The 288,358-nt window shown below is 45.4% G+C and overlaps 1 protein-coding gene and 1 non-coding gene across 3 annotated transcripts; one reads left to right on the top strand and one right to left on the bottom strand.

Moving 5' to 3' along the window:
- Positions 1–36,376: 36,376 nt before the first annotated feature.
- LOC130036231 (U6 spliceosomal RNA) lies at positions 36,377–36,483 on the bottom strand. Its single transcript, XR_008794284.1, has one exon. It is a non-coding gene; the product is annotated as a U6 spliceosomal RNA (small nuclear RNA).
- A 22,964-nt stretch (positions 36,484–59,447) lies between these two features.
- On the top strand, positions 59,448–207,897 carry AUH (AU RNA binding methylglutaconyl-CoA hydratase). 2 transcript variants are annotated; one of them, XM_056127076.1, is made up of 10 exons: positions 59,448–59,681; positions 70,208–70,275; positions 70,388–70,475; positions 102,090–102,176; positions 121,579–121,671; positions 123,525–123,581; positions 199,463–199,650; positions 200,761–200,811; positions 202,209–202,256; positions 207,279–207,897. In XM_056127076.1, the coding sequence occupies exons 1-10, from the start codon at positions 59,465–59,467 to the stop codon at positions 207,354–207,356; spliced, it is 975 nt and encodes a 324-aa protein (XP_055983051.1). In that variant the 5' UTR covers positions 59,448–59,464; the 3' UTR covers positions 207,357–207,897. The 2 variants fall into 2 exon arrangements, with proteins under 2 accessions (XP_055983051.1, XP_055983052.1); XM_056127077.1 differs by lacking the exons at positions 121,579–121,671; positions 123,525–123,581.
- The last annotated feature ends 80,461 nt before the right edge of the window (positions 207,898–288,358 follow it).

Genomic DNA, 288,358 nt, shown 5'->3' with positions numbered 1-288,358 from the left:
TTGCACGTGGCCGACCCGGGTTCGATTCCCAGCATCCCATATGGTCCCCTGAGCACCGCCAGGAGTAACTCCTGAGTGCAGAGCCAGGAGTAACCCCTGTGCATCGCCAGGTGTGACCAAAAAAAAAAAAAATGGCAGGATTTTCCCACCAAGGCAGTCTATTCTGGTTTGAATGCACATGGAAGTGGCGGAGGGAGTAATTTAAGAACTAATGGATGCTGATAAGTGGACACGATCTGGACAGAGGAGAACAGGTGGCATTAGGAAGTGGCGGAGACTCTTAAAAAGCCAGAGGGACTCGTGGCCAGGAGTGCCACAGAGAAATTGCTACTGGTGACAAGTATCAGGGCTGGTAAATTGTAAAGTAAACAATCAGGTCACCTAAAGTTTGTCATTTTTGGGGTTTGTGCCTTTTAAGGCCATACCCAGTGGTGCTCAGGGCTTACTTCTGGCTCTGCACTCAGATCACTCCTGTTCGGGTACAGGGGACCAATGCAGTGAGAGGGATTGAGCTGGGGTCACAGCATGCAAGACAGAAGCCTTAACTTCTGCCTCTCTTTCTGGATTTTGTCATTCTTGATATGTTCATTTTGCCGATGTATGTACTCAAGGGTGACAATGCTTGAATAAATTTGGGAATCCGGAGATCAGATCATGGCCGTTTTTTGAGAGAGCTCTTGTTGGAAACCACAAGGACAAGGCCATTGGGGGAAGTTGTTAGTAGCAGTTAGGGAGTGGGTGGCAGTGATTGAACAAGATGATGAAGAGAGGCAGCATCTAGCTGACCCTCCTAAAGTGACCAGATATTTCCATCAACTGAGGCTTTTCCAACATGCTAGTGGGGAGAGAGTACAGCAGCTAGGGTGCTTGCCTTGCATGCAGCTGACCTGGGTTTGATCCTCAGCACCCCATAGGGTCCCCCAAGTCTCACTAGGCATGATCTGTAGTGCAGACCAGGAACAAGCCTTGAGCATCACTAGGTGTGACCCCCTCAAAGCAAAAAATGTTCATAGTTTGGCAGATTTCCAGTGAAAGTGACCTTTCATTTTAAGAAAATAATGTTTCTAATGGGGTGAACAGGGCCTCCCAAGTGATCTCAGGGGACCCAGGGCCGTTCTCAGCAACACGGCCAAGTGGGTTGGGAGTTCTGTGCTTGTGCCCAAGGACGCAGGGGCATTTAGAGGGGCTGGTGATGCCCAGTGGACCATGTGGTGCTGCAATTTGAATCTGGGTCCCTGCACTGAAGGACCCACACTGGGGATGGGGTGAGAGCTAATGTTCAGCTCATAGACCGCTGAGCTGTCTCTGTACCCTAAAAAATAACTTTAAGGTGCAGTTGGGGTCACAGAGGGAAAAACACCTTGAAGCCCTGATATGATAAGCTGTCCCTGGCTCTAAGAAAAATTAGGTCGGTGCTTTGCAGGGAAAATGAGGGGACAGTTGGGATGGGGGACTGTGTGTCTCATGACTCATGACAGAAATAGGGTAGGGAAAAAAGAGAAAAGGGTCAAGTAGGCCACTGCTGCTCATGGAAAGAAACTTTGCATTCCTCTCCAATTGTCGGCCTAGTGCTTCTCAGATCTGTGCGAGTGAGTTCGTGTTCACTGGACTGTCAGCTGGACATCTTTTTGTAACCAACAGAGCTGGCTGGGAGCAAGCACCGAGACTAGTACCGATCTCAGGGGTTCCTTAGCCTCCATCAAAACTCTGCTGTCTGCAGGAGGACTGGCCCATGGTTGGAAGCCTGCTTCAAGTGACAGTGGGGAGGGCAGTTAGGATAGAGAAGGAAGCACAATGACAATGATAGGTGGAAATGATCACTCTGGATAAGAACTATGTGTTGAAAGTAGGTAATGGAACAAACATGATAACCTTTCAATATCAATATGGCAAGCTATAATGCCCAAAAGGAGAGAGACAGGAGGAAGAAGAGGAGGAGGGAGGGGCAGAAGAGGGGGGAAAAAAAGGAAAGGAAATAGAGAGGAAGAAAGGGAGAAGGAAGGAAGGAAGGAAGGAAGGAAGGAAGGAAGGAAGGAAGGAAGGAAGGAAAGGGAGGGAGGGAGGGAGGGAGGGAGGAAGGTGCCTGCCATAAAGGCAAGCTCGGGGCTGTGGTGGGAGGGAAACTGAGGACACTGGTGATGGGAAATGTACACTGAAACCCGAGAGGAAGCCCAGAGCAGCTAACAACAGTGTCTTCCACTCCTGCCTTCAGAGACTGCCCGGCTCATGTTGGAATGGCTGTAGCTCACTCAAGCTTGCGATCAGGCCTGCTGAAAGTGTGGAGAGACAAAAGCTAGTGGCACATTCCAGTCTAGGCCCAGAGCAGATGGACAGGGAGAAGGGGAATGTGAAGGAAGGCCAGGTATGAAGCTGGAACAGTGATTGTGATTAGCCCTTCAAGTGTGTGTGTGTGTGTGTGTGTGTGTGTGTGTGTGTGTGTTAGGGGATGGGGGTGGGGGAAGGAACACACAGCAGAGATCTCAGAGTCTGTGGCTTGGAAGATTCTAGGGAGCTGGGTAAAACTCATAAAGGACTTGGGGTGCAGGTTCCCGTGGATAATTCCCTGTTGAGATCCACTGGCCAGCTCTGAGTGATCATCCTGGGCCCATCAGAGAGTGTACTCGACAGTCAGTCACAGGACAGGGCAGGTCCTTCATCATGTCACTGCTGCAGTGTAGATTGTGGAGTGACCAACTTATGCTTTCCTGAAGTTCCTGGAGATACAATTCCACCTGTCCCCCTAGTCCCATCCAAGAGCACATGGATGACTCTGAAGAAAGAAGAGAGGAGTTTGCCGGTGAGCTGGATAAGGCAGAAAGTGGTGTGGGAGGAAAGAAGGGAGAGGAAGGAGACAACTCTAGGCGGTCCAAGAACTGGCACTGGGCAGTTCTCCTGGGGGCCAGGGTCTGGAGGAGGTGGCTGTGGTGTGGGGATAAAAATCCGGCTCCAGTGAGCCTGAGAGATAGGCAGCAGGGAGGGCATTTGCCTTGCATGTACCTGACCCAGGTTTAATCCCTGGCACCACATATGGTCCCCCAGCACCGCCAGAAGTGATCCCTGAGTGCAGAGCCAGGAGTCAGCCCTGAGCACTGCTTAGTGTAGCCCCCAAATGAAAACAAATAACAAAACACAAAGGCAGCGTCCGGGATACCACCAGGATACAGGTGATATTCGCTTCTTCCCTCACAAGTTGCCTAGAACTTCTAGACAGGTCCCATTCAGTATTTTGTATCACCACAACTTGCTTCAAGGTCACACATCACTAGCCAGGGGTCCAAACTGATGAATGCAAGTGAGCCTCTTCCCGCACGCAGGTGTGGAAATGTGCCTTTTCTCTTTCAGATGTGGACCCTGAGCAGGCAGTGGGCACCCACTGCTTCTTCTTTGGAAGCTTGAAAACATAGCATCGTGGGTCTTTAATATGTAGCTGTAGTGTTCTCCTCTCCTTATGTTCTACATCCATATTTCTCAAATATGTTGATGGTGATGATTGATCCCTGCCAGGTTTGAACAAGAGAACACCTTGCATACACAATGAGTTGGGGTCGCTGTACACTGCTTGGGAGCCCCAGCCCCCCCAAAAAAGTAGGGTTACCATGAACCTACTCTTGGTCTTCTACCAAATATAATAAATACCACAATAAATTGCTACTGCAAAATAAATTTGTATTGAATGCAAAACAAAATAACAGCTTACCGCTTTGATTTGTAGTTGCTTTAAAAAAAAAAACGAGGCAAAATGGCATCTAAGATCATAACTACAGCACTGCTGGGGGAAATGTAGTAATTATTTTGATAGCTCAAGTGAAAGTGTCCTAAATGTTTTCTCTTGTAAATGAATGCCTCTTTAGTAAGTGGAGAGGATGGTATTCTCCACTTCACTTCTCTGGAATATGCAAATTAGGCGGAAAGCTTACAAAACAATAGGAAACTCATTTGCTCCAGGTAGGAGAAGCTACCACCCTAGAGTCAGGCAATAAAGCAGAGATGAAAGTGTCATCCTGTATTCACTGAGTCTGAAAGTAAATTAACCTCAGACCGGGATGTTCTATGATGAAAGAAAAGTGTAACATAACTGATGTAAGCAATCAGTAATGACTACATGGAAGAAAATGTAAGCAAGTGTTAGAACCTACTGTTTTCGTTTGTTACTGCCTAGCATTTTTGTTAAGTTTTCGTATGCCTAAAGGCATACTAGATAGCCAAAGGGAACTCTGCCTTAAAAATACACCCAACTGTATTACAGGTGTGTGTGTGTGTGTGTGTGTGTGTGTGTGTGTGTGTGTACCTCGCAAGGATTTGAGGTAAACCTGAAACATGTAAAAGGATGGAGAGCACTAAGCTAAGAGCAATATTGTCCTTTCTCCTGCAGAGCAGCCCTCTGCGCCCTCCCCCTACAACATAACGGGGAACCCAAATGCCTAGAATTGCTGATTTCACAGACGGATCTAGAAGATGCATACAGAGAAAGGTACTGCTTGGCTCTGGGTAGAATTGTTTAGCCTCAAGACAAGTGGCTGGCCACACTTCTAACACTTCAATGAGCACGCATAAGCATGTGTGATGCTCTGGGCCCCTGCACAAAGAACAAAGTGTGTGCTTTGGGGAGTGCTCTTGTGTCCCCATAGTGGATGTTTGTGTTACTTGTCATGAAAAGGTGAACGATGGATGGATGGATGGATGGATGGATGGATGGATGGATGGATGGATGGAGAGTTACTCATCTTGGGAAGCTGAAACAACAGTGGATGGATGGATAGATGGGTGAACGAGAGGGGGGGGAGAGAGACAGAGAGACAGAGACAGAGAGAAGAGAGAGAGAGAGAGAGAGAGAGAGAGAGAGAGAGAGAGAGAGAGAGTGAGGGATTTTCTCCTACAATTATGGCCCTGGGAGTTCTCCCAACCCAACATTTGCAAGCTTGAGACCTGGTAAAGCCAGGTAGGTGACTCAGTTGGAGTCTGAAGACCTAAGAATGAGCAAAGCCAAATATGTCAATTTTGTGCCAATGGCAGATGAAATGAGTTGTGTCAGGTAGACAGAGATTTCTCCCTCCCTCCTTTTGCCCCTAACAAATCCGATGGTGCCCACCTGCCTAGGGAGAGTGAGCTGACTTCTTTCTCAGCTGTTGTAAATGATCCTGCCATTTGCAAACACTTTGACCAACACACTGAGAGTGATATTTATGTGTGTAATGTTGAATAATGTGTCCTCTGGATTCTGGTGGCCAGTCAAGTCAACACAGAGTTTACCATCATACCTAGTCAGGGTCCCAGAACTGGCATCTGGGAGTCAGCCTGTTTCAGGTGCTGTGCCCCTCACAACAGTATTAACATCTTCAATAAATAAAATGATCTGATCAGACTCCAGAAATTTTCTAATATTTCAGGACAAAATACACTTTTTTAAAAATTTTATTTATTTTTCTTTTTTTGGGTCACACCCAGCAATGCTCAGGGGTTCTTCCTGGCTTTGCACTCAGGAATTACTCCTGGTGGTGCTTGGGGGACCATATAAGATGCCAGGGATCGAACCTGGGTCGGCCGCATGCAAGGCAAGCGCCCTACCCGCTGTACTATCGCTCCGGCCCACAAAATACACTTTTAAGGGTTTTATCCCACCATCTAACCACAATCCAGAGAGAAAAATACAGAGAAAATAATTCGTGAACCAAAGTTAGCTAAAAAAAAATAAAAATAAAAAAAATTTTAAAAAAGCTAAAACACTGAATCTTAGTAAAGTTTAATGTTTCTTATTTTTAGGCAAGTAAATCACTGTCACTGTCATCCCGTTGTTCATTGATTTGCTCGAGCGGGCCCAGTAACGGCTCCATTGTGACACTTATTGTTACTGTGTTTGGCATATCGAGTACGTCACAGGTAGTTTTCCAGGCTTTGCCGTGCGGGCGAGATACTCTCCGTAGCTTGAGCTTGGGCAAGTAAATGTAAAAAACAAATTCCGTACCTCTCATTAAAAGAATAACCTTGTGACAGTCCTGGGGTTGATAACCAACCCAAGGTAAGACCCACTGTGTGAGAGGGTCAGCAATAAAGGGACCCAGGTCAGCTCAGCATATACTTGAATTGATTAGAAGTTTCCTCTCAAAGGCATATTTTAAGGTTCCTGCTCAAAGCTCATACATGTCTGGATTTTATTTTGTTTTGTTTTATTTTTTATTTTGGAGTCACACCCAGCTGTGCTCAGGGCTTACTCCCGACTCTAGGCCCAAGGACCACTCTTGGCAGTGCTCAGGGGACCCTATGTAGTGCTGGGGATCAAACTGGGGTCAGCTATGTGCCAGGTAAGTACCTTACCTGCTATACTATCTGGACCCTATTTCTGAGTTTGTTTGTATTTTTCAGTTTTCATTTGCTTGTTTGGGGCCCATACCCAGCAATGCTAAGTGCTTACTCCTGGGTCGATGCTCAGAGATCATTCTTGGAAGGAGTGAGGGACCATATATAGTGCTGGGGATCAAACCCGAGTCAGCCATATGCAAGGCAAGTGTCCTACCCATTGTACTATCCATCAGGACTTATTTTTCTGGGTTTTAAAAATAAACACACAGCCCTCTTTCTTCTTACCCTTATTTCTTTTCACAAATCTGGATTTTAGCAACAGAGCTTTAAAAATATCTTCTCGTTGCAAACTACATTTGAGGGGTAGATAAGATCTTGGCTTTGAGGTTGTATTTGTTTCATGCAATGTCTCTGATTTGTCTTTTATGGAGAGAGAACAAAGCAGTTGAGTGAAGCCCCCTCCTGGCTTTCTCCTGGTGGTCCAGGGAAGGGTCGCTGCTGATCGGGGTTCAGTGAGACTCTGGGGAACTCCATAAAAGAAGCTCCGCACGTAGCAGCAGTCGCATTTGCCCAAAGCACCTATCCTCCCTGATGAAGCATACGGCAGAGAACTGCAAGAGCCCCTTGAAAAACTAAAACCCTCCACAGGCTGATGTTCAACGAGGCTGTGGGGAATAACAACCACCAATTAAAGATGTTGTGGGGGACATCTCTGGCTTCATCTTTTCAAGAATACCATCTGGTCTCTGAACTCAGAGCGCCTTGAAAACTAAAACTGACCCCCAAGTCATTCTGTTTTACTATTTTCTGCCTTGGGTTCCAGCAGCCTTCCCAATATTTGTCAGATATTTGTTAAAGTCGCCATCTGCTATTGCTTACTCTGTCTTGGGCTCCTGAGGAATAAAAATATCAATTATTTTAAATAGTATACGAAAAAAAAATCTCACCCCATTTTATGAATGTTCATAATGAATGACTTATTAAGGCATGAAGGTAAATATAATAATGTATGATTACATATTTATTTTTCTATAAAACGAGAACAGCTTGTCTGTGATGGCTGCCGGGGCTTTGAGAACATCTGCTTCAGAGTTCACTTCTAATAGGCCTCGCCGGGAACAATCTGCTCTCGGTGGATGGGACCCAGTTGCTGCCCGAATCTCTGAGGGAAGATGGCACAAAGTCAACTACTGCTGATTTGATTTCCCCCTATTTTTAAGTCATTTTATTTTGGGCTGTAGAGACTCTGTTCCTGAAACATTCTCTTTATAAGAATTCCATCAGAAGTCCATTTCTTCGTGTACAATTATTTTAAGGAAAGACTAAACAGCGTTTCACAACTTTTTTCCTACCATGGCTCCCTCTGAAGAACTGGTTTCCTTCCTGTGACCACCCCTGCCCCCCACTTTTTACCAGTAAATCCCCTGCCCTCATGCTGTGCTCCACATTTACAAGTGTTGGGGCTGGACCGAGCTATCAGGATGAGCCCAAGTAAACTGCTCCACACAAGGGCAGGAACATAGGGACCCATGAAAGTGGGCGAGATTTCTTGACTAGTTTGAATGAGGCTGAACATCTTTTTCTTTTGGCTGCCTTAATGAATAATTTCATAAATTTCAGTGTACTGGAATTGTCAGTCCTCCTTTTCTCACAGATCCCTGTTTGTTGTCAGTATGCAGATCCTAGGTACTTAACCTGTTTGTTGTCAGTATGCAGATCCTAGGTACTTTCTTTGTTTTCAGTATGCAGAAAAGCTTTCAGTTTTGCATGTTCTTCCTGTACTTCCTTTGTTGCTGACCTCACTGCATTGAACTGTAGGATGGTAATTAAAGGAGATTTCAGGGGCCACAGATCGGAGAGAACCTGGGCCCTCCATGACATAAATTTCTTTCGTGTTCCTTGTCTCAGCGCCTCCAACGGAACGAACGTTCACACAACATACAAGATTTTCACCTGCTGTCCGCTTGGAATATTCTGGGAGCCCATAGGGCCCCGTGTGATCCCCTTTGGGAGAAACAGTGGCCAAGAGTATTAAGTTGGCAAGAGAGTCAATTCAAAGCATGTATTGTTGCAAGTCTGTGAGGTGTTTCTACCATCTGAGGAATTCCTGCTGTGAGTCAGAGGGTCAGAAGGTCGGTGAAAGTCATTCTTTCATAACTCACGGGGCTTTTGTACATGATTAACTGATGCAATCATTTTCTATGCCGTGCTCTGGTTTAACTTTTTAAAATGCAGTGCTACAAGCCAATCTCTGGTTTCTCACTGCATAGACTGAGTTTGCAGCTAGGACCTGAGTCACAGGCACTGGGGCTGGGGCACAGCAACAGCAGGTATGGCACTGGCCTTACTGCAAGTAGATGTGTGCTCAGTCCCCGGCACCTCATAGGGTCGCCCCAAGCCCCACCAGCAATGATCCTGAATGTAGAGCCAGGAGTGAGCCCTGAGCACAGTTGGGTGTGGCCCAAATCCACCCCCCACAGAAAAAGAATGAAAAACAAAGAATCTCACACCCAGCTTAGAATTAGAATCTGCATCCCAATCAGACGCCCAAGTGATTCACTAATTTCCCTTAAAATGGAAGGAGGATTTGCAGGACTGCCCCCACCCCCACAACTTCCTCGCCAACTTCCTTCCCCTCCCCCCCACCATTGACTTGGTGGGATTAATGCAAAGTTTTTTCATAAAGGTCGATAATCTTCAACTCTGTTTTCATAGGAAAAAAAAAATATGACTCCTACATTTCTTACTACTGTTCCTCCTACCAAATTGTTAAATTGGAGATGGTTTTAGACAGAATAAAAATTCAACAATCTGATGTCAGCTTTTAATTCATTGTTTATCTGATAAAGGAAACACAGAAGTCTAGCCCTCTCTACACATGGCAGATCCTTGACCTCCTCTGGTGCCGCTCCCTCTGCTCAGAAGCCCATCTGTGTCTGACAAGCTCCTGCACTCCCGCTGGGCTTCAGTCAAATTCCAGCACAGCCTGGAGTCCACCAGTGTCGCTTGTCTGATGCGGGTCAGACACAGTGGTCAGGGTGCTTCGCGCTCTGCGGGCTGACTCGGAAGACCCGTTCACTGTCTGACCAGAGGCCCAGTTCTGTCCCAGATTCCACCTGGTCCCGTGAGTCCTGCCAAAGCAAGAGCAGAGCATTGAGCAGGAGCAGGCCCCAAGCAGGGCTGGGGCAGCCAGAAGCAATGGGAGAAAGAAAGTGGCTGGACTGGTTTCTTCTAAGGCTGCTCTGGGTGACATACAGGTGATTACCGTCTCCCCGTGTTTCTACTCTATAAACCCGTGTCCCCATTTTCCTGTCACCAGTCAGATTGAAGTAAACCCTCCCCCCAAAGCCTTGTCATAAAATGACTCCTCTGTAAGACCCCCATCTCCAAATGACACATCCGAGGTGATAGGAATTGCGGCTTCAACATTTGCATTTTAAAGGGACTCAAGTCAGCCCCTGAGTGATTTGGTTTTGCATAGGAAGTATTTGATGGAGTTTTAACCAAACTCAGGTGCCTGTGACCCTGTATCTACTCCACTAATCCAGCGAATTATTAGGCTTTCCAGATCTTTCAAACACTACAAATTTCATGGCAGAAATGCAGGCACCAGTAAATTAACAATGATAAACCCAACTGTTTTATCCTGGTTACATGGGATTTGGCTCCTCCATGATACAAATAAATAGTGGTTCTTACAGTATTATTCAACCTATAAAATTATAAAAGAAGCACTGGGTACTAACAGAGAAAGAAAGTGTTGGGCTTTTTTTTTTTTTGACATCTTAGAACTTCATTTTTTTTTTTTTTTTTTTTGCTTTTTGGGTCACACCTGGAGATGCTCAGGGGTTACTCCTGGCTCATGCACTGAAGAATTACTCCTGGCGGTGCTCCGGGGGAACATATCGGATGCTGGGAACCAAACCCGGGACGGCCATGTTGGCTGCGTGCAAGGCAAACGCCCTACCCGCTGTGCTATCACTCCAGCCCCAGAACTTCATTTTTTGTTATTTTTTTTTTAATTTTATTAAAACTTTACAAAGTAGTTCACAATATTTGATTACATTTAATATTTGAACATGAGTTCCACCACTGTTACACCTTCCCACCACTATATTTGGATGTTTCCATCCCGAACCCCAACCCCTGCCCCAAGGAAGAACCGAAATAATTTATTTTGTATTGTTTGTTATGAATAAATCACTGAAAATGTTCCAAAAAACTTTCCTTAGAGGATAGTGTGTGAAGATTGTTGTATTTCACCCAGGGGCCATTAAGCCCTTCTATAAGAGATTACTAATATGTTTTAAAAGGTTGAGCCTTATGTGCGCATATATATATATATATCTGTAAAAATATATTTCCCTCTAAGACGGTTGCCTTCTACTGGAGTGATAGCACAGTGATAGGGTGTTTACCTTGCACTCAACAACATGGCCGACCAGAGTTCAATTCCTTTGCTCCTCTCTGAGAGCTCAGCAAGCTACCGAGAGTATCTCGCTGCACGGCAAAGCCTGGCAAGCTACCCATGGCGTATTCGGTATGCCCGCTCGAGCAAATCCATGAACAACGGGAGGACAGTGACAGTGACAGTGACTCTTGGAGTATGAGTGGTGTGAGGTATGAGATATTGCTTGGGGTCACATATGCTTTTAGCCCTTCAAGTTCATTCTCTTAAGATGACCAATGTTAAGTGGTGCAATGTGCATTTCCCACATTAAAAATGCTTCTGTATGAAAACTCACACCAAAATGTGCACATATGGAGTCTCCATATGGGAGTCTTTTCACATCCACTTAATTTTATCAGTCACCCATCAGCATATGTCAGTTTCACGGTGTCATTTCCATGCAAGTGTACTTGATGGCTCCACATCACCTGTAACCAATGCATCCAGTGAGGGTGAGAGAGAAGTAATGTGCCTGTACCTTACGGAGAGAGCAGGAGAGCCAGCTCACCATGCCCTCTTTGGAAAGACTTTGTGAATGGGCTTTCTAGCCATTGTTTCCCTCACCCTGTTCTATCAAGATTGAGGAATGGTACATAAACCCTTGAACACATGGGTTTGCTCATATGTGAGTATTCTTGTAAACAGATGCTATCAACTCATAGTATCAATAAATATAGAATGGTACTATACAGTTCACTTCATCACTTGATCACTTGACTTCCCGTTAATCGTTGATTTGCTCGAGTGGGCGCCAGTAACGTCTCAAATTGTCCCTGTCGCGTGCTAGTGTAGCCCACTGGCGTTTTTTCGCTCTAGGAACACAAAGAGCCTCAAACCTATCGTTCATGATCTTGAAGAAGTCTGACCATCTGGTAGGTGGGCGGCCACGCGGTCTTTTGACATCCCATGGAATCCAGGCGGTAACAGCTCTAGTCCAGCGGTCATCCTTAAATTTCATTATGTGACCAGCCCATCTGATTTTTGACACCTTGGCAAACAAGACAGCGTCCCTGATTCTTGATCGTCGACAGAGGTTGGAACTCCGGATTCTTTCTCTCATTTGAGTGAAACAAGTATAGCTCTTTCAATTCCTCTTTGGGAGACCCGAATAGCCAGAGGTTCTTCATCCTCTTAGTTATTTCTTCTACGCTCTTGAAGGCGTTCCAAGCCACTCTCTTCCTCCTGCGCAGCTCGGGTGCCAGGTCATTTGTTCATGTTGACTTCTCGACCTATGTACACATAGCTGTTGCATTCGGAGATGGTCGTTCCGTTGAAAGCGAATGGGGCGTCAGGAATCAGGCTGTTTCTCATAAACATTGTCTTTGTAAGATTCAGCTGTAGTCCTACCTTTCCACACTCACGGTCGAAGCCGGCCAGCATTTGTGCCGCTTGGCTAATGTTTGGTGTTATTAAAACAATGTCATCAGAAAAGCGGAGGTGGTGTAGTTGCCGACCATCTATCTTCACTCCCATTCCTTCCCATTCTAGTCGTCACATGATGTTCTCGAGGGTGGCACTGAAGAGTTTCGGTGAAATGGTATCACCCTGCCGCACCCCTCTCTTGACATCAACGATCACTTCTTTGTAGAATGGTGAGATCCTGGTAGTGAATCTGTAATACAGTTCACGGAGGATCTTGATGTATTGAGCTTGAATGCCCTGATTGGCTAGGGCTTCAATGACCGCTTCCATCTCAACAGAATCAAAGGCCTACTTTAAATCAATGAATGTTAGACAGAGCGGCATCTTGAACTCCCGAGAAACCTCAATGAGCTTGGTTATCGTGTGGATATGGTCGATGGTGCTGAATCCTTTGCAGAACCCGGCTTGCTTGCATGGCTGTACTTCATCTACTGTTCTGCCAATCCTATTCAGGATGACTCGAGTGAACAACTTGTAGATGATAGACAACAGGTAGATTGGGCGATAGTTGCCAATGTCATGGATGTCTCCCTTCTTGTACAGTAGTACAGTCCTGCTGGTTTTCCACTGGGATGGAACCTTGCATTCAGACAGGTAGCATGTGAAGAGCCGAGCCAGCGTATTGATGAGTACTGACGGCAGGTTCTTCAGGTGTTCAGGTCTGACCTTGTCTGGACCGGGTGCTGTTCTTTTCTTTACTGATGATATGGCGTGTCAGATTTCGGAAGGGAGAACATTGGGAATGACATATTCATCCTGTGGAATTTGGTATGTCGGCAAGTGGACATGGCTATCGAAGAGATTTGAGTAGAAGTCATGGATAATTTTCTCCATTGCCCTTCTGGAAGATGTGATAGATCCATCGGGACGTCGGAGGGCAGTCATCTTGGTCTTGTAGTTGGCGAAGCACAGGCGGGCGTTACGAATACTTTTCCCAGCTTCTGCCGCATCTACCAGCACTTCTGCTCTTCTCTCTTTGAGGTCTTCCTTGATCGCATCTCTGCACTGTTTTGCGAGCTCGGAAGTTAGCTTGCGGTTGCCTGAGGCATGCGCCAAACCATGTTGGTGAATAAGCTCAAGAGTTTTCCAAGACATGCTATTTTTGTGGCTATCTCTCTCTTGGCATTCCTTGCACAATCATGGAGGTGCTGAACTAGTCGATCGTATTCCTCGTCAATGTTGTCAACAATGCCATCTTTCCATGTTGCAGCAATAGTGCCAAAGAGCTCCCAGTTGGTGGTCGTTCTGGGAATTCTCTTTTTAAACTTTGCAGCCCTTTTTCCCCACTCTGTGAAGTAGAATTTTGCACGAAGGAGACGGTGATTCGATCCCATTTGGACTTTTGGGACAATAGCGACATCAGTCAGGCAAAACTCTCGATTGAATAAGATGTGATCTATTTCATTGTGGAATCGTCCACCGGGAGACTCCCATGTCCAACGTTTAGATTTGGCCTTCTGGAACTGTGAGTTACCATGGATGGTCTTGGTCGACATGATGAACTCAGACAGTCTCTCACCCTGTTTGTTCCATTCTAGGCCATGGTTCCCGATGTGAAGTTCTTCGGCTGATCTTCTCGGTCATATCTTGGCATTAAAATCACCCACAATGATCTTGTAGAAGGTGTGGTCTTCTTTATAGAACTTCTCCAGCTCCATGTAGAACTTCTCAATTTCTCCTTCATCATAATGGGATGTTGGTGCATAGACAACGAAGATAGAAACTGCCGGCAGTGAGCCATATCTATTCAAATGTAAACGTCCGATTTGGGTTGTTAGGCATTCGAATGAATCAATGCTCATGGCCAAGTTTGTGTTGACAAGGACACCGATGCCTCTGACACCTCTTTTATCGCATGTTCCGAGGAGCAATTCTTCTCCAGTGTCGAAAAAGGCATGGTGAGATTCGTGTCTTCTTGTCTCGGTCAGACCAATGATGTCGTACTTGATCTTTCGCGCTTGTACCATCAGGTTCTCAATGGATGCATCTGATGCTAGCGTACGTGCTTTGAAAGTACAGACGATCATTTTTGTCTTCCTTCATTGTGGCAGCCTAGTTTGGCCTTGAGATTTTATCAGCCTCTCCTTTCTCATCCTTCTCAATGCTGCCATATTGTTGAAGCCTTCAGGGTCAGGGGAATGAGACCCATTGTAATTACTGGTTTTGGCATATCGAATATACAACGGATAGCTTGCGAGACTCTGCCGTGTGGGTGGAATACTCTCGGTAGCTTGCCAGGCTTTCCGAGAGGGAAAGAGGCTTTTGGGGCAACCTCTAATCGCCCTTATAGGTGTTACCATATTTGAACCCTATCAAATATGGTACGGCAATTCCGGAAGATGGGTATTTAGTGTCTTATAATGGTTCGGAAAGCGTCCTGGAGTGTGGCGGCAGCTGGGTAGTGGAGGTAGTGGAGGTAGTGGAGTTATACAGTTATTTATTTATTTATTTATTTATTGGTTTTGGGGCTGAATCTGACTGTGCTAGGGGCTTATTTCTGACTCTGCATTCAGGGATCACTCCTGGTGGGCTAGGGTGCTGAGCTATTGAACGGGGTCAGCCACATGCAAGGCAACCATCCTGTCCACAGTACTGTCACTCCAGCCCCCAAAGTTATTTTCTTTTATGATTTTCTTAGTAGCGGTTCTTTCCTATGCAAGAATCTAGCATGTTGCATGCATCACATGAAATGTCTGTGAAGTAACTATGCAAACTATTCTCACCAAGTGGCAGTCTGTTATTAGTAGTTAAGTTTGGGGGAGGACAGAGTTGCATGTGCATAGTGAAATGAGGCATCAGCACTCCAGGCCCTTCACCACCACATCATTCTATGGTGAAAGTTCTGCTCACAACAGAGAACAAGATAAGAAAGATGCCTACTTCCCTTTATGCTCATGCACTAGCTGGGAGGTGTGACCCAATGTGTCAGTAAAATGAAAGGGAAATCAGTTGTGACTTCTGAGAAATGTCTGTCTTTCCTGACAAAAAGAAGCAATGCCTACAATACTTCTTCTGTCACTAGATAAAGTGTCTTGAGGTCACCAGGCCCCCAAACCAGCAGGGTGCTCTCACATTCAAAAGAAGAGCTCCCTAGGAGTTGAACTATGTTGAAATTAGGAAGTTTTTCATGACAAAATGTACTATTAGTGGAATGATTTGTCAACCCATAGCCTGGCAGATAATTTTTAACAGTGTACATATCACCAAGAAGAGTCAAAATATATTAAAAACTACCGATCTATAGTTTATTGGGGCTGGAGCGATAGCACAGTAAGTAGGGCATTTGCCTTCTACATGGCCGACCTGGGTTTGATTCCTCCATCCCTCAGAGAGGCTGGTAAGCTACTGAGAGTATACCGCCTGCACGGCAAAGTCTGGCAAGCTATCCATGACGTATTTGATATGCCAAAAACAGTAACAACAAGTCTCACAATGGAGACATTACTGGTGCCCGCTTGAGTAAATAGATGAACAATCGGAGGATGGTGCTACAGTGCTATAAGGAAAATGGCAGAATTCCCCATGAGGGCAACCAGCTAGCTAAAAGGCAAACGTGAAAAGCACCCAGCCATCTTAGTTATCAGAGAAATGGCAATGAAACACACTTTCATACCTTAAGCACACAGTAGACAGCTAAAAATTAAAAAGAAAATAATACCAAGGTGTTTTTCATTTCTTTGCTTGCTTATTTTGGGGGATCACACCTGGTAGTGCTCAGGGTTTACTACTGGCTCTGTGCTCAGGTATCACTGTTGGTGGTATCATGTGTGGTGTCGGGGATTGAACTCAGGTCAGCTGTGTGCCTGCCCACTGTGTTATCTCTCCCCCTCATAAAAATACCAAATGTTGACAAAGAGAGAGAGCAAGTAGACCTTTTATACATTATTAACAGGAATATAAATTGGTCAACTGATTTTTTTAAATGACAACAGATGAACATATGCTTACCTTATGGCCAAGCAATTTTACTCTGAGAGCCGAGGCAAATATAAATGAAAACATGTGTCCTCACAAAGTCTGCGTGCATATATCCTAGGGACACTATTAGAATAGATCACAACCAGAAATAAATTGAATAACCATCAATAGTGGAATAGATCAATGAATCCTGGCGTGTCCTACAAAGAGGTATTGCATGCCAATACCTGGACAGTCTGCAGAGCCAAGGACAGCCTAGAAGGAAGGAAGCCAGCCAAGGAAGCTTACAAACATGTGGGTAACACAGAAGAGCTTGCACTGCTGGATTCCATCTATATAGCATTTAAAGGAGAGGAAGGTGGATGCTCCTGGTGTTGAAGACAGGAGAAAGATGGTCTTTGGAGGGGAGGGAGATGCAGCAACTGGAGAAAGGATGAGGAAGGTTGGGAGGCTGGTGCTGTGATCTGACTCTTGCCCCTGGCAGCTTTGCTTTGTGGATAATCTACCCTGCACGGATCCTGTGCTTTTCTGCACTTGTGTTATACTTCAGTCAACAGAAGTTGAGGGTCCACAAATTGCACTTCATTTTTTTTTAATTTTAATTTTTTTTTTTTTTTTTTGCTTTTTGGGTCACACCCGGCGATGCTCAGGGGTTACTCCTGGCTCATGCACTCAGGAATTGCTCCTGGCGGTGCTCAGGGGACCATATGGGATGCTGGGAATCGAACCTGTGTCGGCCATGTCGGCTGCGTGCAAGGCTAACGCCCTACCCGCTGTGCTATCACTCCAGCCCCACAAATTGCACTTCAAACTGAAGGAGAAGTTTGTGTCTTGAATCATATTCCTGGGCTCCCCTGGAAGGAGGGAGGAGCTGTTGGTGACTGAACTGCAGAGTGATATGCTAGTAGCTCATGGAAGAACAGCAGGAAAGGGATGGTTTGTAATGAAAATCCTCCAGAGGCTGGAGGCCATCGCAATGCCCCAGGCTGGACTTCAGTAACCAGAGGGAGGAGAATACAAAGAACAGAGAAGAACTGAGCCTGGAATGGCGTTTTGTGGTCAACTGTGACATCATGAAATTCAAAAGCAAGACAAGCTAATTGGAGCATATTCCCATTCCTTCACTAGTTGTGACCCAAGATAGGTATCCTGCAGCCAAGGCAAGACCAGCAGTTGGACAGACTTGCCTTGAATTTTCTCCTATTGTCTGATATTCCTGAGTCAGCAAGCACAACATCTGGTGAAGGGGTTTTGGTTCTGGTTAAATTTTTGGTTTGAGGGCCATATGTCCCTGCCATACTCGGGAGTTACTCTTACCTACTTACACAGGAATTGCTTCTGCTGCTGTTCAGAGGTCCCATGTGGTACCAGGGATCAAACTTAGGACCCCTGTATGCAAAGTGTGTGCTCTGGCCCTTTGAGCTGTCTGTCTCGTCTTTAGGGAAAGGAAACCAACTCAATCTGAAATGAGATTTGTTATAGGTGTCCTTTGGCAATGCCGGCTCTCTTGTGCTAATGGCCCAAGTGATCTTAACAACCAGCAGGGCTTGTATTTCTAGCAAACGAGTACAAAGAAGCAAAGACTGAACAAGAAATATGAGAGTCTCATTGGTGATTAAACAACAGCACCTGGAGCAGTACAGATGGGCAATATGCCTCTTTCACATAAACATACTTGCAGGAATATTGGACGTAACACCCAGGTGACAATATTCTTGCCTAAATACCCAGCCTAAGCCCAACCACAAGGAAATAACCAAAGAAACTTGGCAATTTCGCATTCAAACATTCTCCAGTGCAGTTTGATCTAATAGATTCCTTTTGAAAAGTTTATGGTTTTGGATTGGAGCAATCTTACAGAGGCCTGGTACTTATCGTGCATGAGGCTGATGCCAGTTCAATTCCCAGAACTGCATGGTCTCCTGAAACACAAAAGAAAAAAAGAAGAAGCCTGTATTGGGGGAAAAAAATAAAAGGATGCAGCTGTTAAAATTTAAAAAAAGGATTCAAGAGTTTTGATATAGTAATTTGACAAAATCTTGGAACATGCTAGGAAGCTGTAAATGTAGGTAATATTACAGAAGCCTATTAGATATTAAGTACAATAATAGTTACATATGGATATAGGTACAAGAGAATTTCCTCATTCTTAAGAAACACATTTCAACACTTATGGGTGAAATGTCACCACGCCTGCCGACATACTTAGAAAAACAAAAGTTAATGGCAAATACATAAACTTCCCAGCCAACAAGCTGTTAAAATACAGGTGTTTGATGTACTCTTCTCAACCTTTTTTTTGTAGAGTTAAAACATTTTTGAGGAAATTAGGAATGAATTTCTACATATAGTTTAAAACAAAATTTAACCTTATTAATAAACTTAATTTTAAACTAAAGGGGCCATAATACACTCTTTTAAAAGTATTTCACAAGACAAAATCAATAGCTTAGTTCAGTAAAGATAGACATTAAAGATGTGGAAAATAAAGCTGCAGAGAAATACAAATATAACAAATGTATTTATTTCATAAATAAATAAATGTTAAGATAAAATATTTACTGAGAAATAAAAACAATAAATAGAAAAAGGCACAAGACAAAGAGTAAGAACCAACTCCAGATCCCTATGCAGAGATGTTAGAAAATCTGGGAATCTCACTAAAGATGTTTAATAATCTATGACTGGAGTGATAGTACAACAGGTAGGGTACTTTCCTTGCACATGATCAACCCAGCATCCCATGTGGTCCCCTGAGCCCCACCAGAAATGATCCCTGAGCAGAGAGCCACAAGGAAGCCCTAAGTATCATGGGGTGTGACCCCAAAACCAAGCTACAACAAAACTAAACAAAAAAATTGTTAAATAGCCAGAATCATACATACGAGGAGCTCAACTTCCAGCTCTGGCCCTTACCAGTTACAGAACTGTAGACACCATTTTTCCTTTTAATGTTCTCTCTTTTTTGTCTTGTTTCAAAAGCAAGAATGAAATTCAGGCAAGGCAGAGTGTGACAAACACTTGGCACAGCAATGGGATGGCAAAGTAAGTGGGCAAAGACTACTGCGATGACCTGTATGTTCATTGCAGCACTGTCACTATGGCCAGAATCTGTAAGCAACCCAAGTGCCTGAGAACAGACGACCGACTAAAGAAACTATGGTACATCTACACAATGAAATACTATGCAGCTGTTAGGAAAGATAAAAGGTAAAAGGTAAAGGCCCTCCCGTTGATCGTCGATTTTGCTCAAGTGGGCCCAGTAAGGTCTCCATTGGAGACCTTGTTGTTACTGTGTCTGGCATATCGAATACTCTCGGTAGCTTGCCGGGCTCTCCGAGAGGGGTGGAGGAATCGAACTCGGGTCGGCCATGTTGGCTGCATGTAAGGCGAACGCCCTACCCGCTGTGCTATCGCTCCAGCCATTAGGAAATATGAGGTCATGAAATTTGCTTATAAGTGGATGTACATAGAGAGTATCATGGTAAGTGAAATAAGTCAGAAGGAGAGGGACAGACATAGAATGACTGAACTCATTTGTGGGATATAAAAAAAAATAGTATGAGACTAACACCCAAGGATGGTAGAAACAAAGGCCAGGAGGATTGGTCCATGGTTGGAAGCCTTCCTCAAGGCCTGCGGGACAGGGCAGTTGGAATAGAGAAGGGACCATTATGATAATGATGGTTGGAAGTGATGGCTCTGGACGGGAAATGTGTGCTGAAAGTGGGTAAAGGATCAAACATCATGGCCTGTCAGTATCTGTATTGCAAATCATAATACCCAAAAGAAGAGAGAGAGAGAGAGAGAGAGAGAGAGAGAAAGAGAGAGAGAGAGAGAGAGAAAGAAGAGAAGTGCCTACCATAGAGGCAGGCTGGAGTGGGGGGGGGGCGTGGCAGGAGGGATACAGGGGATATTGGTGGGAAATGTACAGTGGTGGAGGAATGTGTGTTGGAACGTTGTATGACTGAAACCTGATGATGAAGCTTTGTAAGTGTATGTCACGGCGATTCAATGACAGTAACAATAATAATAGATTACTGCTACAATAAAAGGTGGTCAAATGGGTATTCTAGAGTTATACAGCCGGTCACACATTATCAGATGAGGGTGATAGTCATAATGGAGAGGCAGCCTGAAGAGAGAGGGGTTGACAGGATGACTGAACACAACCTTGCAGTCAGAAAGATCTGGGAGATAATCTGAGTGCCATCATTTTGTGTGTCCTTGGGTAATTTATTTCATCTTTCTAAGTCTCAATTTTCTGGTGGCATGCTCAAGAAAACCAAGTAATCAATGCATGGGAGAAAAATGGTGGCAATTTTTATTAAAATCTGAATGGATTGGGTTTAAAGTGTTCTCCATGGTATTCAGTTATTTTTAAAAGAAATTTATTGGGGCTGGAAAGATAGAATAGCAGGCAGGGCACTTGTCTAGCACACAGCTGATGTGGATTGTATCCATGGGAGCACCAATGGTCTCCTGAGACCAGTCAGGAGTGAATCCTAAGCACAGAGTCAGGAATAAGCCCTGACCACTGCCAGGTGTGGCCCCCAAACCAAAAATAAATAAAAAGAGAAGCTGAATAGCACAAAGGTAGGGCATTTGCCTTGCACGCAGCCAACATGGCCGACCTGAGTTCAATTCCTCCGCCCCTCTCGGAGAGCCCGGCAAGCTACCGAGAGTATCTCGCCCGCATGGCAGAGCCTGGCAAGCCACCCATGATGTATTCAATATGCCAAACACAGTAATGACAAAGTCTCAAAATGGAGACGTTACTGGGCCCGCTCAAATTGAATTAAAAAATTTTAACATTCATAGAATTATCTCCCTAGTCTAATAACTTTTACCTTCATTTAAAAATACCAAAGTTTTTTTTTTTATTAGTGAAACACCATGAGGTACAGTTGTAGATTTACAAATTTTTGTGCTTGGGTTTTGGTTATACAATGATCAAATACCCATCCCTCCACCAGTGCCCATTTTCCACCACCATGGATAATATCCCTCCCCCCCCATCCTGCCTCTGTGGGAGGGCATTCCCTTTTTGTTCTCTCTCTCCTTTTGGGTGTTGTGGTCTGCAAAAGAGGCATTGAGTGGCCAATATGTTCAGTCCATAGTCTACTTTCAACATGCACCTCCCCTCCTGGGAGGATCCTCCAAACACCCTTTATTTGGTGCTCCCTTCTCTATCTGAACTGCCCTTTCCCCTAGAATACCCGGCTGGCCTCTAAGCTATGGAGTAATCCTCCTGGTGTTGATCTCAGCTATTCTTGGGTAAAAATACCAAAGATTTTTGAGCTAGAGAGATGATACAGCAGTGCTTGCCTTGCACATAGCTGACCCTGGCACTCGTATGGTCCTCTGATAACAACCAGAACATGAGTGCAGAGTCAGGTGTGAGCCCTGAGCACCACTGGTTATGGCCCCCAAGCAAAACCAAAACAAAGATTTTTCTTTTAATTTGTGGGGGAAATATGGTCACGGTCACGGTCCTCCCGTTGTTCATCGATTTGCTTGAGTGGGCCCAGTAACGTCTCCATCATGAGACTTGTTGTTACTGTGTTTGGCATATCGAATACTTCACGGGTAGCTTGCCAGGTAATTTATTTCTATTGCAAATTTTTAATTATTTCAGATAAAAAGTGCCAACATGTCATAGATCTTGAAGGAAATCTGAGAACACATGAAAATGCATCAACATGTCCCTCGCCCCTTTATCACCTTTCCCTTCCATTTTGTTTGGTCCAGCTGCGTTTCTTTCTAGTTTGGCCTTTTCCAGCGAGTGAACTCCAATCATAGAGAGCTGACAGATGTGGACGCCTGGTCTGAGTGCATTCAGTATTATGTCTAGTAACTTCTCTCTTTCTTTCTTTTAATCTAAAAGTTCAGGAACTAAAAAGAAAATTTACTGGAATCAAATTTGTGGTACCAAATTCCAATAGAAAACTTAAAACCTGCCCCCTAGAAGGAACAGACTGATAGGTTTTCATGAGCTGAACAGAGGAAGATGAGCAATAGATGGGAAGTGAAGAGTTGGTGGATGGGCCAGGAAGATGTTCAAAGGGCCAAAGTCTAGGAGACTCCAGTTCATGCAGGAACCCCCAGTTCATACCCTCCATGGTCTGGGTCCCCAAGTGCCACTGAGTGTGAACTCTACCCACTGGAAAAACAAAACAAAATGGAAGTTGAATGCTGGTTCAAGCTTTAACTTTTTTTTTTCTTTTTGGGTCACACCCAGTGAAGCTCAAGGATTACTCCTGGCTCTGCACTCAGGAATTACTTCTGATGGTATTTGGGGGACCATATGGGATGCCAGAGATTGAACCCAGGTCGGCCACGTGCAAGGCAAACGCCCGACCTGCTGTCTTATTGCTCCGGACTGGCTTTAACTGTTCTTAATCACATTCTTATTCTTCTATTTGGCTTCTGTAGAAAAGATGAAAAGGTAAGTAACTCATTCTGTTCCTAATCATCAATTGTCAGCCTGATGGTTAGATTGTTAGTTCTAAATGTTAGAACAACTGCTCTCTTCTGAATAGAAAAAAATTTCACTCCTCACTTGTACTTGCTATTTTACACCAAAATGCCTACATGTGGTAATATATATGAAGAACTACAACAGATTGCTCACCATAGTGAACATTCAATGGTAGAAAAAAATCATATCTTTATTCATATAAGTATTGTTTTTACTTAATTAATATTTAATAAAATTGCATGTATGTTGATTAAAAAATTAAAAAGAACAACTGCTCTCAGATTTTGCTCAAAAATTTTTGGTTGAGTTCTAGGGGACAGGAAATCCATTCTCTCTGTTCTAGCAACCCAATTCTCATTAGAAATGGCATCACAGATGTCAACTTTTCACATTGACAGAAGTGTCACCAGGAGGTCACTGAAAGCAGCAAATAAAACAGAGTCAAGGAAGCCAGCAAGACATGGAGCTAAAGCATCTTTCCAGACGCCAGAAGGGATGAAGGATTCTTTTAACTATCCCCCATGCCTTTCTCAGTCGTTATATCTGGAGATCTTTCCCTACACTGGAAGGCTAAGATAGTGACAGAGAGCAGGGGGTGTTTTCCAAGACTGAGAAAGACTATTTCAATTTTTGCAGCAGGCTGAGTTCAGCACTGAGTTGACATTTGGTACATCTTATTCTTCTGGTTGGTAAAAGGAAGCTTGAGATAAAGAACTGTGTCGTTATACTCAACTTATAGGAGTTGTTCCTGCCAAGATGTGCATTGAAGATTACATTTCACTTGAGCTTCCATATGACTCCGCAATACCACTTGTGGAAATACACCCGAGGGTGCAAAAAGGCACAGTAGAAATGACATCTGCACCTGTATGTTCATTGCAGCACTGTTCACAATAGCCCGAATCTGGAAACAACCTGAGTGCCCGAGAACAGACGACTGGTTGAAGAAACTTTGGTACATCTACACAATGGAATACTATGCAGCTGTTAGGAGAGATGAAATTTGCTTATCAGTGGATGGACATGGAGAGTATCATGTTAAGTGAGATGAGTCAGAAAGATACAGGGACAGACATAGAAGGACTGCACACATTTGTGGAATATAAAATAACACAATATGAGACAGACAGTCAAGGGCAGTAGACACAAGAACCAGGAATATTGCCCCATAGTTGGAAGCCTGTCTCATGAGCTGGGGGAGAAGGTAGCTGGAATAGAGAAGGGATCACTACGACAATGATGGTTGGAGGAATCATTCAGGATGGGAGATGTGTGCTGAAAGATAAAGGACCAAATGTGATAACCTCTCAGTATCTATATTGCAAACCATAATGTCCAAAAGTAGAGAGAGAGTATGGGAAATCCTGTCTCCCATGGAGGCAGGGGGAGGGTAGGAAAGAGGGGAACGGGGTACTGGGGACATTGGTGATGGAGAATGTGCACTGGTGGAGGGATGGGTGTTTGATCATTGTATGACTGAAACTCAAACATGAAAGCTTTGCAACTGTATCTCATGGTGATTAAATTAAAATAAATAAATAAAATGGAAAAATAAAATTACATTTCACAATGACACCTATCATTATCAGTGTGTTGAGAATGCAGAGGCCGCCATTTTAGCCATTGGTCAGGTGTGCCGAGTGTGGTAGGTAATTGTGTTTCTTAACTTGACTGAGCCCCAGATGCCCAGCCGTTTGGTGAAGCGTGATGTCTGGACATGCCTTTGAGGGCATTTATAGGCGAGAGCAGTCCTTGGATTGGTGGATTCTGTCAGGTAGATGGTGCTCCTCCGTGTGAGTAAGCTCGAGCCAACTCATTACAGGTCTGAAGGGAACAAAAAGGCAAGGAAGGAGAATTTGCTCACTGCCTCACCACGTGGGGTGAAGCACAGTCTGATACCTGTTCTCAGAATGGCACTGAACATCAACAGCTCCCCAGATTACCAGCCATGGACTCAGGCTGGAGTTTAATGCACCAAATTTCCTGGGTCTCCAGGGCCTCTCGCCCCAAAATCGCATGCCCAATTTTAGAGTAAATTAACCAACTCTTTAATTTCTTGTTAATTTTATAACACTGTTAGTGCTAGGCTTTCATGCAGCACCACACGCTCCACTAGTTTGCCCACTTCCCTCCATCACTGTCCCATCTTATCCCCCTCCATCCAGCCATTGGGGGAAGCTTCTTACTGAATGCCAGTTCTCAGTTTCTATTGCCTTTGGACATTCATTACACCACTGTTTTGTTTATTTAGACTCCACATATGAGAGATCATCCTGTGCCAGTCCCTCTGCTTCTGACTAACTTCACACAAGATGCTACTCTCTAGATCCTTCCACATAGAAGCAAATCGAATGAGTTCATCTTCTCTTATGGCCAAGTAGTATTCCATTGTGTATATGTACCACAGTTGCTTTATCCAGTCGTCTATTCTTGGGCACTTGAACCAGCTCTTTTTGTCTCTGTTTCCTTCATTATGTCTGCACACACACTCCTTTTAAAAAAATCTTTTAAATGTATTTTTTATTGGATTACAAATTTGTTTATGATTGGATTTCGATCATATAATATTCCAACACCCATCTATTCACTTGTGTACATTTTCCACCACCAATGTCCCCAGTTTCCTTCCTGCTACCCGTTTCCCTACCTACCCGGCCCCCTGCCTGCACACACACCCCTGACCTAAGAGCTACATTGAGATTTTTCATGGGTAGAGGTTGCAGCTGGAGCCATGGAAGTTTGTTATACTTCCCAAGAGCCGCTGTCAGGAACCAAGGGGACTCATCTTGGACAGTGCCCTGAAGCTGCCTTCAGTATCAGGGTTGTCAATTGGGCCTGGCTGAGGAGCTAGAGGGGAAGGAGCAGAATCCAGAGGGGCTGGTGTCTTGAAGGTGCGAGAGCAGGCACAAGAAAAGCTGAGAGATTTGAAGTAGAATTTGGATCTTATCCCCTCTCTAACTTTAGACATTCAGCCAGTTCCTTTTCTCCACTTACTTGTTTAGTGCCTGTAGCTTATCTCTATTTGTTTGAAATGTCAGTGCCCTGGAGGATTGCAAATGGAAATGAGTATTACTTCTTAATATGTTTTCCTTTGAGACATAGAGGAGAACTGAACCAGAGCCAAAAATCTCACTGCACAGGGCGGTTGTTGGAACTGGGGAAATGCAGGCTCCAGTGCAAGGACGTGGTGTGATCAGGGTCACACCCCAGGCGCTAGGCATGCAGACAGGGAGAGACGCACTCCTCTGTGGGACGCTGAACTCTGCTGCCACTTAGGAAGCTTGAAATTGGTTAACATGAACTACACCATTTCATGTGCCTGGATAAAAAGAAGGCAAAGGAACACACAGCAATACAATAAATAAGGAGCAACAAACAACCAGGAGGTACTTCTAGAAGACAATGTCATTCATCATGTCCTGTCCACTATACCTACCCCTGAAAAAAGAAGGGTTGATGGGACTGGGGATATGGTTCAGGGGTACGACACATGCCTCATATGGGTGAGGGTTCAAGCCCTGGGTTCTAGCTCTGTCTCTCTCTGCAAATAAGGTTAAGATTACATGTAAGTTTTGTGGGATGTCATTTGGAGATATTTTACTACGAGAGATTATACCAGATGTGATAGTGCAGTGTGCACTCCTGAATTGGATTCTGACATGATCACATAAAAGGCAAGCTTTGAGATACTTAGAAAACTTTGAATAGAAATTGAAGGTACTGTAGAATTATTCATTTTGCTTTGGTAATAATGACCGTGTGATTTCAAAGGAAAAGGTTGCGATTTTTTAAAGAAATTCACATATGTTTTAAATGGATACAGATAGGCTGGGAGCTGGAGGTTTGGCTGGGTTTTTTCCTGGTATCACATGGTCTCCTGAGCATTACCAGGAGTGACTCCCATGCATAGAGCTGGGGTTAGGTGATAGCATCTGAGCACTGCTGGGTGTGACAAAAAATGCATATTGAAGTTTTTATTTGCTTATTTATTTGATGGATTTGGGCCACAGCCAGTGGTGTTCAGAGCTTACTCCTAGCTCTGTGTTCAGGGATCACTCCTGGTGGTGCTCAGGGAATTATATGCAGTGCTGGGGATCAAACCCAGGGAACAAACCTGTGTCAGCAATAAGCAAGACAAATATTTTACCTGCCGTACTATGTTTTCAGCCCCACATTAAGTATATAGAAGTAAATTATAATGCCTATAAATCACACTGAAAACACTGCAGAAAAATTAGGATGTCCTTATTTTCTAGAAATACACAGTGAACAATATTAAGGGGTAAAATGTAAAAGCAGAGAAGAGAACAGGGCTACCCTAGATGCTATGAATGTTCATCAGACATGGTTCCCTCTACTTTCTGATTTCTCAGGAGTTACACCCTGCATTGTCCTGGAAGTTGAAACTGAGCGGTCAGGTCAGTACATCTACAGCAGGAATATGAGCAGAAGTAGCTTTGTACTTTGGGACAAGCACTGGATCATTGGTACTCTAAATAAGGGTGGCGTCTCTAGATTATTCTTCCCTAACTTGCATCACAACTAATTTGGAATCCTCTTTATGGGATATTGGTATCAAGATGATGGGATTTCTGCCAACTCTGTTCTCGGAGCAATACTGCAATTTCAGGTGGTCTCCACCTTCCCACCAACCAGTGTTAGCCAGACAACCTGTGTTCATTTAAAAGCCTTGTCAAGCCCTGGGGTCTTTTCTGAAGTACTCTGTACCTCTCTTTACTGATTCAAGGAACGAGCACAGTCATGCATGTCTTCCTGCTATCAGTCAACTCTGGAATCCACTAGCACAGATATCCCAATATGGTCTAACTACCACACAACCCAGGAAGCATAGTAGGACTGCTGTGGATTTGTGCAATAGCACACTAAAGATATTTGCCCAAAGCTGATGTCAGCTAACAACTCATTTCCCAGAAAGTTCCTCCACTGTTGAGCAATGCATGCATGATGACTAAGAATTGGTGACAGTATTATATTCTATTTTCTGATTATGTTTTTAACAATAAATCAAAACAATGATCTTGAAAACAAGTGTTCCTCTGGCTGGAATGTCTTCAGATTTTTGTTCATAAGCAACATCTTTTGTGATGCCAGCACCAGCTCAATATAATCAGAATAAATGCCTTGAAACAGAGGAAAGAGTAAAGGCCTAGGAGTGCTAGCTGGAGTAATTCTGATGATAAGAATCTGGTTCTTTGAATTCACTTTCCTTCCCTAGGATATGGTGAGTTTAGATAAGACTGTCTTTAAGGTGCTTTTTATTTAAGCACTGTAATGATTAAGAATTCAAGTACTTAATACCAATTTTAAGGATATTAAAGTGTCTTAAAGCAAATATATACATATATGCACCTGTGTGTATATACATCAAGAATCAGGGATGCTGCCTCGTTTGCCAAGGTGTTGAAAATCAGATGGGCTGGACACGTAATGAAATTTGGAGACGACTGCTGAACTAGAGCTGTTACGACTGGATTCCACAGGACGTCAAAAGATCGCGTGGCCGCCCACCTATGAGATGGTCAGACTTCTTCGTCAAGACCCTGAATGATCAGTTTGAGGCTGTTCGTGTTCCTAGAATGAGCAGATGCCAGTGGGCTACATTAGCACGCGACAGGGACGAATGGAGACGTTACTGGCGCCCGCTCGAGCAAATTGATGAGTAACGAGATGTCAAGTGATCAAATGTATATACATATATACACACATTTATAGGTAGTATATATATATATATATTTTAACAGACTTACACACTTTTGTGATTACATTTCAGTCATACAATGGTAGAGTACCCATCCCTCCACCAGTGCCCATTCTCCACCACCCATGTTCCCTATATTCCTCCCACTACCCCTCCTCACACCCTCCCCCCTCCCCGCCTTTGTTGCAGGCACATTCCCTTTTACTCTCTTTCTGTCTACTCTGTCTGTCTGTCTGTCTGTCTCTCTCTCTCTCTCTCTCCTTTTGGGTGTTATAATTTGAAGTACAGGTAATATGTGGCCATCATTTTTGGCCTATAGTCTACTTTTCAGCACGCATTTCCCATCCCAAGCGAGCCCTCCAGGCATCCTTTGCTTGGTGGTCTCTTCTCAATCTCAGCTGCCTTTCCCCCAGCATGTGAGGCTGAGCCAGGGAGCAATCCTCCTGGCCCTTATCTCTATTATCCTTGGGTGCTAGTCTCCCATTCTGTTACTTTAGCACTGTAGCACTGTCCTCCCGTTGTTCATCATTTTGCTCGAGCGGGCCCAGTAACATCTCCATTGTGAGACTTGTTACTGTGTTTTGCATATCGAATGCACCACGGGGAGCTTGCCAGGCGAGATACTTTCGATAGCTTGCCAGGCTCTCCAAGAGAGGCGGAGGAATCGAACCTGCCAGGCCAGTTGCGCACAAGGCAAAAGCCCTACCGCTGTGCTATCCCTCCAGCCTTCTGTTACTTTATATTCCACAAATGAGTGCAGTCATTCTATGTCTGTCCCTCTCTCTGAGTCATTTCACTTAGCATGGTACTCTGTGTGGATCCACTTATCTGCACATTTTATGACTTCATCTTTTCTAACAGCTGCATAGTATTCCATTGTGTAGATTTAACAAAGTTTCTTTAACCAGTCGTCTGTTCTCGGGTTTTTTCCGGATTCTGGCAATTATAAATAGTGCTGCAATAAGTATACAAGTGCAGATATCATTTCTACTATACGTTTTTGCATCTCCAGGATATATTCCCAGAAGTGGTATTTCTGGATCAAATGGGAACTCAATTTTTAGTTTTTTGAGAAATGTCAATATTGGCTTTCCAAAAGGGCTACATCAGTCGGCATACCCACCAGCAGTAAAGGAGATTCCCCTTCTCCCCACATCCATGCCAACACCAGTTGCTTTTGTTCTTTTGGATGTGGGCCGGTCTCTGTGGTGTAACAATGAGATGGTATCTGGTTGTTTTGATCTGCATCTCCCTGTTGATTAGTGACAAAGAGCATTTTTTTTTATTATTAATTTAAATAGGGCTGGAGCGATAGCACAGCGGTAGGGCGTTTGCCTTGCATGCAGCCAACATGGCCGACCCGAGTTCGATTCCTCCGCCCCTCTCGGAGAGCCCGGCAAGCTACCGAGAGTATTGCGCCCGCACAGCAGAGCCTGGCAAGCTCCCCGTGACGAACTCGATATGCCAAACACAGTAACAACAAAGTCTCCAATGGAGACGTTACTGGGCCTGCTCGAGCAAATCGATGAACAACGGGAGGGCCTTTACCTTTTTACCTTTACCTTATTATTAATAATTTTTTCCCATCAATTTTTTAAAATTTTATTGAATCACCTTGAGATAGTTACAAGTTTTCATGTTTAGGTTACAATCACACAATGACCAAACACCCATCCCTCCACCAGTGCACACTCCCCACCACCAATATCCCCGGTATACCCCCCCTTTCCCACCCTCCCCCTGCCTCCATGGCAGACATGATTCCCCATACTCTCTCTCTACTTTTGGACATTATGGTTTGTAATACAGTACTTATGTTTGGTCCTTTATCTACTTTCTGCACACATCTCCCATCCCGACCGATTTCTCCAGCCATCTTTTTCTTAGCGATCCCTTCTCTATTCCAGCTGCCTTCCCTCCTTTGCTCATGAGACAGGCTTCCAGCTATGGAGAAAGCTATCTGTCCCGTGTATCTACTCTCCTTAGGTGTCAGCCTCATGTTATGTTGTTTTATACTCCACAAATGAGTGCAGTCTTTCTATGTCTGTCCCTCTCTTTCTGACTCATTTCACTTAGCATGATACTCTCCCTGTCTATCCATTTACAAGCAAAGTTCATGACTTCATCTCTCCTGACAGCTGCATAGTATTCCATTGTGTAGATGTATCAAAGTTTCTTTAACCAGTCATCTGTTCTAGGGCACTTGGGTTGTTTCCAGATTTTGGCTATTGTGAATAGTGCTGCAATGAACATAGAGGTACAGATGAAAGAACATTTTTTTCATGTGCCTTTTGGTCATTTGGATTTCTTCTTTGAGAAAATTTCTCTGCATTTCATCACCCCATTTTCTGATGGAATTAGTTCAATGAGTGCCTTCTTTATCCTTGATAAACCCCTTATCAGTTGGGTATTGGGTGAATACCCTTTCCCATTCTGTAGACTGTCTTTCTCTTCTGGTCACTGTTTCTTTTGAGGTGCAGAAGCTTCTTAGTTTAAGATGGTCCCATTTGCTTATCTCTATTTCCACTTGCTTGGTCAGTGCCATGTCATCTTTGAAGATACCATTAGCTCAGTATTGTGGAGGATTTTGCCAACCTTTTCTCCTTGATGTCTATTAGCAGTTGTTTTCAGTATTTAGCTGGTCCTTCATTGGGTGAATATATGTTTAAGAGTGTGATTTCTTCTTTATGTACATATCCCTTGATTATTAAAAAATGGTCTCTGCTGTCCCTTCTAATATCTTTCAGCCTGAAATCTATATTTTCAGAAGAATTGTTTTTCATCCTTTGACTATGAGTCTCTTTGCTCTGACTATTCAGATGTGTTTCTTGCAGGCAGCAGAATGTTTTTTAATCCATTTTGCCACTCTGTGTTTCTTAACTGGTTTATTTATTTATTTATTTTTGGGTCACACCTGGTGATGCATAGGGGTTACTCAGGGCTCTGCACTCAGGAATTACTCCTGGTCGTGCTCGGGGGACCATAGGGGATGCTGGGAATCAAACCTGGGTTGGCCGCATGCAAGGCAAACGCCCTACCCCTTAAGCTATCTCTCCAGCCCCTAAATTGGTATATTTAGATCATTGACATGACCAGAGATAATTGTCATGGGGTTTTGTGCCATCTTTCTGTAGAGGTTGGTTGTACTTGTAGGGGGTTGTCTTGTCTTATATTATCCCCTCTAATCCTTCTTTTAAGGTTGGTTTTGAGTTTATGAAGTTCCGAGCTGTTGTTTATTCATGAAATAGTGTATCGTTACTTTGAGTTTGAGTGAGAGTTTAGCCATATAAAGTATTCTTGGTGAGGCGTCTCATTTTATTGAGTTTTTTCACTACATCCCACCATTGTCTTCGGGCTTGGAAGGTTTCCTCTGATAAGTTTGCTGTAAATCTAAAGGGTGCTCCTTTGTATGTGATTTCCTTCTTTGACCTTGCTGCTTGCAGTATTGTGTCTCTATCCGTGGTATCTGTCATTCTGATTATGATATGTCTCAGAGTCTTTTATTAGGGTCTCTTACTTTCTTTAACTGTTGGAGTATTGCTATTTATTCAGTCATTGATTAGGCTGATTGAATTGGGCATAAACTCTGCCTTACTTTTTTTTCCTTTTTATAAATTTATTTATTGAATCACTGTGAGAGCAGTTACAAAGCTTTTGGGTCTAAGTCTCTGTCATAAAATGATGAAACACCCATTATTTTCACCAGTGCCCATTTTCCACCACCAAAAACCCCAGTATACCTCCATCCCACACCCTCCCCCCGCCTGTGGCGCAGATGATTTCCACATTATTCTCTCTCTTCTTTGATTACATTCAATCTTTCAACACCAGACCCACGATTATTCCCACGTGGTATTTTACCCCAACACTCAGGTCTGCTGAAAGGCAACCATAGATAATTTTTTTTCTATTACTGATTATGAATAACATATGATGTCGCATGGCCACACAATTTTGGAATTCCAAAATTTTAACAATTAAATCTGGAGGGATTTCTGCCCAAACCTGCTGGGTTCCGAGATTTGTTCCTGAGTCTCTGGGATTATGGCTGTTAAGTAGCTTGATCAGGAGCCAGAGAAGCCATTCATGGGCAGCAATTTTGGGTCTCATTGGGGCGGGGAGGAAAGGGCAGGTTCCACCCCAATCCTGCCTGTCTCGTCACTGCGGGCCCAAGTCTGACTGTCCAAGAAACTCTTGAGGATGGTGGCCACTGAACCGCCAGGGGGAACAGGTCAAGGCACGAAACCTATTCCTATCTGGGGTTGCCCAGCACTGTTAACCTACTGCAGCAACCAGACACATTTCTGCCAAAAGCCGTTTCATTCAGAGATTTGTTTCTGAGTCTCTGGGATCTTGGCCATTAAGTAGTTTGATCAGGACCCAGAGAGGCCTTGCCTCTAATTATATAGCTGAGCCAAAGGTGGTTTGTGAGTATGTCTCCCACATACTTAACTTTTGGCCATTTACTTTCTTAGTAACCTTGACCCCAAGTTGTTGGGGTCTGGCCAAAGGCACAGCAGCAATTTGGGTGTATCTAGAAGTCTGAACGCACCATCAGGCTGCTGATGCACTCACCTCACAGGTACAGGTTGACCTGCTGGTGGCACCATACCCCCTTAGGGTCTCTTTCAGCTGCCCCCCTTTGGTCTCCTTGGATCTGGATGCTTGCATTCTCCAGTTCTGAGAACGTCTTGGCGATGATATCTTTAACTGTTGCTTTTTCATTGAAGTTGTCTCCCTGATATTCCGATGATTCTTAAATTGTTCCTCTTGAGTTAATCCTCTAGGTTTCTGACTGGTCCTAGAGTTATTTTGAGGTCTTTTCTTGTTGTATGTTGTTGCCTGTGTGTTTTCTGCAGCTCACCTTCAAGCTCACTTATTCTATCTTCAGCTGCTGTCATTCTACCACTGAGTTTTTTATTTCATCTACTGAATCTTCCATTAGTGACACTTCTGCTTGTAGCTTTCTTATTTCTGCTCTAATTTCTTCCTGGATTTTCTCGACTATCTGTTCAACCGTTTCTTTCATGTCCTCCTTTAATTTACTCGATGTCTGTTCCACCATTTCTTTGAGTTCATTAATGATCTTCAGCATTTCATCTCTGAATTCTTTATTCGAAAGACTGTATTTGTGGGTCATCCCTGTTGAGGATCCTGGACTCTTTTTTACATCCACTCCTCATGGTGGGTATTTACCCTGTTTCTTCATGTTGTTGTGGGAGAATGAAAATGGGACCCTCCAATTCACTATCAGTGTACGCCTCTCACTGCAAGAAAGGATTCTTGATTAGCTCGGTTAATGGTGGTCACCTTTTTCCCTTTCTAGAATACTACCTTCCCCTTTGGTGTTCCTCTGTGACTTATTTGAGGCCTCTACTGAAGCAGGGCTGGAGCAATAGCACAGCGGTAGGGTGTTTCCCTTGCACACAGCCCACCCCGCCAACCCAGGTTCAATTCCTCCACCCCTCTCAGAGAGCCCAGCAAGCTACCGAGAGTATCTCGCCCTCATGGCCAAACACAGTAACAACAAGTCTCACAATGGAGACGTTACTGGGCCCACTAGAGCAAATCGATGAACAACAGAAGGACAGTGCTAAAGTGCTACTGAAGCTTCAGACAATGCGTTCTTTTATATTAGACTTGTTCAGTTTTTTGTGTTCACCGTTATTTTGGATTGGAATAGGCCTATTGGCCTAATGTGATTGTGATAGTCAGGATGTTCTCCTCAGAATTAGGTAATGGGGAGTGAGATGAGTCCAGAGCACTGGGAAGGGGGAAAATAACTGCGGCTGCTCACGGCTGCCACCCCAGAGGCCATGCCCCCCGCCCTGGAGCAAGTTGGCTGTGTCAGTGCCTGAGCTGAATTAAAATCCCACTTCTGATGCAGTCCTAACGCTTGCCGGGTGAACTCCTCTGGCCCGGGTGCTGGGGGGCACCTGGCCAAGGGAGAGTGTTCTTGCAGTTCCCTGTGTCTGTTTTCGGGGCCAGTAGTATATTTTAAATCATTTTCTTTTTCTTTGGAGTTAGTTATTGATCTTTTCTTTCTCCTTCCTTCCTTCCTTCCTCCTTCCCTCCCTCCCTCTCCTTCCTTCCTTCCTTCCTTCCTTCCTTCCTTCCTTCCTTCCTTTCTCCCTCCCTCCCTCTCCTTCCTTCCTTCCTTCCTTCCTTCCTTCCTTCCTTCCTTCCTTCCTTCCTTCCTCCCTCCCTCCCTCCCTCCCTCCCTCTCTCCCTCCCTCTCCTTCCTTCCTTTCTTCCTTCCTCCTCTTCCTCCTCCTCCTCCTCCTCTTCCTTCCTTCCTTCCTTCCTTTCTTTCTTTCTTTCTTTCTTTCTTTCTTTCTTTCTTTCTTTCTTTCTTTCTATTTTTGGGTCACACCTGGCAGTGCTCGGGGTTTACTTCTGGTTATGGACTCAGGAATTACTCCTGGTGGAGCTTGTAGGGACAGTAAGGGATGCTGAGGATCAAATCCGGGTCTGCCTCATGCAAGGCAAGCATCTTACCTGCTATACTGCAGCCCTTCTCAAGCCCCTGATCTTTTACTTTTGGGGTTGTTTTGTGTGTGTGTGTGTGTGTGTGTGTGTGTGTGTGTGTGTGTGTATAGCACACTGCCAAAGTACCACATTTTTTGTTTGTTTGATTTCTTGAGTTTTAGAGAATAGGACTTAACTCCCAGTTCTGTGCTGAAGGATCACTCCTCGCTGGTCTCAAGGGATGACACGATGTCAGGGATCAAACTAGAGTAACGGCATGCAAGAAAAGTGCTCTTTCCACTATATTGTCCCCAGGAACATATTTTTTAAAAATAGAAGTCACCCACAGCAGTGCTCAGGGACCTTGGGCCACTACTGGTGAAGCTTGACTAGAGGCGTGACCTATAGATTTAGTTCTCAGTTGGTTGATGCTCAATCCAGCAGGACTTGGGAACCACCAGTACAATACTAAGCATTTCGGGGAGAAGGGGGTGACCAGTCACACTGTTCAGGGGATCAACCCAGGGCCTTGAACATGCAGGGCATGTGTTCCACTTCTTGCACTATATCTTGGGCTCCTTAAAGAACTTAAAAACACTTTTTAAAATTTAATTTATTTTTTTTCTTTTTGGGTCACACCTGGCGATGCACAGGGGTTACTCCTGGCTCTGCACTCAGGAGTTACTCCTGGCGGTGCTCAGGGGACCATATGGGATGCTGGGAATCGAACCTGGGTCGGCCGCATGCAAGGCAAATGCCCTACCCACTGTGCTATCTCTCCAGCCCCTTAATTTTATTTTTAAACGTTGTTCACAATAATTTGTTACATTTAATATTCCAACACCAATCTTACCACCATTACAATTACCCACCACCATATTTCAAATGTCTCCACCCGGACCCCCAAACCCTGCCCCTAAAGCAGGACCTAAATAATTTATTCCGTATTGCTTGTTATGAATAATCTGCTAAAAATGATCTAAAAAACTTTCCATAGAGGGAAGTGAAAGAACATATTTTTTTAATATTTTTTGTTTGTTTTCTTTTGCTCTGGGGCCAAACTCAACAGTACTCTAGGGCTACTACTTGCTCAGTGCTCAGGGGTCACTTCTGGTGGGGCTCAGAGAGTTACGGGGTGCTTGAGACTGCCACTCTTATATGCAAAGCAAGTGCTCTAGCCCTTTCAACTATTTCTCCAGTCCCTGAAGGAATAAATTTGTAAGAAACGTTGGGGTTGGGGAGCAAGTAAGTTCTGCTTTGCTTCCTTCAAGCATTAATCAGAATTAATAGCCCCAGAGGGAAAATTTGTGCTGATAACGCATAAGGGGAGGCAGAGCTGCAAAAAGGGGGAGGGTTTAGTACATGCATGCTTGTTAATAAACACAAGGCAGATTAAAATTCTTTTTTTTTATATAATTTTTTTTTTTTTTTGCTTTTTGGGTCACACCCCGCGATGCTCAGGGGATACTCCTGGCTCATGCACTCAGGATTTGCTCCTGGCGGTGCTCAGGGGACCATATGGGGTGCTGGGAATTGAACCTGTGTCGGTCATGTTGGCTGTGTGCAAGGCAAACGCCCTACCCGCTGTGCTATTGCTCCAGCCCCTATATAAATATTTTTTAAAAAAATGAAACGCTTCACGAATTTGCGTGTCATCCTTGCGCAAGGGCCATGCTAATCTTCTCTGTATCGTTCCAATTTTGGTATATGTGCTGCCAAAGCGAGCACTAAAATTCTTCTTTGTCATTGTGGTTCTTTGGGCCCACTGTTCTCAGAGTTCACTCCTGGCTCTGCAGTAAGGGATCACTCCTAGTGGGCTCAGGGCACCAAATGGCGTGCCGGGGATTGAACCTGGGTCGGGCATATGCAAGACAAATGCCCTTCTCACCATACTATTCCTGAAGAGTTTGTATATTTAAACATATCAGAGAACTGATGTCAGAAAACCAGGTCAAGAATATAAAACTTAAATAATTTTTCCACCCCGGGAGGAGCTCAGGGATCACTCCTGGTGGGCGTGGTAGGGAGCACAAGCAGTGTCAGTTATTGATCCCTGATTGGTAGCATTCGAGGTAAACACACTACCCGCTATACTACTGCTGCTCAGGGCCATCTTCTTTTCTCCTCTTTTTTTGTTTTGGGGCCCTGCTTGTTGATATCAGGAATTATTTCCAGCTCGTTGTTTAAAGTTTGTTCCTGGCACAGCACAAGGAATCATGCCCAAGCTCCCCCATGCGAAGCATACACTCCAGACCCTCTGTGTTCTCTCTGGCATCTGAAGCTCTGAGAAGAAAGCTGGAGACATTTAAATGTCAAAAGAAGATTGATGAGGCATTTGCTTTGCACGCAGCTGACCTGGGTTGGGTCTCTAGTTCCTCTACATAAGGTCCCCTGAGCCCCCAGGAGTGATCCCCGAACACAGAGTCAGGAGGGAGACCTGAGCACAGTTGGGTGTGACCCCTGAAACCGAAACAAACAAAAGTAGGTGTGGCTGAGAAGTAGGAGCAAGTCCAGCACACTGAGGTGGAAAGCCACATTTGCTCAGAGCCCGCGAGGGATAAAATAAATGGAAGAAACCCTTGGAAAACCCTAGACAGCTCGAGTGTGGATGTTGGCTCACCCCAGCCCAGCCCATTCCTCTGCAGGCTCTGCAAGCCTGGTAGAGCACATTTTGTTTGCCGTCTGTTAATATTCAATTCTGCTGTAGAATCAAAGAAAGCAAATGGAAATGGTAAAAGCTGAAGATGCAAGTATAGAAAATATTTACAGTATAGATACAGTATAGATACAGATAAGCATGTGCTGTGAAAACAAGGCAAAGCTCCTGAGATGCCCTAGCTACGCATCAGTACTTAAAAATGAGAGTGTGTAAACATACATCTGAGCCTGTGTGTGAATGAATGTATGCGTGCCCAAGTACTAAGAGAAGAGATTCTGATAATTCCTTACTCTAAACAGATACGATGTATCAAGGCACTAAGTATTCATCAGGTCTTATATTTTTTTGGAGGGGGCCCACTGGGTGGTGTTCAAATGCTACTGAACGCCATGAAGAGTGCTTTGGGTGGGTGGGTGATTGGGGTCACATTTGGCAATGTTTGGGGCAACATGTGGTACTGGGGATTTGCCTGAAGTGTGTGCTTCAGTCACCTGAGCCATCCTTGATAATTTAAAACCTTGATTTTTTTTTTTAGCTGACTTGAACTAAGGATGGACACGAGCCCATGTGCTGCCTGTGCCCATGTGTTGCTTCTGAGAACGTGTGGTGCCTGAGCACAGGTGTAGCCCGTGCTCTCTTCTCTTGAGAAGTGGACTTTCATATCTGATGCTGGGATGTGTACTGGGGCTCCCTCTCCACCCTGGAGAAGCCCATGTTCTCTCTTGAGTGAGTTATTCTCTCTCTCTCTCTCTCTCTCTCTCTCTCTCTCTCTCTCTCACACACACACACACACACACACACACACACACTTTCAAATGAAACCTGCTTTACTTTAAAAAAAAAACTTGAGAGTTTTGAGATATAACAATTATCACAAATTCACTTTAACTTATCTATTTTTTATTTTTATAATTCCACTGTCATCCCATTATAAGAAGCAATCACTTGATCACTTGACTTCCCGTTAATTGTCAATTTGCTTGAGCGAGCGCCAGTAACGTCTCCAAAAAAGCAATATAAAGCAAATATATTCCTGCTAAGGGGGCAGGCCATGGATGTGGGCTGGAAGCTAAACACGGTGGTGGTGGAAGGTTACACTGGCAATGGGACTGGCTTTGGGACACTGAATGCCCAGAACAACTCTACTGTTAACAACTCTGTAATTCACAAATTTAAAATTTTAAATTAAATTAAATTACATAAATAAACACTAAAAAAATCCCTAAAAGAAGAAAATAAAAGTAAGCAGGTACACCTAATTTTGTCCAATACCCACCAGTACCATACAAACAACAACTTTAAACCAAATGGCTGCTGCAAAATTTATTAATCATCTTCTTCTTCTTCTTCTTCTTCTTCTTCTTCTTCTTCTTCTTCTTCTTCTTTTTTCTTCTTCTTCTTTTTCCTCCTCCTCTTCCTCCTCCTCTTTCTCTTCCTCATTCTTCTTCTGTAAACACCATGGTTTACAAATTGTTCACAATACAGTTGTCACGGGCCTTCAGTGCTCCAACAATTCCACCTGAGCTTTCTCAGCAGACAACACAATAATGAAAAACCTTGAGGTTTTCAGTCAAACACATTTCCCTATCCTATGTGTGTTCTAAGAGACATGATGAAACCTGCAGCGGCTCAGCAGATAAACTGGCAGCATGTCTAGAGGCCAAACGTTCTCATCAGATAGACCGGGGACACTTTCTCTGAGTGGGATTCTTTGCGCAAACCTCCGCACTGGTCCTCTGCGTCAACGGGAATGGTGGGTGCAGAGAGAACAGATGCATGACCAGACAGGACTCCTGAGTGCCGCCCTGCTAAGCCCATTAACTCCCTCTGCTTCACTCCTCTTTCTCCCCGAGTGCTTTAAACGTCCTTAATCAACTGTACTTGCAGCAGTTTAATTGGGCGGCTGAGACTTTCTGTGCTGTGACCTTTGGGGCCACTTGGCTGATGGTGTCCAGTTGGCGATGAATATGGGATGAATTCCAACTAAGTTCACAGGAAAATGAGGTCATTCAGCAGAAATACTCTCTTAAATGCAAGTGCCATTTAAAAGATAAAGTACCACAGGGGCTGGAGAGATAGACTTGCACTGAGCTCTCGTTTCATGGGCCAAGAAACACTAGGAGGCACCTTCAGGTCTCTGGAGCACTGCTCGGGAGCTTGCCCCACTGTCCCCCGAAGGAAAATACTCCTGCATCAGGAGACCATGAAAGATGGACTCATTTTCTAGAGTAGAGAAGGCAATGAACACGATTAAATCTACAGGGAAAATAAAAAAATAACAAAAAATCCTAAGTCCCTAGGCCACTGTGGTGATAGTAATGGCTGGGACTAACGTGGGTATGTGGCAAAAACATTTGAAGCAGCAAATGTTAAACCCCAGAGGTTTTTCTGACAACAGGCCTCCAATCTGCTTGGGGAACACGAAAAAGAACATTATGATCAAACAGCAGAGCCTCTGAGAAACCCAAAAATGCCCATGTGTGGGGCTGGAGCAATAGCACGGCAGGTAGGGAGTTTGCCTTGAGCGCAGCCGACCTAGGTTCGATTCCCAGCATCCCATATGGTCCCCCAAGTACCGCCAGGAGTAATTCCTGAGTGCATGAACCAGGAGTAACTCCTGTGCATCGCCCGCCAGGTGTGACCCAAAAAGCAAAAACAAACAAACAAACAAAAAACAAAAATGCCCATGTGGGCCACAAAAATGGGAATTTTACATAAGGTCAGTCTTAAAACAGATAAAGAATTTCATCAAATCCTTAAAAGAGAACAAACAAACTGACAAAACCCCAAATTAAAAATGTTCTTAAATTATAGGGCATAGTGATATCATCAGAGGGAAGAGAAGAGGGAGATTGAGGAGAACAGAAATGTGACTTTTGGTGGTGATAATAATGCAGTTCACTAGGGTCAGAGAGGTAGCATAGTGGGTAGGGCATTTGGCTCGCATGTAATCAACCCAGTTTCAATCTCCACAAGGATAATTCCTGAGTGTAGAGCCAGTACTATCTCATGAGAATTGCTGGGTATGACCCAAAAACAAAAACACAAAATGCAGTGTACTACCACCTCTCTCATGGTATTGCTGTATACATGTTATAACATATATGTCATAAATCACTGTAGAGTAGACATTTTCAGCTTTTCCCATTAAGCTTGAGGTTAGCAGTGGTTTGTTGTATTCTCTTTGTTGTTGTTGTTGTTTTTGTTTTAGGGCCACACTCAGCAACGCTCAGAGATTACTCCTAGGTCTTTGCTCAGGGATAACTCCTAGTGGGATTTGAGGGGCCATAGGGGATTCTGAGGACTGAATGTGGATCAACCACTTGCAAGTCAAGAGCCCTACCCTCTGTACTATCACTGGTCCCTGTTCTGTTCTAATTTTGTTGAGGGTTTTCACAACACGAGTGTGTATTGAATCTTGTCAAATGCTTTCTCTGCATCTACGGATATGATCACAAAGTTTTTGTCTTTCTTTTCATTAATGTTGTGTGTCATGTTTAATTGATTTGCATATATTGAACATTTCTTGCATCCCTGGGATGAATCTTACTTGATCATGCATGGTATATGATGCATTTAACGAGCTGTACCTGATTCACTAGATTTTATTGAAGATCTTTACGTCCATGTTCATCAGAAATATTGGTCACAAGTTTTCTTTCTTTCATTTTTGAGGGCGGGGGTTTGAGCTGTGCTCAGGGCTTACTTCTAGCTCTGTACTCAGAAAGCACTGCTGGCAGTGCTCAAGGGGCCATCTGGAGTTTTAAGGATTGCGCCTGGGTTAGTCATAGACAAGGCAAATGCCCTACCCACTGAACTTACCAGCTCTCCTCACCTTAAGTTTTCTTTTAGTAGTGACATTTCTATCATTATCAAAATAGTCATGGTTTCATGAAACTGGGAAGATTCTTATTTCTATCATTTTCTACAAGAACTTGAGAAGAATGGATAATAGGTCCTCTTTGATGGTTTGGAAGAACACTCTAGTGAACCCATCTGGACTTGGCTATTTGTTTGATTTTATTATTATCATTATTTTTATTATAGTTTAGGTAACATGGTTAAAACAATGTCAACGTTTTTTCGTTCTGATATACAAAGTTTCTGCATCACCACCAAAGTGCACAGACCCTCTACCATTGTCTTTTTTTAAAAAAAGTTATAATTTAGGCCATATGTTCACAATAGTGTTGACATTTATGGTTTTGATATATCCAGTTACCTCAGCTCACCATCTCCAATGTGAAGCAAGATAGTTTTTTTTTCCCTTTATTTTATTTTATTTTTTTTACAGTTGTAAATTTATAATTTTTTGTGCTTTGGTTTCAATTATACAATGATCAGATACCCATCCCTCCACCAGTGCCCATTTTCCACCACCATGGATAATATCCCTCCCACCCCCATCCCCCCATCCCCCCTGTCTCTGTGGCAGGGCAATCCCCTGTGTTCTCTCTCTCCTTTTGGGTGTTGTGGTCTGCAAAAGAGGCATTGAGTGGCAAACATGTTCAGTCCATAGTCTACTTTCGACATGCATCTCCCCTCCTGGGAGGATCCTCCAAACATCCTTTATTTGGTGCTCCCTTCTCTATCTGAACTGCCCTTTCCTCTAGGATACCCGGCTGGCCTCTAAGTTATGGAGTAATCCTCCTGGTGCTGATCTCAGCTATTCTTGGGTATTAATCTCATACTTTGTTACTTTATATCCCCCAGATGAATGCAATCTTTCTATGTCTATCCCTCTCTTTCTGACTCATTTCGCTTAGCATGATACTTTCCATATTGTACCACTTGTATGTAAATTTCATGACTTCATCTTTTCTAAGAGCTACATAGTACTCCATTGTGTAGATGTACCAAAGTTTCTTTAACTAGTCATCTGTTCTTGGGCATTCAGGTTTCTTCCAGTTTCTGGCTATTGTAAAGAGTGCTGCAATGAACAAACAAGTGCAGATGTCACTTCAACTATACATTTTTGCCTCTCTGGGATATATTCCCAGGAGTGGTATTGCTGGGTCAAATGGGAGCTCAATTTCTAATTTTTTGAGAATCGTCCATACTGTTTTCCAGAAGGGCTGAACCAGTGGACATTCCCACCAACAGTGAAGGAGTGTCCCTTTCTCGCCACATCCACGCCAGCATTGGTTGCTTTTGTTCTTTTGAATGTGGGCCAGTCTCTGAGGTGTGAGATGGTATCTCATTGTTGTTTTGATCTGCATCTCCCTGATGATTAATGATGTAGAGCATTTTCTCATGTGCTTTTTTGCCATTCGGATTTCTTCTTTGAGAAAGTTTCTGTTCATTTCATTGCCCCATTTTTGGATGGGGTTGGATGTTTTCTTCTTGTGGAGTTTAACCAGTATTTTGTATATCCTGGATATCAACCCCTTGTCAGATGTGTATTCGGTGAATATCCTTTCCCATTCTGTAGACTGTCTTTGTATTTTGGTCACTGTTTCTTTGGAGGTGCAGAAGCTTCTTAGTTTAAGATAGTCCCATTTATCTATCTCTGTTCTCACTGAAGCAAGATAGTTTTAATTGAAATTTACATTAGAAAGATGTGAGGAGAAAGAGAGGAAGTACATGTTCAAAAGAGAACATGAGTTTTTCCAGAGTGGAAAAAGCAAGAAAATAGACATAGAAACAGACAAGCAAGATATCCTAGATAGCAGTTGGTTGGTTAAAATTTTCTATTTCCTCCTAACTCCATTTTGGGTGGTTGTAAGACTCTAGAAATGTATCCATTCTTGGGCCAGAGTGATAGTACATTGGGTAGGGCATTTTCCTTGCACGTGACTGGCCTGGGTTCCATCCCAGGCATTTTTTATGGTCCCCTGAACCCACCAAGCGTGATCCCTGAGCACAGCGCCAGGAGTAAGTCCTGAGCACTGCTGGATGTGCCCCCTGCCCCTGAAAAAGAAATTTATCCATTCCTCCCCGATTCTCTTCTAATTTAGTAACGTTGTTATTCATAGTAATCTCATATGGCCCTCCCGTTGATCGTCGATTTGCTCGAGCGGGCCCAGTAACGTCTCCATTGGAGACTTTGTTGTTACTGTGTCTGGCATATCGAATACTCTCGGTAGCTTGCCGGGCTCTCCGAGAGGGGCGGAGGAATCGAACTCGGGTCGGCCATGTTGGCCGCGTGTAAGGCGAACACCCTACCCGCTGTGCTATCGCTCCAGCGATATGATCATTGGTATTTTTCCCTTTTCATTTCTGATCCAATTAATCAGATTTCATTCTCTCTCTCTCTCTCTCTCTCTCTCTCATGAGTCTAGCGGGGGTTGTTAAACTTATTAACTCTTTTTTTTTCTTTTTGGGTTACACTCGGAGATGCTCAGGTGTTACCCTGGCTCTGCACTCAGGAATTACTCCTGGCGGTGCTCAAGGACCATATGAGAATCAAAACCAGGTCAGCCGCACGCCAGGCAAACGCCTACCTGCTGTACTATAGCTCCAGGTCTGAATTCATTAATTCTTAAAAAAATAATAATAAAATAGCTCCTGGCTTCATTGATCTTTTGTGTTTTGATGTTGACATTGTTGATATCTGCTCAGGTTTGTATTTTTTCCCTCCTACTTACTTTGAGCTCTCTTTGCTGTTCTTTGTCTAGTTTCTTAAGATGTGAGATTAGAAAGTCTGTTTTCTTTCCTTTTTTGGGGGGGGGTCACACCTGGCGATGCAAGGGGTTACTCCTGGTGGAGTAAGGCAGGTGGTTACCCCTGGCGATGTAACCCATGGCGATGCAAGGGGTTACTCCTGGCGGTGCTCAGGGGACTATATGGGATGCTGGGAATTGAACCCGGGTCGGTCGTGTGCAAGGCAAATGCCCTACCCGCTGTGCTATCTCTCCAGCCCCCGAAAGTCTGTTTTCTTATAAAACAGAAAAGAGAACTTTGGTGATCTTTTATACAGCTCAAACCAAGGGTTAATTTATATACCTCAAAAAGTTGGTCTTTGCTGTGGTGCTGGGAGTCAGGGAACTGCCTTTCACATAAGAAATATTGTCCTACCATTCAGCCACATCTCTGGTCTACAAGGAGTTACTCTGCTGAGAAATTTGCCCTCTCATAATCAGTGTAACTTTGCATGGATTTCTTGAATCTTTTTCAACAAAATCTTTCATTACTAAAAAGGCAAAATTATTTGATACTATACTTATTTAAATCTCTGAATCTGGCACTAACAATTTCAACTCCTGATGTGATTATATCTTTATAATTCTCCTTTGACATTTCTTCTCCCTAATCTAGTTCATAACTAAATCAAAACTGGCAAAGTGAAAATGGAACACACTTGATTATGTTGTACGAAGTGGTGCCGACGCTCATGCTTCAGTGATCATTTGCTCTCCAAGTTGGCCAAAATCACTTGAGATAAAGCTGTTAGGGGTGAAGGTTTGTTCTTAGATCCAAAATATCTTGTAAATTGTTACTCTACAACTAATACATAATACCGTATCAGAGAAATCATAGCCCCTTCACTGACCAAAGGCACACCTAGATAAGAAACACCTAGGTGTTCCTTCTCATTAAATACAACAGACTAAACAGATAATTCAAGGAACTTCAGAAACTATAGATCAGAAACTGAGTTTTCGTGAAGTGGTAAAAGACACCCCTTCCCTCTCAGATGGGAGCAAGTGCCAAACAGATTTCTCCTGCTCTGCTTACACACAGCAGACAGCTGTTGGCTTTAGAGCAGCAAAGTTTTAGCAAACATTCTGAACATCTCAATCTTATTCCTAAGGCCATATTATTAAATCAACATGAAATTAGCTTCAGAAGAATCTACTGATAATATATATATATGTCCAACAAGGGGTTGCTGTTAAAAAAAAACCCGATAAAGTACTCATATACCACGTTGCTAAAAGAAAGCAACTTAACCCAAAAATGGGCAAAAAGTCTCAAAGATACTTCTCCAGAGAAGGTATATAGTCAATGGGAACATAAGATAATGTTCAATATCACTTATTACCAGGGAAACAGAAAAAAAGCCCCACAATGAAGTAACACTTCACAATGGTGAGAATGATGCATATCAGAAAGGTCAGAAAAAAACAAGTGCAGCCCTTCCACTGAGGTGGGGTGGGAGGTGCCGTGGGGGTGGTGTGAGGGATACTGGGATCATTGGTGGTGGAAAATGGGAACTAGTGGAGGGATGGGTACTCGATCATTGTATGACTGAAATGCAAGCACAAAAGTCAGGAAGTATGTAACTGTACCTCATGGTGATTCACTAATAAACAAATAAATTTTTAAAAATAAAAGTTGTACACAGTCAAAAAAAGAAAAAAACAAATGCAGTGAGGAACATGGGGACAAAAAAAGAATGTAAAATTATACAGCATCTCTGGAAGATAATAAGGAAACTCCTTAAAACAACTAAAATGGGGTTAGAGAGATAAAACCACAAATAGGGCACTCATCTTGTATAATACAGCAAGGAGGCCTGGTCTGGGCTCTATCCCTGGCACTCCACATGACCTTTGGAGTCCCACCAGGAGTGATCCCTGAGTCGCAGCCAAGAATAACCTCTGAGCACTGCTGGGTGTGCTCCCCTAATTAAACTGAGGCCAGAGAAACAGTATAAGGCTCTGACCTTGCATCCCACACAGCCCAGATGAAATCCCAGACACCATGCAGGATTCCCTGAGCACCACCAGGGCATATTTTTGAACATAGAGCCATAAATAGCCTCTGAACATGGCTGGGAATAAATGTATATTTTTATATAAATGCAACAACACTATTCCTAGGCATTGGTCCAAAGGACATAAAACCACTAATTAAAAAAGCCATCTACAACCTTATGATTACAGCCTCTTTATGCACACCAGTCAAAATGCGGAATCAACTCAAAATGCTCTTTGACAGTTAATGGATAAAGATGCTGTGGTCTGCACACTTAATACTTTGCCATTCAAAAAGATTCAGTCTGGCTGAGGTTGTAGCTCAGCTACATAGCACTTGCCTTGCTTGTTTGAGGCCCTGGATTTGATCCCAGCTGTGCAAAGAAAAATTAATAAGTTACCTTTAAAAGATGAAATCATGACTTTGGGGGCAAAATGGATCGAACATGAGGTGTCTGTGCTAAAAGTGGGATAAGTAAGAAAGAGAAGGACAGTGGGTGACTTCCTTCGAGTGGAATCAAATCACTCAATCTGGACTCAAACAACAAACTGAGGCTGAGATGCAGCTTTGTTTGTGTTTACCTGCTAGAGATGGTGGTTTCCAGTTTATTTAGCTGAAACTCTGGCAAGTTATTTAATCTCCAATATTGTCATTTAATTTATGGCTGTCCATGGAAAATTAAATACTCAAAAGCATACTGAGAACAATGATGATGTCCTGATGAGATGTTTGAGAATAAATACAACAGTAACATATTCCTGTGACCTGCTCTATGATTCTACTGTCAACCCCAAATACAGAGTCTTGGATTTCATCAAGAATTAAGTAGTAATTTCAGGGGAAGGAGAGGAGGTGATTGGTTTTAGTTTGGTGTGACTCACGGAAAGCCACAGCCCTTAGTTTCATTTGGTCATCCAGAAGGTCAAATATTTCTATGCATCTCATCTGCATACTGGATTCCCCAGTAACCTGGGTGTGGGACAGCATGAAAACCTCAGAGCTCTTCCCTGGCCTCACAGACTAGCAGTAATTAGGTGTTGATCCTGAGCATCACCACAAAACTCACAGACATCAGTGAATTTAGAAATCATTCTAGGACTTCAGACTAGGAAAAGAAAGAAGACTTCTCAATCTCAAATATTAAAATTGGACATGTGACTCTTACATGTCTCCTAATTAATTTCCCTAATCAAACAGCTGTACTTGTAGCACTTTTAATGACTTGCTTTAAAAATGCATGTTTTGGGGGGTCAGAGAGATAACTCAGTGGTCAGGGCAGTTATCTTGCACCTGGACAACCTGGGTTCAATCCCCACCAGGAGTGATCCTTTAGCGTACAGCCAAGAATAAGCCCTGAGCATAGCCAGGAGTGGCCCCAAACAACAACAAAAAGCATGTACTTGAGGCCAGGGACATAGCTCAGTACTACAGTACTTGTCTTGCACTTGGGAGGTCCTGAGTTAGATCCCTGGTACCACAAAAACAAACAAAACAAACATGAGTAATCTCATATTTTATTTTATAAACAGTGAAGTTATAGTTCTCTGAGGGTATAAAATGCCTATAGACCAGGAGATGGCAGGTATTTGCGGGGTTGTGAATATGGAATGTCACAGGCCTGAAATAAATCAAGAGTCTAGCAAATGTTCTATTTCATAGTGCTCCGTAACCCCAAATGCCTCATCTTTGTGGGTTTTTTTTTTTGCCTTTTGGGTCACACCTGGCGATGCACAGGGGTTACTCCTGGCTCTGCACGCAAGAATTACCCCCGGTGCTGTTCAGGGGACTATATGGGATGCTGGGAGTCGAACCCGGGTTGGCCATGTGCAAGGCAAATGCTGTGCTATTGCTCCAGCACCAAATGCCTCAACTTTGAAGAGGTTAAAAAGGAATTTGCATGCAGTGTATAATATCCTCAAGTTTTCCCTTTTCTTTTCCTCTTTATGTGATTTATTAATTATGCCCTGCAAAACTATGACACTATTTCCCCTTTGTCCTGAACTACAGACGTTTCCTTTTTCCTAGGAAAAAAACAATGCCTCCCCACACAGAGTGGGTAATTTGCATCAGCAAATGTTGTCCAGAACATATACACCAATATTATTCATGACATACACACCAACATCACCTATGAAATACATACCAATACCATCCATGACATGTGTACAGTGTCATGACAAATGTCAGAGAAACTCAGAATTAATAGGATTAAATTGACAATTTAATTGCCAGTTAACAGGATTAAAAGCCAAAAAGTTCCATATCTTCCCCATCTCAATTTTGTTGAACTAGCAGCTGGAGCGATAGCACAGCGGGTAGGGCGTTCGCCTTACAAGCGGCCAACATGGCTGACCCGAGTACAATTCCTCCGCCCCTCTCGGAGAGCCCGGCAAGCTACCGAGAGTATTCGATATGCCAGACACAGTAACAACAAAGTCTCCAATGGAGACGTTACTGGGCCCGCTCGAGCAAATCGACGATCAACAGGAGGGCCTTTACCTTTTACCTTTCAGACTTTCTAATTTAGAGATGCATAAGTACCAAGTGACTTCAGATGAGATGATACTTATGGAAATAGTCTATAGGACTATAGGAAATAGTCTGTAGTCATGATGTTGAATTATCAATAAATTTCATTGCTTAATGTAAACCCAGTATCTCAGATAGAGCTACTCGGCTAGGGGGTTTAACAAAGGGACGTTGATAGAGCACTGGTTTGTGAATCAATGCAGCAATAGTCCAAAATGGGAATATTATCTCTCACTACACACTGGCAAACTTGAAGTAATCAATCATTTGAAAATGTGTGATCTGCATGAAAGAAACTTCATTTTGAGAATGAAAATGCTATAGAAATATACTTACCAGTTTTAACCAAATCTATGAGCCAATAGTCTCTTATTATTTTTCTTCACACGTACCATTAGAAATTAAAGCACAGAGGGCCAGAGAGATAGTACAGTGGGTAGGGTGCTTGCCTTGTAGCTGACCAGAGTTTGATTTTTGGTACCACATGTGGTTCCCTGAGCCTGTGCAAATTCCATCAAAGTTGAGGCATTTGGTGCTGGAGCAATAGCACAGCACCCTGAGCCTGACTAGGAGTGATCCCTAAACACCATTGGGAGTGGACCCCCAAAATATATATTAGAAAATATGGAACTTCCTCAGGAGCCTAATGACAAGAACTACTAGATGATACTGTCACTGTCACTGTCCTCCTGTTGTTCTCCATTTTGAGACTTGTTGTTACTGTGTTTCACATATCTAATACGTCGCGGGTAGCTTACTAGATGATACTAGATGATACAGCAATCATAAAACAGGGCTGGATGGATAGTACAGTGGTTAATGCATTTGCCTTGCATGTAACCAACCTGAGTTCAGTCTTTGGCATAGTATATGGTCCTCTGAGCCCCACCAGGAATGGTCCCTAAATGCAGAGTAGGGAGTAAGTCTTAGCAATGCTGAGTGTGACCCTTCTCCCAAATTTATTAATATACCTTGGTTTGGGAGCAACACCTGTCAGTGCTCAGGGATTACTCCTGGATCTGTGCTCTGGGATCACTTCTGATGGGGCTTGGGGGACCATATGGGGTGCTGGGGATTGAACCCAGGTCAGTCATGTACAAGACAGGTGCCCTCCATGCTGGCCCAATCCTTTAACAAAACAAAACAACTTACTAATCTCATGAGAACAGTAAGTTAGAAAACCAACACACACACACACACACACACACACACACACACACACAGAGTGTGTGTGTGTGTGTGTGTGTGTGTGAGAGAGAGAGAGACAGACAGACAGACAGACAGACAGACAGAGACAGAGAGCCTGACTTTGTTTTCACAAATCTCTATTTCATTTGGTAACTTGTAGTTCAGAACATTTTTTCATTACGATATGAAGTGGACGGATGGAGCACCCCCAGGAGAACCAGTTTATGCAACGGGCTGTTTTATTTATTTTTTAATTTTATTTATTTTTAAATAAACATTTTATTTGGAGGATTTTTAAGGTGTGGAGGGGGAGAGAGTGAGAGAGAGTAATGTACTCAAGAGAGAACACGGGCTTCTCCAAGGGCGGTGAGAGCCTCTACACACATACCAGCATCAGACATGAAAGCATGAAAGTACACATCTCAAGAGGGGAGATGCGGGCGACACATGTGCTCAGCCGCTACGTGTGCTCAGTCGCATGGGCGCAAGCAGCACGTGGGCTCCGGCAGCATATGCGCCTGTAATGGGCTGTTTTAAATCTCACCCACCAAAAAGGGATCCAGCAAAGACGGGAGACAGGTAATGGGATAGCCGAGGGGCGGGGGGTCGGGACGGACATCAGCAGATGAATGGGAGCCCCCAGCCAGGCAATCCCTCCCCCATGCCCAGACAGAAGACAAGACAGCTGGGATGGCCCCAACGTGCACATACTCAGAGACTGAGAAGCCAAGGGGACAGGGCGCTGCTGGGGAAGCCCAGGAACAGGGCACAGGGCAGCAGCACCAGCAAGGGGACACAGGTGACAGGACCCCAGCTGTAGGCCTCAGATCAGGAACGTATGCATTGGACAGAGATGGGCACAGGGACAGGCCTGGACATCGGAGGACACTGAAGGTGACAGGGAGGCACAGACAAGGCCACTAATCTGGACCAGCCATTAAGGAACAGGACAAGCGATGTCCCACACAGGTGTGAGGAGAGGCCTGGACACTGGGGGTACCCCAAACCCATCTGCTTAAGCTGCACAACACATTTCTGAATCTTAAGCTTCTGAGTTTTGCCCACAAATCTTTTGTACAAGTGAGTTCAGGAGTAAACCCACTTTTGCATGAACAGTATTACCAGCAAAATGAAGATAGCAAAACGTGATTCAAGAACGGTTTCTAAGTGTAGAGAAAGGAGATTTTAACACATTGGACTTCTGAAAAGCTTGCTGGCTCCCCTCCCAAAGGCTGAGAGGAACAGGAGAAAAGGCGCGTTTATCATATGGAAACTAACATAAATAGCGGCAAGATGGTGGTTAAAGTCTGTGACCTACACGCATGATTTAGTTAGTGGAAAGAAGGGTTTCATGGGGAGGACAGATTGTTTCTTCAGGAAAAACAAATGGCTTTTAAGGAGAACAAGCCAGGGATAAGGACGTTTGTGATAATATTTGTTTAAGCAGGTGCAAATTTCTTTTGTTTATTTTTCCTTCTTCTTGGTTGTGGAACTCCATGCCGAGGGACTGGAGACAGCTTTATTGTCACAAGTTTCTGCTTTGATAAGAAAGACAAGCGCTGGGCTAGAGAGTATACAGCGGGTAGGTTGATTGTCTGGCTCATGGTCAATCAGGGTTCAATCCTTGCCATTTCAAAAGGTCCCCTGAGCAACGCCAGAAGTAATTTCGGAGTCCATAACCAGGGGTAACTCCTGAGCATTGCCAGGTGTGGCCCCAGAACAAAATTAAAAAAAAAAAAAGACAAGGTCTAGAAACTTCTTTCTTTACAAATGTTCTCCACTGGAAGTAACCATGCAGGTTTTGAGCTCCCAAGTGGATCCACAACCTCCCCCCCACCCCACAGAATGCTGTAGTCACAGGTGGAGGCTGTGCACACCTGGGGTGAATGTGTGTGTGTGTGTACAGGACAGGGGCCAGAGGGAACTGGTAGGTCAGCTGGGCTGGTCAGTGAGGGAGAAAAAATCAGTATTGGACTGAATTGTGTCTCCGCAGATTCCTAGGTCCAAGGCCTCTCTCCTCATGGAACTTGAAGTCTGGAAGGGGGTAGTTAAGGGTCACTGAGGTCAGAATGATGGGGCTTCATCCAGGCTGATCTCTCAGAAGAAGAGACAAGATTCCGAGGAGGTGGTCTCTCTGAGGACAGGCAGTGCCTGACATGGCAGGAGAGGACCCTCTCTAAGTCACAGAGAGACCATCCTGCCCACACCCCCATCTCACACTCCCATCCTGTGCTGGCTGGCATATTTGTTATGGGGGCCTGAGCTGAATGCTTTCCTCATTTGCTCTGTAAGACCCTTTCACTCCAGAGAATGGTTGACCAGAGACTGAAATTCCAGTCCACTGATAAAACACAGAAAGGAAAAGGCAGAACCAATGCCAACCAACACTCAAGAATGTAGTTTTCTGAGACTGAGTGTGTATCCTTGCATTCTGGTAACGAGTTATTGGCTTAGGTTGAAAAATTAGGTATTTTAGAGAGAAATCCAATGTGGAGTCTAGAGAAGATTTAAAAAGAGAATAATGGAACACTGAAACGAAACTCAAGGAAATTCAGGGAGGCTGCTATTTCGATTTTTAGTTTGGTACTAGAGCAAGTGCAAGACTTCACATCTTTCTTGAAATGTGCTGTGCCCATTTGTGGTCGCTCCAGCTAAAGTAATGTTTCTGGCATTTTTTCCCTTTTTTTGAGGCCATATGAGGGATAGCGACAGGCTAGGTAACCACCTTAGCTTAGGCCTGTCTCTTATGAATGCTTTTGTTCTGGGGTCACATCTGTACTACTCAGAAGATACTTTCAAGTCAACGGTGTCACTGTCACAGTCACGGTCCTCCCGTTGTTCATCGATTTGCTCGAGCGGGCCCAGTAACATCTCCCTTGGAGACTTTGTTGTTACTGTGTTTGGCATATCGAATACATCACGGGGAGCTTGCCAGGTCTGCCGTGCGGGCAAGATACTCTCAGTAGCTTGCCAGGCTCTCTGAGAGGGGAGGAGGAATTGAACTCAGGTCGGCATGTTGGCTGCGTGCAAGGCAAACGCCCTACCGCTGTGCTATTGCTCCAGCCAGGAGACCTAGTAGTGCTGGGATGTTGCCTAAGTCTCCATATATAAAATTTGTGTTTACCTGTCCATCTCTCTCTCTATTCCTAAAAAACAAATACTTGGAAAGGCTAATAGTGAGTTTTACAGAAAATTATACAAGCTAGTGTTGATACGTTGCAAGAACCTTCGGTTAGACCATCTGAGGTGCTAAGATAAGGAATTCAAAAGAAAATACTGTTCACAGAGGATCATAGACTCACTCAGGTCTTATGACCAGAATCAGGCTTATCAGCCTCTTTTTATTTGCTGGCTTATTATAATCACTGTCCAATGAAATTCAACAGCCAATAGCTTGGGAAGAACAAAGAAGGGAGTTACCAAAAACCTGATCAGTTATAGGAAGAGAAACATGGTCAGGTAAAAGAAGAAAAACATGGTCAGTTACAGAACCGAAAACATAGTCAATTACATAGGTCATCGTCCTCCTCACACCTGAAAACATCTTCGTTTACACCAGGACCTCCTCACACCTGGGGTCTGTCATATATAGGAGAGGATGTTTATGTCTAAAGTTTATCTAGGTTTGAAATATGTGAGAAGAGGAAGCAGCTATTTTGTGCTGCAGAAATTTGCTGGCTACAGAGGGTTAGTTTTGCCTTTTCCATATCAATCAGACTCTCAAGCTTACCCTCGCCCACTTAGTGAAATGTGTGGGCTCCTGGTTCTGCTTCCTCCTGGAAGGAAAGCCTACAAGGACTCATCTTCATGATCTGGTTGGCACCAACATGATCAAAACCTTGATTTTCTATTATATGCATACATATCCTTTCATGTTATGGTCATTATCCATTATAAATTTTGGAATAGTTTCTCCTAGTTTTATATCAGAGTACATGCAGATTCCTCGTACGTCCTGTGAATCACTGTGTAGGTAAACCCTCAGATTCAACACAGTTGTAACTGTTGTATATACTATTTCATACATCTCTCTCCCTCTTTTCATTTTGGGCCACACCAGTCAATTCTCAGGGCTTATGTCCTGGTTCTGTGCTCTGAGATTACTCCTGGCAGGGCTCTGAGGGATCATTATGTGGTGCCAGGGCTTGAACCAGGGCTGGATGCATGCAACAGCTTTTACCCCTGTACTATGTCTATAGTCATTACGCCTTGTCTTTCACATTACCCTTTAACTATGAGGATGCAATTAGCAGTTATTCCCAGATAGCCCATATGAAAAGATGGTCTTCTGTTTGTACCAACAAGTTCTTGCATATTTGAGGATTACAAATCTTTATCTTAGGGTTCATGAAGTTCGGATTTAAAAGTCAAAAATTGAAAGACTATGGTAGAGTGAGTCCTCAAATATCTGTAACACCCTCTGTAAATATGACTGTAATCCCTGGTATGTAGCTTTTCTGCTTGTAGGTGTTTGCAGTACTGAGGGTTAAACCATCAGGTTAAACCTCATACATGGAAGGCAAGTGCTCTGCTATTGAATTCCATCCTTGGCTCCCCTTTTGTACATGCTACCAAGAGTTATAGCCGGACATTTGGCCATCTACAGTATGGTGGAATCTTGTCCTTGCTGCTGGGTACAGCCGTGGGACATAGGAGAAGGAATACGTGCCATTATGAGATCTTCTCCAGAGAATCAGGTACTTTCTTCATCTTTTCCTTCTTGCTGGTAACGAGACCAGCCCCATAGTCAGAGATCATGACTTTAGACGCAAAGGTGGGGCTCAGGAGATGACTCAGATGGCTGGGGTGCAAGCTCTGAATGCAGGAGCCCTGGGTTTGATCCCTAGCACTGCATCCCAGAAGTGACCCCTGAGCACCACCTTCTGTGGGCAACACTTCTCCCATCCCCTCTGTCTGCTGCTGCAAATAGACTCAAAGACAGAATTCTATTAAAGAAGGCCACCTTCTAACCAGGCCTGGACGTTGTCATTCTCTCCTGTTCAAGCAATTGTTCCTGCTGATGCTACACACCTGCCGTTTTGCTAGCTATAGTGTACTTTCTCTGGCTGTCTTAGGGAACAGAGCCTTCAAATGCCTTCCATCTTCAGAAAGTGCGGAGTTACACTCACACTGCATTTGGTTACCTTGGTGCTTTTCTCTTCTTGTGGCTGATAATCATGCTGACAGCTCTTTCATTTGGCCAGTGACTTCCTTCTTGCATAACAGACCTGTGTTTGGAAGGAGTTGCTTCTGTCCTTTAGGCCTGGATAGATTCCAGGACCTCAATGATGACCAGCCTTTCTAGCACATGCGTAATATTACACAGAAATACGCGTTAGGAAAAATTTCAGGGCAGTGCAGAGCAAGAAAAAATTTTGTTTATTTTTGGAAGGGCCACACCCAGCAGTGCTCAAGTCTTACTCCTGGCTCTGTGCTCAGGGATCACTCCTGGCTGAGAGAGAGAGAGAGAGAGAGAGAGAGAGAGAGAGAGAGAGAGAGAGAGAGAGAAGTGCTTGCTAGAGAGACTGACTGGGGCGGGGGGGGGGGGGGGGGAGGGTGGCGTAAGGGAAACGGGAGACTTTGGTGGTGGGAAATGTATACTGGTGGGTGAATGGATGGATATTGGGACACTGTATGACTGTAATCCGGCCATGATCAGCGTTGTAACTCTGTATTTCACGGCGATTCAAAAAAAAAAAAAAAAAGGAAAAAATCCCAAAACCAATGTGCCTCCTCCCCCCATGTCTTCCATTCTAGGCTCATAGTCTTTGTTCCTAGCTTGCATCTTTCACTAATAAGTAGAAAAAGGTCTGCAAAAATATGTTTTTTAATATATGGGCCACACCCAGCATTTTGAGGGGCATGGAGTCAGGATCAGCCCTGGTGAAGCGCAGCACGGGCGCTGACTGGTGATGCTCAGGATGCAGTGGTGCTCATGGATGGGGACTCAGGACATCTGCTCTGGGAATGGACTCAGGGCCTTGCAGACAGAGCGCAGGCTCTATCTCCTGAGAGTTTAATCCTGGCTCTGGGGAATGAATTTTTATTGCACAGGTTTATGCTTACTGGAAAACCATGCAGAAGAGCGATGAAGAACACAGGGACCAGAGTCCAATAGATGAGGGTTTGAACGGCGTCAAATTCATCAGGACCAGGTCCTCATCCTCAAATAGCTGCAGAGTTTGTTCAATAATTGAATCTGTGTCCTCACTGGCAAAATGGGATAATAAAATTTTCTGAACAATTAAAAAAAAAAAGACTTATCTAAATGATTATAAATAAACTAAAAATGGAATTAATGAATGGTAGTGAAGGGCCAGGGCAAGAGCACAGTGAGAAGGGAACTTGCATTGCCTGGTGTAATCCCTGGCACCCCAAATGGTCTCTTGAGCCCTTTAGGAATGATTCCTCAGCACAGAGCCAGGAGTAAATCTTGTATACAACCGGTGTGGTCCCAAACCCAAAAACCAAAAGAAAAAGAAAAGGTGATGAAAATGACCTATTCTGCTCCTTTTCCTGAAGCCAACTGTTTTTATCTAATTATCTCATCGGCCCTATAAAATGGATATAACCCTTTTGTTTCATAGATGAAGAAGTGGATATAAAAGAAGCTGTGAGATGACATACAGTCCGGACTATTTTGCAAAGGAAAATATGGGATACTTAACTAACTCAAGGATATCTCAAGTAAAGCAATTATGTTAAATAGGTTGCAGAGCCATGTTTGTCTGACCTGATATTTTGCAATTCTCTGTGAGCTGTTATTCCTCACAGGTCATAATGCTGAGTGAGTTATTTACATTAAGTTTCTAGAGTCTGTTTTTTTTTTTTTTTTTCACAGACTAAGGTATCTTTGTGACTGCTTTGTATAAGGATTAGGGTGGGGGTTGCCTTGTTTTAGAAAGTAATGTGTTGGTGTCAGAGCAATAGTACAGTGGGTGGGGCATTTGCCTTGCATGTGGCCAACCTGGGTTCAATCCCTGTCATTCCATGTGGTCCTCAGAGCACCACCAGGACTAATTCCTAAGTGCAGAGCCAGGAGTAACCTCTGAGCACTGTATGCCCCCCACCTCCCAAAAATTAACAACGTGTTCGATGTTCTATAGCTCTAATTGAATTAAAATCTATTGAGGAGTCAACCTAATGCTCATCAAATCTAGTGATGAGTCAGCATAATATCAGTAACAATTAGTGTTTAATATAGTAAATTGAATAGTAAATTGTTGCAATCACGAGGATGGAACTGCAAGTAAAATCCTGAGCCTTCATGTCGAGAGAGCAAACATGATAATCAGAACAGGGCAAAGATAGGAGAGGAAGTAATTTAAGTTTCCTAAATTTAAAGAGAAATTTCCAAATGGCATTTCACAATCAATGACTTCAATATTTTCAATGAGTTTTACTCCCATTTTGGACAAAGGGAGGGTTAAAACAATGAAGGAAATTTTGCTTAAGACTTGGAATTGTGGTCAATGAACAATAGCAGAAAGATGTGTGGCAGTGTGAGTATACTTTTAAATATAAAATGGTGCATTTTGGGGGGTCCCCAAGATCAGTAGCTCTCAGGCTTACTTCTGGAACTCAGGGGACCATGTGTGCCAGGGATTGAACCTGGGTTCGCCACTTTAAGGCAACTCCCCAGTTACTCTCTCTCCAGCCTCGATGACACAAATATTTATTATACACATATTTGAGTTTTTCCTAGATTTCTTTGTATGATTTATTATTATCTTTAGCATTGTGATCTGGAAACGTACTTGATAATTTTGTTCACATATATTTTGTATCCTAGCACATGGTCTATCTTAGAGGAGAATGTTTTGCCTTTTTGAACTTGGAGAACACTGTACTTTTTTTTATTAAGCCAAAACCCACTGATTCTTCAATTAAAATTTTTATTTTCCCTCCCTCTGTCCTCCCCTGCCCCCCACATTCATCCTACTTTTGATTTTTTTTTTTTTTTTGCTACACCTTGTTGTGCTCAGTGCTTACTCCTGGCTTTGTACTCAGGGATTATTTCTGGCCAGTCTTGGCCCCCTTACGTTGTGCAGGGCACTGAACCCACTCTGGGTCCTGGCAGCTTCTCTTAGCTTTGGTGTTATTCCTGGAAGTGCTGGGGATTGGACCCTGGGTTTTCTTTCAGCAGTCTCCTCCACCCCTACCTACTCTATTCCTTACAGCTCAGAGATTTCTGCTTGGAGTTTTCTCTTCTTTTCCCTGTTTCCCCCCCCCCCCCAAGTTCTCAAGTTCTCTTCCACTGACTTAATTTCAGTGACCCCCCGTCCAGTTCTGGTGGTTTAGTTTTCACCAGAGACCTCAGAAAAAGTTTCAAAGCAGTGTGCGTTCTTTCCAGGCTTGATCTATCGTGGCAGGTCTGTCCGGCGCTTTCTTCATTAAACCTGGGGCTAGGGACCAGGGTCTATGTTTGAGCAGGCTGGAAGTGAACAGGCAGTCATGTGACAGGAACCTTGGCTCCCAGTTTCCTTGGGGCCAGGGCGGACGGTGCCTGCAAGAACTGTAGCACTAAGCTGCAGAGACCAGGATGTGTTCGCAGTTCCTGGTGGCAGGCCTGCAGCAGCATTCAAGCCAAGTGTGTGTGGGCACTCCGTGGACCCAGTGGCAGCTACTCCCAGTAGCACGCCCAAGTAGCACTGAGCTGACTTACATGACTGCAGTGGGGGCTGCATTGTATGCACCCTGGACACAGCCAGGTGTGGCCAAAAAAAAAAAAAAAGCATTTGTAGCACCATTAAAGCCAAGGTCAGGCAGACCCGGTTGCTCTTGTGGGGGCAAGGTTGTGTTTTCTGAGACCTGTTGTGGGTTCCTGAGTGACCAAGTGAACTGAATTTGGGTACACCTGAGCAGTGCCCAGGAAAATGAATTTGTGATTGCCTGGGTGTGTCCAGTTGAAACAGGTGGCAGGACTGCACCCTCTTGGAGCAGGACTGCACGTGGCCGGTGTGCACGTTCACATCTGTCTGGGGCTGCTCTGTGCCAATCTGGCCACGCCTGAGGGTGGCGGGGGGAGGAGGGGCAAAAGACTGGGGCTGTGGAAGCCGCCTGAATTAAGCTCCGAAAGGTCTGTGCTGCAGCCACCGTTAAATTTGTCAGTGCTGGGTTGCTTGCGGCAGGTTTGGGCAGACCTGGAGGGGAACCAGAGTTGAAGGAGAGCTTTGTGGGGTGTGGCTGAGCAGCACCAGGAACCCCAAGCTGCGGTCGCACAGGAGCGCCCACTGAACTGACAGTCCCCAGTAAAATCCAGCAGGAGCCGGCAGAGAGAAACACGCTTTTTAGCTCTCTTTTGTAAAGAAAACAAGATCCCAGGCTACGCGGGCCAGGAAGGGCAAGGATGAGATTTCCTCTGGGGAGCTCTTAGAGGACACATCCCCTCGAAAGCATCCCATCGGCGAGCTTCTTTCGCCCCCGTCGGTGCTGACAGATGATGACGCAGCATCTATCTCAAGGGCCGGGAGCGCAGCGTAGGGAAGCGGACGCTGCCCGCGGTCCCCAGGTCCGGCTGGCAAAGCAGGGGGGCGTGGCCTGGGCGCGGCGGGGCGTGGCCTGGAGGAGGGGCGGGGCGTGCCCCGGGCGCGGAGCCGCGGCGGGGGCGTGGTCAGGGGCGGGGGCGTGTCCGGCGGCGCCTGCGCGCGGCGGGGGCGGGGCGCGGCGGGGCGCACGCCGTAAACACACAACATGGCGGCGGCGCCGGGGGCTCTGGGCGCCCTGCGGGCCGGCCGTGCGCGCTGGGCGGCGGCGGCGGCGGCGAGCGGGGCCCGGCCGGGCGCCCTGGCGCGGTGGGCCGGGGGCTGGGCGCGCGCGGCCGCGGGGGCGGCGGCGCGCAGGGCTTACAGCGCGGAGGCCAAGACGGAGGACGAGCTGCGGGTGCGGTACCTGGAGGAGGAGCACCGAGGTGAGACGCGGGGGGCGCGGGGGGCGGACGGCGAAGGGCGCCGCCGAGGCAGGGCCGGACCCGGGGGCGCCCCGCACCCGCACCCGCGCGGGGCTGGCCGCGCTGCAGGCGTCCCGCTCACCTGTGCCCGCGGCCCCGAGGGCGCGGGGTCCGCGCTGCAGCAGGCGTCCCCTCCGCACGCACAAGCAAGGTCAGCGCCGGGGTCCCCGGTTGCGCCCCGCTTTTGCCCACTCAGGTGGTGGGTGGAGAGGGCCGGCCAGCTGCTGCCCTGCGATTGCATTTGGTCGTTCTGGGACTCTCGCACGCCGCCGGGCAGGGCTGCAGCAGCTGCAGCAGCTGCCCAGGGAATCCCGGGCAGGCGGCGCGGGTGGGTGTCCCAGCCCGGCCCCCGCCCCCCGCCTCCCTCCCCGGTTCCTTTTGCAGACTTCACTGGGAAAGACGCGAGTTTTTGCCGGGCTCGGCCTCTCCGGGCTGCCCCCGGGTGCGCGTAGCCCTGGGGACGCGGATGTGCGTGATACTGATCTTGCCCTTGAGTTCCTGCCTGGGCGGAGGCGGCTGCGGGAGCGCCAGACCTGCAGGGGTGCGGGGCGGGGCGGGGCGGGTGCTTGCTGAGGCTGTGCAGGACCTTGCCAAGGGTGCGGGGCGGGTGCAGGCTGAGGTTGTGCAGGGCCTTGCCAAGGGTGCGGGGCGGGGCGGGGCGGGGCGGGTGCAGGCTGAGGCTGTGCAGCACCTTGCCAGGGGTACAGGGAGGGTGCAGCCTGAGGCTGTGTAGAGCCCTGCCATGGGTGCGGGGCGGGTGCAGCCTGAGGCTGTGCAGCATCTTGCCAGGGTAAGGGGCGGGGGCAGCCTGAGGCTGTGCAGGGCCTTGCCAAGGGTGCGGGGCGGGGCGGGGCGGGTGCAGCCTGAGGCTTTGCAGGGCCTTGCCAAGGGTGCGGGGCGGGGCGAGGCGGCAGCTGGCGGGTGCAGGCTCCCAGCGGAGACCGTGCAGAGGGTGTGGGTCCCGGGGTTGCAGGCTCAGAACCCAGCTGGGCAGTGCGGGTCCCGAAAGCTCGGTTCTTTGCGCACGGCTGTGTAGGGCAGGACCTACACAGGGCACCGCCAACCTAGACGCCCGTTGGCGCCCATTGACCGAACGCCCAACATGAGGTCAAAGGAGCAGAGTTGTTTCTCAGCGTGGTCGCCCCTTTGCAGCCCCTGGGCTGGCGGGAGGAAGCGACGATTATTTCTGTCCTTATCCCTTTTACTTTTTTGTGGGGTCTGGGGCCTATTTTGCAGGGTGCCCAGGGCTCACTCTTGGGCGCGGCACGGGTCAGGCAGCTGGACCCTACCTACTGCAGTGATGCTTTTCAAGGCAGGCTGGAGCAAAAGATTTGTGCGAAGCTGTATGAGCATGCACTGTGTTTTCCAGGGGGAGGTCCTGAAGGATTCTGCCACCTTGGGGTCTGGGATGGGGCAGGGCATTCGGTCTGGGGTAGTCCTCACTTTGGCATCTGTTCTGCCTGGTGTCCTCCCTGGCTATTCTTCCTCTGCCTAACTTTCCTCACGTGTGAACGAGAAACAGCAGCAAACCAGCTCAGGCTGCTCAGAGAGCAAGACGAGCGCACCTACATAAAGGGCCACTGTATGTGTTGCTCAGGGATGGTGCCCTGGCGTGGTGGGCTCCTTCAGCTCTTCTCTTGACTCCAGGCAGTGGGCAGGGCTTCTTCCTGGCTCAGTTTTCAGCGGTCACCCTTGGTGGTGCCTGGGATTGAACTTGGGTCTGGTGCCTGCTGTACTCGTTTTGTGACTCTCTTGTTTCTTCGTGCCTGCTTAGTATTCCAGGCGGAGAGTGGAGCCAGGACAAAGGCATGAAGCAGGAGTGTGTGGGTGTGTTTGGGGACAGCCCAAGGCAGGTGTGGGTATTGGGCACACAGTGGCAGAATATGTAGAAATAGGCAGAGTGGAGTGGAGTCACCAGAGCAAGGGTGGGTAGTGACTTAGCGTCTCAGGGGTTTTCCTTACAGCCAGTGCTGCACCAGGTACACACGTATGCCAGGTGTGCTGGGCACCTTTGTAAAGGGCACTGTTTCCTACACATTTTTTTTTTGTCTTTCTGATTTAAGCGATTGAAAATTCAGTGTAAATTTGTGTTAAGATGTCTGCGGAGGCCTGACGTTGGAACCTGAGAGAGAGGAAAGGCTGTCCTGTCAGCTGGGAGGAAGCTGTTAGTACAGCTGCTTTCAGATGTCTAATAAACCACAATCAGCTGTTTGGACATCGGAGCGCTTCGGAAAATGGGCCTGGCCTCCTAGGGAGATTAGCAGGAGCATGGGTTCCGTGTGGCGGATGTTCTTTTGCTTTGCCATGGAGCCGGCAGTTGGGCCTGCAGTAAGGAGCGTGAGAGGTCAAGGGCTGCAGGAAGATGACTTTGCTTGGTACCTCCCCTCCTGGAGGTGAGTGGAAATAGGGTGCCCTTAGGGATCAGAGAAGCCTTAGGAGCCGGGCGGCTGCAGGCTGAGCACCCACGCCCGCAGTCTGTGTCACCCCCCCCCTCGTGGTTCCTTGCTGAATTCTGGCCGTCTACTCAGTTTACTCCGTGGCTGCAGCTTGCACGGTTGTCATGAGGCAGTGCTGCCAACCACAGTCTGTCCTGTCTCCGGCTGGAGGCTCTTCCGCTGGCCAGTCGGAGGCCATTCCCTGCAGTCTGCCTCCCGTGGCAGTGCTGGGCTGAAGGTCACAGAGAGCTTGTGCTTAGTTCCGAACCTCCCTGCAGGAGGCTTGATAGCAGGTAGGGCGCTTGTCTCGCATGCGGCCGACTTGGGTTCAATCCTCAGCACCCCCATTAGATCCCCTAAGTGATCACCACCTGGTGTGGTCCAAAACCAGCCCCCCTCCCCCCAAATCCCCCAACAAAACCCCTCCTTGCAGGCGTCCGCGTGTCCTTCCCCTTCCTCCGCTTCGTCGCCGTGCTCTTGCGGCCTCCCCTCCAGCCTCTCCCGGGGTGGCAAACTTGGGCTCATAATTGCCACCGTTTCCGAGCGTGCCTCTGTGGCCCCCATGGAGCAGCCTTCTGGTCGACCCAGAAGCCACAGTGCGTGCTGGCTCTGGTACCCCTGACACCCGTGCGTCCTCGCTTCTCGCAGCCGGGCCTCATCTTCCTGGGTCTCTGGCATCGCCACACTTGCCTTGTGCTCTTCATGGACCCAGGGCAGAGCCCGTGGGCAGGCCTTCCTGCCTCGGTTGCGCTGTCTGTCTGTCTGTGGGTCACTCCCTGCAGTACTCAGGGCTTCCTCCTGACTCTGCACCGAGATCATTCCTAGAGGTGGTCGTGGCGGGCGGGGGGGGAGGGCGGACGACCTCATGGGATGCCAGGATTGAGCAGGTGGGCCTGTGGAAGGCCAGCACCCTATTGGCTCTACTATCACTCTTGCCCCTCTGTCTTTTTTTAACTGTTTCATTCCTGTCATTTGTGTTTCCTCACGGCAGTGAGTTAAACCCCCAGGGAAGGAAGAGATTGAGATCAGTCTATGTGTTCACAAACCTTTGAGCTATGAGTTGAGTGAGAGACGCCTGGGTGTCGTGAGGGTGTTTGTGGAGCCGTGTTGTTGGCACCAGAGCCCGTCACGGAGCATGTTCTGTCCTGAGAGAGAATCCTGTGCTTTTGAGCAGGTCCCGTTCTTGGACGCTTTCCGTGCTATTACCTCTTCCCCCCCCCCCCCCCCCCCCCCCCCAGTCCTCAGGCACTTCTTGCTTGGCAGTTTTCCGCTCTGTACCCTGCACACGAGGCGGCCCCCAGCCTGTGTGACTCCTGGCTCAACTGTAGCACACAGGTGCCCTTTTTATGGCAGAATGGTATTTTATTGTATGGGCTTTTCTTCTCTTTTCCTTTTTTTTTTATTATTTTTTTAATTCCATGGATCTTTATGTTATGGAATTTGTTTATTCGTTGATGTACATTTGAGTCATTTGTACTTTTTGGCTGTTGTGAAAAATCTGCTCAGAACATGTATGCATTTCTGTGGGCATCTGTTTTCATCACTACTTTAAGAATGAGGTCACTCAGCAATACCAGTCCTGGAGTATATCCCACAAAGGCAAAAAAGTATAGTCGAAATGACATCTGCACTTGTATGTTCAATGCAGCACTGTTTACGGTAGCCAGAATCTGGAAAAAAAACCGAGTGCCCGAGAACAGATGACTTGGTTAAGGAAACTATGGTATATCTACACAATGGAATACTATGCAGCTGTTAGAAAAGATGAAGTCATGAACTTTGCATCTAAGTGGATCAACATGGAAAGTATCATGCTAAGTGAAATGAGTCAGAAAGAGAGAGACAGACATAGAAAGATTGCTCTCATCTGTGGAATATAAAGTAACAGAATGGGAGGCTAGCACCCAAGAATAGTAAAGTACCAGGAGGATTGCTCCACGGCTTGGAAGCTGGCCTCACATGCTGGAGAAATAGGCAGCTCAGATTGAGAAGGGAACACCAAGTAAAGTGTGGTTGGAGGACCCACTTGGGATGGGAGACTTGTGCTGAAAGTAGACTATAGATTGAACACGATGGCCACTCAGTACCCCTATTGCAAATCATAACACCCGAAAGGAGAGAGAAAAAAGGGCGGGGTAGGGGGGTGGGAGGGATACTGGGATCATTGGTGGAGAATGGGCACTGGTGGAGGGATGGGTACTCGAGCATTGTGTGACTGAAACACAAGCACGAAAGTTTGTAAGTCTGAAACTGGACCTCACTGTGATTCACTAATAAAAAATTAAAAAAAAAGTGAATATTAAAAAAAAAGAATGGGGTCACTAGGTCTTAGGGTTATTGTATGAGTAACAGTTTGAGGAACTTGGAATTTTTCCAAAGTTTTCACAAGGGTTCCTACACGGTAGCAATAATTACTTTTTTTTTTTTTTTAAGTGAAGCAAGAGCGTTTATTTTCGAGTTTTAGGAGACCATACTGTGCCAGGGGTTGAACCAGGGTTCGTCACATGCAAGGCAAGCTTCTTGATCTCTGTACTATCCCACCAGCCTGCACTGTGGTTTGTCTTTTTGATTGTGAATGACGTAGTGTATGTGAGGATGATTTCCTGTAGCCTTGATCTATATCCCTTGATGGATGAGGAGATTCAGACCCCCCCTTTTTTGTGCCTATTGCTCAGGTGAATTCATCTTCTGAGAAATGTCTGTTCAAGGTTTTTGCCACTCCCCCTTTTTTTTCTTGTTGAGTTTTGGGAATCCTTTAAATATTCTGGATACAAGTTCCTTTTCAGGTACTTGATTTGTAAATATTTTCTTCTATCCCATGGGTTTCCTTTAGTGTAGTCTTTTTTTTTTTGCTTTTTGGGTCAGACCCTGCGATGCACAGGAATTACTCCTGGAGGTGCTCAGGGGACCATATGGGATGCTGGAAATTGAACCGGGGTTAGCCGTGTGCAATGCAAACGCCGTACCCGCTGTGCTATCGCTCCAGCCCCGCTTTAGTGTAGTCTTAGTGGTGTATTTTGAAGAACTTATGACTCATTTTCATGTAGTTCTTTTTATTAGTTTTGTTAGTTGTGCTTTTGGATCATATGTCAAAAATTGTTGCCTAACCCAAGCTCCATGGGTTTTATACCTGTTTTCTTTTAAGAGCAGCCTTCCAGTAGTTCCCTGGCTGGTGTCATACTTTGCATGAAGGAGGCCAGGAGTGGGTATTTGGCAGTGCACTGTCCTCTGAGCACCACCCGGGATGACCTCTGAGCACTTCCAAGACAACAAAGCAGAACAAAAGAATGACCTAATTCTCCCACATTTATTTACATGCCTGCCTTTGTACCTACCTTTCTCTTTGATTGTAGCTTTGTAGTAGAATCCATGAGTAGTGAGAATTCTCCAGCTTTTTGTTTTGTTCTTTTTCTTTGTTTTTGGTTTTGAAGAGTGTCACCATTATAGTACTGCATGATAGTACCAGATGCACGTAGCCTAGCTGGGTTTGACCCTGGCATCCCATATAGTGGACCCCACAAGCACTCTGGCAGTAAGCCGTAAGCACCATGGGGTGTGGCACAAAAACCAGAAAGAAAAAAAAAGTATCAAAGTCAGACCTCCTGTTTTAATCTTGATTTTGAGTAGATAATATTCAGTCTTTTGTTGTTACACACTAAATCTGATGTTAGATTTGGGCTGTTTGTAGATGCCTGTTGCCAGGTTGAAGAAGTTTTTGTTTTTAGTCATGTAGGATTTTGTCATGTCTTTTTTCCACACCTGTTGGAATGGTTATGCGATTTTTCTTGTTTAGCCTTTCAGCGCCATGGATTGATGCTGGCGTAAGGAATCAGCCTTGTATTCTTGGAGGGAACCCTATTTGGTTCTGGTGATGATTCTTCTTAGAAATTGTTGGTCTTGATTTGTTTTTCTTTGGGGGGGGGATTTTTTTCTTTTTTTAAAAGATTTTTACATATATTTTTTGCCTTTGGGGCCACACCGGGCAGTGCTCCAGGGTTACATTCCTGGCTCTGCACTCAGGAATTTCTCCTGGCAGTGCATGGTGGACCTGATGTAGTGCCAGGGATTGAACCTCAGTCACCTCACGCACGAGAGCACCTTAGCTGCTGTCCTTTCGCTCCGCCACCTTTGGGGTTTGTCATCTGTGTTCTTGAGACATGGTGGCTTTTAGTTTTCCATTATTGAGATTTCTTTTCTTTTGAGTAAAAGGGTCCTCGATCCTGGTCTCGTGGAATGAGCTAAGAAGTACACTTGCTTCTGTTTTCTGGAAAAGACTGTGGGAACATGGACTAAATAATTTTGTTTTCTGAAGTCCTTAAGCAGTAACCATAAAAACACTTTGGGGAGGAGAAAAGGTGCACAGGGGAGATGCTCACAGGGCTAGAATAAACACTCTGCATGTGGGGCCAGGTTTGATCCCTGGAACCACATAGTCCACAGAGTACTAAACACCCGGGTGGTCGCTGAGGGCATAAACTTAGGGGGAAAAAAAGGCTAATTGCTTATGTGATCTGGAAATCATCCCCAGCGGGATAAAGGAGAGAAAACGAAGCAAGATTGCTGGAACGGGAATGGACACCAGGTCCAGTCTTTCATGGGAGTGAAGGGTGGGCTTCGGTTTTGCTTCTGGGCCTCATCTGGCAGTGCTCATTCCTGGTGGGGATCAGACTTGGGTTGGCTGTGTGCAAGGCAAGTGTTTTCCCTGTGTACTATCTCTCCAGCTCACCTTATTTCTATTTTATCAATTCGTGCTGGCAACTGCTTTTATTGCTCAGATTAACTTAACTGTTGCTGAGCCATGATGCCCATCCTCTCATTTGGTTGTTGTAACAATGAAACGCTCAATAAGAGGCAGTAATTATAGCTGCTTAAGGATATGGCAACTGAAACAGATGTAGTCATATTATCTACAAGTAGTAGAGAAGGGAGTCCAAATTCAGGACATCAAATCCTTTTCCTCCGCTCAAATCTTTTTCCTCCATCCCTTTGTCTCTTTTGTAGACCCACATTGAGGGGAAGACTTATCAGGAAAAAAACTGGTCCTAGACTTTGCAAATGACCCTGGCTCACATTCAAAGTGCCTTTCTCTAGAGAGATGACCTGAAGTAACTCGTGTGTTAATAAAATATTAATCATCATTTGAACTGTTTGCCCAGAGGTTAAATTATCTTTTAAGTGCAGTGACATCCTGAGCACAGAGCTGGCAGTATCCCACCTCTGGGGGGCAAGCCCCCCCCACTTCTTCAAAATAAACTGTTCATATACTTAAAAGATTATGTATTGAATGGGAACCCATCACTAAAACTTCATTTTCTGATTTGATTTTTTGGGCTTGAGAAGATTCTACAAGCCTGTTGAGTACTAGTAGTTATACCTCCAGACTTATTTACTAAGATGAGGTAGAAATACATTATTATGAAAAATAAATGTTAATGTGTGTTAAGTAGGAACTATTTTGTATGTGTTCTTAAGTATGTAGGGCTGGAGCGATAGCACAGCGGGTAGGGCGTTTGCCTTGCATGCGGCCGACCCTGGTTCAATTCCTCCGCTCCTTTCCGAGAGCCGGGCAAGCTACCAAGAGTATCTCGCCCGCACAGCAAAGCCTGGCAAGCTCCCCGTGACACAGTCAATATGTCAAACACAGTAACAACAGATCTCACAATGGAGACGTTACTGGGCCTGCTTGAGCAAATCGATGAACAGTGGGAGAATAGTGCTAAAGTGCAATTCATGCTAATTTTTTTGTGTGTGGGGGCACACCCAGTGAAACTCAGGGGTTACTCCTGGCTCTGTGCTCAGAACTCACTCCTGGAAGCCTTGAGGGATATGGGATGCCCAGGATCAAACCCGGATCAGCACTGTGCAAGGCAAGTGCCCTCCCTGCTGTACTGTCCATTCTGGCCCTCATTCTGCTCATTCTGATTTTTTGGTTCTCCTTTACTTTAGATCAGCTTCCTTCCTTCCTTCCTTCCTTCCTTCCTTCCTTCCTTCCTTCCTTCCTTCCCTCCCTCCCTCCCTCCCTCCCTCCTTCCTTCCTTCTTTACTTCCTTCCTTCCTTCCCCCCTCCCTCCCTCCCTCTCTCCCTTCTCTCTCTCTCTCTCTCTCTCTCTCCCCCTGTTTATTCTCATTTATCTTCTCTCTCTCTCTTTTTTTTTTTTGCCTCCTAAGTAGTGCTGCAGTGATCTGGGATTCGCTCCTGGTTGCTCCCTGTTTTGGAGGTCTGACAGTTCACCATTTGGTGCTCAGGCTGAGTGATACAGTTGGTGCTGCTTGGTCTAGAGGGTCCGCCAGGTCTCTGAGCACCCCCGATTCCTGTGATCCTTGGCAGGGAGGGGGGCTGAAGTTCTGGGATTCAAACCCTGACCTGTCCCCCTTGCTGCTTTTTCTAGCTTTTCTTCTGTTGGGTCAGTGAGGAGTACAGGTGGCATCTGGCATACGCTTTATCAGCGGCAGCTGTTGTCATCCATCTTGGTGACAAGGTCTTTCATCTGTTTAATCCAGTATATGCCCTAGATTTCAGTTCTCTGTCATGATTTCCTCCATACTGAGATCATTTAGAGTTTCAGTGTTTTGTGTTACACCTGGCTGTGTTCAGGGTTCACTCCTGGCTCTGTGCTCAGCAGGGATTTCTCTTGGCAGGACTCGATGTACCCTGTGTAGTGCCAAGGATTGAACTCAGGTCAGCTATGTGCAAGGCCAGTGCCTTCCCCACTGTACTATTTCTCTAGCCCCTACATGGAATTCTTACAATTTTATTCTACCAAGACCTGCAGTTCATCTTTTTACTTTCCTTAAGAAAATTTCTATATGAAGATGCAGGATTTTGTATAGAAAAGGCCGATGTCCATTTAACTGCCTTCAGTTTAACCTGATTTCAAGTAAGGATTGTACACGCCTATAATGCCTGCCTTCCATAGGCATTAGTGGTGTGTGAGCGTTGCTTGTGCTCTTCAGGGGAGAAGGGGGTTGAGTACAGGATAGGAAGGATTTTGAATATCAAATGAAGGTCTTTGGACTCGGATGTTTTAGAGATAAAGGATTTGAAAACGGTGAACTTTATGCAAATTATTTTTAGAAAAGCGATTTGACTGCATCAGTTGGAATGGAAGGAAGACTGAAGTGAGGAGAGAGGGAAGGTGAACTGTGGGAGAAGGAGTGAGCTTTGTTTTTGTAGAATGGATTGCTTGCTGCACTTCTAACTTTCCCTCAGGGAAGCATGTGGGCAGAAGTCTGGAGAGACAGCTGAGATGGAAATTCCAGAAAACTAGAGTAGGACAGAAAGTAACAATGAGATTCCAGCATCTGATAAAGTGGAGAAACTGCTGACCCTGTGAGAAATACTTGTTTCAGGATGAGATCTTGTTAGCTATTCTGTTTGGGATTGCAGTGTGAATTCGTGTTCTTTGATGGGAATTTTTGACTGTTACATGTGGCCTTCCTTCTAATTGGTCTAATATAGGGAGGTAACATTTACGCAGCTCTGGCAGATGGCCCTGATTGTACTTCCAAGGGCTGAGCTGCGAGGACACAAGGCACCAAGATCTCTAAAACAACATCCGTTATCAGAGGGCCATATGGCTCCAGGTTGGCCCCAGGATCATACGAGGGCGCAGTGAAAATGAACCAAGGCAGGCAGGCCCATTTCGGGCCAACTTTAAGGAGTGGGGGAGCTGGGGTGGGGAAGAGGGTAGATAGATGATGGAAATGAGGGCAGAAGGGGGCAAGGGTCATACAGAAAAAGATCAAGAAAAGCAGTGAATAGAAAGCCCCAGGTTGATTTTATAGACCTGTGACAATACTGCTCTGGAGTCAGAGGTGAACTGCAGAATAAGGAAATAAGGATCAAACTTGCTCTGTGTGTGTGTGTGTGTGTGTGTGTGTGTGTGTGTGTGTGTGTGTGCGTGCGCGTGCACGCGTGTGTGCGCATGTGTGTCTGTGTGTGTGTGTCTGGTTGTGTACGTATATGTTGGTGTGTGTGTGTGTTGGGGAGCGTGTGTGTCCAGTAACATCACACTAACTCAAGTGCTTGTGCTTTTTCCCTCCCTTAACTAGGAATTGTGGTGCTTGGATTAAACAGAGCTTATGCCAAAAATTCTATCAGTAAAAATCTAATGAAAATGGTGAGTATAGAGATTAAAACCATTTGCTTCTAATATTGAGAGAGAGTGTTGACAGCAATCTGAAAATTACTTTTTCCTCTTTTTTCTTTTTTTCCTCCCTGTTTTCTTTTAGCTGTCCAAAGCTGTGGATGCTTTAAAATCTGATAAGAAAGTCCGGACCATAATCGTCAGGAGTGAAGTCCCGGGGGTTTTCTGTGCTGGTATGTAAATGCATTTTGTTATGAAACTAAACAGTGTCTGAGTTTTCCTCAGTAATAATCCCATTCTGGATAAGTGTTCTGTGGTTTGCATTCCATACTGAAAATTTTGCCGTCTGCTTTTCATTGTTTTTCCGAGAAAAAAAAATTGCTTCATTTTTCTTAACATGTAAATCATTAGAAGTTGGAAAAAAGAATTCAGGTTATGCAAATACTTGTTTGTAGTATGTGGATGTTATTTACTCAAGATGTTTTGAAGGTGGGCATTTGTAGTTGTACCCATGGGTTGGATTTTTAAATCAGCATCAACAACAGCAAGATTTCTTTAGTTTTTCATTTGTACTATGTTAACAAAAGCTGAAGTTTGATTGTCTTGCATTTTCCATATTTCCATATTTGTATTTCTAAGCTAAGAGATTGATTCTGTTTTCACCAGTAAAAATAAATAAACCATGCTGCTGACTTGTTAGTTCATCAGTAATTTGCCAGGAGGCAGATAGACGTGGAGGCATATTTGTGTTTGTTGTTCGAGTAATACAGGTAGAGGTGACCTGTGTAACCTGAGGGAACTGCTTAATTGCGACATTCCTGGGTTTTGAGTACTTATTTGTTTTATGTATTTTTTTGCTTTTTGGGTCACACCTCACAATGCTCAGAGGTTACTCCTGGCTCTGCACTAAGGAATTACTCCTAGCATTGCCCAGGGGACCATATTAGGAGCCGGGGATTGAACCCGGGGTTGGCTGTGTGCAAGGCAAGCGTCCTACTCACTGTGCTATTGCTCCAGTCCCTGGTTTTGAATATTTTAGAGCATTGTTCAGTGCCACCCGCTGGGGGGTGCTGGCGCAGATCAGGCAGCACTAGTAGCCTTTGGTAAACTGGGGTGCTCTCTGTGAAGGTGGGTTAGCCGGGCAGTGCTGGAAAGGTGGTGGTGGGCTATCTTAGTTTGGGACCCTCTGATTTAGAATAGGCCTAGGACAGAGTAACACTTGAGAAACCAGTGTCAGCATGATGATGGCTTTCCTGTCTGCCTTCCCTGTGTTCTCTGCTAGTCGGCTGGCAGTTCACTGTGAGAGCCCATGGCTGTGGGGCTGCTTAGTCCCTGGGTGCTGGGGATCACCAGGCCACCCTAGCAGGACTCGGAACCATGTGGTGCCCGGGATTGAACCAGGCGGGCTCCATAGCAGGCCCGCCCCTGATCCATGGGTTGCCTCCTTGGCCCTTGTTAGAACCCCTTGTTAGAATTCTGTTTCATAATTCTAACACGATGACTGCTGGTCGAATTCTTTTCATTTTATCTGTGTCTTCGCTACCCATTTGTTTTGCTTCTCCACAACCCATAATAGTCCTTGAAGAATACTCAAGGCTTTGGTACAGTTCATAGTTCTCTTTTATAGTCTGCGTTCTTGGAGATCTATTAAGTAGTGCATCAGATGCTTTTTTTTGGAGGGGGAGGAGAGGGGTCCACTCCCAGGGGTGTAGGTTATGCCCAGGGTGTGCGGGTGCTTCTTCAGGCCAGTGCTTGGGAGACCAGGTGGTTCCGGATCAGCCCTGCTGGTGTCGGCAGAGCCTGGGCTCCCGCCGGCCAGACCTCTCCTTGGCCCTGTGTCTGATTTTAGTTTTACAAGGTCAGTGCATTAGTTTTCGGCATTGTGTTTGAAGGGCTAATCAGATCTGTTTTCTTTGCTTTATGTCTTTTACGTGATCAGTATAACTGTCTCCTACATTCTGAGACTTTGCAAAGGGGAATGCACTGTAGAAGTGGAACAAGTCATTTATTTCAGTAACCCTTGTGTAGTGGTTCTTTTCAAGTTTTTGTTCCATATTTTGAAGCAGAAAGTGTAGTAAAATCTTTATTTTTTTATAGATGTTAAGTATATTTTTTATATAGATGTTAAGTATAATTATAGACAACATCTAGTTAAAACTGGTTAAAACTTACAACAGCCTATATTCATGTAAAATTTCAAAATTATAATCAAGTCTGATTTCTTAGTTTTTGAATATAGTCTTAGTTTAGAATATAGTCTTCCTATAATTAGCACTTTAATTTCTGTTAGAAAGTAGTAATATTTTACAAAAAATCCCCCAAGGTTATCACATTCATTTGGTAATTTTAAATGTCTTCTCACCTCCCAATCCCTTGAATTTTTTTTGTTTCTCCCTTTTTTCCCTCCCCAAATACTTTTCTTCTCTGTACATCTCTATTCCAGTAGCATCTCATTCCTTGTTTGTTTTCAGGAATTTCTGTGTGGTTTTGCTTCACATAGCTTTCTTCTTCGTTTTTCTTCGATTACTTACTGAAGTTCATTTCTTCTGTGCCAACCTCTGCAGCAGTTTTATTTTCCTTCTGTATATAAAACACTTTTCTAAACCTAGTACAGCGGGTAGGGCACATGCTTTTTATGCAGCTGACCTGAGTTCGATCTCCAGTATGGTTCCCTGAGCACTGCCAGGAGTGGTCCTTGAATGCAAAGCCAGGAGCAAACCCTGAGCTCTGCCAGGTGTGGCTCAGCACAGACAAACAAACCTTTCCAATTTTAGTCTACCTTAGACCTAAATCTATTTTAAAATTTAATTTTTGCTCCATAAAATAAAATTGTTATCTCTACATGCCCCTCTCCCCTCCCCTCCCCTCCCCTCTGTTCCTTTTCTAGTGCCCCAAATCAAACCCAGGGTCACATACATTGCATTGGAAGTTGAACTGAGTAATTTCTGACTTCCCGTTTAGTCTGCTATTTATTTCTCTTATATTTAAAAATTTAAATTAGACTTTACTCTCTCTCATTTCTTTTTTTAGGAATAGGATGTCAAATGTATGAAATAATGTTTAAAGAAGTATGGGGAAAGAGAAGTCCTCCTGTACCAATCTTCCCTAGATGAAAATACAGATTTTCAATATTTTTCAACTTCTAGTATTTCATTAAGCATGTGCCGACCTTGTCCATGAATTATAGAGCCCGGCAAGCTACCGAGAGTATTCGATATGCCAGACACAGTAACAACAAAGTCTCCAATGGAGACGTTACTGGGCCCGCTCGAGCAAATCGACGATCAACGGGAGGGCCTTTACCTTTATGTTAACCATATTATGTTTTAAAATTACTCTGAGAGCGTTTGTTTGAGAGGGGAGATTTGTGGGTGACTTAGGCAACCTTTCAGGGTGCGAAGATCCCAAGGCTTAGTCAGGACTGTGGGTTTGCAGGTCCCTGCGCGCATTCTGGGCCTGGTCTTGGCTGCTCGGAGCCTTGCATGCAGGAGATTGCATTCTCTGCCCACGGCAGCTCGGTGGGCTGCATCGCTGGGCTGAGCGCCAAATGTGCCTGGCCGAGACATATCTCAGGAGTGGCCCTGGCCATATGAGCAGTACCCTCTCCACTGCCCTCCCCTGCCCCACCCCCACCCCTCCACCTCAGAGTGGCAGTTTCACAGGTTTCCTCTGACCCCTCAGTCTCCAGGCAGTGGTTTTTGTTTGAGGTGAGCTCTTCAGTTCTGAACAGTTTCTGCACTGGAGGCCAGAGGCGTACAACAGGGGTGAGGTTAGGATGCTGCCTCCCAGGCCACTGCTCCAGAGCTGAGCCCTGGGCACCCCAGATGGCCCCTGAGTACTGCCCAGCGTCACTCCTGGGCACAGAACCAGAAGCAAGCCTGAGCACTGCTGGGGGTGCTCTCACCCTCCACCCCCAAGTAAGTTTTATGCACGGATACAAATCATAATCTTACGTTGCTGGAAAGAAGATTAGTGCCAAAATAAATGCCACTCTTCCTGGCAGTGTATTTGATGGAATTTTCTCTGGTTGTCTACAACAATGTCTAGAAATGGGTAGATAGTTTTCCCTGTATTTCCATGTTTTTCCAAAGCACGTCACACCTGAGGCCTGCCTCCAGATTGGGAATTCCTGTTGTGCGTCCTTGCTTGTAAGTGACGATGTGGCTTCTGGGTTCGCGACTTGCCTATACTTCTCTGAGAGTACTGAGAACAAGCTCTTTGATCGTCCAAATCTTTGTAGAGCACAGGCCACAGAGATTGTATAAGGGATCACACTGAATGTGTGTCATCTTCTGTGTGTATTCTAGAAATTTTGAAATCTGGTCATGGGCTGGAAAGATAGATAGTTCAGGGGGCAAGGTGCTTGCCTGGGATTTATCCCCAACCCTGCATTTGGTTCCCTGAGCACTGAGTCAGGAGTAAGCCCGGAGCACTGCTGGGTGCGCTCCGGATCAGCTTCCCACCAGGTTTTTGATTTTGTGTTCTCACACATACAGGCACAGAGTAAAGCTTGATAATGGGGTTGTTTAAAAATATCTAGCTAACCAACTTCTGTGTATTGCCAAAGATGAAATTATGAAAAGGTTATTTTGACTCAGCTCCTATGTCTGTTGTAAGCTTTAACCTTAGTGAGGTGGTTATTGTGTTTCTTTTATTAGGCTGACACTAAGTGACAAAGTCATACATATTGCATTTCACCACAGTTTTCTTGAGATGAAGTTTTATGAGAAATGACAAACACCTTGTGTCCTTTGAAATTTCTATGGAATAGATTATAAACAATTCTTGGTAATATATTTCTGTATCTAGAATTCTGAAAGGCAGGGTTTCATTGAATTCTAGTAGTGTGAGCTTGAAAAAAAAAAAGGTGGTTTTGTTTCTGCTTTTGAATTCTCCTCAGTTGTGTTCTGATGAAAATCTCTCAGTACAGTTGTGGACTGCGTTGTTGTGCGAGCACACAGGGCCACGTGCAGTGCTGCAGAGCCCTGTGTGGGGCCTCTGTGGGAGCTGTCTGTTGAGTATTGTTTCACAATTTCAGGTTGTTACCTTTGTGGTTTTGATAAAGACCTCGAGACAGCTGATGTGTGAAGGGAAAGTATAGATACTACAAATTTGTTTTAGGTCAGCATAGAGTTCTTGTGTAGAGTATTTTGAAATGGAACTAACTGAAAAAATATATGTTGAGATATGAATGACTTATAGTGATTTTTGACCTTTTTGGGGGGGGAGGGGTGACTCTCAACTGTGCTCAGGGATCACTCCTGGGGTGGCGACAAGGTTGGGGGACCATTTTTACCTCGGGTGGACTGTGTGCAAGACAAGCACCTTCCCCGAAATCTGACCTAAGTTTTTTTGTTAGTTTAAGTTTTTGGGTGATACCTGGTGATGCTGAGGCGTTACTCCTGGTAGTGCTTGGGAGGGGGGGGTCATTTGGGCTGCAGAGGGTCGAGCCCAGGTCGGATGCGTGCACAGCAAGTGCCTTCCCCGCAGACCTGCCTTCCCATCCCCAGCACCCCCCCCGTCCCCCCCCCCCCCCGTTTGGACTGTGGAAGCAGTGACTCAGTCGTGATGTAGGACCCCCCTGTGCTCCTTCCCTGCTCTTTCCCACTCTCTTCTAAGCAGAATCCCATTCCAGGTGGGCCTCTGTGTGTCTGGTGCTTCTACAGCATGATGCCTTGAGGCGCACCCCAGTGTATCTCAGTAGATTTGATTTCATCATTGGGTATGTCGTTCATTATGTGGCTGGGCAATTTTTATTCATATTGCATTTAATATGCCAGCACCAGTCCCACCGCCATACACCGTCCCACCACTATATTTCGAGTGTTTCCACCCCAACCCCTAAAGCCTGCTCCCAAAGCAGAAGCTAAATAATTTATTTTGTATTGCTTGTTACAAATAATGGGAAACCATTTTACATGCTGTATTGTGAACTCTCCATGGTAGGCGTATAATCACAACTCAGCCTTTTGGGTTTTTGGGGTTTGTTTCTTGTGAATACCACGTTTACGGAGAGTCACATGCTCTCTTGACTAAATCCTCCAGGAGTGGAATTCCTGGGTTTCACCATAATTGCGTGTTTGGTTTTGTGAGTAACTGCCCACTGTTTTCTGGAGAGGCCTGGGCAGTTTTATTTCATCAGCAGCAAGAGAGAGAGAGCGGCCCTTTCGGCCAAGTGTTGGCTTCCTCGCTTTTGTGTGTGTGTGTTTATTAGGGTGTCTAATTGAGTTGTAGGGCTCTCCTCTGTATTCTTGATAAAAGGCCTTTATCTGCTGAGTGATTTGCAATTAGGTTCTCTGTCTCGGTGGCAGGCCTTTTTCTCTCTTGGAATTTCTGTGCTGGAATTTCCTGAATGATAAGAGTTACTTTTGTATGCTAATGGATTGGTTAGGGGCGCCTGGATAGCTTTCTCCTGTGGCCTGCTCGCTTGGAAAAATCCAGATGCTCAGATCTTAAAATTGGGGGTTCTGACTCTCCCAACCTCCAGGGAGCAGGAAGTGTGGGGGGCCAAGATTGAGCTCCAGGCCTGCCAACCCGTCATTGATCCAATCAAGCGTGCCTAAATTACAAAACCCCCATAAAAACCCACAAACAGTGGGGCTTGGGGACTTCCCAGGTTGGAAATACTGAATTATCTTAGGACTTTGCTAAAAAGAAATAATTTGACCAGAGCACCTGTGTTCTACCCAGGTGCTTAAATTCTCTTGAAACAGTGAATACGCTCAGGCATATTTGTTTATATTTATTCCTAAATATTTCCTTTTTTTTTTTTTTTTTTTTTTTTTGCTTTTTGGGTCACACCTGGCGATGCTCAGGGGTTACTCCTGGCTCTGCACTCGGGAATTACGCCTGGCGTTGCTCAGGAGACCATATGGGATGCTGGGAATCGAACCCGGGTCGGCCGCATGCAAGGCAAATGCCCTACCCGCTGTGCTATTGCTCCAGCCCCATTATTTCCAAATTTTTAATGCTAGCATAGCTGATGTTTCTTGATTCGTACTCCCAAGTTACGTTTTGAGTGCGGGGAAATCAAGTTAGTTACCTCATTAATTTTCTTTTCTGCAACCTCGTTCAACTGAGGTTTTAGGGTTAGGGATCTTGTTTCGGTAGATTCCTTGGAATTTGTCCAGGTCATCTGAGAAGAGAGTATTGCTTCTTTCTTTCCAGGGTGCTGGCCTTTAATTTTGTTCTAGAACATCAGTTGTGATCTCATTAGGGTGTGGAGTGAGTGACAGGAGTGCCTATCTTTTGTTCTTCCCAGCCTTGGGGTGCCTTCATCCATCAGCCTTTTCACTGTGAAGAATGATGTGGGGGGAGAGGGAGTTAGCATAGGGGTCAAGGAACCTGGGTTTAAACTGGAACCCGTCTCCCCCAACTCCCAGTCTCCTGGAGGGGGGTGGCCCTGGAGGCCCTCAGCAGCCCAGCAGGTTGATGGTGTCGCTACTTCAAAAAAAATTTTTTTTGAAGATTCTGGCAGAGTCTGGCAAGCTCCCTGTGGCGTATTCCGTATACCAAAAACAGTAACAAGTGTCACAGTGGAGACGTTACTGGTGCCCAGCTGAGCAAATGTATGAACAATGAGAGGACAGTGCTACAGTGTTAGCAAAACAGGTGTTTTTTTTTTGTTTTTTTTTTTTGCTTTTCATTAGTTTTCTTGATCTTTTAAAGAACAGGTATTTCATTTCATTTTTTCCTTCTTTTTCTATTCTAGTTTTCTTCTTTTTTTTTCCCTGGAACTGTACTAGTTTCTTAAGGTCTTAGCGTAGACCACCGATTTCAGATGTTTCAAATTTTTTAACACTGGGGCTGGAGAAAAAGGCCAGTAGATAGGGTGCCTGCCTTGTATGTGGGCAACTCCAGTCTGATCCCTGGCAACCCCTTATGATCCCCTGAACTCTGATAGGATTGATCCCTGAGCACAGAGCCAGGAATAAGCACTGATCACAGCTGGATGACTAATAAATCAAACAAAACAAAACAAAACAAAAAAACCACAAAAAGAAGAAACAAAAAAAACCCCAATGCAATATTTAACTAATATTGCTAATTAATTTCTCTGAACATGCTGAGGATGGCATTAAAATAGCTCATTTCTTACCCTGTGTTTATTTCCGAGAACATACCATGAAAGTAATATTAAGAAAGTTAGTCGGAGGGATAAATATGCTCTTCCACTATCACAGATGCCAACAGATGTGAGATTTGAGATGAAAAGATTCTGGATGGCCTCGGGGCCTGACGTGAAGGCTGGGTCTGTGTAAAGGTCTATGTAAGGACTTGAGTCCAAGAAGAGAAAGGGCCCTGGGAAGTGCTTTAGTGATGCGGAGATGGGCTCTGAGCTAAGCGGTATGGAAGCTTCTAGAATTAAGGGAAGCCCGGGTACCAGCACATTCTCCTGAGCCTCTGGAGTGCAGCTCTGACAACCCCTCAGACTTCTGCCTGAGGCTGCAGGTGTCCCACCCCCTTGCTGCCTCAGCCCTGGAGTAGCTGCTCTCCTCACTTTCTCCTGCCTCCCTCAGCCTTACCCTGCCCGCCTGCAACCTGTTCTGCCGGCCTAAAGGACCCTTCTCCACTCAGCCAATGCTCTTGGCTTCTCGTGCCGCTAAATATGGAAATGTTCTGACATCTCCTTCGAAAGTCTTCCCCATATCCTTCTGGCTAAGCAGGCCTCTCTGTGTCCCTCTGTTCTCTCACTCGGTTTCCTTTTAGCTGCTCATGCCTACTGACTGCGCCTGAATTCAGTCTGTCTTTATGACCAGAGCTTACCGCCATCCTCTGCTGGAATCAGGGGTGCCTTGTCGGAGCAGCAGCTGGCCCCCTCGAGGGTCCTTGCTGACGAACAGCTCCTGGGCGGAGCAATCCAGAAGTTGTCAAGGCTTGAGCATGGCAGCATCCTTGGCAAGAAAAGCCAGTGTGTTCTCCGGTAGAGCACGTGGCAGATGGCCAGTGCAGTGTGGAAGAATGGATTGTTGCAGGCGTGTGCCCTCCTGCTGCCCAGGAAAGACATCCTTAACAAATGGCAGCAGGCTGTGGGGAGCAGGGCTGCTTCTGGGTGGGCACGAGGCCAGGCTGCACCTCAGTCTGCCCGTCTCTTCATGTGGGCTCTGTGGGCTTCAGAGGCCATGGGGCCAGGAGACCTCACGAGGGAGGCCCCCTGTCTGCAACCTGGTGGGATCAGCCCCCGCTCCTGGGTTATGCTCCACGCAGCGCCAGTGGTGCGAAGGGCAAAGCTGAAGAAAGAACCACCACTGACTTTCTGCCTGTCGGCTCCCGCCAGCTGATACCCAGCAGCACGCTTTGCTTTTCGAGTTTCCTCAGGAAGCAGAGTTAGTCTAGGGTAGGTGTCAAACGTTTGCAGTGAAAGGCCAGATACTGCTTTGGGCCCTCTCAGATTCCTTGTTGTATGTTCTTAGATTTTTTCTTTTCTTTTAAACTCAAGTATCTTGCAGACCTTTTGACAAGAATCATGACCATATTTTTGCAGAGGTCCTCACAGAAATAGTGTGGACTGGCCTGTGGTTGGCAGGGCGCTGCCCCTGGCACAGCCTCTCTCTCTGCCAGCTCAAGGCCGTGCCCTGGCCTGCTGCTCACCTGCAGCTGGGGAGGTGCGCACCGTTCCACTGAGGTCTGTGGAAGGATGCTCTAGGTCCGGCTCATAGAGACGGTGTCTTCTCATGGCTTTCTCTCCCCTTGAGAGATTAATTCGTCATCCCGAAGAAAGTGCTGCAATTCATAGTTGTAGCCACAGTGTTTTGTTCAGTGTTTGCCATTTGGGTGTCCGCTAATTCCAAAGCAGCACCGACCAACTAGAATGAGCTTGAGGTTTAAGATTCCTGGGAATGGGGGGCTGGAGACAGTACAGTGGGTGCAGGGCAATACAGTGAGTGCGGGGCAACTGCCTTGCACATGGCTGACCTGGGTTCGAGTCAGTGCTTCCCCCAAGCACTGCCAGGAGTAAGCCCTGAGCACTGCTGGCTGTGACCCCAAAATAAAATTTAAAAAAGAATTCCGAAAAACCTCTGCTTAATTTGAGCTTTCACGAGATAGCACAGTGGGTAGGTAAGGCCTTGCACGTGACTTACCTGCTTTCCAGGTACCACATGGTCAGTGAGCCTTGCCTGGAGGGATCCCTAAGCACTGTTGGGTGTGCCCCCCACCCGTCATGAGTTATTTTATTTGAATAACTTGAGGGTTGGAGGGGGAAGTGAGATCTGAGAGCTGGAGGCTGTAGTATTTGCACATTTCTAAAATTAAAGGCAATACAATGGAATAAGTAAATGCAGTTCACTTGTTTAAGAATATTTATAAATACTATTCCCTTGCATCCCCTTGTTCTGTTTTGCCAGCATCACTTTCTGGCGGCTTTGTTGTGAATGAGATGCGGTGGTTCTGTTTTGCACGACCCGGCCTGGCCCCCTCCTGGAAGCCTTTGTTACCTTGCTTTGTTCCGGAAGCTTCACTCTCTCCTGCCGCATCTCCCAGGCCCTTTGAGACTTGTTCTGAGAGCTTCCTGCTATCTTTACCGCATGCCTGGGGTGCCCTGCACATTCTCTGGATTCCTGATGTTTATTATGTGAATACCAGCAGTGTTTCACGCAGCAGCAGCTCCCCGGAGCTGTTCTTTCTCTGATCAAATTGCCTATGAATGAGCAGTTTAGCAAGTCAGCCTGGAGCTTCAGGGATTCCCTTACATAGATTACCAGGACTCTTTTCTCAGGTTTCCTCCCTGTCCTGCAGAATTCTACCCTGCAGCCTCTTTGTATTGTGATCTCCACCCCGAGAGTGCCCCCTGCTTTCTTCCCTGATCTGCTCCTTACCTGTAGACGGAGACCAGACCTCCTGTCACCTGCAGGACTCTTCAGGTGGGGGCAGGGCAGGAGGCCGCCAAGCCCAACTCCTACATGCGGCCTGTTCCTAAGAGCTGGATGCCACGTGTGCTTGGTGCCTTTTGGCTGTCCTTGCTTCTAGGCCCTTTCACTGGACAGACTAAGAAATAAAAAGAAAAAGAAGTTACATGACTTGTGCACCAACACATGTCACACCAGTGTCTGTGTTTACACGCTCAACTGAGTGAGTTCAGACTGATGACTCTGTCCTGGCTTCATCACTGCGCTTCATCCTGCCTGTCGCCCATTCTCTATTGATTATCTGCAATCTAGTTTCTCATTTGCTCAATCCGAGAACATGCAGAAAGTAGTTTCCGAATGGTTACAATCCTTACAACAAGAATAGAGGCATTTGTTAGAACTCTAAAATAAACCCTTCAGATTTGAATTAAATGCTTAAGTATTTGCAGTTTTAGAGGAGATAGCATAAAAATGCCGTGCTGAAAACTTAATTTCTCCTTCAGTGCAATTCTGCGTGCTTCATTTTTCCTCTTGTAATATGTAAATTCCTTTGAATATGGAAATAGTGACATGTTTTCAGAATTCAGGCTAAATGCAAAAGTGTCAGTATCCTCCTTTTCACTTGAGTTCCTTACAACAGATCCCAACCTTAAGATTTTTAATGACCTTTAATTCCTCTCCGCTTTATTTATCATGATTCTTTTTGCAGAAATAAGGCTAAGTACTTGTTTGTTTGTATTTCCACTTTTCCATATACAAATAGCATTCTCTACCTCCTCCCTGTGCTTTAGTTCCTATAGTCTAGAAAATCACCCACAGTAGTTCATAGAAATGCACTGAGAGCTGTAAGTATATGCAGCTCAGAGACTTTATCAAGATGTAGATAGGAGCACAGCCTGCTTGCTGATAGGAGGGAATCCCCTCAGGTTGGGGAGAACGAAATGGCATGATAAGGAGCTGGAATGCAAAATTTTTGGTTTTGATTTACAGAGGATGCTTTACTTTTGAGAAAAAAAGATGGGAGCCTTGTTTTCTTGATACTTTTGATAAACCCTTTGACCTAACTGTTCCTTTCTCTAAATGACCTTCAGTGACTTTCAAAAAATTGCTAATTACCTGTAACTGCCTCTGGTGCCATATAAGCTCATTAATGGCCACGATCCAGAGACACACAGATAAATCTTAGAAGAGATCCACAAGCTACAGAGAAAAAAAAAATTGATAATTAAAAAAAGAAGTGTAAATCTCAGAGCCAGAAAGATAGTACAGTGGTTGGGGTGCCTGACTTGCATGGGGCTGACCTGGATTTGGTCCCTGGAACCTATATGGTCCCCGAGCCCAGGCAGGAGAGGCCCCTGATACTGGTGATGGGATTGGCGTTGGAAACATGTGTGCCTGGAATTTGATCAAGAATGATTTTGAAGGGGCTGGAGCGATAGCACAACGGGAAGGGCGTTTGCCTTGCACGTGGCCAACCTGGGTTCGATTCTCTGCATCCCATATGGTCCCCCAGCTCTGCCAGGAGTAATTCCTGAGTGCAGAGCCAAGAGTAACCCCTGAGCATTGCTGGGTGTGACCCAAAGCGGAAAAAAAAAAGAATGACTTTGTAAATCATGGTACTGTGAATAAATAACTTTGTAAATCATGGTAAAAAAATTTCAAAAAAAAGTAAATCTATTATTTTAAGAAGTTTTCGGTTTATGGCAGGTAGAATTGCAGGAAAAGCACAAAGGTTTTTCCCTTATGCTCCCTCAGCCTCACATATTGACTCATTATCCCGCCATGGGGCATCACCAGAGTGGAATATTTAACAGACACACCTCCACTGACGTCATAGTTGCCCAAAATATGTCCTTGATGTTTGGCTCCCTCAGCTTTGTACCTGCTATGGTTTGGACAAATGTATAATGACATGTAGGTACTATTGCAGTGTCAAGTGCTTCTTCACTTCCCTAACCCCATCTCTCAGCTGGCAGTGCTCAGGGCTTACTCCTGGCATGGCGCTTGGGGAAACCACACAGGGTGCTAGGGATTCAACCCAGCTCAGCCACCTGCAAGTCAAGCACCTTTGTCCTCTCAGACCCAAAACTTGGCTTTTTTTTTTTTATTGTCTATAGATTTCTCTTTTCCAGAGTTTTGTGGCTAGAACCCAGTAGCACAGAGCCCTTTCAGATTGATTTCTTTCTCTTAGTAATGTTAGTAATATCTAGGAGAACGAAATACCTGTTTACCTTAGAAATGTTTTAGTGTTTACCTTAGAAATGTTTCTTTTTGAAAAGAAAAGGCCCTCCCGTTGATCGTCGATTTGCTCGAGCGGGCCCAGTAACGTCTCCATTGGAGACTTTGTTGTTACTGTGTCTGGCATATCGAATACTCTCGGTAGCTTGCCGGGCTCTCCGAGAGGGGCGGAGGAATCGAACTCGGGTCGGCCATGTTGGCCGCGTGTAAGGCGAACGCCCTACCCGCTGTGCTATCGCTCCAGCCAGAAACGTCTTAGTGATTTCCAAATTTCTTTGAGTTTTTCCGTGTCTTAGTAGCTCAGTTGTGTTCTGTTCGTTTGTGTGATTTTGTTTTTTGGATCATACCCAGTGATGCTCACGGATTACCTCTGGCTCTGCACTCAGAAATTACTCCTGGCGGTGCTGGCAAGGCAAATGCCCTACCCGTTGTACTATCGCTCATTTATTTTCAGTACCTAGTAATGCTCCATTCTCTGGATGTACCACATGTTATATACTCACATACCAAAAAGACTCATGATTACTATCATATGATGCAGTTGTGACTGTAGCAACTTGTGAAGGTTTTCGCATGGACGTGGGTTTTCAGATTCCTTCAGTAACTACCAGGAAGCATATAGTTCCTGGATCCTACTGGTCAAGGTGTTTCCTTTCCTAGACTCTGCCGGCCTGTCTAGGTGGCTGTCCTATTCTGAATCCCCACAGAGACAGCTGAGGGCTTTGTGACTTGCCTTCCTCGCTAGCCTCAGATCCTTGCCTTTCGCATTGGGGTGTAGGGATGCTTCGTTGCTATTTTAATTTGCACTTCTGTGTGATATTATATGGAACATCTTTTCATATATTAGCATTAGGTCTCTGTATATTCCTTGGTGAAGTGTCACGGTTTTTGTAAAAAAGTGTTCAAAAGAGGTCCAGTTCACGGTGAGTTGTTTGTTTAACGTTAAGTTCCGCGAGTTCCTTGGATATTACAGGTAATAGCTTTGTTAAACATGTCCTTGCCGTTGTTTTCCTCCGGTTTGTGAGGTTTCTTTCTCTTGCCCATGTCTTTTCAGAGTGGAGGTCTTTCATGTAAATCTAAACAAGTATGTTCACTGTTTCTTTCATGGGTCTTGCCTTTTGGTTATATTGAAAATTGTTACCTGCCTGAGACAACAGGGTAGGTTGTCTTAGGCTACTTGTACCTGTAACAGGTAAGTGCGCCTGTGACAAGGTATGTGCAGGGTAAGTTAAGACCCTTGCCTTGCTCATGACTGACCTGGTTCCGTCCCCCGTACTACTACATTGATGGGCCTCCCAACACCACCAAGAGTGATTCCTGAGCAGGATCAGCAGGTCAGGGATAGCCCCCGAGCACTGCCCCCAAATTGGTCTGTCAAAGTGTCTTTTAAAAAAGTCATCCCCGTCCCCAAGATGACCATCTGTGCTTTCTCTTACCTTTTCTCCCAGGAGTTTTGTTTTGGATTCTACATTCAGGTTTGTGATCCACCTTGAGTTAAATTTTGTGAAGGCTGTCAGGTGTGTGTTTTAGAATTTGTTTGGTTTTTTGCTTGTGAATTTCGGGTTGTTCAAGCACCATTTATTGAAAAGATGATTGTTGTATTGCCTTTGCTCCATTGTTATAAAGATCATTGACTGTATTTATCGCAGTCTGTTTCTGAACTAGTCCATGGCTTTCTCTGCGTGTGTGTGTGTGTGTGTGTGTGTGTGTGTGTGTGTTTACTAGCACCTCCCTGAGTGACTGCTGTGGTCTTGGAGGAAGTCTTGATGGTGGGTCAATGCTAGTCCTCTACCTTTGTCTGTGTCTTAATTGAATGTGGTTGGTGTTGGCTCTTCTGGCTTTTTTTCCCTATCTTCACAGACTTTCGAATCTGTTTATTGAACTCTATAAAAAACTTGCTGGTACTTTGATGGAGATGGCATTGGATCTTTTTATTAACTTGGGAAGAATTGAATGATGGCATTGAGTCTTACTATCCACAGACCTGGAATATCTTCCCACTTTTATTCAGTTGATTTTTTTTTTAAATTGGTTTTGTGATTTTCCACAAAATATAGATCTTACTGTGTTAGATTTATTCCTTGGGGGCTACTGGTGGAAATGGTATTGTGTTTATTTCGGATGTTACATACTCATTGCTGATCTTAGGAATGCAGCTAATGATGCATGTGTCAGAGTGAGGAAGCACACAGCTTCTTGTACAGTTCTTTTTCCTTTTAGCGTGACACCTGGCGATGCTCAGGAGTTACTCCTGGCTCTGCATTCGGGAATTACTCCTGGCGGTGCTCAGGGGACCATATGGAATGCCAGGATTGAACCCAGGTCGGCCGTGTGCGAGGCAAATGCCCTTTCCATTGTGCTGCTGTTTTGGCCCCTCCTTGCACAGCTGAGGATACAGCCTGTGGGATGCATGACAGTGATAGTGACACAGAGTCTTTGCTACCGAAGTTTAGCTTTGTGATTCTCTGTGTCACAACATGAGGTCATTTCCTCCAAGTGTATTATTGCGACTGCAATGTACAAATCAGTAGCAGATTGTGTGTTAACTTATTTTTTGCAGACAGGGAAAATGCTCATGAAACTGTCTCAAAGAAGTGACATGTGTTGGTTTGTAGGACTCAGCTTTAACATACATTTATGAGTATTTCCTGCATCCTAATCTTGCATGCAACACAGTTTAGGGGCTGGAGAGTGGTACAAGGTAAGGTCCTTGTTTTGCATGTGAACAACCCCGGCTTGACCATCAGTACTGTGTGGCCCCTGGAGCCTCCCAGAGAGTGGACTCCTGTCCGAGCATAGAGCTGGGGGTAGCCCTGGGCACTCCTGGGTGTGCATCGCTGAAAAACGAATGAAATTAGAAATGAATCATTCTATTTATTTATTTGTGGGAGGGGGGAGGGGATATGGACCACACCTGCAGGAGTTCAGGGCTTACTCCTGGTTCTGTGTTCAGGGATCACCATATGGGATGCTGGGTAGTAAACCTAGGTTGGTCAGTTGTGGGATAGTACTTGCTGTACGATCTCTCTTCGATCCCGTAACAAATTAGTTTCAAGTAATACTGTCTCTTTTTTTTTTTTAAAGAAAGCTTCACTTATTGGTTGAACCTTATTTCTTTGCAAAAAAAAAAAAACAAAACAAAAACATAGAACAAATTGGCACGAAAACTGCAGCAGTTATGTGGTAAAATAGTAGTTTGTCTCCTGCAATTTTGCCCTACTTGCTTATTGCAGGTTTTAGTGCGTTTTTTTGTTTTTTCTGTTTTTGGTCATTTTTGTTGGACTTTTGTACATAGATTACATTATGAACAAGCATTCTATCTTCTCACTGTGTGTATTTTTAGTCTTCTTGCTTATTGACTACCTTGGGCTCCCAGTATAGCAGCAGAAGGAAGGTGAGTGGGTCAGCCCTGCTTTTCCCCTGTCCACAGTAGGGAAGTTTCATTTTATGTTAGTTATAGACAGTTCAGTTTGTAGATATTAGTTAAGGAGGTTTCCTCCTTTATTGTTGTTCTGTGAGCATACATCAGGCATGAATACTTTAAATGTTTTGGACATCAGTTGATTATGTGGTAATTTTCTTTCCTATTTTTCATTGGCCATTTAAATTGAATTTTGATTGTTACATAGCTTTTTTTTAATCTGTAATAAATGCCACCAGGTTGCTATATATACTTATTTATTATTGTATTTTATGTCTTAATAGTGAGGGTCTTTGAATCTCATGAGTGACATTGGTATAGTATCGTATCTGTCTAGTTTTGGTGTTAGAATATTGCTAGCCTCATAACATATAGTTCAGAAGTAATTCCGGTACTTGTGTTCTCTGAATGACTATAGAGAGTTGGAATCATTTCTGGACATAAATTTTGGTAGACTTCACCAGGAATCCTCTCGGTCTGTGCTTTCTGTTTTGGAAGGTTCTTAACTTGATTTCATTTTTTTTTTAATAGATATGGGCATAGTCTGTCTATCCTTCCTCCCTCCCTCCCTCCTTTCCTTCTTCCTTCCTTTCTTCCATGAATTTTTGTTGTTTGTGTGATTTAGGAGGTCATTCTATTTCATATATTTTCTCAAATTTGTCACAATGTTCTTCATATCCTTTACTATCCAGGAGTCTAGAGTAATGTCCCTCTTTTCTGAAGTTGATTATTTTTTCTTTTTTTGTTTAGCTTAGCTAGAAGCTTATATATTTTGTTGATAGTTATGACAATGTTTTTCATTATTTTTCCGCCATTAATTGGCTATTTTTAGTTTTCATGACTTACTCCTCTCTTTCCCTTTTCTCTTATTTTGGATTTAATTTTTTTTTTCTAGTTTACTAAGGTAAAAATCTTGGTCACTGATTATATCCCTTTTAAAATATATGCTGGGAGCTGGAGCAACAGCACAGTGGGTAGGGCATTTGCCTTGCACGTGCCGACCTGGGTTCAATTCCTAGCATCCCATATGGTCTCCTGAGCACTGCCGGGGTAATTCCTGAGTGCAGAGCCAGGAGTAACCCCTGTGCATCATTGGGTGTGACCTAAAAAGAAAAAAAATGCATTTCCAGGTATTTCCAAGTATAACATTCCATTAAGTAGGGCTTCGTCTATATATCATAATTTTGATAAATTGTTTTTTGTTTTCACTTAGTCTAAATATTAAGAAAAATTCTCTTGAGAGGTTTTTCTTTGACTAATATGTTATTTAGAAGTATTATATTTATTGTGTGTTTTGGGATTTCCAGTCATTTTTCTGTTCTTGATTTCTTGTTTACTGAGATGGTCAGATTTCAGTTCTCAGTTTGGGAAGATGCTTCATGGGGCTGAGCTGGTTCTCCCTAACAGATGCTATAGGGGGCTTGGGAGAATGTCCTGCTGTTGGGTGGAGCTATCCATTTGCATCATTCTATCTAGTTTCTGGTGTTGGTGCTGGTATTTTTGACTTTATGTATGTCATTGTTGAGTTTGACCTGCCAGGTCTATGTAATTCTGATGAAAGTTTGTTCGTGTCTCCCACGTCTGATGCTATATTTCTCTGTTCCTTCTTGGTGGTCTTTCATGTTTTGCCTCCCTAAGATTGATTCTTTGTTTTCAAGTGCACGTATTAAGGATTGTACGTGTTCTTGGAAAGTTTACCTTTTATCACAATGTATTTTACTGGTTTTTGAGATTTTCTATGTCCAAATGATTATTCCTTCTCCACCTCTCTTTCACTTATTGCAATATGTAATATTTTTCTCTCTGCTCTCTATATGTTATTTCATATTTAAACTGTTTTTAATTTTGTAAAATTATTTTATTTGAGCCATGCCTAGTGATGCTCAGGGGTTATTCCTGGCGCTGCACTCAGAAATTATTTCTGGTGGACCTCGGAGTACCATATGGGATGGTGGACTCAAACCCCAGTGAGCCATGTGCAAGGCAAATGCTCTCCCCACTGTACTATTGCTCCAGCCCCTAAAGTGGATTTTTTTTTATCGTCCATTTTTCTTCTAATTATTCAAGTTCTTAGATACTGATGTTGACAGTGATTCTTTTTTTTTTCTTTTCTTTTTTACTTTTTGGGTCACACCTGGCGATGCACAGGGGTTAGTTACTCCTGGCTCTGTACTCAGGAATTACCCTTGGCGGTACTCAGGGGACCATGTGGGATACTGGGAATCGAACCCTGGTTGGCCGTGTGCAAGGCAAATGCACCTGCTGTGCTATTGCTCCAGCCCCTACAGTGATAATTGATCTAGAAATTGATAATTTCTCTGTTTGTTCTCCTCATTTCTACTTAACACTTTCCCCTCCCTCTTGTGATTTTAAATCGAGCACTTTTACGATAGTTTTAATTTTCTCTTTTTATGTTTTGTTATTGTCTCCTGGTGGTGCTTGGGGGCCATCAGAGAGTTACCTGGCTGTGCTTGGGAGCCTGGGTCCCGTCACGTTAGACATCTCCCTGACCTCTTGGCCCATTTCTGTTCCCGTGTTGCCCGGGGAACCATGCAGTGTGGGAATGCTCGCCAGCCATTTGAGCTGTCTCCTAGCCCTTGAGCCATAATTTCTTTCATATTTTCTCCCCCCCCCCCCCCCCCCGCCCCAACCCCGTCCTTGCATCTCTAAAGGTTGTAGTTCCTTTACCATGACTCTCGGTCAAGTTTCCTTTCTTGAACATCTTTCCTTTTCAGTCTCAAGCTTTGCTCAGGAGGCCCAGAGGCCTGTCCCTGCAGTTCTCAGCTGACCAGGGGAGATGACAGGAGGACCCCAGGGCTGCAGTGCTGTTGGGCTGTGGGATACCCCATTATCTGGGCTTCCTGGTGGTGCTCAGGGATCACTGGGGCAGTATCTGGTCATAGTTGGGGGCCGTGTGGTCCTGGGGATTGGACCAGGATCAGCCTCATGCTAGGCATAAGCCTATACCTCTCTATTTTCTCTTCTCCCCTCTGACTCTCAAGTAACACTACACTGTGTCATTAATGGTGACTGTGTGCCTTTGATCTCCTGTCACTGTTGCCATTCATTTCAGTGACAGCCGTGTATACATATAGAAATGTGCACGCTTACACATCTACATAGGTAGTGGTGCTTGTATGTACACATATGTATGTTTGTCTGTATACACCATTGACTTGGACAGCATAGGGGCGGGATGCTGACACTGACCTTCACATAGTTCACAGTTTGTGAGTAACTGTGATTCCCCCCAAGTTTAACTATATTCATCCCTTAGTATCTGTGGGACATTGCTTTATTGATCCCTGCACCAAGGCGGGAAATCTGGGGCTCTCATCCCCCAGAGCTGACCCTCTGGATCCAAGGACTCTGTGTATTTATGGTTCTCTAACCATCATCAGCCTTTCACTGCATCTGAAGGATCTGCCCTCGAAGAAGATTCATAACTAAGTGGACCTGCGTGATTCAAAATCTCTGTTCAAGGGTCAGCTCTCTCTCTCTCTCTCTCTCTCTCTCTCTCTCTTCTCTCTCTCTCCATTTGAATATATATATAGACAGGTTAGTAAAGTAAAGTAAAGTAAAGTAAAGGCCCTCCCGTTGATCATCGATTTGCTCGAGCCGGCCCAGTAATGTCTCCATTGGAGACTTTGTTGTTACTGTGTTTGGCATATCGAATATGTCATGGGGAGCTTGCCAGGCCCTGCCGTGCAGGCGAGATACTCTCGGTAGCTTGCCGGGCTCTCGAGAGGGGCGGAGGAATCGAACTCGGGTCGGCCATGTTGGCTGCGTGCAAGGCAAACGCCCTACCGCTGTGCTATCGCTCCAGCCCTGTTATATTTCTAAATAGGCATAATCAAGGACATTGTTTTTAGTATTGTGGGAGGGGCTTGTTGGGACAGACCCAGCATTGCTAGGGAATCATATGGGTGCTTGGTATTGAACTGGGGCAGCTACCCTGCCCTCTCCCTGTAATCTCTCAGGCCTGGCTTTTCTGGTTTTTTTTTTTATATATATATAATTTTTATAAAGTTGTTCATAACAGTTCATTACAGAAAATATTCAAACACCAAGTTACCAATCCCACCCCTGTGTACCTTCTGACCACCATAAGAGGAAAGTATGTGAAGATCGTTGTATTTTATCCTGGATAAATTTTTCTCTTCTAAATTTGAAACAAATCGATACTTGTTAGGTCAATTTAAAAATAAGAGAAACTTCCATTTGACTTTCACTTTTTTTTTTTTAATCGAATCACTGGGAGATACGCTTACAAAGCTTTCATGATTGAGTTTCAGTCGTATCATGATTGAACACTCATCCCTCCACCAGCGCACATTTTCCACCACTGATGCCACCAATGACCCCAGAGTCCCTCCCGCCATCCCCATCCTTTTGGAGTTATTCTCTGCTTTATACAGATCCAAATTTTCTTTTTGTTTGTTTGGTTTGGGGGCCACACTCAGTGATGCTCAGGGATTTTTTCCTGGCACTGAGCTCAGGAGTTATCTTGGCAGTGCTTGGGATGCCGGAGATGGGATCTGTGTTGGCTGTGTGCTTGGCCATTGGCTTCCCCACTGCAGTATCTTTCTCCAGATACAGCTTTTCTGACCTGTATAGTTTTCCTTCCTTCCTTTGACCTTTGTTGAAAGGCATGTGTATGGTAATACAGTTCCTCAAGTTTTTTTTCTGACAAAGTCTTTTTTTTTTTCCCCTTTGAAGGACAGTTTTGCAGGTTCTAACTCCGAAGTGTGTTTCCCTCTGTTCCTCTCTCCCCCCCTTTGACTATTTCACTCCCTGGCCTTGGTGCTTGCATGGTTCTTGGGATGTCAGATGCAGTTCTTACCTTTTTTTCTTACAGAATCTCGACCCCCTCCGCCCCATGGCTGTGGCCAGAATTTTTCCTTACTTGTGATTTTCTGTTGTAGGAAACAGTAGCCCCAGGTACTCTGCTCTTGCTGTACTTGCTGTTGTGATCGGAGCTTTCTAGGCCTGAGGTTTGGCGTCTGGCTTTGATTTGGGAAATTCGGTTATTGCTTCAAATGCTTGTTTTCTCTTCCTTTGCTTTCTCTCCTCTATGTATGGTTGAACCTCAGTCCTGGGGTAATTTTCTTCCCTGTCTTTTCAGCACTGTAGATTTTGTCAGCCGTGTCTGTCTATTGAGAGACCCAGAGATGACAATTTATGGGTTTTATATTTTTTTGCTTTTTGGGTCACACCTGGCGATGCATAGGGGTTACTCTGAAATTATTCCTGGTGGTTCTCGGGGGACCATATGGGATGCTGGGGAATGGTCCTGGGGATTGAACCTGGGTCGGCGGTGTGTAAGGCAGACACCCTACCTACCCATTGTACTATCGCTCCAGCCCCCACTTTATGTTTTTTATATCTGGCATATTTTTTTTGGGGGGGGGGGCTGTTTCTTAGTTTTTCATCTTTCTCTGGATGTTGGCCGTTGGCTCTTGTTCTGTGGTGTCTTTTATCACGAATTCCCGTAGCATTTTAATCGTTTAGCTTTAAAATTCCCGATCTGATCATTCTAAAATGTTTGGTCTGGCTTTGATACTTGATGTGTCTCTTTCGCTTATGATTTATTTTCACTTTTTAGTTATCAGATGTGGTGTCTTGGGAAAAGGCGCAGATGACCGCAGGCACGAGAAGTGCCCTGGGCCCGGGTGTTTCTCAGCCATGTCTGACCATAGCCCCCCCCCCCCCCCACCTCCTTTCCTCCCTGTAGCCGCCCCGTCCTGCCTGTCAGGCCCCCAGACTCGGTCTGATGCTGGTTCTCCTGTTGACGTGACTTTTCACTGGGGGCCACAGATGTGGTGGCAAAGTCTGTCTTTTCGTCAGCCTCTGAGCTGTGACGTCGACAAATATTTCTCCGTTTTCTTCTTCCTCTTAGCTAGAACCCAATGACGAGGGGGCACCAGAGTTGGGGTTTCCCTTCCTCAGGTCAGCTCAGCGCTGTTGCTTGCGTGGGCTTTCTCTCTCCCTCTCCCCCCTCCCCCCTCCCCCTCCCTTTCATCCCCCCCATCTCTCCTCCTCTCTTCCTCTCTCCCTTTCTCTCTCTCTCTCTTCCCCCTCCCCTCTTTCTCTCTTTCAGTTGGGCGGAGTTTTGGGCCTTGCCTGGAGGAGCTCAGGGCTCACTCCTCGTGGGGGTCAGGGCACCGTATGGGTGCTGGGGATCAAACCCAGGTTGGCTGCGTCACGGCCAGTGCTTTCCCCACTGCATCGACTGTCCCTTGGTCCCTGAGTTCGGCCCTGCTGGTGTCCCAGCTCAGCCAGACTCGGGGTGACCAGCTTCCCCTGGTGGGCCTGGTTAAGAAAGAGCAGAAGGCTCTGCGACTTCAGATGGGGCTTGTTCCCTTCCCTTGCCAGAAATAGGCGGGGATTTCCTCTAAATAAAGGCTTAGAGGAGCATCTGATGTTATTCCCGGAAATCAGTTTCCCAGAACTATCCTGAATCTCCCGTTTATCAGCCCCACTTTGCCTTCCGTGTGCCTGCTCTGCCGTACGGTCTTGCCAGATCTCTTATCTTGAAATCTGGGGTCAGGGGTTGGGGTTTGTCCACTGTGCACACTTTTGTTACAGATGCTAGAAGAGTTTTGGATTTTTATTTATTTATTTATTTTTGCTTTTTTGGGTCATACCCAGTGAGGCACAGGGGTTACTCCTGGCTCTGTGCTCAGGAATTACTCCTGGCAGTGCTCAGGGTCCATATGGGATGCTGGGAATTGAACCTGGGTCGGCCGCGTGCAATGCAAATGCCCTACTTGCTGTGCTATCGCTCCAGCCCTGAATTGTGGATTTTTAAATTTTTTTCTTTTTTATTATGTTCAGCTTTTTACTTGTTCTTGGGACAGCATGGCAGGTTTCTATGCTACTTCCATGAGGCTCCAGAAGGCAGAATTGTCTGTCTCTGTTTTTGTTTCCAACTGTCCCTTTCCCTGTTGTGGTTGATGGGTGTGGGGCGTGACACTCACACACGGGCAGTGCTCCGAGAGCAGGTTGTGTGCTCGAGTGCTCTCTGTGGCGCCCTCTGAGGCCGCTTGCTCACAGCTGGGGTGCCACATGCTCATCCTACATGCAGTGTTCTGTGACTGCATGCAGAGCTGACCTGCACGTTGCTCCCTTGCAGTGCTTCTCCCGGCCACACTTGGGGGCCAAGTGTGTGCAGATTTCTCAGCTGCAGTGCTTGCTGTGGCCACACATCCCTGTCTGTGTGGCTGGACACCGCACGTGCAGCTGAGGAGCACGGAGAGTGGGGCTTGCTGACCCAGGCTCTCAGGAGGGCTCCCTGGGCACAGGGGCCAGGGAAGAGCAGGTAATGTGGGTGGTTGCTGTGTCTGCAGCATGCAGTGAAAATGGAGTGGGGCAGGGCAGGAGTGCATGTGGCAGGCCTGGTGCTGCCTATGAGGAGAGGGGCTGTGTCGGACTGGGCAGAGCTGGGCGAGCAGCTGGCCTCAGTTTTAATAGGCTTGCCCTGTCTTCCTGTGGAGCATAGCCTGTTGCAGAGGGTCTGCCTCTGATTCCCGTGTCATACCATAATGGATATGTTCATACCATGACTGAACTAGCAGAGGAGTGGTGAAAGACGTTAGTCTCCACATCTATTTTGACAGTGGAAATATTAGGATTGATGGAAAGGAAGACAGGAGCGCAAAGAGTCAAAGTACACTCTCAAGGACAGACTTGCTTTTTCTTTTTTTGGGGGTGGGTTGGGCTGTACCCTGCTACCGTTGAGGGGTTATGCCTGGCACAGAAGTGACCTCTGGTATTATGGGATCCAGGTTTGGTTCAGGGGATTGGAACCAGGCTCAATGGGGTGTAAGGCAAGTGTCTTGCATCTCGATAGTGCATCTTTCAAACTTACTTTTGTTATAGTAATTATTGGCGACAAAGAGGAGCAATACAGAGCTATGATAAAAGGTTCAGTTCTCCAGGCAGTGTAATGATCAGCTTTCACACTATTAAGGCAGTGTGGGGGCCGGAGCAATAGTACAGCAGGTAAAGTGCTGCCCTTAGACATGGATGATGAGGGTTCAGTCTCCAACACCTGCTATGGTCCCCCAAGGACCTCCAGGAGTGATCCTTGAGTTCAACCAGGAATAAGCTTTGAGCACCACCAGGTGTGGCTCAAAAACAAAAAACAGTTACGCACCCCCCCAAAAAAACCCCTGAGAACCAAAACCAAAAATAAACAAAACCCTAGCCTAAAAATACATGGAATAAAACTTTTACAGCACTGGGATGTACAAATATACTACCATGATGGGGATTTTAGAAAAATAGTTTGGTAATGAACAGAAGAAATAAATCTATAGACTTTTTTTTTTTTGCGCTTTTTGGGTCACACCTGGTGATGCCCAGGGGTCACTCCTGGCTCTGCACTCAGGAATCATTCCTGGTGGTGCTCAAGGGACCATATGTGGTGCTGGGAATTGAACCCGGGTTGGCCATGTGCAAGGCAAATGCCCTGCCCACTGTGCTATCACTCCAGCCCCTAGAATATTTTAATGAGCCAGTTCAGATTAACCTTGATATCATTAGAGTCTATTGGATTTAGATTGAATTTTTGAGTTTCTTTTTCTAGCATTCCTAGTAGTAAAGGATTGATATTCATGACTTCATTTCTTCTTTCAGAGGGGTGCTGAAGAACAGAAATTTTACTTTAAAAAAAAAAGACAAAACTTCATTTGATCTTGGATTGGTTATGGATCTGTTGCACCTCGGTGTGCATCTAGATTGATGCATTATTGGACTCAATGTGTCTTTAATTGGTAATTTTTTCATCAGTCATTTCCACTACGCTAAGAAAAACTAAAGTAAGAAAATGGAAGAATGATGAAATTAGAAACACAATACTGTAGTCAGATCATTTTGTTGTATTATTCCTTTTTGCATTATTTTCTTTGCATTTCCTGAGTAATGCATTATCTCTTAAGAAAATATACATGAGGACTGGAGGTGCCATCTTAGTAATCTTTCTTTTAGCTTTTACACTTTTTACCTTTAATGACCAGGGACAGAAAAGTTGCCAGAAAACATTTCACAGCTAGGAAACAAAATAATGATGAAAAAGAATTAAGCATGGCTCAAAGCATGAATCAGATGGTGAAACTGATCATTTAAGTGAAGTCTCAGACTATGAATCATCAGAAGACAATATTCTAGAAGATGATTTTCTTGAACTTGAATTGATCAGTGAACAATATTTCCATGGTATAAAAAGGAAATATGAAATTCATGGTATTTAGTCATTTGGAGGAAAAACTTAATGCATATTTTGTGACAAGAACTTGGCTCATCCAGTTCTGTTGAAAGGATATGGTGTTTTTTTGTGACTTTCATATGTTTGGCATTAACATTTACTTGAGGTAGCTCATGAATGAGAAGTATGAAGGCAGGTATATACACAGAAGAGAATAGGTGATAGAGGATGAAGCCAAATTAATTGGCTTGATCATTCTATTTGCAAATGTAACAATGAAAATACAACAAACAATGCAGCTGTTTTTCAGCAAAATTAGGACCCCATACAAAATTTTAAGGCAGTGTATTTCTGCAAGGCATGGGCAAAACAAACCAGAGGTGGTGATAATCTGTTTGAGATAAATTTGGACTTTGGAGTCAGTTTTGTAGAGCTGTCTGTTCCAAGTTTCCTGCATGTCATTTGATTAGTCGTTTCTCTTAGTTATTGTGTGTATTTGTGAGTCTGTACGCATGTCTATAGTGTGTCTTTATTTATACATGTATTTGTAGGAATGTGTGTGCATTTATATATATACCATGAAGATAAAAAAGATGCAAGTTTGTTGGTTTTAAACTTTGATTCAGAAAGGGCTGGAGTGATAGCACAGCGGTAGGGCGTTTGCCTTGCATGCAACTGGCCCGGCTGAGCCGGGTTCGATTCCTCTGCCCCTCTCGGAGAGCCCAGCAAACTACTGAGAGTATCTCTCCTGCATGGCAAAGCCTGCCAAGCTACCCATGATGTATTCAATATGCCAAACACAGTAACAAGTGTCACGATGGAGACGTTACTGGGCCCACTCGAGCAAATCGATGAGCAACGGAGAGGACCGTGACCTGACGGAAACTTTGACTCAAATTTCTAGAAGTTTTGTTCTTCTACTGTTCTTTTGTTTTTCTATATTTATAAAATGACTAAAATAGTACCTAAAATACAGGTTGGGCATTGGGTGGGGATGATTAAAGGTGTTGGTTTTTTTTAAAAATTTTATTATTTTTTTAATTTTTCCTGGTCTCAGGGTCACTGTAATAAGCCCTTGTGAATCTTTGTCCACAACGGTTTATAGCTTTACTTCTAAGCACCTATGAAATATTTTCACTAGTAACCCTCTGCTAGAATATTAAACCTCCACAGATTTCAAAGACTGTGTGTAATGACTGCAGGCAATTAAGATAGAAGTCATTTACAAAGAGTAATGAGAAAATTCCCCCATGTTGGGAAATTTAAAATAATTTCTAAATAATTGACAGCTCAGAAAGAAATCTTTTTTGGGGATGGGGAGGTCATAGCTAGCAGTACTCAGGGGTTTCTCCTTGACTCTGCTCAGGGATCACTCAGTGCTTAGGGGATTCTATGTAGTGCTGGGGATCATACCCAGTTAGCTACATGCAAGGCAAATGCCTATCTGCTGTACTATCTCTCTCACCCTCAAAGGAGTCTTAGCGGAAATTAAAACATACTCAGATCTAAATTCTAACATTCTATTCTAATAGAAGTTCAGATTAGAAATTCTAATTCTAAGCACTTATTTTTTGCTTTTGGGCCACACCTAGTGGTGCTCAGGGGTTATTCCTGGCTCTGTACTTAGTGAATCTTCATGACTCTGCTTGGGGGACCATACGGGATGCCAGGGATCGAACCCAAGCAGACACCCTACCTGCTGTACTATCTCTCCAGCCCCATATGAGCCATTTTTGATGTTAGTTCGTGTCCTTGGTTCAAGGGAGGGTGGGGGGAATGCCTTTAACTAGTCAAAAAACAAGAACAAAAATGTGTGTGTGTGTTGGTGGGGTGGTGTGAGGTGTCTTTAAAATAAGAATGCTGGGACTGGAGAGACAGTCCAGCGGGTAGGGCTTTTGCCTTGCACACGGTCGACCCGAGTTTGATTGCCGGCATCCCATATGGTCCCCCAAGCACTGCCAGGAGTAATTCCTGAGTGCAGAACCAGCATTGCTAGGTGTGGCCCAAAAAGCAAAAAAAAAAAAAAAAAAGTTGAAAATTTCAACTGGTATGTTTATTCTGACAGTTTTCATTCCTTGCTTTTAGCATAGTTTAAAAACAACTTAATTGAGTTGTTAGGGAATTGTCAAAAGTTTCCTGTTACTCATGATTTTTTTGGAAACAGCTATAAAGGAGTTAAAAGAATCTTGTGATATTGCTAATGCAGAACTCTTTGGTTTATATGGGAATGTTTTCTCAGCATGAGTAGGGTTGCTGATACGCTGTCTCCTTTGTGGAAGGAAGAGCTATTTCACCAATCTCATTGGGCTTTGTTTCCAATAGAGGTTTACTCTCTGTAATAGATTTCCAGAATATTGATGCTTCACATGACTGGGAATGGCAGTTTATAAAGAGAAGAAATGATGTAATTTTACAGTCCCAAATAAGATCATTTGTTAGATACGATTGGTTTTGAGAGTCTGATCCTTGTGCTTTGTAGACACTGCCAGGGACAGCATGTACTCCTCACGGTGACGGGGGCCTTCACCGTCTTCTGTTCATTTGGGGCCAAGGAATCTAGACTGTCTGGAGTGTGCAATGAGGAATATTATTGTTGCTCATAACTTATACTCAGCCAGTCCACAGAAAATACAAGTAAAAATTATTATAAATAAAAATTGCATAATCATTCTAAAGTGTTTATCAAAGGAGCTTATTTTTTTAAAAGCTGATTTTTAGAAGAGGCCATTTTATTTGTTTACTTTTCCTTTGGTTGTCTGGGTCTGCATCTAGTGGTGGCTGGACACTCTTAGTGCAGTGTGTGGTTGTGCCCCCAGGGCTGCTGAGGATTGAACCTGAGCTCCCCCAGGTAGTCTGTACTCCAGCCCTGCGTCTCTCCCTGACCCTGGGAGAGGGGCATTTCAGGTGGAAAATTTGAAATGCATAATAAAATATTTTCGCAGAGCTTCAGTGATGTTCACGAATTGCTTCGTGGTGTTGACCTTTAATAAGACATCCCAGTGGGATCACAGCCAGCCAGTGTGTTTCTGTAAACTCAACTTAGGTTGTGGATGCAGCCTGCGTGTGGGATTCGGTTGGTCCTGCTTATCTTTGAGGACTGGAATCCTTGTTCTGTGGGACTAGTTTGTAACCGCCATTCTGTTGTTGATATGTGTTTGGAGTGTTGTTAGGAATGTTGCTTCTCTTAATAGATGCCTTTTAGTACGTGTTTTACCTTGCTGTTGCAGGTATATCTGTATCTGTTGTATGCTTGGAGTGGGAGCTTTCTGTGGTGATTTTTTGGTGGTCGTGGTTCTACTCATTTATCTTTAGAGACATCTAATTGGTTTTTGCATTTTTTTATACTCTTACCAAAAGGAGCTTTGTTGTGCTTTTCAAGACCAAAGACTTAGTGTGTGAGGGCGTGCTTTGCATATGAGAGGTCTGGGTTTGGACACTAGGGTCTCCATGGTTCCCCACACCACCAGGATCAGCCTGCGAGCACAGAGCCCAGAGTAATCCCTGAGCACTGTTAGACATGTCCAGGAGAATAAATAGATATCTATCTGCACTTTTAATTTGTTTTACCTTGGTGATTATTCAAGTTTTATTCCTTTTCATCTCTTCATTGTGCATGATATAGTTCAGATAGCTTCTAATCTTTGCCCTACTTTTGCATATTCATAATTTATTTGATAATAGAAGTTTTAATTTTTCTTCTAAAAGTCTTTGGGGAAATATTTTAAAAATATTTGATTTGGGGCAGAGCTATAGTATAAGGGGCAGGGCATTTGCCTTGCGGGTGGCTGACTTGGATTCTATCTCCAGCACCGTGTGGTCCACTAAGTCTGCCAGAGTAAAACTAGCCTTGACCTTGAGCCTGTGAGTGCCTCTTGGGAGGCCTTCGATAATTTTTATTCTCAATATACTGACGAATATGTGTTACCTTCTTTAAAAGACAAAGAACCACAGCCTGGTAGTGTCTGTACTTTAGGTAGCTTTCACCCCTTTTCAGATACAGGTAATCACCCCTACCCAGTGCTGGTACCCTTTCCCAGAGTCTCTTGTGGTCTTACATTGAGACATTCTTTTTTTTTTTTTAGGTGTGTTTCTCCTAAGTACTATAAAATAAGATTTTAAAATTTGCTCTCACAGTTTCCTGTCTGAACAATCTCTCAGTATTTCTGTGCATGCGAGCCGGCTGTTGAGAAATGTGCAGGTTTAAAATTGTCTCTAGCTTTTCATCACGGAAGGATGGGATTGCTTGGTTTAGAATCTGAGACTGACTCTTACTCTCTCCCCATTGTAACGTTGTCCGTTTATTGTTGAGAACCAAGGATTAAGCCGCCTTCTTTCTGGGCAGTTTGCAGGATTCTCTTTTTGACTTTGGTTTTTTAGCAGTTCCTCCTAGTTTGGCTTTCTTTGGGTTTCCCTGGTTTTATATTTAACCTTCAGAGCTCTCCAGGGAAGCCTCAAGTGTTCTAATTCTTTCAAGGCCTTCCCCTCTGATTTTGTCTCTGGCTTAGGAGTGTACTTAGAAACTCCCAAGTCTGGCCTCCTGCCTGCCTGCCTGCCTTCCTTCCCGGAGCCTGGGGTCTAACCCAGGGCCTCAGACATAGGGGAGCGTTTCCTCCCATTGAGCTACACCCTGGACTATTGCTTCTTTCAACAAATAGATCTAGTATTGCAGAGAGCTTTTCAACTTTACCAACATTTTTCTTCCTTGTTTAGTTTAATTTTTTGTGAAAGATTTAAAATGAAGACCTAGTAGGTATCTACAGAACTTTAAAGGCCACTGTTGGGTGTCATAGAGACGTCTGACTGGAGCTTTGTACCCACTGACCACTCCTCTCATCCCCATGGAGGTCCCAGGAGTTGAGTCTGCTTGCCATTCTCATGCATGTTTTATATCCCTAGGTCAAACTTAAGCAGATGGTTATTATCGTATCCATATTTGCAGCGTAATTATAAATACCTTACATGTGCCTATGTTCTTCAACAGTGTTAGATTTATCCATATTCACACTCCTAATTCCTCCATTTTCATGCTACATATATAACATTCTGTGGCATAAGTATGTTACAGTGTTATTAATAATCTTTTTAATATCTATTTAGATTATTTCCGGCTTGGTTCTTTTTGTCTCCCCCCGCATTTTATAAATGTTGAATAGAATGTTGAATATTGTTCCTATTTCCTGGGGGAATATCAGGTTTTCTACACTGTGATACTGAGATAGCTGGGTTGTATCCATATGCTCTGTCTTTTGCATTTATCGAACCCACAAGGAAGTGTATAGTGTACATTTGATCTGATGTCTAGTTAGGGTCAACTTAAAGAGTAGGCGAATTAGAGCAAGGAGCCATGTGTACACTATTTATACAAAGTTTACTTCATTCTTTGCTTCTCTGCTTTTGTGGGGATCTCTTTTCTGTGGTTTGATGTTCCTAAATTAATTTTATTACAAGAATGTCTGGTTGAACCACAGAGTAAAATATCCCTAAGGAATCCCATGTGTTTATTTTTCTATTTCAAAGTCATGATTCCATGATAAACTTTAACTGCAAACTTGTCAGTTTGCTTAGAATTTAGAGCCAGCTATTCTTGCATGTGACTTGTGGTCACCCAGAGGACTGGCACAGCACGAGCACATCGGCAGTTGCCTTTTTCATTCACTGAGTCGGGATCTGCTCTGAAGGGATGAAGTCAGTGGTGGAGGAAGTCACCAGCATCTTTTCTATAAGAACCACAGAAGAGGCATAACCTGTGGTCATTCATATTTGAAGTAATGGAATCATTCCATTATAAAGCATGTGAATATATACAATAAACTAAGCTTTGCTTTCTTATAATTATCGAGAGTTAACATCTAAACAAAGTCTTTTCCTTCCTCTAAGCGTTTAAAGGAATTCAGACCACAGCTCTCGAGAACCACTTCTTGAAATACTTGAGCAAACATTCTTGTGTGTGTGTGGTGCGTGTGTGCATGTGTGTGAATGGTGTTTACTGGGAGGAATACCTGGATAATACAATTCCCTTAACAGATGTAGTCAGTGACTTTATGTATCATATGACTCTCATGTGAAATTTCAATTAATTGCCTGAAATTTTTGTGTGTAACTGCATGATATTTATAATAAAAATACTTTGCAGGTGCTGACCTTAAGGAGAGAGTGAAAATGCACCCCAGTGAAGTCGGTCCTTTTGTCTCCAAAATCAGAGCAGTGATTAGTGAAGTCGGTAAGCACAATTAAATTCTCCTTTTGGCCTGTTGAAGAGGACTTGAAATATCAGATTTCGAAAGTTGCACACTGTCTTTAAATGTAAACTTGGGCTAAAGTTGACATATAATTAGATAATTATGTATGGCTGATTGTTGTAAAACAGGATGTTTTATTTGAAAAATTATGAAAATATCTTGTAATTATAGATGATCCTCATGTATGATGACATGGCATATGAAGGTACTTATTAGCAAACAAAGAATAATTTGGTACAAGCCTTTGATGTAAAGTATCTGTCTATCTTAAAATACTGCATACATATAGTTACAGATTTTTTTTTCCTTTGGTGGTGCTGTTGATTGAATGCAGGGCTGTTACATGCAGAGCAAGTACTGTATACCCCCAGCCCTTCATTTGCATTATTTTTTTTACATATGCTGGTTATGCTGTTTACTTAGTATTATAGTCTGTCACTTTACAGATTAGTGTATATTAATCTACTCTTACTACTTTAAACCCGATTGCTAATAATGCATAGCATAGTCTTATTCAAAATTTCAAGTTATTTCTTCTTCAGTGACATCTCTCCCTCCCTCCCTCTTTCCCTCCCTCTCCCCCTCCCTTTCTCCCTCTCCCCCCACCTATATTTCTCCATTCCTCCCTCCAATACTGAATGTGCGGGGCCCTGCTTTATGCTCCAGTTTTCTCCCCAGCACCACACGGCCCTGGTGTCAGCCCCGAACACAGGCAGCTTCTGGCCTCAAACTCCAGACATAACTTGGTTGATGCTTTGGTTATTTTGCCAGAATCACTAAGTTTGAGGAGTTTTATTTGCTTTTGTCAGGAATGGGTTGTCTATTTTTCAGCCATGTTGTTTGTCACCTGTTTTTTGGTATATGTTAGGGTTTTAATGAATAGATTCACTAATCTTCACGCTCCTTTTGTTACTAGTATTGGTCACTGCATCGTGACTATGGTGGTTTCTAATAGATGCATTTGACTTGGTGTGTAATGCAACGTGTTCTTGATATTTGCCAAATTACATTTTATAAGTCTAATCTGCCTTGAGATCTGCAGACTTTATTTTTTGTGATTTCTTGAATAATGCTTTTTCTTATGTATATATTTTTTCTCTTTTTGATTTTGGGGTCACACCCGGTGATGCTCAGGGGTTACTCCTGGCTCTGCGCTCAGGAATCACTCCAAGTGGGCTCTGGGGACCACATTGAATGTCGGGGATTGAACCTGGGTTGACTGCATGCAAGGGAAGTGCCTCTCTATAACACTGCGCTGTTTCTCTGGTCCCCTGTATAGAATTTTTCCTTAAATATTAAGAGAAGCTAAAATTATCCCTATTTTATTTCCTCATTTTAAGGGCTTTCAAGGGTGAGAATTAAACCCATTGAATGTGAAATGGAATTGATTAGTGAGTCAGATCCCAAATGAAACTAGACCTCCAGTTTTCTTCTTGGTCTTTATCCAAGAATTTGTGTGTTGTTCATTTTCATTAAAGAAGAGCTTCTTGGAGTTAACCGCTAACGTGGCAGGCTGGGTTAGGGGGTGGATGGTAGTGGAGGCACCGCACAGATTGTTCCTTACAGACTTTCCAGGCCTCACTTGTCCTGCTGCCTCACTAGACTTGAGATACTTGTTCAGTTTCAGGGCACTTTCTGAGTGGGTGTCACGGACATCTTGAAATTGGTGATTTCTAGGGGCTGGAGCGATAGCACAGTGGGTAGGGCGTTTGCCTTGCATGTGGCCAACCCGGGTTCTATTCCCAGCATCCCATATGGTCCTCTGAGCATTACCAGGAGTAATTCTTGAGTGCAGAGCCAGGAGTAACCCCTGTGCATTGCCGGATGTGACCCAAAAAGCAAAAAAAAAAAAAAAGAAAAAAGAAATTATTGATTTCTTGTGATACAAGGAGGTCTTGGACTGACTATTTTCACTTAAGATTGGTTTTTGATAACACTGAAGAAAAGTAATCCTGCCCACTTGAAAGAAGCGCCTTCTTTCACTGCCTGTAGCTTTGTTCAAAACGACAGTGTCTGAGATTCTTTGTGTGTGTTGTTAAGTGAGGACTTAGAGAGTCAGTAACTGCCAGCGAGAGGCTTCCCCTGGGCCCCTGGTAGATTTGCATTTTTTGCAACTGGAGAAAGACAGATGGGCTTTATTCTTGGCCATGATTCTGCCTAATTCTAATGAAGGGGCATTAAAGTGACTCACTTTAAAGCTGCTCTGTTTTATCAAAATGGGCATCAGGAGAAAATAATTCAGGGGCCAGAGATCAGGCACTTGCCTTTCACGTAGCCGGCCCAGATCTGATCTCCGGCATCTGTACAGTCTCTGGAGCACTGTAGAAGTGATCTCTGAGCACAGAGCCAGGGGTGAGGTCTGAGCGTTGCCAGATGATTGCCCCCCCTCCTACCCCTCTAAAAAGTAAGCTCATAATGTATTCATATTTACCAAATTTCTTCCTTTACTATTCCTCATTTCTTAGAAAGTTTTTTTTTTTCCCTTCCTTAAAATAACTTCAAAATACTGGAATGAAATTTAGTTCTTTTGTACTTTTCAAAGCAAAAGAGGTGAGTATCTCTTTTTGAGATGAATTGACCTAGAGAACCGGTGCATTTTCAGATAGTTAATCGGGATTGGAAGCTTAGCACAGCCGTGAAGGTGCTGGCCTTACCCATGGCCGACCAGAGTTTGATCCCTGGAGCCCCACCTGAAGTGACCCTGTGAACACAGAGCCAGTAGTAAGCTCTGGGCACAGCCTGGTGTGGTCCCCAAAGAAAACCAACAGAAGGTCAGTCCTTGTTGTGAGCGCTCTTTCCCCCTTCAAATAGGGGATGCTTCTGTTGAAAGCAGTAGCCGACTGTCTTGAAATGTTGGGTCTTAGCAAGGTGTCCAGAGTGCTCAGACAACTAGTTATTTGGATCTACCAGCGGCTTCGGCTATTTGGATCTACCAGCGGCTTCGGCTGCTCTTCCGTAACTGTTGCTGGCCTGCAGGGATTGGGCTGTAGCGCCTGGCTTTCTCAGGCGGCGACTCGAGACCATGAGCATAGCAGGGTCTGACTTTGTTCAATGGTGTTTCGTGGAGGGCTGGAAAAACATTTTGAGAATTTTCTCAAAAGGAAACTTTGTGGCATGGGTTGAGGCCCAAGTTCTCTCAAGTTGAGACATCAGATAATTGTTGAGTAAGATAAAGAAATATTTAAAATAGGTTTTCACTAGAATTTTAATTGTAGAACTCCGTGTGATGCGGACGGTATTTTTGTGAATTATCTTTCCCAGTAATCCTCTTGAAATGCCAGGCATTTCCCGCTTCCCTTTCCTTTCTGATGAAGCACTATTGCAAAAGCTTTAATTGAGCTGTGTGAATGCAGAGCTAAATATGCATTGAAATGCAGGTAATTATGTTAAAAAGTGGCAGATTATAAATTTCATCTATTTAACAAACACTTTGTTTTTTTTAAGATTTTTTTTTTAGACTGCAGAGTTTTATAAAAGGAAATAATTCAATTTTTGAAAGTTTTCAAATTCTCTAGTTAGCTTTCCTTTGTGTGATTGAAAACCTATTGTTCATGTGCATTTTCTGATCGGAAAAAGCTATCAGCTCAAAGACATAGGAAATATTTTTGTGCAGTGGAAAAATTCTGCTTGAATAATGTTATGTAAATCTTTCAGGCAAAATCTTTTCTGGAATAGTGCTTCTTTTTTTTCTTTTTTTTTTTTTCTTTTTGGGTCACACCCAGCGATGCACTCCTGGCTCTGCCCTTAGGAACTTCAGGGAACCCAATGGGATGCTGGGAATTGAACCCAGGTTGGCTGTGTGCAAGGCAAACACCCTACACGCTGTGGTGTCGCTCCAGCCCCGGGAATAGTACTTCTTATTTCTTTCACCTTTAGTATATTTTTGAATTTTGGAGTTGGAAAGCTCAAAGCAGCTCAGACAAGGTCACTGATAATTCTTGGGAAAGAAGGAAAAGTCTGCTTGAGTGTAATAGAAACGCAGTCACAGGGAGTTCCTTGGGGGCTGAGGTCAGTATGGGGGTCTGGGCGAGCCTCAGCATCTCTGTCATCTTCATCTCAGGCAGGAGTCACGTTCTGTTTCGTAATGTGAAGTGGCCCATCGGATGTCCACCAGCTCAACAGTGTTTCCAAGCCTTCACCATATAGTGGCATTCTCCCACTGCCCAGATGTTGCTGGAAAGCTTCGAGAGAGGCGTTTTGAGCCGTGGTTCTTGGGCAATGCCTCCTGCAGTAGCTGCAGGTTCCAAACCTCTGTCCCCTGATGCTGTGCCCAGGTGCCTCCTCCCTGCAGGCAGAGTCTCTGTTCTCCTCCCCTAGTGCATCTAGCATGGCTAGCGACATCATGGCATCTGCTGGCGGAGGGCAGATGGACCCTCTGCTCTGCCTCTGGGCCAGGCTGGACTCTGCCTCGTGTTGCTTCCTCTCTCGGACTCCCGTTCTGATGGACGAGGCTTGGGAGCACACCGAGCCAGGCTCGCTCTGGCACCCTTTTTTGTGGTCGCTGTGAATATCCTGTGGTCAGCCCCTAATAATAACCGCCCCTTGGCGAGATGGAGTGGACTGTGTAGTGCAGGAGTTCAAGTTTCTTTTTGTTTCTTTTGTTTTGTTTTGGTTTCGGGCCTCACCCAACAGTAATTGCAGCTCACTCCTGGCTCTGAGCTCAGGGATCACTCCTGTGGGGTGCCGAGACACTTTCCCGCTCTGTACTGTCTCATCAGCCCAGGAGTTCGCATATGAAACGTGGAGGTAGCTGATAATCTAGTAGATGTCCGAGTGGGCTTTCTGGTAGGCAGCGAGGAGTAAGCTTGGTGTTGGTGGCAAGGAGACCAGGCTCAGGATGTAAACTGGATTGTCTGTCATTAGACTGTTCATGTCCTGGGAAGTTAGAAATCTGGGTGGGTTTCCTATGTTACTGCAAAGACAAGTCTGAGGCCCTGAGGCATGATAGCACTTAAAAAGAACCAGATGGGCATCGGCAGCTTTAGCCAGAGTCAGGATGGAGCAAGGAAGCAGAGAAGGTGGTACTTCAGAAGGAGGGTTTGTCACAGCTCTGCAGATGGGTCACGTAAGATAAACAACAGAAGGACTGACCTGGGTCTTACAACCTGCCCATTGCTGTGTCTTTTTGGAGATAGGTTGAAAGGCTGTGGGTAATGGGGTTTGCTGGAGAAACTCTGTTCCTTGCACAATTTTGAGAGATCTTCTGTTCTGATTGTTGGACTTTAAGGATTCTAGGCCATTCATATTTGTTCCCAACTTGCTCATGTTTTTATTATCATTTTTTCTCTTTCTACTTTATTTAAATACCATGGTTTACATGATTGTTCATGATGATTTTTTTTTTCTTTTTGGGTCACACCTGGCAATGCACAGGGTCTACTCCTGGCTCATGCACTCAGGAATTACTCCAGGCGGTGCTCAGGGGACCATGTAGGATGCTGGGAATCGAACCTGGGTCGGCCGCATGCAAAGCAAACACCCTACCTGGTGTGCTATCACTCCAGCCCCTTGTGATGATTTTTTTTTTCTTTTTGGGTCACACCCGGCGATGCTCAGGGGTTACTCTTGGCTCATGCACTCGGGAATTGCTCCTGGCAGTGCTTGGGGGACCATATGGGATGCTGGGAATCGAACCTGTGTTGGCCATGTTGGCTGCGTGCAAGGCAAACGCCTTACCCGCTGTGCTATCGCTCCAGCCCCGCTCATGATGATTTTTTAGAGGCATTCAATATCCCAACACCAAACCTACCACTACTGTTGCCTTCCCTCTACCACTGTCTTCATTTTCCTAACCACCCCTCAAATCTGCACTGTAATAGGTCCACAATAATTTATTTAATGTTGCTTGTTACCACTAAATGACTAATGGAATGGTTTAAAAAATATTTCCATAGAAGAAAATTTGTGAAAATTGTTCTATCTCACCATGGAGACATCAGGTCCTTGTCTGAGAGTTTACTAAGCTGTTGTTGCAAGTTAAGCCTTCTGTGTAAATGTTTGGTTAGTCGAGATTGGTTGGCTTCTGCATTATATCCTGTCCAATCTGTGTGCTCCTACTGTAGACTCGGGAGGTGTCACTCCAGAAAATGCAGAATATTTAACTGGGCACCCCTGCTGGAGGCATGGCAGTGGCTTTGGACTGTGGGCGCGACTGCTGGGGTCTTGTTTGGGCAGGAGCTGGCCTCCTCCAGTGATGCCCAGGAGGTCTTCTCAGCTAGGATCAGGTTTCCAAGAAGTTTTTGTAGTTAGTTGAACTCTTGAGATTTATTTATGAGTCTTTGGAACAAGGTCGGTAGGATGAGCTTACACAGTAAGGCCCTGGCAGTGGGGCATGGGCCTGTTATTTTTTTTTTTTTCTTATCTTGCTGACTGCATATTGGTCACAGAACGACTGGCATTTGTTCTGGGTTGAATTTATTGCATTTTTCTTCAGAGTATGTTGAAGCTTTCCCCGTGTTTGGTATGTAAGTTATTTTATCTCTTCTCCACCTTCTTTATGGACTCTCCTTTACTAATAAGCTTTCAGAGTGCTTGTCTCTGGCACCGTTAATGCTTTTATCCCAGTGTGACCCTAATTTTTTCTCTGTATTTGACTCTGTAGTACCATGGCCATCTTTTTTTTTTTTTTTAAATTTTTATTTTCCTTTTTGAGTCACACCCAGCGATGCACAGCAGTTACTCCTGGCTCATGCACTCAGGAATTACCCCTGCTGGGGCTCTGGGGACCATATGCTGGGAATTGAACCTGGGTTGGCCGTGTGCAAGGCAAACGCCCTCCCCAATGTGCTATTGCTCCAGCCCCATGTGCATCTTTTACATTAAAAATAATTGCTTCCGCCCTCTCCTCTCTGGAAAGAAAGATGGCGGCCGCATGGGAGCCTTGTGGAGAGCAGGTTTGAACCGGGTGCTGGGGGCGACTAAAACCTCATGGGAAGGGGGGCGTTCCGGCCCGTCCTTCACGCCCTACCGAGGCCTCCAGTTGCCCCCCACGAGCGGTTCTCCGGCACGGCCACGGCCCCAGAGCACAGAAACCAATCTCTTAATTATCTGACTCTCAGTAGAAATACTTCCAGGATTAATAAGTAAAATAGCAGAAATCCAAAACATCATTTTATTCTTGAACCCAGCTGTAGAAAGCAAATCATTTGACAGTGCTTTTTCAGCATGGCTGATTGGGGGGGGGGGGGGGGTTAAACTCTAAATAATAATGGTGCAACTTTTATCGAAACAATGAATCTAGTCAAAGTAGATAGAGTGTTAACTAGAATTCATCTGCCTCACAGGCATTGGGGGGGGGTGGGGGGTGGGGGTTTATTGGGGTTCTTCGTGGTGAAAAATAAGTATTGGTAAAGGGAAATGTGATTGATATTTGCATGACCGAGACCCAAACCTGAAAGCTTTGTAACTTTTCCCACGGCGATTCAATAAATAAAAAAAAAATAAATAATTGCTTTCTCTTTGTTTTAGCTATTTAATGTTCTGCTTGGTTTTGAATTTTGCTTTGGAAACTAGTTGGAATCTTTTCCCCACCTGAGCTCCTAAAAGTGTTGAGTCCTGATTCTTGCTGCCTTCTGATTTTGATCAATTTATATTTTAAAACTATTTTAAATGTGCTGTGCATTTTTCTTGCTGGTGAGTTTATTTATTATTTTTTATTTTCTTTATTTAATGTAGGAGTAGTGCTATTTATTCTGCCATTGATTAACCTGATTGAATTGGGCACGAACTCCATATTACTTAAAAAAATTTTTTTTTAAATTGAATATCTGTGAGAAGACCATTACAAAGCTGTTCATAATTGGGGTTCAGTCTTACAGTAAGCCAGCTCCCATCCCTCCACCAGTGTGCATTTTCCACCACCATTGTCCCCCATTTCCGTACCACCTTCCCCCCAATACCTCATCCCCCTACCCCCAGCCTCCCTCTATGGAAGGAGCTGTCCTTCTTGCTCTCTCTCTCCTTTTCCTTTTGTGCGTTATGGGTTGCAGTACAGGCACTAAGAGGTCATGGCGTTTGTTCAGGGAATTTGGTATTTTTATCGGGACAGTAAGGCTGGAGTAGCTTTTAAACTGGGTGGCAGCTTTTGGGTGTGGATGTGACTACCGAGGATTCTGGAAGTACAGGAGGTGGGGAGAGATGTCCAATCCAACCCGAGGAGAGCCTGGAGATTTCAAGTCACAAAACCCATATATCCAAATTTTCAGAAGATTATATATAGCACAGCGGGTAGGGTGTTTGCCTTGCACGCGGCCAACATAGCCGACCCGAGTTCGATTCCTCCGCCCCTCTCGGAGAGCCCGGCAAGCTACCGAGAGTATTTGATATGCCAGACACAGTAACAACAAAGTCTCCAATGGAGACGTTACTGGGCCCGCTCGAGCAAATCGACGATCAACGGGAGGGCCTTTACCTTTACCTTTACCTTATATTTCAGTACAAGCTACCCGTGACATATTCGATATGCCAAACACAATAACAAGTCTCACTGGGCCCACTCGAGCAAATCGATGAACAACAGGAGGACAGTGACAGTGATATATCTTGGTGAGGTCCATCCTGAGATGGTGGAGTCAGGCCAGGGGTGTGGTGGCAATTTTGGGTTGTGGAAGCAGGTGGCTGCCAGGGGCTCTGCTTGAGCGGACACCAGACCAACCTGTCCTCCCTCTGATGTATATCGGTCTGTTCAGCGATGTGCGGGTCCAAGATTAACTATGGCTTTTGATCTTTTTCAAGAATTATTTTTGGGTCTCTGAAGCAAGGCTGGTAGTAGAGCTTACAGGGTGGCCCTGGAGTTGGTTTGTGGGGGTGACTGCTAGTACTTCCATGTGTATTGGGAAGTGGGGGGAGGTAGCCCATCCCAACTCTGAGAAAGCCTGGAGATTTCAGTCACAAAACCTGCATACCCGAATTTTCAGCAGATTATATCTTGGTGAGGTCCATCGTAGGACAGTTGAGTCAGGCTGGGGGTACGGTGGTGGTTTTGGATTATGGAAGCAAGCAGCTATTGGGGGCTCTGCTTGGGTGGGTACCAGACTAACCCACTCCTCTTCAATTTACCCCCATCTGTTCAACCATGTGCGGGTCCAGGATTAACTGCGGCTTTTGATCTCTTTTAAGATTTATTTATGGGTCTCTGAAATAAGGCCAATAAATAAGCTTATATAGCTGAGCTGGAGATGGTTTGTGGGCTTGACTCACACATACCTTTGGCTGTTGGATTTCTTGGTAAACTTGGTCCCAAGTTATTGGGGTCTGGCCAACTTTTGGGTATCAGTAAGCCTGAAGGCACCATCGGGCTGCTGATGCACTCGCCCTGCAGGTACAGGTTGATCTGTTGGTGGCACCATACCCCTGGTGTGTTTATTTTAATAAAAGAGTCAATTTTTGTACCCCCTTGCCTCAACTTGAATGCACATGATTACACATACAAGGTAAGCCCTGTCACTAAGTTACATCCTCAGCCCCCACTTAACTGTCTTTACTACTGTAAGTTTATGAAGTTAGCATGAGCTTCCTGTTCCTTTCCTTTGTTTTGACCCTGGTTCTTTTAAAAGTTCTGCTGACTTAATCCTGTGAGTGGTGGTAGACTTGGTGTATTTTCAGCTTTATGTTCTTCTTTCCCATCCAAGTACTAACTAGGCCTGACCCTGCTTAGCTTCCGAGATCAGACGAGATCGGGCGTGTTCAGGGTGGTATGGCGGGTAGGGCATATGCCTTGCAAGCCGCCAACATGGCCAACGCTGGTTCGATTCCTCTGCCTCTCTCGGAGAGCCCGGCAAGCTACCAAGAGTATCTTGCCCGCACGGCAAAGCCTGGCAAGCTACCCGTGACATATTTGATATGCCAAACACAGTAACAATTGTCACAATGGAGACATTACTGGGCCCTCTCGAACAAATCGATGAACAACAGGGAGGGCAGTGACAGTGACAGTTCTTCTCTCTAGCCACTCCGTTCTGTACTTCCTCTCAATGTTCTCAAAATCAATTTAAGTTGACTTATGTTTGTAACATTTGATAATTTTTGACTTTCTATTTCTTAGACTGGAGCAAGAATACAAGGGTCATAAGCACTCTCTTTTTGCATGAGTGACACTTATTCAGGCTAATACGGGGCTTAGGGCACTGGCCTTGCATGTGATCCCTGGCATCCTAGCCAGTCTCCCAGCTCTGCCAGGCATAGCCCCTGAACACAACCAGGTGTGACCCAAATCCCTGATTCTCTGCCACTCCCCAACCCCCCCACCCGCCACACATTTTACTTTTAATTGTATTTCTTGACTTATTTCAGTTTGTAGAAGATCCAGAAACGTGTTACATTTTTGTGGAAATCATTACATTCATATTAACGAGGTCATGACTTTTTTTTTTTCTTTTTGAGTCACACCCGGCGATGCACAGGGTTTACTCCTGGCTCATGCACTCAGGAATTACTCCTGGCGGTGCTCCGGGGACCATGTGAGATGCTGGGAATCGAAACCAGGTTGGCTGTGTGCAAGGCAAACGCCCTACCCACTGTGCCATCACTCCAGCCCCCAGGTCTTGACTTTTAAGGACAGTGTATTGAGGCATCATGAGCATGCGGTGAGAATAGCGTGTTAAGGCGCTCTGCTTGTGCTGACCCTTTCACAGTCAGGATGATGAACATGCCCATCCCTGCCCCCAGCTGTGGCCTCTGGTCATCTCTTTCTCCTGCCCTTCCTGCTCCCTCCCTGTCACCAAATGATTGTCACTATAAACTGGTTTCTGACTTTTTTTTGGAGGGGGGCACAATTAATGATGCCCAGAGACTCCTAGCTCTTTGCCTAGGGAATTTGCGTCTCATTGTACTGGGGGACCTAGAAGTTTCAGGGGTGAACCTTGTCATTCTGCATGCAAATTATGCCTTCCAGGCTTGGATATATTGCCCTATCTGTTGAGCCTTTTTTTTTAAAGAAGACAATTTTTATGCCTTTTTAAAAAATTTTTTTTAATTTTTTATTTTTACTGGTTTCAAGGATTTTACTGTTACACATATGGAAAAGCTGACAGAAAGCAGCATATATGGTAGAATTTCCCAGTTTGGGGTTTATACTGGGTGCATACGGTCTTGTCTTTTCTTTCTTTTTTTTTCTATTAGTGAATCACCATGAGGTAGGCACACTTACAGGCTTACAAACTTTTGTGCTTGTGTTTCTTCAGTCATACAGTGATAGAGTACCCATCCCTCCACCAGTGCCCATTCCCCCAAAACCACCAATGATCCCAGCATCCCTTCCACCACCCCTACCTCATCCCCACAACCCTACCCCGCCTCTCTGGCAGGGCATTCCCTTTTGTTCTTCTTTTGGGTGTTGTGGTTTGCAATGCAGGTGGTAAGTGGCCATCATGTTCGGTCTGTAGCCTACTTTCAGCACACATCTCCCAACCCAAGCAGGTCCTCCAAACACCCTTTACTTGGTGGTCCCTTCTCTGTCTGAGCTGCCTTTTCCCCCAGCATGTGAGGCCGGCTTCCAAGCCATGGAGCAAACTTCCTGGTCCTTATCTCTACTATCCTTGGGTGTTAGTCTCATTCAGTTACTTTATATTCCACAGATGAGTTTATGCCATCTTTCAATGAGAACAATAATTTGAGATTCATTGGTGTTTAGCATGCATGCGTAACTGGTTTCTTTTTATTGTTGGGTTAGTGTTCACTATATGATTCCGTGACACCCACCTATGAAACTGCTACAAGTATTTCTGTCTTTTTTTGTTTGTTTTGTTTTGTTTTTGGGGCCACACCTCATGATGCTCAGGGCTTTCTCCTGGTTCTGTACTCAGGGATCACTTCTGGCAGGGCTCAGGGACCCTATGGTGGCCAGGGAGTGAACTTGGGTCAGCCACATACAAGGCAAGTACCCTTCCTGCTGTCGTATCTCTCTAGCCCTTGTGTGTTCATCTTTGCTCTCCTATATTCATGAGTCTCAACTATGGAGTTTGGCTCTCGTTGCTTCTTTTCTCAGCATCACTGTCTGTAATGGAGCACCATGTTAGCCTGTTGGTTGGTTAGTTGAGGTATCTAGAATTTTGTTCAAGTGTGAATTCTGGTTTTGTAGACCTGGTGGGGATCTGGGTTGCTTCTACATTTTTTTCACAAGATTTCAGGTACAACTGATGTGACTAGGCTGTGAGTAGCTAGGGTATAGAGCCTGAGACATGTATGAATCAAGGCAGCAGTGGTGTGCTCTTCCTCTGTAACCAATAGAAGTAAATTGCACTAGTCAGCAATTTTGGTTCCCGTGGTTCAGTTACCTGTGGTCTAGAGTAAATAGGTAAAATAAGATATTTTGAGAGAGAGACCTCATTCATGTAACTTTCATTGCAGTATTGTTGAAATTGTTTTTATTGATGTTTGGAATCTCTTGTACGTAGGTGTGAGTGTGTGTATGTGTAGAAGTTCAGTGCCAACTCTGGTTTTAGCCCGCCATTGGAACATATTCTCCATGGAGAAGGAAAGGGTTGGTACTGTTCTTGCATTTTTATCATAAATGGCAGTTACATTGGCAGGCGCCCTTTCTCCCCCCCCCCCCCCCCCCCCCATTGGACCCAGTGAGCAGGGGATGGTGGGAATTGGCTCACGGAGCCTGTGTGTTCATTAGATCGTTGAGAGTCTGCATGGTGCCAAGGTCAAGAATGGCACATGGCGCTGTGTTTCTACCTCTGGGGCTCTGGGTTCAGGAGGTTGAGGTTGAGTAGAAGCCAGTGATGCCCGCTGCCTGCGTGCAGGTTGTGGCTCATGCAGAGGTGGCAGATCCTGCTGGCCAATAGTGGTCACCTGTCATAGTCCCAGCAACTCTGATGTCTCAAGACGGGAGGGCAGAGGCTAATGAGCCAGGGACCCGGATGGCCAGTGCTTGCTAGATCCTTGGGTCACATCATGAGAAGGCAGTTGGGGCAGTGGTGGACTGAGAGCGCATCAGGCCACCTTGCTCAGGTGGCACTGGTCGCCCCTGGCCCCTGGGAGCGGGGCGATTTTTCTGGCCTCCAGTAGATAAGATAAAAGATAGAGGCCCTCCCGTTGATCGTCGATTTGCTCGAGCGGGCCCAGTAACGTCTCCATTGGAGACTTTGTTGTTACTGTGTCTGGCATATCGAATACTCTCGGTAGCTTGCCGGGCTCTCCGAGAGGGGCGGAGGAATCAAACTCGGGTCGGCCGTGTTGGCCGCTTGTAAGGCGAACGCCCTACCCGCTGTGCTATCGCTCCAGCCCTGGCCTCCAGTACCCAGGTGATAAGGCAGAACCTTGGTTCTGTCCACACCGGCTCCTCTCTCGAGACCTCCACTCACGGGCTCCGTAGGTTTTGTGGGTTTTGGTGCTGCCTTTGAAACCTCCCTGGGGATGGGAGCAAGTACATTCAGCTGAATGTAAGCTTTAGCTCAAGTGACGTAGGGTGAGATTTATTCTAATTTTCAGGTAACCTGAAACTCTACCGAGCTGTTCTTGAGCAATCAGTGGACTGCAGATCTATGTGGACACTTGTTTCAAAATACTTAATGTCCCCATTTATATAAGAGTGCTATTTCCCCAGGAAGATCCAAGTCATGATGGGACGAAGGCTCTGGAGAGATTGTGCAGTGGGGAGGGCTCTCGCCTCGAATGTGGTGGACTGGGGCTCCACCGCTGGCATCCCAGAGGCTCTTTTGAGAACAGAGCCAGGAGTAAGCCCTGAGTGCAGAGCCAGGAGTAAGTCCTGAGCACCACCAGCTGTGGCCCCCAAACAAAATGAAACAAAAATCTTTGACCAGCAGTAGCTTTTTCTCTTGAGTCAGACTGGCTTGATTTTTCCAGTGCTCCCTGGAAACCTTCACTCAGTGGATCTCCCTAGAGGCCGGAGCACAGCTCCACTTCCTGTCTGCCCAGGTCTGTCCCGAAGTGGGCGTCTTCTTCCTCACTCTCCAGAGACCATCAGGACCTTTCCTTGCGGCTCCTGGGCTGGTTTTTGTTTTTCTTTTGAAATGACAAACTTTTGTTTCCTTTAATTATATTTTTAGGAGCATTTCAAAGGATCATTATCTTCTTTGTCATACCTGGCTCATTTCCTGCTACTCACTCAAAATAGTATCTGATTCTGTTGGTTGCGAAACATAAGTGAGTCATAATTTCTTCCTCTCACTGTTGGAATCACCATCGTTTGTGGCAGTTCTGATTTCATTCACTCTCACATGTACACAACTGCCATTTTGATATTCCTCAGAGCCATGAAACTGATAATCTACCTTTCATAAATGTGTTTTGTTGAATTTCCTTTTAGATTAACCACTCCCAATTGTTAACTGTCAAACTAGCCTGTGCTTTGAGATGACTCATTTTCCTGGAATACATATACATATACATATACAGAGAGAAGAGAAACGCTAGCTTTCTGTAGAGAATTTCAGGAGATATGATATATTTACTGAAAACATTTATTGATTTATTTTGTAATGTTACATTTGTCAATACTTAAAATTATCAAGTAGTCAGCCTCTTCAATAATTTGAGTGTTCTAAAATTTTTTTGATTAATGTTTCTTTTTCATTATTCTTTTTCCTTTTTTTGGTTGAATCATAATGAGATCCACAGTTACAAGTTGTTCGTTTCAGTCGTACAATGTTGGAACACCCTTCCCTTAACCAGTGTACCTTTCCCACCACCAGTGTCCCCAGTGTCCCTCCCAGTCTCTCACTTCCCCCAGCCCTTGTCCGCCCCACCCCCTCGTTTTGGGCATTTTAGTTCTCAATACAGATACTGAAAGTTTATCATGTATAACCCTTTACCTACTTTCAACACTCAGTTCTTGTCCAAAGTGATCATTTCCAACCATCACTGCCAGACTGGTCTCTTCTCTATCCTAATTGCCCTTTGCCCTACACACACTCGGGGCAAGTTTCCAACCATTGAGCAGTCTTTCTGGTCTTAAATTGAGTACTTTTAAATTTTAATTCATTTCACTTGATCACTTGACTTCCCGTTAATGATCAATTTGCTCGAGTGGGCTCCAGTAACGTCTCCATTTGTCCCTGTCACGTGCTAGTGTAGCCCAATGGCGTCTGTACGTTCTAGGAACACGAAGAGCCTCAAACCTATCGTTCAGGGTCTTGACGAAGAAGTCTGACCATCTTGTAGATGGGCGGCCACGTGTTCTTTTGACATCCTGTGGAATCCAGTCAGTAACGGCTCTAGTTCAGCGGTCGTCTCCAAATCTCATTACGTGTCCAGCCGATCTGATTTTCAATGCCTTGGCAAATGAGACAGCGTCCCTGATTCTTTTTTTTTTTATAATTACTGACAGATTTATTTATTTATTTTTCAGTTCTAAAATTATTTTTTTATTAAAATTGTTTAATAGTGAGACATCATGAGGTACAGTTGCAGAGTTGTTTAATAGTGAGACATCATGAGGTACAGTTGCAATAATTTGAGTATTCTAAAATTTACACATTTTTGTGCTTGAGTTTCAATTATACAATGATCAAATACCCATCCCTCCACCAGTCGATGGAGGTAGGAACTCTGGATTCTTTCTCTCATTTGAGTGAAACGTGATACTCCAAGCATAGCTCTTTCAATTCCTCTTTGGGAGACCTGAATAGTGTTCTCATCCTTTTTGCGTAGGGCCCAGGTCTCTGAGGCGTATGTTAATGCAGGAAGAACAGTGGAATCAAAATTAATTAATTATAATTAATTAAAAAAAATTTGGGTCCATATCCAGTTGTGCTCACGGTTTACTCCTGTCTCTGAGCTCTGGGGTCACTCCTGGCAGTGCTCGGGGACCATTATGGTGCAGGGGAATTAAACCCAGGTTGGCAAGTGCCAGACAAGTGCCTGAACTACTGTACTATTGCAGAACTGAAAAAAAAAAGAAAAAAAAAGAAAAAACCAAACCCAAACAGTCTGGATTTGAATTTGGAGGTGTTTGCCTTACTGTTCTTGCTCTGTGACGACATGGTTCCCCACAGACCGATCGTAGGTGTCATGTGGTCGGATGTCCCCCGCCTTCTCCCTGGACCCCAGTCCCTCAGTGGAATGAACTCTGTGCTGCTGTTGGGATTTCCCATGGCTCTGTCGGGCTGCCATACTTAGGTTACTTCTTCAAGTCTTCAGTGAGAAGTACACAGGCACACCTTATTTTTGTTGGCTTTGCTTTGTTGACATTTGCAGGTATTCTATATTATTTTTATAAATTGAAGACTTGTATTTTCCCCAAATAAAGCAAGCTTATTTATTTATTTTTTCCCCCTCAGTATCAGATGCTTACTTTGCGTTTGTGTCCTATTTAGCTAAGGCTCATTGCTAATGCGTGTTTAATAGAATATTGTGTGAGTATAGGCACGGGGAATCCAAATTTTTCTAACAGTTGCTGCATTACAGTTGCCAGGAATCCTACCTGCATATACCTCTGAGGTGTTTTGTAATGAAAAGTAGGGCAAACACTAATTTAGCCAATGAGAAAAGAGGCAGTGAAAAGCTTTGAGATTTGCAGTGTCACGGGAAGAAGGATGTCATTGACCATTTTGATGGACTGTTCACTGATTTCTGAGCGGGCCATTTGCTCGAGCACTGACAGACGTGAGCATGGAATGCCATGGAAGTGAAGGAAGGGGCCTCTGAGTGGGAGCCCGGGGCAGAGAGGGGTCTGCTGGGGAGTGCATGGGCATGGCTTCTGAGATGTCTGAGATGGCACTCAGAGCGTGTGTTGGATGTCAAGGAACTTGGGAGGGTGGTGGACCTTCATTCAGCATGTGCCTTCTCTGTCACGCTGAGTTTTTGCCGTTTTTGACTGAAATGTGGAGTCAGTCATTATCTCGTTTTTGCAAGGGGCTCCCGTGCCTGTGTTTGCGCTTTGGGAAGATGGTCCTGATGCCAGTATGGAAGGAGGATGTGGCGGGAGGGGCAGCCTGCAGGTAAGGGGGGCTAGAGAGAAGGGTGAGAAGTGTGGGCTGCAGAATTCCAACTACAGGATGGGCGGTGGAGAGCTAGGACAGTAGGGAGGACACTTTTCCTGCATGTGGCCGACCCCAGTTTTGACACTCAGCACCCCAGAGGGTCCTCAGAACCCAGTGGCAAGTGGTCCCTGAGCACCAAGCCCAGAGTAAGACCAGCACACTGCTCGTGTGGCTCGTTCCCCCTGAGTGGGCTCCCAGGATTGTGAACTGGGAGAGCTAGAGGTCTGGACATCGTTGGTGGGATTGGTGGTCATAGCTGGAAATGAGACGTGCTGGACTTCTGTCCAAGCCTGGGACATCACAGGAGAAAGAGAGAGACACCTAGGAAGGTGAGAGGGAAGTCACAGAGGTACATGGGCCTAACTCAGAGGTGGCTGGGTGGACCGGGCTGGATGGTGCTGTTGACCTGGGCCAGCAGAGCCAGGCGGGTTGCGGGAGGAGGCTCAATGACATGTGTGTACTGCAAGCTTGGTGACATGCGTTCCATCCCGCCCACAGCGGCTCCTCTGAGGAGGGCATGTGAGGGGGCAGGATGGGTGATTAAAAGGGGTCTAGAGCCCAGAGTGTCTGCAGCAAGGGTTGCGTGAAGGAAGGAGCCTGGAGTGGGCAGTCCTGTCTTACTGGCAGAGATGTCTTCCTTGGCAACAGACCTTAATTTATCATTGTATTTATTGACCATTCCCCTCCCCCCCCGTCCCTCCGCTTTTTTTGGTCAGGTAACACTAACACTAGATAATATTTTTCCATGAAGCTCATTTCCCGACTGCAAACACTGATGTAGCTGCTCTCCGTTTCCCCCCCACCCTTTTCTTTTTCTCAAAGTGTGCATTAAGTTTGTTGCCTGAGGCACCTTTGGATTTCTCCCATCCTTTTGGTACAGATAGTTGAATGCTGCTCCAAGTCCCGTATATCCCCTGCTCTCCCAGAAAATTACTGACCTTCGTGGGCAGAATCTACATGCACCCCTTCCTAACCTTTCCTGACTGCGCTGAAAATGTGTTCATCCCACAAGTTCATTTATGCAGGAATGAGACTCAGTGTAGCTCACCAAGTTTGTATAAGTTTAAAAAGCTGTCGGGGCATGAACATCTCTGTGTATAGGGTGTCTCCTATCTGAATACCAATGGGAGAGATTTTTAGGGATTGTATCTTTTAATTTCATATTCTACCTCTTAGAACTGGTGGAGAGATAGCACAGCAGGTAGGGCATTTGCCTTGCACGTGGCCGACCCGGGTTCGATCCCTCTGCCCTCTCGGAGAGCCTGGCAAGCTACCGAGAGTATCCCGTCCTCATGGCAAAGCCTGGCAAGCTCCCTGTGGTGTATTCGATATGCGGAAACAGCAACAGCAAGTCTCACCATGGAGATGTTACTGGGCCCTCTCGATGAACAACGGGAGGACAGTGCTACGGTGCTACCTCTTAGAATAATCAACTGATTAGCTTTTTAAAAAATCATTTACAAAGATGAAATCCATATATTGCAAAAAAGTTCTTGCTAACATAATATTGTTTCTACGCTCGAGAAAGTCTGGTTGTGAGTTCTGGACCTCAGCTGTACTTTTGGGCACATCCCCAGAACCTTCTCGAGGACATTCTCTCTGCCGGGGGGCATTTATTCCTGTGCACCGTTGCACTTACCAGCAAGTGATGGAGGTCGAGTGCCAGGCTGATGCCTCGCCCCGAATTGGCTGCTGTTTTGAGTAAATGTGCCTCTTCTTTGAATGTCACTGTAATTCTAAACACCCAACAAAACCCGCAGAATTTTCAGCTTGAGATTTGTATGGACAAAACGTGCAAGTGTGGAGATTAAGAAGTCAGAGTGGAATGGAATTCTATTAGTGAAAAGTATTTAGGGAAGCATTTCAGTGATATGAAAGGATTTAAAGTTACATGTTTTTCTTTGTTTTTTGGGCCATACCCGGTGGTGCTCAGGGTTTACTCCTGGCTCTGTGCTCAGGAGTTACTCCTGGTGGTGCTCGGGGGACCATCTGGGGTGCTGGGCATCCAACCCAGGTCAGCCACATGCAAGACAAGCGCCTTGCCTGCTGTACTCCAGCCCCTACTTAGACCTTTTTTGTTTTGTTTTGTTTTGGGGTTCTTGGGGCTTATTTTGGCGCTGCGCTCAGCGATCCCTCCTGGTGGGGCTCGGCGACCCTGTGGGGTGCTAGGGATGGAACTTGGGCACGCCCCCTCCCCACTATACTATTGCTCCCCCCCTCCTGAAGTTACATTTATGTGATGAAGCACTGCGTTAATTATTTTTGTATTTATTTATTGTTACTTATTTTTGAAGACTACAGTGAAATAAATGCTTATTTTGATTATGGCAAGACAGAAAACCGATATTTGGAATACCCCCTCCTGCTTAGACAGTAGATGCGTGGTGAGGCCGTCTCTTCTCCCGGAGAAGCCGTGACTTGTTCCTTTCCTTTGCAGCCAATCTCCCGGTGCCCACGATCGCGGCCATCGACGGGCTGGCCCTCGGCGGGGGCCTGGAGCTGGCCTTGGCCTGTGACATACGAGTAGCAGGTGAGGTGGAATCCCTGACAAACTTTCTTTCTATAAAACAAAAACAAAAACAAAAAACCAATGAAGTTTGTATTTACTGTCGAGTCAATTTTCAGTGTTTCTTTCTTTCCAGATGGTTCCTAGAGTATTTACAGAAAGTTTCTGCTGGGTTATGAAATACTTGAAGTGCTATTTGTTTAATTTTTTCCCCCCAGCTTTTTATATCATCATTAATCTGTGATAAAAGAGAGGCATGTCAATTCCTTCTAGGAGGAATGCTTTCAGACCTTAGAAATAATTGACATTTCAGTCAAGAAAGCAGTCTCTCATGGTGTCTGAGGTGGGCTGGGATGAAGACCTGGTTTGGGCTGAGCTGGGTTTTCCCAGCTTTCTCCTGTACATGCAGGGAGATGACTGTTGCTGGGGCTGACGACTGTGACTGGGTCTACTATGTGCTTAATGTGCCTTGTCCAGTCCTTTTTTTTGGGGGGTTCCACCTGACTACTCAGGCCTGACTCCTGACTCACTCTCTGCTCAGGGATCACTCTTGGTGGGGCCCGGGGGAACTTAAGAGGTGCCAGGATCAAACCTGATCACTCCAGTCTCCTGTCCAGACTCCGAACTATCCTTAGTGAATAATGAGAAACAATTCATAGCATCTGTAGTTCCCCGGGTATTCTGATAGTCTCACAGTCCTGGCAGCTAGGTGCTTTGCAGTGCAGGAGGGCACACAGGAGAGAAAGGAAGCCACAACCCCCGCTTTGTGGCTGAGCTGGGATTTCACACTCAAGCAGTGTGACGTGCCAGCCCCACTCCTGTAGCCACCAGGAACACCGCACACACGTCATCCTGGTGGTGCCAGTGACCTGTGTCGTCAGGGATGGCAGACACATGGGGTGAAGCAAGTGCTCATGCTGTGTGTCCTCTTGGTCTGCTGCCTGCCACTGCTGACCAAATGTTATTAAAAATAGAGTCTGGGTTCAGTCCTGCCACCCCCTAGAGTCCTCCTAGCCCTCCGGAGTGACCCCTGAGTGCAGAGCCAAGAGCAAGCCTGTCGGGTGTGGCCCCCGAACCAGAACTAACCAAAACTAGAGTCTGCGTGATGATGTTTTTAGTAAACATCATCATTTGGTGACCCTTTTTTGGGGGGAGGGATTTGTAATTTGCGAATTCACGACTTCTTTTTTTCTTTGGCCCTTGAGTTTTGATGGTTAATTTTCTGACTTAAAATCACTGGATTTGACGTTGATAAAGCTCAGGACTATGTAATTTATCTCTGAAAGAGTACAGTTTCTGGGAATTAGGATGTGGGGACTAGTCCAACTACGTTTGAATATGCAGATGAAAGAATAATTAAGATGTTTTTAAGTAGCTATACCAAAAAAAAAAAGAAAGAAAAGAGGAACCTGGTGCAGCTGTCAGAGCAGTAAAGCCATTTGTTGAAGGTAACTAGCGACTTTGTGAGAAGTTCCCACATCTGATGTTATCTGCTGATCTGGAGGCCTATTTGGGCAACTGAAGAATTCAGTGCTTGTCAGCTCCAGCTTCTCTCCTGATTCTGAATAATTGACGGCATCTAAGGTTCCCAAATGCTCTGGCAGCATTAGGCAGATAGTCACAACCCTGACCTTGCTGCTCAAAAGTGAATTCACTGCCAAGTCACTTTTAACAGAAAACGGGGAGTCTTGTCATCTGTGTTACGGAGTGTACTTACTCATCTCCATAACTCAGTGCCTCTGAAGTGGTTTTAAAAAAGTATTTGCAACACAGCTTCCATTAGTAAACGGAATATTTGTAGCTTGTTCGACTAACTTTTCCAGCCCTGTTTGAAATTCACTCACACAGATGCTGCTGCACTTTCTCTTCCTTTGTAGCGTCCTCTGCCAAAATGGGCCTGGTTGAGACCAAGCTGGCGATCATTCCCGGTGGAGGTAGGACTTTCCCACGCCCTCCGGTCAGGGTCTGCCCCTGATTTACTCCTCCAGCTGGGGCACGAGGTATAGTAAGCTGGGACAGTAACCAGAGACCCAGAGACCCCTCTCGCTTGTTCCTGTAGGGAAGCTCCTAATAGAGGCCCAGCCTGGGGGTGAGTGTGTCGCAGGCGGCTGAGATGCTGCTCTTCCGGGGTCTCCTGACTTCTTAGTCATTGTTTCAGTCACCTCTTAAGGAGGGCTCTGATATTTCCAAACTTCCAAGTAGGTGGACACTTGTGTGTCCCCCGCGGAATGTCTTCTGCTTCCTGTCCCCTTTCTTGTCTCCCTGTGCCAACGGCAGGACCAGTGGGGTGGTTTGCTTGTGAGGCTGCCACTGTGTAGAAGACAGTGACCCGCTTCTCTGGGACCCCCTTTCGGTCCAGGATTTCCTGCGCTGATGATGGAATCTTACGCCTGACACGTTTCCCGCTATGCCAGATCTTATTTGGGGTTGTTCCTATTGGACAACGGTGTTCTTTCAAAAGACAGACAGGCTTTGAGGATGTGTGTGTGTGTGTGTGTGTGTGTGTGTGTGTGAGTGAGGAACAGCAGTAGGGTAAGAGTCCCGAGGCAGCGCTGCGGAACACATCAGGCATCTTGGGTCCTGAAGAGGCTAAACTCCTGTTTGATCGTATCATCATAGGGGTATATGTCCTGAAGAGGACACCGGCAGAAAGTAAAATAGAAAACACGAACGTGACTCAATGCAGTTTCTTACATTAGCAGTATATGAAAACGCTATTTTAATTGGCATAGAAGATAAAATTAGGTTTAAAAAAGAATATGAAATGTTTTTAAAATTCTTTGAGAAATAAGCATTGATTGGGAAGGCAGTTGACTATAGTTGAATGAATGGTGAAAGACCCTCTGCGTGCACACACGCCCACAACCCCTCCTACCCTCCCCCTGGTCAATAATCCAGAACATGAGAAATGTGAGTTCATTTGGAAGAAGAGTTGTTTTCTTTGTTTTAATTTTTTGGGGGTGTGTGGGGTGTAGGGTGGGTTTACTCCTGGCTTTGTATGCAGAAATCACATTTGGCAGTGCTTTGGAGACCATAAGAGGTGCTATAGATTGAACCTAGATTGCTACATGCAGGTTAGGCACCCTACCTATCTCTTCGGCCCAGAACAAAGTCTTTACAGAGTTAAAAGTAAGTTAAGCATCTTACATTTATTCTGGGTTATCTGAAGGAACCTTTACTCTTATGAGAAGAGTCCTGGAAGGAAGAGAAGATTCAGAAGTGAAGGCGAGACAGACTGAAGTGTTGTGTCTCTGGGTGCAGAGGACCACGGCTTGCTGAGGACTCCTGAGCCCGTGAGGGACAGGAAGAAAGTATTAGAGCTGGTGTGGTTTAGAAAGTAGGTGTGATGGACTATTAAATGAACCGGTACTTTTGTTTGTGCGCGCGCGCGCGCACACACACACACACACACACACACACACACACACACATATCCTTTTTTTTTGCTTTTTGGGGCACACCTGGGGATGCACAGGGGTTACTCCTGGCGATGCACTCAGGAATTACCCCTGGCGGTGCTCAGGGCACCATATGGGATCTGGGAATTGGGCCCGGGTTGGACGTGTGGAAGGCAAACACCCTATCTATTGTGCTATTGCTCCAGTCCCCACACATATATATATCTTGACTATAGAAAAACATTACTGTAGGACTGCCCTCCTGTTGTTCATCAATTTGCTGAGCGGGCACCAGTAACGTCTCCATTGTAAGACTACTTGTTACTGTTTTTGGCATATTGAATATATCATGGGTAGCTTGCTAGGCTTTGCAGTGCGGGCGGAATACTCTCAGTAGCTTGCCAGACTCTCTGAGAGGGACAGAGAAATCGAACCCAAGTTGGCTGTGTGCAAGGCAAATGCTCTACTCACTGTGCTATCGCTCCAGCCTAGAAAAATGTTACAGCATATAAAATATAATGTTAATGGTTTAAAGCTCTAGTTAAGTTTAAAGTAGCTAAGACCTCAGTACCCTCCTGTCAGTACTCAGAATCACGTGAGCTGTGCTGGTGTGCTGCAGAGCCTGTTTCATTCTCTAGTATTTCTTCCCTTAGGAAAGTAGCTAAACTTCCTGTTTTCTTCCATCTGGGAGATGCTCCAATGGTGAAAAATGAAATTCCCTTTAAGAAACGGCAACTTGGGGAAAAGTTAAAAGCCTTCCCTCTAAGATCAGGCACAAAAGAAGGTTGCCCACTCTCACCACTTCTATTCAGTATAGTATTTGAAGTACTTGCTGCAGCAGTTAGGCCAGAAAAGATATCTAGGGCATCCAGATAGGAAAGGAAGAAGTCAAGCTCTCACACTATTTGTGGATGACATGATACTATATTTAGAAACCCTAAAGACCCTACAACAAAGTTTCTGCATACGATAGATTTGTACAATAAAGTGGCAGGTTATAAAATCAGACGTCAAAGTCATGACTTTCCTCTACACAAATAATGAAATAGAAAGGAGAGATAATAAAAGGTCAACACTATTACAGTTGTACCTCAGAAAATTAAGTACCTAGGAATCAGTTAACTAAAGAGGTGAAAAATCAATACAAAGAAAACTGTAAAAATACTTCTTTAAGAAATGAAAGAAGTCACAGGGAAAGGGAAACACATTCTTTGCTCATGGATTGGGAGGATTGACATGAAAATGGCATTATACATTATATTCCCCAAAGCATTATACAGATGCATTGCAGTTTCTATAAGGACCCATGACATTTTTCAAAGAAATAAACATTTCTGAAACTGATATAGATCAGTACCCCACCTTCCACCCCAAACAGCCAGAGTATTACTTGGGAAAAAGATGGGAGGCTTAAAACTTAAAATTCAACTAAAATTATACTACAAAGCTGTAGTAATTAGAACAGGTTGGTACTGGAATAAGGACAAACCCTCACATAAATGAACTGTCACTGTCCTTCCATTGTTCATCGATTTGCTCTAGCGGGTCCAGTAACATTGTGAGACTTGTTACTGTATTTGGCATATTGAATACATCACTGGTAGCTTGCCAGGCTTTGCCGTGCGGGTGAGTTACTCTCGGTAGCTTGGCAGGCTCTCTGAGATGGGCGGAGGAATCGAACTCTGATCGGCCGTGTCAGCCACATGCAAGGCAAACACTCTACCCCCCTGTCCTAAATAGAAAAGAAAATCTAAAGATAGACCCAGGTATATACTCAGGTAATCTTTAATAAAGGATCAGAAAATATGAAATGAAGCAAGAATAGCCTCTTCAACAAATGGTGATGGAAAAATTTGGTTGGCCACATGCAAAAAAAAAAAAATGAACACAGATCTCTTTTAATTCCATACACAAAAGTCAAATAAAAGTGGTTTAAAGACTTTGATATCAGATCTGAACTATAAGGTACATAGATGCTCTCTTAGGGATGAAACACCTCTGACCAAACACGTGGAAGTAAAGATAAATGAATAGGATTACATTAAATCATAAGCTGCACCTCAAAAAAAATGATGTCCAGAATACAAAAAAGCCCACCTGGAAGAAATTATTTGCCCACCACTTAATCTGATGAAGGCTTAATATCCAAAACATATAAAGCACTGGTAGATGACTACAAGAAAAACAAAATAAACAGCCCAAACCCATCAAAAAATGTGGAGAAGAGATGAACAGAAACTTCCTCAAAAAAAAAATGACCAAAGGGCGTATGAAAAATGTCCTACATCACTAATAATCAGGGAGATTTAAATTCAAGAGACAATGAAACAACATTTCATGCCACGGAGATTGGCACTCATCAAAAAAAAAATGGTATTGGAGAGAATGTGGGTGAAAAGGAACCCTCATTCATTGCCAGTGGCAGTGTTGACTGATGCAGCCTTTCGGGACGTCAGTCTGGTCATTACTCAGAAAACTACCAGTTGAGTTTCTCTCCAGCAATCTCACTCTTTGGAATATACTTTTAGGGTCCAAAAGCACAATCCTGGAAAGACATCTGCACTCCTGTGTTCACTCACAGTAGCCAAAATCTGGAAACAACCCAAGTGCCCAAGAACAGACGACTGGATAAAGAAACTATGGTACATATACCCAACGGAGCACTCTTTGGCACTTAGAAAAGATAAGGTCATGCAGTTTGCTGTTGCTCGAATGGACTGTAGAGTACCACATTGAGGGGAAGGGCAGACAATGATCTCTCATATGCCAGATGTAAAGAAACTTTTTAAGGGAAGTAAAAGCTTCAAATGCAATAGAAACAAAGCGCAGGAGGGCTGGTCTTCAGTAGGAAGCTCAGCTGGTGCAGGGGTGAGGGGATGTGAGAGAAAGTACACTAGGACAGTGGAGGAGGGGGTAAGTTCGTATCACAGAGGCTTCAACAGCTGGGTGGCGGGAGGAAAACGGGACATTGGGGGTTGGGGGAGTGAACACTGGGGAAGGGATTGGTGTTGGGCCTTGTGTGTCTGAGACATATTAGTGAATAACTTTATAACTCTGGTGATTAAAAAAAATTTTTTTTTTTTTTTTGGCTTTTTGGGTCACACCTGGCAATGCACAGGGGTTACTCCTGGCTCTGCACTCAGGAATTAACCCTGGCGGTAGCTCAGGGGACCATATGGGATGCATGGAATCGAACCTGGGTTGTCCACATGCAAGGCAAATGCCCTGCCCGCTGTGCTGTCACTCCAGACCTGATTAAAAATTAAAAAAAAAAAAACAAAACAGCAACTCAAACTCCATTCTTTAAGCACTTTTTATATAAGACAAGTGAGATTCTTTAATTTAGTAGTTTACACTATTGACATAGAAGATATAGACAGATTACTTCTTTTTTTGTCATTTTATTTATTTTTATAAAGTTATTCATGATGATTTGTTACAGACATAATATCCTAACACCAATCCCACCACCATTATTTCCAGTTTTACTAACCACCTCTTAAGCTTGCCGTCATAGGAGGCCCACAATAATATATTTTATATTGTATTTTTAAATAATTCGCTAAAAGAATGGTCAAGAAATATTTCCTTAGAAGAAAGTTAGTGAAGATTGTTATACCTCACCCTGTAGTCATGAAGCCCTTATAGCACTGTCTGTAGCACTGTCCTCCCGTTGTTCATCGATTTGCTTGAGTGGGAATCAGTAGCATCTCCATTTGGAGACTTATTACTGTTTTTGGCATATCGAATATTTCATGGGTATCTTGCCAGGCTAGGCCGTGCAGGCGGGATGCTCTCAGTAGCTAGACGGGCAGAGGAATCAATCCTGGGTCGGCCGCGTGCAAGGCCAACTCCCTACTCACTGCAGCCCATGAAGCCCTTGTTTAAGAGTTTATTAGGATATTGTTATTACAGGTCACACCTTCTGTTTTTATAGTTTGATAATTGAGTTTGGTTGCCTTCTACATTACTTCCCATCCAATCTGGTGTGCTGCTCCTGGCTTATCAGTGTTAGAGAGTTTGAGATGTTGCCTGGCCACAGATGCGACTGCACACTCCAAAAGGTGCAGAATTTTTAACAGGGTGATACAGCTACAGTTAAGTTTTTAACTGGTTGGCAGCTTTGGGGCATGTGTGTGTGACTGCTGGGACCTCTGAAAGTACAGGAAATGGAAAGAGGTTAACCCATTGCTGACTCGTGAAAGCCTGGGGATTTCACTTCCAAAACCCGTATACCTGAGAGCTTCAACAGATTAATTTCTGGATGAACTCATCCTGGCTGGAGCATGGCGGTGGTTGTGGCGTGTGGAGGTTTTCAGCTGCCGGGGCTCTGTTTGGTCAGGTATTGGTCTCACCCACTCCTCTCTGGGTGCCAGACAACTTAGCCTTGTGTGGGGCCTGGATCAATCTCTGCAACTTGTTATCTTCTTCAAGGTTTATTTATGAGTCTCTGGGTCATGACTGGTGAATGAGCTTACTTGGTGCCTGAGATGGGTCATCCAGATTACTTCTTTTTAAAGAAATTTTTTGCTTTTTTTGGGGGGGGGGGGGGCGTGGAGGAGGGAACCACACCTAGCTCAGTGCTCAGGTATTACTCCTGGTGGGCTCAGGGGACCATATTGCCAGATTAACCACCTGCAGTCCAAGCTGCACTATCTCTCCGGCCAATTTCCTCATTCTTGACCTTCAGCTTCTGCCTCTCCTATTGGGAAATTTGGGGTATATGTCAAGAATCTTTTTATAACCAAGATAACTGTTAGAACCACAGTGCTTGGGAGCACAGCATTATGCTCAAGCTGTTGAGCGTTTCTACCTTTTGTGGTCCTCCTACTTCTCTCTAGCTTTTTATTTTGTAATATTCCAACTCACAAAATTTGTAAGGCGATGTGGTTTTTTTTTTTGGGTGGGGGTTGGGGGCTGACTCTGCACTCCTGACAGTGCTCAGGGGACCATATGGAATACCAAGGATTGAACCCGGGATGGCTGCACAGGGCAGGCACCCTACATGCTGTACTATCGCACTAGCCCCAAAGGCAGTGAATGAACTTTAACCCCCCTCCTCCATATCTGCTCCTCCCCATCCCCTTCTTCTGCCACCCCCCAGAAGGATGTCCGGTTATTTACACAGTATTTCAAGAAAAGAAGACAAACTTTTCAGTATGCATTCCCTAAAAATGAGGATGGACTCATCTGTGGCACAAGATTAACATAAATTTAATGCCTCTACCTAACAAGGTGGGCTGGAGCGATAGCACAGCGGGTAGGGCATTTGTCTTGCATGCAGCCAACATGGCCAACCCGAGTTCGATTCCTCCGCCCCTCTCGGAGAGCCTGGCAAGCTACCGAGAGTATCTTGCCCTCACAGCAAAAGCCTGGCAAGCTCCCCGTGACGTATTCGACATGCCAAAAACAATAACAACAAAGTCTCACGATGGAGACGTTACTGGGCCCCCTTGAGAAAATCGATGAACAGTGGGGGGACAGTGACAGTGACAGTGACATAACAAGGTTAGCATACATTTCATAGTACTTATGTTCTGTAATTAGGTTTCCACAGATGTTTCAAAACGTTTGTAGGTACTCTTTCTGTTTTTCTCATTTGGGAACCAGTTAAATGTACACATTGCATATAGCTAAGTGTTTTTTTCTTTTTCTTAAAAAAAAAATAATGCCTCAAAATCAGGGCACGTGGGGCTGGAGCCATAATACAGAGGGTAGAGTACTTGCCTTGCGTGTGGCCGGCCCAAGTTTGATCCCTGGTACCCCATATGGTTCCCTTAGCCCACAAGGAGGGATCCCCAAGCACCACAGAGTGTCGCCCTAAAATCCTCCCCAAGGCCCACTTGGCCCACCGCCCCAGTCTGGACATGTTTTCCATAAAACTTTCTCTTTTTTAAAAAAGAAGAATTCTGGAAAATTTGGGGGCCAGAGGGCTGGTACTGTGGGTAGAGCACTTACCTTATACATGGCTGACCTGTTTTCAGTCCCTGGCACCTGATATGGTCACGCAAACCCCACTAGAAGTGATGGAGTGCAGAGCCAGGAGTAAGTCCTGAGCACAGCTGGGTGTGGTCCAAAACAAAATCAAAACAAATACAAGAGTTCAGGCAGATTCTTTTAATAAGGCTGGCTTATTTGGATTCAGCTTGGTGGTTTCCTCACGTTGAGGTTTTTTAAAAAAAAAATGACCAAGAAAAGTACAAGGGCAATGCTCTACATTTTATATCCTGTGATAACAGGGCTAAGATTCTGTCTCTTGCTTTGGGTGATGATAATTTTGGTGTTGGGTCATGGCAGTGATTTACTTAGCTGTGGGTATACTTGAAGCATTATCTTATAAGAAACTTCTCTTGCAAAACAGTAATTGGCATGTTAACATGTATAACAGCAATAATAATTGGCATGATCACACAAATTCAGAAAGGCTTGGACATTAGAGCTCCCGGGTTTGGGGGTACCAGAATGAGAATTTCTGGTTTTGTCTTCTTTCCTTTCTCCAGCTGAGGTGTGGGGTTCCCTGGTCTTCCTCTCCCTGAGCTGGCTTTTGCTGTCTGCCATGGCCCCAGGTGCTCTGGAGCTGTTATGGAGTTCTTCAGTCCTTCTTCTTGTGTGTTACCCAATCACTGTAGTCATGGTGGAGAGTTTTGTTGCTGAAATCCTCTTAGAATTCGCATCAGAATGTGATTCTTTTTCTTACTCTCTAGTGGCTCATCTTTATCTTGGGAGGGTAAATTTTTTTTTCCCAAATAGCAGAAGAGCCTTCTATGCTGATCTGATTAATAAGGTCACACTGTTTCCAGAAGAAGGAAAATGTAATGCCGGACACTCCGTGGTGGTGCGGTGGACTGTGGACAGTGCCACTTTGTCAGAGCTGTCAGCTGCAGAAGGCTCTGTCCCGAGGCCAGCGCACCTGACATGTATCACACAGCGTGGAGTCTCATTTCCTTGTACTTTCAATGTATTTCCAGGGTAAATATGCACGACTGACTTGGTTTTGATTCCCCACGCTGCCTGTGGTCCCCTGAGCACCATCAGGAATGATCCCTGATGAGCACTACTGCGTGTAGCCCCCGAATACAATAAAATGTATCTTAGTGGGGGCAGGGGGCACATTCGAGACTTATACCTTGCTCTGTGCTCAGGGGTCTCTCTAGGCAGGTTCTGGGAAACTTACAGGGTATACCAGGGACCCTATAGGGGACCCGGTCAGCTGTGTGCAAGGACAGTGCCCGACCCACAGTGCTCTTTCTCCAGCCTCAGTGACAACTTTTCAGGGCATCATGCTGTAGTTCTTCGCTGAGTTTCAGGGCACACAGTGTCGCAACAGCTAGTGCAGTGTTTAACTCGAGTATTTGGGAAGTTACTTATTGGCTTCCCATAGATGCATTGGAGGAAATGTGCCCGGGGGGTGGGGGGGGCGAGGAAAAAGAGAGAGAGAGAGAGAGAGAGAGAGAGAGAGAGAGAAGAGAGAGAGCAGGCCAGTTGGAGGGGGAGGGAGGGAGGGGAGGAGAAAGGGGGATGGGTGCTACCTTGGAGTTGCCTGTCTGATATCTGGCTGGAGAGATTAAACCATGTGTACAATGTTACAGCTGCCCTGTTATTTTCAAAGTTGTGATCAAACAGAAACAAGACAGTTGATGACTAGGAATTAATGAATTTCTGTCCACCATCTGCTTGAGTTTATAAGAGACAGGGAGGACAAGACACTTTCTCTTGTGTTTGGCACATGTGTTCATTCAGCTCAGCAGATACCTCCCGAGCCTCACACTACAGACAATTTCGACGCTGTGCCTGCGGCTTGGAGTAAGTCAGGAGACGCTCTCTCCTGCTGTGTGGCTCCCACGCCAGCCTGGGAACAGTGGCCAGGGCAGGAGGGCAGACTGCTGTGCAACAGGAGGTGGCGGGGATGCCAGACCCACACTCCGGTGGCGCAGAGGCAGCTTCTCGGAAGCTAGTGGTGCTTTAAGATGGACAGGAGTGGTGCCGGCCTTAGACGCAGTCCATCTGGGCTCCATCCCTGCATCTCGTACGGCCCCCGAGCACCACCAGGCACAACCTCTGAGTCACTCTTGTGTATCTCTATTTGTGGCCCAGAAACCAAACCAGCAAACCCCCAAGACTGGCAGGAATTGAGGAAGTTTAGGGTGAGGAAGGGCGTTTCCGGCAGGCAGGTCCTGGGCAAGGGACTGAGGTGGGAGCCCGCCTGGTTTGTGACATAGGTGTCGTCTATGGGTACACCGTGCTGGGCCGCCAGGGAGCACAGAGCACGGGGGAGAGAAGCAGCCGGAGCAGGCTAGCGGTGGGAGCACCCTGTGAAACGGGCCGGAGGCTCAGCCCTGAGCCACACCACACAGCAGAGCTGGGTGGTGGGCTGTGCCCGACAGGCTCTCGCCACAATTCAGGTGGAGTTCCAGCGAGGTTGGGGGGCGGGCATGGTGGGGTGTGGGTGAACAGCAGAAAAATCTCCAGACATGAGAGAGGAATGGATGAACTCGAGGGGTAGAAAAAAATAACTCCACTTGTCTTTGGGGCTTCTGACTGGAGGGACTGGAAATAAATCCCTGACCCCGGGGATGTGGGGCTGCTAGGAAGGAGGAGGCTTGCGGCCGTGCTGGAGGCTGTTGTTCAGAGCACGCTGGATCGAGGTGAATCATGCATCCAGGCACAGTATTGACCAAGCAGTCGGGCACAAATTGTGGAGTTCAGGAAAGTGGCTGAGCTGGAAAGGCACTGTAACACTGTAGCACTGTCCTTCCATTGTTCATCGATTTGCTCGAGGAGGCGCCAGTAACATCTCACAACAAATTGGGAGACTTGTTGTTACTGTTTTCAGCATATCAGATACGTCACCGGGAGCTTGTCAGGCTTTGCCATGCGGGCGAGATACTCTCGGTAGCTTGCCAGGCTCTCTTGAGAGGGGCGGAGGAACCAAACCAGGGTCGGCTGCGTACAAGGCAAACGCCCTGCCCGCTGTGCTTTCCCTCTAGCCCTCGAGCTGGAAAGGAAAGTGTGAGATTTGTCTTTCGTGTCCACTCCCCCTTCCCACCCCCCCCCGGAATCCAATGATCTGGTCTAAAGGACCCCAGTGTGGACATTGGTGTAGACAAAACTCCAGAGATGTCCCCTAGCTTATGCTTGAGAAACTGGGAAATGCATTCCTTAGCAGTCGTGATGGTGGCCGCAGCCAAGATTCCAAAACACCAAAGAGTTCGAGAGGGAGCCATTTCCTCACTTTGAAAAGCTGTTGTCTCAAGAGGTGAGGAGACGAGAGCCTTTTAATTTAGTTTTTAAACTCTATCGGCCATGTGTCTCTTGTCACAGACATAGTTGTTGGGAATGCACGACAGAGCAAGGCCCCCACAGTCCCTGCACTGTGGTGCAGAGAGCAAGGGGGGAGCCTCGGGGAGGGAGACAGTGCAGGGAGAGAGAGGGCAGAGGGAGGGTGGGGGTGGCATGAGCAGCCAGGCCGTCCGCATCCTCTCCATCCGAACGGCAGACACGCTCAGCATGGGACCCGGATGGACCACGGCTGACTGGAGTTGCATCCTGGATATAACCACGGTGGATCCTGAGGCAAAGCTGACCCAGTCAGAACCGGGTGAGGAAGGTGATCACCAGGTGCCAGCCGAAGATGAAAGAGAGGTTCAGATTCACTGGCAAAAGATAGTTTGGGGGTGGGGGCACACCAGTGGTGCTCGGGGGTTACTCCTGGTTCTGTGCTCAGGCCTCACTCCTGGCCAGCTGAGGGGACCACATGGGGTGCTGGGGGTTGAACCTGGTGAGCCATGTGGCAGGCAAGCACCGGACCCACCGTGTTGTCACTCCAGCTCCAAACTGACACAGAATTTCAAAATGTTACTACTGAGCAGTTCCAAGGAGTGGTTAGTGATCTACTCAGTGTGTTTCCTTTTCGTATTGCTGTTGAGAAATGGATTCCAGTCTCAGGCTTCTGAGAATGGCCCAGCACATAACAACCAGCGCTGGGTAGATGCAGCTGGTAGCAGTTTCTCCATCGGATGTGCTTGTGGGTCTCTCAGGAATATGCAGTTACCTCTGATAACAGTGCTGTGCTAGCCATGGAGTCAGGCTGCCCAGGGGGATGAGCTGCCTCTATATCCAGGGGGTGGATGTGGCTTTTTTGTTTGAATGGTTTCACGGAAGGCCAGGAAAATGAAATTCACTCCCCAGGGTAAGGAGTGCTGGGGTTGCCTCTGTGAGGAACTTTGAGTCTCAAGGATCAGAACACGTTTTCCACACTTCTGCTATTTTGTTTGTTTGTTTGTTTGTTTTGTCTTTTAACCTCCATGTTGAGTGACACTAATGTGGCCACGTCTCATAGTGTATGAAACCAGGTTCTAGGTCACTGGTCATCAGTGGTCACCGATGCCACTGTTGCCAGCCACAGAGATTTCTTGCTGGTCCACAACATACTTACTACTGCTCAATGCCAGATATACCTGGGTAAGATGTTAATTTATATTTTATTTTATTCCACTCCTGGGTCTGTGCTTAGAGGTCACTTCTGGCATTCATAGATGGAACCAGGAATTGAACTGGGTTTTGACTGTGGGCATTGAGCACAGTAGTACACGCGAGCGTACTTACTATCTCTCTAGTCCTGGTATCTTTATTGTAGGTCTGATGCTAGTCGAATTGGCACCTTCAGCCACTGCCCAGTGAGGGTCAGTAATAAAGAATGAGACAAATACACACAGACTGTCCAGGCTTTAGGTCGCCGGGGCAGCCGTGAGTGAGCTCTTAGACTGGCCATTTATTCCATGCAGCCCACCCACACTGGGCTCCCAACAGGTGAGTCATTGTTGACCGAGACATTAAGGATAGTTAGTGAGTGACAGTCAGTGGGTGCATGAAGGTCAGGACATTCTGCATAGCTATCAGAGGGCACCCTTAAAAATTACGCCCTGCCAGTGTCCTGTTCTGTTTTGTCCATACTGCCTCATCCCCCAACCCCACCCCCAGCATCCAGAAGACCCTAAACAGTCTTGTTCTGGGCTTTCCTGGCACACATTTACAGTTAGTCATCTTAAAAAAAATTTTTTTTTCCTGCCGTTTTATTCTTCCCTGAATATTTGCAAATTCTTTGCATTCTAAGCTAAACTATTTTACCTAGGGGCATATGCCATCCTTGGTGGTTTTTTTTGTTTGTTTTTTGTTGTTTTTTATTTTTTTTGGCTAGGGAAGATAAATTCCTATAGTTATATAATACTAATTTTAAAAAGGAATATTCAAGGTACTTCCATAAGTGCTGTATTTTATTTCTGCCTTATTCTTATTTCACACAAAGCCTGGCAAGCTACTCGTGATGTATTCGGTATGCCAAACACAGTAACAACAAGTCTCAAAAGATGGAGATGTTACTGGGCCTGCTCAAGTAAATCGATGAACAACGGGAGGACAGTTCCTATTTCACAGGTGAACAGTGTGAATGGCGGAAAACCTCTGATCTCAGGGATGTAAACCCTGGGAGCAGAGTGGGGAGGAGAGTGTGGTCTGGATGTTTGTGATCAGCTGCCCCTTTTCATCAGCAGCATAAGGTGTAATGCTTTTTAATTTTAAGCCTATACCACACAAACAGACAATCTTTAAACATGTAAAAGAGAAAACAAATCCACAAGTAGAAATTTTGGTCATAAGTGGGGCCAGAGAGCATGTACGGCGGGGAAGATGCTTGCCTGGCGTGCACCTGACCTGGGGTTGACTCCAGCACCACAGATAGTCCCCTGAGCACTGTCAGAAGTGCTCCCTAAGCACAGAGCCTGGGACAGTCCCTGAACACTGCTGGGTATGCACCCCAAACCGATACAAGTAGGAAACATTGAATGACTGAATTGCAGAGTAGAGATACAGGAGAAAGAGAGTGAGAACATGGGTCAGTAGGAATCGTTCACATGAATAACCAGAGAAAAAGACATTGAATCAGTGAGACTTTCATGTTCTATAAGCATTACCAAAATGTTTATTATTTGGGTCACATGAGTCTTAGAAGGAAAGGCAAGGAAAGAAGTTCAGAAAATAATATTTGACAAAGTAATAACTGAGAATGCAAATTATGTGAAGGAGGTAATAAACATGCTTATATAAGAAGCCAAGTGCACCCGACCAATTTAACCAAGGAGGTTTCCGTAAACAGACACAATCATACATAAACGACTTAAAACTTAATCACTACCCATGAGAAAGATAACATCACTTCTAGGAAGGCAATGATTTGATGACCAAATTTCTCATCAAAAACCACGGAGTCCAGGCATGTGCAACTGGGTTTCTACAGTGGTGACTAGGAATGTGGTATCCCAAGAGGGTGTTCTTTATGAATGAGGGTGGACCAGGACACTGGCAGATTACAGACAGCTTGTATTTGTAGGGTCCAGTTCATGGTGTTGCTCGGGAGAAGCTGGACACCGCTCAGTTCAGCAGAGCCGAATTCAGAAATGGATCCATAGAATTATTTGACAAGGGCACAATAGATAATTCTGTGGGGGGAAAAATATGTTGAGCAGATTGGACAAGCGTGTGCAAAAAAGCAAACAAACAACCCACCCCACCCCCCAAAAAGCACAAGAGTATCTTTTTTGTACAAAAGTTAACTAAAAATGGGTTACAAATTTAAATTCCAAATCTAAAGCTATACAAACCTCCTTGAAGCCAGACACTCCCTCTCCTGGTCCCCAGGTGATGATACTGAGTTGGGGAGCTGAGCAGGGTCCCCGAGGAGTCACTGAGTCAGTATTGCTGCGTGTGTGCTCACCACCCCGGGGGAAGGTAGGATACTGTTCACCACAGAGCGGTTATGCAGAGCAAACTGAGAATGGTACAGAAGCATTTCAGTTGCATGTTTTCAGTCAATGGCACTTTATTAAATTGCGCTTTTATGTCCAGCTTGCATAATAAAGTTCATTAGTGATTCTAATTTTTATTTCTTTGTTTTGGCCACATCTGGCTGTGAGGGTCTCTCCTGGTAGGAGCCCAGGAGTGCCATATGCAAGTGCAGTTCAAACTGGCCATTTGCAAGGGAAGCACCTTCACCCCAACACTGTCTCTTCAGCCACTTTTGTTTCGGTGCTCAGAGCTTACCTGTGGCTCTGTACTCTTAGTCCCGGTGGGCTTGGGGGACCACAGGTACATGCGGTGCAAGCACCCTGCCTGCTGTACCCTTCCCCTCCAGACCCTCAGTGATCCTCTCTAAACTTAGCACTTCAAATTCTTGCAACCTTAGGTTTGATGTTAAAAGTCTATTAAATTTTTTTAATAACCAGCAACTTGATGTTATAGGAAACCAGATGATTCATCCTGTCAGCTGCCTGTGTTACTTTTTTGTTGTTCCAGTTCTGATTCAGATGGTTTTGTTACATCTTTCATTCTGTAGGGCTTTAGGATTTTTGTTTTTGGCCTCTCAAGGAGTCCTTGATGTTCAGGGGTAAGCAGTCCCGTGGGCTAATGCTGGGACCCTGGTGTGTGGCCCTGCTGACACCCTGTGTTGATGAGGGTATCCAGGACCACCAGGGCCTCACCCGACCATGCCGGTGCTCCAGGGGTCTAGGAGCCTAGAAAGCAGCTGCCCGGAAGCAATGGGATGAAATGCAGAAACACTCCTAGGGGAAGGTGTACTAGCTCTGTCTGTGTGAATTAGGAAGTGACAGTTTATTTCACTCTCTCTTTTAAAAAATAAGACTGACAGAAAGAGAGGGACAGACATGGAAAGATTGCATTCATCTGGGGGACATAAAGTAACAAAACAGGAGATTACTACCCAAGAATAGCCGAGATCAGTACCAGGAGGATTACTCCATGGCTTAGAGGCCAGCCGGGCATTCTAGGGAAAAGGGCAGCTCAGATAGAGAAGGGAGCACCAAATAAAGGGTTTTGGGACAATCCTCCCAGGATGGGAGATGCATGTTGAAAGTAGACTATGGACCGAACATGATTGGCACTCAGTGCCTCTTTTGCAGACCACAACACCCAAAAGGAGAGAGAGAACAAAAGGGAATGCCCTGCCACAGAGGCAGGGTGGGATGGGGGTGATGGGGGTGGGAGGGATACTGGGATCCGTGGTGGTGGGAAATGGGTACTGGTGGAGGGGTGGGTAGTTGATCATTGTATAATTGAAACCCAAGCACAAATATTTGTAAGTCTACAACTGTACCTCATGGTGTTTCCCTAAATAAAAAAAAAAAAAGACTGAATTCACCTTTCACTAATGACGCGTTTAGTGACTGTTTTCCATCTCTGAGGCCTGTGAACGGCAGAACAGGCCCTCAGCTTGTTGGTGGCACATCTTATCCTGTGGTAGTCGTTGAAGTGACTGCAGTGTTCCAGTGCTGAGAGCTCCTGTGGCACTGTGACTCAGTGGCTCCTCTGGACCCCTGCATCACGGGCCCCTGGTTCACATTCCTGGCTCTGACCAAAATAAGTCTGCAGAGGCAAAATTTTTTTCTGTAGTTTCCACTTTCAGTGTCATGTTATTTGTAGGTGTATGTGACATATGACTCACTTTTTGGAATAAAATATTAGATATGGGCTGATGTTTTCTGGAAATACAGAAATCTGATTAAAAATGTCGAGAGACTGGGAGTGGGTGAGAGGGATAGAGAGGGAGGGAGATAGGGAGAGGTCGAGAGAGAGGGAGGGAGGGAGAGAAGACAGATGGAGAGAGGGAAAGAATGGAATTTCTCACTCTTTGGACATTGTGCTGCCATTTTTCTATGTCTACCTCGAGGTCAGCACTGTACCCTCTCACTCAGTCTAGCACTATAGTAAGTGGTGAGTGAATCAGGTGGTGCCAATCCTCTACATTTTTCTGTCTCATATATATCGTTCACATTTCCATGATGAATTTTGGGATCAGAGTATCAGTTTTTTGTCAAAATATTGTGCTGAAAGTTCAGGGCTGGCATGAAGCACTGTCCTTCCCTGACCTGGTCCCCGAACCATGCCAGGAGTCATCCCTGAACATGGAGCCTCAGTAAGGCCTGATCACAGCTGAATGTGGTCACCAAAACCCAAAATTGGGTTTCCAGTCAATGTGTAGATAATTTAGAGAGCTTACATATTTTGATGGGGTGGGGAGGGAAACTCAACCCACCCTCCTCCAAGGGGCCCCGGTGGGTTGAGTTTCCCTCCTCACCTCGATCAGAGCCCTGGCAACTCGAACAGACCTCCGGTTCCAGCCACAGCCATGCTTGAATCCACTCTCCACACATTCAGATGAGCCTCAAGTATGAAGGAACTAGCAAAGGAACCCAGGTGTGTGGGACCCGGGGTGTAGATCTCCAAGCCTACTCGGATCGGGTCTGGGCCCCCTCCACCCAGATCCCCCATCCATCTTCCAGTGTGTAGGCGTTATACCCACCAACTGCCGTGGTGCCGTGTAATCCCATCAACGGCCAAGACCAAGAGACTATAAAACCCAGCTCACAGAAGAGAACAGCGCAGAGTCTCCTGCCTCTGCGCCTGGCTGCCTTCACCAGGGCCCCTCGGAGGAGGGTGGGTTGTTGCCCTCCCCACCCCAAGCAGAGCCCCGGCAGCTGAAGATCTCTGGTTCCAGCCATAGCTATGCATGACCCCACTCTCCACACGTTTGGACGAGCCTCACGCATGAAGGAACCCGAAGAGGAACCCAGGTGTGCGGGGCCTGTGCCGTAGATCTCCAAGCCTGCTTGGATCAGGACTGGGCCTCCTCCACCCAGATCCCCCCATCCATCTTCCAGTGTGTAGGCGTTACACCAACCAACTGCCATGGCGCTGGCGCCATGTAATTCCATCAATGGCCAAGACCCAGAGACTATAAAACCCAGCTCACGGAAGTGTGCGGCTGCATTTGTGGCGTGTGACATCTTATTTTCTACTTCTTGCTCTGGAGAACCTGGCAGGCTACCAGAAGTATCCTGCCCACATGGCAGAGTCTGGCAAACTCCCCGTGGTGTATTCAATATGCCAAAAACTAGTAACAATGATGGGTCTCATTCTCCTGACCCTGAAGGAGCCTTGAATGTGGCACTTTCTAGAATCTCAGGGCTAGGGACGAAGGAGACGTTACTGGGGCCTGCTTGAGGCAATCTGACCAACAGGATGATAGTGATTTAGTGATACATATTTTGATAATGCAGGCTTCTGACTCATGAACAGAATATAATTTCTTTGTAAGGTCTTTAATTTTTCCTTGAAATTGGTAATGTTCTGCAGAATGTTTCATAAGTATGGATTAAGCTTAGTTCATAAGTGTTGTTCAGTTCTCCTGTATTGTGAGCCTTCTCTGCTATTCTTTGAGTTATCAGAAAACAAATTTAAGCCGCCACTGTAATGTTTCTGTTCTTCTAAGTTCTTAAGGTATTTGTTGTATATATTTTGAGGCTTTCATTAGTAAGTGAATAAATACTTGTTTTGCCATCTCTGTGAACTGGCCTCTGTTTGAGGTCTACTTAAAATTGTCTGTGTAAATCATTTCCCCCTTGCTCCTTCACTTTGCTGTGAGAACCACTTGCCTGGTATTTACGTGGCTATTCCAGGGAGCTATTGGGGTCACACCCAGTGATGTTCAGAGGTTATTCCTGGCAGTGCTTGGGGTGGGATGCCGGGCATCAAACCTGGGTCAGCTGCATGCAAGGCAAACATCCTACCTGCTGTACTATTGCTCCGGCCCCAGCCTTATCATTCTTTTATATCCTTTCATTCTCTTTGGTTTTGTTTTGTTTGGGGGCTACACCCGACAGTGCTCAGGGGTTGCTTCTCGCTCTGTAATCAGAAACTACTCCTGGTGGTGCTTGGGAATATGCCGGATGCTGGAGATTGAACCTGGTTGGCCACGTGCAAGGCAAGCACCCAGTCTGCTGTATTGTCGCTCCGACCCCCAGCCATTAATTCTTACTTTTTCTTTCTGTTCAAGGTATGTTTTTATTACCAATATTGTTGGATAATTTTTCTATTTTAAAATTATTGCCTTTGGGGCTGGAGTGATAGCACAGTGGGTAGGGCATTTGCCTTGCACGCGGCCAACCCGGGTTCGATTCTCAGCATCCCATATGGTCCCCTGAGCACTGCCAGGGGTAATTCCTGAGTACAGAGCCAGGAGTAACCCCTGTGCATCGCCAGGTGTGACCCAAAAAGAAAAAAAAATTACTGCCTTTTTTGGGCCACCACATACAAGCCCCTGAGGAGCGAGAAGAAAACCCTTGGCAGCACGAGGTGTGGCACCCCCTGCCCCCACCCTAAGTAAATAAAACTACATTGTAAAAAATTACTGCCTTTTATTAGACTATAAAAACTCGCATTTTAAGTGGTTATAGATATTGTTATATTTAAACTCATTTTAAAATTGGATTTTTTTTTTTGTTAAGAATGTTATGGATCATACTTGGTGATGCACAGGGATTGCTCCTGGCTCTGCACTCAGGAATCACTCCTGTGTTGCTTGGGAACCATATGGGGTGCAGGGGTTGAACCCTGGCTGTCCATGTACAAGGCAAGCACTGGACCTGCTCTACTGTCTCTTCAGCCCAGGTTTTTATTTTTCATTTTATTTATTTATTTATTTTATTTTTATTTTTGTTGTTTTTTTTTCAGCCCAGGTTTTTATTTTATCCTTTGTCCCCTTTGCTTCCCCCCACTGTTTGGATTGAGTATATTTCCTATTCTCATTTCTCTCCTTTATTGTCTTACTCTTGTGTATTCTTCTATCCCTATGTACTTTTATAATAATAGCATTTTATATTTCACCTACAAGAGTGCTGCAGTGTTACAGTAAGGTTCTCCTTATTTTTTCCCTGAATTTTGTGCTGCTGCACTCTTACAAGTGAAATCCACACTGCATCACCACTTTCGTTATCTAATGAAACGTTATCAGTTACTAGAAAAGTATGTTGACTTCTGAAGTTATTTTTCTAGGTCCCGTCCCCCCCCCCCCCCCCCCCCCCCGTGCGTAGACCCATGTCCTGACTGTTGTTATTCCGCTTTGCAGGTGGGTCTCCCTGGATATTTTGGTTGGGTCAGCCAGCCTGTAGTGCTTTGTCTTCCGAATGCCTGAGTATGCCTGAGTATGGCAGTGCAGCTCTTTTGCGCTGCGGGCGGCTAGGCTGACCACATCTGTGGAACATCAGGAGCAGCTTCATTGCTGTCTTTCTCATGCTCCTTTCCTGGGCATTCCTGGAGTCCGCCTTTCTGCTGAGTCTGCAGCCTCAGAGGTTCTTGCTGGACACAGAGCGGGCAGTTTTGTGCTGAATGCTCAGGAGGGACCTTTATATTTTTTTCTGGGTTCTTCCTGCGCAGTCTAGTTGCGTGGGTCTCTCTGTTCTCCTAATTTCTGGTTTCCATCTTTCTAATGCCACTGTCTGATGCCATCTCATGTACAATGTTTTTGGTCTTGTTCTTTGTGGGTTTTTTTTTTTTTTTGCACATCAGGAAGAAGGTTAATTTAGTTTTTACTACCTTTGTGGAAAGATCTTGGGTTTCTTAATGCATACACACGCTTTTATCTTTAGTTGCTTTGCTTTGTCAAAGACAGTTAATTAAGAAAAATCCTCTTGGCTGTACACTCAGCCTAGCTGGCTATTTTCCTTTCACTGAGACCTCACTACACTGCTTTCAGGGTTTGTCGCCCACAGAGGTGAGATCAGGCTTAGAGTAATGATCTTAAAAGGCCTTTGGCACAAGCCAAGAGCATTGCCGATTCTGGGTGCTCTCTGTCGTTCTGAGTCACCTGCCCACACAGGTGAGCTCCATCTGGTGTCATCGTGGCAGGCAAAGTGGGAAAAAGTTGGGCCGGCATATGGATTTCTTGAACCCCTCTGTGCTGAATTGGCTTTTTCTCAAAGCTCTCAGCTGCTTCTAAGGTGAGACTTTGAAGCTAGCACACATGTCTGTTGTTGCACACCTGTTTCCTTCTATCATGGCACTGGTGCCCGTGCTCCTGGGTCCTGTTAGCTCTGGCCCGGAACCGTTCGCGGCAGTTGTGTGCGCTCTCGTTTCCTGTGGCCAGTCTGGTCTCTCTGCTTTTCCCCCTGACTCTTGACCTTTGCTGCTGTTTCCCCTGACTCCTCATTGTCAGGAGGTCACCTGTTAGGAGACCACCTGCTCTCCTTAGTGTGGTCTTTGCTGGGGGCTGCCTTCGTGGTGCTCATACACGTCTGCACCTAGACTGCACGTTGAAACCTCAGCTGCATGTAGGGTGTCCTCGGGTACCAGACTCACCACCTTTTGCTGCCGGCAGGTGCCTTTCACTGAGCACCCCAGGTCCCCTGGGTCCCCCAACTCTCCTGCACCTGCCAGGCCCCCGGATTCACTGGATTCCTCACTTCCCCTGGATCCCCTGGATTGCTTTGATCCCCCAGATCTTCCGGTCGCCCAGATTCCCTGAATCTCCCAGATCGCTCCAATCCCCCAGGTCTCTCGGACCCCCCAGGTTGCCCAGATCACCCGGATCTTCATTTTCCAGAAGACCTTGCTGTGTGCTCATCACACAGCACACAGATTAAAACCCTCTTCCGGGAGCTGGGTTTTATAGTCTCTGGGTCTTGGCTGTTGATGGGATTACCTGGCACCGGGGGCTGTTGGTGGGTGTGACCCCCAGCCTACTGGAAGATGGAGGATCTGGGTGGAGGATGCTCAGCCCCGATCTGAGCAGGCTTGGAGATCTCAGCCCCGGGACCCGCATGACTGCGTTCCTCTGCCGGTTCCTTCATGCGTGTGGAGAGTGGTCTCAACATGGTTGTGGCTGGTTCTGGAGGTATTTGGCTGCTGGGGTTCTGCTCGTGGTGGGGAGGGAAACTCGGCCCGCCCCCCTCCAAGGGGCCCCAGTGAGGACAGCCAGGCGTGGGGGCAGGAGACTCTGCGCTGTTCTCTTCCGGCAGCTGGGTTTTATAGTCTCTGGTCTTGGCCGTTGATGGGACATCTTATCTCGTTCTTACTTTGGACAAACTGGCAGGCTATCGAATGTAACCTGCCCACACGGCAGAGTCTGGCAAACTTCCTGCGGCATACCCAATATGCCAAATACCAGTAACAATGATGGGTCTCATATCCTAACTCTGAAAGAGCCTTGAATATGGCACCTTTTAAAATCTCAGGGCTAGGACGAAGGAGACGTTACTGGTGCCTGCTTGAGGCAATAGATGAACAACAGGATGGTCGTGATCGTGATTGCTGTGTGCTATTCTGTTCCTTTGAAGAAATTATTTTTTCATCTTTATTAATTGATCGAGTGGGCACCAGCTCAAGCAAATCGATGAACAGCGGGACAGCAGTGCGATTGATTGATTGATGCCATTCAGTTTCTTACTACTCTTGTGTAACTATTTACTAGATTTGCACTTTTAATCATTTTAGTGTGAGTTCCTTGGCTTATTTTAGTGTTCCAGTTATTTTTGTGCTTCCTGTTTCTATTAATAACTCAGTTTCACTGTAACCTGTTCAGCTAATGTTTCAGCAGCACAGTTTGGAGGAAGTGACGGCAGTTTCATTTTGGATAATAGCCGCATTGGGCAATTTTTGTAAATACGTAGTCTCTTGACCTTTGAAAAGAAGTGTTGTTTTGTAGGGGCTTAGTCATAACTTGGTACTTTATTAATTGGATATATTCATTTTTGTGAAATCGGAGAGAAATTATATAAGGTTGTGTCTCTCCCACACCCCATGCTGTTATATTTCTGTCAGTTTCTTGCTTTTCTGCCAGATTTTCATATATATGTATGTATATGTATTTCAATTCTGTGTTTTTTGGTGCTTGATGGGGTCACACATTTATTGTGGTTTATACAACCCCCTCATTATGATATACTTCTGTTTCCTATTAAGGTTTTTAAAATTCCTGCTGGTGATACGTGAGCCTTGACTTTATTCAAATATCACTTGCCAGTGTTTTTTATCCAGCCTTTGTTTTTTGTCTTTTAAGCTGCAGTTTGCAGATGTAAAATGATGCTTTCCTCTAAGAGGTAGCTTTATCTAGTTTTAACATTCTTTGGTGTTGCAAGAATCCCCCAATATAAATCTATAGATTTAATATGTGAGTGTATTTACAGACGTGATGTCCTTCACTGGATCCTCGCCCTCTACCAAGCGAGTCTATATGCTTGACCTATACGTTGTGCCGGTGGGTGTCGTGTAGGAGTTAGTTTTTCTCTCTATGTGCTTTTTTTTTTTCCTTAAAAAAAATGCAAACAGGATGAGAATGCTGTTCAGGTCTTCCAAAGAAGAATAGAAAGAGCTATGCTTGGAATATCACGTTTCACTCAAATGAGAGAAAAATTCCGGAGTTCCAACATCCGTCGACGATCAAGAATCAGGGACGCTGTCTCATTTGCCAAGGTGTCAAAAATCAGATGGGCTGGTCACGTAATGAGATTTAAAGACGACCGCTGGACTAGAGCTGTTACCGACTGGATTCCACAGGATGTCAAAAGACTGCGTGGCCGCCCACCTACCAGATGGTCAGACTTCTTCATCAAGATCATGAACGATCGGTTTGAGGCTCTTCATGATCCCAGAGCGAACAGATGCCATTGGGCTACACTAGCACGCGACAGGGACAAATGGAGACGTTACTGGCGCCCGCTCGAGCAAATTGACTACTAATGGGAAGTTAAGTGATTAAGTGATTAAGTGATGTGCTATAAAGATGCATTTGAAAAAGTTTGGTATCATTACTTGCAGTTTTCTTTGGGTGTAGCATTAGCAAAGTCATCAGTAATCTTTGTTGAATTTCTCAGTAATGCTAACTTCATGGTGTGGTTTAATGCCTGGTGCAGGATATTAACACACAATGGTGGTGGATACTTAAGCATTTAATTTTAAAAATTCGGAAGAGCAAAAATTTGTAACTAGTGAAATAAGCCAAGTCAAAACTCTGCAAGCAGAATGAATACTTTCCTTTTTAAAAACCATGGTGTCTGGTTACAGAAATTGGCCAAACCAATAATTATCCAAAGTGAAACTGCCTTTTGTCACTTCTTAAAAGTGGTACTGCTAAAACATTAGCTTAACAGGTTACAGTAATACTAAGACTTATTACTAGAAAAGAGTAGATAAAAAATAATGCCAACAATAAGGTAATGAAATAGCTTCATGTGCAATTCTGTTGTTCCTTATTTTTTTCTCTAGATGTTGAAAATGTGGATACTCTCTTGAGAGCTGGCATTTTCATGCTGTGGACGTATGTGAAGGAAATTCGTGCTTGATTTTAGCTCTGGCTATTATTTTTGCCCTTGCATGGAAAAATTATTTAGAACTTTTTAAAAGCCCGATGCTCTGCTTTACGAAGCTATTTTGGTACTAGTCTCAAAGGACAGATTGCTTTTCCTGTCCCCCCCTAAGCGAAAGTAGGTCACTGGCTTTTGGCATATCTCCATGATGTGAGATTTATTTGATGTTCAAGTGTGCTGTCGAGAAATAGTGACGCAATGTCAGCAAGGCCACTTTCCATTTCATGAACATAATTCCCAGCGCCCTGGAATTAATTTATTCCTTGACCTGCTAGTAATTAATTATACTCGATCACGAACATTTCAGAAGCAGAGGAAGTATCTGGAAACGGTCATAGGCCTCCTATTCTAGGATAACTTATGGCATTTCTGCTCAGCAAGGTCGTTATGGGGAGGGTGATCTGTTGAACACTACAGCTGATGCTTAGACACACTGAGGACCTATTTATTGGGCAATGCCATAGGGCCCTGATGTCACACTGGGATCTGCCTAGCTCAAGGTGGTTGAGATATGTGTGTGAGTTTACAAATTTCATTTCACTATGACCCACTGCAGAACATGTTTGGGAAATACTGTAAGTCGGAATAAGTGTAGGGACTCCTTTCAACGTGATTAGCTGGAGACCTTATGCTACATGATATTTGAAAGGAGCTGCTTTGATGTTGGGTGTCAGCCCATTCAGTATTTGGAGAAGCTACTGGGAACGTGAGAACTATGACCAGTGCACTGGGCTGGGGCCCCCTGGCCGCCTGGAAATGTCCCTGTCCCTGTGCTCTCCACTCCTAGCTCAGAGCGTGCTTGAGTCATGCTCACTTTCGTAATGGAATTAGGACAATGAAAGCGCAATAAAATCCATGTGTGATTTTACAGGGGCGATGAATTATTCCTAGATTAATTATTCCTAAGCTGTTAGGAATTCAGTGAGAAATAAGGCCTAAAACCGGAAAGGATTTGAATTGTTGCCTTGTGTGGATTAGAATCATTGTTATAAGTTGTTCAGATGTGAATCAGAGTTTGTGATTTGTTAAGAGATGAACAGGAATGACACATTTAAAAAGTCGTTCTCCAGATGACTGGTTAAAGAAACTTTGATACACCTACACAGTGGAATACTATGCAACTGTTAGAAAAGATAAAGTCATGAAATTTGTTTATCAGTGGATGGACATGGAGAGTATCATGCTAAGTAAAAGTTAGAAAGAGAGGGACAGACATAGAATGACTGCACTCATTTGCGGAATATAAAGTAACATAATAGGAGACTAAAACTAAGGAGAGTAGAGATAGGGGCCAGGACGATCACTCCACTTCTTGGAAGCCAGCTTCACATGCTGAGCTGGAATAGAGAAGGGACCACCAAGTAATGATGGTTGGAGGGCTCTGCTTGGGATGGGAGATGCGTGCTGAAAGTAGACTATGGACCAAACCTGATGGCCACTTAGTACCTATATTGCAAATTATAACACCCAAAAGGAGAGAGAAAGAGGGAATGTGCCTGGGGACTGGAGTGATAGCACAGCGGGTAGGGCGTTTGCCTTGCATGTGCAGACCTGGGGTTCGATTCCCAGCATCCCATATGGTCCCCCGTGCACTGTTCGTAGTAATTCCTGAGTGCATGAGCCAGGAGTAACCCCTGTGCATTGGTGGGTGTGACCCAAAAAGCAAAAGAAAAAAAGGGGGGGATTGTGCCTGCCACAGAGGCGGTGGGGGACAGGGCGGGGAGTTAGGGGGGGTTCCAGGGAGGATGCTGGTGGAGGGATGGGTACTCTATCATTGTATAACTGAAACTTAATTATGGAAGTTTGTAAGACTGTAACTGTATCTCATGGTGATCCATTTAAAAAAAATAATAAAATAAAAAGCAAAAGAAAATTTTTTTAAAATTCATTCTCATTTTGGTGCCTGGGACCATGTTAATCCTAACGCACACGGTGTCCAGACCTATTTTCCTTCCACCGAAGTGCCCAAGACTCCACCTATAGCCTCTGTCACCTCCACCCACCTCGTCCTTGGCCCCTTGTCTGGGCCTCTCAGTTTGTGCTCCAGTACCCAAAGTCAGTGCCTGGTACTGTCTGTGCCCTTGGCTTCTTTCCCAACGTCACCAGTGAGTGGGATACCTGGTGCCTCTCCCTGTCTCTCTGACTTCCTATCCACGATGGCCTCCAGTGCCCTCCCAGTTGCAGCGACCTGGCTGGTTTCATTCTCCCTCAGGACTGTAGAGTATTCGGCTGTGTATGTGTCTCACAACTCCTTTATTCACTCCTCCCTGTTGGGCAGTTGGTTTCCATATTCAAGCGATTGTCCTAAGCACTTCAGTGAATATAGGTGTGCATAGATCTTTCTTGGTTGAGTTTTTTTGTGTTGTGGGGATAGGTGGGCAGGAGTTTGGAATCACTAGATTGCATTTTTCTTAATTTTAAAAAATATTTTACTCACTTAAAATCTTTACCTCTCTTCTCAGTGCTCAGCTCTTGCTCTTGGCTCTGTGCTCAGGGATCACTCCTGGCAACGCTCGGGGCACCAGTGAGAGCTTGGCTTTGCTCCAGGCAGGGCAAGTGCCCAACCTGCTGTACTGTCCCTCTGGCCCCAGGTTCTTAATTTTTTTATACAGTCTTCCATTGGATCTGAACAAGATAGCATTCCCACTAGCACTGAATGAAAGTTTCTTACCAGTGGGGGCTAATTCCAGTGTTTTTGACATATACCTTTCTCACTCATTATGGGCTATCGCTCCGACGGGCTGGAGCGATAGCACAGCGGGTAGGGCGTTTGCCTTGCACGCAGCCAACATGACTGACTCAAGTTCGATTCCTCCGCCACTCTTGGAGAGCCCGGCAAGCTACCGAGAATATCTCACCCGCACTGCAAAGCCTGGCAAGCTCCCCGAGACGTATTCGATATGCCAAACACAGTAACAAGTCTCACAATGTTACTGGGCCTGCTTGAGCAAATCGATGAACAACGGGAGGACAGTGACAGTGACCTTTCTTACTGGTGGAAGATTGTTGTTTTGGTTTGTGTTTCCCTAATAATAAGTGACGAGCACTGTTTCTTATGCAGTTGGCCAGCCACATGCCTTCTTCCTGGGAGTAATTGTTCACTCCTCTCCCCATTTCCTCATGTCTTACTGGTTTTCTTGTTGTTGAGTCTCAGTGCTTTAAATGCTTTATTAATCCTTCTTCTGATGTATTGTGGGCAAAACAAAGAAGTCATGAGATATTTGGACTAAAATTAATAGATACTCTACCAAACAGCTTTTTTTAAAAAAATTTTTATTAGTGAAACACCATGAGGTACAGTTATAGACTTGTAATTTTTTGTGCTTGGGTTTCAATTACACAATGATCAAACACCCATCCCTCCATCAGTGACCATTTTCCACCACCACAGGTCCCAGTATCCCTCCCACCCCCCCATCCCTCCCATCCCACCCTGCCTCTGTGGCAGGGCATTCCCTTTTGTTCTCTCTCTCTTCTTTTGGGTGTTGTGGTTTGCAAAAGAGGCATTGAGTGACAATCATGTTCGGTCTATAGTCCACTTTCAGCATGCTTCTCCCATCCTGGGAGGATCCTCCCAACACCCTTTATTTGGTGCTCCCTTTTCTATCTAAGCTCCCTTTCCTTCTAGCATGTGTGGCTCGCCTCCAAGCCATGGAGCAAAATTCCTGGTACTAATTTTAATTTCAGTCTCCTGCCCCTGCGCCTGGCTGTCCTCGCCGGGGCCCCTTGAAGGGGAGCGGGTTGAGCTTTCCTCCCTGCCCCGACCAGGGCTCTGGCAGCCAAAGACCTCCAGGACCAGCCACCACCATGCTGAGACCACTCTCTGCACACCTGAAGGTACCCGCAGAGGAACAAAGGCAAGCGGGACCCGGGGCTGAGATCTATAAGCCTACTCGGATCGGAGCTGAGCATCCTCCACCCAGATCCTCCGAATTCCAGTAGGCGGGGGTCACACCCACCAACTGGCCCCCTGGCGCTGTGTAATCCCATCAACGGCCAAGACTCAGAGACTATAAAAACCAGCTCCCGGAACCGCGCAGCTGCATTTGCGGCCACGCAACATCTTATTATACCATCTTATTATCTCATTCCTACTTTGGACAAACTAGCAGGCTACCGAATGTAGCCTGCCCACACGGCAGAGTCTGGCAAACTCCCCGTGGCATACTCAATATATCAAATACCAGTAACAATGATGGGTCTCATTCTCCTAAAGAGCCTTGAATATAATCTCATGGCTAGGATGAAGGAGACGTTACTGGGGCCTGCTCGAGGCAATGGACGAATAACAGGATGGTCGTGATTCGTGATTCGTGAATCTTGGCCACTCTTGAGTGTTAGTCTCCTATTTTGTTACTTTATGTTCCCCAGATGAATGCAATCTTTCTATGTCTACCCCCTCTTTCTGACTCATTTCGCTTAACATGATACTTTCCATGTAGTTCCACTTGTATGCAAATTTCATGACTTCATCTTTTCTAACAGCTACATAGTACTCCATTGTGTAAATGTACCAAAGTTTCTGTAACCAGTCATCCCAAACAGCATTTTAACATTTTTAGCACTCCCCACCCGCCTCTGATTTTGAGGCCATACCCTCTGGTACTTGGGCTATTCTCTCTCTCTCTCTCTCTCTCTCTCTCTCTCTCTCTCTTTGCTTTTTTGGGTCACACCTGGCAATGCACAGGGATTACTTACTCCTGGCGGTGCTCGAAGGATCATATGGGATGTTGGGAATTGAACCCCTGTCATCCGTGTGCAAAGCAAATGCCCTACCCTCAGTGATATCGCTCCAGCCCCTTAGGAGCTATTCTTGACTCTGCATAATGGATCATATACGGTGCCTGGGAATTGAGCCTGGGTCGGCCTCATGCCGGCTGTCTCCTTAGTGTCAGCACTGTTTCTTGGTGGTTTTTTAGTCTATTTAATCAATAGTTAGAATAGAACACACAGTGCTTGGGGGACCATATGGGACTCCAGGGATCACACCCAGGTCGACTACTGGAGAGGCAAGTGCCCTCCCTGCTGTACTACTGTGCTGTCCTCGGGACTTGAATAAAAGAAAAGGGGGAGTTGAAGTAAGGACACTAGATTCGGGATGGTTGGAATAGGCTGGTTTGTTGGTTGATTGTGGTTCACCACTTTCAGTGTGTGGATTTTGTAACCTTGAGGCATTGGCTGCCTTGGTGTTGCTTTGCTTAGGCAGATAGGAGCATGCGGCCATCCTCCGTCTCATGCCTCCTTGGGTATTAACAGGAACACTTTCATTTCTGCTGTGTGCTTATGTTCTCCTGTGTCTTTGGTGCAACTGCTGGGTCAGAATGACTCCATTGCTACACTGTGTTGGAGTGTCTAACTCAGCGCTTGGGGAGCCGTGGGTACCCCATAAATATCTGTCAAGTGAGATCAGTTGGCTTTGTCTAAGTCCTTGTTTATAGGCGTTCTAGGTGGCAGGTCCACTAATTATGCTTGCATGTTCATTGGATTAGGTTCTGCTAGAAAGTAAGTGTTTAGCACACTTGAGTTCTCTTTTTTCCCCTCAGACTTTGATTTTAAGTCCATCTGGTTTTAATTGTCGTTAGGGACACATGCTTTACACTGTGGGGGGCTTGTCTGAATTGTGTCCAGGCTCTGAGTAATGCCACCCTGGAGGGGGTTCATGTGTCCATCATCTGAGATCTGAAGGCAGCCGGAGGAGAGAGGAACAGATTGTATCTCTCAGCACATCTGCCAGTCCACTCAGGTTCTCCAAGAGACAAGAGAGGTAGTCTCCAGGAGGTGTGTTTTGTGGCCAAAGAGAACCAGTGTGCTGGTCAGAGTGCAGGCCCCTTCTAAGTACATAACACTGACCGGGATGTTCCCAGCCTGTTATCTCTTTCCCCCTAGAGGAGTCACCATGCCCAGTCCCATTATTTGGGTCACTGTGCTGATATTTTTTCTTTCTTTGCTTTTTGGGTCACACCCGGCCATGCTCAGGGATTACTCCTGGCTTTGCACTCAGGAATTACTCCTGACTGTGCTCGGAGGACCAGATGGGATGCCAGGAGTTGAACCTGGGTTGGCTGCATGCAAGGCAAATGCCTTACCTGCTGTGCTATTGCTCCAGCCCCAGCTGTGCTGATTTTTACTAAGTTACCTAGTGGAAGTCCAAACGTGAATGCTATTTTATTAATTTACTTATTTAATTTTTATTTATTTTTATGGACTTACAACAAACTTTTATGATTATGTTTCAGTCATACAGTGTTCGAGTACCCAACCCTCCACCAGTGCCCATTCACCACCAATATTCCTAGTATCCCTCCTGCCACCCTCACCCTTCTCACCCCCTGCTTCTGTGGCAGTCAGAACCCTCTTTCTCTCTTGAGTGTTTTGGTTTGCAATACAGGTACTAAGTGGCCATCATGTTTGGTCCATAGCCTACTTTCAGTAAACATCTCCCATCCCAAGTGGGCCCTTCAACCATGTGCACTCTAAATATTCCATGTGCACTTGAAAAGAATGTTTATTAGGTTTTCAGGGGATAAAAAGCCCTGTACACTGCTATTAGCCCTCTCTCTTCCATTTCTTCCTTCAAAACCAGTACTTACTTGCCTAGTTTTAGTCTTGTTGATCTTTTAAGAGGTGATAGGGTGGTGTTGAAGTCTCCAACTACTATTGTGTTGGTACCAATGTCCTCCTTGACATCTGTTAGCAGTTGTTTTAAGTATTTTTGCTGGCCCCTCATTGGGTGCATATATGTTTAGGAGTGTGATTTCTTCCTGCTGTACATATCCCTTGATTATTAAAAAAATCTCCTTTGCTGTCCCTTCTAATCTTTTCCAGCCTGAAATCTATGTTGTCGGATACTAGTATGGCCACCCCGGCTTTTTTGAGGCAGTTGTTTGCTTGCAGGATTGTTTTCCATCCTTTGACTTTGAGTCTGTGTTTGCTCTGACTGTTCAGATGTATTTCCTATAGGCAGCAAAATGTTGGCTTCAGTTTTTTAAATCCATTTTGCCACTCTGTGTCTCTTAATTGGTGCATTTAGACCATTGACACCGAGAGAGATTATTGTCATGGGGTTTTGTGCCATCTTTCTGTAGAGGTTTGTTGTGCTTGTAGGGGTTTGTCTTGTCTTACAGTCGCCCCTTTAGTCCTTCTTTTAACGTTGGGTTTGAGTCTGTGAAATTCCTGAGCTGTTATCCATGAAATAGTGTATCATTCCTTCGAGTTTGAGAGAGAGAGTTTAGCTGGATAAAGTATTCTTGGTGTGGCATTCATTTTATTGAGTCTTTTCCACTATATCTCCCCCACTCCCCGCATTGTCTTCGGGCTTGGAAGGTTTCTTCTGATAAGTCTGGTGTAATCTAAGGGGTGCTCCTTTGTATGTGATTTCCTTCTTTAACCTTGCTGCTTGCAGTATTATGTCTCTCTCTGTGGTATTCGTCATTCTGATTATGGTATGTCTTGGAGTCTTTTTATTAGGGTCTCTTTTTGCTGGCACCCTCAGGGCTCCTTTGATCTGGATGCCTGTATTCTCCAGCTCTGGGAACGTCTTCAGCAGTGATATCTTTAACTGTTTCTACTTCATTAGGGTTGCCTCTCTGCCCTTCTGCTACTCCGATGATTCTTATGTTGTTCCTCTTGAGTTCATCCCCTAGGACACTGACTCACCCTCGAGCTATTTTGAGGTCTTTTCCCATTGTATGTTGTTGCCTGTCAGCTTTCTGCAGCTCATCTTCAAGCTCACTGATTCTGTCTTCAGATGTAGTCATTCTACTGTTGAGGGCGCCCGCTGAGTTTTATAATTTCACCTACCAAATCCTTTATTAGTGACACTTCTGTTTGTAGCTTTCTTGTTTCTGCTCTCATTTCTTCCTGTATTTTCTTGGTTGTCTGTTCCACTGTGTCTTTCGTGTCTTCCTTTAATTTACTGGATGCTTGTTTTACCATTTGTCTGAACTCATTGATACATTCTCAACACTTCATCTCTTAAATTCCTTATCAGAGATATTATATTTTTGGGAATTCCCTGTTGAGGTTTCAGGACTCTTCTCTTCATCCACTCCTCGTGTGTGTGTGTGGCGGGGTGGGGGTAGGGGGAGATCTGTGCTGTTTCCTCATGTTGCTGTGGTAGTATGGAGGTGGGTCCCTTCAGTTCATTGTCAGTGACCCCGTCTCGGTGCAAGGGAGAATTCTAGATGGGCTTTGTCGAGGGTGGTCTCCTTTTCCCCCTTTCAGAACGCTGCCTCTTGGTGCACCTCTGCCTTACGTGAGACCACTAGTACAGCTTCAGGGGATGTGTTCTTTTACATTAGGCTTGTTCAGATTCTTGTGTTCACCGTTATTTTGTGAGTTTGGGGAGTATTTTGATTGGAATAAGCTAGTGGACTGTTGGCCTAATGTGTGGGATACCAGGCTGTCTTCTTTAGAATTAGGTACTGGAGGCTAAGATGTGAAGTACAAAGTCTGGGGAAGGGAAAAATAACTGCGACCTCATGAGCCCTCCTAAGATTTGCAGGGGTCCCCTTCGGCCGGGAAGGGGGCCGTTCAGGTTCTCAGGGTCTGGTAGCTGAGCATGCCGCCCCACGAATGTTATTTTAAATCTTAAGAGCATCTCAGTACAGATGGGAAGATGGGGGTTAAAATACTTCCATTAAGCCAAAGAGACGGCACCACGGCCAAGTGCTTGTCTTTCTTGTGACTAACTCTAGTTTGATCCCTGTACCTCAGAGGATCGATCTCTTGAGCCCCCACCTGGAGTGATCCCTGGGTGCAGAGCCAGGAAAAAGCCCTGAGCACCGTGGGGGGTGTGGCCTCCAAAACAAAAACACACAGAACACCTTTAGTTGGGTGCCATTTGCACAATCTCAATTATCAGCTCCTTTGTTAAAGCTCCTTAGCGAGGCAGAGGTTGCTGTTCAGTTTTGTGAAACTCAGCACGTCAGCTTCATGCCGAGGCTCCCCGCTCCCCCGTCCCTTTCACTCACTCTCAGCCCGCCAGGCACGGTCCAGGCGCTGAGGAGGCAGGTGCAGGGGCCCTGCGGTCCAGCGGGGAGCTTGCTCTTTGGGTGCTGTGCCAGAAGAAGTATGTTTCAAACTTAGCTTTCTGAAGTCTGAGAAATTTTAAATCCTTCCAAGGATATAGGTACACATTTATTTTACGTATTTGTTTGTTTTGGTCTTCCTGGGTCACACCCAGCGATCCTTGGGGGTTTCTCCTGGCTCTACACTCAGGAATTTCTCCTGTCAGTTTTAGGGGACCATATGGGCTGCTGGAGATGGAGCTTGGGTTGGCTGCATACAAGGCAAACACCCTACCTGCTGAACTAAATATTGCAACTCCATAGTTTAAGTTAGATTCTGGAATTGTGGTTTCTGTTTATTTGTGTGGGGGCTATACTGCTCAAGCTCAGGACTTATTCCTGACTCTGTACTCAGGGATCACTCCTGGAAGGCTCAGGGGACCATGTGGGGTGCTGGGGATCGAACCTGGGTCAGCCATGTGCAAGGCAAATGCCCTCCCCACTGCACTGCTGCTCTTGCTCCAGGGAGTCTTGTTTTTCTTACCCTTTGTACCCCGAGGGTGGCTGGTGTCTGGGGACTGGTGTTAAGCCTGCAGGTTGTCAGTGGCTTTTCTCCTTTCCATGCCTGTGACCCAGCAGCCGTCTGTAATTCGCCATTGGAAACCATTGTTTCGGCCCATGTTTCTCAGCTCAAGCCCACGGTACTCCAAGGGGGCCACAGGTGACAGTCGCATACATGGGTGACCTTGGCACCCATGTGCCAAGTGAAGGGGCCACGCTCGGGAAGCCCCTTCTCAACGACCCCGTGTTCAGTCTTCTGTGTCTTTGACAGCGTCAGACTCTTCTCTCCAAGTCCACGAGTCTCTGAATTCTCTGTAGAGGGTGACAGCGGGTATGTGAATTTGCAAATGGATTCATTGAAAGATTTAGGAGGTAGAAGAAAAGTTCTTTTTTCTGGTTTGGTTCTGGGGACACACCTGCTGGTGCTCAGGGCTTATTCCTGCCTCTGTGCTCAGGAATCACTCCTGGAAGGCTCTGGGGACCTTAGGGGTTGCTGAGAATTGCACCCAGGTTGGCCACATGCAGGACAGGGTCCTACTTGCTGTACTATCGCTCCCGACACCAACTGCAACTAGAAAATTACATCAGTAAACAAGCAAGGCCAGATTCTTGCATTTGTGGCTCGTGCATTTGAGGACGTGTGCAGTAATACTACAGACAGGGCAAACGGACGGCTGATGCCGTTCGGCAAGAGAAGTGCTGAAGCGAAGGGCCTCGAGAAGGGTAGGGTAGGGGAGAAGGGGAGGCCATACTCGGTGGACTCCTTCCCTCTGGGCAGTGCCCACGTACCCGTGATCCATTTCTGCCAAGACCATGAAGACCCAGGAGGCTCACCCAGTTCTGATGAGAGTTGCTTGGTCCAGATCACGTGAGGCTGTTAGATGGAGTGTTTCCAGAAGAACCCCCGGCATCCCCATTCGCATTCTGATGGCCCGGGGGGGGGGGGGGTTGAGGGGGGAGGAATCAACTGCAGGAGTCCCCAGCTCGGACCTCAGCCCCCCTCCAGGACCCTCCCCATCCGTAATGCACTGAAGTACAAATGCAGCCGTTGCAGAATGTCATTTAAAAGCACTTTAGGATCTGAGAATGAGCACTTTCAAATACTCCACTCTGCAGAGGAAGGCGAGCAGCCATATGCTCCTCCTTGTATCTGCTCTGGTTGTCACACCGTGTAAAAGAAAGCGTGTCGGAGTGCCAGATTTTAGGACAACGCCAGCTCATGGTGCTGCAGTGGGGGTCTCCAGGCCGAGACGGGTGACCCCCGAGCCTCAGAACTAGAAAATGAGCCGCCGCGAGGTGAAGGTTTTTTTTTTTTTGTATTCTGTTACGAAAGGATTAATAGAGTGTTTCTTGCAGAAAAGCTCTAAATACATCATTTGCTGAAGCAATTGTCGTAGGGAAAATTTTTATCCAGCGTTGAGGCTCTTCCTCACCTTTACTTTCCACTAACTGCCTTATGATTGAATATTTATTTTTGTCAGTGTGAAGATTAAAGCGGAGCCGAGCTGCAGCAGTCTTAATATCTTGTTGATTACATTCCAGAAAGAAAAAGAAATGGCAGAACATTAAGCCTGAATGCCATTTGCTATAATTACCCTGTGCGAAGTGGGGCTGGTAGCTGTCAGGCTTTGATTGAAACTTACTGAAGGTTAGCGCCAGCTGCATGCATTAATTGTCTCTGAGCAAATGCCGCCATTCGGAGGCGCACTGTTTTGTATTAATTTGTTGTAAAGTATTTTATGATTGGGTCTGGATGATCACTGCTGTGCGTTCAGATTTAATTTTTTTTTTTTTGCCTCATTTCCAGTAAATAAGCAAACAAAAGTTCTTTGAGCCGAGCCCTCGATCACCTCTGTGTAACTGGTATTTTTCAAGTTTTGTAACACTGGATATTTGGAGGAGAGCTTACAAATATTATTATTTTAAAGGAGTGTGTAGAAATCTATATTTTTCTGTATAAAGAAGAGAATAATTTAAAACAGGACTCCTCTTGCTGGACCTTGGGTCTTTGGGTTACCAAAGATATTTCAGAACAAAACCAGGACAGGATGCTTAAGATGAGCTTCTCTGCCCCTGTCCTGCCTTCTGCTTTCTGTGTACGTGGGTTTCATTGTACCCTTCAGCCTTCTGACGGCACTGTGACCTGTCTTAGAGCTGATCTATGTTAGAGCTATTGTTTTCTCTTCATTTTTTGTAGCAGCAGTAGTAGTCTGTCCATTTTTTTCCCTCCAAATAACACTTAGGCTTCACGAATGTTGAGTCTGCTCGGAGTCCTGACCCTGTGTGTGCGCGGCGTCGGGTCGATTCCAGCCTTGTAGGTCATGTTTCGCAACAGCTCTGGTTTCTGTTGACAGCGTATGTGACAGCCGCCACGGCAGCCCTGGGTGGGCTGCACCTGAGCGCCAGCTTCTCTGTTCACATCAGATCTGGGGAGAGCCAGAGCAGAAGGGGCTCAGTCTTCCTCGATGCCTGCAGGAGTGCCAACGGTGTCCGCGTCCACTGTGTGGCGCTCAGTGTGCATGCCCCGCCCTCGGAGTGGTCTGCATGGCCAGGCCCAGGGTCGGCCATGGCTGTACTCGCTCAGTCCAGAACACGTTTCCCTTCCTGAGAATCCCCCAGTGCTCAGGCCAGTGCTGCGTCTGTTCCCAGGGCTCTGGGGCCCTCCGCTCTTCCTCACAGGGGGTCCTGGACGGGACTGCTGGGGGTTGCAGCCCTGACTCTGCTCGGCCCTCGGTCTGCCTGATCTCCACCCATCTTTCAGGGCTGTGGACTCTCAGAATGTGGGCGGGCAGATTCTGCGCCCAGCAGAAACCACACCTGACCACTCCAGCCAGGAGGCTTCCAGAAACCAGCCCAAGGGCTAGAGCCATAGTACATTGGGGAGGGCATTTGCCTTGCTTGTGATCAGCTCAGGCCCTATCCCCAGCATCCCATATGTCCCCTCCCCCCTTCCCCCAGGCCTGTCAGGAGTGATTTCCTGAGTGCCAGGCCAGGAGCAAGCTCTGAGCATCGCTGGGTGTGCTCCCCCACCCCGCCCCAGACCCCTCAAAACCAATCACTTCTGACTGATGACGTCAGCGTCAGTCTTTGTCGCACTCACTGCCCTTCTCAAGCACCAATTGGCTGGAGAAGTGTGTCGTTTACAAGTCCAAACTGAGGATGTGAGTTCAGGCAAAGTGTCCTGCTGCTGGAAGGCAGAGTGGGCGGCGAGCCGGGTCTCTGGAGTGGGCTTCGGAAGACTTGGTTTGCACCCATCTGGATAGCAAGCAATAAAGCCACTCAGCAGCGGTTTTCTGTTTGCTGTGTAAGTGGTCCGTAAAATACAAGCACCCGTGACCCCCCCACCTTTAAAAATCAGTCACTGGGTGATGTGCAGAAGGAGTGACTGAAACTGAGCATTTTTGAAGCTGAGTTATTTTAACATTATAGCATCTGATTACAAAATTGTTTATAATAAGTTGTTTCAGGCATTCAGGGTTCTGACGCAGGCCCACGGTCATGTGACCTTCTCTCCATCAGCGTCTCATTTTCCTTCCCACCCACTCCTGAAGCTTGCCCCCTTGCAGGCACAGAGTTACTCCATATTGCTTGTTGCAACGAAATGACCAAGGGCGTTATCAGAAAATAGATTGGTGGAAGTCATTTTGTGATGATTGTTATGTCCCTTAGGTCACCAAGGGTTTACCGAGCAGCTGGTGCAGTGGAGCTGTTCTTGCTCACTGGGGTTGGGCTTTTAGGCCGCTTTCCCATCAGTTCCTGTGCTCCTACTGGGCTGATGGTACAGTGGGATTTGGAGGAGATGTTGTGTGGCCATGGCTGCAGCCATGTGCTCTAGGAGCTTGGAGCTGGGCCCATTTCTATGGCTGGGGTGGGCGGGTATGGTTTCTGCTGGGCGTAGAATCTGCCCGCCCACATTCTGAGAGCCCTGATTGGAGATAATTTACCAGGGATGATTTGGCAGTTTGGTGGCTCATTGAGTCTGTAGCGGAGTTTTTATTGTATGTAGTTTTGGGGTTTTGTTTGTTTTTTTGGGTGGGGTTATACTCAGCTGTGCCAGGGGCTATTTCTGGTTCTATGCTTAGAAGTGACCCCTGGCCGTGCTGGTGGAGGGGACCTTAAGTGTTGGGATTTGAACCAGGGACTGCGGAAGATAAAAGAGAAGGTATACTGTACTGTACAGCCACCACTGCCCCCCCCACCCGTGGGTTATTTATGTATTTTTTTAATAAGCATAGTAATTGCATCATTTTCCCTCTTGTAATTTTGAAGTGGCAGTTTTAGCTTTAGAAGTGTAACATGACTAATCTTGACGCACTTGCAACTTCAGATTTACTCATACAGAATGAGGTACCCTTTTGTTATACATTTGTTTCTTACTGAAATATCGCTGGAAGAATTCTGAAGATAGATGAGATTTTTTTTTCCCCTCCTCCTGAGTGTGAACTAATGAAGTGGAATCTCGGAGCATTTATATTTAGATGGGTCCCTCCAAGGGCTTTTGAATACATCATTCTCTGACTCCTGCACTTCTGCATTCAGCCTTCCAGACAATTTAGCATTTTGCTGGCAGATTCTCTTGTAAGAGAGCTCAGAGGCATGACTTCTCCTGCATTTGAAAAGGGTTCGTTATTTGCACCCTGTCACTTCCATGGGATAAACCGTGGAGCTGGAGAGAGAGCACTGTGGGTAGGGCACTTACCTTCCAGAGACCTGGGTTCAGTCCCTGGCACTTGGTATGGTTCCCTGAGCCTGCCAGGAGCGAGCCCTGAGCACCACTGATGTGGCCCCCATGAAGAGACAAGCAGAAACAAAACAAGAAAGCATCTGGGGGAGTGTCTGATCTTCTCTCTCCCCACTTCTTCACGGGGTTATTAGGTCTTTTGGTTACTGAGCTTGGTGAGTGCTCTGTATGTTTTGGGCACTATCCCCTTTCTCTACATGGTGTGCAAATACTTTCTCCCATTTGGTAGGGTGTCTTTATTTCAGTGGTGGTTTGCTTTGCCATGCACATCGTTTTTGTTTGTTTGTTTGTTTTTAAATTTGGTACAGTCTCCATAGTTCATTGTCACTGTCACTGTCCTCCCGTTGTTCATCGATTTGCTCGAGCGGGCCCAGTAACGGCTCCATTGGAGATTTTGCTGTTACTGTGTTTGGCATATTGAATACATCACGGGTAGCTTGCCAGGCACGGGCTGGAGCAATAGCACAGCAGTAGGGCTTTTGCCTTGCACGCAGCCAACATGGCTGACCTGAGTTCAATTCCTCCTTAGTTCATTAAAAAAAAAAATAAGCCATTGGAGTCAAGTCATTGAGATACCTCTGAGACCCATACCCAAGAGAGTCGGCCTTTGTTTTCCTCGATGGACTGAAGGAATTCTGGCCTGATCGAGAAGTCTCTAGCTTCTGTGTATCGTGTGAGAGAAAACTCCAGTTTCATTGTTTCGCATGTGGCTACCCAGTTTTCTGAACACCGTTTTGTTGTCTTTGGTTTGGGGGCCACACCTGGTGATGTTCAGGCGTATTCCTGGCGTGGCGCTCAGGGGAAGTGCCCCTTAGCTCCAACCTTGTCTGCAGTTCCCCGTTGCCCAGGATGAGTCTCCTCCTGGGCCCTCTCTCGGCAAGACCCTTGTGCGCTGCTTCTGGGAAGCCACAGGGCACTTGTGGAACTGCTCCTTTTTGGCCGTCTTGACTCCAGGCTCTCCCGGATGCTGATTAATTCTTAGATAGGCCAGTTTCAGGGGAGTTTATTATTTGCGAGACCACAGATGAGCAGACTTCATTAGCTGAAAACATACCTGGTGCCAGGAATGAGGTGCAACAGGAAAGTTGCACGCCTTGAGTTCCTGAGACCTGGGATTGATCTCTGGCGTCACCGAAAAATTAAATAGATTCTCGAACATTAGTCATCAGTCACTGACATTTCATTGTGCCATTTTCTTTAGTTTCATGATTGTAACTTTCCATTGTAATGCTTAAATTATTTACGTGTCTGGTTCGGAAACAGACTAGGTCCTGGGCACTCTCCTTTTTCCTCTCATTTTAATAAGATGAAAGCATAGCTTAAAAAAAACAAAAGCATAGTATGTCAAAGGGAAAAAATACTTATGTCATTGTCATTAACCCACAGATTGAAAAGCTCAGGGGAGGAGTCAGCAGCAAGTAGACTGAACAGCTGTTTAGAGCGGCTGGCTTAGAGCTGAAATCTCCAGAAGCAGGTACAACAGAAGTTGTACCTTGGTGTCCTTGCAGGATGACTCGGCCCCCCACCCTATTCTCCCCGGGCCAGGGATGCAGGAGCAGCTAGTGTGGAGCTCAGGCAAAGTAGGCAAAAACAACTCTTTAGGCATGAAGCTGAATTTACAACCTCCTCATTCTGAGGAGTCTGCTGTCCAGTGCTCAGGCTCTATTCTATTCACGTGAGTAAAGCCTGCCCATCCTGGCCGAATGTCAGGCCCAATACAGAATTCCTAGGTAAGAGGCAAGAGGCAGCCTTAAGATCACTGACACCGGAGGGCTGGAGAGATAGCACAGCGGGTAGGGCGTTTGCCTTGCACGCGGCCAACCCGGGTTCAGTTCCCAGCATCCCATATGGTCCCCTGAGCACCGCTAGGAGTAACCCCTTGCATCGCCAGGTGTGACCCCCCCCCCCCCCCCAAAAAAAAGGAGAAAAAAAAGATCACTGACACTGGAGAGCAGTCCACACTCATTTCCATCTTAAATGGACAGACCACCAGCGGGTTGCTGGGTAATGAGGATTACAGCCCAAGAGGAAAGAGATACGGTGACTTACAGAAATGGCTAGTTGCAGAAATAATGACATTATACAGACTATTTGATTTATTGTTTGTTTTTATTTTGGGACCACAGCTGTTGACGCTTACCAGTTACTCCTGGCTTCGCATCCAGGAATCACACCTGGCGGTGCTCAGGGGCATCATATGGGATAGCGGAGATTCAACCAGGGTTGGCCACATGCAAGGCAAAGACCCTGCCCACTGTACTACCACTCCAGTGTCCCGATTTGCATTTTTTTTTAATGCATAAGGTGAATAAATCTCAGCTTCTGCCCACCAGAATAGAGTTTATATGGAGGCGTAGCAGGGTCCGGCCATGTATACTGTCAGACGACAGTAACCAAGTCCCCGCTCAAGGCTGAATGCTTTGACTTGGGGCCTTGGGATAATGGGTGGGATGGGCAGGTCAGGGAGGTGGAGGGTGGTCCGCCTGGTTGGTGAGTCAGGTCTCACAGAGTCACAGGTCCTTCGTGCAAGGTATGTGCTCTGCTGCTGAGTACTGGAGGCTTCTGAACATCTGACCATTACTCTGCCAATTTATTGCATTCTGTGGAGGGGAAAATGTACATTTAACCTAATTATCCAGTAACTGGGTTTAAATTTACCATTTTGATTTTTCCCATTTTTCTCACTACCCCCTTTTACCTGTTCTTTTCTTTGAGGCTGAACATTTTCTAGGTTTTTTGTGTTTTTTGTTTTGTTTTGCTTTGCTTTTTGAGTGTTTGATCTAAAGTGGCCTTTCTCAGCTAGGACTTTTGGGGAGAATAGAGAGAACTGGAAGTTACATAAATAAGCATTTACAAATCTCCACTCTAGCACATGCTATTAGATGCATAGGGCATAGTTCATTCGTTGTGTCAACAGATGTCTTAAGGCATTAGGTCTTCGTTGGTTTTCACTCATTCGGCCAGTAGCATTTGGCCATGGTTGTTGGAACTTCAGTGACCATTGGTTAGCAGTACCACTTAACACTGGCTCTGTTCACCCTTTAAGGTGCATTTTCTTTTATGTGATTGGCTCTTTGATGTTTCCTACTTCTGTGTGAAGGAGGTCATCAGGAGGACACAGCTGCCTGTTGACCTGTGCGCTGGACCTGGGAAACAGGCAGGGAAAGTGGTCGCACATCGAAGATGTGATCGTACCATATAACGCCAGCACTATCCAAACAGTTCACCCAGGCACGGGATAAACAGGTGCCTCGTGTCATTGAGGTCTGATAGATGTTCCCTCGCTCAGGAATGCTCCCATGGAAGGAAGGGGGAGACATTTGTGTTCTTGGGGCTGATTTGGCTTTTTGGAACTAAAAGCCTGTTGTGATTCCTCTCTCTCTTGTCGGAAATGCCAAGGAATTGGGGTGGGGTGGGGTGGGGGTGGGGGTTCCTGGAAAACCTCTGTAAAGTGTGCACTGATGGATTGCAGACCCCCCGCCCGCCCCTCTTCCCCCTCCCCTGCGCCGTGAGCTCACGCTCCATCTCCTTCCCCGCCCCAGTTAAGCTTTGTACAGTTAATTCAGCTGAATGAAGTGATGATCCAGTCCTCCATCCGCCGTCACTTAGGGCATCATGGGCAAGTGACATCTCATTCATCATTCAGGTGGACTAATGCAGCATCTGTGTATCTAAACCAGAGTCATTGAAAGAAATTTTGGGATCGTCTCAGTTTTTGCAGAAATCACATCTGATAGGATTTTACATGGACTCATATTTTTTAAAAAATGCCTAGGTGAAGTGTCAATTTGTGGTAAATGAAAACTAGAGTGGGGACATGGAGGTGTTTGGGCCACACTCAGCTGTCCTCAGGGTTTACGCTGGCAGGGCTGGAGGGACCATATGCAGAGCTGGAGATCAGACATGGGTCTGCTTCATGCAAGACCAGCCCCTTATCTACTTTACTATCTCTCCGGCCCCAAAGCTAGATGTTTGGTGATTGTAATGAGTATATAGATGTTAAAATATAGTGTTGCTATACATCTAAAGCTTGTATAATCTAAGCCATTGTTGCTTGAATAAAAATTAAAACCTCCCAATTAAATTGGGACAGAAGGATATACAGACTATATATCCTGATATAGATAGTTTGCAACTGCTGGATATAATGATGAAAATCTGAGCCCTGGGGCTGGAGAGATAGCACAGTGGGTAGGGCGTTTGCCGGCCCGGGTTTGAGCACCGCCAGGAGTAACTCCTGAGTGCAGAGTCAGGAGTAACCCGTGTGCATCACCGGGTGTGACCCAAAAGCAAAAAAAAAAAAAAAAATCTGAGCCCTTTCCCACTTGTGATGGAAGCAAAGCAAGCATGTCCATCCCCCTCACTATTCACATGTACTGTAGGTCCTAGCCAGTGCAGTAAAGCATGAAGAAATGAAAGGCATACAGATTGGAAAGAAGAATTAAAACTCTACTTCTAGGTGCCGTAAGCATGCTCCAAGAGAGGCTCCAGGATATACACTGTTAGAATTGGTAAGCCTAGTAGATTCTCTGAATACAAGCTCAGCGTATTAAAAATAGGCTGTACTTTTATGTTCTGCAGTTCATAGTTATATAAAACGAAAGTTGATCACTCCCATTTATAGCATTAAAAACATGAAATATCAGAAAGAAAGTCAACAAACTTTGTGCAGGGTCTATGTACACCATACTATTAAACATGGTGAAGATTAAGAAGATGGAAGAAGATTAAGTGGTATGGTGTGGGGTACTCAGTGTCAGAAAATGCAGTGTCCTGAAGACATTCTCTGCACATTGATCTGGAGATTCAGTGAAAACCTTGTTAGCCTAGTATTTTTATTTTTTTTTTTATTTTTGTAACGTGGCAAGGTGATTCTGAAATTTAACAGAGGTGGAAAGAACCAAATGAGGTAAATGACGCTGCTCAATTTTAATACTGACTCTAAAGATAGAAAAGACACGTGGCACGCTCCTGTCTTGAGGCCGTGCAGAATAGGGCTTCGGGCACTGACCCTTAACCTTTGGTAGTCCTCTAGCTATATTATAAAATGTGTTAGAGTTTTATATTATTTCAGAACAAGCTTCACCCTAGTTTTATTAGCAAATGTTACTTCAGGATAAATCTTATGAAGTGGTTTTTTTTTCTGTTTGTTGTTGTTGTTGTTTGTTTTTTGGGTTTTTTTTGCTTTGTGGGTCACACCCAGCGATGCTCAGGGATTACTCCTGGCTTTACACTCAGGAATTACTCCTGGCGGTGCTTGGGGAACCATATGGGATGCTGGGAATCGAACCCGGGTCGGCCGTCTGCACAGCAAATGCCCTACCTGCTGTGCTGTCGCTCCAGCCCCTGAAGTGTTAATTTAAACCACCAAATAAATTATCAGCTTAATTGTTATAATCTGGCTGTGTATCTAAATACATATAAATATACACATATATATGTATGTAGCACTGTAGCACTGTCCTCCTGTTTTTCATCAATTTGCTTGAGCGGGACCAGTAACGTCTCCATTGTGAGACTTGTTACTCTCTATAGCTTGCCAGCTCTCTGAGAGGGGCGGAGGAATCGAACTCGGGTCGGCCGTGTGCAAGGCAAACACCCTACACGCTGTACTATTGCTCCAGTCCCTGAAGTGTTAATTTAAACCACTTAATAAGTTATCAGCTTAAATGTTATAATCTGGGTGTGTATATAAATACATATAGTATGCACATATATATATATGTATGTGTATATGTGTGTGTGTGTGTGTGTGTGTGTAGCATTTTAAGCACGAATAACTGATTTCATGAACCAACCAAAGACAATCTAAAATACTTCTCTTTATGGCCAGAGAGTATCTCGCCCGCACGGCAGGGCCTGGCAAGCTCCCCGTGACGTATTTGATATGCCAAACACAGTAACAACAAAGTCTCCAATGGAGACGTTACTGGGCCCGCTCGAGCAAATCGATGATCAACGGGAGGGCCTTTACTTACTTACTTACTTACTTATGGCCAGAGAGATAGTACAGTGGGTAAGGGGTTTACCTTGCACGCCGTAGACCAGGGTTTGATCCATGGCACCACACATGGTTCCCTGAGTACAAGCAGAAGTGATCCCTGAGCACAGAGCCAAGGTTAAGTCCTGAACACCACCAGATGTGGCCCTAAAGCCCAAAATAAAATGAAATATTCATATTTATTAAAAGTGATTGAACTTCACTGTGTTTAACACAAAATTGAAATAAAATATTTACTGTATTTAGTTGCAATAAAATGGAAGATAAAAAAAATACCAGAATTTACATAGCTTGTTCTTTATCAGTATTTCAGAGCTAAGGAATTTATAAAGCCTGAGCTTGGTGTTTTTAAGAAATATTTAAAAACACTATTTTCTATTCTTTTGATTTGAAGAGGTCGTTTATAGATAGTTTTACCATGTAAGAGATTAGCATTTGATAGGTTAGTTTCAAAACATGCACTTTTGACGCAGATTGCAAGGCAGTATTGTAATTAGCTTTTATCCAAATGCCAATACACGCACAGGCACATTTAATTATTAAAAATTGCTTCTTAGGACAATCACGGAAATGTCCCTTGTAACAGTTTTTCTGAGATCTATTTTGGACTTAAACTATTTGCCACTATATTTATCTAATCAACTCTTGCTGTGAGGTTTATTTATTTTATTACAAACAGCTGTGCAAAGCCTTTTCTTAGGACTTTCTTTTGTAGCACTAACCTCACTCACACATCACAAATTTGGGCAGCAAATTAAAAAAGCAAGTAAACTGTAGAAGTAGCTGAAATGCGCGGCAGCATCACTGTGTTTTATGGTGCTTCTCTGGAAGGCATACTCTTCTGGCTTCATGTAAACTGAAAATCACTTGATCCCTTGACATCCTGTTACTCATCGATTTGCTTGAGCGGGCACCAGTCACGTCTCCATTTGTCCCTGTCGCATGCTAGTGTAGCCCAATGGCGTCTGCTCGTTCTAGGAGCACGAAGAGCCTCAAACCGATCGTTCAGGGTCTTGACGAAGAAGCCTGACCATCTCTGATCATCTCTCATGGGTGGCCCCGCGATCTTTTGACGTCCCGTGGAATCCAGTTGGTAAAGGCTCTAGTCCAGCGGTCGTCTCCAAATCTCATTACGTGTCCAGCCCATCTGATTTTCGACGCTTTGGCAAACAGGACAGCATCCCTGATTCTTGATCATCGACGGAGGTCGGAACTCCGGATTCTTTCTCTCATTTGAGTGAAGCGGGTTAGTTACTCCAAGCACAGCTCTTTTGATTCCTCTTTGGGAGACCAGATAGAAAATATTAACATTTAATCACAACAGAAGATGAAATTATATGGATTTTAAGTAAGTAAGTAAAGGCCCTCCCGTTGATCATCGATTTGCTCAAGCGGGCCCAGTAACGTCTCCATTGGAGACTTTGTTGTTACTGTGTCTGGCATATCGAATACGTCACGGGGAGCTTGCCAGGCTCTGCCGTGCGGGCGAGTTACTCTCGGTAGCTTGCCGGGCTCTCCGAGAGGGGCGGAAGAATCGAACTCGGGTCGGCCGTGTTGGCTGCGTGCAAGGCAAACGCCCTACCACTGTGCTATCGCTCCAGCCCATATGGATTTTATCATTCTTAAAGTGGTGTTGTTGTGTTTGAATTTTGGGTAACTCGGTAATGCTCAGGGGTCACTCCTGGCTTCGTTCTCAGGAATTTACTCTTTGCTGTACTTTTGGGGGAATCTTATGGATGCCAAGTATTGGACTCGGGTCAACCACATACCAGCAAATGTCCTATCCATGTACAGTTGCTATTGCACCAGCCCCAAGGTTTTGTTTTTTAACAGACTTCCTCTTCCAGGTTTCACTATGTGGATGAGTGCATTTATAAGACTGTCAGCTGTCTAAAATTACAAATTTGTGACCCAAACGGTAACTTTGACATATAAGTACTCCTTTATGAACCTAAGTTGAATGATAGCTGCAGCTTTTATGTGGCAATTTTAAATATTTTCAGTTTCTGTCTGTAAGCAGTTGATTCAGGTGGCCTTGAGGTGAAGCTGTGTTAGATCTGCGCGTAGGAGTTACCCACTTGACTCAGCTTTTTCCATCATCCCTCTCTAGATCGCTCCCATTTCATAGGGATGGAAAGTGAACCTAGGAACATTCTCGAGGTTGGAATAGCTGCTGAAGGTATCCAACCCAGATGGAGGGCCGAGCTTGCTCTAACAACAATCCAGGATTATTGTTAGACTAGTGGTCTTCACCCACTAGTCTGCTGATGGGCCATAGGTGGAGAAAGGCAGAACTGGTCTGAATGCATGCCTGTGCAGGAGTGTTCTGGACAGGTGCTGGGCTACAGGTATGAAAAGGTTGAAGAATGCTGGTTTAGAGACTTGCTCTTGATGGACCATAGGTGTAGAAAGGCAGGACTGGTCTGAATGCCTGCCTGTGGACAGGTGTTCCGGACAGGTGCTGGGCAAGAGGCGTAAAAGGTTGAAGAATGCTGGTTTGGAGACTTGCTTCATATCTGGAAAGTAGGCTTTTGTTGACTGTGCTGCATGGATAACATATAAGTTACTGCAAATATACATAGTTCAGTTTATCCACCTTTTATGTTCCATATCCTTTTTTGTTTCTGCTGCCACTCTGTTGAGATTTCTGTTTCCTGCCACCCAAACTCTATTCTGAATCTTACAAATTAGTCTCTCAGAATTCTGGCCCCTCTCTCAAGTGCACATTGGTGTCTTAAGTGATGATTGCTATGGTCATTCTAGTCAAAATCTTCAGTAGTGGGCCAGAAAGATGCCAAGTGGTAGAGCATATGCCAGGCACAGGTGAGGCCTTGAGTTTCATTGCTTGAGTGCCTCTGGGCCTCCCTGGGCCCTTTCTAAGAAACAAAGAAAGGGGACCAGAGAGATAGTACAATGGGTAGGACGCTTGTCAGTTCCATCCCCGGCACTCCATAGGGTTCCCCCAAGCTAGCGAGGAGTGACTCCTGAGTGCTGAGCCAGGAGCACCACCGGGCGCAGCCCTCGAGCCAAAAATAAACAACGAAACCAAACCAAACCCAATGTTCAGTGCCTCACGCTGAAGAAGAAACCTTGAAATCACCCTGTTGTAAACCACAGAGCCGAGAGTGCTGCAAGCAGACCCGAACCACAGGAACTGAACTGGGAAATGTACTGCTGAGGGGCAGGCTGGGGTGAGAGGGAAGCTGGGATTGTCCTTGGGTCACTGCACGCCTAAAGCTTTCGACAGCTTTGTAGGAGAGGGAGGGAGGGAGGGGGAGAGAGAGAGAGAGAGAGAGAGAGAGAGAGAGAGAGAGAGAGAGAGAGAGAGGAGGAAAGAGAGAATGAATAGATATGACAGTGCCTCCTCTTCCCAGACCCCTGAGAACACTTTCTTTGCCCATCTAAGAGCGCTTGGTCTAAGTCCCTGAGAGTCATCCTGCTTCGTGCCTCCATCCAGAGACACCCCCCTCCCTCCTCCCCCCCGAGGTTCCTTGAGTCTGCTTGCTGTCTGCGCCTCTGTGTTTTTCTTACTCTCTTGCATTCTTTCCACTAATTTTATTTTTGCTTCAGGATTTTTAAAATATATACCCGAAGAATATTGGTTGTATTTCCATTTAAAGTAGTGGCGTTGTGGTTCTTGCTGCCTTTAGTTGACTTGACATTCTTAGCTGATGTCTTCTTGGATATTCATAGTTGTTTCCCCCCCCCCCCCCCCCCATTGACTCAACGCTCTATTTGATACCATTTATCTGCTGAGAATGACTTGTCTCCAAACACATGAGGAATGACAGATGTTACCCCTGTGTAGTGACGCCTCAACTTGCCTCCCTGTGCTGGGTGCTGGGTGCTGGGTGCGCGCCATTGTTGGGCAGCAATACTAGGGTCTGCAGGGCATCTGGAAGCTGCCCTAGTGCTCGTGCTCTGTCTCCTGCTGTCCAGGACGTGACTAGCTTTGGGATCATAGGCGAGCTGGCAACCAGGTCCTCGTCACATCTAAGGAGAATCCGCTTCCCTCTGAGCAGAGGTGCTGCCCTGGGCAGCGGGAGCCTGAGTGATAGTACTAGGGGTCAGATCAGGACTGGCCGCTTGCAAGACAAATGCTGTAGCCCTGGCACTGTCTCTCTGGCCCACCCCCTAATGTACTTTTAATTAAATCAGTAGTCACACGTTGAATTTAAAGCAAAAAGAGAGATAGTACAGCTGGTAGGGCTCTGGCCTTGCGTTGTGACTGACGGTTTGATCCCCAGCATCCCATGTGGCCCCCCTTGGGCCCCCTGAGTATTGAGCCAGGAGTAAGTCCTCAGCACCACTGGGTGTGACCCTAACACCCCTCCCCCCAAAAAGGAAGGGGAAGAGATTAAATAAAAATTAAAAAAGCAAGAGTACAGTAGCAGTTAATAGGTAGTATGAAAACACGAAATTTGACCTATTCTCAGTAAACACTCATCTGTACCATAAGTGATTAAATTACAGTCTAGTAGTGGAAATGTGAAAATCAAAAGACTATTTTGGAACCTCCATCTAAAAGGTCAATTTTAATGTCTTTATTTACTTTGAGTATTTCATGATATTTTTAGTGAAAGCATGTTCACATCTCGTGGTAGCTTTTTTTTTTTTCTTCTTTTTTCTCTGTATAGTGCCTGAAACTTAGGGCCTCACTTACTGTCCTAAACTTTTTTTCAGGACACCACTATTCCCCAGTAACTGTTCTTTGGTAATAGGCCCTCCCCCCAAAATGCGAAAATAAATAAATAAGTAGCAAACGAACACTGTCCTCCCGTTGTTCATCGATTTGCTTGAGCGGACCCAGTAACATCTCCATTTTGAGACTTGTTGTTCCTGTGTTTGGCATATTGATACTCTCGGTAGCTTGCTGGGCTCTCCAATAGGTAAATAATTGTTGCCACTCCCCTTCCCGGAGAAAGAAAAGAAAGATTGGCAGGCTGACCCAGTAAGACATAAAGGGCTAATAGAAGGATAAGGAACATTGAAGGTCTGGAATAATGAGAATATTCTCATAGCCCCTGACCACTGGTATTGACACAACCCTAACACTTTCAGAGGAGCCAGTGTCGCCTCTTCTTGACCCGACTGGTATTTATTAGAGTTTGCCAGTCTTCCAGCCGTCCTTGGGCTGTGGTGACCAGGGACCCGTGGAGTGTGCAGAAGAGCAGGCGTGGATGGAGGGCCGCCTCTGCCCCGGCTGCAGCCCACATCAGGCGCCCTTCTCCTTCTTCTTTTACAGGCTCATTGGGAGCTTAGAGCGTGGAAACCACAGCTTCTGGCTTTGAGAGCACACGCTCAGCCAGTGACTGATTTGTATTTACCGTTCTCAAGTGACTCCTCAGAAACGCAGCCACTTTGTAAGTAGTAAAGACCCGCCCCAGTGCCTCTGTGAGTGTTCCCGTCCCGAAACCCACAAGCCCAGGCAGCTGGCGTGTTCCCAAAGGCCCCGCGAGGGTGGCACGCGGTGGAGACGCAGCCACACGGTAACTGGAAGGAGGACTCAGCTCTGCTGGGGACGGGGACTGAGTTCAGGTGTAGAGCGCTTGCCTTGCACTTGCACGACCCTGCGTTCAGCTTGATCCCTGTCATCAGGAACAAACCAGACCTAAAGCCAACACGCTCTGCGCTTAGATGTGTGTTGGTGGCACCCCTCTGGGGGAGGCACAGGGACTGGGCAGGAGCCTCAGGGACGTGGCTGAGGCTTGCAGTAGTGCCAGTAATGAGATCCTCTCTCTGCCTCCCCACCTGGGATTGCTCAGCTGGCCCAAAGTGAAGTTTGTTACTCCAACAGGCTGGGAATCCCGTGTCCAGACTCTGGGACGGTGCTTCCGGCTTCTCTGTAGAGAAGAGTGTCCAGGGAGGCCAATCTGATTGGTGCCTCATGCACAGAACCCTGCTCTGTAAGGCGACTCACCGCTCCTCCATGCCCAGGGGGGTCCGGCTTTGTGAGTCCTCTCTGACTTTACCCTTCTTGCTGGGAGCCACACCAGCTGCTCTCCGGTTGAGACACAAGTGTCCCTTTGCGCCCCCTCCCCCTACCCCTTATCAGTCCCTCTGGTCCTGATCTTTCAGCTAGGGTTTGAAAAGAACCTGACGGGTCTCGCATGTTACTGTGCAAATTGAGAGTTCTTGAGACTCAAGTTTAAAAAATTCAGAGTGGGCAGTATGGTATTTAAGGCATGGCTGTATTTTGGTACCCGGGAGCCCACTTCAATAATACACCTGTTAACTTTTAAGGTAGTTGTTGACTCTTTTTTTTGGGGGGGGGGAGGTCTTTCTGGTGGTACTCAGGGGTTGCTCCTGATTCTGTGCTAAGGAATCACTCCTGGTGGGCTTGAGGGACCATATGGGGTGCCAGGGTTTATTGAACCTGGGTCAGTCGAGTGCAAGGCAAGTGTCCTCCCGCGGTGCTGTCGCTCAGGCCCTCTACCTGTGGACTCCTAATGCCCCTGCTAACTGCCCTCGATGCCCCCCACGTGGAAACAGGGGCTCATGTGACTGGGTCTCGGAGCCAGGGTGAGGAGCAGAAATTCTGTTCCATAAATGCTCAGTCTGTCCAGGCAAGCCTGTCACCAAGACAAGCTGCAGAGTTGATCTGTCTCATTCTTGGTAACCCACTTGGCTGGACAGACGTGGAAAGTGCCCGTCCCTTGGCTCTGTGGTGGCTGCACCATGCCATTTAAGAGTCATTTCCAGTCTTTCACAGCACTTGTTTGGCCACTCCAGGACTATGTTGATCCATATTAGAAACCCTTGTGTCCAGAAAGCTGTGTCTCTTTCCTAGTGGTGGGAAGAGCCATGCTGTGTGCCCTGAGCCCTTGTTGGCAGGCCTTACCTGGCAGGAAGCTTGTGTCAGCCACTTCCCTGTCATAGGGAAGGAAATCAGTGATTCTTTAGTTTGGAAATGCGTATTCCTCACCCCCCCCCTTCTTAATGAATTGCAAATTATGGGCCTTGTTTTCCAGAAATAAAAGAGCATAATGAATATGTCCTCAACTTTTTCTTTTAGGTTTTTAATTAGTTGCTTTGATAGTAGAATAAGAGGGGAAATCAGATTATCAACTGGCTGCAAAATTCATCGCAGTGACAAAATAATGTATAGTGATTTAGATGCAAATACTAGCAAAACATGCAATTTCAGCTAATGCAGCTCTCTGGGGGTACCAGAGACTCAGCTGCTTCTGGGTAGGGCAAGTCCTTATGTGACGCCCACGCCTTGCCTTGGTCCTGGAGGAAAGTGAGCGTGTCACAGGCGTCGTAAATGTTTGCTAAGTGAAACAGTGGCCTCTGTGGCCTTTTGCAGAATGGTTGGTGTGGTTTTGTCTTCAGAGATATTTTTCAGAGGGGTAGGAAACACCTGCATGAAGCACAGACTGGACCACTGAATCTGGGCGTGTGTGTGTGTGTGTGTAGCACAGACTGGGCGACTGAGTGTATGTGTGTGTGTGCTTGTGTCTGCATTCTCAGAATTAATGTCTTAGTCCAAACCATGTTTTACTGCTACTCTTTCCTTCCACCTGACCTAGAGGGAATTTCTTAGTTCTCTTATATATTTTCTTCTTTCTGAAAGATGAGATTAATGGGGATGACTGCTTTCAGCATGTAATTTTGTTTAATATCTTTTTCTTTTTTTTTTTTTTTTTTGCATTTTGGGTCACACCTGGCGATGCACAGGGGTCACTCCTGGCTCATGCAGTCAGGAATTACTTCTGGTGGTGCTCGGGGAACCATATGAGATGCTGGGAATCAAACCCGGGTCGGCCGCGTGCAAGGCAAACGCCCTACCCGCTATGCCATTGCTTCAGCCCCAATTTTGCATAAATTTAAATAATCTTCTTGTTTATGTTTCAAACATAGTTTTTTTTGTGTGTGCATACTTCCGCCTGGCACGACCTTCATCATGAGCAAAGGTTCTGACGATCTTGGAGAATTCACTGCATGCTGACATGTGCAGACCTACTTAAGAAACCACAGTCACAGGCAGAGGGGTTTGCGTGCTGGGTACTGTTTCCTTAACTGCTTGCCAGAATCCACAGAGCTGGTCAGGGCGCGCGCCAGTGTTCAGAACCGTTGCTTTCTCCTGTTTTCCTCCTTTCCCCAGTTGCCGCCACTGCTCATTACAGACACAGATGCTGTGTGATACTACTGACAGTGAACCAAAACACTGTTATGCTTGCCTGCTGACCAGGACGTGTGTGCCGGTGTGCATGAGCGCTTCTTTCTGTGAACCAGCCGGAGGGGTGTGTGTGGGGGGGGGATGGGGGAGGACAGGGACACTGGTGTTCCACAGTCGGGGTCAGCGGGGTAAGGCGTGCTTGTCAGTGCTTGAAATTGCTCGTCCTGCTCTCTCTGAGGCCATTTCCTACCTTCCGCCAGCTTCTAGAACTGGGTGTCTGTTGTCAGAAAGCCAACATGATTAGGAATGTATGCTTTTACTTATATTTCTGTTGTTTTGGTGTTTTGTGCGGGGGGGCGGGGGGGCACACCTTGCAGTGCTCAGGACTTACTCCTGACTGCACTCAGGGATCACTCCTGGTTGTGCACAGGGCATCATATGGGGTATGAGGATAGAATGTGGGTCAGCTGCATGCCAGGCGGATGTTTTCCCAGCTAGACTGTCACTTTGGCCCCTCTTTTCCATTTTTAGGTGAGCTGCTTCTCCCTTCCCCTTGTGGTGGTGGTGGTAGTGGTGCTGAGGGGAGGGAGATTTGGCCATGGGGCCCGCCCAGGGGTTTCCATGTCAGGCCGTGGAGCTCGAACGCTTCGCTTTGGTGCTCCCTGAGGCTTCGTTCTTCACAGTCACAGTTCTTACACCTGTGGGCGGAGGCTACTCTCTTTCCCTGAGGTACTACATGCTGCTGACAGGGCCCACTCAGGTCCCTGTGGTGCTTGTCACGTGTCCCTGCCAGGAGTGACTCCTCCCGGCCCGGTGTTCCCACACTGTATGAGTGCCCACTGAGAATCAGGCCCCTGTGGCAGGGCATGGCAGCCACTCGTCGCCTTGCAAGCTTGCGCCAGCACGTGTGATGGTTCTGGGTTCATTATGTGACTATCAGCCTGCAAGGAAGGAGTTCCACATCTCTGAGCCCATCTAGTTCTAACTTTTTTGAGATATTTTAGAGTAAAGGGTGGTACCTTATTTGAAGACACTGCCCCTAGGTCCCTTAGAGATAGAAATAGTAATAACAATTTAGAAATGATAAAATCTGGGTGTAAAGCCGCTCACCGGGGAAGAATCTCTTCAATTAAGATTTTTGTTTGCTTATCAAAAATGCCAGATTGGATCTATCACCTATTGTAAAAAAGCAAATCAGATTGCATCAGTAATAACCTGAAAATAGAAAACTGCTCGACAAAATTTTGGGAAAACTATTAGTGTTCTTCTAAAAGTTCTCAGCTAAGATACCACAGCAGGGGCTGGGGTACGGTGGGGTGGGGCATTTGCTTTGCACACGGGTGTTCCAGATTTGATCCCCGACATCCCATATGGTCCCTGAATCTGTCAGGAGTAATTCCTGAGTGCAGAGCCGGAGTTGCAGTGTACGAACCATAAACAAAAATAAAAGGTGCCAGAGCACAGGCCCAATGAGGAAGAAAATGGAAATATTAGACGTGATCAAAATTAAGAATATCTGTTGTTAAAAGACACTGTTAAGAAAAAAAAAAAAAACAGAAAGATCGATTCAAGACTGAGGAAGCAGAGATCTGTGTCCAGAAGCCTCCAGAAACTCAGAGCTCAGCGGTAAGAAAATAAAACTGAAAAATAATCGAGAGAGGTTTGAGAAGCCACTTCACTGGAGGTTGGTGTGTGGCTGCTTGAAGACACCCAGGAGGTGTGAAGATGTGTAGGAAATGCAGGTGTGGCTGACATCTGGGAGAGGAACGGCCCCGCCACGCCCCGGCCCGAGAGTGGAACATCTGGAACTCGCACCGCACATGGGGACTGAAGATGGAACGACCGATTTAGACAACAGCTTGACATTTTCTTAAAAAGCACAGTCTGTTTGCTCCGTGATCCATCTGGGAAGGGCGTGGTTGCTTCTGCAGCTGAACAGTCTCTGCTCTTCCTGCGCAAACTGCTGGGATCCTCAGCGGCCCCGCTTTGGCTGCTTCATGTGGCTTGTCTTTAGCTTAATGCCGGTGAAAACCCCTGGACGGGGCTGGACAGAGAGAAAGCTCAGGGGCTAAAGGGCTCCTGTGCATTCGGCCGACCCTGGTTCAGTCCCCGGCACCCTCCCCGTCAGCACGCTGTGCATTTGTCATTTCACAGTTCTTCCTAGTGTGTCTCTGAGTCGGATCTGACAGTCGAACGCAGGGGCTGACTCCTGGGCCAGCTTTCCTGCACGTGAAGCAGCATCTTTCTTCTAATTGTCTGTCCAAAGAAGCACTGCTTTGGACAAGATTTGCTTCTGACCGATGAGCAAGGGCATTTTTGTTTTTAGAATTTTTTTTATTGAATCACCATGAGATGCAGTCACTAAAGCGTTCATGTTTGAGTTTCAGTCATACAATGATCCAACACCCATCCCTCCACCAGTGCACATTTTCCACTACCAATGTCCCCAGCATCCTCCCCGCCACCCCTATCCTACCCCTCCCCCTGCCTCTATGGCAGACAATTTCCTTCTTACTCTCTCTCTGCTTTGGGGCATTATGGTAGCAAGGGCATTTTTATATTGTGTACCTAGGATTTTTCTTGGTCAGTGCAGGTGGCAATTTGTGAATGGAGCGATAGCAGAGCGATAGGGCGTTTGCCTTGCAAGCCGCTGGCCGGGCCGAGCCGGGTTCAATTCCTCCGCCCCTCTCGGAGAACCCGGCAAGCTACCGAGAGTATCTCGCCCGCATGGCAAAGCCTGGCAAGCTCCCCGTGGCATATTCCATATGCCAAACACAGTAACAACAAGTCTCACGATGGAGACGTTACTGGGCCCGCTCGAGCAAATCAGTGAACAACAGGAGGACAGTACTACAGTGTGTATTTAAACACTTGCCTCCAGGGGAAGAAGCCAGACCAGGTGGAGCAATAATAGTACAGCAGGTTGGGTGCTGGCCTTGCACGTGGCCCCCCTGGCTTAGATCTCAGGCACCACCTGTGGTCCTCCGTGCACCGTCGGGAGTGGTCCTTGAGTACAGAGCCAGGGGGAAACCTGAGCACTGCTCAGCACTGAGAAACCCCAAACAACCCTCCCCTTTCCAGGGAAGGAAGCCTCATCCCCTGCCCTCCTACGTTCCTTGATTGGGGCACGGGAAATTAAAATGACAAAAGATTAACAAGAGAACAGATATCTTATGAATATGCTTACACATGGGGAAAACCCAGTGGCTCGAAGTTGGAGGCTTATCTGCCCTTCTAGGAAGCCAAGGAAATGGGGCTTGGGACTTTGGGGAGGGTGGGGTGTGTAGTTACGGAGAGTGATGAGGAAGCTTTTGGGCATAGGCTCCTTTTGTAAAAGGCTCTGACGCTGCGACTGCCCTTTCCGGGTGCTGGAGGGGGCGTCCCCCCTGCCAGCGCTGGGACATCCTCGGGAAGCTCCGTCAGCACATTTGTGCTGGGGTTCCAGATCTCCTCCTCGTGCTGCTCCTCCTCAGTCCCATCAGGTCAAAATGGTCCTTGTGTGGCAGCATTTTGGGGTAGGAATTTCTGGTCCCCTGGGGCTATATGAATTTTTAATTATTCACAGCTTTCCCCTCCTTCTCATTAAGTAGAGCTCTCACTCAGTTCTTGGTAATTTGCTGTATATTAAGAAGTAGTTCCTAGGGTTCAGAGCTGGTCTAGTGGGCAGATGCCTGCCTTGCATGCTCTAGCCCTGTTTCAGTCCCCAGCAAGCTCAGCACCAGGTGATCCCTGAGCACAGAGCCAGGGGCAAGCCCTGAGCAGTAGCACAAACCTCTCCCCCTGGGGGGGAAAAAAAAAGGAATTAATTCAATGAAAAAAAAATTTTTTTTATTAGTGAAACACTATGAGGCACAGTTGTAGACTTAGAAATTTTTGTGCTTGGGTTTCAGTTATACAATGATCCAGTACCCATCCCTCCACCAGTGCCCATTCTCCATCATTTATATATATATATATATATATATATATATATATTTTAAAAATTTTTGTTAGTGAAACACCATGAGGTACAGTTGTAGATTTACAAATTTTTATGCTTGGGTTTCAATTGTACAATGATCAAACACCCATCCTTCTACCAGTGCCCATTTTCCACCACCATGGGTCCCAATTGGGAGGATCCTCCCAGGATGAGAAAAAAAAATTTTTTTTTTTTTTTTGGTCACACCAGGTGATGCTCAGGTGTTACTCCTGGCTCTGCACTCAGGAATTACTCCTGGTGGTGCTTGGGGGACCATATGGGATGCTGGGAATCGAACCTGGTTCAACCATGTGCAAGGCAAGCATCCTACCCGCTGTGCTATCCCTCCAGCCCCTCAATGAAAAAATTCTTAAGAGTTATATATTTCTTTAAGCTCCCTGTGGTGTATTCCATATGCCAAAAACAGTAACAAGTTTCACAATGGAAATGTTACTGGTGCCCTCTCAAGCAAATCGATGAATAACGGGAGGGCAGTGCTACAGTGCTGGTTTTTAAAAAATGTTTATTTGTAATTACCTATATGAGTTCTAATGATTTATACATTTTTGAGTCCTTTTTAGACCCTGGTTATTAAGAATCCATCCCACAATGGCTTTAAAATCTGATCTCAGGGCATTTGCCTTGCACATAGCTGACCTAGGTTCCATCCCTGGCATCCCATACCGATTCTCCAGGAAAGGCCAAGAGTGGTTCCTGAGCACAGAGCCAGGAGTAATTAACCCCTGAGAATTTCCAGGTGTGTGTGGCCCCCAAATGAAGTAAACTAAATAAATAATGAAATCTGCTTTCAGATAGATGCATACTTACAGAACAGTGGCTGTAGTTTCATCTTTTTCTCTCATGGTTTTGTCTTCACATTTCTAAATTTAATTTTATTCCTATAAAGTAGCACTGTAGAGGCTGGAGTGATAGCACAGCGGGTAGGGCGTTTGCCTCGCACGCGGCCGACCTGGGTTCGATTCCCAGCATCCCATATGGTCCCCTGAGCACCGCCTGGAGTAACTCCTGAGTGCAGAGCCAGCAGTAACCCCTGTACATTGCCAGGTGTGACCTAAAAAGCAAAAACTAAAAAAAAAAAAAAAAAAGATGTAACAAAATAATAAAATAGCACTGTAGCCAAACACAGTAACAAGTCTCACAATAGAGACTTTACTGGGCCTGCTCGAGCAAATCGATGAACAATGGGAGGATAGTGACAGAGACAGATTTAATATTTGAACACCAATCCCACCACCCCAAACCCCAAAGCAGAACCAGAATAATTTGTATTTTTTGTTATGAATAAACTGCTGAAAATGATCCAAAAACGTTTTCTTAGAGGAAAGGTAATATATGTTCTATCAAGCACAGTGCTCCTGTTGTTAGTTGTTCATCAACTTGCTCGAGCGGGCCCAATAACCTCTCCATTGTGAGATTTGTTGTTACTGTTCGGCATATTGAATATGTCATGGGTAGCTTGCCAGGCTTTGCCATGCGGGCGAGATACTCTGGTAACTGCTGGGCACTCAGAGAGGGGCGGAGGAATCGGACCCAGCTCTGCTGGGCCAGCTGCACGCAAGGCAAACGCCCTACCACTGTGCTATATATATATATGTATATGTATATATACACATATATATATCTGCAAAAATAATTTTCCCTCTACGATTGGCTGCCTTCTGCTTTAAACCCCATGAAATGTGTTGCGTTACTCTTGGAATATTAGTGGTACAAATGCGGCCCTGTTGCCTGAATGAACCAGTCTATTTGCCTTCATTCTTTAAGTATATGTCCATTTTTGCAGTGGGCTAGTTGGGTGGGCACGTCCTCTGTCCTTCGAGGAATCCTGCTGCTCAGTGATTTCTGTGCAGTGGGGTTGGCTCTGATCCAGTTTCTGCTCCTTTGAGGATAACATTTATCCTCCTTTTACCTGATTGCCCTAAAAATCTCTCCCTTTATCCCTTGCGTGCTGCAGTTCGTTATTCTGTGTTAAGTTGTGCATTTTTCTGCATAGTGATGGATGGTGGCCCTTGGTATTTGGGGAAATAGTAGCGATATTTCTGTCCCTGTTTCTGCTGTCTTTGGATGATAGTCACACACTATGTTTTGTCTATATCCAGCAAATGAATTCAGTCACTCTATGTCTGTCCCTCTCCTCCTGACTCCCAGCTACAGTCGGATGGTGAATGGAGTGGACAGGCAGTGGGGATAGGCCCTGTGTGAGTGCCTTGGCCCTAGAGGACAGACCCCAGGGGTCGGCTCCCTCTGGGAGACCACAGCTTGGGACCGCTAGTGTCTTGCCCGCAGGGTCTGTCAGCTCTGTCTCCTGGCTTTGCTTAGGGTGGACCCGAGCATCCTGTGCTCACCGGGATTAACTGAATTCCCAAGGGAGATTACACAAACCCTCCACACAGTTGGGCTCCCAACTTACAGCAGTTGCTCCCCTAGACGCCATATCCCTGCCTTTTCTGTCCCATAGCCCTGCTGCGGGAGGGCCGGCCCCAAGGCCTGACCTGAGCTGCACCAGGTCAATGATTCCCGAGCCTTTGGGCCACAATGGGCCGGGTCCTGGGCGGAGCTAGGTCTCTGCCCACTTGGCTGCCCACCCCAGGACCAGGTGGACTCAGGGCAGTCTGCTTTGGAAAGGTCCTGGGTCCTCTGGCCACTGCTGTGTAGGGGCCGAGAGGGATGGCAGGGTCACTGTCCACTGTGCTGGCCTGGGGAGCCATGTACCAGAGCAGCCTGTTCTTATGCCTGGGCAGCCCGTGATCTCATATTCCTTTTGTACTATGCTTGGGTTTAATCCAAAAATTGACTGTTGTATTTCTTTGTCTCAAGGGAAAACTTGTAAAAATAATTTGAGAAATGTCAGATTTTTTTTTTTAAACCTAGGGCTTTTCAGCCAGTTTTCTTCCTCTAAAACAAATGCTATTTTTTTTTGCAACCTAAAATATCCCTTGCTTTTCATCATGAGAAATAATGCCTTCTCAGAGTAATAAAACATGCGGTGGGTCTTTTTATGAAACCTGCTCATTTAAATGGAAACCACAATATTGCCCCACGTAGGTGAGCCAAGATCATTTTTGAAGTGTTGATTTATGCCATTATGTTTTGGTTTTTGTGTGTTTAGGGGCCGTACCAAGAGTACTCAGGGCTTACTCCTGGCGCTGTGCTCAGGTATCACTCCTGAGGGGGCACCGGGGTTCATATGAGACCAGTGCCGTCCCCACCTCCCCTCCTTCCACTCACTGCCATTGTATTCTTCACGTACCCGGTGTTGTGCAACTGAAGGGCAGTGTCTTGACGTGTGCTGTTCCAGTGAATTCGAGGGCAGTGTGTTCATAGTCACAGAAAGGTTGGCAGCAGGAGATGTCATTGTAAAGAGAAAATAATGGTAGTCACGTGGCGACTCAGTCTCCTGCTCACGGCAAAAACTGGAGGGTTTGTTTCATCCTTCTCTGAGGTCATTAGTTTCGATGGATGAGGCCAGGGCAGGGCCCGAGACCTCCGTGGAGTGGGGACCCCGGCGAGGAGGGCTGCCTATGCACGTGAGCAGAGCGTGGTCCTCGAGGGAGGAATGACCACGCGTGCCCATGAGCGGGTCAGGAGGCTCTCTGGCACCAGGACTGACCGAGTGGCGCCATTCCGTAGCCCCAGAGGTTTCCTGTAGAAGAGTTACTTCACCCGGAACGCTGCAGGAGAAGGTCAGGAAGACAGTGTGGCCTGTATGAGGTTGTGAGTTGCTGGCGGGGCCGTGGTAGGTGGAGGGAGTGGTCAGTAAGGCGTGTTGTAAGATCAGGGAGCCTGGAGTATATGGCGATGCCTCTGGGAGCTGGGGGAATAGGGCGTTTATAAAGGGAAGATTCGGAAGGGGCTGAGGGATGGGGGCTTGGGGGAGAGTAAGTGGAGTCAGCAGATAGAGGACTTAGCTCAGGGAGCTCTGATGTCTTGGCCGAGAGAAGAGAGGCTGGACAGGCTACGGGTATTTGATGTCTGGCCAGTTCCTGGGATGAATGAAAAGCCACTCTCCCTAGCCGTGTCAGCTGTTTCTCTGTGTCAGGGAATGACCCCGGGGCCCCACACACTAAGTCAGGCAAGTACTCGGGATCCGGGTTCGTCTACGCCCCTCCAGCTCTGCCTTCCAGCCCACTCTGTGCTTGTCTTCCGTAACTTTGTCTCGGCTTTGTGGCTGGTGATGTGGGGTGCCGGGACCAAAGGTGCCGTAGTTAGTTGTTGGATGCGCAGCCTCTCCCTCCTGAGACAAAAGTGTGCTTCAGTTCGCTCTGTGCCATGCTTTCCTCAGCGAGGGGCTTCTTGTTCGCCTTGTGTCAAGGCAGAAGGATGCTGGTGGGCTTATTGTACCATCTCTGTGGGCTCTCCCAAGGTTTTATCATTTTGTTCTCCCCTGCAGTGAGGGAGTGTTGCCCGAGAGCTGGCCCGTGTGGCCTGATTTCCTGTCTGACGGAGGAAGGAGATCAGGAGTCTGGGGGATGACAGAGATGCAGGCACGGCTTCCTGAAGGCGTTCCCCAGTGCTTCCTCTGCGAGTCTGGATGCAGATGGTGCTTGTGTCTCCTGCTGTCCTTTTGTCCCCAGCCCACACCTCCAGCCACAGAGGGATGGGCAAGAGGCCGGGGACAGGGCTGGGGGCAGGGGGCGTCTCCCTCATTCAGCGGCACAGCTCTGGCTCCTGCCTCTGACCCCGATGCCAGGCCTCGGTGTCCTCTCAGCGTGGAGGATGCTGACAGTCCCGTGTCAGGAGGAGGCTGGAGGCGTCAGCAAGGTCATTCCTTGGCGCCAGTTGGTGTTTGCTCCATCGGCTGAGGCTCCCTGTCCATCTTGGCCCTCACTGGGGCTTTTTCCTGCTCCTGATCCCATTATTTGCTTCCCGTGGTGCTGGCTGGGTTTCTGCGCTCTCGTGAAACCCTTTCCTAGTGTGGAAGGTGGGCAGTGAGTTGGCCATCAGCATAATTTTGGCCTCTTTTTCTTCACCTTACTGATGAGTTGATACAAGGCAACACAGCGCTCTCTGTGGAGGGGAGCTCATCTCAGGTGCTCAGATTGGTAAGTTTCCCACTGCACTGCCTGCACACCTCCCTTAAAGATGATTAATTTATGATTATCTTTTTATATGCTTTTTAAATTGAAATTCTATGATTTATAATATTGTTAATGATGGTGTCTCATGCACATAATCCCAGCACCACACCCATCACCAGTGTACCACCACCTCCCTCCCTCACACCCTCCAGTGCCCTGCCCTCCTGCCCCCTCCTCTAAGCTCACTGTGTGGGTGGCTTCTCCCATTGTGCTGCCTCTGGCCCTTTGTTGTTCCCTTATCTGTAAGTCCCACCTATGAGAGAGATCATTCTATGTTTACCCTTTTCCCTCTTACTGCCTTTACTCAGGATGATGAAACTCTAGTTCCATCTGTGTTGGGGGAAATTGCATTATTTTGCTCTTTCTTAGAGCTACATGGTATATTCCATTATGTATGCATGCTACAATTTCTTAATCCATTCACCTGCAGTTAGGCATTTGGGTTGTTTCTGTATCTTGACGAGTAGCTAAATGCTGCAGTGAACATAGGCATGCATATATCCTTCTAAATGAATACTCTTGTGTTTGGGGGTAGATGTCAAGAAGTGGTGTTGGTTGCAGGATCATAGGGAAGTTCTATACCTGTTTCTGGATTATTCTCCAAATTGCTTGCCATAGAGGCTGACCCAGATGACATTCCCACCACCCTGTCTGCCTCACCACAGTGCACCAGTATGGGCTGTTTCTGTACTTTTGGGTATGTGCCATTCTCACTGGTGTGAAAGGATTTCTCAGTGTTGTTTTGACTTGCATATCCCTAACCTTGAGTTACAGTGAGCACTTTTTCGTATGCCTGTTTGCCATCCGTATGTGTGTCTACTTTGGGAAGTGTCTCTTCATCTCCACTTGTGCCTCAACACGCCTTCCCTTAAAATGGGAGGGGAATTTATGTGGGACTGACCCTTGAGATTTGTTCCACATGGTCTCTGAGTGTGAGCCAGGCCTCAGCCTGTCATTCCCACCACATCTCTCCCCCACCAGCCCCCTCATTCTCTCTCTCTCTCTCTCTCTCCACCCCCCCCCACTTGCCACAACTGTGCCATAAGACTGTGCCACTTTCTCTCTCCTCACCCCCCTCCCTCCCTCCATTGGTCTTTCAACTTGGTTTATGTTGAATTTAATGGGTTAAAAGAGAGGCCAGTTATATTCCCCGGGAAAACCAACAATTTTATGTGTTTTAAACAGACACTCAGTGCATCCTGAATTTTCAGTGTTTACAGAGTTTTCCCTTGAAATACTATTCACCCATTGATTTTGCTATTTGTATCTCAGACTTCATTCTTGAGAGAAGTTCCTTCGTAATCTGTTGAGGGCATAGAGCATGTTTCTAATTTGATGGTAACAGAAATTTGACTGCTCTTAGCTGGAGTAGGAATATTGACTTCTTCATCTTCTTTTTTTTTTTTTTTTTTTTGAGTACTCAATTCTTGCTGGGTCCAAATCTTCTGGAGGTGGGGTAGGAAGCCAGAGACTTTGAGGCGGGGCCTCTGGGTTCCTCGGCAGGACACAGCCAGGGGCTGCCTGGATGAGGTCACTGCTTGCCCTGCCCTTGAGAGGTCGTGAGATGGGAATGCAGAGGTCTTTAGATTTGATTTCCCATAGATTTCCTTCTGGTTGTGCCTTACGTAGGTGCCTTACGTAGTTTGAAATAACACACTGATTTATTTCCAAAGATGTGTTTCTTCAGTGTGCTGGGGAAGGTTCTCTTCTTTTCTGAGCAAGCTAATTAATAGTGAGCAAAACAAACAACAAAGAAGCTTGTAGGCAACTAATGTTAGCGCCATTTCAGCCCAGTATTTCATGGTGACTGTTGCGTTGTTTTAATTTCTACCCTGTTAGGGCTGTTCAGCGAACATTTTTTTAAATGCCCATTGGATCGGTTTTATAAGTTAGCGTCCGCGTGTGAAAAAGCTATAGGTATGGTGAAGACATGCGTCTTCAGCATGACTGTGTTGGCATTTTCCCCTTGCTGGATTAGGAGAGATTTTAGCTGCTTTACTACGGCCTGTTTAGTGTCAGGAGTGGTTAGATGGTTTTGACATGCTTTTTGTTTTTTCTCACCGACGTGGCTTAGAATTTTGAGAACAGACTGGAGGCTGGGTATATTTCACAAAAGTAATATGTTTCCAGTCACTTAAGGTTGCTTCATCCTGCCTGGCCGTGCTCTGGAGTTGGGTTCGTCCCTCCTTTCTAATGGGAAACAGTTGTTGACTTGTTTTCTAAAGGACAAAACCTCATGTTATTATTATTTCCCCGAATGTTTGATAGCTCTTCGAATGAAATGCCAACTAGTTCTTGATTGCTCCGTCCACTGGGAAGAATCATGCTCATTTTGATTTGCTTGTTTTATTGTTTAAAGTGATAGCACAGCGGGTAGGGCATTTGCCTTGCATGAGGCCGACTCAGGTTCGATTCCTCCAGCCCTCTCACAGAGCCTGGCAAGTAACCCGCCCACACGGCAGAGCCTGGCAAGCTCCCCATGGTGTATTCGATATGCCAAACACAGTAACAAGTCTCACAATGGAGACTTTACTGGTGCCCGCTCGAGCAAATCAATAACAACTGGAGAACAGTGCTACAGTTGTTTAAAGTGAAAAGGTTGGGGAGGGGAACAGAATCAAGAAAGGACCTGGGGTGTGTGTCCAGGAGACCTCAGCAAGTGGGGACCTGGTGTGCGGGTCTCTCTTTGGACCCATCAGCCTTTGGACCTTTATTCGGCTCCATGTTGTCTTGTGTCTCTGCTGCTTCCGACTGCATCAGCCCTAAAAAGTCAAAAAGAACATGAGAGTGAGAATGCTTGGGAAGAGCCGCAGAAGCCGGGGTGCGGGCAGGCAGCCCAGAGAACCTCAGTGGACGTCCGTTTCTCTCCACCAATCTTTTCCCCATGGCCATGACCACTGAGCTTTTGTTCTGCTTGTGTTCCTGCCTCACAGACACCAGCAAGGAGGATTGAGTCTGTTGTCTTCTTCCCATTCCCCAGGTGTGTCCTTGGACTGGCTGCCTCCCACCACAGCTCTGTACCACTGAGGGTCTTTCCTAGATCTGTGCTGGGAGGGAGGCTGCGGGTGCTGAGACACCCAACCTTCCCCCTCTGCAGGTGAGAGACACCTAACCTTTCCCTTCTGCGGGTGCAGAGACACCCAACGTTCCCCTTCTGTGGGTGCAGCCACGCCCATCCTTCCCCCTCTGCGGGTGAGAGACACCCAACCTTCTCCCTCTGCAGGTGAGAGACACCCAACCTTCCCCCTCTGCGGGTGAGAGACACCCAACCTTCTCCCTCTGCAGGTGAGAGACACCCAACCTTCCCCCTCTGCGGGTGAGAGACACCCAACCTTGTCCCTCTGCAGGTGAGAGACACCCAACCTTCCCCCTCTGCGGGTGAGAGACACCCAGTCTTCCCCCTCTGCTGGTGCAGAGACACCCACCCAATCTTTCACTGTCTGCTGACAGTTGGGCATCCTGCTCACCTCTCGAGGTGTCTGGATGTTCAGAGGAGAATAATAGTCATTGCCCCATTGGATTCTCAGAGAAACATCGAGAAAGAATTGTTAAGTTGCATACACAGTATTTGTAAGTGCTCCCAGGACTTATGTCTGCCAGTGAGCAAGGGGGCTGCTGATTTTCATCACTGAACCTGCTTTGAATCAAGAATACCGAAGTTATTCCCATTTGCAGGACCACTGTCCATCTGTTCACAGCCAGATGTTCTCAGAGAAGACATCTGGACATGGGGGATTGACCACGTGCCTCTGCAACCATTGTAAGACCTTAATTTAATGAAGACAGCAAAGGCCAGGTTTCATGAAATCCTGTTGGAGCATGCGTGCCTGTACCTCGAGCCCCCGTGCATTTTATTTTATTTTTCCTGTTGCTTTTGTTTGGGGGCCACACTGGCGGTGCTCAGGACTTACTCCTGGCTCAGTGCTCAGGGAACACTCTTGACAGTGCACTTGGGGGACCGAATGGGATGCCGGGGATCGGCTGACCATGTGCAAGGCAAGCGCCCTCCCCTCTGTGTTATCACTCAGGTCCCTGCTCTTTGTTTTAAAGATCAGCACTGAATAGTTTTCTGGTTTCCAGTTATCTCCTTGTTGGTTTTGAGAGAACGAAAGCAGACTGTGAGGTTTGGGCGTGGGGGCGGAGAACGTGGACAAAAACCTGCTGTTGGGGTAAAGCACAAGTGAGGAGCCAGAAAGGTGACTTTGGGGGTGGAGCTTAGTAGGAGCCTCTGAGATGTTCCCTCAGAAGGGAGACGGTGGGGTTCCTAAAGTCCCCAGGAGAGACAGTGACAGGCAAACTGAAGGAGCCAGTTTGTGAGAGAAGGGGCAGCAGCTGGGTCAGGGGCAGGAGCTTCTGCCTCTGCGTGACCCCAGCCTCCGTCCTGGCAGCACGTGACCCTTGGCACAGCAGGTGGAGCTCCGAGGCCCTCAGCCCCCACACTGCCTGGCTGGTCCACCTGACCCCTGGCAGAGCTGGGGTTCTCATGGGGCCTAGTGGTTGCCTGAGAATTGCTGGGAGTGGCCCCGGGCCCCTGAGTTGAGGAGTCCTCAGTTCAATCACTTTGATTTTTTTGTTGTTGTTGTTGTAGTTTTTTGGGTTACACCTGGCAATGCTCAGGGATCACTCCTGGCTCTGCACACAGGAATCATTCCTGGCGGTGCTCAGGGGACCATATAGGATGCTGGGAATTAAACCCGCGTCGGCCACATGCAAGGTAAGCGCCCTGCCCACTGTGGTATCACTCCAGCCCCAGATTTTTTTTTTTAAATAAGATTTAAAAGTAGGGGCTGGAGTGATAGCACAGCGGGTAGGCGTTTGCCTTGCACGCGGCCGCCGGGTTTCAGCCCCGGCATCCCATATGGTCCCCCAAGCACCGCCAGAAGTAACCCCCTGAGCATTGCTAGGTGTGACCCAGAAAGCAAAAAAAAAAAAAAAAAAGATATAAAAGGAAAATTTACTTCTAGAAGTAAAAAAAAAAAACCTCTTCTAATCATATCAGCTAATGTCCTTAATAAGACATCTGCCCGAATTTCTGTTTGAAAAATGTTACCAGCACCTTCTTCCCCCAGGTTTAGGGCTTATTTTTTTTTTATACGTGTGTTGATTCATTTATTTTATAACAGTGGTAGTGTTGCCAGCCTAAGTTTGTCTTGTGTCTTCATGAAGTCCTAAGAAGGGAAAAGAGAAAGACTAAGATGTAAAACCCCCCAGAATGAAATCAAAACTTGGTATTTTCTACCTTGTAAACATTACAGAAACATAATTTATTATCCTGAACCAATGGTTAAGTCATCTGCACATTGCATTGCTGTTGATTGTGACATGTCAACCTTCTCTTTAACTCTTTCAATGCATGTATTAGCTGTCAGGAAACAGTAGCATCTGTTTGGTTTTAGGCTGTCTGCAGATGGGGAGAATGTCCGCACTTTCCCCGGCACTGGGAGTCTGCATGTCTGCAGGCAGCAGGAAAGATGGAACTGGCTAGTTCGAAAATGTTTGTTCCCTTTTTCTGGCAACAGCAAATTTACTGCGGTTTAATCTTCTGCTGCAGTAAAGATGCTACTTGAAAATACTGTGGTTTGGGTGGTATAATCCTAGGAGACTTCTCTCTAGAGAGAAGTTGTTTTCTTGGTGCTTTCTCAAAATAGTGGATTCAGTGGTAGAAATTTGGGGGCTAGGAACTCGGCATTTAAAAAAATATTTCCAGGGTCCAGAGCCATAGTACTGAGGGTAGGGGCGTTCTCCTTGCACGCAGCTGACCCAGATTCCATCCTGGGCATCCCATATGGTTTCCCAAGCCCCATCAGGAGTGATTACTGAACGTAGAGCTGGAAGTTAGCCCTGAGCACCGCTGGGTGTAGCCCAGAAACCAAAATAACATTTTTACATTCTTTCCAAGAAATACAAGCATGCAGATATTTTTGTAACACAGTTTTACAGCTTTGCAGTTGCTACCATTAATACCCATTTTCGATTTTCGTTTTCCATTAGTAATAGCGTTTTAGCCATATGCCCTGTGCAGTTTGCAAAGCACTTAGGTAGAAGAAGACCACCTTTCCCAGTTCTTATGAGCTGTGACCAGGCCAGGGAGGTACAAAACAGAAGTTGTTGGTTAGAATTGGTGACTCTGTTGACAGCTCCCGCTTCCCCTTCTCTCTTCTTCCTTCCCACTGCCAGGCTGCAAACACAGGGCTGGGAATAGCTTCCTGAAGATTGAGGATGTAGCATGACCACAGTCAGGGGGAAGCACGGCCTGGGTGGATAGGATAGCACCTGCAACCCTTGGGAAAGGCTTGAGAAAGCTGTCCCCAGGATTTTTGATTGACACCTGTAGTTTCAAGGACGCGTTTCAAGTCCAAGTAGTGAATCTGGATGTCTTTGTGAAGGAGTTAGATGTCTAAGGGTAAATGGAAAAGTTGACGATCTGGTACCATCACATTGGAGAGTCCTAGTGGCCAAGAACTCACTCCCTATGGCACTTGTTGATGTTTATCCTTGATGCTCATCCTATTTATCCTGTTTGGGGAAGGAGGAGCCTTGAGACTTAATGCAGAGTTGTTCAGAGAGTATGTGTGCAGAAGATGCAAATCAAAAATATCACGACCATTGGAATAGGTAGGCTTGGCCACGGTCTGAGAGGAGTGTTGTGTTTCAAAACACAGCTCCGTGTTTTACACAGGAAGTTCTGTGAGTGACAGTCCTGTACAGCACAGTGCTGCCCAAACCAAAAGCAAAACAGCAACAGAAACCATTTCACTGAAAGCGCCGGGCTCCCGGTTCAAGGTCTGGGTTGTGTGCTTAGAACAATTGTGATGTTAGAGAATGAGAGGGTAGCAAAAACTATTGAACTGAGCTCCTATCAGAAGGACCCAGAATGAATCTCAGTGAGTTCCCTGGCGAGAGCTGGCATGATTTGAGTGGCACCTGATTTGAGTGAGAATATTGTCAGTTCTTTCCAGTGCCTGGAATGAGTTAGAATCTTAGAATCTGTATGCTCGTGAGGGTCTCAAAGATTAAAAACCTTACCTGTCGCTTTTAGAAGATTCTAGGAAATACCCTGATTTGGAATAGAAGCAGCCGTTGTAAAAATCAGTGTTACAGCTTACATTTTTATTATTGAAAATAAAATTCTTTTCCTCACAGGCAAGAGAAACCTGACAGACATCCATGTGATGGGTTCCCTCCTTCTGCCTGGAGGGTTTTGGACACAGATTCCAAGCAACCTGCTCTTAGAATCCGGGAACCCAGAGAGCGGCCGTTAGTTCTGAGTCTCTGCTCACTCCTCCACTGTCTTGGCACATGTCAGGAACTCCGCATCTTCCGGAGCCCTGAGAGGTCTCACCCTAACCTCCATCACAGACTTCTCATTTGACCCTTGGAAAGTTTATAAATTCTTTACTTTCATGACATCCCGTTTTGAGTAAGGAAACAGAATCCCGTCCTAATAGATTCATTTAAGCATGCAAATGTGCACCTGATGAATTCGTTAATGTTCAGTGATTAGGTACTTGTTGTTTTAGATGTGAAATACTACACAGAAGTTATGATAGGCTTCTGTATACCAGTTTGAAGAATTTCCCCAACTGTTTTATTGATGTTTAGGAAAATTGGTTGGTACTTTTGATTGGGCCTTGAATATACTTTCCCCCAATAGAATGGTAGATTCTCTGACTGTCAGTTAGTCTACAGATTTTAAAATATAGAAAACTGATTCGAGAAACTGTGTTCAGCATTTTTTTTTTTTTAATGTACGGAATCTCATCCTGTCCTCAAAACTGGGCTTCAGCCTTCCATCTGTGCTGGTGTCGTGGCAGGCTCTGCCTCACAGCACGGGCTTGACTGAGACTGTGCTCATCCTTCCAGCATTCCAGCCTACCAGGCCTGCGACCAGTTTCTCTTTCACCATTGTTCCTCACCTCATCAAGTAGGACCTCACTGTCCTTTGCGAGAATGTCTTCATTGCAAAGTGATCTTCTCCACCTTTGCCTCCTTGGGTGACTGTGAAAAAAATCAAACACGTTACTATGTAGGAAGTGGTTAGTGTAGTGTACATATGGACTCACTTCCTCCTTCCCGCCAAATGTCAGCCAGCGCTGTCCCTTGTCTCCGTAAATGTGTGTAGCCCGTTTCCCTACTCCTGACTCGTGACCTGAGGATCAAGGAGTTTTGGAAACAAAATAGATAAATCATGCTTTCTCTTGGTTATGTATTAGGTGGGATCTATCCAGACCCCAATACACAGATGGAGATCTCTTTCTTCAGTCCCTCTGTACTTGGAGGCATTTTTTTTTGTACTAGAACAAAACTCTGTTCCACGGAGTTTACATAATAAGAACATACTTGAACTCTCTTGGGGGCTCACACATCAGGTGGTTTGAGTGTTGGCAAGGTCAGCATAGTGACCTCTTTCTCCTGGGCCGTGTGTAGTGTAAAGGGTTTGCCCTTGTGGCTTCTGTCCTGGTCTGAGCGGCGTCATAGCTCTCAGTGTCACGTGTAGCCATGGCAGTGTCCCGGAGATACCTGGTAATTGTAGGAAGGATATTTTAGAGCAGTGTCATTCCTGGAAGAAGCATCGTCCTGAGCTCCCCAGGGCGAGGTGGCCTGATGTCAGTGAGAGGCGATTACAGTCCCACCAGGCTTCAACGAGGGGCACTGGCCTTGCTTGTGGCCAATCCAGGTTTGATCCCAGTACCTCATGCCCCCCCCCCTTCCTTGCTCACCTGTGTTCTCATGTTCATTCTCCTCTGCCCTTACAGGGTACTTAAGTAATAGCAGGGGGCCCTCACCCCTGTAATCTAGTCTTTCTCAAGATGCGAGTCTTTCCAATCTGGGAACCCTCCAGAATCTTTATACCCTCGGTGGAGTAACTCAGGTACAGACATCTACTATCATCTGCTGTGAGCTTAGCCCTGCCCCACTGACCTCACCTTCCTTCAGATCCTCCTGCCATTGGTGCAGTCCTTTCCCTCGCACGGACCAAGCCTGAGCCAACCTTAGACACAGCCACTCTCCACCCTGGGAGCTCCCTGATCTGCATGTAGCCGCCCTGGTGGCAGTCACACGTGGCCACACCTTTATCGCCAGGTCCCTCCCAGCTACCCAAGTTTGAATTTATCATCTTGACAGGGCCTTAGAACCTTTCCTCTGCACTCAGTTCCTTCCAAAGCAGCATCACCTCCTTTCCTCTTACCCTGCTGTTTTCTCTCTGCCCCTCAGCCATAAGCATCATAAAACCAGGAATCGTCTTTCTGGTTTGCCCAAGAATTTTCAACCTCCATGATAGTGCCAAGGTTTCAATAAATTGGTGACCGAACCCATTGATTTTATTTGCAAAAAGTGAAACAGACAAACTCACGTTCAGGTTCAGTTTCAACTAGTGATTGTTTTTTCTATTGAGAAAGCAGCAAAACCACCAGTTAAGTTATTGTCTCATCCATGATGTTGGAAAGCATGCAGTTTCAGAAAACATACCCAAATCAAAAGGAACTTTGCTGGAAGTTCCCCAAATCCAGACGAGTCCAGAGAACCAGAGCTAGAGCACAGGCTGCAGCCTTGGAACCCAGGCCAGAGACTGGGCCTGGGGGTGGGGAGTCTTACGCGCATCACCCCTGCAGTTCTCATCCACGTGGGATGTCTCTGTTCAAGGACCCTCTCCCCCCCCCATGGACTCTCATTCCAGGGAGTAGAGTCCCACAGACCTGATGTTCCTGCCTCAGGACAGCAGCAGAATGCTGTGACCCCGTCTTCCCCACAATCGTATGGGAAGGGTCTTCCCCCCCAGCTGCACTTACACAGGATTCCTCAGTGGGGGCAGTGCGCGTTGGGATGCTGAAACAGGGCAGATGCTGAAAGCTTTGGCAGCTTGTTCTGAAACTCCTATCTGAGTCTCTGGGGCTTTGCCATCAATAGCTCCAGCTCCTACCTGCCTCTGTCAGTCCCTTGGTCTTCAGTGACAGTGACCTCAGGCCCCTGACATTTGCCCGAGAATGACAGTCTCACATCCCTGATTTCAGAGGATTCTCTCAGTTCTCATTCGTGAGTTTCCAAGAAAAGGTGCATGGGCACGCGGGACACCATTCCCCTTACCCAGCATCTCCGAGCCCTTTCCTGTTTGAAAAACACAAAACATTGAAATTTCAACCCACCAGTGTCATGTTCCTTCACCTATTAACATCTCATGAGTCAATTTAATCCCTGAAAATTTTCGTCCAGAATGACCTAAGTCATGAAGTTTGGCCTTGGCCTCATCACTGAACCACATCCTCCATTGTATGTACTGAGAAGAGCTTAAGCACGTTTTAGCAACCAGAGGAAAATCTTGGGGTGCCTAATAGGCACTGTTACACATCTTATAAGATACTCCTTACAGTACAGAGATGTCGGTCGGTACGATGTACAGGCCTTTTTGAAATGGCTGAGTGAATCCATTCTTAACCCTTGATAAGATGGAGGCTGCTTCTCCTCTAGCTGGACTGGGCAATTGGGAGCTCGTCCCGAGCGGTCTGGAGGCCGCTTGGGTGAGAGGCGGGAAGCCTTCTCTACCGAGCCACTCTCGGAATCTCAGAATCTGAGAAAGTGGCAGTGGGCTCATCATCCGCATCACTTTCATCTGATGCGCTGGAGGTGGAGCTATTTGGAAGAGATGAGGATCTCAATAGGGAACATTAATTCACCAGCATCAGAAATATTTTTACTTTGAGAACGCGTTTCTGCTGGAAACACGTAAGTCTCGTTTGGGACTTGGGTATGGGTGGAGCTGAGAGCGTCTTATCCCTAATATTTTCCTCCTCTACTATACTTCTCCAAAACAGGAGAATGAAATTAACAGCCTCCCTTGTAACCCAGAATTCCATGCGAATCTTAGTCCCTTCCTTAGAGCCCATGTAGACATTTTTCTTCTTTCCAAATCTTGGTCTCTAGAGTCCCTTCATCCAGGAACCCTGGGTTTATTTCAGAAACTACTTTAAAGCAGGCTGAGAGTTGGTCTCAGGAATGTGGTCTTCCGGGTCCCCTGTTCTGTGGGAGAGTATTCCGGGTCCCCTGTTCTGTGGGAGAGATACTGAATCAAATCCATAAATAGCTTGGCCCATTCAGTCTGGCTTGAGGAGCACTGGAAGAGCCCGGGGAGGCCCAGAGTCTGCCCCATCTAACTCCCAGCACCCTGAAAAATCTACTATTCCACTCTCCTTTGGGGGTACGGGGGGATACAGCTAGGACTTTTAAGTCTCAGTAACCTGAAAATTTGTTCTCCCACTCACCTCTGTAAGTGGAGGTTGACCGATGCAGTTCTTACCTTTAGATGCCCACCAGGTGGTGGTTCAGGCCCAGGCACAGGGATGCCAGATGTGAATTTCAAAGAAAAAGGCATGGGCTTGCGGGGACTCAAGCGGATGGCCGAGAGCCAACTCCCCAGGCCTGGCAAGGACATGGGATGTGTGAAGATCGGGGAATGGAGATCAGAACTGGGCCTCAGGCTGATCCATAGACAGTTTATTTCTCTCTCCTCCCAGTGTAATCCAATCTCTCCCCTACTATGCAATCATAATCGTAGTTTTGGTCATAGTCCCAGCCATCATAGTTCCATCATCCTAGTCTCCTCGCAGACCCCAAAGTCCTTATCCTCATTACATTTTCTTCCTCATCTTGCCGTCGCTGCATCATAGTCCTCTACTTCCAGTCATCGTCATCATCTAGGCCTCCTTCTATCCCCAAAGTTCCAAAGTCTTCAAAGTCTCAGTTCTCATCCTACTAGTCTTCAACATTTTAGTTCCCTCTTAACACCTTACAGCATAGTTTTATAGGAATCATGAAGGGTGGGGTACACAAAGGTGGGGTTGAACAGTGTCCTAACAACGAACAGAGGGAAAGCCACTCCTTTAGAAAATCAGCTCGAGGACAAAAATCTCACGTGAGGGCTCAGCTCTCTAGATTACCAGGAGATCCGCTCAAGGCGGGATTCCATCCAGGGTGTATGCTTTCTCCTTTCCTTAGCTAGTAATCCATTTACACAATCATAGTAAATTTACTTCTTATAATATCTCTAGTCATTTTGTATGAACACAGTAAGAGATCTATTAAATTAAAGGTTGGCTCTTCCTGGGGACATCTCACTATATATTCCAGACCACAGTCCTCAGGCCAAGTTAGTCTTTCTAACCCCAGCAGGGTCCTTATTCAGTTACTTCTTTTTGGGTCTATGACCTTGCTCTTACCTTATACTTAGGGTGCTTTGCTTGTCTCCTTTTGATGCCAGGGTAGCTTACAGCTTGCCCTGGGTCCATCCAGTCTCTTGGTCTGGACCCTGCTTTTGGAGTGCTAGGAATAAAGGGCGACTGAGGCTTACGTCAAGTAAATATGGATGCCGAGGAGTAAATACTATTTGGAGTCAATTAACTCCCGTGTTACAAAAACACAGCATCAACTGTTTTCCTGCGTCGATACAAAAAGGACATTACTAAATAAACCATCCAATGACATCAAGAAAAGAGAAAAACAATATAGGATTATTAGTGCTTGATGGAAGTGGGTGTGCCTCAGGGACTCTGTTGTGGGAGTAACTCAGTGGACCTGCGGGAGGGCCAAGGATATCCTGGGGAGCGATAGCACAGCGTGTAGGGCGTTCGCCTTACACGCGGCCAACATGGCCGACCCGAGTTCGATTCCTCCGCCCCTCTCGGAGAGCCCGGCAAGCTACCGAGAGTATTCGATATGCCAGACACAGTAACAACAAGTCTCCAATGGAGACGTTACTGGGCCCGCTCGAGCAAATCGACGATCAACGGGAGGGCCAATTTATTTATTTATTTATTTATCCAACACTTACCTGCACTCCATTTTGCTTTTTTGACAGAGATGTTGAATGTTTCCAGCTCCGTTTGTTGAGGAGACTTTCCTTGTTCCATTGTATGTCCTGACTTCTTTGTGCTAACTTAGACATCCTCATTGTGTGGGTGTGTTTCTGGGCTCCCCCCCTCCACCCGCCGCCCCCCCCCCCACCCCCCGCCCTTCTATTGGCCTCCTTGTGTTTTTGTTTCAGTATCATCTGGTTTTGATTACTGTTGCACGTCCTATGGTTTGAACTCAGGGCAGGTCATACTTCTGTTTCTTCCTTTTCTCTCAGGATCACTTGGGCTACTCATAGGCATTTCGTGTTTTGGTTATTGGTCTTGAGTGGGGAGCTTAGCCCACCCAGCCCTTCTACCTTATTTACTCAGTGTATTTTCTTTCCAGGGCCCAGTTGCATTTATTCAAATCTCTTTCTTCAATCTGTCTGTACTTGCAGGCATTTTTGGTAGTAAGAACTCCTGTTCACATAGTTCAGACAATCAAAACATATATTCACTGTCATGTATATTCTAAAATACACATTTTAGAATTGTATGGTTTTTTCCCTTGAAAAATTTCCTTGGGGCTTTGATAGGATTTGCATTGAATCTAGACTGTTGTGGGCAATACTTGGACTTTCTGATGATATTAGTTCATCCAGCCCATGAGTATGGGATACCTTTCTACTTCTCTGTCTTCTTTTTCTTTGAATATTCTCTTACAGTTTTTGTTTCACGGGTTCTTTTCCCTCCTTTGTTCTTTTTTTTTTCCACCCCCTCCCTCTTTTGTTCTTCAGCTTTGTTCTCGGGATGTGATCATACTTGTTACTTTTACTGTTGGTAGGAATGAACTTTATCACTAAAGGAAAATGGGCTTTCTTGTATCCTATTTTTTTGCTGTTGTTTTCCCACTTTTGATAGAGACAAGAGTTTTTTTTTTTCCTTTTAAAGTTATTTGAAAGAAAGACTTCTTTGTCTGAAGAGTTCATCATATAGGCTGATGGGGTCTTTGGCAAATGAGTGTGTTGCGTCTAAAAGTCTACCTGTAGTTGGTTTCCAGTTATGAGGCGATTTGTTTAATAAGTCACCCGGCCAGGTTTTATATGCTGTTGACTAAGACAGAAAGAGAAAGTACGTACATTTGGGCCCAAGCCAACGATGAATTTGCTTTCCCTTCTGAGATTTGGCAGACAGCCACTGTTCGGTCTCCTGGCCAGCAGTGCCCAGAGCAGCCTCTGTCCATTTTAAAGAGAACATTGAGATTAATTTCTAGCGTTACAGCTATTCTTGTATTTTAGTTCATAGAAACTAAAGCTTAATCTGTGTTACTTCGCTCCAGTTTCTGTTATTTAGTTCAGTTTCATCCTGTCACCAGAACATTCAGCAGGTAGATGGATCTGCCGGAGTAGAATATCAGGGGCCCATTACTATTTTTACTGGGGGGAGAAAAATAAGAAATATTACCAGGACAAAAATGTTTTCCTGGCTGTATTCATGTTAATTGCATTAAGATTCGTTTACAGTTTATTTTAACAAAAATGCCCGAGTTGAATTTCTCCAGTTTTAAACTGTGTGTAAGCTAAAAGAAAAATGCCAGGCTTCCTTCAATCGTCATTTCTCTGGCGAATTTTCTGATGGACAGTGGCCCTTGCCCAGCACTGTCTGTCTTATTTATGATTGTGGATTCAGCTAAAAAAATGTAGGTGCTGTTTCACAGCAGCAAGACAGCCAAGTGATTGATTCCATAAACTGAGAAATGAGATTGTCTCCAAGTAGCTTCCCAGTGACTCATGCCGGTGTCTGAATTTTCGGGGTCTAGCTAGCTGTGAAACCCGGGGACATTGCCTGTCAAGGTCATCGCACCGTCCCTCTGCTCTCTCGCCCACCTGCAGGGGGCACTCAGCGGCTGCCGCGCGCCATCGGGATGGCCCTGGCCAAAGAGCTCATCTTCTCGGCACGTGTGCTTGACGGACAGGAGGCCAAGGCGGTCGGCCTGGTCAGCCACGTCCTGGAGCAGAACCAGGAGGGGGATGCTGCCTACAGGAAGGCCTTGGACCTCGCCAAGGAATTCTTACCTCAGGTAAATCCAGTGAGGTTTGCTCGCTGTCTCCTCTAGAGAAGGATTAAAGGTATCCGAAGTCATAGATTAAGTTTTTTTATTGAATCATAGTGAGATGCGCAGTTACAAGGTTGTTCTTGATTGGGTTTCAGTCATACAGTGTTCCAACACCTGTCCCTTCACTAGTGCACATTTCCCACCATCAGTGTCCCCAGTTTCCCTCCTTCTCCTCCCCTCATTCCCCCCCCCCCCCCCACACACACACACACACACATACGCACACCTGCGACAGGTACTTTTCTTCTCTCTCCGCCCCTGCCTTTTCTTTGGGGCATTCTAGTTTGCAATACAGGCACTGAAAGGCCATGATGTGTATCCCTTTACCTACTTTCAACACTCAGCTCTTGTCCAGAATGATCATTTCCAGCTATCACGGTCTTAACTGTTCCCTTCTCTGTCTTAACTGCCCTCCACCCCCACACACTTGTGGCAGGCTTCCAGTTTTCTTTCTTTCCCTTAAAACTTTATGACATGGGTTTTATGTCTTAAAGCTAGGTCAAGAACACCCAGTTCTTTTCTCTTTGCCCCTCACACACCCTAACGAATTCTATGGCCTAGAGCTGCCGGGTGAAGTAGGCGCATTGCCTGAAGGATGCCTCATTGATGACCTGCCGGGGCCTGGTTGTTCACTGATGTCCACAGAGGAGAGACGCAGAGCCAGTGTTTGAACCTGGAGCTGTCCGAACCCCATAGGAATCAGCAGCACCTACTTTTTTTTCCAGCCCAAGCTTCCCTGGGTATATTGTGCCAAACCCTTTATCCCTTTTTCTTATCTCTATATCTCGGACACACACATGCCTTGGGCATATACCACCTGCTGACCTCCTAGCATCTAGAATTTGTGTGCTGCAGTGTGTTACAAAATCAAAATCACTTACTAATGCGTTAGAGTCGTTACAGGCGTTGAGTAAAGGCCTGCAAGACCCCTAAAATAAAATTTCCCTTAGCTCTCTCACAACCATTATTGCTGCTATGGCATGAACCAGAAATGGAATTTCTGAATTTCACTGAGATTTAGAACATCATTTGCAAAGGGTCACAACTGAAATCTGCCTTTAATTTGAATTCTAGGGACCTGTTGCAATGCGAGTGGCAAAATTAGCAATTAATCAAGGGATGGAGGTAAGTTCCCAGTGCTTGTTGCAATAGATCATTACAATCATGTTTGGACTTTGACACTTTTTTTTAATACTCTGCAATACAGCTTTTTCAGTGTGAACATTGTTGGAAGTTGCTGAGGGGGCATCGAACTACGTGAATGTTAGTCTGCTTATAGTTGCAGTTGGCTCAGTAATGAAATTGCAGAATTTTATCATTTTATTTATGCTCTGCAATTTATGATATCCATGTCATTTTTTTCTACTGTTAATAGGCAAAGCCTGGCAAGCTAACTGTGGCGTATTCGATATGCCAAACACAGTAAGGTGCCCGCTCGAGCAATTGATAACAATGGGAGGACAGTGCAGTGCAGTAGGCAGACTAACTGGACAGTAGTTCATAGCAAAGCCAAAGAGGGAGGCATTCTGCATATTCTCAGCACCAGCACTGAGATGTTGGCTCTCTTTTTTTTTTAAAAAAAAAAAAAAACAGCCCACAGAGAATTGGCCAGCTTGGAGCCCAGCCAGGCTCTCTTGCCTGAAATTCTCCATTTGCTTTCTCCAGAGCGCTCAGAATCCCAGCAAGTCTGTTCAGGTATCTTGGGACTCTGGCAGGTGGCTCCAAAGAGCAGATACCTTTTACCTGGGACAGGTAGGCAGAGCAGAGTAGCAGTACGGGTGCCCAGATATGTTGAATTTATCACAATTTAGTGAAATTATGGAAATTTTGAGGAGAGATACTTTTTTTTGGTGGGCGAGGGGGCAGGCTTATAGGTCACAATTTCTTCCTGGGCTTCCCAGCAGTCTAAAGATTGATTAGTTAGTAGTGAGTGCAGTTTTAAATATTTTAGAGGTAGCTTATTGGTTCTTTTTATAATTCAGCATAAGAGCACCAGTACTGATAGCAAATATCTTGTATGGTCCTTCCTGTGTGCATGTCGTATAAATTAGAGATGCTTTTTAAAGGCTTCACTTTCTCACTTAACTCTTTCAGAGGTGCTGCCATGACCCCCTTGTTTAGCTGTGACACTTTAACGCACAGAGATGATGAGTGTCACACAGCTCCCCTGATGGAGTCAGAATTCGATTCCTGAGGCCGTTTTAATTTGTGACATTTTTGAGAATTCGGTTATTTGGAATTAGGGGTGTTCAAATTGATTTTCGTGTGTGTGTGTGTGTGTGTGTGTTGGGTGAGTCCAGTAGTTTACATGGTCTGCTCCAGCATGGAAATGGACTGGGTGTGGGTGTGTTGGGGTCTCTCCTGGCAGTACATTGAGGTCGATGCCAGGCTGGGGGCCAGTCTGTGGCCTTCTCCCTTATTGCATGCACTCCAGCCCTCTGTCCTCTTCAGAGTAAGTATTATTGCACGTACTGTGTTTGTAAAAGTGATTTATGCTGAATGAATTATGTTTTTATCCTCAGGTTGACTTGGTGACAGGGTTAGCCATAGAAGAAGCTTGTTATGCTCAGGTATGTAAGATTGTCACAGATGTGGGGAAGATACTGCCTTAGCAATCATGCCTACCTCTGTGGAACTCATATGTGTAATCAATCACTCAGCAAGAGTTTTCTCCCTCCCACTCTAAAATCATACCAATGGATTGCATTTTATTTTTTCCCATTGGATTGTTATCAACTCTGATAACAGGTCCTGTTCTATAGACTAATTATTCTTGTCTGCATAATTACATTTAAATAAATTTAGTCCCATTGAACTTGAGTCCCAAGACTGATATAAACATGAGTTAGGAAGATGGAAATGAGTCGGTCTTTGGCAGAACCTGAGTATTTGACAGTCACTGACTTTCCCGGGTATGTTGTGCCCACTGAAAGTTCACTAGCTTAGTTATAGTGTCCCTTCTGTACACACATCAGCAGAGCTTTCTGTAGAGGAACAAAGTATCTTCCCTCCCTGCCTTCTCCTCCTTCCGTCCTTATCCAACTTTGTTTAAAGGCATCTTTAAAATATAAGTGATTTTTCTAATCTTTGTGAGAGTTGATCTCTACATCAGCTCGCATAGATGGATGGCGGTATCCTAAATTAGGAACTCTGTGGAGTGTTATTCAGTGCCTAATTCTGCTGATTAATCCCCTCTTCTCATTAGTGACTACCTGCCATGAATGAAGTAAATGACAAGCATCCTGTTTTAAAGGATTCAGTGATGACCTCAGAGTCTGAAAGAAAATTTTAAACACACATTTGGCTGTAAACCTTAATGAAATGTAAGAAAATAGAAATTATGCAGCCTATTCTTTCTTGCCACAGTTGAATCATACTAGCAAAATTACTAGTAGTTTGGGAGTTAAATCCCATGTAATACACAGGTGCCAAAGAAATCTCAAGAGAAATTGAAAATGAAAATACAATATCAAAATATATATGGAAATACAAAATCCATTCTTAGAAAGGAATTTTGGTAGCATTCAATGTAAGTATTAGAAAAGAGGCAAAAATCTAACATCAGTAATAAGCTTCTAGGGAAGGATAGTAGAAAAAGAGCAGTTAAATCCAAAGTATGCCAGAGAGAGAAATCACGAACTGTTCTGACCAAACTTTATCTACGGTGTTCACGGACAGAACTTTTATTATCATTAAGATGTCAGTTCTTCCCAACTTGTTCGTAGATTTGATAACATCTCAAAAAAGCCAGCTGTGTAATCACGATGTGACTAGGAACCCTGAGGCGCGCTCTCTCCCTTCCCCCCCCCTCCCTCTCTTTCTCTCTTTCTATCTGCCCCCCTTCCCTTCTCTTCCCTCCCCCCCACATTTGGTGGTCTTGGGCCGCTTCCCCACCCAGGATGGCTGATGCCAAGGGCGGACGAAGAGGAAATGAGGGCCAGGCTGGTTGGTGATCACTTGCCATTTATTCCATTCTTCCCACGCACCTGTTCCAGTCCCACAAGCCCCCGATTCCTGTCTCCTCCTGTCCCCTTGCTAGTCTCCCCACTTTCCCACTTGCCGCCTTGGTCTCTCTCTCTCTGTTCTCTCACCAACTCCCCACTAAACCCGCTGCCACATACCCAGGTCAGTAGCACAATCAGCATATGAAAGTCCTTTCTGATCGTGTGCAGCCAGCAGGTCAGGCTCCAAGGGCAAAACGGCCACTCCGGCTTTTTCTCCTTTCCTTAGTCCAATAACTTAATTAACATCTTAATTCTATTTCTTAATATTATTTTGTATGGACACAGTAAGAGATACATTAAGCTTAATAGGGTGGCTCTCCCGGGGACATCTCACTGTAGATCCCAGACTACAGTGCTCAGGCCAGATTAATCTCTCCTAACCCTAGCAGGGTCCTAATCTAGTTGTTGCTTTTTGGATCTTGACAGAATTTGTCCATGATCCTGCTCTTAACTTATAATTAAGTATTATGGCACTTTGGCCTGGCCCATTTTGATGCTGCAGGGGTAGCTCACAGCTTGCCCTGGGTCCATCTAGGTCCTCATGGGGACCCTGCTTTTGGGGTGTTAGGAAGTAAGGGCAACTGAGGCTTCAGTTGAGAGAACAGATGCTTAGAAGTGCATATCATTTGGAGTCAATTAGCTCCCAAGTTACAAAAGCATAGTATTAACTGTCTTCCTGTTTCTATATAAAAAAAAGACAGTGTTCTGAATTAACTATGGGATGGACTTAAGGATAAGAGAAAAGCAATGTTTACAAGTTAACAGAGTCTGATTAGGAGAGAAAGGTGATTGACCGGTTGGTAAAGCAGAGCACAAAGAAAGAGGTTACAAATAAACACAGAGGAATGGGAGCACTGGGATGGGAGTAACCCAGTAAACCTAAGCGCCCTGTGGCAAGGCAAAAAGGGCAAACCAATGTTACCCTATGGCTAGCACTTTGCTTGTTGTGTTGGTAAAACCCATCTGCTAAAGTTTATATGGAAACTTTAAAGAACCAGAGTCCCCAAAAGAATGCTGAAATACGTCAGAGGACCAAGGCAGTTCCTGAGCACAGTGCAGTAATGGAGGCAGCGTAGTACTGACAGAGGAGTATGCAGGTAGATCTGTTCATGGAACAGAACATGGCGCCTCAAAGTAGACCCACACAAACATCGTTTTCTGATACTTGACAAGTAGTAAAGGCAGTGCAAAGAAGAAAAAATATTCTCGAAAACAAGTAATACTGAAGCACCTGTGTGTTCAGCTGCCTCCCCTCCCCCCCACACACATACACACACAATCAAATCTAGACATAGAACTGCATCCTTCGTACAAGTGAACTCAAAGTGGGTCCAAGATCTAACTGTGAAATGGAAAATGCAAGATTTGTAAAGCTAGCTATATCACTTCCTCACACCATCCATGGAAATTAATTCAGAAGGGTTAAGACCTTCTTGTTAAATACATTGGGGATTATATCTCTGTGATACTGATAGGAGAGGAATATTCACTGACATAATACCATTGGCCAAGAAAGTAGCAGCATAAATAAATAACATCAATTTACCATGCTAAAAACATTTGCTCTAAGAAAGAAAGTATGAGTAAAATATACTGCCCTCCAGAATGGGGGAAAATACTTGCATTCTGTGCATTTGGCAAAGGCTAATTTCCAAAATATATTACAGCATTCATAAAACACCACAACAGAGGCTGGAGCCATATTACGGCAGGTATGGTACTTGCCTTGCACATGGCTCACCCAGATTCTGTCCCTGGCACCCTGTATGGTTCCCCAAGCAATCCAGGAGTAATCCCTGTGCTCAGAGCCAGGAGTGACACAGCCAGGTGTGTCCCTAAAACCAAATCACAAAACCTCAGCAACAACCCAAAAACACAACAAAAATGGGGAAAGAACTGAATAGACACTTCTCCAAAGAAGCCGTGTATCTAGAGGGCCAGTTGGCATGTGAAAAAGTGTTTATCACTGATAATTCGGGAGATGCAAGTCAGAATAAGTGAGTTAACGCTTCATACCAGTAAGAATGGCTTATGTCAAAAAAGTTGAAAGCAACCGGGGCAGGCCCGGAGGTGGTGGAGTTGTCGTACCGTCCAGTCTTGATGAAAAATGGTGTGGAGAGACCTCAAAAATCTGAAGAATTAGGATGGGATTCCATAATTCCACTCTTTGGCATCTATGGCAAGAACACAACACCACTCACTTAAAAATATATGTGTGCCTTATGTTCACTACAGCGCTATTTATGGTATTTAAGATCTGGAACTAGCCCAAGTGCCAAACAGGAAATGAATGGGTAAAGAAATCGTGGTCTATATACACAATTTGTACACATATTTATACATATATGAATACATATAATACAGTTTTATGTATAATGAAGTACTAGTCATCTAGAAGGAAAGTTGAACTCTTGCGTTTTGCTACAACATGGGTGGATGGAACGAGGGTTGAGTTATGTTAAAATAAATAGAAGGAGAAAAGCAGATACTGGGTGATCTGATTTGTGGAATAGGAAGAAATTAAACAAGGGAATAGACAATGACTAATGAAAACAAACCGTAAGACTCTGTCAACAGAACGAGTTTGCCGAGTGCCAGAGGTGGTGCAGGTATAAAGATGGACGTGCTGGGGGCCAGAGAGTGTAGAGGATAAAGTGCTTATCGTGCATGTCATTGACTTTATTCCATCCCTGGCACCACATGGTCCCCTGCACAATGCTGGATGTGACCCACACACCACCCCTTCAAAAAAAAAAAAAAAAAGATGAGCCAAACAAGATGAGATCTAGAGGCAGTGATGGAGGAATGTTGGCACTTCAGTGGTGAATGTGATGCAGTCAACATTGTGTGTCTAAAGCATAAATATTAATTCTGTTGTGAGCTGTATTACCTCAATTAAAAACATATATCTCCTGTATGATTTCAAACGTCGGAGAGACGGGAAGGAAGAACAGGAGCATAAAGGATGGGAAAATAGTGAGATCATTCTCGGTGACACTGTAATGGTGATTACATGACACTCCGCAACTGTCAGAACCTAGAGGGCTGCCACGTAGGGAGCCCTTGTGTGAGTGAGCTGTGTCTCTTAGTTAATAGCAACATACTGACCCATGACATGCAGCTGAGGTACCGCATGTGATGCAAGGAGTAATCATAGAGGGGAAGGGGATGGGGGATTTTAAAGGGTAGATGGGGATGAAACTATAGGAGAGTTCAGTGGATAAGGTGTGCCCAAGCCAGGTTCAATCCCCAGCATCCCCTATGGTCTCCTGAGCACTGCCAGGAGTAATTCTTCAGTGTAGAGACAGGAGTAACTCCTAAGCATCCCTGGGTGTGACCCAAAAACAACAACAAGGTTGGGGTGGGAGGAGTATATGGGAATGTTACACTTTTCATCAGACTTTGATCCTGGAGCAGCATGGTTTTGAACTGTCATGTGTGGTCCCAGTCATGTGTGGACATTCTACTGTTTAAGAAGTTAGCGTCCATGAATTCCCAGCATCTGTCGTGGCTGAATCCTTGAACTTGGAGCCTGAAATATATTTTATACCTTTTGGCGTAAATAACACAGTGTTTCCTTTCTTTTAGACTATTCCAACAAAAGATAGACTTGAAGGTCTTCTTGCCTTTAAAGAGAAAAGGCCTCCTCGCTATAAAGGAGAATAGAAGAGAAAGAAATCCCTGAAGTTTCCCTGTGAAAAATGTACTTCTGGAAGTATTTTTCAGACCTGCTGTATGCTTGGCACGGGGAGTCCCCGCGGCCAGAGGGAAGAGCTGCATCCCCTTTAGTGCATTACACGTCTGGAATGGCCCACGGTGTGTTCTGTCTATGTCGTGTCCTGTCATCTTCATCCAGATTGGTAACATTAGTGTGTATCATGTCGGAAACACAGATCCAGAGTTAGGCGTACATTTTTAAATATTTCTTGCATATGAGGCTTTCTGTTCTTAACTTTTTAATGTGAATAATTTATATATTGCACACTCTAGGAGATAATATTATTGATCGAATGTCTACTGTGCTGCAATAACAAAAATAAAAAATTGTTTCTACATACCAAAAATGTGAAGTTAAACCAAATAAAGTCTCCCTAAGGGATAATACATACTTGCACAGACACACCTACCTATATCCATCTCAGACTAATCCAGGAATTAATATTCTGACAGAAAATACCAAATATTAATAAAAACCCGTTAAAATGGACATTTTTCTTGGACCCTGTTCTTTCTGAATTAGATGAATCATTGCACGTTGGATTTCTCTCCCGTGATGTCTCTCCTGTGTCTCCATGAGGTTCTGGAAGACAGGCCAGTGAAGAACCAACCCAACCAGACCTAAGGCCCAGGCCTCATGAGGTTGCTGAGCCTCCTGTGACTTTGATACTTCTCAGATCTCCTGACCAGTGGCTCGGCCCCTGACCCGATTTAGAAGGAGGAGGCCGTGGCCAGAGTCCAGCTAGGCTGAGGGCGTGGCCTGGGCTCACACGTACTCTGCCTCCTTCCCTGTACCGCGTGACCTTGTGCAGGAACATACAGCACGTTCCAACAGCCAGCTCCCACCCCCCCCACCCCCCCCCCCCACTCCCCACCCCCCCCACCCCGCCTGGCCGGCAGGCTCTTAGGACCACACCTGAGCGCCTCAAGCCTCGTGATACAGGCAGTCCTGCTGCTGGTACTAACAGAGCACTTAGTGAGGAGCGGGCAGCCACATTCCTGCTCTCTGCAGAGTCACAGGCTTCACCTGTCAGTCTGATCAGGGAGCCTCTGGGTGCAACTGGGAGGTACCACAGGCTGGCGCGCCTGCTTCTCGGAGCTGCAGATACTCCCTCTCAGCCCAGGTGCTCTGCTCTCCCACCACCCTGTGGGTCCAGTTGGGCCAAGGCCGCATGCGTCTGCCCTGGTGAAACAGCTGTTCTCTGAAAACAGGTTGTCGCTGAATGTTTCCATCGTGGAAGCTTTGTTTGTTTTGTAGTTTGGAAGTTGAAATCTCAATCGAAAACTTCCTAGAGGCAGTCGTGGCCTTGCCGCTGCAGTGCACCCTGCCAGGTAGGCAGGCGTCCAGCCAGCTCTGCATGGAGACTGGGCCGGGCAGTTGCTCACTGAGGAGCGTCCTGTGGCAGAGGCTCCTCGAAGGTCAGGTTTGGCCATTCTGCCATGTGGCATGCTTGGTTTCACCTATGCTGTTGGTGTCGTGCTGGGTAAAATGATTGGGCATGCTGGTCCTAGTTTTCAGGCTCCTTTCAAGGCTTTATCTTATCTGGCCTGTGTTCAAACGCTACTTTTCACTGACCAGGTAATATCTATAGTCATGGGGAAAGTCTTAAGAATGTACTCAGTGATTTATTTAGCCTCACTGGAACTTGTAATCTGTTGCTAATGGTCATGTAGATCTTGTCCTAACAAGATTGAGTCGCTGGCTGTACTGTAATCAAAAACATTATCCTTGAGATAGTCCAGATGGGCTGGAGCGATAGCACAGCGGGTAAGGCGTTTACCTTACACGCAGCCAACATGACTGACCCGAGTTCGATTCCTCTGCCCCCTCGGAGAGCCCAGCAAGCTACCGAGAGTATCTTGCCCGCACGGCAAAGCCTGGCAAGCTCCCCGTGATGTATTCTATATGCCAAACACAGTAACAAGTCTCACAATGTTACTGGGCCCACTCGAGCAAATCGATGAACAACAGGAGGACCATGACCATGTGACCGTGATAGTCCAGACAGAGCAAGAGAAGTATTTGCCCGTCCATACAGATGGGTTTCAACCTTGCCCCATGTTGTCATTAGCAATAATAGTTTTTTTGGAGAAGATTCTGACCCCAGAGCAGGGCTGGGGGACAGGGCCGCTGGGGAGAGGGGGCTTCACCCCTGCAGACTCACTGAGTCAGACTCGCTGGCCAGGAGTGCCTTTGTTTGCCTTTACCAGCTCTGGTGTGACGTGTGCTCACAGGAAACCTTAGCCAGCAGAAGCCGACTGTCCAGGTGTTCGGGCTAAGCTAAAGAAGCCCCAATGGCTGATCAGCCAAGCTAGTTACGATTCGGGAAAGAGCATTTCATGCTCCCTTACGGCCAGACACCCTACTAGTTTGAAGTCATTTTGTGCTGATTGATAATTTCTTTCAAAAAGAGAAAGAAGTCTCCAAGCTACTGAGGTTGGACAACACGAGATGAGATAAAAGAAGGGACATTAGCCCAAAAGAAGGGACAGATTTTTCTGTATTTTCCTTCAGTCATTTAGAGGATCATTTATAAGTGTGTGTTTCCGGTAGTACGTATTTTTAAAGACCTGGATTTTCTGTCAATCTATTCCTGTTTTTCTCCCCTACGAGCTGTCAAGAAATTGGCTTGTCACAAAGTGTTACTTTGCCTGACAGCTTTGTACATGGGCTGGCGTAGTGGGGTGGGTTACATCTATGCCATGCTTAGAAAGATGTTTGTCAAACAGACCTGTGACCAGTCACTGACCCTGCTCCTCACTGACCTTCCCTCCTGGGTCGTGCTTGGCTCTGTATTTGCTCTTAACAGGAGTCTAGGAATCCTGGCAGACAGAGCATTTTAATATTAAGTCATGCTGTTTTATTTGTCAACCCACCTGATTAAATATTAGCTAATGTGTGTCAGTATTTACTGGATGCTATCAAACAGTGGCAATTGTTACATGCAAAGGATACTTGGATGGGTCACAGAAGGAAAAAAATGCAGCATTTTAAATAACTTTAAAATGTTTTCAATTAAGAACCATTTTTCTGCATAGATGACGTAGATCATAAAACTATGGTTGGCAGCCTCTGTCGTGCAGGTAGTAAAGGGATGGAACCCTTGCCCTAGAGCTATCGGTATGAGACCCTGAAGACTAGGGGGTTGCACACGCTCTCCTTTTGGGTCCTATTGGCATCCTGCTGGCGTCTGAGGCATGGGTAACCCCTGAGCCCCAACCACTGTGAGCTTCATGTGGAGCGTTGTCTTTTCAGATGAATTTTTAGGTTAGCATGAGAGTAGCCAGTGGAGAAAAGTGCAGAAGGGTGGCTGAAACCCTCAGCTTGACTCTGAGATTTAGGGGCTTACACTAGAGCCACCTCAGGAGTGCCTTGCTGGAGGCAGTGGGGGCTCCTGAGACCTCTGGGCATCGCATGGCAGAGAAAACAACATCTAGCTGTTTCAGTCCAGGAAACATTTTCTTGAGATCACAGGAGGTAGCGGGGGCGGATGTGGGGAGAAGCAGGCTCACGTTAGGATGAGCAGACTGTTGGGAAGTGCAGGCGTTCCACGTTCTGCTCTTAAGACTGTCCCTGGGTCCTGTGGAGGAGAGCGCAGCCTGACAAGCCTGCAGGGGTGGTGGCACTGGGCCTGGATCCTGGGATTCTGGACCCGTCATCCCTGTTTAACGGAAACTGCACAGAAGCACCTGCTGGGCCCCCGGTGTCTGCAGGCCCTGACTGGACCAGCTGCTTTCTCCAAAGGGAAAACTGATGGTCTAATAGAAAGATTGCGTTGATCTGGGGAACATAAAGTAACAAAATGGGAGACAAACACCCAAGAGTGGCTGAGATTAGTACCAGGAATTTTGCTCCATGGCTTGGAGGCCAGCCATACATGCTAGGGGAAAAGGCAACTCAGATAGAGAAGGGAGCACCAAATAAAGGGTGTTGGGAGAATCCTCCCAGGTTGGGAGAAGCATGCTGAAAGTGAACTATAGACCAAACATGATTGCCACCCATGGCCTCTTTTGCAAACCCAAAAGGAGAGAGAGAACAGAGGGGAATGCCCTGCCACAGAGGCAGGGGGGTCTGGGGGGGTGGGAGGGATACTGGGACCCGGGGTGTTGGAGGATGGGCACTGGTGGAGGGATGGGTACTTGATCATCGTATAACTGAAAGCCAAGCACAAAAATTTGTAAGTCTACAACTGTATCTCATGGTGTTTCACTAATAAAAATAAAAAAAAAAAAAACCCAAACTGGTGGTCTGAAAATGCAGTGTTTGATCACAGGTGGCAGGTGTGCTTCAGGGGCAGTGACGTGGCATGGAGCATGTTATCTGAACCCGCACTGTACCTGTACCTGCATTTCCACTTGTGGTATACGGGAATTGTAGGGAAAGGGTTTGTCTTTAATAGCAATAGAGATAGCCATGGAGAGCTGGATTCGTGAGAGCTCCAAGATATTTTTCCTCCTTCTGAAGGTCCAGAGCTGGTCTTGGAAGGTCTGAAGGAAGCGTCTGCCCAGGCAAACCGAACTATAACCTGTCAGTGTGGGGTCTGGCTTCCCAGCCTGTCATTTCCTGGAAGTGGGTCTGGGATGAGTGGGTTGGGTGATTCCTACCAATAAGGGTGTGCTGAGGGTGGGAATCCACCCCTTCCATCCTGCCAGCATGTTGCCAATAAAGCGCTTCTCTGACCGTGTCACGTATTTCTCGGCCACCAAGAGGCAGGGGGAACTGGCCCGCCATATTCACAGCTTGGTGAGCTAGCCAGAAAGGTAGCCCACGGTGGGCAGCCCACCGCAGATCAGGATGCCTTCAGAGAAGCCCCTCGACGGACAGGACCTCTTTGCCCCAGGTAATGCCCCTTGTAAGTTAGGGTCTTCTTAAGACATCCCAAAGATGGAATTAGAAAGCAGCTAAAGTTTCACTGAAATATGTCTTGAATAAAAGCTGGTGTTTCTCTCTCTCTCTCTCTCTCTCTCTCTCTCTCTCTCTCTCTCTCTCTCTCTCTCTCCCCCTCTCCCTCTCCCTCTCCCTCCCTCCCTCTCCCTCCCTCCCTCCCTCCCCCCAATGTGATTTAACTTTGCAGGACTGTGTTTCCCATCAGACCGCTCATTCTCTTCCACACATCCTCCCACCCACAGTAAATCGGTTCAGCAGTGAGTCGGAAGACCTGAGTCCTCACTCGGTTTCCCACAAGATTGTGGAAGTGGGTATCTGACAGTGGGGATTTGAAGCCACCTCTAGGGAATTAGGGACAACAAATGCTAAGACCAGGACACTTGGGCTGGTCTTACTCTCCTGTCTTCCCAGAAGCCTGAAGAGAAAGACTATGCACTCCGTGTTCTCTTTACTGTGTTTAGGTTGCAGATAAAATGAGGCATCCGGAAGAGCATCCCAGAAAGGGATTCAATAAAGGAACTCCTTGCCCCCACCCCACACCCACCCCAACTTTCTTCCCTGTTCTTTCTGTTTGCTGTGTGCTCACTCCCAGTGGTGCTTGGGGCTACTCCTGCTCTGGCACTCAGAGGTCACTACTGGAAGCGCCATATATGGATGGAACCTGGGTCAGCTGTGTGCGAGGCGAGCACCTAGCCACTGATTCACCCCATCCTGTTCCTTTCCCTTCTTATGACCGTGCAGACAAGAGAGTTGCTTTGAGGATTCAATCCAGCCTCTCCCAGCATGTCAGCAGGTTGCCAGTAAGACTCTCTTCATCTGTCGAAACCAAACCCCCTAAGGAAGTAACATGGATGAGGGGGGGCCCCAGTCCTCTGGGGAAGGCGAATCAGGACTCTGAGTCTCACCTCCCATTCCATGCTCAGGTGCTTTAGTTTCACTCTGCTTTCTTGGAAAACACAAGGGCCCAACATGAACTCTCCACACCCGTCATTGCAGAAAGCCCATCCTGCCTCAACACTGGCTGCTTCCTGGAAAGGAATGGGTAATTGTTCGTGGAGCTTAAAGGCATGTTAAGTGGAACTTCTAGTCAGTGGCATGGGGCTGTGAGAAAGAGCACTGCTTTATGTGCTTCACGTTCAGGGAGGAGAAGGTGGGACAGGGAGGTGGTTTAGAGACAAGGCCAGGAACGGGGCTATTGGTACAGGAATAGAGAAATGAAAGAATACCTGTGGCTGGTTTTTCTTTTTTTTTTTTTTTTCTTTTCGGGCCACACCCGTGGATGCTCAGGGGTTACTCCTTGGCTTTAAACTCAGGAATTACTCCTGGCGGTGCTCGGGGGGACCATATGGGATGCTGGGAATTGAACCTGGGTCAGCCGCGTGCAAGGCAAATACCCTCCCCGCTGTGCTATTGCTCCGGCCCACCTGTGGCAGTCTGGAGGGGAACTGAGGCTGCCGCGACTACAGAAGGTCATAGGTCTCTTCTCTGGGCCACTCTGCTCACTGCGCTGTCTCCAGATAGAGACCAGGGCCCAGTCATCAAGGGAGGCTTTTCCTTGTATTTTATTTATTTTATTTTATTTACTTATTTATTTTTGGCTTTTTGGGTCACACCCGGCGATGCACAGGAATTCCTGGCTCTTCACTCAGGAATTACTCCTGGCGGTGCTTGGGGGACCATATGGGATGCTGGGAATCGAACCCGGGTCAGCTGCATGCAAGGCAAACGCCCTACCCGCTGTGCTATCACTTTGGGTCACACTTAGAAATGTTCAGGCCTTATGGCTCTTTGCTTTAGGATCATCCTGGTGATGCTCAGGGGACCATAGGGATGTCAGGGATTGAAACCAGGTTCACACATGCACGGCAGGCCCCCTGCTCACTGTGCAATCTCTCTGGCCCTTGGGGGAAGCTTCTTAGACTCCCCCAGGCCTCATGAGCAGCCCCTAAGCTGGGGCTGGTATAGGCAGTGAGCAGTGGGGGTAGGGGCACGGGAGGCCCGGGACCACACTTCCCCTGGCGGATCAGATTGGAACTTCAAGATCTCGGATGCTGCTCTTCTGGGGTGAGCATGTAGGTGTCGGGGAGCAGGAGAGGGTGCTGAGAGGCACCGGAAAACCGGATTCACCTAGAATGGACATAGGAGCAACTGGGGTGGTCTGTGAGAGTCCTTGTGGCTTAGACTGTGGTTACCTCCATCATGTAAGCCAGCATGCCACTTGGGGTTTCAATTCTGAGGGAGGGCCTGCTTGGAAGGTTGTCTGGAAAGAAGTGGCCCCACTTTCTCCTGAACCCCTGTAGCTGCCAGTCACAGGTGAGGTGCTGTAGGGCCCTGAATTTCCACCTGGGTGGCCCCCAGCTTGCTGCCAAGTTTTTGGTAAGGAAGTATTTCACGTTGACTGCTCAGTGCTCTCTCTCTCTCTCTCTCTCTCTCTCTCTCTCTCTCGTGAAGTCATTGAACTCAGGTTGGCCATGTGCAGGTTAAACGCACTAACCACTAGGCTATCTTTCTGGCACGCAGGAGAACGTTCTTAGGCTCCCTCAGGCTTCCTCTTCTGGGTCGGTGGGAATTGGGCCACGCATGGTGGTGCTCAGGGGCAGCTGCTGGCCCTATGCTCTGGGATGACCCCTGAAAGTCCTTAGGAGACTGTGGTGTGGGCATGGAACAAGATGGCCACCTGCAAGGCAAGTGCCTTAGCCCCTGTCCGAGGCTCAAGACCAGCAGGAGAGTTACACAGAAGCAGTGTCTGTCAGCCAAGGGGACAGAGGCAGTGAACTCCGGGATGCTCAAAAGAAAGGTTTCAGAGGAATTTGAAAGCAGGCAAATGACCTTTGTTGACCTTTCTTGAAAAGTTTGAGTCACTTTCACTTTCCACTTCTGAATGAATTCTCCAGAGCAATTTACAGAAATGCTGGGGGTCAGGGGGGGAGTTGCTGGCAGTGGATGGTGGTTGAAAGTACAAAGGCCAGCTCCACCTGGCCCTTCCTGCACTGACACACTGACTAACGTTCCCATTGAACTGGCTCTACGTTCTTTTCTTTTTTCTCTTTTTTAGCTTTTAGGGTCACACCCAGCGATGCTTAGGGGTACTCCTGGCGATGCTCAGGGGACCATATGGGATTCTGGGACTCGAACCCAGGTCAGCTGCGTGCAAGGCAAACGCCCTACCCACTGTGCTATCACTCCAGCCCCTCTACTGTCTGTCTGTCCTCCTGTTGTTCATCGATTTGCTCGAGCGGGCCCAGTAACATCTCCATTGTGAGACTTCTTGTTACTGTGTTTGGCATATTGAATACTCTCGGTAGCTTGCAAGGCTCTCCGAGAGGGGCGGAGAATTGAATCCGGCTCGGCCAGGCTGCCTGTGCACAAGGCAAATGCCCTACCACTGTGCTATCACTCTAGCCTCCTGGGTCTGTACTCAGGAGTTACTCCTGGTGGTGCTCAGGGGACCATATGGGATGCTGGGAATCAAACCTGGGTTGGCTGCGTGCAAGGCTAACACCCTACTCATTGTGCTATTGCTCCAGCCCCTCCCAATTTCTTTTTTTCAATCTTTGAAATAATACCTATTAATATTGTTTTATTGTCAATATTTAATATCCCTGGTAAATAATGTTCAGCTAAAACATTTGAAGTAATATCTTCAAGGTATTACTTTATATAGCTAAACTATCAATCATATTTTAGAAATTGAAAGTCAGTGAAATCTTTCATAGGTAATAAAATAGTGTGATGTATATATTATAGTATATTATACATAATTTCCATTCCTTTTTAAAATCCAATACTGCCGATTTCACCAAAACGAATAATGTTTTTTAGTTTTTGTCTTTGAACCACACCTGGTGGTGTTTGGGAGACCCTATGATTGATGGGGATCAAATGCAGGTTGGCTGGGAGTAATGCAAGTGTCCTACCCCCGTGTTATCCAGCCCATACTTTTTTTCCCCTAATTTTTGTGGGACATCACACTCAGTAGTGCTTTGGGGTTACTCCTGGTTCTGCACCGAGAAATCACTCCTGGCCAATTTACAGAACCATGTGGAATGCCTCTGGGATTGAACTCAAGTTGACTGTGTGCAAGGCAAGCTCCAGCCCCTCTCAGATTCTTTTTTTTTCTTAAAAAATAGTTTTAAACCAAGGTTTACAAAGTCGTTCATAATACAGTTGTTACGGCATTTATTGTTCCAGCATCAACCCTACCACCAGAGTGACCTTCCCTCCGTCATTATCCTCATTTTCCCAGCAAGCCTTCAATCCTATCCTCTTAAAGGCCCTCCCATTGATCATCGATTTGCTCGAGCGGGCCCAGTAACGTCTCCATTGGAGACTTTGTTGTTACTGTGTCTGGCATATCGAATACGTCACGGGGAGCTTGCCAGGCTCTGCCGTGTGGGCGAGATACTCTCGGTAGCTTGCCGGGCTCTCTGAGAGGGGCGGAGGAATCGAACTCGGGTCAGCCATGTTGGCTGCGTGCAAGGCAAACGCCCTATCGCTGTGCTATATCGTTCTTAGTTGGTGGAGCGATTTGTCTGGTTAATTCCGATCCCCTTAGCAGACACATAATGTTATTTATTTTATATTGCTTGTTACCACTGTATAGTTAATGCAATTATTTAAAAAAAAAAAGCTTAAGTAACAGAAAGTTTGTGAAAATTGGTATATCTCACCCATGGGATTGTCCTTTTCTGTTGGTTTAGAAACTAGCTGTTTGTTGCTAGCTGAGGTGTGTGATTGGATTGTTTTTGTTTGTTGAGTTTAGTTGGCTTCTATGTTACTTCTCCTTATGATTTGGTGTGCTCCTGAGCGGTCAGTATTGTGGAAATTGAATGCGCATACGGCTAAACAGTCTAGAAACTCCAGGATCTATAGACCTGGGTCACTGGGTGAGTCAGCATGGCAGTGGCTGTGGGGAGGGGGCTGCCTGTCAGGGCTTCTGGAAGTACAGGGGAGCTGTGGGCGGCTTCCCACCCCACTCCAAGAAGACCCCACGGAGTTCTCAACCCGAAAACCTGTGTACCTGGAATTTTTGTGGCCCCTGTCTCTGCAGAGATTAATCATGAGGCAGTGGAGTTGGGTGGTTGGACTACCAGCAGCAGTGGGGTGTGGGTGCGGCTTTCACAGGGTGGGCAGTCAGCCCCCACCCCTCCCAAGGGCACCCCAGGATTGCCCGGAGAGCAGTGTATCCCTGAATTTTACTGACTAGCTGGCATCTACTTGGAGATTTAGTTGTGAATCGATAAAGCGGGGCATGTGGGTGAGTGGACATGGAGGCAGCTATGGGCTGCCTTTAGACTTTAGTCCCCTTAATCAGAGTGCTGCAGCAGTCTGAGACATATGTGGCCTGCCCGAGACAGGCAGAGTAGCTGCATCTGCCCTGGCAAGAAGGATGGTGACGACAGGAAAGGAGGTGGTTAGTCCCAGATGCCTGCAGACCCCAGTGAAGGGGCTCCATAAAACGCAAAACTTCCATTGCCTCTGGTCCTGATGGGAATGTCTGTGTGACTTGTGATGTCAAAACACTCGTAGAGAAGCTGGAGAGATGGTATTGTGGGTAGGGCACTTGCCCTTGAATTGGTATTGAGGACAAATCCAAATATTGTTTTTTCCTTTTAGATCTGAATCATATACCATAAAGGTCAAGCTTTACAATGCACAATCAGTGGTTTGACAGAGTCACATAGTCCCAGAGCTGTGCCTCTCTCTGCTCTTGTCCTTCGCTCTTTGGATTTTCCTACTGGTGACACTTCATATAGAGCTACGTAGTATGTAGACATTTGGGCGTGGGGGTCGGGGGAGGCCTGCATTTTCACTCAGTAATGTTTTCAAGGTTCTTGCCTGGCATAGCATGTAGCAATACTACAGTTGTTTTATGTCTAAACATGTCCCACTGAATGTGCACACCACATTGTGTTTATCCGTTCATCAATTGGTGAGTATCTGAGTTGTCTTTGTCGATACTCTAATGCATCTGTGAACATGTACATACTAATATCTCTGTGAAGGTTTTACTGTCTTGGGAAGGGGGGGGGGGGAATAGACCTAGACAAAGAATTACTGGGATAAGACAACTTTTGTTTGACTTATTGAGAAATTGCAAAACTGTTTCCACAGTGGCTGTGCCAGTTTTACAATCCCACTAGCAATAGATGCAAGTTCTGATTCTTCCTCCATATCCTCGCTGGTGCTTGTGTTTTATTCTGTCATTATACTGGGCATAACCCGGGAGCTCATTGAGCTTTTGGTTTACATTTCCCTAATGACTAATGATGAAGCTGTCTTCACATGTGTTGTTCATTATCTTCTTTGGAGGAGTATTTATTCAAACCTCTCGCTACAGGTAACTTTATTACTGAGTTTTAAGTATTCTTCATATATACTAAATACAAATCTCTTTGAGGTTTTATTTGGTGTCACACTCAGCAATGCTCAAGGCTTACTTCTGGCTCTCTGCTCAGGGATCACTTTTGGCAGAGCTCAAGTGATAAAAAAAAAAAGGAGTAGGAGGAGAGGAAGGAAGGAAGGAATAAAGGAAGGAGGGAGGGAGGAAGGAAGGGAGGTAAAAAAAATAACTTACCGGCCCTGTGTACAGCGAGCAACATACCTTCTATACTGTCACTCTGGCCCTGGATACTAAACTCTTATTGGATATGATGTACACATCTTTTCTCCTGTAGGTTGTCTTTTTTAACTTTCTTGATGGCATCCTTTGAAGCACAAATGTTTCCCATTTCATTTTACTTTTTTGACTAAATTTTTGGGTTTAGGGGTCATATCCAGCTATACTCAGGGCTTACTCTTGGCTCTGAGCTTAGGGATGGCATTTGGAAGTGTCTGAAGAAACATGTTGTGCTGGAGCCTGAACTGTGGTTGACTTCGCGCAAGGCAGGTGCATTAACCCCTGCACTAACTCTCCAGATCTCTAGTTCCAACAATCTCCATTTGAATGAAGTTTACTCTATCTCCTTTTTTTCCATTGTAGATTATGCTTTTGTGTCAACTCTAAGAAGTTATTGCCTAATATCAGGTCATCAATATTTGTTTTTTTAAGCATTTTTACAAATTTTTGGTTTTATATTTGTTTTTTTTTGATACATTTTGGTGAATGTTTGAGGAATGTTTGCTTCCTTCTTTTTACATCTAGGTAGTACTTGTAGCACCATTTGCTGGAAAGACTATTTTTTCCTCCATTGCATTGTTCGTAAAAATCAGTTCATTATAATGTAAAGGTTTATTTATAAACTCTCAATTTTAATCCATCATACATCCTTATACCAACATCTGTGATCATATGGTTGTTATTTTTCATTCTCTTGACAGGGTTATTATTGGTTGGTTTTTAGAAATTCAACCAATATTGTGCTCCTAGATAAATTGCTTAGTCCAAGTACAGACCCTTTATGTGGCTTGATGTGGCTTACTTATTTTGTTCAAATTTTTTGAGGCTGTGTTTGTAAAGGCTCAAAGATTTCCTTGTAATGATCTCTTATTTGAGTATTAGAGATAATATTAAACAATAGACCAATTGAAACATTGTTTCCTTCTTTTTTTAAAGAGAGTTTTTATGGGATTGATGCTAATTCTACTATACTCACTTGATTAGATATGACAATGAAGCTATCTCAAACCAGATAGCTTCATTCATTTTTTTTCTGCTAGAAATGGTTTGATTATGGTATCTTCAAAGATGTCACACCACTGGCCAAGCAAGTGAAAACAGAGATAAATAAATGGGACTATCTTAAACTAAGAAGCTTCTGCACCTCAAAAGAAACAGTGACCAAAATACAAAGACAGTCTACAGAATAGGAAAGGATATTCACGGAATACACATCTGACAAGGGGTTAATATCAAGGATATATAAAGTACTGGTTGAACTCCACAAGAAGAAAACATACAACCCCCTAAAAAATGGGGCAATGAAATGAACAGAAACTTTCTCAAAGAAGAAATCCGAATGGCAAAAAAGCACATGAGAAAATGCTCGACATCATTAATCATCAGGGAGATGCAGATCAAAACCACAATGAGATACCATCTCACACCTTAGAGACTGGCCCACATCCAAAAGAACAAAAGCAACCGGTGCTGGCGCAGATGCGGCGAGAAAGGGACATTCCTTCACTGTTGGTGGGAATGCCGGCTGGTCCAACCCTTTTGGAAAACAGTATGGACGATTCTCAAAAAATTAGAATTTGATCTCCCATTTGACCCAGCAATACCACTCCTGGGAATATATCCCAGAGAGGCAAAAAGGTATAGTCGAAGTGACATCTGCAATTGTTTGTTCATTGCAGCACTCTTTACAATAACCAGAATCTGGAAAAAACCTGAGTGCCCAAGAACAGATGACTGGTTAAAGAAACTTTGGTACATCTACACAATGGAGTACTATGTAGCTGTTAGAAAAGATGAAGTCATGAAATTTACATACAAGTGATACCACATGGAAAGTATCATGCTAAGCGAAATGAGTCAGAAAGAGAGGGATAGACATAAAAAGATTGCATTCATCTGGGGGACATAAAGTAACAAAATAGGAGATTAATACCCAAGAATAGCCGAGATCAGTACCAGGAGGATTACTCCATGGCCTAGAGGCCAGCCGGGCATTCTAGGGGAAATTGCAGCTCAGATAGAGAAGGGAGCACCAAATAAAGGGTGTTTGGAGGATCCTCCCTGGAGGGGAGATGCATGTTGAAAGTAGACTATGGACCAAACATGATTGCCACTCAATGCCTCTTTTGCAGACCACAACACCCAAAAGGAGAGAGAGAACAAAAGGGAATGCTCTGCCACAGAGGCAGGGTGAGATGGGGGGATGGGTGTGGGAGGGATACTGGGATCCATGGTGGTGGAAAATGGGCACTGGTAGAGGGATGGGTATTTGATCATTGTATAATCGAAACCCAAGCACAAAAATTTGTAAATCTACAACTGTACCTCATGGTGTTTCACTAATAAAAATTTTAAAAAAAGAAATTGATTGTTAATTCACTTTATTATTATAACTCTATGTTGATTTTCTGTTCTTGAGTATCTCAATAGTTTGTGTTTTGGGATAATTTTCTGTTTCCTAAAGGAAACCTTTATAAACCTTATAAACCTCTTTGTTTATAAGAGGTTAGTAGTAATGTTACCCTCTTTCATGCCTGAAGTTTAACAATTTTGCTGATGTTTTCAAAGATCCAGCTTCTAGTTTTGTTAATTTTCCTTTATTTTTGGGATCTTCTTATCTATTTCTATTCTAATCTTCACTATCATCTTCCTTCTGCTTGCTTTGGAATATATTTTGTTCTGTTTTAAGTTTCTTAAGGTGAAGTAAGAGGCTATAGAGTTGAGTTCTCTTTAATCATTCATCTACAGCTGTAAGTCTGTCTCTGAGTTTTAGCTGCATCTACTAAGTGTCATGCAAGGACTGAACTGTCACCCTCCGGAAGGATTGATCGCAGTGTTGAGCCTTGGCCTGTAGCACTGCACTGCACTGTCCTCCCATTGTTCATCGATTTGCTCAAGCAGGCACCAGTATGAGATTTGTTGTTACTGTTTTTGGCATATCGAATACGCCATGGGGAGCTTGCTAGGCTCTGCCGAGTCTTGGCTTGTATTTAGAAATTTAGATTCAAGAGGCTTATTTCTAGACTAATAAAAGTTACTCCTTTTATATATGTATATGTATATGTGAGGTATATACATATATATGTACAATATTGTTTATACAAAAAACCTACCTTCTTTTTAATAAAATTTCCCCCCACTCCCTTCCCTTTGATGTTATGGTGCCATAGGTTGCACCCTGGTTGTGTTGCTGACACACCCCGGATTGTGGTGCTTGCAGGTGGCTGCACATCCAGTCTTGTGCTCATACACACTTTGTTGCCATGGGTCATACACTTGCCTTTGATGTTCATTCACTTGGTTGTGGGGCTTACTTACATGACTGTGGTGGTTGCTACTTGGTCACATACTTGACAGTGATATTTGCACACTCAGTTGTTGGGTTTAAGGGCTTGTACTTACTTGGTTGCATTGCAGGCGAGGTTGCATGTGATTGTGGTTTTGGGGATTCTACACTGGAATGTCTCAGCTGGGGTCACATTCAACAAGTCCGGTTCTGGGGATCAGACTTGCAATCTCATGGGGCTGAAGAGATAGGACAACAGGTAAAGTGCTTGCCTTCCACATGGCTGATGTGAATTTGATCCCCAGCACCACATACGGCCTCTGAGCCCCACACGAAGAAGTCACTGAGCTTGGAGGCAGGAGAAAGCCCTGAGCACAACAGGTGTGGCCCCCAAACACACACACACAAAAACAAACTGCAGCTTTATTCCTCCAAGGCAGATGCTCTGCCAACTAAGCTTGCCCTAGACCCTGAAACACTTTCTTTTCAGACCAATGTTTGGGGAGCTTTCTTTTTTGGTGAATGAAATTTGGTTATTTTTCAGGCAGGGTCTTCCTATTTTGTTAAGTCATATCAAAATTTCTGTGTTCGGAATCTTGAATCAGATGTTAGCAATATAGTATAGTCCTCCTAGTTCATTGCTGGGGGAATTAAGCACAAGAGACCTTTGCAAGGTTGGCGCCAGACTGTCCTGGTTGCTGTCCCTACATCTTTTCTCATGCTTCTTTCATTTAGTGTCCCTTTGCTTATGTAATGTGCTGAATCCTGGAGTAAGCCATACATGAGTCCAGGAGTTCTAGTGAATAATCAAGCTGAGAGGTCATGCTGGTCACCTGAGACGTGGTTTTGTTTTGATTCATTTCAAATTTACTTTTGAATTTTTCTTTCCTCATGATTTTATTTTTGGACCTATTTCATGACTGTGCTACTTAATTTCCATATACTGATGATTTCCCCACATTTTCTTTTACTACTGATTTCCCATTTTTTCCCACTATGATTTATGAACATATTTCAGTCTTGTCCTATCTAACTTTAATCTTTGAAATTTTATATTTTTTGTGTTGTGTTTTGGTGGTACCAGGGATTGAACTGGGGGCCTTGTGCAAGGCAAATGCTGCTCTAACTCTGAGCTACATCCCCAATTAGTCTTTGCTATTTTAATGAGACTTTTAATTTTTTAGGGGGGACTCACCCAGAGGTGCTCAGGGGTTACCCCTGACTCTGTCTTTAGGAATCACTTCTGTCAGGCTCAGGGAACCATATGGGATGCTAGGGATTGAACCTGGGCCAGCCGCCTAGAAACACCTACCCACTGTATTATCTCTCTAGCCCCAAGACTTTTAATTTTGGGTGTTTTATTTTGGAGTTGGTTGGTGGTGTTTTGTTTGTTTTTTGGTGTGTGTGTGTGTGTGTGTGTGTGTGTGTGTGTGTTGTGGCTTTGGTGCCAACAACTAACCCAGAGATTTATGTATGCAAAGGACACATACTACATGAGACTTGTTTTACTGCCTAAGTGTGAACTGTTCTGAAGGAGAGTCTATATGCATGGAAGAAGAATTATATTCTATCCTGTAGGAACAGGGGTTCTATTAGGAATGGTTGGTTTGTAATGTTCTTTATTCTTTTATTTCCCTTCGAACCTTCAGTATAGTCAATTCATTATTGAAAGGGAAGTACTGAAGACAACAACTGCTGTTGCTGAACTGTATATTCCTTCAGTTTGATCAATTTTTCCTTTTTTGTGTTTGGGATGCGATCAAGGAAGACCTCAAAGAGAGAAGAGCAGAAGTACTGGTAGATGCGGCAGAAGCCGGGAAAAGTATTCGTAAGGCCCGCCTGTCCTTCGCCAACTATAAGACCAAGATGACTGCCCTCCGACGTCCTGATGGATCCATCACATCCTCCAGAACGGCAATGGAGAAGATTATCCATGACTTCTACTCAAATCTCTTCGATAGCCATGTCCACTTGCCAACATACCAAATTCCACAGGATGGGTATGTCGTTCCCAACGTTCTCCCCTCCGAAATCCGACATGCCATTTCGTCGGTAAAGAAACAAACAGCACCCGGCCCAGACAAGGTCAGACCTGAACACCTGAAGAACCTGCCGTCAGTACTCATCAATACACTGGCTCAGCTCTTCACTCGCTACCTGTCTGAATGCAAGGTTCCGTCCCAATGGAAAACCAGCAGGACCGTACTACTGTTCAAGAAGGGAGACATCCATGACATTGGCAACTATCGCCTGATCTGCCTATTGTCTGTCATCTACAAGTTGTTCACTCGAGTCATCCTGAATAGGATTGGCAGAACACTAGATGAAGGACAACCATGCGAGCAAGCAGGGTTCCGCAAAGGATTCAGCACCATCGACCATATCCACACAATAACCAAGCTCATTGAGGTTTCTCGGGAGTTCAAGATGCCGCTCTGCTTAACGTTCATTGATTTAAAGAAGGCCTTTGATTCTGTTGAGACGGAAGCGGTCATTGAAGCCCTAGCCAATCAGGGCATTCAAGCCCAATACATCAGGATCCTCCGTGAGCTGTATTGCGGATTCACTACCAGGATCTCACCATTCTACAAAGAAGTGATCGTTGATGTCAAGAGAGGGGTGCGGCAGGGTGATACCATTTCACCGAAACTCTTCAGTGCCACCCTCGAGAACATCATGCGACGACTGGAATGGGAAGGAATGGGAGTGAAGATAGATGGTCGGCAATTACACCACCTCCGCTTTGCTGATGACATTGTTTTAATAACACCAAACATCAGCCAAGCGGCACAAATGCTGGCCGACTTTGACCGTGAGTGTGGAAAGGTAGGACTACAGCTGAATCTTACGAAGACAATGTTTATGAGAAACAGCCTTGTTCCTGACGCCCCATTCGCTCTCAATGGAACGACCATCTCCGAATGCAACAGCTATGTCTACCTAGGTCGAGAGGTCAACATGAGAAATGACCTGGCACCCGAGCTGCGCAGGAGGAAGAGAGCAGCTTGGAACGCCTTCAAGAACGTCGAAGAAATAGCTAAGAGGACGAAGAACCTCCGGCTCCGGGCACATCTCTTTGATTCCACTGTTCTTCCTGCATTAACATATGCCTCAGAGACCTGGGCCCTTCGCAAACAAGATGAGAACGCCATTCAGGTCTCCCAAAGAAGAATAGAAAGAGCTATGCTTGGAATATCACGTTTCACTCAATTGAGAGAAAGAATCCGGAGTTCTGACATCCGTCGACGATCAAGGATCAGGGACGCTGTCTCATTTGCCAAGGTGTCGAAAATCAGATGGGCTGGTCACGTAATGAGATTTAAAGACGACCGTTGGACTAGAGCTGTTACTGATTGGATTCCACGGGATGTCAAGAGACCGCGTGGCCGCCCACCTACCAGATGGTCAGACTTCTTCCTGAAGATCATGAACGATCGGTTTGAGGCCCTTCATGTTCCCGGAGCGAACAGATGCCATTGGGCTACACTAGCACGCGACAGGGACAAATGGAGACGTTACTGGCGCCCGCTCGAGCAAATCGACGACTAACGGGAAGTTAAGTGATTAAGTGATTAAGTGTGTTTGGGACTCTGATATTGTGAATATATACTTATAGGTATTATGTTTTCTCTATGGACTATCCTTATTATAAAATGTGATTGGGGGGTCACATTTTATAAAGTATTTATAAGATAAAGAAATCACTTTATCTTTTTAAAAATTGTTTCAATTGTGGTTTATGTAAGATGGAGTTTTCAAGTCTGTTTTGTCTGATATTAGCAGAGCTTTTCCAGCTCTCTCTCATTTGGTTTTATTTATTTTTTGCATGCTGTATTTTTTTTCCAACCTTTTCCTGTCTTTGAAACTAAAGTATATCTCTTGAGGACAACTGAAAGTTGGGTTATGTTTTCAAAAGTTCATTCTAGGGCCAGAAACACAGTACCATGGGTAAGGTACTTGTCTTGCCTATGACTGGCCTGGATTTAGTTCCCAGAATCACATAATGTTCCCTGAGTGCAGAACCAGGAGTAAGTCCTAAGCACAGCCTGGTGTGGCTCCCTCAAGAGCAAACAAACAAGCAAAATTCCTTTTTCCCATTTGGCCTCTTTGGAGAATTTAGTCATTTAATACAATTATGGATAATCTAGCATTTGCATCTTCTGTTTCTCTGTTTGTTTTCTACGTGACACATCTTGGCCCTTTTGGGCTCCATTTCTGCCTTCTTTGTGTTTAGTAGATGTTCCCTAGTACACCAGTTTTATTCCTTGCTACACACACACACACACACACACACACACACGTGCGCGCGCACGCGCACGCGCACGCACACACACACACTCATAAAGTTGATTTCTTAGAGTTTTTCATGGGAATTAAAATAAACACCTTGACTTTAAAAATCTATTTTGTGTTAATACCAGCTTAATTCCAACAGTAATAAAAACATTGTTCCTATACAGCTTTGTACCCTCTCCCATCCTTTATGCTATTATTGTCACTTAAATGAAATCTTTATGCATTATAAAGTAAAATCTTGATGCATTCACAAGACACTGTTTGGAATGAATGTTTTATGAAATTGTCTTTTAGTTCTGAGTGGAGGAAATGAAGTTATAAATGCAAATACCACATACTGTCTCTGATGCTTACCAGTGTATGCGATGTTTTTCATGTGGACTTCAGTTTTTTTCTACTGTCTTTTCATTTTAAACCCAAAGATTCCCTGTTTCATATTTCTCACTGGTAACTTCTGCTAGCGACAGATTCTTTCAGTTTTCGTTTCTTCTAAAACATCTTGTTCCTTCTTAATTTGGGGGACTTCTTTTCTTTTGTGTCACACCTGGTTGTGCTCTTGGGTTACTTCTGGGCGCCGAGGATTGAACCCAGGCCAGATGTGGACAAGGCAAATGCCCTCACTGCTATCCTATTGCTCTAGTCCCTAGAGAGAGGATTTTTTTAGCTGACAGTCTTTGCTTCCTTTCAAGCACTTTGAGCATTACCTTCCATTGCCCTCTGGACTGGCCTGATGAGCATTTGACTGTCACTGTCATTAAGAATGTCCCCTCTTGTGAATGACAAGTCACTGTTCTTACTGCTATCAAGATTCACGGGTGTTTTACTTTGGGCATTTAGACGGTATGTATGGTATGGATTTGGGTGTGGATTTCTTTTTAAAAAATATTTATTTAAATTTCACACAACCATAATTTACAAATTTACAATGCTATCAATAGTAGGGTTTCATGGACACAACATCCTAACACCACACCCACCACCGGAGCATCTGTTTCCCTCCACCATTCTCTTAGGTTCTTCCTCCCCAACACCCCACCCCATCTCACCACCACGGTAAACTTCATGGTAAGCTTTATTCTGTAGATCAGTTCTGAGATACTGCTGTATTTGGCCTTCCTCTGCTTTTTTTAAATCCCACATATGGGAGAGTTCATTCTGTATTTGTCCTCCTCCTTCTGACTAATTTCACTCAGCATGACACCTGTCAGTTCCATCCACAAAGCAGCAAATTGCGTGGTTTTATCTGCTTTTATATCGGAATAATAGTCACTTGTATATATAGAACGCAGTTACTTTATCCAGTCATCTATTGTGAATAGTGTTGCAATGAACATAGGAGCACGAAAGGCTTTTCTGGTAAGTTCTTGTGCCCTTGGGGTGGATGCTCAGAATTAGAATTGCTGGCTCATATGGAAACTCAAGTCTTAGTTTTCTTTTTGAGAAGCGTCCATAGTGTTTTCCAAAAAGGTGAAACATTTATGGTGTAGATTTCTTTGAGATGCTCCTGCTTAAATAAAATCATTCAGCTTCTTAGATGTGTAGACTCACATCTTTTTAAACCTTGAGATTTTTCAAGCCTTTATGTCTTTTATCTTTTAAAATTTAAAAAAATGTGTTTACTTGGAGGTCTTCCTAAGTGATGCTGAGGGGCTACTCCTAGTGATTCTTTTTTGTTGTTGTTTTGAGTTAGGGGCCACACCCAGTGGTGCTCAGGACTGACTCCTGGCTCTGTGCTCAGGGATCACTCTTGAGGGCCTTGGGGGACCGTCTGGGGTGCCAGGGATCAAACCTGGGTTGGCTGTGTGCAAGACCAGTTCCTCTCTGCTGTACTATCACTCCAGCTCCTCCTAGATTCACTGATTCTTGACCAGTTTGCTCTACTCCTTTCATGAAACGCCAGCCCAGCTGAGCTGGTCTGTGGTGCCAGGGATTACCCAGATCCCCTGGAGATGCTCAGGGCCCTTCCAACTGCTCTTGGCCCATACTAGGGGACCATATGATCCTGGGAAATTAAACTAGCATATGCTGTATGCATGTGCCCTAACTGCTGTACTGTCTCCCCCTGTAGTCTTTCTACCCCTTCCGGTTCTCTCACTCTATGGCTCCAACTGTGCATGTAGTAGAAAACCTGATGGTGTTTCACAAAGTTCTGTAGCTTTCTTTTTCTTCTTAATTTTCAGATTTGATGATTTCAGTTGATCATTCGTCAGATTTACTGATTTCCTCTGCCATTTCAAAACTGCTATTGAGATGGTCTAGTGATCTGGTTTGGGGTTTATTATTTTAACTTTAGTATGTTTTTTTTTAATAAAACATTTTATTTGGAGGGCTTTTGAAGAGAAGGAGGAAGAGAAAGTGGGAGAGAGTCAAGAGTAAGAGAGACAGAGTAACACGCTCAGGAGAGAACATGGGCTTCTCCAAGGGCGGAGAGAGCCCCTACACACACCCCAGCATTAAATAGGAAAGCATGAAAGTACACATCTCAAGAGCGGAGATGCGGGTGACACATGTATTAGGACACCACATGTGCTCGGCCACGCGGGCGCAAGCAGAACATGGGCTCAGGCAGCGTATACGCCTAGAATGATTCTTTTAACAAATTTCTCCATATCGAACTCTTGGTTTGATGAGAGGTTTTTACTGCTTCCCCCCACTTTTTAAACATTTCAAATGGTTGTTTTAAAATCTTTCCTGGTAAGTTTAGCATCTTGACTTTTTCGGTGACAATTTCCAATGCTGAAAATCAGATCCTGGCTTTTCCTCCTATCTGTGATTGTTCTTTGTTATTGTTGCTATTGTGTTTATTTACTAGTTGGTCTTAACTAATTCTGCTGTCATTTTGCCAGAGATTCTAAAAGTTTCTGCTTAGTGACCAGTTAGTGATTGAATTGAGATTTTCTTACTTCAGCTCTTGTGGAAGGCTCTGTGTGCATGTCAGGACATCCCTTTACCGCTTTGAGAGTGTTGGCGACTTTACAGAAACTTCGCTTCCTTACCCTAAAGTGCCTCGGGGCCAGCCAGAGTGTTTGGACCTTCTCAGGGGTTCCCTGCACGTGCATCCGCCCTGTGCACTGCCTTTGCCACTCCCAGATCAATGCCGGACCTTTTCATGGCCCCTCATGAGCACCTTATCGCTCAATGTCTCCTCTGAAGCTTTGGGCTCGATTTCCTACGTACGCTCCTTGTTATGCCGCCTGTGGTAAGCTGGATGCCAACCAGTTGTTGTTAATGGTTGCTCCTCACCCTGTTCCCAGCGAGGGAGCTCTGAGTCAGGTCAAATCAAGACAAGCCCTGGGAGTGGGGTTTTCCCAACTAATCATATTCCAGAGAACGGCCAGACAGGCCTGATAATGACACGCTTCTAGGAACAGAGGCTTCAGGCAAGCTAGAGATACAGCAGTGGTTAAGGACGACTACTTTGACTTTTATTTTTCATTTCCTTTAGTTTTTGTTTTCTGGGCCACAACTGGTGCTGCTCAGGCCTTACTTGTGGCTCTGCCTCCAGGGATCACCCCTGCAGGGCCTTGACTCAGCCTCTATATTATCTCTCTAGCCTGACCCCCCCAATTTTTTTTTGATGTGGATCAATTTTTAAAATTTAAAAAAAATTTTTTTTATATTTTTCTGAGAAACTTTCCTCCTCCTCCTCTTCTTCCTCCTCCTCCTCCTCCTCCTCTTCTTCCTCCTCCTCCTCCTCCTCCTCCTCCTCTTCCTCCTCCTCCTCCTCCTCCTCCTCCTCCTCCTCCTCCTCCTCCTCCTTCTCCTCCTCCTCCTCCTCTCCTCCTCTCTCCTCCTCTTTTCTTTTGTGTATTATGGTTTGCAATACAGATACTTAGAGGTTATCATCTATATCCCTTTACCTGTTTTCAATACTCAGTTCTTGTCCTTGTTCAGAGTGATCATATCCAACTATCATTGTCATAGCGGTCCCAATTTTTGTTTCTTTTATTAAGGAGCAGCAACCAGCAGTGCTCAGTGCTTCCTCTGGCTCTGCACTCAGGGATCATTCCTAGCAGACTCAGGATACCACATGGGGTGCTAGGGATCAAACCCAGGTTGTAGCAAGCAAGGCAAATGCCTTACCTGCTGCCGTAGTTCTCTGGCTCCTATCCTGATTTTTTAAGCTGTTGGTTGTCAGTTGTGCAAGGAGCTTGGAAGAAACTGGATTAAGGGCAATTTAGAACACCAAAGAACTTGGTGTTCTTATTGAGAATTATTGCAAGCTTTTGGTTGATTTCCTGGGTTTTATAAAAGTGGATTTTTTTTGACAGTTATTACCAATGTTCTCCATGATGAGTTAAGGAACAGGTTATTGGAGACTTATTGTGTTGTCCTGTTTTCACCCACTCAGGTGATTTCTGTCCTAGGAAATTGGATGTAAATTGAGAAAGTATTCGGAGTAGCTTTCTAACTTTGCATATATCAGAACTGATGGTTCATTGGACAAAAGATGTCTTGAATAATAATATATACATTAGCACTTATTATCAATGTAATATTAATATAAATCACTCCCCAAATAATAAACTGTATTTGTAGTCAACATGGGGTTTATTGCTGCATTGTCTCTATGTGTGTTCTGAGAATAGCCTTGGAAATGAGTTTGTTGTTCCCACAGATGTGGCCCTGTCACAGTCAGATGGTAGTTTGATTTGTGAAGGATTTATGTGTGCACCTGAACAAGTAGCCCTAAATCTAAGCAAACCAGCCTTAAAATACAGAGTTCAGGAAGTAAAATATCAATAGCTACGTATTGAAATACTAGCATTTCTAAGTATTTTGTAATTTAGGAAAAATACTAGCTCTGCCTCCTTACTGTTGAATTCATGTTCATGGTTGACCACTTAAGACCATGAGGAACAAAACAGTTGATGAAATTGAGCTTGCCTGATCTGAGACAGGATTGCAAATGTTGTCAGAAGTAAGATGGCTTTTCTTAAAAGAAAAAAAAATCAGTTGACAATGATCAAGATGAAATTTGATGCATTACTGTTTCTAATATGTGCCTGGGAACATGCTTTATTCTAGAGGGGTTGAGAATGTACCTTTGACCTTAGAATAAGTTGCAGATAACTGCAGACATCGGAGAGATGCTCCACTAGGAGCAATCGCCATGTCCAACTGCGGGCCGAGCATGTAGCTGTTCAGACACAGCGGCCATTGTTGTTCCGTTGCTAATTACCACTCTACTCCAGACAAGCTGCGTGGATGTTTCAAAAACAGTTTCTGCGACACAGGCTCTTTATTCATGTAATAATTACAGCATATTTGTCTTGAGCATTTCGCAAGTGTTCTCTTTGGATAATACTGGCAAGATTAAGTAATAGTTTCTCGCTAACAGTATTGCTCAAGAATGTCAAATGTGATGGATTGAGAGTCCATGTGTTATGCCTTGTCTTGGGTCTTATTGTGTTTTTCTTATACATAAAATAATTGCGCCATCGGGCAGTGGCAATTGTTTCTAACGCACATGCCAGGAACAGAATATTTTATTTCCAGGTTCCTGGGTAACTTTTTAATAAAACAATCAAGGGGAAACACATCCTCACTGTCCCAAACACTGTGTCACACAGCACAGGCTTCAAAGAAGCTTCGTTTTGGAACTCTGAAGGAAGTAAAATGTCAGTTTCCCCATATCATCCAGCTTAATTATTGTCAGTAAGTGACTGTTGGCAAGAACATGCGTCACATGGTTCCAGTTCTGCTCAGAAAAGGTCGGCAGGAGGCACCAAGCCTGGCCTGCCTTACGCAGCATGAACACTGCCCGCCCAACACGTGCTTCGGAACCTGTTACGCAATGCTCCACTCACTGATTAATTGCTGCTTGCACAAGAGGCTCTCATTACCCTGAATGCAAGCATCCTGGGAATTATTAACTTCGTGACATAACTCACCACACAAAGGGGGGGGAGAGTTGGGTCACTTCAACATAATGTGCCTCAGGAATAACCAAATGTGTTCTGGCTTCTAAATGTGTACAGGATTAATAACTGTTTGAAAGCCTCCAAGTGAATTGGAGGCAGCCATTTGGGATCTTTGATGAGGAGGGGGTGTGTCAGGAGACTGGTGTGTGCGTGAACACTTGCCATATTTCAGTTTCCTCTCTCTGATTTTCACTGGCTGTGGACACTATCAGCCCTGGTCGTGTTCTACCTTGTGAACTAAATATTGCATACACAGTTGCTCTCATTAAGCAGTTTGGGAGCCATAAATATGAGACTCTCTCTTGTGAGGACAAGTGATGATTCATTTTGATTTCATACAATTAAAAAGGGTAAAGATTTCTGCATTTTGTAACTGATGGTCCAGCCCTCTCTGTAGTCAGTCTGGGGCTTTGCTACCTGAGGACGTGTCATTGTGTGTCAGGAAATCCACCTAAAGAAGCCAAGGCCAAGGGCCTGGTCCCGCAGGCCCCCCCCCCGCAGACCTTGGGCAGAATAGGGGAGTAGTGTTAGAAGGGACTCCTGGGTCAGCTCTCAGAGCTGCTCACCTGGGACCTCTCCGCTCATGTATCCTTATCCTCGTAGCCTGCTCCCCTGAGCTAACTTCCCCCACTCCCAGCCTCCCTGTCAGGGAAGAGAAGCCCCTCTTCACTCTGGCTAAGTAGGAAACCTCTCAGGGTACCTCTGCTGGGCCTCACCAGACACAGGCCAGGGCTGGGCCAGGAAGAAGCAGCAGGTAGGTGGCTGGCAGAGGGCGCCCTCTCTGGTGAAGAGAGGGAATCACAGCAGCCAATCAGGACCACTTGACCCAAGCAGACAACCTTATGCCACTGCTGCCTTCACACTTGCCCTTGGACCAAACAGCTGCCTTAAAGTTTCTTCCTTACACACAGACAACAGACACACACACACACACACACACACACATACACACACACGTCCTGCTAAGAACCTCCCCCAAGTTCTGCCCAGATCTGTGCCAGTTCTCCATTCCAATCTCTGGTCACCCAGCAGGACCAGTAATCTGGAGCTCCCCATGAAGCTCAGCCGCCTAGACCCTCCTCTCAGTGCAGGAGGGATTTGTTTGCAAAGGACAGAGTGCGCATGACCCTTGGCACAGTACCCTGGGGTCACAGGAGGGAATGAGACCAATCTGCAATTCCCACCTCCCTGTGTTGTCCACTGCATGATGGTGATGCCCAGTCCTAGCCAAGGCTCTCCCTCTGTTCCTGCTGATGGGATCTCCCTGTGGAATGTTTCACAAAAGTGTGGAGTCTTGACTGCGTCCTGCATTGGTTCTGAGTCTATTTGTCATTGATGGAGAGACAGTGTTGTAGTGCCCAGCCCACAGTGCTGGAGGAGGCCATGGTGGGCCCAGGACTGACCCTAGTGGGAATGTACCCTGCCACTTGAGTCACCTGTGTTGGCCCTGGTTCCCTTTACATTGACGTTGTTGTTGAAGGTTCTTAAGGTCTCTAGGGGAGGCTGAGAGCAGAGTCTTCAGAAGTATGTTTGGATTTTCAGCTGGAATGTGTGTGGGGGGGGTGTGGGGGGGCAGTTGAATATCTCAGGACGTGCTGTTTGCTAGATGACTGGTTCCAAGGGAGTGGGCCGAGTCTGAGGTCTGTGTCTGTTGGCTGGATTTTGCTCTCTAAACCTCAGTCGAATGGCACTCCCCAGAGTGACAGAAATAGAAGACTTGGGAGAGGTTGAAGGAGGATCGCCATTGTGCTTCGGTGTGCACCTTGTCCCATCAACGACCTGCATGAAGCCAGGTAGTAGCTGGCCCAGTCCCCTAGTGAAGAGGTACAGGTGGGGTAAGGTTTAAAGAAGGTAACAAGTCCTGTGTCACAGCACTTGGTAACTGACAAACCTAACTTGAACTAAACTAGTTTGGGAAAGGGAATTATCTGATCCATTGGCCCAAGGGGCAGCTAGACCCAAGATGTCTGATGCTTCTAGAACTTCATCTTCTGCTTCCCTCTCCTACCAACTGGCCTCTCCTTGCCTGCTCTGGAAGTCAAGCCAGCCTTTCCACCAAAGAGCAGGTGAGCTTGCCTGCGCTCCATCTGGAAATATTTGAGGAAGGATTGAAACTTGGGGTTGGGGTAAGGATGATGTTCAGCTGCCTTCTTTGGGGTGCCTTGGCCATGGGGGAGACAGAGTTGGAGTTACCCACATCTTATCTCATTGAGCTGAACCTGAGGCTCATGTTATGAGACTGTTCATGTGTTTTCCTCCTTCACCTTTGCTCCGGCTTTATGATGTTGTTGTTGTTCCTGATGATTTGGTCACCCTGGAAATCAGTCTATGACAGGAAGGCCCTTCTAATCCATGTTGCTTCCAACTGTGTGGCTATACCTAGCTCAGACACAACGATGTGCTTCCAGGGCCAACATGTGTCTTTATCATAGTGCTGATCATTGTAAGTTTCCACTTGAGCAAGCACTGTGTTTGCTCTTCATCACTGTATTTGTTCTTTCAGAGGATGGGAAGTGTCAGCAATGTCATGAAAGGCACCTCAAAATATTTTGGTGTTCACACTCAGAAAACAGGGAGCTCTGTTTGCTCCAATTTCTGCTGCACAATGAGCAGGCAACTCCAGTGAGTTTTTAATTTAAAAAAAATTTTTTTTAATTTAGGCGTCATGATATGAAAAGTTGTTGACAACAGGGTTTCAGGCATAGAGTGTTCCTATTGCCAACCCAGCCACCAGTGAGTGACCCCATTTCACACTAGCGATCCCATGGAGAGTATCAGAGGTGGGCAAAACAGTGGGTTCTTTACAAAGAACACATTCTACTCCTGAAAAACAGCTTCTTGAGAACTCTTGCTTTTCTTTCTTCTCAACAGTTTGCATGACCTGGCACTAGTGTATGTGAATACCCTAAATCTAGCCCTTAATCTGTGACAAAGAAGTTCAGACATGAAGTGGAGCAAAGAAAGTCTCTTCAACAAATGATGTTGGGAATACTGGTTAACCACATGTAAAATAATGAAATTAGCACTATACCTCATACCATTCAGAAAAATAAATCTAAGGAATTCAAAATTAAACCAAAATTTATAAAACACAGAGAAGAAAACATCAGCAGAACTCTCCAGGAAATTGATCACAAGGGTGTCTACACCAAGATGACCATGTGACACTGTCCTGTCCACTGTCCTCCATTGTTCATCAATTTGCTCGATCGGGCCCAGTAACATCTCCATTGTGAGACTTCTTGTAACTATGTTTGGCATATTGAATACTCTCGGTAGCTTGCCAGGCTCTCCAAGAGGGGCGGAGGAATCAAACCTGGCTTGGCTGGGCTGGCTGCGCGCAAGGCAAATGTCCTACCGCTGTGCTATCATTCCAGACCATGTGACAAAGATAACAAAAATAAATAAATGGCACTGACTCAAGTTAAAAAGCTTCTGCACAGAAAGAAATTCAAGCTCTAATGAAAAGGCACCCTACCAAATGGGAGAAAATATTTGCACACAGTACATTGGATAAAAGATGGATATCCAGGATCTATACAGTACTCACAAAAGTCAACAACAAAAAGTCCAATGTCCCCATTCACAAATGGGGCAAAATGAACTGATACTTTCCCAAAAAAGGCATATAGATAGCCAAAGACTTACAAAAAATGCTCATCATCACACATGATTAGGGAAAAATATAAATAAAAACAACAATGAGATATCATGTCATGCTTTTGAGAATAGCATATATCAGAAAGTCTGGAAACAGCCAGTGTTGGTGGGGTTGTGTTGAGAAAGGAACCCCTATGCACTGAATGTCATTTGGTTCAGCCTCTGTGAAGGCAATATGCAGGTCTGTCAAAAAAAAAAAGAACAGGAATAGAATTCCCATACAACCCAGAAATACCACTTCTTGGCATCTTATCCCCACACACAAAAACAAGAATTTGAAAGAGTATATGTACATCCAAGTCATTGCTGCACTTAGTACACTAGTCAAGATATGGAAACAACCCACATGCCCAACTATGGATGGATGAATAGATCAAGGAGTTATGGTCTATATACACAAGTCAATACTATGCGGCTCTAAGAAAGTACAAAATCATCCAGTTTGCTGCAACATAGATGGAATTAGAGGATATCATGCTGAGTGTCGAATCAGAAGGAAAGAGATAGAAATAGATACAGAACGATCTTTTTCATATGTGGGACCGAAAGATACATAACAAGGTAGTAACAAAGGGACCACAATGGTAGAACTGATGCACACAGTGGAGTGTGGGGTCGGGGAGAGAGTGGATACACTGGTGAAGGGTGTGGTGTTGGAATTGTGTGCATGGGAAACCATCACTAACCATGCTGTAAATCACAGAACCTCATTCAATAAAAAGCTAAAAATAAATAAAATTAGTGCTGCGACAGGCCCCGAGTGAGAGCCGGAAAAGGAGCAGCACAGGATCTAGGTGCATTGCCCACTTGTGCTCTCTTCCAAAGCCTTTTATTTCAGTGTTTCCCAAGAACAGACCTTCCAGTGACCTGGCTCCCGGAGGCTTGGCTTTGCTTCATGTGACAACGGGGTGGCTGGCTTTGTGGGACATAAGCAGCAATGGCTTCCCTCTCCGCAGAGAACCGGGCACTTTCTAGTGTAGTCAGAGCAAGAAAGTGCACTGCAACTTAAGGTGGCTCTCTGTCCAAATGCACCTGCACGCTCCGGCCCGCCAGGGAAGGGGTAAACATGCACTTTGGGTTGTCCTGAGCAAAGATGCAGAGCCCAGAGCTGCTGCCTGGGCTATCTCGGGGGGTGGGGGGGGAGTTTGGGGAACTGTGGGTGGGTGGTGACAGAGTGTAGGCAGCTTCCTGGAACTGGTCCGCAGATAAGAGGCAGCTGGTTGTGCTCAGGTTTCAGATGAACTCTGCCGTGGGCAAAGTTGGATGTCATAACGTCACTTGGGAGGTGTTGGGTTTGTTTTCTTTTTGTAGTATAAATACCAATAATTCTTTATTTGGACATTTGGATTCTCTCTCTCTCTCTCTCTGCCCCTCTCTCTCTCTCTCTCTCGCTCGCTCTGTGTGTGTGTGGGGGGGGGGTGGAAGGAGAGAGAGAGAGCAAATGTGACTTCCTTTTGTAGCTATTTATTTTGAAAGAGATTCAGAGGCTAGAAATAGTGACCACCAGCAAAGGCTCTTTGGGTGTCCTCTGCGGGTTGCAAGGACCCTATAGACTGACAGTACCTCAGGCCTGATGTTCTGAGAACAATGTCATTCCTGATTGGGGGTGCTCACCTGGATGGCTGTTTTAGGGGATTAGAGGGGTGGGGGAGGGTACACCAGCTGGTGTTCAGGGCCCACTCCTGGCACTGCACTCAGTAATCATTCCTGGCAGTCTTGGGGGACCATATGTGGACTGAACCTGGGTCAGCCATGTGCGAGGCAAGCACCCTCTCTCCTGTGCTATCTCTCTGGTCCCAACACCTGGACAGTTTTTATCTCGATTCTAACACCCTGAATGCCTGCCAGTGACCCCGAATCTAACGTCTTTCCAGCAGAGCTCCTGTGATGAGCCGAGGCTGGTATTTCAAGCTGCATTATTGGAGAGGGTGGAGCCAGCTAACTTTAGTGGAGGCTAAGAATAGCGACAGGGCGGGCCAGTGTCTCTCCTGGGGCCGGCGCACCCCTCACCCGGTCGCGAGGTTTTTCCTTGCCTGTCACATGTTCCCTCTCATGACGTGGTTTGTGCACTGCCCGAGAGAAGCCTGAGTCACCATGGAGCAGACTGAGCAGGCTTCCAGCCAATGGACACAGATAAATGGAGTTGCTCTGCCAAGGGCAAATGGACACGGCGACAGCCCTCAGAACATTCTGCCTTTCCCTTCCACCTATATTTTGATCTTCACAACCCAGATCAAGTGGGATGATCTTTTTAGAAATCTATTTAAGCACAAGGGGCAATTGGAACTTTTTTTTCCCAGTCCAGGGCATTTTTTTTCCCTTTGTGGGATTTAATTTACAAATAAGCACGTTTCCCATTGTTTGACACTGTGAAAACACTGACCACCTGTGACACAGGAGCCTGGCTATAGCCACTGTGGAGACAGAAAAAACACCTAGTCCTTGTCCAGCAGGTACCCCGGGCCAGCAGGCATGTCCAGTCCAAACTCCGTAGCAGGAGGGGCCGCCTCTTGGAGCAGATGGTAGTTTTCAAGTGGCATGCTATTCTGGTGCGCTTCCTTAGGGAAAAGGACTAAAAATAGAGTTGAATGAGTATAATAACCTGCAAAAAAAAAATAAGTTGTCAGCTTCTTTTTACTCTTGCTGGGTCGAAAACAAAGCTGTCAGCAGTTTGTGCGGGTTGAGGAATCTGCATGCGTTCTTATTTTAGAGAAAGCTTTCCAGTAGGATTGGAACTGAGGCCCCAAAGTCGCTCCATGTCAACAAATCACCGTCTGTTGTTTTAGAGATTCTCACACTGTCAGGCCCTGTGCCCTGCTCTCTGCCATCCATGAGGACCAGCGTCCAGCTCAGAGAATTGTAGGCTCAGCCCAGATCTGGCTGGATTGCGGGGGGTGGGGGCGCAGGGTGGTGGTGTCCTAGAGCAGCTGTCCCTAAGGTGGGGTAGTGGGGAGCTCCGGGCTGTGTCACTGTGCCATCTATAGCCACAGCGTGGCCATGGACCTAGCATGGAGTGGTGCTGCCAGAGAGGCTGCTATGTAGGTCAGCATCAGGGGGCGGGGTGGGGGGGGGACCCCTTGCATGATGTGGCCCCACTGCTGAGAGTGGTGCTGGGCAGCAGTGGCTGGGGAGGGCCCACCTGAACCAAAGCAAGCGCATGGGGAAGCCCAGTTCTCCGTGAGCTCCCCTGGTGAATCCCTGACGGAGGTCCTGTGTGGGGGTCTCCTGGGTGAGGTCCCCTTAGAGGTCTCCCTCCGGGGTTCCCGCAGTCCCTTGGAAGGCCTTCGTTGGCTGCTCCAGGACTCACCCACAGCCCTTCTGAAACTCTCACCTGCTCACATCGGAACATTAATTTGGTTGGACCACAGTCGGCGGTCCCAGGGGCCCCGGATCGCCCAGTGATGCTGGCCTAGGGGTGGTCTTGGAGATGCGCATGCGCCCAGTAGAGGTCTCTGGATGACGGTACTAGTGTCGGAGGCTGCCTGCAGTCCTGTTGGCTAGTGGATCTTCCCATTGGCTCGTACATGCCTGGACTGCACGAGGCACCCTGCTGCCACCTGGGCATAGCTGAATGGGGTAGCCATTCCATCTGGGCACACTGGGGCAGACAGGCAGCAGCCCAGGAGTCCCCAGCTGGCTCCAGGCTCCTGGGGAAGCCCAGGGGAGCTCAGCACCTCCCGGCTCAGGTGGGCACCTGGAGAGAGGCCAAGAGAGTGACTCCTCCCGGCCCTCCTGGCCCACAGTCGGCAATGACTCAAAGCTTTTTTTTTTTTTTTAACACACCATTAATACTCTTTTGATTTTTTCCTTGGGGATATTTATTTATTTATCTATCTATTCATTCATTTGTTATTAAAGAACCATGATTTACAAAGTTATCAATCATTGAGTTTTAGGCATATACTATTTCAACACCAACCCCACCACTAGTGCCCAATTCCCTCCTCCAGGGTTTCCATGCTCTCTCCCTACCCCAAACCCCAATCCAGCCTCGCCTGCCAACCTGAGAGGCGCATTACCAAGTATCAGTGGTTGCAGCTTAGATCTCATGGTTTCAGCGTTGTTGAATCTGCAGATACCACTCACACATCACATTTCATGTTGCGTGAAGTAAGCCAGAGGAACAAAGACACAGTTTGATCTCACGGATCTGTAGTATACAGAATACTGGAGGAGGAAATGTGTGCAGTAAAATGGGGTGTACCTAGATTACCCTCGACCCCAGAGTTTAGAGAGGAGAAGGGCAGAGAAGGAGAGAAATCAAGGGAAGAAGAAGGAAATGGGAAGTAATGGGTGACATAACTTCCGTTATACCAGTGATAGGACTCAAAGCTTTGAAAACATTCAAGATCACTGGAAGGATGCCAGAGAGAAGCTTACATCCCAAGACTGTCATCTTTGTAGAAGATAAAGTTCCAGAAAGGGCTTTGGAACAGAAATGATGCTGAATGTTGGGTCCAGCTGGATCTTGGTGAAGGAGGAACACGCTGCAAGGTGTGGACTCGGCACCAGGGTCCAGGCTATGCTGTGTCCCGCTGACCCACCCACCAGAGGAGAGGCACTGGACAGGGCTGGCACATCACCCACCCCCTCAAAGTATCAGGATGCTGGCAGCAAGGACTCGCTTGCATAGGAGTCAGGCAGAGGGTCAGGCTGCGTATTGGCTATTAGGGGTCTCAGAACTGTACACTCACAAGGGGAGTGTCCATCCTTTGTCTTGGCTGTTGCAGTTCTATGACTTTGTCCAGAGAGTGATCAAGGATGTGGGCACAGAATGTTCCTCCAGGACCCGAACACAGCAGCCGCCACAACAGGAATATGGAGTCAGGCCCTCAGCGTCATGACTTGAAAGTGGCAAAAACATGTCCTAGTCATGACAAAACATACTAGGGGACTAAAGCCCAAGGACAGTAGAAACAGAGGCCAGGAAGATGGGGCTTATACTATTGGTCCATGGTTAGAAGCTTGCCACAAGTGGGTTGGAACGACCATTAGGACAGAGAAGGGACCACTATGACAATGATAGTTGAAAATGAGCTCTCTGGACAAGAACTGAGTGCTGAAAGGAGGTAAAGGGATATACATGATAACCTTGCAGTACCTGTATTGCAAACCACAAACAATGTTGAGAGAGACATGGAGAGAGAAGGGGGTTGGGGGGAACGTCTGCCATAGAGGCAGGTTCATGGGAGGAGGAGGTGGGGAGGGAAACTGGGGACATTTGTGGTAGAAAGTGTAAGCTGGTGAAGGGACCGGTGTTGGAACATTGTATGACTGAAACCCAATCGTGAACAACTTTCTAACTGTGTATCTCATGGTGATTCAATATAAAAAAAAAAACTTAAAAAGATGTGGGGGAAGTAGCCGCAGTCCACAGGGCTTGTTGTCATCACCCCAATCTCTGAGGTGTGGAATGCACACACAGCCTTCTCATTTCTCTAGAAGGATGTTGGTTTTCCATTGCTGCCGCAGTCTATAGGCACTTGCTTCTGCAAGTCCTAATTCCTGTCTTTCCAGGAATTTCTGTCATTCCCAGGGCCTAATTCAGTCTCATCCTCATTCACGTCTTATCCTGGCTTTTCTACTTTGGTTTTTCATCCATCTGGCTCTATTCACAGGGCAGGGATGTGGTCTGAGGCCCCAACCAGCAGAACAGTTTCATGTGGAACATGAATGTGAGACCTTGCACGTGGCAGGAATTATCGAACCACTGTGCCATCATTTGCCAAGGCGTCGAAAATCAGATGGGCTGGACACGTAATGAGATTTGGAGACAACCAATGGACTAGAGCCATTACCGACTGGATTCCACAGGACGTCAAAAGACCGCATGGCCACCCACCTACAAGATGGTCAGATTTCTTCGTCAAGACCCTGAGCGATCGGTCTGAGGCTCTTCATGTTCCTAGAACGAACAGTTGCCATTGGGCTACACTAGCATGCATCAGGGACTAATGGAGATAGTACTGGTCCCGCTCGAGCAAATCAATGAGTAACGGGAAGTCAAGTGATCAAGTGCCATCATGCAGCTCTCTTGAGCCTGGGCTGAGATTTCAGGTTCCTGATGATCTGGGTCTCTGGGAGCACAGGCAGAGATAGTTTGGAACCTCCGCGAGTCCTTGTCAGATAGTAGCTTGAGAGCAGAATCATTGAGTGAGTGAATGGAGATTTGATTCAGCACCAGTCTTTTTCCTTTTTCTTTTTTTCACACCCAGATGTAAACAAGAAAAGTTTGGGTCCCCAGGCTGGGAAAAGACACAGGCATGGGTTACATCTTTAGGAGCCTGTCAGCCTGTTGTGCCCCAGCAGAGAAGCAAGCCAGGTCCCCGGGGAGCTTGGGAGTCGAGAAGCTTTGGCTCCCTGATTGGTTCGACTAGCGGCCGAGGCCGTTGTGTGTGTAGCCCGAGGCAGGCTTGGCTGGCTCAGGAGTGAGAGACGTGGCAGCTGGCTGTCCCCGTGCTGGCATCACGGAGTGTCACTGATCATTCGTAGTACAGTTTATGAATTATGCAGAGTCGCTTTGCATTTGCATGCTGGTAGCAGGCCTGAAAATAGAAATCAAAAAGCCTCAAAGTCGGGGAGAGAGTGAGCGGGAAGAGCTGGGAGGAAAGGGGTGTGGGCAGGGGGCCAGGTGGGATCCTTAGACCTTTGTATTCCAGGTGGAAAGTTGAAGTCATGAAGCCAGACTGCTCTCCCTCTCTTTCCCTAATTAATTACAGGCAGTAGAGTTGGGGTGTGGGCTGGGTGTATTCCTTTTCATTCTTGGAAACCACATCTGACAGCGACTGGCACCCGGGTTTCATCAGTGTCTCCAGGTGCTCTGGGATTCGTGTGAAATGCACACCACTTGCATAACTTGCGTGCGGCATTATTTCACTGTGTTTCTCCATCAGAGCCACTTACATCACCCCATGAGGGGGAGGAGAAATCCTTCAGAACCTTCTTACCCTGGAGGCAAAGTGTCACTGCTTCCACTTTGTAAGAGTAGGTGGAAGAACTGAGAAAGCTACTGTAAGGAAAGGAGGAAACCGCTGCAGTCCTGCTGCCGAGAATCCTGAAGAATCTTGCCTGTTGCGTTGACCAGCACTTTGGAGCCAGGTGTTGGGGGGTGGAACTGGTCTGGAGCCTTAGGCAGGTCCCGGCTCTGCTTCCAAACTCCTGAATTGTGAAGTGGAGAGAATCGCGCCTGCTCCACAGGCCACTGTCAGGAACAGGTCCCCGCGAACACGGAAGGTGCAGAACAGCGTCGGCTATGTGTGGGCCACTCAGCACAGCTCCCAGTGACCACGTGTTCCATCACCCTATGCTCCCAGTGCTTGCGGAGACATGTGCATGACCTCACACACATGTGAGATGGACTCACACACAGAGCAAACATTTACACTTACACAGAACCAACATGCACACATGTGTACACAGGCTCTCTTGGAAACAGTATGTGTATACTTGCATCCAGAAACACATGGGGAGTAAACACACACACACACACACACACACACACACACATACAGCACACATATGGAACCTGCATGCACGTGCATGCACCCAGAAGTACATGCAGAGCAAACATGAACATAAGTGCTCATAGGAACACATGTAGAACAAACATGCAACATGTACACACAACACAGATGTAGAACAACTGGAGACACCTATGCACAAATGTGGATCAGCCATGCATACAAGCACACAGGCACACATGTGGAGCAAATATGCACATAGATGCATATATAGAACAAACATACCCACAGACATACATATAGAACAAACATGTACACAGACACAAAGGCCTATGTGTCAAACAACACATATGTGAAGCAAGCATGCACAGTATACACAGGCACATGTAGAAATGCATGCATCCATAGGCACAGGCACACATGTGGACATACATATATACAGACTCACACATGCTATGTGCACATACTCTCTGCCTTTGAGCAGTCCACTGGGCTAGTGTGTCAGCCTGTGCTGTGTCTACCCCACCACACGGCAGTAAGAAATGCTTTCCTACTACACTGTCGTCAAGAATGTTTCCTGTGGGCAGCATCTGCGTTCTCCATGGCTCCTCTCTAGGGAGCCGTGCTCTGTGCTCCATGCTTTTTGCTCCGTGCTCCGTGCTCCATTCTCTGTACTCTACTCTGTGCTTCATTCTCTGTGCTCCATGCTCCGTGCTCTGTGCTTCATTCTTTGTACTCCGTGCTCCATGCTTCATGCTCCGTGCTCCATGCTCCGTGCTCCATGCTCTGTGCTCCATGCTCCGTGCTCCATGCTCCGTGCTCTATGCTCCATGCTCCATTCTCCGTACTCCGTGCTCCATGCTCTGTGCTCTATGCTCCGTGCTCCATTCTCTGTACTCCGTGCTCCGTGCTCTGTGCTCTGCACTCGTGGCCACGCACCAGTGCTGCCCAGCTTGTCTGGGCTTGGGTAGCTGTAATTCCACTCTCTCAGCTCCAGCAAAGAGCCTGCAGCCCTATGCTGTGTTGCAGCCCTACGGACAGTGGACCTGTTTCCTGCCTGACTGCTGAAGGGAGTGGACGCAGCACACAACACCTTCCAGGTGTCTCTGTGCAGGTGTGTGCTGCACATGCCTTTCTGTGATTGTTCCCTGTGTGCTGGATCCTCACATGCCCTGGGCCACCACCGTGCACAGCTGTGAGCAGAGCTGGGATCAGCACCATCTACACAGAGCTCACCCTTGCTAACACAGCGGAGGACCCGGCAACCCTCCCTCGATGCTGCGACAGATAACTCCACTCAGGGCGGCAAGGGTGGAAATCAGGGACCTTGACAGTCCTTTCAGGTCCCTAAGTTTCCAAGTGCTTGTCCCTCAAATAAATAATGAAGCATTAAGTCAACCACTCAGAACCATCTCTGACCCTCATCTACCCATGTCTTGGCATTTGGGGGCCTGCAGGGTGCACCAGAACTTGCTGTTTTATTTATCTACCTATCTATTTTTAAATTTTGAGGGCCACACCCAGCTGCCTCATGTGGCCTCTGGTATCCTGCTGCCCACTTCACCCCTGGCCATCCCAGTTTTTCTTTCCTTAAGGGGTGGTTAGCTCAGGGAAGGTAGGAATGGGGGTAGAGGCTGCAGGCTGGGTTTTTCCCAGGGGCTCATGGCTTTTGGGGTCAGACTTTCCCAGCCAGTCCCAGAGCCTGCCCGTGTGCTGTGGCAGCTGCTCTCTGACTGAAGCCTGAGTTCTGTGCCCCCAAATCTATCCAGCTCACCGTAGAAAGGACACCAGCTTGCTACCTGGTGAACATGCCTTCTGCCTTCAGACTCAACTCAAACAGGGTGTCCATGCTAACTGCATGTCTGATTGTGAAAACATGCAGGAAAACAGAATGGGACTCAAGGCAGTGAAAGCTCTGGATAAATTAAAATCTCGGAGGCACAGAAAATTAAACTGATCTCTAGATGGGGAGATGTGACCCCAGCACAGGTTAGTATAGGAAGAGCAAGCCCAGTGGTTCCCAGTTTGGCCTCTGTAAGTGACCACAGGAGGGAAGCTTGGTGCCAAGTTATAGAAACAAAGACTTTCTGAGCAGATCGGAGCTGGGCCTTTCTTCCCAGAACCCACAGTGGCCTGTTCAGCACTCCAGAGAGGGTAAAGGGGCAACCTGAGCTAGGATTGTGCTCCCCACTCCTGGGCCCAGACAGCCTCCTCCCTGCATGTCTCAGTGCTCCCAAGACTGAGCCACCTGCACAGCCCAGCTGCAGGCAAGCGTCCGGCCCTCTGATCCCTCAAAAGAGGCAGAAGAGGCACAGGGAGGGTACAATCAGGCCTGTGAAGTTGGGGATGGGCTACCTTCCCCCATCTCCCTGTTCTTCCGGAGGCCTGGCAGTCACACTCATGAACTGCCTCTGATCCCAGATAAGCTCAATAACCTGTCATGATCCAGAGACTCGTAAATAAATCTTGAAAGAGATCAACAAGCTGCAGAGATGCTTCCTGGACCTCACTTCCATGATGCTGCATCAGAATCAGGTGACCTCAACCAGGACGGGAGGGTGGAAATTGGGGACCTTTGCAGTGCTTCTAGGTCTTTCATCTGGGGCACCCAGCGTCACCATCCAGTTAAAAATTTACCCCCAGCTGAATAACTCTGTTAAAAAATTTTGAATTCCTGGAGTGCATTGTCACATTTTCAGCTGCACGACATCTCAAACTCTACCCCACTGATAAACCAGGAGTAGCACAACACATTGGATGGATATAAAGTAGAAGGCAACCAATTCTAATTAAGAATATACAAACACAGAAGGAGTAACCTGTAACAACATGTTAGTAATCTCTTCCACAAAGGCTTAATGACTTCATGGTGAGATACAACAATATTCACATATTTTCATCTGAGGAAATCTTTTTTGATCATTTTCAGTGAATTATAACGAGCAATATAAAATAAATTATTCAGGGCCTTTTATAGGGGCATGATTGAGAGGTGGTTGGGATAATTAGAAATAACGGTAGTGAGCAGGCAGAGGATCTCTGTTTCCAGGTCCCGTTGAGCCTGGAGTCCAAGATCACAAAGTTCTGCTTACCTGGTTCTGTGGGTCTTACCTTGTGCGTGAGTCTTGGCCCCAATGTCTGGAAAGCGGCCTGGAGCTTGGTGGCGGCTGGGTAGTGGAGGTAGTGGAGGTCTTCCAATGAGGTATTTATCTGCCAATGTGGCAGAATCTGGGAAAAGCATTCGCAACTCCCGCCTGTTCTTCGCCAACTACAAGACCAAGATGACTGCCCTCCGAAGTCCTGATGGATCTATTACATCTTCCAGAATGGAAATGGACAAGATTATCCATGACTTCTACTTGGATCTCTTTGATAGCCACGTCCACCTGCCCACATACCAAATTCCACAGGATGGATATGTCATTCCCAACGTTCTCCCTTTCGAAATTCGACATACCATTTCATCGGTAAAGAGGCAAACAGCACCCAGCCCAGACAAGGTCAGACCTGAATACCTGAAGAACCTGCCATCAGTGATCAGACCCAAACACCTGAAGAACCTGCCATCAGTACCCATCAATACACTGGCTCCGCTATTCATACACTACCTGTCTGAATGCAAGTTTCCGTCCCAGTGGAAAACCAGCAGGACTCTTCTGCTGTACAAGAAGAGAGACATCCATGACATTGGCAACTATAGCCCGATCTGCCTTTTTTCTGTCGTCTACAAGCTGTTCACTAGAGTCATCCTGAATAGAATTGGCAGAACACTAGATGAAGGACAACCATGTGAGCAAGCTGGGTTCTGAAAAGGATTCAGCACGATCGCCCATATCTACACGGTAACCAAGCTCATTGAGGTTTCTTGGGAGTTCAAGATGCTGCTTTGTCTAATGTTCATTGATTTAAAGAAGGCCTTTGATTCTGTTGAGACCGAAGCAGTCATCGAAGCCCTAGCCAGACAGGGCGTTCAAACTCAATACATCAGGATCCTCCAGGAACTGTATTACGGATTCACTACCAGGATCTCACCATTTTACAAGGAAGTGATCATCCATGTCAAGAGAGGGGTTCGGCAGGGTGATACCATTTTACCAAAACTCTTCAGTGCCACCCTCAAGAATGTCATATGATGACTGGAATGGGAAGGAATGGGAGTGAAGATAGATGGTCGGCTACTACACCACCTCTGCTTCTCTGCTGACATTGTTCTAATAAAACCAAACATTAGCTAAGCGGCACAAATGCTGGCTGACTTCGACTGTGAGTGTGGAAAGTTGGACTCCAGCTGAATCTCACGAAGACAATGTTTATGAGAAACGGATTCGTTCCTGATGTTCCATTCGCTCTCAACGAAATGGACATTTCTGAATGCAACAGTTATTGTGTATCTAGGTCGAGAACTCAACATGACAAATGACCTGGCACCTGAGTTGTGCAGGAAGAAAAGAGCAGCTTGGAATGCCTTCAAGAGTGTTGAAGAAATAGGTTAGAGGATGAAGAACCTCCAGCTCCAGGCACATCTCTTCAATTCCACTGTTCTTCCTGGATTAATATATGCCTCAGAAATCTGGGCCCTATGAAAACAGGATGAGAATGCTATCAGGGTCTCCCAAAGAGGAATGGAAAGAGCTATGCTTTGGAGTATCACGCTTCACTCAAGTGAGAGAAAGAATCCGACCTCCATCGACAATTGAGAATCAGGGACGCTGTCTCGTTTGCCAAGGTGTCAAAAATCTGATGGGCTAGACACATAATGCGATTTGGAGATGACCACTGGACTAGAGCCATTACTGACTGGATTTCACGGTATGTCAAAAGACCGTGTGACCACCCACCTATGAGATGGTCAGACTTCTTCGTCAAGACCCTGAATGATCCGTTTGAGGCTCTTCGTGTTCCTGGAGTGAGCAGATGCCATTGGGCTACACTAGCATGTGACAGGGATGAATGGAGATGTTACTGGCACCCGCTCGAGCAAATGGATGAGTAATGGGATATCAAGTGATCAAGTGATCAAGTGATCAAGTGAGAAGGTGCAATGGTGGTGGGATTGGTGTTGGAATATTGAATGTAATCATGAACAACTTTATAAAAATCATTTTTTAAAAAATCCCAGGCCCGTGAGGGACACTTTGGCTCTCACAAGAGCCTGTTTCAGACACCCATAAGTGGCCAGGAGGTTGCTCCTGGCCAGAACAGGTGCCAGCAGTCGTGAGGCAGTGAGACTGGCTGTGTGCTCAATTTTTGGAGCCACAGAGCAGTGCTGGATGTAGTTCTGGTGACCCCCAAGACGACTGAGCCCAGGCCACACAACTGGGTATCACCAGGGTCAGGGGCAGTGGCATTGGGTATTCCAGAACCATTATGTGGTTCCTATAGAAATTTTTCAGGAAGTCTTACCCTCCTCCACATCCCTTCACCCACATGGTAAATAGGATCTGCTTGGCAAATATCAGGTCTGAGCTTCTCTTCTCGAAAAGCATCAGATGCGATGTCTGGAGAAGGCTCCATCCCTGTAGTGCCCCACCCTCCACCCCATCTGTCTGGGACATACAGTAAACACCGAGGGCTGGGCAGTGGCACAAGTTCCTGTCTGCAAATGTCGGATTGTGGACCGTCGTGATAGTACAGTAAGTAGAGCATTTGTCTTGCATGCCGCTGACCTGAGTTCAATGCCTGGCACCCCAGAGCGTCCCCTGAACCCTCCGGGAGTGATACCTAAGTGCAGAGCCATTAGCCAGCCCTGAGTACCATGAGGTGTGACCCACGAACAAAACAAATAAACAAAAGCGATGGCCCCTCGTGGGTTCTTGTTATCCTGTCAAAGGCAGGGCAGATGGTTCACAGACGGGCTGTGGGTCCTGTGCTCTCCCAAGGTCCTCACACATCCAGTTCTCTGAGGCTGCTCCTGAATCAGCTGCGAACATGGTAGTGCATGTGTGACACAGGTTTGTCACAAACCATCTGCTGGGCAAAGTCCTTTGTCACACCATGTATCCTGGCTTCCAGCCAGAAACATGGTCGCATCTGTGTGTGCTTCTGTCTCTGTGACTCCAGATGGAATTATGCTGAGGGACCCATTGGGTCCTGGGGATCAGGGTGGCCCCTGAGAACACAGCCTGGCTCCTGTTGCCTTGTTACTATCATGGGGTATCATGGTTCCTAATAAAGAGTTGACTCTCATGTTGGGGTGTAAAGAAACATAGTTGGGGAATAACAAATGCCCAACTACAAATGTCTTCAGTAGAAAGCTTGCGCTGGGCGTGGGATGGAGGTATTAGTTGAGTGAAAGGACTGCAATGACTATTGTACAGGGAAATGGTCACTCTCAAAGAGGTGGGGTGTGAAAGGAGGTAGAGTGATATGCACGATACCCCATGAGCAACAGCATTATAAATTGCAGTGCTTATAAGGAAAGGGGGTGGGGATAAAAGAAGGGAAAAGTGCCTGCCATAGAGGGGAGGGAAATTGGGGACATTGGTGGAGGGAAGTGAATATCGGTGAAGGGATTAGTCTTGGGACATTGAACATTGAACGCTTGGAGCTCATCAATAGCGTTATAACTGTAATCCACAGTGATGCCATTAAAAAATTAAATTAAACTGATAATAAAGAACAGACCAAAAAAATTTCAAACTTCTCCCTTTTCACACTTACACTCCAAGTTGGACGATCACTCACTCAATAGGTGGTCCAAAGCACAGTTAAGAACGTCTCCTGAAGTAGAAGCTGCAGCTTTTTTTCTTCAAGGAATGCACATTCACACATTTCTGCAGTCGAGCACTGCCTCTGTCGCTGTCATTGTTGTTTCAAAATCTCTTTCCAACACAGAGTTTTTCTAGGAGCTGAGCTACTATCTTTGGATTTGAGCTAAACCAGTAATTTGGTTTTCTGTGTTTCTTTGCCCAGAATTAAATATTGTTCTCAAAAAAATCATGTATTACCAAATAAGGCAAACTCTTAAGGACTCTGTAAGGGGATAGGGGACGGAGTTTATTATTATGAAGTTGGAACCTTCATAATGAAGTTGGTATGTTTAAGCGATATGAAGTTGATAGTTTAAGCCAATTAAACTACTCCTCTCATAACAGCACCAGAGTGCTCAATTGTTCACTTGTGTGCTTTCAAAAAGCCATCATCCTTTTTTGCTGTCTTGGTGTTACATTTGTCTCATAAAACAAGGTAGACTAGGTTCCTTTCTCAATTTCCTGTAGTTCTTGTGTGTGTGTGATTGGTGTTAGTGCTTTTTGGACTATATGACCGGATTCAATTTTGAAATCATTGTAAAATCAGATGGAGGTTTTGAAACTGGGTTGGAAGGTTTGAGCTACCCAATTTCTTTAATGAACACAGGTTATTTTCATGTTCTCTTTGCCCCGTGTAAATTCTGACAAGTTGCGTAGTATTCCAGGAAGTTGGCCATTTCATTAAGTTGTCAAATTGGGTGAGATTGATTTACTGGCCTTTGATCAATCTCTTATGTTGAGGTGATAATGTGTTATCTTCCACCCAGGATATTGTTGGTTTTATGTTCTGTTGCTATTTTTTCTTGATTTATCTAGTTATGGGTTTGTTTGTTTTTTTAATTAAAAATAGTTTGGGGGACATTGGAAGAGGGAAGTGGACACTGGTGAAGATATTAGAACATTGTACTGCTGAAACTCAATCATGAATAACTTTTCTTAACTTGGTAATTCACTGTGATTCAATAAATTAAAATATATAAATTAAAAAAATAAGTTTAGAGAAGCATGAGGCGAGAGAAAGAGAGTGTTCAGACAAATAAAACACTTAGTTGTTTTTAAAATACCAGGACTTAGTTTTTTAAATTTCTTTGTAATGTTTACCATCTGTGATTATGATAGCTGGTCTTTATTATTTTATCTTACTATTACTAATTATTTTTCATCATAATTTTCTACTAAGAAGTTTTCAGATTTTCTTTGCCCTTCTTCCTTAACCTCTTGACATGGAATCTTAGGTTGTTGACTTTAGAAGTTTTCTATTTTTTACAAAGTATTTAAAACTACCAGTTTTCCTCTGAGAATTGCCCTTGCTGTATCCCATACTTTTCAATGTGCTCTCTTTCCTTTGTGCCATAATTCAGTATAAAATATTCTCTGAATTCTCTGATCTGTTTTTTAAATACAGTTTATTTAGAACTTGGATTGGAATTCCATATCCAATTGGAAGCTTTCCTGGCTGTCCCATTGATATTGTTTTTTAAATTTAATTTTGTTGCAGAGAACATGCTTGTATGATTTTGATCTTTTAGAGTTCTTGAAACTTGTTTTTTTGGCCCAGCTTTAATCAGCCTCAGTGGATTCCTAATGTGTAGTTGAAAATAATATGGAATGATGTGCACAGGAAATTAAGGTAAAGATAATGTTAATAATAAAGTAAAGTCAAAGATAATGTTCAGCTTCTCTATATGTCTACTGTTATCTTTCCCCTAATAGAGCAATAAATTGCTGAGAGAGGAATGTTAAGCTCTCTTACTGTGATTGTAGAATTGCTTCTGTCACTAGCAAACTATGAAAAAGAATGGCCTTATTTTATCTGATAAAAGACATCTGAGGGGCTGGAGCAATAGCACAGCGGGTAGGGCATCTGCCTTGCACGCAGCCGACTCTGGTTCGATCCCCAGCATCCCATATGGTGCCCTGAGCACCGCCAGGGATAATTCCTGAGTACAGAGCCAGGAGTAACCACTGTGCATTGCCAGGTGTGACTCAAAAAGCAAAAAAAAAAAAAAAAAGACATCTGAAAAACCTGGAGTTCACATAATATTGAACATACTATTGAAATACTGAATACTTTCTCCCAATGATGGTGAAGAACAAGAAAAGGATTTTGGTCACTTATCAGCATTGCACTGAGAAATCCTGCACCAAGTGGAATACTTGAAAGTATATTTAACAAAAGATGTACAAATGCTGTTCACAGAAAACATAGAACATGTTAAAATATTTCAGGAGACCTGACTATGCAGAGAGGCATATTGTGACCCTGAATGGCGGGCCCAGCAGTCTTCAGATTCATCTCTGGGTTCAAGTTAATCCCAGCCAAAACTCCAGCAAGGTTGTGTGCAAAAAAACTTAGGAGCTAACTCTGAAATGTACTAGAAGTTAGAAAGGGTATGGAATAATCAAAGCAATTTGGGGGGTTATTTGTTATTTGGGAACCTCACCTGGAAGTTCTCCAGGTATTATTCCTGGTTCTGTGCCTAGGGGACCCGGAAGTGCTAGGGATCAAAACTGGACCTTCTGCATGCAAGGAACACACACAACCCGTTGAACTATCTCCCTGGTACCAAGTTAAAGTAAAAAATTCAAAAATTGGGGGTTAGGGTGGAGAAATAAACCAGGAGTTAAGGTGTTTGCCTTGTATGCTGCTGACCCTGGTTCAATCCCTGGTACCACCTCTAGTTGCCTGATCATTGCTGGGATGATCCCTGAGCATTGTGGGGGTGTTTGTTACTGCCCCCTGTAAGAATAGTTGGAAAACCGTCACCTCCAACTTGAGCTGCAGACTTCCTGTCAAGTAAAGTGGTTTTGCTCAGTTGGATGTGAGGAAGGACAGGATACAAGATTGATTCAGCATGGTAAAACATACATAGAAAGCAAAACCGCTTTGAACGAAACCCCACAATTAATTAAACAGGGACAGGAAAGCGTTTTAGCCAATTTTATATCTGTCTCCAGAAAATTAAAGATCAACCTTTACTTTGCTCTAAACTTGAAATACTGTGAACATTTAACCTTTAGAATAAAATATAGGCAAATATCCTTGCGACTTTGACTAGGAGTTTTTTTTTTCCACATAAAACATAAAAAGAACAGACCATCAAATATTAATAAACTGGATTATATCCAAATGCGTTCAAAAGCCTAAAGAGAATGAAATTGCAAGTTCCAGAAGGGGGAAAATAATAACAGGACCTATATTTGACAAATGACTTATAAACACATCATGTGGCTAGAACTAACAACAGAAGTAGTAAAGGGATAAATAGCACAATATATGGCTACAAAAATGAGATGAGCAGGCATTTCAACAAGGAAGCTCTGTAAATGGTCAAAAAAGACATGAAAAGATGTTTAACATCAAATGTCTGGGAAATGCAAACACAGCTACTCAATAGTGCCACCACACCCCCAAGGGACAGCTGGATCAAAGACTGCAGGGCTCAGCCAGCCTTGGTGGGAATCTGAAGAAGGAACAAATGCTGTCAGAAACCGCTTGACACTTTCTTAATAAACCTGTCAAATAACCTGCTTTTCCCACGTCTCAGCATTTGCCCAGCCACAGTGAGCTCATGCATCCGCCCAGAGCTGTGTGTGCACCTTTATTGCAGCACCCTGCCTGTGCCAAAGTCCCTCTGCAGGGGCTGGGGGCTGGGCAGCTCAGCCCCCTTACCTGTGTGACGAATAGAATCCTGCCCTGTGGGCTAGTGTTTCTGAATGCAGGGACATGTGGCCCTCTGTGGCCACCGGCATATTCCAAGAGGCCACAGGTGAAGATCTTGTAAATGGAAGGGAGTGTGGCACAAGACTTGGGGATCATGGAGGGGAGCCACAGAAAGGAAACAAGGTTCAAAGGGACCCACAATGGGAAAATGTTTGAGAAAAGCTGTCTATACTGGTTTTCCCCCAATACATAAAAGTCTATGATAAAGGTTTCTTTACAAATGAGGCAAAGCTAAGAGATTAACAGCAATAACAATTATAATAGAATCATTACGCAAGTTAGAATGATGTGATCTCTCAAAATGGTTTATTTTTGGTATTTGATTAGTTAGGTGACCGGTTTACAATATTGTTCAAGCTTCTGATATTGATCAAGGTTACTGCCTGCCCCCCACCCCTCTGGACATGCCCATGACCTTCTGGTCTGTCTTTCCTCCCGCCCATCCCCCCACCCTTTTCTCTATTGATTTGGTGCATCCTGTTCCCTCCCTTAGCACCACTATGTGCTTTAGACTCTCCACCTGTGTTCCCTTGTTACTTCCAGTCAACCTATTTGTTCTTCCCAAACCTGGCCCCTTCAGATATGTGCTCCGGTATCCAAGGTTTATCATTGATTCTGCCCATATCTTTGATTTATTTCTCTATTGACCACAGATGGATGAGATCATCCAGTATTTGCCCTTCTGCCTCTGGCTTATTTCACTCAACATGGGACTCTCTGATTCCATCCATGTTGCTACAAACGGTATGAATTTGTTATTTTCTTGTGGCCGTAGAGTATTCCATTTTTGTATATGCTGTAACTTCTTAATCCATTCCCCTGTTGTTGGACATATAGGTTGCTTCTGAAATAGTACTCTGACTATTTTACGAAAGAGCAATGCACATAGGTATGCATACATCTTCTCAAGTTAATGTTTCGATGTTTGGAGGGGAGTTACTAAGAAGTGGGATAGTTGGGTGAAATGGAAGCTCCGTTCATACTTTCAGAATAGCTTATTTTGAGACAGCTCATGACCACAGGTAACTGAAGCTGGGGAAAGCAGAACTGTAGAGAAGAGGTTCATAGTTTGTGTTCTTACAATGCAATACCGTTCAACAACAGGAAAAGAGAAGCAACTATTGATGCGTGCTACAACATGAACATTTGTTTTGAGTTTTATTCACATAATTCCCAAACCATGTGGAATGGGAAAGTGGGTGATAAAGGGTACATACTTCATGATTCTTTTGATATAAAATAGTTTTGAAATGCTAACTCATCTATAGTGACAAAAAGGATATGGGTATTAACTGGGGCTAAGGGCAGAGGGAGGCTCTTCTAAAGCCACAGGGTCTGGGAGTGGGAGATGCCCTTGGTGAAGAGCTCAGTCCTGGCCTGGAGCTTGGAGGAGTTACAGGTTCTCAACTGTGAACTGAAACGAAGACCACTCACTGGGCAAAAATCATACCATCAGCTGATTTTTAAGAGCATTGACCTACCTGGGTATATTTGGGGTGTCATGTTGGCTGGGATGTGACTGAAGATTGGGGTGAAGAATAAGAATGTGTGGAAGAATGGGCAGTGGTCACTGAGTTGTTAATAGAAGGTAGTGAAGTTTACTCACTTTCCGTTCTCCTCCTCCTCCCCCTCCTCCTTCTTTCTCCTCCTCCTCCTCCTTCTTCTCTCCCTCCATTTTCTTCCTTTTCTTCTCCTCCTCCTCCTTCTTCCTCCTACATTCCCCCTTCCTCCTCCTTCCCCTACTCCTTTTCTTTTTCCTCCTCCTCTTCTTCTTCCTCCTCCTTCTCCTCCTCTTCCCTCTCTCTCTCTCCTTCTTCGGCAGTGCTCAGGGCTTACTCCTGGCTCTGTGTTCAGGGATCACTCATGGTGGGGGTTGAGAGACCATATGTGGTGCTAGGGATAGAACCAGGGTTGGCTGCATGCAAGGCAAATGCTTTACTCACTGTGCTATCTCTCTGGCCTTTGTATTTCCTATATCAATAAGAAAAGAAAAGGTTCTTGCTGTCAGATTCGAGATTCATTAAGTTCTGTATTAAGGCGATGATAATTCTAGATGTTTTTGACATCCAGGAATGTTGGTACTTTTTTTAAAACAAAAATTCCTTTTTTAAAAAAAAATCAGGCCTGATCTATTGGATTTGTTCAAAATGATGCAAACTAATTAATGAGACAAAGCTCTGAAATCTACAACATGTCTTTTTCCACTTGGTGCCTTAGGGAAAGTTGGCACTGAGCCACTTCTAGTTCTGCAAGTGAATCCTGTGTTTAGGAAATTGTTGCTTACCTGTCATTTCAGTGGATTTGTTTTTGGAGGTGTGATCTAATTTTTCAATGCTGCTGCATACATAAAATATTTTTAGAAAGCAGAAAACACTTTTTCTAGATTTCTGTTTTTACTTTTTGCATGGCCCTTATCTTTTAAATTAATCTGGATTTTATCCCCCCCCCCTTTTTTTTTTTCATAAGTCCCAGGGACTAGGAAATTGGTCTCAGGGTATTTCCTGACCATTCCTTGCTCCTGGATGTGGATCTCAATGATGTCACTCTGCTCAGAAGAGAGATTTTACTCACTGGTTGATCTGGACATACTGAGATTTTCTGATATTCCTGAACTAGTCCCAAATCCCTTAAAAACAGAAAGTTCTTTGCCTGGTTATAGAAGAGAGCTGAGAGTTGCGGCACAGAAAGCTCTGTTGCTCTGAGAAGTGGGGCCATTGCTCAAGTTCTGAAGGGGTGTCTAGTGCTAAGATTAAGCCCCTCTGATAGCCAACAAGAGTCCTGGGGTTTAGTCATGCAGTCCAGGAATGAAAGAATCTGGAAATGGATTCTCCTGAGCCTCTCTAAGAAAGAGCTTATAGCTCATTTCTGAGTACTAAGCAGAGAATTGGCCAGTTCATCTGAACTTCTAAGCTGCAAAGTTGAGAGTTACATGAAGTTGATCATGTATGGTGTACTGTTTGGAAGTATTGCAAAACAAAGTGAGGATAACCCAACATTAGAAACCATTAGAAACAACCATTCCATGTCTTCACAATGCAATTCTATTGGACTATTTTCAGTTGTGATCAAGCCCTTCCTTCCTTCCTTCCTTCCTTCCTTCCTTCCTTCCTTCCTTCCTTCCTTCCTACACAGCCCATGTTGATTCTGGCTGGGGCTAGGGTGTCAGGCAGGGCTTTACCCGAGCTCTACCCCTGGCCTTTCTCCCAGGAAGGAGTCCTCTTTGCAGAACCCATGGGCTCCAAGGTGGGGTGTTGAGAGCAGGTGTTCTAAGAGATGAGACAGAAGCATCAAAGCTTTTATATATATATGTATATTTTTGGGGGGTGGGCACATCTGGAGATAGTCATAAGCTTCTCCTGGTACGTTTCCTGGGTAGTCATTCCTTGTAGTGCTCAGGTGACCATGTGACGCTGGGGATTGAACTGAGGTCTCTCCTATGTGAAGCAGGTATGCTAGCACTTTTTAAAAAAAATTTGAATCAGCGTGAGATAGACCATTACAAAACTATTCATGATTAGATTTCAGTCATACACTATTCCAACACCCATCCCTCTGCATTTCTTAGCACCAGTGTTCCCAGGTTCCCTCCCATCACCCCCCACACCACCCCCTGCCTGCATCTATAGCAGGCACTTTTCTTTTCTTCTTCTTCTTCTTCTTCTTCTTCTTCTTCTTCTTCTTCTTCTTCTTCTTCTTCTTCTTCTTCTTCTTCTTCTCCTTCTCCTTCTCCTTCTCCTTCTCCTTCTCCTTCTTCTTCTTCTGCTCCTTCTCCTTCTCCTTCTCCTCCTCCTCCTCTCTCCCTTCTTTGGGCATTGTGGTTTGCAATATTGATACCGAAAGGTTATCAAGAATATCCCTTACCTACTTTTAATCCTGAGTCGGGGCAAACTTAGTGGACATGGACACAGAGACATACTGTGTAGGAAGTGTGTTTGATGTGTCTGTAACAATACTTGAAATACAAGCCATCACTACTGGTTAGTCCCAGAGCAGGGGTCAGCTGTCAGTCCCGTAAATCAGCTCTCAGAGCCACCATGAATACACAACGCTTTTGAATGGGAGCTTGTTCACTAAGACATCTGCTATATGGCATGTTCAGAAGGACCAATGGGGAAATACCTCATGGACCTGAGCAAAATCAGGCCAGACTACTGGTCTACCAGGGAAAATTTCAGGGCTTAAGACCTTGAGAACACTCTTGCTAAAAGGTACCCAGGTTCTGAGCATAAAGGGTGTCTTTGAAACAAAGGCCATTCTGAGCTGGTTTAAGAAAATAGCCTCTTGTCAGTAGGCAGGCAAAACAAGTTTCTGCCATCCTCAGCTTAAGCTCTCTGGTTTGCAGCATTTTATTTATGGCAAAATGCTGATTTACCCACAAACATCCTGCTTGACTAAATACATGGCCCTGTTCCTAAAACAAGGTTGTGGTTTGGGGGTTGGGCTGGGGCTCCTTTCTGAACACTGGCAGACTGTGTCCTGTTCTTGGTCCATGAGAGCTGAGGGGGGATGTGGCCTCAGCCCCTCTGTGCTCAGTCCGGACATGAGAGCGGCAGTGGACAGACCTTTGATGGTCTCTGAGGACGTGGCTAAGGGAGGAGCATGTGTGGGAATTCTGGTGCCACTGCCGGCCACAGCTTGCTGTTTTCATGGGTGGGTATGCTTGGTGGGGTCATACCAAATGCTCTGACTCTGCCCATCTTCCTGTGTTGTCAGGAAGGACTTGGAGTTTCTTCAACAAGAAAGTAAGATTTTGCTTCTAGAAGAGGTCCAAGATCCCAGTCTGCTGTGAGCTTAGGCAGGAGACCCCTTTGCCCCTCCCTCAACCCTCCCATCCTACAGAGAGGTACTACAGAAACCTGAAGGGCCAGCTGAGTGATGGGACGGGGGCTGGGGTCAGGACCTGTGTAGAAGGGAAGCAGGAGTGATGTGGGAAACTCAGAAGAAACCGGGTGCAGCTCACACCAGGCCTATAGAAAAGGAACTTTCTGCTGATTGGCCGCCCCCAGTGTATTTCAGGGGTTAGTCCTAGTAAAGTGCTCATGGGTCATTTCCAGAGGTGCTTGACCATGCTGTGCTAATGATTGAACCCAGACCTTTATCATGTGGAGCATGTTCTCTAACTCTTTTGAGCTATCACCATAACCCCAGAAAGAGAGCTTCTGTGCTGGGAGACAGAGAAGCACTAGAAGAAGTCTTAGTCTAGGAGACAAGGGAGGCCTCCAGGGGCTAGTGAATCCCAGCTGTGGGCTGTTGACAGCTCAGATATGAGCTTTGACATCCAGACACGTCCTCTATATTAGCTTCCATGGTCTCATGTGTAAAATGGGGGGATTCTAGCACCTCTTTTGTGGGGGATTCATGGGGGTTCAGTAAATGCTATTACATGGAAAGTCTGTATGTAGTACCATGCCCAGTAAAGAATAAATGACCAGAAAATAGCCATAGCCACTGATTTATTCTTTGGTGTTTGCAGCAAGTATATCAGTCATTAGTTCTGAGTCACTGTCTGCTTCTGGCTGAGATGGTCAATAACTCTCACTACTGGGTGCTCCTGCTATGTGTCAGTTGGTTTGCTCCTGACCTGGCCTGGCTAGTGAACGCTGGTGCTGCTAGTGTGAAGAGGAACCGAGGAATACAGAGCCATGGTGCCTCGGACCCAGCTGTGTGGCTCTGACCACCAACCCCAGTGTCCTACTCTGAATGCTGTCTCAAAGTAAGGGGCTGGTGCTTCACCTGGATTCTCTCAGCCATGTGCCAGTTGACTCCCTTCAGAGCAGTGTCCCTGGAAGAGAGACTGTCTCCTCTTCAGGGAATCAGAAAGGGGACACAGGCCCAGCCAGGGGAGGGGACCCACCCCTCCTGGGTTGAGAATTAATTTCCACAGTCATGGTGATAAGAGAAGATCACTTAATCTTTTTAAAATTTTAATATTTTTCTCTAGTTGCCATGCTTAACCAAGTCGTTCATAATAGAGTTTCAGGCACACAATGTTCCAACACCAACCCCACCACCAGTGACAACTTCTGTCCACCAGTCTCCCCATGTTCCCTTCCAGCCCCCTGCCTATCTCCTTGATGGGCATATGTTTAAGTTTAACTGTTGTAGTTTGTTTCTCCTTGCTGATACACTGTTGGCTCAGTGGTTCAGATATATACATAGACCAAACCTCTACACCTACAATTTGCCCAAGGCCCAGACCTCTGCCCTGTCACCTTCTGTCCATCTCTTCTTACTTCCCCCCCCCCTTCATTCTTTTCCTTCCCTGTCTTCTCATTTCGATAGTCTGGGGTTAAGGATCATGTAGGTATGCCCCCTTTGACACCTTGCTTGATACCACAAGACAATTGAGATTATCCAGTATTTGCCCTTCTTTTTCTGACTTCATTGAACTTGAGACTCTCAAGTTCTGTGAAATCATGTAACACGTTGCACTTCATCTTTCCCTATAGCTGCATAGTATTCCATTGTGTATATAGACTGTTAAGCCCGGGATTCTGGTGTGATGAACAGAAACACTAACTCAATAATGCAAAAGGAGAAGGAGTTTTATTCTAGTATACTGGGGTCAACTATTTCACCCACAGAATAGTCTCTTGATAGCAACCCCAACTTCAGGCAGCAAGCAGATATATAGGGTTTGATTACATAAGCAATACGTGCTTTATTGTCTCAGAAAAGAATCTTACTGAGTTACCAAACAAAGGTGTTTTGGCAAGTGTCTAGGGTAACAGTGGTTAGGCAACAATGAATATTTCCAGTATCAGTACCAATTTTATGATTACATAGACTTCTCGTTCTTTTAGGGTTAACAAAAAGGAACTTCTGGAGCATTGTGAGAATTGATTGAGCCCACTTTCTGAGCCCAGGAACTTTCCCAGGTGGATTCAAGTTGACTAATTACGCATTGTTTTATTGCTGGGAAACTGGTTCTGTTTCAGTTTCAGGAACTGAACCTGAGTCCTACCTGATTTTGCTGATTTCTGCCTGCCATGGTGTCAGTTTCACCCTTACAAGACCATACTTTCATTGTCCATTCATCTGTTTTTGGACTATTTTGATTCCATGTTCTAGCAGTTGTACTAAGTGCTGCAATGAATAATGATGTGCATATGTCCTTATGAATGATGCGTGTGTGTGTGTGTGTGTGTGTGTGTGTGTGTTAGGGGTAGATGCTGAAAAGTGGAATTCCTGTGTCCTACCACAACTCTATTCTTACTAGAAGTCTCCATGCTATTTTTACGGGGGTTAAAGCAGACAATATTCCCACAATCACTGGATGAAAGGTTCTTTTCACAACCACCAACACACGTTGCTTCCAGATACCTGTGAGGTCCAAATCTTGGAAAATTCTGCCAATATCTTCTTTAATATAATCTATGGATTCTGATTTAATCTCAAGGTTCATGATCCACTTTGAATGATTTTTGAGTAAGGCATGAGATATGCATCCAGGAACTCACTTGGAGAAATGTCAATTTTCCGAATAACTACAAAGAATTCTTTGGCAGCCAGTCCACGTGTGTGACCACGAGCTGTTCTGGTTTGGGTGAGTGACCCAGGCCTCTCCTAGTTCTCTGCCGTCCCTGCACTCTGAGCGCCAAGCATGGGATGAGCCAGAAATTATCAAGCCAGTGTGGCCCCTCCTTTGACTCTTGCAGTCTCCATGTCCTCTCTGGGAGCCATGGGAGGGCTCTGAGGTGAGGCAGCTGGGTTCAGTTCACTGTCTCATGTGCAACTCTGAATGAAGAACAATCTTTCCCTTCTCCTAATCAGAGACCAGGAGACAGCACCAGGCTTCCAAATCTCCTTATAGGGCATGAGAAGAAACCAGCAGCCCTCTGCCCTTTGCCATAAATGACCTCCCACCTCGTCTCCAGCACAACAGCTTTATACTGAAGACTTGTCAGCCAATGGAAAAATTTCCAAACAAATAACCCGAGCTTGGACCACTCCCCTGTTTGACCCTTTAAAATTTCTCTATGGAGGCCAGAGAGATAGGACAGGGGTCAAGGTGCTTGCCTTGCACGTTGTCACCCCCAGGATCTCTGAGAAGAGCCAGGAGTGATTCCTGAGCACAGAATCAGGATAAACCCTTAGCACCGCCAGGTGTGGCCACCAGCACCCCAACCTCCCACCCAAATCTTTTGCTTTCCTAACCTTGAGACTGTTCCTTAATTGTTTTTATTCCATTTTTTGCAGATGTGCCTTCTTGAGTATGGTAGAAATATTAGATAGATTATTTCTCCGTTAACAAAGGACCTTTAGAGGAGCCAAGATGGGCCTATTTATCCCAAAGAAATCTGCAGATGCACAGATTAGAGCTTCCTCAGAGAGCCAAGTACTAATACAAGAAAGAATACCAAGTAATTCTATGTATAAAAGGGATTGGGGGCCTGGGGTTATAGCTCAGGGCTCAGGGGCTCAAGCCTTGCATGCACAAGAACTTGGGTTCACCCCTGAGTACTGCCAGTAGTCCAGGTGACCCCCAGTTTCTCAGGCCCTGAGCAGCTCTGCCTCACTGGGCCTGAGCATTGAGCCACTTAGTCAACCAGCTAAGACCTCCAGGAATGTCCCCAAGGCCACTGGGTACTGTTTGAGAGCCCCCAAAAGAAGAGACATTGGGGTGTGCTGGCCCTTTCCAGTCCTGCTGAGATGAGGGAGTTGGTGAGAACCTTGTTCTCTGGCAGCCCTAAGTTTGAGGACTCCTTTGAGGAGGACTCTGGTGCCATTGACTGGCTGCATGGTCTCCTGTGGACAGACCATTATCTGAGATTCCTCAGGAGGACGAGGAGCTTCAGGCCCCCTCAGGAAGGGTCAGGGGTGATGCCCTGATTAATGCTCAGGAGACCATGCAGGACAAAATCCAGCATCAGGACTGCAGACACTGTGGTTTTCTGGTCACATCTGGGTGCCAGGAGGTCCATGTGTCTTCTCTGAGAGGTCAGGGTAGACCAGCAGTTCTGAGACAGGATACCTGCTGGGACACAGGCTGAGTTTGGATGGAAGCTGGTGAGAGGCCTGTGGACAGACCATTATCTGAGATTCCTCAGAAGGATGAGGAGCTTCAGGCCCCCTCAGGAAGGGCCAGGGGTGATGCCCTGATCAGTTCTCAGGAGACCATGCAGGACAAAGGATAGTACCTGGACCTCTCACATGCAGAACATGTGCTGAGCATTCTCCTGGCCCTGGGCATGAGGCCATGCCTGGGCTCGTGAATTGGCTGGGGTGGGAGCAGCAATGGGTGAAGTCAGAGAACCCAACACAGATATCAGGTTCCCAAGCATGGCAGATTAACACCTGCATGAACATTCTTTTACTTTATTTTTTTTTGCAATGATCTTTTAAAAAAGTTTTTTATTTTATAAGGTAGTTCACAATATTTGATTAAATTTAGTATTCAAACACCAATCCCACCACCATTTCACCTTCCCACCACCATATTTGGGATGTTTCCAATCCCAACCCCAATTCCTGTCCCGAAGCAGAACCAAAATAATATATTTTGTACTGTTTATTATGAAAATCATCTGAAAATGCTACAAAGAACTATCCATAGAGGAAAGAGTATGAAGATTGTTCTATTTTGTCAGGGGCCATTAAGACCTTCTATAAGATATCACTAATATGTTGTTAAAGATTGAACCTTGTGAACTTTTGTATATATATATATATATATATATATGTATATATATATGTAAATATATGACTGGAGCACAGTGGGTAGGGCGTTTGCCTTGCAAGTAGCCAACCTGGGTTCGATTTCTCTGCCCCTCTTGGAGAGCCCGGCAAGCTACCGTGAGTATCCCACCCGCATGGCAAAGCCTGGCAAGCTCCCAATGGCGTATTTGGTATGCCAAAAACAGTAACAAGTCTCACAATGGAGAGTTACTGGTGTTGCTCGAGCAAATCGATGAACAACGGGAGGACAGTGCTACAATATATGTATGTATATATGTACATATATATATTTCCCTCTATGATTGGGTGTCTACTATTTGAACCCCATAAAATGTGGTGTGGTACTCTTGGAGTATGGGTAGGGTGTGTTTTTCATGGCCACACGATCCAGGAATAGGTTCACTGTTGTGTGAGGCTCTGTCCTAGCTTGTGGAGAGTGGCCTTGAGCCTGGCGGTGGTTGAGTTCTGATGGTTTTCTGCTGTTGGGGCTGGGTCCCTTGGGGCGGGGAGGGCTCTCACTCTCCCCTCTCTGGGGCACCCCACGTGAAACAGCCTGGTGCGGGGTCCGGTGGCATGGCTATGGTGAATGTCATGTTATGCTCCCTTCCGGGAGAGAAGGACAATGCATGATCATTCTTGCTTAATATTTTAAGAGACATTTTGTTGCAACTCTTTCAAAATTTTGAAAGGTGGAAATTTAAAATCTTGGTATTGATTATGCTTTAAAGTTTATAGAAAGAAAGTGTACTGATATTCTTGCATTAAGCTTTACAAAGATTTAAACTAATTCTTTTTGTAGTTCTGCCAAATAGTCTTTCCTTTTCAATAGCATTCCTTAGGATTTTTATAGCCAAGTACATTTTATTTTCTTGCTAATGAATTGGAATTGGATAAAATAAAACCCCACAAATGGACGAGTTGGAAATTATACACTTTAAAAAAGATTCATTTTGTTTTACTCTTAGTTTAGTGGGGTTTGGATTTGGTAAAATTAAATATTGAATCTTTCTATGTAGCAGTCTAAGCTGAGAACTACATTGTTACCCAGTGATTATCTAAAAGAATGTTTTTCTCGTCTGTTTACAATAATACTTAGCTTAAATATTTATGCTGGTTGAATGTGATTTAAATAGGACATTTTGCATCAATATGATTTAATGTGTAGATGAGACCTATTTTAGCCATAGTAAGTGGATTGGCAATGTTTTTGCCCTCAATTTTTCTTCACTTGTACATAAAATATAAGTACTTATTTAAAATATAAGAAAGGGTAAGTATATTTTTTCAACACGAGATCTTTTTCATAACTGTTTTCTTAATAAAGTGTTAATTTCATAAGACTACATTCAACCCTGTACCTGGTGTAATTTTAAAATTAATTCTTGTAACCTCACTTTACTAATAATGTTTATTATCTTTCCTCATAATGTATTAACTGATTAATCAGGTCTTCACATTTAAAAAATACTCTTTATGAAAAGTTTATGTCAGAAATATCAAGATAACTGTAATGAATCTTATACATTATATCTTTTTTTATATGAACAAAACTGTTTCTTTTAACATTCAGTGTTGCAAGATTTTAAGTTATGTAGAATTAACATGACTGTTTTCATTGTAATTTGTTAACTCTTGTACATATTATTAAAGTGAATTTGAAGTTGAATAAAAAACCAATCAATAAATATCCACCCACAGAGAGGGTGGTTGTGCCAGATGCCTGCAAGGGGAATTTCACCTGGCCTCTTTTAAAAGAAAATATTTATTTTAGGCACCACGATTCACAACAGTGGGTTTTCTTGCATAAATCACGACGACAACACTGCGCCATCTACCAGAGTGTCCCTTCTCCCTACCACTGTCCCAGTGCCCCACACCCCCATCCAGCCATCTTTCCCCTGTGGTAAACCCCCCACTGAAAACCAGTTTTCAGTTTCTGTTGTCTTGTATTTGTTGCACCTCTACTATGTTTCCTTTTATTCCGTAAAGAAATTATACTATGCTGATTTCTCTCCTTCTGACTCACACACTCAGCATGATACTTCCAGATTCATTCACGTAAAAACAAAATTGCATGACTTCATCTATCCTTATAGTCAGGCAATATTCTATTGTGTATATGGACCATAACTTCTTTATCCAGTCATCTGTTCTTGGAACACTTGGGTTGTTGCCAAATTTGGTTATGGTGAATAGTGTTGCAATGTATTTTTGCAATAGAATTTTTGGTCTTTTGAGGTAGATGCCAAGAATTGTAGTTGCTGGGTCATATAAAAGCATGATTCCTAAATTTTTGCGGAGTGTTTATATTGTTTTCCAAAAAGGCTGGATCAGTTTACATTCCTGCCCTTTTCCCCCACATCCAAGTCAGCACTGGTTGTCTAACTGAAGCTGAACTTTGGCTGGTGCTGGAGATGGTCAAAGACTTTCTCTAGATCTGAATTACTCTGAATAGAAGCAAGTGCTTCACTGACTTGTCAAAGCAGGAGGAATAGCTTTCAGGGTTGTTCGGGAGGAGACGAATCCATCCTGTACTGTGGCTGTTACTTTGGGGTGGGTCTTCTCCCCCTATGCCCTCATTTTCCCACAAGTACCAGACTGGACACTGGGTCAGATGCAGCCTTTGCACACAATGGCTGTGGGCAGATTGTCCCACATTCACACCTATTCACCCTGAAGGGCACCAAGAGACAGGGCTCTTGTCTGGCCTATATGCCGAATCTTCTTCAGATGAGGGTGTGAAAGCTAAGGAGCCATTTCAGCAGTGTTGGGAGAGGCCAACGCTCTCTGGCTCCAAAGTGTGGGCCCTGTACCAGTAGCCTTGGTGTCCCCTGAAAGGATCCAGAAACCCCATTTTTGGCCTCACAGTGATCCACTACCATCACAGCCACTGTCCATGAGCCACGCCACTGGCCATGGGAGTTATAGATCACCTCCTATGCGGTGTCATTTGAAATAGAGTCCCGTAATGAAGTGATAATTCTTTGAATTTTGTAAGTCAACTCAATTATCCTATTTGGATCTTGCTGTCAGAGAAATGGCCCAACTTCACAACTAAATTTCAAAAGTAGGTGATGCTATCGAATCTTCCCAAGTACAGGCTGAGAATTCTGGGCCCTTCTCTGAATGGGGGCAGGCAGATCCTTCTTTTTGCCTGAAGACCCAGCAGCCCACAGCCACACCCAACACCTTCTGACATAGAAATGGCACAGCTACACAACTGAACCTCTTCAATGGCCAAGCTACCATATCTTTCCAGATCTATAGCTCTTGAACCTATGAATGTCTCCAAATTTCACAGCGCTGTCAGCCCAGTAGGATGAGAGCAAGTCTGATGGGAAAGTTACATTAAAGCCCACCAAGCTCAATGAGCCTCAACAATAGCACAGAAGGCTCAACCAGCACCAACCAGCACTGTAGATCCTCAAACAATGACTTTAGTAACAGTCACTGTAAGTAATAACAATGATCACAAGTTGACACTTTTTAATCTAAGTTTTGATGATTCCATTTGCATTTGTGTTGTAACAAACAATATGAATTAAATTTGTTTGTGCTTACAGGGGGGCAGACTGGGATGGTGGGTGGTAAACTGGAGACATTGGTGGAGAGAAGGTCATGCTGGTGATGGGATTGGTGTTGGAACATTGAATGCCTGAAACAAATGTATTATGAACAATTTGGTGAAGCATGGTGTTTTCATAAAAAGCTTTTTAAATTTTCATACAAGTGTCACCTGTTTTTTTGAACTTAAACAAATGTGTAAGGCTGGACAGAGCACATGTTCTGCATTGGGGAGGGCTGTCGTGAATTCCCAGCTTGGCTCGGTTCCTTGAGCACTTCTGGAAAGGACCCTGCAATCCTGAGTTGAGAACTGCCCCTGAGCACTGCTGACGTGGCTCCCAAGCCTAGCCACCACCACCAACAAAAACAAACAATGAAACACATGGCCGAGAAATTAAGAATTGTACGCCAGACTGACATTTCTGCTGGCTGATTCCACCTCTGAATCTTGATCTGCTTGAGATCTCTGGGGGTGGATGTGCCAGCAGCACCGCTCAGTGCCAGGGTGGGCAGACCGTAGCCTGTGGCTGAGTGCGATTCTCTATGGTTTTGGTGAATCGAGTTTTGTGAGGCCATGGACACTCTTGTGTGCTGCCTCCTGGCATTAGCTCTCCTCGTTACCGGCCCTGCTGAACAACAGTTAGGACCAACTGATGCCCATTTGTGTGTCACTAGGGCAGAGTTTGACCCTGGTCTGGTGAGGTGACCCTGGCCTCATCTATGGTCTATTCCTGTCCCCCAATATCAGGAATGTGCCTTGCTGCAGGGGACCACCTGCTTCCTTGATGGAAAACAAAGACCACCAGGCCATGGGTCTCAGCATGGAAAGATTTATAGATGAACCAAAGTCCAACTCAGCAGTCAAGGGGCTGCCAGCTCACCTGGCATCCTGGTTAATCCCCAAACATGGAGCCAGAGAAGCCCCTGAGGACTATGACAGTGGTCCCCAAACAAATGAAATAAACCAGCAAACAATCCAGAAACATGAGTGCAGATGCCTTGTAGTAGCGTCTCATGCTTGCTCGCTGGCACTCTCCCATTTCCAAGTCAGACGTGGGCAGTCTCTGCTCAGTTTGGGGTGTCCTTGTCCCCCTCACCTGTCCCTCACAGGTGGCTGCTCATCTGGAGTGCTCAGCAGGACCTACAGTAGAATAAATTGGATTCAGGCCTGTGACTTGCCCAAAGTAAAGGGGATGCGAGTGGAGGTGGGAGACAGCCTGGCTGGGGAGCTGCCTCACTGTAGGAGACTCATCTAGAGAGGCCCCGATTGGAAGCCAGTTACAGGGAGCAGCTGATTTCTGGTTGCACTTCTATCTCCCCAGACTTATCCTCAGGAGTAGGGTGAATGCCAAGGATGGCGTATGTGATATCAGGAGTGTTGGGGGTCAGACCAGGTCTCAGGGATTCAGGACCTCCCCAAATGATGCTGGGATCCATCGAAGCTTAAGAGCAAGGAGAGACCAAGAGAGGATGAGCAGGGACAGAACCCATTTCTAGGTGCTTGAGGCCCCTGCACTGCATGTTCCTAGGCCAGTGTGGCCCCAGCAACATGGCATCTCCAATTCCACAGTGTCAGACCCACATCAGGGGACAGCACACCTCCTGGAGTGTTCCCCAGGACCACCTGAGCACCTTCGGGGAGGCCCTTATTGACAAATCAAAGACACAGACAGTGAAGAATGTCCAATGTCCGTGAGCTCCCCAGCCTCGGCCTCATGCCTGGTCGTGTTGATGGAGATGCTGACTCAAGGCACTGACATGCTGTGGTCCTACTGCTGGGTCCCTGTCCCTATCACCTGCCAGGGTACCAGCTCAGCTCTCAAGCGCTTTTGAATATGATTGGGACTAGGGTTCTGAACTCACCTGTGAATCTCCCCATCTTTGCTTAGAGGATTTTAAAGTGACAAAATGTGTGTGGAAGGTGGGGAGAGTTGTGGTTTTACAACAGTTATTATTGGTTCTAGACCATACCCTTGCTGCTCATTGGCAGTTCATACTTGTCTTGGTTTCATGGAGAGAAGAAAGAGAGCAAAATATTTTTTCATCATTCTTCAAGAAGACTGTTCTTGGAAACTCATTCTTTCTGGTCTGTTAATTGATTTTTCTCCCCTTAAGTTAATTTTTAAAATTTTTTAATTTAATTTTTAATTTATTTTATGTTATTATTTTGCCTTTTGGGTCAGCCCCACCAATGCTCATGGGTAACTCCTGGCTCTGTAATCAAGAATTACTCCTCGCGGTACTTAGAGAACCACATGGGATGTCAGGGATCAAACCCGGGTTGGTCACATGCAAGGCAAACTCTCTCCTCATTGTACTATTACTCCAGCCCTTAAGTTAATTTTTTCCCTTTAATGTTCTATAAGATGGAGTTTTGGGCCCAGGAGGAATTGATTTAATTGACCTCATATACTCTTTTTCGCACCAGGATTTCAAGTGACAGAGGGTCTTCTTAGTCTGGGCTTTGTTGCCTGTTGATTTATTTGCTATTTCAGGCTACTGTAAAGCAAAGTAATACAGTGTTTAAGAAGAGTGAAACACAGAGTTAACTGTAGCCACAGCTGTGTTCTTCCACCTTCCCACCCCTTCCTGCCTCAGTTTCCTTCCTGTCTGCAGCACCCCATCTAGTGATGGCTATCCCCCTTGAATGTGTCCCCTGAGGTGAATCCTTGTGTCCTCCAACTTATCAGCTGCCTGGCTTTGGTGAGTAGCAGACACCCACAGGGAGGATGTGAGATGCTGGCCACGAAAGGAGGCAAATGACAATGCTCTAAGGTTCAATTTTCTCTTTCTCTGAAAAATATGTGGATGTTCAGTGAGCCAACCATTATGTGCACAGACAGCGCAGCACCCCTTATATCCTCAAGACCTGAGCTACCTTGAGTTACAGGTCTCAGGCAAAGGTGTCTTGTTTCTATCCAAGGACATTCTAGAACTCAGGGCCCTGGCCTGCTGTGCTGAGAGGGATGCTCTGTGCTGTCAGTGGACAGTCATTGCTGGCGGGCTGAGAAGTTCTTGTCCAGGACACACTTTGTCATGATAAAAGTCATTTCACAGGCACAAACCCCCACACCCAGATGTGGTCATGCAGTTGCCGGGAGCAGAGTGACGTGTGCTAGGATGGAAAGAGAAGTCTGTGGTGAAGGAGCTGGTTTCAGGATGAGTGACATTATTTCTCTAGAACAACTGGGCAGGTCATTAGCTCTGTCCTGCCATTGGGCAGCTGCAGGGAAGAATTTGCACCTGGTTTCGGGACCACCCCCCTGCCCTTTGATGTTTGGTGGTTGGGTTTTTTTTTCCATCTTCATCTTTATAGACCAATTGTTTGAGGGGTGGAGGGGTACGTGGGACTGATTCCATTTTAAGTTTGGTGTAATGATTGCCCAAACACAGTGACTACAAGTGGCTTTTCTGTCTTGCCAGCTCTTTGGCCTGCACCTCTAAGCTGCCCCATTTTTACAGTCAAACGGCTTCTCTCTTTCTCTGGACTGTGGCGACTTGAATGAGTGCCTGTGGTACTTTCTGCTTAGCCCAGAGAGAGTGGGCCACGGTTTCATCTTGGTTCTCTTTGTGCTGGTCTTGACTGGCCTTTTACAATATGTTTGGAAGTTGCTCTTCTTCCATTTTTTGGCAAGTGTTTGAGAAAAACAAGCACAGTTTCTTCAGAGATTTGGTAGAACTCACTTACAAATCACCTGCTTCAGGCTTTTTTTGGGAGAATTTTGATCATTGTTTTAGTTTTTATCCTTGTGGTCAGTCAATCAAAAAAAAAGACAAGGTTTTTTTTTCCCTTTCTGGTTCAGACTTTGCAGACTGTATTTCTCTAAAAATGGAATCCTTTTTTTCAGATTATTAAATGTATTATTTGGAACTTAGGGCTGGGTACACTTGGCTGTAAAGGCCAAGAGAAAATATCCCAGACTCTGCTTAGGGCCCCTGTTGCAAAGAGCAACCGGAGGGTCCAGAGAGATAGGACGGTGGGGAAGGTGCTTGTCGTCCATGCAGCTGGCCCGGTTCCAGGTCTAGAACCACATAAACCACATAAGCTCAGTCCCCTGAGCCCTGCCAGGAGGGATCCCTGAGCACAGAGTCAGAAGTAAGCCCTGAGCCCTGCTGGGTGTGGCCCCCAAACCAGGTGGGGGTGGGGAAGAAGAGCTACTCTTGCACTGTAACATAAACAGAGACAATACAGGGGTGGAGGGCTCTGGCCACAGAAGACATTGTTCATAAGCATGAGTGGTGGCACAAATTTTCTTCTACTAAAGTAGTTTTTGATCATTTCATTAGCCATTTAGTGATCACAAGCAATATAAAATATTGCGGGCCTGCTATGGGGGCAGGCTGGAGGGGTGGAAAACGAGGACAATGGTGGAGGAAAGGTGACAGTGGTGATGGGACTAGGGTCAGAATATTGAATGCCTGGAGCGAATCATCATGAACAACTTTGCAAACCTCAGTGTTTCAATAAAGTGGGTGAAAAATGGGTAGTGGCAGCTGTGTCCTGACTCAGAGGTACCCAGATCTCAAGGGCATGGGCTCAGATGCTTCATGCTGCTCTCGGCCTAGGCCTGGCACATATACTCAGTGTCTCGCTGTGAGTCAGGACAGCCCAAAGTTGAGTCCAGGGGCTTCTGGAGCTGCACCCTCTCCAGGCACATGGTGGAGCAGGCTTGGGGGAGCTACAAGGGCTTCACCTAGAACTGGTGTCTGATTTAAAGAAGCATTAGATTGTGAATGCTTCCTTCCTAATCAAGGATACCAATTTCCCTCTAAGTGACGAGGCATAGAACCCCTCAGTTTCGGTCAGCCTGAGCCCACAGGCCTGTTGGGGGCTCTGGTCAACTCCCTTTGCACTTAGGTGTGTGAGAGAAACAGTGAGAAAGCTTCCTTGCTGAGCAACCCAGGGTCCCCAGCCCAGGGCATTTTGTTGGGGGCACAGATAGGTGTGGCCTCTCGTTCTGCCCCTCCTGGGTCATGTCACTGCTGTGCAGGTGTCTGGGCTCCTGAGCTGACGAAGGGATATGCAGGGGGTAGTTTTCCCGTGGCAGATGGGGAACACTAGATGGGAGGGGACCAACTCGCTTCTATGCTGTTCTTTAAACCCAGCCCATGTCTCCTCATGCCACGGACATAGCTGATTTTGCGGCATGTTCTTCAGTTCGCTCCTTTGGGATTAACTCTGCACTCCTCACTGCCCAGAGACTCAGGCTTGTCTTGGGTCAGTTCCCCCTGCTCCTGGAAGCCTGCAACTCTCTGCTCTTCAGTACCTCAAAGAAACCCAAACTGCCTGACCCATAAGCTCCAGGCCTCCCTCCCTTTCCCAGAGGAAGTCGAGGCTCCGGCTCCAGCCTAGATGCCCCCTTCTCCAGGATGTCAACCCAGTTCCCTGAATGCTAGACCAGTTATTCCCATCTGAAATAGCCCAAACATGAGAAAGAAGGAAGGAAGGAAGGAAGGAAGGAAGGAAGGAAGGAAGGAAGGAAGGAAGAAGAAAAAGAGAAAAGCAGTTCCTGAGTATTTTCTGGAACCATATCACGCAAGGTCACACTAGACTTGTTAGAACACATTCACCTTCTCAGTATGCAGGAAAGTGTAACTGAAAATCCTAAGTGCTCATTTCTGATGCAAACTGACTCATGTCGTGCTTGGAGAGCTGTTTCACGCCTGGCAGAAGAGCCTCTGAGGGGCTTCCCAGGTTGTTTGTTCTCCCACTCCTATAAGGGGTGTGTGTGTGTGTGTGTGTGTGTGTGTGTGTGTGTGTGTGTGCAATGTGAGAGTGAGGTGTGTGGTTTGTGCATATGTATGTGTATGCACATGTGTGTGAGTGAGATGTGAGGTGTGTGAGTGAGGAGGGAGATGTGTATGTGCATGAGATGTGAGGTGTGTGTTGTGTGTGACTGTAAAAGAGGAATGAAGTGTGTGAGGTTTCTGGGGTGAGTGAGGTGTGTTGGAGGTGTACAGTGTGTGGTGTGAGTGAGGTGTCTGGTATGTATGAGGATGTGTAGTATGAGTGATGTGTGTGATAAATGGCATGTATTTCTGCATATGTGTGTGAGGTGCGCAATATGTGAGGTGGGGTATGTGTGGTATGAGTGAGGTGTTTTATTACATGAGGTGTGGTATGAGTGATGTGTGTGATGTGTGTTACATGTCTGGTGTGTGTAGTTGAGGGAGGTGTGTGATGTGTGTGATGAGTCTGTGCAAGTATGTGAGATACGTGGTATGAATGAAGTATATGGTAAAAATTAGGTGTATGTGAGGGGTGTGATGTGGTATGACTGGGTGGTATGAGTGGAGTGTGTGGTGTGTGTGCACATGTGTGAGGTATGAATGAGGCATGTGATGTGTGTGTGAATGTGTATGAGGTTTGTGGTGTGTGAGTTGTGGTGTGTGTGTGAGGTGTATGATGTTGTGAGGTGTATAGTATGAGTGGTGCGGTGTGTGTGTGCATACGTGAGGTGAATCGTTCAAGCACAAACCCACATTGTGGTCACACGCTTATCTCCTGCTTCTTCCAGTTCTCTCTGGGGTCCCCTTTGGGTCCCACAGTGGCTCATCCGGAAGGAGCTCTGCTGTCCCCAGTCAGGGTGGCTGGAGACGGTGGGCTGGCAGGCCCTGCCCACTGTCCGTGTCTGTGCGTGTGGAACTGCAGCTGTTCTCCTCTCTACCTGCAGTGCTGGGCTGCTTGCTCACTCCTGCTGCAGGAGAGTCCCACACTTGGACTTTCTATAACATTTCATTACTTTTGGCTTGATGGCCACACCTGGTGGTACACAGAGTTCAGAGACCTGAACTCTGAGTTCAGGGATCACTCCTGGAGGGTCTTGAGGGATCATATGAGGGAGAGAACTGGGGTCAGCCACACACAAGGCTAGCACCCTACCTGTTGTACCATTTGGCCCCAGGAGATCATTTTAGAGATTTAATTCCGTAAACAGGGTAACTGTTGGAAGGCAAGTATTATGTCCCACTGTCTGCTGACAACAGGCTGGAGACCTAATCTTTACTATCCCTGTTGCAGGGATAAAATACTACTCCTCACTGTGCTGTGATCTTGGAAAATATGTTACCAAAAATATGCACTCCTGAGGTTGGAAAGAGCAGATAGGACACTTGCTTGCCTTGAGCACATCTAACTCTGATTTGATTCCCAGTACCACATATTGCTAAGAGTAAGCCCTGCCTGTGTGTGGCCCTAAAGAAAGAGAAGAAACAGTAAAGTATCTTGATTCCTGAAGATTCTGAAAAGTAATTGAGGTATGCAAGCATTTGTACTATCAAAGCCTGTGGAACTGGAGAAATAAAGTGAGGTGGATTGGGACCCCACCGTCTGTGCTTAGGCTTACTAAGCTTAGGAATCACTCCTGATGGTCCTCAGGGGACCCAATGCAGTGACAGAGATTGAACCAGAGTTGACCGCTTATAAGGCAAACACTTTCTTGCTGTTCTATCTCTCAGGCCCAGGGGAGAGCTTCCGGAAGTGCTCTGAGACTCCAGCCTTTCTTCTGAATTAAATGATGCAGGTCTGGATTAAGGATGGATTAAGGATGATGAGATTCCCATTACCTCAAATCCTTCTGCCTTAAAGTTTGGATTACTGAGTAGAAGACATGCCCAGGGACTGGAACCATAGTATAGCAGCTGAAGGCTATTAGCTTAAATGTGACTCACCCAGGTTCCATCTCTGGCATCCCATATGGTCCCCTGAGCACTGCCAGGAGTATTCCTGAGTGCAAAGTCAGGAGTAACCCTGAGCATCATTGGCTGTGAACCAAAGAGCCAAACAAAAAAAAAAGAAGGAAAAAGAACACTTCCAGATGATTTTTCCCAAAGGCAGTATATTAAGACCTATTTTTTTATTGGTAAGCGATGGGCACTAGGGCAGAAACAATGCTTGCGTGTGGATGAATGGAAATTGGATGGATGGATGTGTGGAGAAATGGTTGATGAATAATGGTAGGTGTATTTAACCATTTTGGGACCACACCTGGAAGTTCTCAACACTTACTCCAGGCTCTGTGCTAAGGGATCACTCCTAGCATGGGGACCATATGTGGTGCCTAAAATCAAACCGTGTCAATTGTATGCAAGACAAATACCCTAACCCTGTATTAACAATCCGCTTTCTGCATTTTTGTTATTGTGAATAATGCTATTGGAACCTGGGTGTGCAAGTACTAAAGTCCCTGATTCTGATTCCTTAAGGTGAAATCCAGAAGTAGGATTATGGCATTGGACAGCAGCTCTATAGAGGTTTTTTTTTTTTTTTTAGGAATATTCAACTAGTTTTAAAATGGGACATTGAAAATACTCTCAGGTTTGCAAGATTTTGTTCGAACTAAACTCGAGAGAACTTTTGTTTCCTTGAGCTGAAGGTTTCCTTTTTAAAAATCATGAGGAGTGGTGGTGGAGAATGGGCACTGGTGGAGGGATGGGTATTCAATCATTGTATAACTGAAACCCAAGCACATTTGTAAATCTACAATGGTACCTCATTGTGTTTCACTAATAAAAATCTAAAAAAGAAAATCAGGAGGATATCATTTGGAAGCAAATCTGGTTGAGAAGGTAGAAGGCCAGTGAGGGAATGTGAACCATGTAGGGTGACACTTTTCTCTTGGGCCATGTCTCCCAGTTAAGTGAGCAACAGCTCTTTGCGGACTGTTACACCAATAAAAATGGTCACCAGTGCTGAGAGTAAGAAACACATAAACAACCAAAAAATATCTCCTTTGCAGACTAATAGGAGTTGAGAATTAGAGATTTAAAAGATGCACTGAGTGCAGGACTGGCACAGAACTGGCCTTGGAGAACAGACCTCTTTTCTACCAAATTCCAGAACTGAGAATGCAGGCTGCAATCTTGGGGCAGAAACCGACTCTGTTAAGGAAACGGCCACAGATGATTCTCATTCAACTGAGATATCCAATGCTAAGTTCATCTTAATCGACATCTGAGGAAGATGAAGACAAATTGTTCAAACCACAGATACCACATCTGGCAGTGAAATATTAACCCCCTTTTGTCTTCTCTCCACCTTTCCCTCCAACACCCTTTCTTCCCTCCCTTTCATATGAATAATATTCATTGAGTATTCCAAACACAGAGTGCACCAAGTTTAGCATATAGTTCTGAAAAATCAAGCACACATTTCTTCTGGGGGGGCGCCCTAAAAAGCTCTCAAGAGCCTGGGGGATCCCTCTGCTGATTTTTGCCAAGCAGGCCAGATGTTCAAAGCCAGAGCCCGGGAATAAGGTGCTGCCTGGACAGAGGTGCTGGGGCCCAGCGAGCCGACCTAGTGGAGCAGAGGGTCTCCAGGGGTGCACTTGGGAAACTCAAGGGATCCGTGGCGATGGGGATTACAGACACATGCACCCTAACTGCTGTCCTAGCCCCTGAGCACAAGTTTTTGCCCTTGGGCAGCTTCTATTTTATGAACGAAATGCTTAAAATTTCATGAAATTTGATCCTCTCCTAGCAGGTGATGAAATTACATATATATAAAACCTAGAGGTTTCTTTTGAAAAAATTTCAATCATATTTTAATTTTATTAATTTTAACAAAATTAACAAAATCTATTTAATGAGTTCTGCAATGTGTTCTTCTTCAGAACCACTTTAAATGTTCTGAGTCCCTTAAATTTATATATCAATATTGTATCAGATTATCAATTTCTATGAATTTTAATAAAAGATAATGGGGAGTTTTTTAGCAATCATGTTGAATCAGTTTTTTAATTTGAAGAGTACTACCATTTTAACAATATTAAACTTTCTGCAGAATAATTTTTATTTTTTTAATTAAAGCACCGTGATATACAAAGTTATTCATAGTTGAGTTTTAGACATAAAATATTGCAAAACTGATCCCACCACCAGTGTCAACTTCCCTCTACCAGTGTTCCCAGTTTCCCTCCCGTGTCTCTACACCTCCAACCTGACCTCTTAACAGGCACCTTTCTGGGGGACATCACAACAGAAACCAAAGAAAATAAAAAAGATCATCAAAGATTACTTTGAAAGTCTGTATGCCATGAAACAAGAGAACCTAGAAGAAATGGATAAATTCCTGGATTGCTATAACCTCCCAAAGCTGAACCAAGAAGATTTGGCATACCTGAATATACCTATTACTATCAAGGAAATTGAAAGAGTAATCAAAAGGCTTCCCCAAAACAAAAGCCCAGGTGCAGATGGATTCACTAGTGAATTCTTCCAAACATTTAAAGAGGACTTATTGCCAGTCCTTTTCAGGCTTTTCCAGGAAATTGAAAAAAAAAAAAACAGAAACTCTCCCAAACAGTTTCTATGAAGCACGTATCTCTCTAATACCAAAAGGAAAGAAAGACACCACAAGAAAAGAAAACTACAGGCCGATATCCCTGATGAACACAGATGCAAAGATTCTCAACAAAATACTAGCAAATAGAATTCAACAACTCATCAAAAAGATCATGACCAAGATCATGATCATCATCCCACCATGACCAAGTGGGACTCATCCTGGGAATGCAAAGATGGTTTAACATTCACAAGTCAATCAACATAATCCATTATATCAATAAAAGAAAAGATAAAAACCATGTGATCACATCAATAGATGCAGAGAAAGCATTTGACAAGATCCAGCACTCGTTTATGATGAAAACTCTCAGCAAAATTGGAATTGAAGGAACTTTCCTCGATATAGTCAAAGCCATCTACCACAAGCCTATGGCAAGCATTATCCTCAATGGGGAAAAGCTAAGACCCTTACCTATAAGATCAGTGACAAGACAAGGATGCCCACTACCACCACTTCTGTTCAATGTAGTATTGGAAGTACTTGCCATACCAGTTAGGCAAGAAAAAAAAACATTAAGGGCATCCAAATAGAAAGGAAGAAATTAAGCTCTCCCTATTTGCCAGTGACATGATACTATATTTAGAAAACCCTAAGCCTCTACCAAGAAGCTCCTAGAAACAATAGACTTATAAAGTCGCAGGCTACAAAATAAATACCCCAAAGTCCATGGCTTTCCTATATGCAAATAATGAGAGAGAAGAAAGTGATATGATAAAAGCAATCCCATTCACAATCATGCCTCAGAAAATCAAGTACTTTAGAATCAACTTAACTAAGAAGATAAAGGACCTGTATAAGGTAAACTACAAAAAGCTACTTCAAGAAATAAAAGAGCACATGAAGAAATGGAAACACATCCCCTGTTCATGGAGTGGGAGAATTAACATTGTCCAAATGGCAATACTCCCCAAAGCATTATACAGATTCAGTGTGATCCCTGTAAGGATACCCATGACATTCTTCAAAGAAATTGATCAAACACTCCTGAAAGTCATATGAAACAACAAGCTCCCATTAATAGCTAAAGCAATTCTGGGGCGGGGGGGCGGTGTGAAGATGGGAGACATCACCTTCCCCAACCTCAAACTGTACTACAAAGCAATAATAATTCAAACAGCATAGTATTGGAACAAAGACAGAGCTGCTGACCAGTGGGATAGGATTGAACATCCTTATACACACCCTCAAATATATGATCATCTAATATTTGATAAGGGAGCAAGAAATGTGAAGTGGAACAAGGAAATCTTTTTTAACAAATGGTGCTGGCAAAACTGAACAGCTACATGCAAAAAAATTGGCTCAGACCAGGTACATCAAAGAAAAGGTCGGCAAAACCCTCCACACATTGAAGCTAAAAGTATCTTCAAGGATGAACCGTCACTGACCAAGCAAGTGGATACAAAGATAAACAAATGGGACTATCTTAAACTAAGAAGCTTCTGCACCTCAAAAGAAACAGTGACCAGAATATGAACAGACTACAGAATGGGAAAGGATATTCACCCAATACCATTCTGATAGCACAGCGGTTAAGGCCTTTGCCTTTAGGTGTGGCCAACATGACTGACCCAAGTTCAATTCCTCCACCCCTCTCAGAGAGCCCAGGAAGCTACCAAGAGTATCTCGCCTGCACGGCTAAGCCTGGTAAGCTACCTGTGATGTATTCAATATGCCAATCACAGTAACAAGTTTCACAATGGAGACATTACTGGGCCCATTCAAGCAAATTGATGAACAATGGGAGGACAGTGACAGTGACAGTGACCCTTCTGATAAGGGGTTAATATCAAGGATATACAAGGCACTGGTTGAACTCAACAAGAAGAAAAAAATCTAATACCATCAGAAAATGGGGCCATGAAATGAACAGAAACTCTCTCAAAAAAAGAAGTCTGAATGACCAAAAGGCACATGAAAAAGTGCTCTTTATCACTAATCATCAGGGAGATGCAGGTCAAAACAACAATGAGATAACATCTCACACCTCAGAGCCTGACACATATTCAAAAGAACAAAAGCATCTGGTGCTGGCATGGATGTGGGGAGAAGAGAACTCTCATTCACTCAGGTGGGAATGCCGACTGGTCCAGACTTTATGGAAAGCAATATGGACGTTTCTCAAAAAACTAGAAATTGATCTCCCATTTGACCCAGCAACACCAATTCTGGGAACATATCCCAGAGATGCAAAAAAGTACAATAGAAATGACATCTGCATTTGTATGTTTATTGCAGCACTATTTACCATAGCTAGAATCTGGGAAAAAACCCCGAATGCCCAAGAACAGATGACTGGTCAAAGAAATTTTGGTATATGGTGCTGAATGTAGACTATGGACCTAACATGATGGCTGCTTAGTACCTGTATTGCAAACCATAACACCCAAAAGGATAGAGAGAGTAAGAGGGAATGTGGCTGCCACAGAAGCAGGGGGTGGGAAGGGATGGGAGTGGTGGGAGGGGACATTATGGGAACATTGGTGGTGGAGAATGGGCACTGGTGGAAGGATGGGTACTTGAACCGTATATGGCGGAAATGTGATCCTGAAAGTTTGTAAGTCTATAACTGTATCTTGGTGATTCATTAAAATAAAATTTTTAAAAAAAACCTTTCTAAGTTCAGTTGTTAAGATCTGGATCTCTGGTTCTCAGTATTGTTGACTCTGTGGTTTATATATTTGGCTCTCTTAATTTTTATATATATATATTTTTTATTTTCACAAAAGTAGTTCACAATAGTCCATTACAGATAATATTCAAACACCAATCCCACCACTGAGCACCTTCCCACCACAATAAGAGGTCAGTGTGTGAAGATTGTTGTAATTCATTCTGGAGCCACTTAAGCCTGAATATAAGAGAATACAAGCAAGTATGTTAGAAACCAAACAAATGTGTGATACTTTTGATAAGTAAGTGAGGTAGAGTATAATGTGGCCATGCACTCCGAAGATTCTGCAATGCTCTCCTTCAGGAGCTTTAGTTTATAACCTCTGAGTCTTGGCCATAAATGAGATTACATGGCGTCGGGGGAAGTTTAGGGTACGACTGCCAAGCTACTGGAAAACTGGGGAGCTGGGGGGAGGAGACCCAGCCCCAATCTGAGTGGGCTTGGAGATCACAGTCACGGATTTCCGCGTACCTGGGTTTTCTGGCTGGTCCACTCTCCAATGAGGTTCATCCCTCATGGGTGAGGTCATCCGAGCATGTGGAGAGTGGCCTTGAGCATGGCGGTAGTTGAGTTCTGGAGGTTTTCAGCTGCCGAGGTTCTGCTTGGGACAGGGAGAGTGACTCAACCCAACCCCCCACCCTCCAAGGTGCCTGGTGAAGACAGCCTGGTGTGGGGTCAGGAGATTCTGCTTGCTCTCTCATTTTTTAACACACCTTTGTGCCTGACTCCCGTGTCCTGTCCTCTATTACTTCTCATCTGTATCTACTTCCTCTCCCCTCCACTCTCTCCTTCCTTCTCCTCCTTAGAGTCTGGGGCCAAAGTTGATCAGGACATTCCCCGCTTCAAAACTCTGCATTCCCTCATTCAGTTATTCTAAATACCATATATAAGTGATATCCTCCTGTGCTTATCTTTCTTCTGGCTTACTTCATTTAACACGATGTCTTCCAGTTTCATCCATGTTGCCAGAATTGCATGATTTCATCATTCCTTATAGCTGTATAGTATTCCATTGTGTATATATACCCTGTTTTCATGATCCACTTATCTGTTGTTGAACACCTACTCTGATTCCAAATCTTAGCTACTGCACCAAGTGCTGCAATGAATAATGGTATGCAGACATACTTTTAAATGAATGTTTTTCTGTCCTGGGGATAGATATCCAAAAGTGGAGTTGTTGCATTATATAGAAGCTCAATTCTGAGTTTACTGAGTACACTTCATACTAGAAAGGTTTCTTTTCTTTTTTCTTTTTTAAACCATTAGATATATTATTTTATTTGATTCCTACAGCTATTTTCATTTTTTCTCTTTTTTCCTTTCCTTGTTATTTTTAAAGATGTGTTATAGGCATTCTTTCTTACAGCACTAATCTCACCACCATTAAACACTTAAGGTTTCTTGAAAAAAAAATAATAGAATGAGAACACTTGAAAAGGTGGCTAGAATGAAAAGCCACTACTACTTAAACCAAATGAAGTTTCTCAGTTATTAGTAACAACTAGTTTTTCTGTGTGATTTAGCTTAAAAATTACCCAATTACCCATCACTAGAAAAAACAGAATGTTAGGAAAAAATTCAAAACACATTATATTTTTAAAATTTAATTTAATTTAAATTTAATTTAATTTTTTTTATTAGTGAGACATCATGGGGTGCAGTTGCAGACTTACAAATTTTTGTGCTTGGGTCTCAACCATACAATGATCAAATTTTTTTTAAAAATTGAATCACCATTAGATACACAGTTATAAGGTTGTTCATGGTTGGGTTTCTGTCATATAATATTCTTGATAATCCTGATTGAGAATCAGGGACTCTGTCTCCTTCGCAAGGTGTTGAAAATCAGATGGGCCGGACATGCGATGCAATTTGGAGATGACCGCTGGACTAGAGCCATTACTGACAGGATTCCATGAGACATGGAAAGAACACCTGGCTTACGAGATGGTCAGACTTCTATGTCAAAACCCTGAACGAATGGTTTGAGAGACTCTTTGTGTTCCTAGAGTGAGCAGATACCATTGGGCTACACTAGCACATGACAGGGACATTACTGGCACCCGCTCGAGAAAATTGGTGAGCAACAGGATGACAAGTGACAAGTGACAAGTGAGTATTCCAATACCCATCCCTCCATCAGTGCACATTTGCCACCACCAATGTCCTCAATTTTCCTCCTGCCTCCTCTCAGCCTGTCTCTATGACAGATACTTTCCTTCTCTCTCCCTCTCTCTCCCTCTCTCTCTCTCTCTCTCTCTCTCTCTCTCTCTCTCTCTCTCCACTCTCTCTCTCCCTCCCCTCCCTTTAGGGTTTGCAATACAGATGCTGAGAGGTTATTATGTTTGCACCTTTACCTGTTTTCAGCACACAGTTCATACCAGAGCGATCATTTCCAACTATCTTTGTCATAATAATCCCTATTCTATCCCAACTGCCTTCTTCCCCAGCACTTGGGGCAGGCTTCCAATAGAAAGAAAACACACTATTTTTGAGAGAAAAGCTAGTTAGTTCTTTTCTAGGATCTGAATTAATTCGTAAATAAAGTGAGAGACAGCACATTTTTTCAGTGAGGAGTGTTACAATCTTAAAAATATGAATCTTTGACAGATACGTGTATATTTTGCATAATTAGACTTTGTATTTATACACTACTTATGTTTCTTATACTGAAAATATCAATCCGTTTTATCTATCAATTTTATGATATGCTGCAATTACAAATATAACCCCAGTGAGTTTGTTTGAAATTGTTAAGTAGTACTTTAATTTTTCTGAAGAAACTGAATATGCAAGAGATGTTAAAAGAAAACTTTAAAAATAGATTATATTGTGTGGAAATCATCTGCCCCACAGGTAGGGGGAGGGTGAAGGATGGGGGTTTACTGGGGTTGTTGGGGGTGGAGAATGGGCACTGGTGAAGGTATGGGTGTTTCATTGTATGACCAAGACTTAGACCTGAAAGCTTGGTAACTGCTCTCACCGTGATTCAATAAATAAAATTATAAAAAATAAAAAAAGTAAGGTAGAGTTCATGCACAATTCAATCAGCTAATCAGTGGCTGAATAAATAGCAGTACTCCTACATAAAAAATAGATTATATTGTTGAATGTCGTACTCTACCTGCTACTAAACATAATAAAAAGTTACTGTGATCAAAAAATAGGAATAGAATCTCCATATGACCTAGTGATACCACTTCTTGGCATCCATCCCTAAAACACAAAAAACATGAATTTGAAGAGTTTGTGTACACCTATGTTCATTGCTATACTTTGTACATTAGCCAAGCTACAGAAAAAAACCCAAATTCCCAATTACAGATGAATAGATCAAGAAGTTGTGGTATATACACAATGGAATATTATGAGTTCTAAGAAAGAAGAAAATCATGCGATTTGCTGCAACAATGATGGAACTGGAGGGCATCATAATGTGTGAAGTCAATTTGACAGAATCATTTCTCAGATTGGGATTTAAAGACACAGCAAGGCAAGCAGCAGAGGGCCAAAGGCATCAGAATGGGATACCTGATCCACACAGCTGTATTGGGGTAGGGGAAGCTTCCAAAGGGAGGGGTGCTAGAGTTCTTGGAGAGGGAGGTGGGTACACTGGTGAGAAGCATGGTATTGGAGTTGTGCATGAGGAATGATTAATAATAGTACTGCAAACCACAGAATATCGGTTGGTTAAAAACAAAAGTGTTTAAGGGGGTATGGTGCCGCCAGCAGGTCAATGTGTACCTGTGAGGCGAGTGCATCAGCAGCCTGATAGCGCCTTCAGACTTTCAGATAACCCAAATTTGCTGCTGTGCCTTTGGCCAGACCCCAAAAACTTGGGGCAAAGATTGCCAAGAAAGTAAACGGCCAAAAGTTAGGTTAGGGGAGACACACCCACAAACCACCTCTGGCTCAGCTATAAAATTGGAGTCATGGCTTCTCTGGTTCCTTATGGAACTATTCAATGGCCATGATCCCAGGGACTCAGAAACAAATCTCAGAACCCAATGGCTTTTGGCAGAAATGTGTCCAGTCGCTGCAGTAAGTTACAGGCACTGGGCCATCCCAGGCGGGAATAAGTTTCGTGCCTTGGCCTGTTCCCCCTGGCGTCCCAGTGGCTGCCTTCCTCCAAAGGCCATTGGACAGTCAGGCTTGGGCCCTCATTGATGAGACATGCGGGGCCTCATGGGATGGGGATGGAGTTGGCCCTTTCTTCCCCATCCCAATGAGATCCCGAGTCGCCGCCCACTAATGACCTTTCTGGCTCCTGATCAAGCTGCTTAACGGCCATGATCCAAAAGACTCGGGAACAAATTTTGGAACCCAGCAGGTTTTGGCAGAAAACCCTTCAGATTTAAGTGTTAAAATTTTGGAATTTCAAAATCGCACGGCCACTACTGCAGCCACACGACATCATATGTTATTTATAACCAGCAATAGAAAACAAATTGTCTATGGTTGCCTTTTCAGCAGATCTGAGTGTTGGGGTAAAATCCCAAATAATAATGGTGGGTCTGGTGTCAAAATTTTGAATGTAATCAAAGTAGAGAGAGAGTAATGTGGAAATCATCTGCCCTATAGGTAGGGGGAGGGTATGGGATGAGGGTATACTGGGGTTTTTGGTGGTGGAGAATGGGCACTGGTGAAGGTATGGGTGTTTCATTGTATGATCGAGACTTAAACCCGAAAGCTTTGTAACTGCTCTCACAGTGATTCAATAAATAAAATTATAAAAAAAAGAAAAAAAAGGAAAGGTGGAGTTCATGCCCAATTCAATCAGCTAATCAGTGGCTGAATAAATAGCAGTACTCCTACATTAAAAAAAAAGTGTTTAAAAAAAGTTACTGTGACCAAACAGACTAGAATTGAAGGGATAACTGAATGAGACAGAATAGTATGCCAGAAATAAAACAGGAGTAACTCCTGAGCATTGCTGGGCGTTGCCCCCAAACAAAACAAAACAAAACAAAACAAAACAAAACAAAACAAAGTAATTAAGAAGAGGGAACGAAAGCCAAAAGCAGAGAGAAAAATATCTTTTTTTAATGAAAAGAAAATATCTTATTTCTTCGATTTCATGGAAGACACTTCAAAACAGAAGAAAAAAATTAGCAGCAGAAAAGAAGGCAACGGAAGACATTTTAAAAAGGGAAACATCACTAAAAGGGAAAAAGTAAAGAAAAACAAAGACTAATCTTATACCCTTAATAATTCTGAAATCTCCCAAAAGCATCAGTGACTTTGGCCTAAGCCACCAAATGAAAAAAAAAAAATTTCTGTTAACAGTTTTAAAAAATGATGAATTATTTCATTCAATATCTCTTGGAAACATTCATGTCCATGCATGCTATAGAGGTGTCCAGATTTCTTTGTCTTTTCAGGATGAATCATATAGATGTTAATTACTCTATTTTCATTAGCTGTTTTGATATGAATCTTTTTTTGCTTTGTTCTAAGGTCATACCTGGCATTGTTTAGGCTTATTTCTGGCTCTGTGGTCAGGGATCAGTCCTGGCACAGCCCAGGAGACCATATGTGGTGCCAGGGATTGAACCTGGGTTGACCTCATACGAGACCTCATACAACGTTATTTCTTGCTGTCCTACCTCTTTCATCCCTAAAATCTATTTTAATATCATATTGTTTTTCATTTCAACGTGTCATCAGTGTAGACACTGTTCGCGAGAGTGTTGTTCATCATTCCCTATTGCCTTTGGAGTATGTAGTTTTTACCGGGTGCATATGCCCTGTCAGGGACAGCCAGGCACATGCATGGCTAATGCTACCACTTGTCACCACATTCTACATTCCATTCAACTTCCTGGAAGTTACACTGACATCCGTAAGGGTGTGGTGGAATCTGGGAAGGCAACACCTGTCTGGGAACTGGCATTTGAAGGTGGGGCAGTATGTTCTGCTGCTATTTTACTGGGGGCAATGGCCCCTCAGAGACTGGGGTAGGCAGCTTGCTTCTTGAAGTTATTCCTCTCACATTTTTCACATTGTCATGCCTACCTGATGTAGTTTGAGCTCATTATTTTCTTTGCAGCATGATCAGACACAAAGAAATTGGAAGCTACAAAAACTTGACACTTGTTTGTTAGTGGTCTGAATATTTGTATGACTCTTCCACCCCCAATTTTTCTGCTGGTTTGTATGAACCCCCACCTCCAATTCTTCTGCCGACCCATTAAAATGCGCTATCATGGTATTCGGGTATGAGGGCTCTTGGAGGTAATTAGGGTTAGTGAAACCTTGAGAGTAGAACCCCATGTTGGAATTAGAGTCTGAAAAGGGAGCTGACTTCCTCTTTCTGCTTGATCTTAGACTCTTGGCATCTAGACCTGTATTCAGGAGTAGAAATAAACTTCTACTGCTTTTATCCAGTCTGTAGGACCTTGCTATGAAAAACTATAGAAAATAAACCCTTTTATTAGTATTCAGGTATGACATATATTTACATATCAAGTGCACAGTTTCTTTAAAATATCTTTTGTATACCTGCCAGTTTTGTATCTAGGTTGTACTTACAATTAAAATATACTTGCTTTGCTGATAGGTCTTGTGTCACTAAATAAGTGATAAATGTAATACTCAAATTTCAGCTTGACTTTCTGTGGGCAGCTTCTCCAATTACAGAAAGTACTGAATATTAGATCATAATTTAATTTTATAATAATTTTGAGAGAGAGAAGAGTTTAAGGGAGAATCTGTAACTCATGCCAACTTGAAGCATTGATGGAATAGATGGAAAGAAAGTTGATTATGGCTTTAGGACATTGATATGAAAGATGTCTAAAAGGCAATTCCCCCTGTAGATTATAGAGCAGTTTAGGAAATTGAGCCATAAGTATGTGAAGAATAAATTCATCCTTGAACAAGAAATGGTAATCTGTGCCTCCCATCCCCCTTTATCTGTCACATAACTGAGTTGTCTCTGCATTTTATTTAAATGTGATACACATATGTCAGAGTTAAGTGTTTCAAGATTGTGTTGCAGAGTCTCCTGGGAGTTCAGCACATTCTAAAGGGCACCGATAATGTCATATTTATGCTAATGCAAATCTTGTAAAGACAGCTGGAACATCCTTTTGGACACTGAGTGAATGTCAGTATGGCTCTACTTGACAAAGAGTTTTAGGGATTTTTGAACTGGTAAACTTTTAAGACGGAAGTTTGGCTCTAGTTCTCTGTCTACCTCATGTGCTAGCTCCCGAGATATATGTAAACACACATGAATTCTAAGTCATCTGCTTAGAATTCTGCTTGGATACATATACACATGTATAAACTAATCTGTGACATGGACAAATACATGTATCAACACATTCACAAGCTAGATGTGAAACCCAATTTATACTCACAGACATTCTCATGTACATACAAAATGCTCAAGTACAAACACATATGTATGTAAGGATGAACCCACATATGCACACACAAACACATAAGCTCATTTATACACAGAGACACATGCACATGTATATGGGTATGATGAAGATACACATGCACACAGTTTTATAGTTCAACAAGCTTGTGTCTGCCCATTGCCTATTTGGAAACCCCTTCCCCCTCCTCCGTCCTTCGGGTCTTTAAAAGGTGTATCTCAGAATCTGCAGTCACTGGGATTGAATCAAGTCTGGAGCCACGACTTGAAACATATCAGCACGTTCTTCTGTTCACTTTTAGGTTTGGTCCACATTGAGTTAAAACAAAACAAGAGTGGGTGAGTAACTGCATAAAAAGTCATCTGTTTATGAATAGAAGTATATCCAGCAGTGCTAGGGGGCTCAGGGAGGATGCATTTGGTGGTGGGGATCCAACCAAGGACTCAGACATCCCAGACATATGTTCTGTCCCTTGGGCTATCTCCCTAGCCCCTCAAAATTTTCTTTGATAACACGAAGACAGCAAGCCTTTTGGGGGGTTGCTTTTAATGGAATCTTTCTTTCTTTCTTTCTTTCTTTCTTTCTTTCTTTCTTTCTTTCTTTCTTTCTTTCTTTCTTTCTTTCTTTCTTTCTTTGCACTCCCCTCCTCCCTTTCCTTTCTTGCTGTCCTTGTTGTGAACAGCCAGGGGCAGC

The sequence above is a fragment of the Sorex fumeus genome, unplaced genomic scaffold (assembly GCF_029834395.1).
Source record: "Sorex fumeus unplaced genomic scaffold, SorFum_2.1 ptg000063l, whole genome shotgun sequence".
Classification (NCBI taxonomy): domain Eukaryota; kingdom Metazoa; phylum Chordata; class Mammalia; order Eulipotyphla; family Soricidae; genus Sorex; species Sorex fumeus.
The sequence above is the reverse complement of the archived record's forward strand: the minus strand, read 5'-3'. Positions and strand labels throughout refer to the sequence as shown.

What these genes read in the sequence shown, in the direction of transcription:
- AUH (XM_056127076.1), top strand. Translation starts at nt 59,465, where the DNA reads ATGGCGGCGGCGCCGGGGGCTCTGGGCGCCCTGCGGGCCGGCCGTGCG. An exon ending in CCTGGAGGAGGAGCACCGAG is followed by an intron (nt 59,682 to 70,207) that starts GTGAGACGCGGG and finishes TCCCTTAACTAG; the next exon opens with GAATTGTGGTGCTTGGATTA. An exon ending in AAGAAGCTTGTTATGCTCAG is followed by an intron (nt 202,257 to 207,278) that starts GTATGTAAGATT and finishes CCTTTCTTTTAG; the next exon opens with ACTATTCCAACAAAAGATAG.